Source organism: Heterocephalus glaber, unplaced genomic scaffold (genome assembly GCF_053883595.1).
Source record: "Heterocephalus glaber isolate CG9 unplaced genomic scaffold, H.glaber_assembly_v1.0 deba00001687, whole genome shotgun sequence".
Lineage (NCBI taxonomy): Eukaryota > Metazoa > Chordata > Mammalia > Rodentia > Bathyergidae > Heterocephalus > Heterocephalus glaber.
The window spans coordinates 27,361,229-27,622,458 of NW_028258412.1; the positions used below are offsets into that span (position 1 = coordinate 27,361,229).

At 57.2% G+C, this 261,230-nt stretch overlaps 7 protein-coding genes, 1 long non-coding RNA gene and 1 other non-coding gene across 42 annotated transcripts; 6 read left to right on the forward strand and 3 right to left on the reverse strand.

The window, feature by feature from the left end:
* The first annotated feature begins 3,842 nt into the window (after nucleotides 1-3,842).
* Nucleotides 3,843-16,218, forward strand: Mmp17 (matrix metallopeptidase 17). Its single transcript, XM_021257695.2, has 10 exons — nucleotides 3,843-4,056; nucleotides 8,412-8,544; nucleotides 8,660-8,789; nucleotides 8,999-9,282; nucleotides 9,883-10,059; nucleotides 10,961-11,060; nucleotides 11,418-11,500; nucleotides 11,571-11,723; nucleotides 14,596-14,853; nucleotides 15,014-16,218. The coding sequence occupies exons 1-10, from the start codon at nucleotides 3,904-3,906 to the stop codon at nucleotides 15,286-15,288; spliced, it is 1,746 nt and encodes a 581-aa protein (XP_021113354.2). The 5' UTR covers nucleotides 3,843-3,903; the 3' UTR covers nucleotides 15,289-16,218.
* Nucleotides 16,219-25,435: 9,217 nt separating this feature from the next.
* Nucleotides 25,436-42,075, forward strand: Ulk1 (unc-51 like autophagy activating kinase 1). Of its 4 annotated transcripts, none has more exons than XM_021257698.2 (28): nucleotides 25,436-25,985; nucleotides 26,083-26,256; nucleotides 26,332-26,373; nucleotides 32,090-32,122; nucleotides 32,377-32,413; nucleotides 33,165-33,338; nucleotides 33,856-33,929; nucleotides 34,074-34,175; nucleotides 34,557-34,615; nucleotides 34,700-34,782; nucleotides 34,914-34,964; nucleotides 35,300-35,394; nucleotides 35,571-35,718; nucleotides 36,166-36,226; nucleotides 36,347-36,436; nucleotides 36,661-36,786; nucleotides 36,922-37,067; nucleotides 37,149-37,235; nucleotides 37,370-37,638; nucleotides 38,065-38,231; nucleotides 38,401-38,510; nucleotides 38,591-38,734; nucleotides 39,063-39,256; nucleotides 39,335-39,507; nucleotides 39,583-39,701; nucleotides 39,904-40,061; nucleotides 40,434-40,569; nucleotides 40,644-42,075. In XM_021257698.2, exons 1-28 carry the CDS (start codon nucleotides 25,875-25,877, stop codon nucleotides 40,697-40,699), a joined length of 3,219 nt encoding a protein of 1,072 aa, XP_021113357.1. In that variant the 5' UTR covers nucleotides 25,436-25,874; the 3' UTR covers nucleotides 40,700-42,075. The 4 variants fall into 4 exon arrangements, with proteins under 4 accessions (XP_021113357.1, XP_012927320.1, XP_004844065.1 ...); XM_004844008.3 differs by having other exon boundaries at nucleotides 25,437-25,985; nucleotides 26,164-26,256; XM_013071866.3 differs by having other exon boundaries at nucleotides 26,164-26,256; nucleotides 36,922-37,235.
* A 765-nt stretch (nucleotides 42,076-42,840) lies between these two features.
* Pus1 (pseudouridine synthase 1) lies at nucleotides 42,841-52,575 on the forward strand. Of its 2 annotated transcripts, XR_015446181.1 has the most exons (8): nucleotides 42,841-44,595; nucleotides 45,115-45,736; nucleotides 45,951-46,161; nucleotides 47,771-47,908; nucleotides 49,241-49,343; nucleotides 51,057-51,745; nucleotides 51,875-51,999; nucleotides 52,122-52,575. XR_015446181.1 is itself a non-coding variant. In XM_021257701.2 (7 exons), the coding sequence occupies exons 2-7, from the start codon at nucleotides 45,657-45,659 to the stop codon at nucleotides 52,161-52,163; spliced, it is 1,263 nt and encodes a 420-aa protein (XP_021113360.2). In that variant the 5' UTR covers nucleotides 44,259-44,595; nucleotides 45,115-45,656; the 3' UTR covers nucleotides 52,164-52,575. The 2 variants fall into 2 exon arrangements, 1 of the variants encoding a protein (XP_021113360.2); XM_021257701.2 differs by lacking the exon at nucleotides 51,875-51,999 and having other exon boundaries at nucleotides 44,259-44,595.
* A 1,315-nt stretch (nucleotides 52,576-53,890) lies between these two features.
* Nucleotides 53,891-160,465, forward strand: Ep400 (E1A binding protein p400). Of its 24 annotated transcripts, XM_021257704.2 has the most exons (55): nucleotides 53,891-54,102; nucleotides 63,343-63,468; nucleotides 68,544-69,913; nucleotides 71,683-71,793; nucleotides 83,151-83,241; nucleotides 84,780-84,887; nucleotides 85,356-85,741; nucleotides 87,779-88,072; nucleotides 89,474-89,659; nucleotides 93,449-93,589; nucleotides 93,987-94,065; nucleotides 94,835-94,884; nucleotides 95,034-95,091; nucleotides 97,923-98,012; nucleotides 102,965-103,072; nucleotides 104,291-104,481; nucleotides 104,917-105,094; nucleotides 108,554-108,690; nucleotides 109,887-110,056; nucleotides 110,421-110,595; nucleotides 110,685-110,821; nucleotides 111,388-111,574; nucleotides 112,404-112,570; nucleotides 113,850-114,019; nucleotides 114,736-114,978; nucleotides 116,959-117,123; nucleotides 118,430-118,588; nucleotides 119,460-119,554; nucleotides 120,695-120,966; nucleotides 122,037-122,239; nucleotides 122,326-122,495; nucleotides 124,050-124,246; nucleotides 126,370-126,481; nucleotides 126,625-126,768; nucleotides 132,312-132,470; nucleotides 132,784-132,867; nucleotides 133,154-133,288; nucleotides 133,522-133,566; nucleotides 133,646-133,799; nucleotides 134,088-134,329; nucleotides 134,466-134,639; nucleotides 136,863-136,999; nucleotides 137,125-137,181; nucleotides 139,288-139,366; nucleotides 139,474-139,722; nucleotides 140,928-140,973; nucleotides 141,254-141,363; nucleotides 146,530-146,737; nucleotides 146,833-147,011; nucleotides 148,401-148,619; nucleotides 150,709-150,904; nucleotides 151,268-151,392; nucleotides 152,688-152,834; nucleotides 157,373-157,450; nucleotides 158,396-160,465. In XM_021257704.2, the coding sequence occupies exons 3-55, from the start codon at nucleotides 68,579-68,581 to the stop codon at nucleotides 158,666-158,668; spliced, it is 9,405 nt and encodes a 3,134-aa protein (XP_021113363.2). In that variant the 5' UTR covers nucleotides 53,891-54,102; nucleotides 63,343-63,468; nucleotides 68,544-68,578; the 3' UTR covers nucleotides 158,669-160,465. The 24 variants fall into 24 exon arrangements, 22 of the variants coding, with proteins under 22 accessions (XP_021113363.2, XP_087054170.1, XP_021113362.2 ...); XR_002394605.2 differs by lacking the exon at nucleotides 63,343-63,468 and having other exon boundaries at nucleotides 151,273-151,392; nucleotides 158,426-158,525; XR_002394604.2 differs by lacking the exon at nucleotides 63,343-63,468 and having other exon boundaries at nucleotides 151,273-151,392; nucleotides 158,396-158,504.
* On the forward strand, nucleotides 123,678-123,809 carry LOC147822046 (small nucleolar RNA SNORA49). The gene has a single exon (XR_015446344.1). It is a non-coding gene; the product is annotated as a small nucleolar RNA SNORA49 (small nucleolar RNA).
* A 3,827-nt stretch (nucleotides 160,466-164,292) lies between the features above and the next one.
* Ddx51 (DEAD-box helicase 51) lies at nucleotides 164,293-168,840 on the reverse strand. 2 transcript variants are annotated; one of them, XM_004844023.3, is made up of 15 exons: nucleotides 168,488-168,840; nucleotides 168,245-168,378; nucleotides 167,450-167,600; nucleotides 167,079-167,224; nucleotides 166,924-166,995; nucleotides 166,661-166,767; nucleotides 166,403-166,511; nucleotides 166,185-166,330; nucleotides 165,888-166,086; nucleotides 165,698-165,813; nucleotides 165,510-165,626; nucleotides 165,292-165,393; nucleotides 165,102-165,165; nucleotides 164,880-165,014; nucleotides 164,293-164,725 (listed from the first exon to the last, which is right to left on the reverse strand). In XM_004844023.3, the coding sequence occupies exons 1-15, from the start codon at nucleotides 168,795-168,797 to the stop codon at nucleotides 164,699-164,701; spliced, it is 1,935 nt and encodes a 644-aa protein (XP_004844080.2). In that variant the 5' UTR covers nucleotides 168,798-168,840; the 3' UTR covers nucleotides 164,293-164,698. The 2 variants fall into 2 exon arrangements, with proteins under 2 accessions (XP_004844080.2, XP_021113378.2); XM_021257719.2 differs by lacking the exon at nucleotides 165,510-165,626.
* A 62-nt stretch (nucleotides 168,841-168,902) lies between these two features.
* Nucleotides 168,903-173,385, forward strand: Noc4l (nucleolar complex associated 4 homolog). 4 transcript variants are annotated; one of them, XM_021257720.2, is made up of 15 exons: nucleotides 168,903-169,064; nucleotides 169,184-169,304; nucleotides 169,800-169,906; nucleotides 170,462-170,569; nucleotides 170,804-170,953; nucleotides 171,026-171,125; nucleotides 171,240-171,274; nucleotides 171,571-171,621; nucleotides 171,702-171,813; nucleotides 172,054-172,114; nucleotides 172,247-172,357; nucleotides 172,489-172,658; nucleotides 172,744-172,826; nucleotides 173,044-173,157; nucleotides 173,228-173,385. In XM_021257720.2, exons 1-15 carry the CDS (start codon nucleotides 168,948-168,950, stop codon nucleotides 173,345-173,347), a joined length of 1,560 nt encoding a protein of 519 aa, XP_021113379.1. In that variant the 5' UTR covers nucleotides 168,903-168,947; the 3' UTR covers nucleotides 173,348-173,385. The 4 variants fall into 4 exon arrangements, with proteins under 4 accessions (XP_021113379.1, XP_004844081.1, XP_087054176.1 ...); XM_004844024.2 differs by having other exon boundaries at nucleotides 172,489-172,649; XM_087198050.1 differs by lacking the exon at nucleotides 173,044-173,157.
* Nucleotides 173,386-177,149: 3,764 nt separating this feature from the next.
* Galnt9 (polypeptide N-acetylgalactosaminyltransferase 9) lies at nucleotides 177,150-224,296 on the reverse strand. 2 transcript variants are annotated; one of them, XM_087198048.1, is made up of 11 exons: nucleotides 224,035-224,296; nucleotides 201,834-202,014; nucleotides 194,687-194,853; nucleotides 193,950-194,124; nucleotides 192,008-192,205; nucleotides 188,470-188,587; nucleotides 182,049-182,234; nucleotides 180,615-180,752; nucleotides 179,332-179,427; nucleotides 178,512-178,646; nucleotides 177,150-178,001 (listed from the first exon to the last, which is right to left on the reverse strand). In XM_087198048.1, exons 1-11 carry the CDS (start codon nucleotides 224,273-224,275, stop codon nucleotides 177,855-177,857), a joined length of 1,782 nt encoding a protein of 593 aa, XP_087054174.1. In that variant the 5' UTR covers nucleotides 224,276-224,296; the 3' UTR covers nucleotides 177,150-177,854. The 2 variants fall into 2 exon arrangements, with proteins under 2 accessions (XP_087054174.1, XP_004844083.1); XM_004844026.4 differs by having other exon boundaries at nucleotides 178,512-178,679; nucleotides 224,035-224,294.
* Nucleotides 224,297-232,136: 7,840 nt separating this feature from the next.
* On the reverse strand, nucleotides 232,137-250,387 carry LOC110348945 (uncharacterized). Of its 2 annotated transcripts, none has more exons than XR_002394609.2 (2): nucleotides 241,857-250,387; nucleotides 232,137-239,562 (listed from the first exon to the last, which is right to left on the reverse strand). It is a non-coding gene; the product is annotated as an uncharacterized LOC110348945 (long non-coding RNA). The 2 variants fall into 2 exon arrangements; XR_002394608.2 differs by having other exon boundaries at nucleotides 232,137-240,846.
* Between the last annotated feature and the right edge of the window lie 10,843 nt (nucleotides 250,388-261,230).

Below are 261,230 nucleotides of genomic sequence, written 5' to 3' on the forward strand. Positions count from 1 at the left end.
GGCCGAAGGCCACCTGCATCCTGTCTCCAGCCCAGTGACAGGTCAGCCCCCCCCCCCCGCCCCCAGAACCTTGGTGCTGGGCGGTTTGCAGGTCAGGCCGGGAGACCCCAGGGCGTCCACTGAGACCTTGGTCACACGCTGAGATGCACCAGGTCCCCATGAGGACGAAGCGCTGTCCCCTGTAGGTGCCACAGAGCTCCCTCGGCAGCATGAGAAGTTGCTTTCATTACAAGCTCATTACCTATGCAGTGGGGCAGCTTGGGCAGGGGGCAGGTGACAGAGCGGAGGAGTTAGAGGCCCCCGGGAGGTTCCTTGCTGGCCAGCAGCAGCCCACGGCAGAGGCCAAGGCTGCCCTGGATGGGCATGCAGCAGGCAGGACCAGCCCAGCAGCTCAAAGGCCAGTGCGCTCAGCTTCTTCCTGCATCCCGCTCCCAGCTGAGCAAGCGAGACTGCCCAGGGGCTCTGCTGCCCGCCAGCCCTGCACCCAGCAACCTCGGGGGACTGAGAGGCATCAGTGGATGCAGCCTCAGGGCTATGTGTGCTTCAGAAGCAGAGGGCAGAGGGCTGCCCTGGGCTGGGGAGGAGACCCAAGGGGGAGTCCTGGGCCAACACAGGTGTGAGGGTGGCAGCACGTAGAGGGCAGTGCACAGGGCCAGCCACGCCCTGCAGCACACCCAGCCCGGAGTGCAGTGGGGCCAGGAGATCCAGCTGTCCCAGGTGGGCGGGACATGCACCGGTGGAGCCTGAGGCCTCCTGTTCCCGAGGGAAGACAAGGCCACATCAGAGGGCTTGGCTGCAGAAGTCAGGGCAGTGCTGGGTTTGTAGTCAGGTCAGCATCCTGGAGCCCTCGATGGTGTAAAGGCACATGGGGAGGAGAAGCCCTCGGGGATGCCCGACCGCGTGCCAGGGAGGTGGCCACATGGTGACTCCCCACCACCCACGTGGGCTTCTGCCAGGCTCCGGTGGGCACCAGCCGCGGCCCCTATGTGACAGACAGGAGCGTGGCCACCTGGGCAGACCTCCAGACAAAGCCCAGCTGTCCTCAGCACCCCAAGGTCACTGGACTGCTACCAAGGTCACTGGCACAGGAAGTCTGGGAAGCAGGAGCCGAGGGAGCTGAGGAGAGGGCAACAACAGGTGACGCCTGCTGGGGACTCAGGCCCCTGAGGTGGGGGGGGGGGGAGCCTCGGCTGCCCTGGTTCTTCCGTGTAAGCTAGAGGCTTCCTGTAAAGCAAACCCAGCCAGACGGGGCCTTTCCAGCTGCGAGGGCCTGTGCTCGGGTGGCCACCCCCTGCACACCCCCATCGGCCTGTGGGGCTCGTGGGCACTGAGGCGGCATGGTGGCCCTGCTGCCACTCGACGGGGCGGGCGCCATGATGGCACTCAGCTGATCTCCTCAATGTCATACGGGGATTGATGCTGTTATTTTATTTCCTCGGCAATGCATAGCTGAAACGGGAATTCAAAGTTTGCAAAGGTGATGCTTGTTTACTTTAATAAAATCAAGATGTTGAGATTTATCTCCTTTTCTCATTATTGTGTGCTTCTGGGGTAAGGACACCTGAAGCTGCTCTGGAAGACACCAAAGAATGCCGCCCACACCCCTGCTTGGGCTTCTAGGGTTCAGGGCTGAGTGGGGCTGAGGCCAGTGTTTGCCCCTGGGGCTTCAAGCTGCTGGAGGTAGGAGAAAAGGCCCTGAACAGCAGCGGAGTGCGGCCGGCCTGGCCGGCCTGGTGTGAAGCCGAGGAAGCCTAGGAGCCCAGGGGAGCTGCGGATCTGGTGCCAAGGCAGGGAGTGTTGGGAAAGGAAAGTCCTGACGGTGGGCCTGGCTCTCCTGGGAGGGCTGGCTGGTCACAGGGCAGTGTCTGTCCACCGGCCGAGATGCGGTTTGGGAGGATGAGTATCCTGCAGGTGGGCAGCGGTGACAGCTGCACAGAGCGTGGCTGGGACCGGGTGGCTTCGTGGTGGGGACCCACGCTGGTGTCCATGGGTTGAGGGTGTGGAAGGACGACTCGGGACACTGAGCTCGGGGCAGCGGACCAGGGCCGAGCAGCATGGGGTCTGGGGCAGGCTCCAAAGCAGGCTGCCATGGGCCGAGCCCCTGTGGCCCTCGGCCACCTGCCCTGGAGCTGTCCCCGGCAGAGCCCTCCCTGGGAGTCATCTGGCAGCGCCTCGGGACAGTTGGAGGTCCCAGCGCCCTGCAGGCCACAGCCCCACAGGCAGTGTCACAGCCACAGCCGGCCCCGAGTCTCCCCCTACAGGACATGGCTAGTGACGCAGTCCAGGCCACCCAGGCCCGGGACCACGGCCAGCCCGCCGTACGCCACACGCACGCACGCACAGCCCCAGCTCCGCTCATCCAGGCAGCTCTGGGTGGCGCCTGGGCCATTTCTGGTTTCTTCTTCTTTTTTTGTGATACTAGGATTGGGCCTTCACACTGAGCTACATCCCCCGCCCCTTTTATATTTTATTTTTTTCTTTGTTGCCTATTTTTAAATACATATTTTTATTAATGCCAATTAATTTTACAAAACACTAGGATTTTCTGGTTTTCAGATGTTTAATGTTAGTAAATGTGTGCAGTGGGTGATAATTACATTCATCATGGGGAGCCGGTACATGGACACATCACATCTTAATTTTTTATTTTGTCTAAGTCACTAAATTTCGTTTGCCTTAATTTTCGATACTCCTGCCTCAGCCTCCCAGAGTCCTGGGATTACAGGTGTGCCCCATGCCTGGTGTTACTTGCTGAATTTTAGCAGCTGCCTCCGGGCCTTTCAGGGGACCCACCGCAGGCCCTAAAGTAGGTGCCCACACCCATGCCCTCTCCGCGCGAGGCCGCATCTCCGAGTTTGCGGTCGAGGGCCCCACGTCCCCCATGCAGCCACAGTCCCCGGCGCCAGCTGAGAAGCTGGGCCCAGCCACCCCTGGACAGCGATGCTTTCCTGCGTGGCCCTTCCCCGCCAGCTGGGCCAGGCCACTGCAGGCGATGCCCTCGTCACAGCGAAGGCTCCGCAGCCCTGCGGCCCGCTCAGCTCCCAAGCCCGTCCCCCTCCCCAACCTGCTGCGCCTGCCGCTCCTGCCGCCTTGGGGCCCAGGCAGGAGGCGACTCTGCAGACCCTGAACCGCTGGACCCCGGCGGGGACCCCCCAATCTGTCCCGAGGTCACGAGGGTCTGACCCAGTCCGGGCACCTGCGGCTGTGACCGCACGGGGCGACATCGCTCTGGGCCTGTTTCTTTTTTTGCAATTGGGATTTGCGGTTTCCACGTCATGAGGCTGTGGGACAGGAAGGAAACCGTGGAAGGCGCCGAGCACGCACCAGGTACGCGCGAGCCCGCGACACGCGTGGGCTGCGCGTCCCTTTCCGGTCGCCGGGACGCACGGGGCCACGTGCTCGGCCCCTCCCACGCTCGCCCACCCCCTCCACGCGGCTCTGAACGGGACCTCGGGGGCCGGAGTGGAGTGGGGGTTCAGGGGTCCAGGGTCTGCTCCCCGAGGGCGGCCGAAGCCCCTGGGCCCCCGACCCCCGCACGTTTGCCTGGGCTCTCCGGGACCCCACGGTGCGCACCCACCTTCCGCGCCACAGACCTGGACCTGCTCGAACTGGTGGGCGGGACGCGGGCCCTTTAAGGCGCCCAGCGGACCAGCGGGTATTTTGCAAATATTAGCATGATCCCGCCCCCGGTAGGCGGGGGCCGTGCGGCAGGTCCGGCCATGCGGAGCGCCGAGAGGGAGCAGGCCGCAGGCGTGCGGGCCCTTTAAAGCGACGGGCGGGGCGGGCGGTCATTAGCATTCGTTTGCATGGCCCCGCCCCGGAGGGTGGGCGCCGCGCGGCTCAGTCGGGCGGGCGCTGCGGAGCTGGTCCTGCGGAGCTGGTCCTGCGGCCGCAGCCGGCGGGATGGTACGCGGAGCAGCTTGGGGCCCCGGCCCGCCGCCCCGCTGCCCGGCCCCGTGCCCGCCGCTGCCGCTGCTGCTGCTGCTGTTCGCGCTGCCCGCCCACGGGACCTACGCTGCGCCCGCGCCCCGCGCCGAAGAGCTCAGCTTGGGGATGGTGAGTGCGCTGGGGGAAACTGAGGCCGGGCGTCGTGGGGCCCGTGCGAGGCCGGGTGCGACTCCTAGCGCGGGCGCGCAGGCCGGGCGGACGGGCGGTGGTGGGGCGGCTCGGGGACCCGAGGGGCCCGGCGGACGCGCAGTCTCCTAGCTGGTCCGGAGGGCGCGCGGGCATCGCTCGGAGCGGAGCCCGGGCCTCCTGGCGAGCGCCCCGCGGTGTCGAGCTCGGGACGCGAGAGCCGGCGGCACCGTGGCCCCGGCTTCAGGACCGTCCCGGGTCGGAGGGCCGATCCGCCACCCGGGCCACCAGCGGAGCGCGGGCACCGTGCCGCCCAGGGCCCGCAACTGCGCCCCACCCTCGGCGTCGGGCCGCACGGGCGGAGGGCACCCCGGCTGCGGCGCGATGGGTCAGCGCCGGGGGAAGTTGCTCCCGCCGGCCGCAGCCTGGGCCAGCGCCCCTCCGCCCGGTCTGCGGCCCTGGGGGGGGGGGGCGCGGGCGAGGACCAGGATCCCGTAGCAGCCCCAGCGGGCGCACAGCCAGCCCGGGACCCCGCGCAGATCCGCCGCCTGCTGCTCCCAGCGCGGTAGGGGCGCCCTCTGGCGGCCCTCGGGGAACGAGGGGCCGGAGCGGTGGGCGGGACCTGGGGGCTCCCGGGCCTCCAGACTCCCGCGGGCCGCCGGGGCCGAGGTCTGAGCGCCGGGAAGAAAAGGGAGCCTTTGTGCCTGAGCCTCCTGGCACCCGGGAGGGGCCTCCGCCCGGGGTCCTCTCCCAACACAGAGCGGGGATTGAGGCCCGGGACACGGGGCGCACGCGCGAGCCTCCTGGTGTCCCCGCCGGAGCCCTGAGCCCGGGACAGTGTGGGGTCGGCCGGGTTCCTCGGCTCTGCCGCCCGCACCCTGCTCTTGTGAGGCGCGGTCGGCCTTGGAGCGCACCCGGCCATCTGGCCCTGCCTGCTCCAGGATGGCGCCCCCTGGGACCTGTCCCACCCTGAGGGGCTCTGCGCAGGCCGCCCCTCCGGAGTGCAGCCCCGCGTGGCCACTCGGACCCAGAGCCTGTGGTCTGCCAGCCTTCTCTTCACCGCCAGCCCAGCGGCAGCGTCCTCGGTTATCCATCCCCAAACACCCCAACCTCCGGCTCACTTAGATAGCAGACCGGAGGTCCTAGCAGGAAGGAGTTGTTCCACACAGGAATACGCTGGGAAGCGTGCAGGGCGGTGGGGAGCCTCGAGGCGACCCCAGCGACCAAGCCCGGGTCCCCACATGGCTGTCTCCACCTGGACGCCTGCGGAGCCTGCGCTGAGGCAAGGCTGGCGAGGGGAACAGACTGGGGTCGTGGGAGCTGGCGCGTCCCCTCCTGCCCCCTGCACCCCCGGCGTCTGTCCTCGACCGCCCCCCCACACACAGCCCTGCCCCGAGGACTCGGCCACACGTCCTGGGCACAACTCCTGAGAACTGGGGACAGTGGCAGGCACTGTGGGGAGGAGTGGCTCTCTGTGTCCTTGTGCCGGCCCCTGCCTGGCCACCCATGTGGCTTGCGAAGTGGACGGGCCCACAGCCCTGAGCACCACACCACCCGTGCCAGGCCCGGCCTTGGCCTCTGTGTGGTGGCCCCGGAGAACTGGCTGCCATTGTGCACTGGGTGGGCGGCCCTCACAGGGCTGGGCAGGTGCAGGCAGGTGTCCTGGGCTCCCATGGGTGCGGAGATGCTGGTGGCTCTGCTCGGTGATGCTGACGCTCGAGCCTGGCCCAGGTAGGATGGGCCAGTGCAGCAGGCAAACAGCTCACTCAGAGCCCAGTGTGTCCCTGGGTGCCCTGACTCGGACCCCCGCCCCACCTCCCCGCAGCTGCACAGTCGAGCAGAGGAGCCAGCTGTGCTCCTCACTGGCTGTGTGGCTGTACCCTGGCCTCCCTGTGCCTCGGTTTCCTCCTCTGGAGATGGGGTAGCAGCAGCACCCACAGCCCTATATGGAGCGCCTACTGTGTGCCCAGCTCAGCAGGGACCCCAGCACCCCTGTGTCCCAAGGCTGGGGCAGTGGTAGCAGATTCCAAGTGGGAAGGGCTGGGGGCTGTCGCCCCAGACAGACAGCAGGACAGGGTCGGCCTGGTGGCCCCAGCACCCTGCCTGGCGGGCACATGGGCACACAAGAACAGGCAGGGGGCACTCTGGGGATGCTGGGAAAGGAGTCACCCAACAAGGCAGAGTGGGCGCCCTCTCCCTGGGGAGTAGCTCCGTGAGCAGGGCGGTGGCGGCTGGCCATGCGTCAGGGCTGTGTAAGTGTCCGTGCCGGGTGTGGGGTGCAGGGCCACCCATCCTGGCCTGCGGTGGCCTCTGGGCTCAGTTTCCTCGTCTGCAGTGGGGGCGATCCTCCTGCCCCTCACAGCAGGGCAGGCATCAGCTCAGCGGGGCAGGGGCCGGGACCAGGAGGCCACGGGACAAGTCGGCACAGCTGCGGCTCAGGCCGCGCTCGCTGTAAATTTGCTGAAATCGCAGAAGGAGCTGAGACCGCATCTCACTGCGATAGAGCTGTGTCAGGGTGACAGACGGGCCCTTGAGCCCGGAGCCTGGGGGCTGTGGCATGAAGACATTCGCCTGTGCCAGCAAGCGGGGATCCCCTGCCTTGGGCCCGGTGACCCTGTGGCCCTGCCGTGTGGCCTGCTGCAGGCCACGGGCACGCAGGCAGCACCGCCACCGCAGGGTGGCTCCACACACTCCCGGGCTTTCTGGGAGGTTCACCTCGCACCGCGCACAGCCCGCCTCCTGCAGCCTCTGTTGCCCTGGAGACAGCGGTCTGTCTCCGTGGCGACAGCAGGGAGGACTAGCGGCCAGCGAGCGGGCGGGACAGCCTTCCTGGACTCCAGGTGCTGGGCTGGCCAGGCAGCGGGTAGCTCTCGGGGCCCTTTCGGGCTCCGTCTGGTCCCTGCCTGGCCTGTGTGGCCTGCGCTGGGGAGGGGACGGAGACGGGCCCCATCTGCGCATCCACTCACACTGGCGGCTGCCGGTGCTCCCGGCCCTGGGCTGGTCCGCAGTCAGTCCTGGAGGACAGGGCCACCCATGAGGGCGCGCTGTGGGCGCGGGACGGCCAGGCTTCAGGGCCACCACAGCTCCCAGGGTCAGGCTGAGCGGGAGCCCTTGGGCCTGACGCAGACCTGGCCCTCTGCGCCCCTCACCTGGAGTCGCGGTTCTGCTGAGGCCTGGCCTGCGGGCTGTGGAGATGAGCGTGCCTGCCACTTCATGTCTGGAAGGAAACTGCAGGCTCAGACTTTAGCACGGCGGTGACACTGTAGGAAAGTGCGCGGAGCCCCACACCCTCGTGTCACGTGGCTTCTGCCCGTGGCTGCCCCACGCCCACGCTGTGGCCCCTTGCCATCAGCCACAGTGCCGGGGGTAAGCTGGGCCACACACCAGGGTCCTGCCGGTCCAGAGGGGACGAGGGAGGGCGCTCAGCACCCCAAACCGCTGAACCCACCCACCGCTGCCTGGGGGTCCCCAGCCCCGCCAGCAAGGAGCCACAGCCTGGGATTTCACAAGGGCCTGCAGCGCCCTCTGGTGGTGCAAGGCCAACGCTGGGGCAGATGCCAACCGTCTGGCAGCTCAGGGTCTGTTCACTGAGCGTTCCAAGTTCCAAGCTCAACCTGAGCAATCAAGTGAGACCCTGTCGGTTTCAAATAAACAGTTAAAAAGGCCCAGCTGGTGTGGTGGTGCACACCTATAATCTCAGCATTCAAAAGGCTGAGGCAGGAGGATCACCATGAGTTTGAGGCCAGCCTGGGCTACACAGTGAGTTCAAGGCCAATCTGAGCTACATAGTGAGAGTCTGTCTCAAAAACACCCCCAAAATGAAAATAAAATAGGCCCTGGGTTCAGTCCCCAGTACTAAAAAAATAAAAAAAAAATTTAAAAGGTTGTTGTTTGGGCCAGGGATTTAGCTCGGTGGTTCCAGCGCCTGCTTCGAAAGCACAAGGACCTGAGTTCGATTCCCGTATAAACAAAAGGGTTTTTTTTCTTCTTTAAGATAGGGTCTCACTGACCTGCTAAATTGCCCAGGCTGGGCTTGAACTTGCAATCCTTTTGCCCCGGCCTCCCGGACTGCTGGCACTCCATGGGTGCTCCACCACATTAGGCAGATTCACTTCTTAAATGTTCCCTGGGCGGTCTACTGCCCCAGGAGGACCGAGGTGGGGCAGTGCTGCTCTGAGCAGTTGTTCAGATTGTGCACTGCACAAGCCCACCCCCGCCTGCTCGGTGCCTGGCAGATTAAAGGCCTGTGAGGGGGCTTAGGAAGGGGCCTGCTGGGGCCAGGGCAGGGTGTGGGCTCCTCCCCCAGGGGCTACACCCTGGCCCCCTCTCTGCCCCAGGAGTGGCTGAGCAGGTTCGGCTACCTGCCTGCTGCCGACCCTGCCACTGGGCAGCTGCAGACGCAGGAGGAGCTGTCCAAAGCCATCTCCGCCATGCAGCAGTTTGGTGGCCTGGAGGCCACGGGTGTCCTGGGTGAGTCACATGCCCCCACCCCAATGGCTCGGGGCCACCAGTGTGAGCCTCACCCAGCCCAGGGGGGACCAAGCTCAGGGCCGGAGCCAAGCCAGCCGCCTGCCATCCCCTGCAGACCCGGCTACCCTGGCCCTCATGCGGACGCCACGCTGCTCTCTCCCGGACCTGCCCCCCGTGGCCCGGTCACGCAGGAGGCGCCAGGCCCAGGCCCCGACCAAGTGGAGCAAGCGGAACCTGTCCTGGAGGTGGGTGAGCGGAGCTGGGTCCCTGCTCAACCCGCATTGTCCTGGGGCCTGGAGTCCAGGCCTGCGTGTGGCCAGGGCTGGTCCGGGGTCCCCACTCGCTCCCGTCCTGGCTGCAGGTGACAGGACAGGCCCCTCCTGTCCCCAGGGTGTGACCAGGCCGGGTGGCCAAGCCTGGTGCCCAGCACCCCACTGAGCCCGAACCTCCCCAGGGTGCGCACGTTCCCCCGGGACTCGCCCCTGGGCCGGGACACGGTGCGGGCGCTCATGTACTACGCGCTCAAGGTGTGGAGCGACATCGCGCCCCTCAACTTCCACGAGGTGGCGGGCAGCACGGCCGACCTCCAGATCGATTTCTCCCGGGCTGAGCACAACGACCGCTACCCCTTCGACGGCCCTGGCGGCACCGTAGCCCACGCCTTCTTCCCTGGCGACCGCCACGCCGCGGGGGATGCCCACTTTGACGATGATGAGGCCTGGACCTTCCGCTCCGCGGGTACGTGTGGGGGGCACGGAGTTGGGGGGCGCCTCGGCTGACGTCCCGCCGGGAGGCCGAGACGCAGCGGGGGCTGGGACCTGAGTCGCCTTCGCTGGGCAGGGCCCGCCGGGGTGTGCTGAGCCCCAGGGACCTGGTCCAGCTGGCCGACCTCACCCAGGCCCCCTGCGGGCCTCAACCGTTGGCGCCAGGCCGGACACCCGGAGCTTTGCATGTGGGGGATGGGGGGGGGGGCTGCAAAACTCGAAGCGCCACCTGGTGGTCTTGTGCGGAAAAGGCAGCCTGGCGTGGAGGCCAGGCTCTACATCTGATGCCAGCACTCCGGGAAACAGGCAGGAGAGTCACAAGTCTGAGCATTGCGACTTAGCAAGACTCAGTTCCAAAGGGCTAGAGATGTAGCTCAGTGCAAGGCCCCTGGCTCAGTCCCAGTACCAAAACCGCCCACAAGACCCAAGAAGGTGCCCCCACCATGCAGCTGCAGGAGCCCGTGACTCACCCTGGTGGCCCTGGGCAAGACCCAGCAGCCCACAGGGTCCTGTCAGGCCCAGCCCTGCGCTGGCAAGGGGCATGGCCCTGTGGCTCACGTGTCCCTGTCCCCAGATGCACACGGGATGGACCTGTTCGCAGTGGCCGTCCATGAGTTTGGCCACGCCATCGGGTTAGGCCACGTGGCTGCCACCGGCTCCATCATGCAGCCCTACTACCAGGGCCCCGTGGGTGACCCGCTGCGCTACGGACTCCCCTACGAGGACCGAGTGCGTGTGTGGCAGCTGTACGGTGAGTGTCCCCAGCCGACACGGCCACCAGGGGGAGCAGCAGAGCCGCCTGGGTGGGCACACAGCTCCCTGGTCCTCGGCTGGGGAAGCCCCGCGGGCCCTCATCCTCACAGGTCCTGGGAGCAGCGGCGAAGTGGCCAGGCCTGTGGGAACAAGGCTCCCCACATTCAGGGGAGGACAGAGCACCTGGAGCTTAGGAGAATACAAAGCCGTGATTCCTGCCAGCCGTGTTGGCACATACCTGTAACCCTAGCCCTCGGGAGGCTGAGGCAGGATTGCTGGGAGCCCAAGGCCAGCCTGGTCTATAGTGAGATCCTGCCTCAAAAACCGAAAAAAGCCAAGATTCCAGGACCCTCCCTGCTGGGACACCCAGGACTGAGGCCAACGGTCCCGCCTTCCCTGGCCTCAGTGTGCCAGGCTGCCCACCCCAGCCTGCCTGGGCTCCTCTGTGTCTCCCGACATCTGCTTGCTGCTTTGATGGTCAAATCTACCTCAGCACACACCGTGTCCAGGCCCTGGTGGCCAGCACGGTCACCAGCTGCACAGACAGCTCCTGTCCGGCCAGAACCTGGGTCACGGCCATCCCAGTGCCTGCTGCAGCCTGTGCAGCCCGAGCCCAGCATGGCCTGCGCGTGTTCCAGGCATACACACACACACACCATCCCCATGCCTGGGGGCTACCGACTGCCTGCTCTGCGCCTGTGCCTGGGGCGGTGAGTGTGGTGCCCATCTGCACCGCCTGCCCTTGGGCCTTGTCTGTCCAGGCCGAGCTCTTGAGTCTGGGGCCCCGCCCTGCTGTTCAGGACCCCGAGGCCCTGGCCGGCCCCAAGGTCTGGACAGACCCCCGCTGCCCACAGCCTGGATGCACAGGGCCACATCAGCGCAGCCTCCCCGTTTCCCAGGTGTGCGGGACTCCGTGTCCCCCACGGCACAGCCGGACACCCCCGAGCCCGAGGAGCCTCCCCCGCTGCCCGAGCCCCCTGACAATCGCTCCAGCACCGCGTAAGCCTTGCCCCTCGGCCCCGGCACCTCTTCCCCAGACCTGCGCCCGCGTCTGGCAGGCCATGCTGCCTCTTTAGGTCCCTGCCAGTGGGCCTTTGTTGTCATCCCAGACTTTTCTGAATTTAGGCGGGGCTGGAACCCAGGCCCCAACATGTGGGGCCGGCGCCCACCCTGGCGCTGCTCTGGCTAGCAGGTCCGGGACCAGCACTGGGTTTCCTACTTGTGCTACCAGCGGCCGGGGGCAGAGCCTGGCATAGCCAGCCGACTTCCCCCAGGGACACGGTGCTGCCGAATCCCAGGCTGGGGCCCAGCCCTGCTCCCGAGTCGGGCACCGCCGCCCTGCACTGTGTCCTGCAGGCCCCAGAGGGACGTGCCCCACAGATGCAGCGCCCACTTCGATGCGGTGGCCCAGATCCGAGGTGAAGCCTTCTTCTTCAAAGGTCAGCCGCGGGGACACGGGGGAGGGGAAGCCTGGCCGCTGGCCCGGCCGCCCAGCCCCTCTCTCCCCAGGCAGGTACTTCTGGCGGCTGACGCGGGATCGGCACCTGGTGTCACTGCAGCCGGCGCAAATGCACCGCTTCTGGCGGGGGTTGCCACGGCACCTGGACGGCGTGGACGCCGTGTACGAGCGCACCAGTGACCACAAGATCGTCTTCTTCCGAGGTGGGCGGGCGCCACGTCCCTGCTCTATGTGCCCAGGCCGAGCAGGCCACGTCCTGCCTCCTGCAGGGGCCGTCGGCATCAGGAGAGTCAGGGATGGGGAAGACACGTCCATGAGGCCCCCTATGAAGATGTGGGGCAGAGCCCAGGCCTGGGCACAGCCTGTGCCAGGACCCAGGCAGCAATGGGCAGGGCACGGCAGGGTGCAGCCTCTATCAGGCCCACTCTGTGCCCATCCCTAGGCGGGCCCCAGAGCCTGGTCCCTGGGCTTGCACCAGCTCTACCTCGGATCCAGCTCTGGGTTCAGGGTGAAGGTAGAACAGCGGCACCAGGCAGCTGGAGGAAAGCCAGGCCCTGCTCACTTCACAGCCAGGCCAGGGCCACATCAGCGCAGGCGCCCGGTGGACTCCGTGCCACCCGGGTCTCAACGTGGCCCAGGCCACCTGCTCCCCAGTGAGGAACCTGTGGTCCCATTTCCAGGGCAGCCGCCTTCCCAGGATGCCCCATCTGCGGAGGTGGGGCCGCCCCCTGTGCTCCCGCCCCCCACAGGACCCACCCACAGCACAGGCTTCGCGTCCAGCACCTGCCTGGTGACCCCTGCCGAGTGCTTTCAGTGCCGCACGGGCCTTGGGTGCCCCTGGCGAGAGCAGCCGTCACGGTTCCGACAGCTGTGCTGGAACACCGTGGGCCTGGGCTCCTGATCATGTTCTCTTCCCTGAGCACTGCTGTGCCCCCTGCCTTTCCCACCCACTGTATCTGGAGACTCTCCCATGTCCCTACACAGAACCTCTGCTGGCCATGGTGCGCACACCTGTGATCTCAGCACTCGGGAGGCTGAGGCAGGAGAATCACTGCGAGTTCAAGGCCAGCCTGAACTACACAGTGAGACCCTGTCTCCAAAAAACCAAAAAAAGAACCTCCTCATCAAAACTGTTTTGGACCCAGGGGTGGTGGAGTGTGCCTGTGACCCTAGCACTCTGGCAGACTGAGGCAGGAGGGTCACAAGTTTGAACCCAGCCTGAGCAACCTAGGGAGACCCTGTCTCAGAATAAAAATAAAGCAGGCTCCAGGAATGTATCTCAGTGCAGAGACCCTGGGTTCAGTCCCCTGCACTGCAGAACAAGCACTGCATTGGAAACAGAAAACCCGGATGTGGTGAAGAGCAGCGGGTGCCCGCGTCCCTCTCCTGGGCAGGGCAGCTGCGAAGCACCGCCCTCTGCTGTCAGACCTGGGTGCACCCTCCCGGCCACGGCACCATGCCAGCCGCCTCATCCCACAGGCTCACCCCCCACAGCCCAGCCCCGTGGGGCACAGGAGCATAACTCGCGCGTGCAGGGTGGCTGGGCCCCTCCAGGCTGCTGCTGGACAGGGCGGACAGGGACTCCTGGGTCCTCTGCAAAGCCCAGGGTGGTGCCTGGGCCTGTGGATGCTGCGTCTCACTGCAGCAGCTCCCTGGAGAGAGGCAGGCCCTGTGCGCCTCCTGGCCCCCCCCCGCACCGTGCCCGGCCCAGCTTCTGCTGGCTCGGTTTCCTTACCGTCCGAAGGGCCTTGGGCTGCCACTGCCTCCCTCGGGGACCTGGCAGCTCTGACTGCTGCATAGAGTTGTTGGCATTTTACCTTATTTTACTTTATGGTTTGCAGTTCTGGGGATCAAACCCAGGGCCATGCTGGGCAAGTGCCACCCCTGAACCTCAGCCCCTTCTGCTTCATTTTCAGTGTGTTAAAAGATAGGTAATGAATTTAACATTGTAACCTTTTCTGTTATCCTTGCTGTTTCCCAGTAGAGGTAGAACCCTGGGCCTCGCCCATGCCAGTAAACGCTCTGCCACCAGCTGCACCCAGCCTTTTTTTTTTTTTTTTGGTACGGGGGATCGAACTTAGGACCTCGCCTTTGCAAGCCAGGCACCGGAACCACTGAGCTAAATCCCCGGCCCCCACCCTTTATTTTTTTAATGTGAGATGGTCTCTTAAATTGCCCAGACCGGCTTCCAACTGGCAATCCTCCTGCCTCAGCCTCCTGAGTAACTGGGATGACAGTCCTGCGCCACTACACCTGGTCCTTTTAACCACTTAAGTGTGCAGTTCAGGACACATTCAGTGCCATGCAGCTGTCCCCGCCACCCATCCGTGGATCCTCCCTGCTGGATCCCAGCCCATGAAACCCAGGCTCCCTGGCCCCCATCCTGCTTTCTGTTGGGCGGCCTGAGGCCCTGGGCTGCCTGTGCTCTGAGCTCAGCCTTGTGTGGGGCCAGGAGTCCCCTCCCCTCCTCTACACCTGGTCTGAGCTCTGCAGACCTCAGCCCGGCAGTAGCTTCCTGTCCACAGCGCAGGCTCGCTGGCGTCCACTGTGCTTCCTGCTGACCAAGGTGTGCCGAGCCTTGTCCACCCTCTGCCGTCCAGAGGGCCTGTTGGGTTTTCAGTCTTGGTTTCATGAGGCAGGGTCCCACTGTGTAGCCCAGGCGGCCTCAAACTCCCTGCCACCCTCCTCCCTCAGCCTCTCTGGTGTGGGGTGACAGGACGTCTTCTTAGAGACACCCAAGGTTTTGTCCACAGAGGGCCTTGAAATTTTGTCCGGTGCACGTCCTGGGAGGTGTGGAGACCACGTGGGCAGCAGGGTTCAGCCCGGGAAGCTCCCAGTCCTGCGCTGTCGCCCTTCCTGGGTCCCCTTGTGCCCTAAGTGGCATCTGGAGCGGAGCTTGGGTCCGAGGCAGCCAGCCGCCCAGAGCTGTGGTGTGAGGCGCTCAGTGCACACCAGGGAGGACTCGACTGCCACGGCCACCCCTGCCCAGGACGGCGCAGGGGTGTTCAGGCCAGGGCCGAGCCTGACTGCCCTCTCTGTCTCTGTTTCTGCGCGCTTTGGTGCTCTCGCCCCCAGGAGACCGATACTGGGTGTTCAAGGACAACAACGTCGAGGAAGGGTACCCTCGGCCCATCTCCGACTTCAGCCTCCCGCCAGGCGGCGTGGACGCAGCCTTCGCCTGGGCCCACAATGACCGGACTTACTTCTTCAAGGACCAGCTGTACTGGCGCTACGACGACCACACGCGGAGCATGGACCCCGGCTACCCTGCCCAGGGCCCCCTGTGGAGGGGGGTCCCCAGCAGGCTGGACGACGCCATGCGCTGGTCCGATGGTGAGCGCGGGCTGGGGGTGCGTCCTCCGCGCCAGGCTGGGGTCCCAGTGAGCCCCGGACGCCCCCTCCGGCGTGGCCCAGGCCTGCGTCTGAGCCGTGGCCCTTGCCCCGTGCCTGTCGCCCTGGCCACCGCGCTCAGCCGCCCTCCTCCGTCCGGCAGGGGCCTCCTACTTCTTCCGCGGCCAGGAGTACTGGAAGGTGCTGGACGGCGAGCTGGAGGCGGCAGCTGGGTACCCACAGTCCACTGCGCGGGACTGGCTGGTGTGCGGGGAGCCCCGGGCCGGCGTGAGCGTGGGCGGGGCACAGGGCGGGCCCCAGGGCCGCACGCAGGACGGGCCGGCCGTGTGCTCCTGCTCGGCTGCCGCACGCACACTGCCCCTGCTCCTGCCACCCCTGCTGCCTGGCGCGCTGGGCGCTCTGGCACGGGCCCCGTGAGACCGTGTGCGGACCGCAGCCAGTGGCCACCTGCAGGATCCCCGTGCGGGTCTGTGCACCCCGCTTCCGCCTGGAGCCTCCCGGACCCCGACTCGGCCTGGCCTCCCTGTCCCTCCTGGCTCCTGGTCCTCCCGGCCAGGGTCATAGCGAGGTGCACAAGAGGAGCAGCCAGGAGCTCGGCTCCCCCACTGCACACAGAAGGCTCACACCCTGCCAGGGTGGCCACAGATCGAACTCTGCCCGGGAAACCCAGCCAGGTCCTCGCTCCGCGGTGCTGGGGCCCCTGTGAGACCCCTGCTCTCCAGGCCACCCAGGCACCTGGCGAGGACCCTCGGGCCTGGACTCATGGACAGACCCACCTGGCCGTGGAGGGGCTCCCGAGCCCTGCACCAGGAGTGGGGTTGGGGAGGAAGGAGAGGGGCTGGCAAGACAGGGTGCTGCGTCTGGGGCAGGCGGGGACACCTGGGGGTGTGGGGTGCACTCCCAGCCTCGCCTGGCCTGGGGACCAGGGGCTCAGGAACCCAGGCTGCCCCTGGTGGCAGAGAGCCAAGGAGAGAGCCACAGTGCAGTGACCTCGGGGACAGTCAGCCGGGGAGAGGCAGGACCGTGCAAAGGTCCTGTGGTGGGTGGGCTGGGCCAGGTAACACAAGGGTCTGCTCACACCTCTTCGTGGGGAGGAGGGCTCCGACACATGCCAGATCCCCACACCTCACTCACGGCGCGGGGGCTGCAGCCCCTCCTGCCCAGCGTGTCCCCATCTGTCCCCGTGGCACCACAGCAGACACCCCCTGCCCCACATCCAAGCTGCAGGACAGTTGCCCTCTGCGGGGACACAGAGCCCGCGTCCTTGATCACAGGACTAAAGTGGCTCCCTGCAGGCAGTCCACTGTGGTCCTAAAGCCCAAGCCCTAATAAAGTTTCCTACGCGCAGCGCTGGGCCCTCAGCTCATTCCTGCGGCAACCCCAGCGCGTGGGTGCAGAGGGGAGCAGCGGGCAGGCAGCACTCGAGGTCCCTGACTGCGACACCCGCAGAGCCGCGTGGGCCAGAGCCCTGCTGCAACCACCCTGGACACAGCGGTGCTGGCCTCGCCCTGCCCGGGCCGCCCCAAAGGCCACAGGAAATGTGGTGGCAGTCAGGGCCCCTCCCAGCCACGTCCTCCCGCGGCAGCCAGCCCAGGTGATGCCCAGCCTCCTGGTCTGCCCCCACGTCCCTCCCGCCCCGCCACCTTGGCGCCTGTGAAGGTCAGGCAGGTGGCCGCAGCCTCTGACCAGGGCCTGGAGCCCCTGCTCGCTCGGGCTCTGCCATGGAGGGGGACTGTCACCAGGCTTCCCCACAGGCCTGGCACTGGGTGACCCAGCCTGGGGACAAGCGTGCATCCCTTGTGTGGGGCTGGAAGCCCCAGGGGCAAGGGCTCCTCCCCAGCATGACCCCTGTGTTACAGGGGAGAACAAGGCTGCAGCACAGGGCAGATGCCCCAGGGTCGGCCCACACCAGCCAGGGCTCAGGCTCAGGAGAGGCCGCCCGCTCCTGGGCCCATAGGCCCCACTTAGGCTCTGTCCACTTTGAGGGCCCAGCCGGTGGCCTCAGGCTGCACTTGCCCGGGGCTCGGACTCAGCCCAGCCCGCACGCACAGGTCTCTCCTGGGGCTTGGCATGGCCGCAGACCACTGCAGGCCCAGGTGGCCGCTGAGGGGACCCAGGGCCTTGGTCAGGGCAGCAGAGGAGCGGGAGCTGGAACGTCCAGTGAGTGGGACACAGGCCCAGCCTGAGGCTGTGGCCCCACATCGCAGCAAGCACAGGGAGGGGACCCCAGCAGGACATGCGGGGGGCTGTCCAGTGAGGCCCAGGGGATGAGGGCCAGGGCCCGCCAGGGTCCCTTGTATGCTTAGCAACCTAGTGAGGACTTCGGTTTCCTCCGAGGGCGGAGGGCTTAGAGCAGAGAGGATCTGGGGTGTCAAGAGTGTCCACAGCCCTTGGGCCCCATGGGCAGACTCCACATGCAGAATGGGCATGGGCCACACACCTATAATACCAGCACTGGGAGGCTGAGGCAGGAGGATCACAGTGCGTTCCATGCCAGCCAGGGCTGCATAGTGAGTTCAAGTGCAGGCTAGAGTACAGGCTTGGAGTATCTGGAAAGAAACAGCTGGATCCAGCCCCTGCAGAGTCCAGGTCGAGGCAGGGTGTAGTACCTGCCTGGAGGGGGCGCTGTGGCACTGCTCGCAGCACTGCTGTCCCTGAGGACCGGCAGTGCCCTGCAGGGAGCTCGAAGCCTCCCAGGTGAGGCCCAGAGGGCACCCCAGCCGAGGCTGCCTCAGGGCAGGTTGCATCAGCCGGCAGCCCAGACCCGACACTGCCCACCCCCGCCTGGACTCTGCCCGTTGGGCTGTGGCCCTAGCCTCATGGTGGTGGCGTCAGGGACCTCAGTTCTGCCACAGCACGTGGCTGGGCACCTCCCGGAGTCTGGCTCTGCCCCTCTGAGGGCACCAGTGTCCCAAGGCTCCCCGGGGCCCCGTGGGGTGAGGCCCCTGCTGCAGACGTGCCAGGTCCTGCTGGCTCATACCTTGGCATGGTTTCTGAGAAGCCTGGTACTCTAGGAGGCTGAGGCAGGGGCATCACAAGTTTGTACCCAGCCCGGGCAACTTAGGGAGACCCTGTCTCAGAATGAAGAATTATAAAAGGCTGAGGATGAAGCTCAGTGTGCAGGCCCTGAATTCAAGTCCCAGGACCGGAAAACAGTTCTGAGGGGACAGGATGGCTGGCCCACCCTTTCGGTGCACTCGGCCTTTTCATGGCTTTTGCTGTGGAAAAGCAGGTCACGTGACTGGGGACCCGCGAGCACTGAGGCCTGTGGCTCGGCTCTGGGTCCAGGGCCAAGGCGCTCAGCACCCCAGCAGGAAGCTGCCTGCCCACGACTGCCTCTCTCCCTGTCCTGCCACACACCTGTCTGCTGTCTGCGCCACTAGTGTCAGCCCTAGTGGACAGAGCCCCTGTCCTGTACCTGCCACCCACGGTGTTCTTGGTGCCTCCAGCTGCAGCCTGGTCACTTCAGAGCTGTGTTAGGTTCCACTGGGCTGATGGCCCTCACCTGTCTGCTCTCATCTGTCTGCACTTTGGTGAACTGGGCTGGTTCCCACTTTTGACTCCTGGAACGAATCCTTTTTTTCTTTTTCTTTTTTGGTTTTTTTTTTTTTTTTTTTTTTTGAGACAGGGTCCAGTCCTGGCGCCTGGACTTGGCAGAGCCATCTGAGGCAGCACACAGGACAAGGGGCGGGGTGGGCAGGCCCCTGGTGAGGGATGTGGGTGCCAGCCAGACACAGGGCCTGGCTCCTCGGAGGCAGGGACGGAGGGCAGAGGCCTGAAGGTTTGCTCTGCCTGCTGGCGAGCAGGGGCTGGGAGTCAGCGCTTGGGAGGAAGCAGAGGCCGAGAGACACAGGCACACCTCTGGGAAGAGGAAGTGGTGAGCAAGGGAGGCAGGGCAGGCCCAGGAGGGACAGGGCAAGGGGGCCACCGATGCAGAGCGCCCAGCGGGGAGCGGCCCACAGCCAGCCGAGGGTGAGGCAGACAGTGCCCACTGAAGGGGCTGCTGCCTGTCCATGGGGGCCGTGCAGGAGGGAGTCCTGCTGGGTGCTGCCCGAGGCCTGGCTCCGCTCCCTTAGCAATTCGCCCACTCACAGGCTTTTTTTTTTTGGTACCTGGGATCAAACTCTGGTCTTTACACTTGCACAGCAGGTGGAGAAACCACTGAGCTAAATCCCCAGCCCTAACAGGCTTTTTGAGATGAGGTTCTCACTGTGTGTGTAGCCAGGCTGGCCTGGTACTTGGGGCAGTCCTCCTGCCTCAGCCTCCTGAGTGCTGGCATTACAAGTGTGTGCCACCACACCTGGTGCTTTTATTTTATTATTTTATTTGTAACATTATGAAAATCCATAATTCCCTAACCTGCTCCCAGTGTAGGTGGAGCAGGGCCTCACACCTCTGTGCCCCAGGGCAGAAACATACATGGTGTTTCTTAGCAGCCCCCTTCCCTCCTGGTGCTGGACATACCACGCATCTTCATCATGGATGAGTCACGGTCACCTGGCTGTCCCTGCTGTGTGGCGGGTGCCACACCCTCATCGGCACAGGGATTTACCTCTGTGTTGCTGCTGCTCCATGCAGGAAGCAGCTGCCTGTTCATTGTTCACAGATGTGTAATGTTCCATGGCAGAAAAGTGTTATGAGTGACTTTTTGAGGTTTTTACTTTTTTTTCAGTTTTTACTTTTTTATTTCTTGAGACTGTCTCATTATGTAGCCCCGACTAGCCTCCTGACTCAGCCTCCCAAGTACTGGGATTACAGGTGTGTGCCCCACGCCTGGCCTTATCAGAGGGCAATCAATCCTCCACCTAGAAGGGGGCCAGGGAGGGCTAAAGAAAAAAGAGACCTTCGCAGTTTCCAAGAAGTCAGTGCCTCAGAGCGGGCAAAGGCAAAGGCTCTCCGAGCTCGCCCGCCACTCTGCTGGGTGTGCACAGTAATTGGGGGTGACTTTGTGGGCGGAGGCGACCCTACAGCCCTGATCTCACGCCGATGAGTTTCTCATCTCCATGAAGGCTGTAGGGAGAGCTTTCCGGACAGGAGGTGGGAGGAGATAACGAGGAATCTGCCCTCCCCAGGTGGGACCGATCTCTTTCCTTACCACTCGGTTCCCCAAGAACCCGGAAGACTTCAGCTGAAGTAGTCTGGCCCTTGAGCCCCACAGCACCTCTGGGCCAGAGGCCTCAGCTGTGACCTGAGGCAAAATGCAGTTTCCGCCTCCCGTAGCTCAAGGGCAAGGAGGCGCTAAGCCTTAGACAGCTATAGTCAGACTTTAATTATGAAATGATTTTCCCCCAAAATTTATGTAGAATGGCTCTGGACAGGCCTATTCTCATTTTTATTTTTCACACAGGGTCTCGCTGTGTAGTTCAGGCTGGTCTCGAACTGACTATGTAGCCCAGGCTGGCCTCAAACTCCCAATTTCCTGCCTCAGCCTCCCAAGCGCTGGGATGACAGGCGTGTGCCCCCATGTCTGGCACAATTTAGTTGAAAGGTCTTTTTTTTTTTTTGATAGGCTGGCCTTGAACTTGCAATCCTCCTGCCTCACCCTCTGGAGAGGAAGGATTACAAGTGAGTGCCTCCACCCTGGCTTTTATGTCTGGCTGCAGATGCATGAGGAGAGGAGCTGGGGTGGAAGAAAGCAGAAAGGCAGGGCTGGGGTGCTGGTCAGGGGCACTGCGCCCAGCCGGGGAGGGTCCCGGCTTGGAGTCCACTCGGAGTCCAGCCCTCCGAACAGCAGAGGGGTCGCTGCGGCCTCCTCCCCGTGTAAGACAGGGCTGGGACAATGGCAGAGCATGGGGTTAAAGGACAGGAGAGGTAGACATGCCTGGGAATTCAAGGCCACCTGAACTACACAGTGAGACCCTGTCTCAGAAGAAAACGAAAGACCCAGGGCCAGGGCAGGCACTTCCTCCTCAGGGCTAGAGAAGTGGCCTTCTCTCTCAGGATCCAAGATCAAAGGGCCGGGGATTTAGCTCAGTGGTTTCTTCGCCTGCTGTGCAAGCACAAGGGCCCTTGAGTTCGATCCCCGGTACCAAAAAAAAAAAGAAAGAAAAGGATCCAAGATCGAAAACACACTTAGTTCCAGCCCAGTGACCCAGAACTGTGGCAAGAGGCTCGTCCAGAGCTGAGGCCTGGGTCTGGGCTGTCAGTGCAGGCTCCTGGGAGGTCCGGACCCACCTCACCATGGAGACCAGCTGGGCATCGGACTCCCCACGGAGACAATGCCCAGGCCCAGCGGCAGTCAGAGACTCGCTCAAAGGGTGTGGGCCTCCAGGGACAGAGCGCCTCGTGATCCCGAGCTGGGTACATTTGTGGGGCTTGGTGATGACTTCAAGGCAGCCGTGGTGGCACATGCCTGTGATCTCAGCCCTTGGGAGGCTGAGGCAGGATGATTTGCCAAGAGTTCAAACCAGGGATACATTGTGAGTTCAAACCCACCCCAAACTACACAGTGAGTGAGGCCCTATCTCAAAAAAACTTAACTAAATCAATTCTGATTTCCTTGTCTCCCTTTGACCTACTTTTTTACCCCGCTCCCTGGGTCCCACGCACCACTGCCCTATGGGAGGAGGCAGGGGTTTCCTGCCAGCCATGCAGCGCTGGGCTCTCAAAAATGGCTGAGGCCTGTGTGAGGTCTGAGCACAGAAAATGCAGCCTGTACGCACCCCAATCTTTTATTTTTTTTCAGAGCCAGGGGTTGAACCCAGGCCTTTGAACTGAGCTACATCCGCAATCCTTTTTTAAAATTCTGAAACAGTCAAGCTAACTTTCCCAGGCTGAGTTTGAGTTTATGATCCTCCTGCCTCAGCCTTCCAGAGTGCTGGGTTAATGGGTATGCACCATCATCCCTGGCCAAACTGAGATGTATTTTACTTAGTTTTATTTTGTTTTAACACCCAGCCCCAGGCTGCCCTCCCGATGTCCAGCGCCTGTCCATCCTGAAGTTCTTCTCCCGCCATTGGAAGTTAGGTTCTACCTCTCAGACCCAGCGAGGCAAAGCATGGCCAGCACGGCCCCACAACTCCTGCAGATTTCATAGAAACAGGATTGCGCGCCAGGTCCTTCTGTGTCTGGCTTCTCCTTTTTTGGAGAAAAACAGCCTTTCTTACTTTTGATTTTGAGACAGGTTCTCACTAAGTCACTAAATTACAGGAGCCTCCCAGAGCTGGGGTTGCAGGTACTGCCCACCCCCATGGCTCCTGTGGCTGTTGGGAGGGTCCCAGACCCCACAGCCCTGTGGAGGAGGGCAGGGCAGGGCAGGTGGGCAGGATGCAGGAAGGGGTGGGGCTGCTGCCCCAGCCTTGTGGCCGCTGATCTGCTGGGACTGGAGCCAGCAGGGCCCGGCTGCGTGTTGCCTGCTATCTGCGTGCAGAAGCCCTGCTGCCCCACACTGGGAAAGCACAGCCTGGAGGGAAGGGCCTGGAGCTGGACAGCACAGGTACTCCAGGGCAAGACAGGGGCATGCCCAGGGCCTGTGGGAGGAGGCCTCTGACAGGGCTAGCCACAGAGATGCAAATCCAGCCCTGAGCAATCACTTCATTCCTATGCTTGCTATTTATAAAACAAACAGGCCAGCTGGGTGTGGTGAATGCCTGGAATCCCGGCACTCCTTGGGGAGGCCGAGGCAGGAGAATCACAAGTTTCAACCTAGCCTGGGAGACTTAATGATGTAGGGAGACTTTGTCTCAAGATAAAAATAAAAGCCAGGCGTGGTGTTATAAGTCAATAATTCCAGGGCCGGGGATTTAGCTCAGTGGTTCTGGCGCCTGCCGAGAAGGCACAAGGTCCCAAGTTCCATCCCCAATACCAAGAAAATATATATATTAATTCCAATACTGGGGAAGCTGAGACAGGGGACCACTGTGAATTGGAGGGTTACGTAGTGAGACCCCGTCTGAAAATAAATAAATAAGAGTGAAACACATACTGGGGCTGGGATGCAGCTCAGGGCAAAGGTCCTGTTTTCAGTCTTCAGTCTCTACCACCAAAAGATTGGAACACTTGGAGTGGTGCTCAGTGGTAGAGCTTGCCCAGCATGCTGAGGACTGGGTTTGAGCCCTGCCACAGAAATAAATAAGAGGCTGGGATGCAGCTCAGCCGCACAGCGCCTGCCTGGCAGCACGAGGTCCAGAGTTCAATCCCTGGTACCAAAAGTAAATAAATCAACCAATCAATAAATAAAAAGAGAAAAGAAAGATCCAGGCGTGGTGGTGCAGGTCTGCAGTCTCAGTACTCAGAAGGCTGATGCAGGAGGGTCCCTGAGTTAGGCCTAGTCTGGACTACAAGTCAGACTCTGTGTTTCAAAAAAATCAAAAGAAAACAAAGCAGGGAAGGAGGGGGAGAGAGAGAGAGGCCAGACAAACACACAGCCAGTCTGCATCTGCCTCCTTGGGCCCTGGAGCAGTCAGATCCACAGGGCAGAAAGCAGACACAGGTTTTGGGGCTGGGGCCGGAGCTGCAGCTCTGGGAGGTAGCTATGTTCCGAACAGGGACGGTGGTGAGGAAATGTCGGACCTCTCTTTTTTCAGTTTGAGTCAGGGTCTCACGAAGTGGATCAGGCTGGGCTCGAATTCTGCATCCTCCTGCCTCAGCCTCCCCCAGAGGGGTGGATTACAGATGTGTGCTATCACATGTGGCTAAATTAACACCCTTTTTTTTTTTTTTACAGGATTGGTGAACCCAGGGCCTTGAGCAAATGCTGTGTCCCTGAGCTACATTCCCAGCCCTTTTAAAACATTTTTGTTTATTTTTTGTTTGTGAGAAGGTCTAGGTGTATAGTTCAGGCTGGCCTCAAACTCATTATGTAGCCCAAGCTGGCCCAGAACTCAGGGTGATCTTCCTGCCTCAGCCTCCCCAGTTCTGGGACTGCCAGCCACCCCCAGTCTACATTACCTTTCTCATCCACCTCCCACTCAGCCCTGCTTGGAAGCTCCTGAGGGAAGGGACACTCCCTTGCAGCCCCACACTGAGTTCCTGGCTCCCAGCCAGCTCAGTCTGTGCTCAGTGGCCAGTGCTGGGAATGGCGGCCCTGGTGGACCGGTGGTGCTGGATGCCTTTTCACCTGGAGAACCCAGGGCTGGGCCGGCAGCCCTCTGCCCTTCCAGCCTCTGGCCCCCATCCAGGCAGTGAGCTAGCATCCCGGGGCCTGAGATGAGGACACAGAGCAGTGCAGGGCATCTGCATGGCTGGGGCCCTTCCAGGGTGCTGGGCTTTGTGCCTGGGAACACGAAGAGCCCTTCAGGAGGGCCTGGCCCTCTGCTGGGTCGGGGAACGACTGCCCTTCTGCTGAGAGCTCCAGGCAGTGAGGATTATTTAGAATTATGCCTTTGCAAACATAGCAATAAAAGCAGTTCAAATGCAGTGGGGTGTGGTGGAGCATTCCCATATCCCACCTCTCAGGAGGCTGAGGCAGGAGGATCACCGTGAGCTCAAGTCCAGCCTGGACTTGTACTGAGAGCCTATCTCAAAACAAAACATGAAAATAGCTAAACTTACACAGGCCTGCCCAGTGGAAAGCACTGACTCTGCAGGCAGCTTCTGGTGTGAGGGTCGGCAGGCTTCTCTCACAGCTCTGGACCCTGGGCACATTCACGCCAACTTCCTCATCTGTAGGACGAGGGCAGAGTAGCAAGGCCCACGGAACCACAGGGAACACCTCGGGGCCCGGAGGGACGCGCCGCTCGGCAAGGCTGGGCTGCAGGCCCGTCGTGCCGGGCCCAGCACACAGGTGGGGCGCCTGCGCGCTCGCGGTGCAGGTGCGGAGCGAGGCTGCTGCCCCGCCCGCCAGGGCGCTGGCGGGCCGGGCTCCCTGGCCTCTCTCGGGCAGACCGATGGGCTTTCCTGTTTGGGCGCCGTTTGGGGCTCAGGGCTTGGGATTCACGGAAGGCATCTTTCCTTACATTTCTGGTTCTGGGGGTCAAACCCATGCGCCCCACTTGCTATGCACGTGCTGCCCCCTGCAGCACAGGCGCCTCATCGCCCAGGGTCAGGCCGCGGGCACTGCCATATGCAATGTTCAAGGCGTCTTCTGTGGGCTGGAGAAAGGAGGCTGGGCAGCCGTGGACGCAAGGACGAGCGGCACACGGGGAGCTGGCAGGGGAGGACCGCCGAGGTCCAGGGCGGCCCGGGTAGCCGCGCGCTTCGCAGCCACCGCCCCGCCCCACAGCCACGCCCACGGACAGAAATCCACCCAGGCCCCTCCCCGCCGTCCGCTTCACCAGTGCTAGGCCCGATTGCTCTCTAGGCCCGCCCCTTCCAGGCCTCCAGTCCCACCACTCATGTCCCCGCCCCTGAGGCCCCGCCTCGAAGTGAGCGCCACCACGGACCGGCCCCGCAGAGCCATTCTGTTTTTTGGGGGGTTTTTTGGTACCGGGGAATCGAACTTGGGACCTTGTGCTTGCGAGGCAGCTACCGGAACCACTGAGCTAAGTCCCCGGCCGCCAGCACCGCCACTCACTGGGTTCCATTCCTCGAGGTTCCGCCCCACTGCCAGACTCGCCACTCACTGGGCCTGGCCCCTCGAGGCCCCGCCCCTGCCCGACCCCGAGGCGCCTTAGTCCCCGCCCAAGGCCCCACCCCCGGGCTGTGCGGCTGCGCTGGCGTCTTAGGCTCCAAGGCCCGGCCGCCGCGGCTCTTTTGTTTCCCTGCCGGGGCTCGAGCTTCGAGTCTGGGCCGCAGTCTGGGTCGTGTCAGAGCCGGAGCTGAGTCGGAGTCGGAGTCGGGGCCGGAGCCAGAGCCGAGTCGGAACGGGAGCCGGGCGTCTCAGCCTGTCCGTCCACCAGCGCTCCTCGGATCCCGGCGAGCGCGGCGCCCGGCCCTCCCTCGGGCCCGCGGGGCTGGGACCCGGCCCAGGCCTGCCCGATGGGGCGCGCGGCCCCGGCGATGCGCCCGCGCCCGGTCCTACGAGCCCGGCCCCGCGCGCCCGGCCCACCCGCGTTCCGCGCCTCCGCCTGAGCCCCGCGCGCAGCCCGCCGCGCCCCTCCCCGCGTCCCCGGCCCGCGCGCGCCATGGAGCCCGGCCGCGGCGGCGTGGAGACCGTGGGCCGCTTCGAGTTCTCGCGCAAGGACCTGATCGGCCACGGCGCTTTCGCAGTGGTCTTCAAGGGGCGCCACCGCGAGGTGGGTGCTTGCGAGACCCCGGCGCGCGCCCCAGCCTGGGACTCTCTTCCCGGGGACCCCAGCCCCTATCTGAGAGCCCAGGCCGGGCTGCTTCCAGGACCCCCACTCGAGAACTTCACCGGAGCCAGGGGAGGGGCGTCCGTGTGTCCCCACCTTCAAGGCCACACTTGGTTTCCAGAAGCATGACCTGGAGGTCGCGGTCAAGTGCATTAGCAAGAAGAACCTGGCCAAGTCCCAGACGCTGCTGGGGAAGGAAATCAAAATTCTCAAGGTGAGCTGGTGCTCCAAGAGGGAGGGAGCGGGCCAGCCTGTGCCTGCATGTGAGAAACTTGGTTTTCCGACCTAGGAGCTGAAGCACGAGAACATCGTGGCGCTGTACGATTTCCAGGTGAGGCCTGGGGGGGGGGGGCAGTGTCACCGCCTGACCCGCCTTTCCAGATCAGTGTCCCCGGCTGTGGAGCTGGGAGCTCCTCGGGGGCCCTGGGTCTTCGGCCCAGATTTGACCTGGCTCCCCTGGGTGTTGAGCAGCCCTGGGCTTGCGAGCTGCCCGGCTGGGAGGGGAGGGGACTCGGGGTGTTGCGCTGACTGCCTGGGGGCCTCTCCGGGTCTGGACCCCCTTCGTGTGTGGCCAGTGGCCCGGTCTGAGTCTGGCGTCCCAGGCAGGCCCACCTGCCTGGCCCTCGGCTTGTTTGTTGACAGCGCTCCGGCGACCGGGCATTGGCCAGGGCCTCTCTGCGTCAGACCGGGAGGGGGAGGCGCCGGGAGACTCCGCGCTGGCAGTTGATGCTGGGCCTGCTGGACGCCGGGGCACCTCAGGCCTGGCGGCCTCCGTAGGCCAGCCGGCAGCTCAACCGCTCCCCACCTTGCCCCTCTCAGGACCCCGGGGCCAGTGAGGCAGGGCCGGGGCCCAGGTCCCCCGCTTTGGGGCCAGGAGCTGGGGACAGGTCTGCCGGCGAAGTGCTGACTAATGGTTTCGAAACCTGTTTACGGGGCGGCTCGCGGAGGAACGGCCCTGGCTGAGGGAGGTTCCCGGCAGCCTGTATCTGGGCCTCCGTCGCTGACTTTCTGCTGTGGGTGTGGGCAGGGCCAGGCCTCCTCTGACAGGGAGTGACACTGTTCCATGCCCCACCCTCCCGCTTGCCTCCTTGCTCAGCCCTGCTGCCCTGACCCGCCTCTGCTCCTCCATGCTCGCTCCATCCTTCCCCTTCCCCCGCCCTGGGTCTGAAGCCTCCAGTGTGCCCCAGGGCAGGGCAGACACCGGCTGGCTCCAGGTGGCTCCCCACAGTGCGGTCTGCTGTCCTGCTGGGGACACCTCGGACTGGGCACTGCCACTCCTCCTCCAGCGTTGGCAATGCTGTGGCTTCCTCTGCACAGAGGAAATGCTGAGAAGGCAGCCACATACCCGGGCGGGCAGCTCTCACCCTGGTGCAGGACTGCCCCGTACCTTAAGAACTTGCTTGGGACGAACACCGGGCCAGAAGAGATGATTGGATTTTATGTATTCACTTATTTGAAGCAAGGCCTTGAACTCAGGACCTTGCGCTCTCAAGGCAGGTGGGGTGCCACCGAGCTACATCCTTGGCCCAGGGTTTTGTTTTTTCTTTCTTTTTTTGTCCCAGGGATCGAACTTGGGTCCTTGCGCTTTTGAGGCAGGTGGTAGAACCACTGAGCTAAATCCCGGGCCTAGGGTTTTGGTTTTTTTTGAGACAGGGTCTCACTATATAGTGTAGGCTGTATACCCAGTCTGGCCTTGAACTAGTGGCAGTCCTCCTGCCTTTGCCTCCAGAGTGCTGGGATTACAGGCGTGGGGCACCACACCTGGCCCAATTTGTTTTTAAAAATAGGTAAACTGGGTGTGGTGACTATGCTTTTGATCCCAGCACTTGTGGAGGCTGAGGCAGGAGGATCATCTGAGTTCAAGGCCATCCTGAACTAGTAAGACCTCTCAAAAAAACAGCATAGGTGATAAATGATCGGGCAAGGGTGTCTCTGAATTAACACTTTCAGCCACCTGTTAGGCCACAAGGACCCTTCCTTGGGCCTGTCCTCTTGGCCAGCTGTGCTGAGGACTTGAGCTCCTGTGTGTTCAGGGTCAGAACTGCCTGTAAACTCAGTGACAGTGGCCTGTGAGGCTTCTTGGGCATTGAGGAAAGGAGTACCTTGTGATAGGGTGTATGTAGGTGTCCCGGGTTGCTTTCTTTTTTGTGGAGGCTTTTTGTTGTTTGTTAATTTGAGACAGAGTTCGCTGTGTAGTTCAGGCAGGCCTTGGACTCACTATGGAGTCCAGGCTGGTGTCAAACTCATGCTGATCCTCCTGCCTCAGCCTCCCAAGTACTAGGATCACAGGCATGTGCCACCACACGGGGCCTATTTTTGTTCTGGTGTTGGTTTGTCTGTCTTCTCAGTGTTGAGGATCAAACTCGGCCTTGTGCATGCCCAACTCCAGCCCTCCTGTGCTCTTCTGAGCTGCCTGGCTGTGCTCTGGGCCCGTCCTGTGGCTGCTGGGGGATTGGGATGGGGTGCTGCTTGCCACTCACTGCCCCCAGAAGAGGGTGACAGGCTGGCATGCTGCAGCCAGGTGCCGTGCTAGGGAGTGTTAACGCACCTGGGCCCTGCAGACAGCCCTGGTTCCAGCGTTGCCTGTGGCTGACCTGGACGCCTGGGCAGTGCTGCCTTCCTGGAGAGCAGGCAGGGAGTGCAGGCCCTGGAAGTAGGTGCAGGGTGAAGGCGCAGGGGCCCGCAGCCAGCGGTCTTACATCGGAGTGTGAGCACTGAGGCATGTTAGGGGCCACGAAGGGATCAGAGCTTCACGAGTCTTGAATAAAGTGACAGTGGGGAGGACAACATTCTCAGTGAGGCCCCTGGCAAAGCAGGCACCTTTGGGAGAGCACGGTGCCCCAGGAGCCACCCGGCCTCTGCCTTCCCGTCTTCCCTCTGAGCCTGGCTGTGCCAGCTGCCTTGCTGGCCTTGGTGCTCTGTAGAAGTGGGGCCGCAGCCTCGGCCGGGAGTGCTGTGTCTGGTGACAGCCGCCTTTCTGCTCCTGGCCCCGTGCTGGCCTGCTAAAGGACTGATGTCACATCTGTGCTTGGACCAGGCCCTTCAGCCAGGTGGGCATGTCTGGCCGAGGGACTTGCTGCCCTGTGCTCCTTGTGCTGCCTGTGTCCCCTGCGTGTCCTGTCGCCCTCCACCACCTTGGGTCAGCAGGGCTGGGCTTGGGACCTGAGGGGACATCCTGCCACCACTGTGCTTGGCAGGAGCCAGGTGGGCCTTCCCCCTTGGCAGGCCACCTCCCTTCCCTTCTGGGAGCACCCGGAAGAGCGGGGGATGGGGTGGCTGTGTCCCCAGCATTGCGGCTTTGCCACCCTCAGCTCTGGAGGAGTGAAGTAGGTCACACCTTCCCGCCCATCCGCCATGCCAGCCTGAATCGCCAGATGAGTGGGCCAGCGAAGGTGGGGAGCCTGGATCCTGTTAAGGATAGGGGCAGGCAGCGCCTACGTGCCCAGGTGCCCATGCCCACGTGGATGCCCTGTGCAGCTGCCCTGCCAGGAAGCTGTCCTCTGCCTGGCGTGGGTGCCAGTGGAAGTGGCAGCCCTGTCTCCGAGGTGGCACTTGTGTCGTCCCTCTTAAGGCTTTGTTTTGTCGTCATGAGCCTTGGTGTGCACTAGAGGGGTTCACCGTGGCAGCCCAGCAGGCCCGGGTCTGTGTCCCAGGCCCAGCAACCTTGCTGTCCCCTCGGGGGGCTGGGAGTGGCGCGGTGAGCCTCGTGTGTCTAGCACCACCAGCAGCCCAGGCCCATGGTCTCTAGCAAGCAGAGCCCGGGAGCTGCCACCAGTGCCTGTGTGGGCTTCAGGTGGGCTCGGGAGGCTGCTCCGGATCCATCCCCAGCTTCGGGCCCTGGAGAGCCACTTCCACAGGGAGGGTGCCCAGGTGGCCATGGGGACCCTCCTGGCTCGGGCCTGGCTCCACCTCCTGTCACCCTCCTGGGCGGCACTGTGCCTCAGACAGCCCTGTCGGCTAGGCTCTGGCCTTGAGACTAAGGAGGGTGTGAGCCTGCATGCCCAGGCTGGCCCTGCCACTTCCCAGCTGGGCGGGTCGCCTGGCTCCGTGGGGTGGGGCTGCACTCTGCTCAATTGTGCCGTGAGGCTTGCGAGAGTTGGGCTTGGGGTCCGGAGCTGGGTCTTCTGAGGCCAGGGCTCTGCAGTGTCAGAGTTGGGGGCTGTCCAGTGCCCTCTCCTGGGTTTAGGGGAATTCGAGGCTCTTTGAACTTTGCCTTTTAGGGGATGCAGAGGGCTGCCACGGAGGGGAGGAGATGGTCCCTGAAGTCTAGGCCAGCAGCTCAGGGAGGTAGCCCACCTCTGGCCATAGCTGTGTCCTCAGTCTTGCCTCTATGGCCAGAACCCAAGAGTGGCTCAAGTCCCTCCCTGTGCCCTCTGGCTGTGTCTGTCCCAGGACAAGTGGCCAGTGCTGGCAAGTCCCAGAGGTCCCATGCTGGGGTCTCCCTGAGGCTGCCCCTGAAACTGTTTTGGGTCCTATCTGTCACCTCCTGGCCCTGGGCTCTCCTGGGTCTGACTTTTTGTCTCCAGTCTCTGATCCTCTGTCAAGGTCTGTGTCCTACATCCTGGTCTCTGACCCTCAGCTCCACCCCGGGGACTCCCTAGCCAAGCCACACCTGCCGGGTGGTTATCTCTTCCCTGCAGCTGGCCTGGAAGGTCAGGTTGGGGTGGGGCTGAGGCACAAGGGAGGTCAGGCGGGGACAAATGGGGACTGGGTGGGGTGGGTCAGGGCTTCCCTCTGGGGCTGTCCCTGCCTGTAGGCTGAGATCTGCCCTGCCCTCAGCTTCCTGGGTTGGGTGCTGAGCACTGGGGGTCCTGGGGCCTGGCAAATTGGGGGCAGGGTGGCTTGCACGTGGGGCAGGCAGGTGGCAGCTGGCTGTTGGGTTGCCAGTGTGTGTGCTTGAGCTGCAGGTACCTGACCCTGCAGCCCTCTGAGACGCCCTGCACCCCTCCAGGCACCAGATCCACTGTGAGCCTGGGGCTCATGAGCTCAGCCCCTCTGGCCCCCACTTGGGGGGGGCGGACAGCAGAGTGGAGTTAGAGCAAGTAGGGCGTGGACCCCTGAGCGCCCTGCCTGGGCCCTGTAGTCACGGGGTACAGGGCTTGCTGTTGCTGGCAGAGCTGCCCCTGTGGGTGGGAAGACACCGCCTACACAGGGACTTTTGCAGGGTGGCCAGGCCCAGCCTGCCTGACTTGTCTGGCCTGGGCCTCGATGGCCTCCGTATTGTTCCAGGAGTGGGTGTTGGTGCTGTGCGCCTGCCTGAGCTCGGGGTGGTGTGGGGGGCTCAGCTCAGCCTGGTGTGTACTGCCCATGGGCGGCCAGGAGCAGAGCGAGGGTGGGTGCCTCAGGCTGGGGCCCCGGTGCTGACAGCCTGGCAGTGCCAACCCCTCAGGGCTGGGAGCACCTGAGCCTGAGGCCACACAGCCTTGCACCTCCCTGGCTGGACCTGCACACCTGCTGGTACCCTGGCTGGGAGTCACCATGCACAGGATGCAGTGCTGAGTGTGGAGACCTTGGGCTGAGGGACCCCGACTGCAGTCCCCTGCTTCCTTGCAGGCTGCGCGCACGCACAGAATTTCTTTTTCTGTTGTTCTGTGGTATGGATTGAATCCATGACCTTTTCCCTGAGCTATGTTTCCAGCCCTTCTTTTTTTTTTGGTACGGGATCGAACTCCGGTCCTTGTGCTTGCGCAGCGGGAAGCGAAACCACTGAGCTAAATCCCCGGCCCTTCCAGCCCTTTTTTATTAGCTTGCTAAGTTGCCCGTGCTGGGCTTAGATTTGAGATCTTGCCTGAATCTCCAGAGTGCTGGGATTATGAGTGTGGGGCAGCACACCCGGCCCAGGCCCACATTTCAACTGAAGTGGCCACAACTGACAGAGTCACCCGCCTCCAGAGTTGTCTTGGCTGCCAAAGTCCTGCCTCCAGTGGTGACTGGCTGAGTCCCGGGCCTGGCCATGGCTGCTGTGCCCAAGTCCCAGGAGGTGGGTGATGTGTTGAGGCACCCAAGATGACCCTTGCTGCATCCCTCATGGCCTCTCTGTCCTGTAGGAAATGGCCAATTCTGTCTACCTGGTCATGGAGGTGAGCCCTGGGTCCCTAGCAGCAGAGTCTGTGGTGCAGGGAGGGGCTTGGCGGGGCTGGGGCTGGGGCTGGGGCTGGGGCTGGGGCTGGGGCTGGGGCTGGGGCTGGGCCTGGGCCTGGGCCTGGGGCTGGGGCTGGGCCTGGGCCTGGGCCTGGGGCTGGGCCTGGGCCTGGGCCTGAGCCTGGGCCTGGGCCTGGGCCTGGGCCTGGGGCTGGCTGTGCCTGTGCCCTGACGCGCATCCTGTCTTCTTCAGTACTGCAATGGTGGTGACCTAGCTGACTACCTACACAGTGAGTGGACACCTCAGTGGGCAGCGCGCTAGCCAGGAGGGGTTGCTGAAGTGGCTCTTGCTGGCCGGGGGCATGGGGCCTGTCTCTTGGTGCCCCGAGGTAGATGGGAGGGACTCTGCCACGGTGGATGCTGCCTGCCACCTGCCCACTCCAGGACTTAGTGCAGGTCCCACGTGCTCCAGGATGGCTGTGGGCTGCGTCAGGGGTGAGGAAGCAGAGTTGTAGTGAGGGTAGGCACTTGGGTGGCTGTGTGGCGGCCGAGAGGGCACCCTGTACCTGGAAATAGGAACACGGCAAATGGGGTGGCAGGCAGTGCTGCAGGACCCGTGGGGTGTCGGGAAGTGGGGGCAGGCAGGGTTGGGGAGACTCTGGCCTGCACAGCCGAAGGCGGGTGTCACCATCTGTCCTGGTCCTCGGGCTGTGGCAGCAGAGCACCTCCGACCCGTGCTTGATGACTGGGGGCTGTGGTGGGCTTGCTGCTCCTGTGGCCTGCATTCCAGCACCCACCGCAGGGCCCCGGCCCGGTGAGCATTCCCGTACCTGACTCGGGAAGGAGCCTGGGTGGCTTTCTCTGCTCTGAGGCTGCCTCCCTCTGCTGGGGGTGCTGGGTCGTGCCCCCCTCCCCCCTTGCCACTGAACCTTCGGGGCTGCCGGAGAGGAAGCGGGTCCCCAAGAGGGCGCTGCCATCCCCCGAGCTGCCACACCACCTGTCGGGCTGTGACAGGCGCCCCTGAGCCTGCCTTTCCTGTAGCCATGCGGACCCTGAGCGAGGACACCATCAGGCTCTTCCTGCAGCAGATCGCGGGTGCTATGCGCCTGCTGCACAGCAAGGGCATCATTCACCGTGACCTGAAGCCGCAGAACATCCTGCTGTCCAACCCCGGAGGACGCCGTGCGAACCCCAACAACATCCGCGTCAAGATCGGTGAGTCCCTGGACGGTGAGCCCCTGGGCGCTGAGCCCCTGGACGGTGACCCCTGGGTGCTGAGCCCCTGGGCGCTGAGCCCCTGGACGGCGACCCCTGGACGGTGACCCCTGGACGGTGACCCCTGGGCGCTGAGCCCCTGGACGGTGACCCCTGGACGGTGAGCCCCTGGGCGGTGAGCCCCTGGGCGCTGAGCCCCTGGACGGTGACCCCTGGACGGTGAGCCCCTGGGCGCTGAGCCCCTGGACGGTGACCCCTGGACGGTGACCCCTGGATGGTGACCCCTGGGCGCTGAGCCCCTGGACGGTGACCCCTAGACGGTGACCCCTGGGCGCTGAGCCCCTGGACGGTGACCCCTGGACGGTGAGCCCTGGGCGCTGAGCCCCTGGACGGTGACCCCTGGGCGCTGAGCCCCTGGACGGGGACCCCTGGACGGGGAGCCCTGGGCGCTGAGCCCCTGCTGCAGGGACCCAGCTGTGCTGTGCTCTCCTGGCTTCTGACGCGTCTCTCTCCACAGCTGACTTCGGGTTCGCCCGCTATCTGCAGAGCAACATGATGGCGGCCACGCTGTGCGGCTCCCCCATGTACATGGTAGGTGCCTCCACGCCCTGCACGTGTGCGGCCCTGGTGCGGGCCGACCCCTTCCGAGGCCACCCCGGGTGGTGGCACCTGCTCCGGGTCGCTGTGCTCCAGGTGGCTTCTGTGCCGCGGCCCCAACCTGGCCCCGGCCCGCAGGCCCCCGAGGTGATCCTGTCCCAGCACTACGGCGCCAAGGCGGACCTGTGGAGCATCGGCACCGTCGTCTACCAGTGCCTGACCGGGAGGGCCCCCTTTCAGGTGGGCAAGGCCTGTGGCCTGCAGGGGAGCGAGGCTGCCGGGTCTCAGCATGGGTGGGAGGGGTCCGTCGGGCTGGGGGCACTGGGCTGGCTGTGAGCTGGGGCACGGGTGCCCGGAAGCCGACCTGTCCCCTGCAGGCACCGGCACAGGCACCCGGTGAGGGGCCCGCCCGGGGGCACCAAACCCTGGGGTCGCCTGCTCCCCACGAGCATTATCTTCATGGCCCCCACGCTAGGTGCCCAGGTGCCCCAGCAGCAAGGGAGGGCACAGCACGGAGTGGGCTCCTGCTGCCTGTGGCCCCAGAGCCATCAGGGCGGGCCCGGTGCCAGGCTGTGGCAGGGGCAGGGCTGCCTGGCACTGGGCTCACCGTTGTCCTCGCAGGCCAGCAGCCCTCAGGACCTGCGACTGTTCTACGAGAAGAATAAGACGCTGGTCCCTGCGTAAGCACCCCTCCCCTCGGGTGTCCCCGGCTGCCCCTGCCCCGGCTGCCCCAGCCCCGTCAGCTCATCGCTCTGCCCTCCCAGCATCCCCCGAGAGACCTCGGCGCCCCTGCGGCAGCTGCTTCTCGCGCTGCTACAGCGCAACCATAAAGACCGCATGGACTTCGGTGAGGACCTGTGGGTGGGCTGGGGGTCCGCAGCTGCGGGGCCACAGCCTGGCTCCGGTGGGTCCGGCTGGATGAGATGGGTCCCCAGGCCGGGTACAGGGTGTCCTGAGGCCTGACTCTCCCTCCCTCAGATGAGTTTTTCCACCACCCTTTCCTGGATGCCAGCGCCTCCGTCAAGAAGTGTGAGTCCTGAGGGTCAGAGGCGCTGTTGCTTGCAGTCTGTGGTCAGGTCTTGTGCTGGGTGGGGGTGGCCGCGGTACAGGGTGGAGGCTGGAGGTCCATGCAGGCTGGTGTCACCTAAGCTGGCCGCGGGCTCCTGTCCCCATGGTGTGAGGGTCAGTGCAGGCCAAGGTCGTGGCTCGGGGTGAGGTCCTTGCTGGTGCCCCTCCCGGTTGGGGCACTGTGGGGCCGCGCTCGAGTGCACCTGGCCTGGGACGGCCATCTGGAGTGGCTCCCTGCAGCGCTGCCCCCTGCGCGGGGCGGAGACGGTGCCCCCGACTGCCCTTGCCCCCCACAGCCCCGCCTGTGCCTGTGCCTGTGCCCTCCTACCCGAGCTCAGGGTCCGGCAGCAGCTCCAGCAGCAGCTCCACCTCACACCTGGCCTCCCCGCCGGTGAGTGGCCCTGAGTGGCCTGGCGTAGGCAGCCCAGCTGGGGTCCGGGCCTCCCCCAGGAGCATGTGGACTCGCTGGCCTGGGGTTGGGGGTGGTGGTCCCGTCTGTGGGGCAGGTCTGTGGAGACCCTGTGCGTCCGTCTGTCCTTGTGAGCGCTGGGCTCTGCTCTCTGTCAGTCCCTGGGGGAGATGGCGCCACTGCAGAAGACACTGACCTCCCCGGCGGATGCCGCTGGCTTCCTGCATGGCTCCCGGGACTCAGGAGGCAGCAGCAAGGACTCCTGTGACACAGACGACTTCGTCATGGTCCCTGCTCAGTTCCCAGGTCAGGGCAGTGGTGCGTGTAGTGGCCTCCGGGGGGCTTGTACTTGTGGCTGGGCACAGGCAGGCAGGGTCATCACAGGCTGCCCCACTCCGTGGCTGTGGCCTCTGCCCTACCCTGCCGTCCTCAGAGGCCTGCTCCTCCCTGCTCCAGCCTGGCCTGCAGGTCTGGCCCTGCCACAGCTCACAGTGGGTGGGAACCAGGCTTCACGGGGCCAGGCTGGCCTCCCTGCCACCCTGGAGCTGGTGAGGGGCGATGAAGGGCGGTCCAAGGGGAGAGCTGGGGCCCACGTGTGCCCACCTCTCCCTGCCTGTGCTGTGCTGCTGTGCACTGCCCCAGAGCCATTTGGGAGCCCCTCTAGGAAAAGGAAGTGGGACTCGGCTCGAGGGCTCTGTGGTGAGGTGGGCTCTGTAGGGCGGCAGACACCTGCCAGATGTTCTGTCCCTGCAGGCGACCTGGTGGCCGAGGCGGCCAGTGCCAAGCCCCCGCTGGACAGCCTGCTCTGCAGTGGGTGAGCACCCGCCCTCTTGGGAGAGAAACGGGGCTTCAGGGTTGCTGGTGCCCCCCGCCTGGGGAGGCGGCCAGGATGGGCCGGTACCGTGATGCCCCATCTGTCACCTCTGCCCTGCAGGAGCTCGCTGGTGGCCTCTGCGGGGCTGGAGAGCCATGGCCGGACCCCGTCCCCCTCCCCGTCCTGCAGTAGCTCACCCAGCCCGTCTGGGTAAGGAGGGTGGGGCCGAGTGGGTAGGCAGGTGGGCATCCTGGGGCGCGGCCACCCTGCCTAGCAGTGCTGGTCTGGCCGGAGGTGCTGTCCTCATGCAGACATGTGGGTGGCCCTGCCTGCTCCCTGGGGTGGGGAGCGGACACCGGGGCGGGTGTGCACAGAACAGGCCCTGGGTGCCTCTGGCCTCCGGCAGTCCTGTGAGCCCATGTCTTCCCCGGCAGCCGGGCTGGCACCTTCTCCAGCAGCAGGTACGGCGCCTCGGTCCCCATCCCTGTCCCCACTCAGGTGCACAACTACCAGCGCATTGAGCAGAACCTGCAGTCCCCCACCCAGCAGCACACACCCCGGTGAGTGTCCCTGGCGTGGCACGGCCAGCCCTCTCCCATGCCTGGCGCTGTGGGGAGGACCCTGAGGCACCCCGTGGCCCCCGCCGGGTGTGGCACAGGTGCTGGGGCCTCACACTGTGCTTGCCCCGTCCCCAGGTCCTCTGCCAGCCGCAGGTCGGGCGGCACCAGCCCCCTGGGCTTTGCCCGGGTGAGCCCATCCCCTCCGTCCCATGCCGATGCCGCTGTCCTGGCCAGGAAGCTGTCTCTGGGCGGAGGCCGGCCCTACACACCATCCCCACAGGGTGCGCGCAGCCTTGGGCCTGGGCTGGGTGGGCAGAGACCCCTGCATCTGCCTGCTCTAACCCTGGAACCTGCTCCCCAAGTTGGGACCATCCCCGAGAGGCCCAGCTGGAGCAGGGCACCCTCCCCGCAGGGAGCCGAGGTGCGGAGTAGCAGGTCACCACGGCCAGGTAGGTGCAGCCTGTGTCCCCTCGTTGCGGCTGGGAGGGGAAAGGGCTCCTGGAGACCCGAGACCCCTTTGCAGTGCGGTGCGGTGGCCCCGTCTCTGTGCCTAAGCCTGGGAATTAGCCTGTCCTGTTCCCAGGCTCCTCTGTGCCCGAGCACTCGGCCCGCACTCCTGGGCTGGGCTGCCGCCTGCACAGCGCCCCCAACCTGTCGGACCTGCACGTCGTCTGCCCCAAGCTGCCCAAGCCCCCCACAGACCCGCTGGGAGCCACCTTCAGCCCCCCGCAGCCCAGCCCTTCCCCACCTGGCCCCGTGCTGCAGTCCTGCCGGCCCCTACGAGGCTCACCCAAGCTTCCTGACTTCCTGCAGCGGAACCCTCTGCCCCCCATCCTGGGCTCCCCCACCAAGGTAACACTCAGCCCAGCCTCCCAGCTCCAGGGGAGGGAGACCAGACCCCTGTTTTCGGCCTCCTGCCTGGACCTCTAGGCATGGCTGTGTCCTGGGAGTCCCTGCGAGGGAGGTCTGGGACATAGGGCCCAGCTCCGTGTCGAAGGTCTCAGGATGGGACCCGTGGCTGGTCCTCTCTGTGCTGAGGCCCTCAGACCACCCGTTTTGAGGGAACCTGCACCCATGCTCAGTGGCATCCTTCCCAAGGTTGTGGACTAGGCTGGGCACAGAAGGCCACCTTGGAAGCCAGGCTGCCACCCTGGGGACAGCCCCATTTCCCATCCAGGGGCCCCCAGCCCACCCCCGGCGAGGTGGGTGAGGGCCTCAGTGTACATGGGGCCATAGCAGGCTGGGCATCACCTGCTGTCCTCCTTCAACTTCCCCAAGGTCCCCAGCTCCCAGAACCTCTTGGCTCTGCTAGCCCGGCAGGGCGTGGTGGTGACACCCCCCCGGAACCGGACGCTGCCGGACCTCTCGCAGGCAGGGCCCTTCCAGGGACAGCAGCTGGGCTCCGGCCTACGGCCGGCTGAGGATACCAAGGGCCCCTTTGGCCGGTGAGTGGGGCAGGCAGGAGGCACATGCCAGGCCTTGTTCTGCACCCTCCATGGTTCTGGGGAGTCTGGCCTGGAGCTGGCCTCGTGCCGCCGGAGATGAGCTGAGATGGGGTGTCGGGCCGTTGGGGAGCCCAGGCCCAGCATCTGAAGTGCCGCATCTCTCCCGTAGATCCTTCAGCACCAGCCGCCTCACTGACCTGCTCCTCAAGGCTGCATTTGGGACACAGGCCTCAGACTCGGGCAGCAGCGACAGCCTGCAAGAGAAGCCCATGGACATCGGTGCGCCTGGGCTGGGGCTGGCTGGAGTGGGTGTGTGGTGCGCCCTGAGGGCACCCTGACCCCTTCCCTGTGTCTCCCAGCGCCCTCTGCTGGCTTCGGAGGGAACTTGCACCCTGGAGCCCGCGCTGGGGGCGCCAGCAGCCCAGCCCCTGTGGTGTTCACCGTGGGCTCACCCCCCAGCGGGACTACGCCACCCCTGGGGCCCCGTGGCCGGATGTTCTCAGGTGAGGCGGGGCTGGGCCACGGCTGCTCCCTGGGGTCAGCAGGGGGAGCTCCCATGCAGTGCTGGTGTGGTTGGGGCGTCCCCAGGACATAGGCCCCTGTCCAGGGCACCAGCCTCTGTCCCACTGGCCTGAAAGGCAGTGCTGTGTTGGCCGGGCCCTGGTTTGAGCACATTGAGGGTGCAGAGCTGGATGGGGCCCAAGGATCCAGCCCTTCTGGCCCTGCTGGGAGGTAAACTGAGGCCCATGTGAGCCTTGGTGTGGAGTCAGATGGGCTGGGATCCAGGGGACGAGGGGCATGGGCACCATCCCTCAGCTATGCCTCCCACAGTGGGCTCCTCGGGCTCTCTGGGCTCTGCCGGCTCCTCGTCTGCCCGCCACCTGGGGCCTGGGGCCTGTGGCGAGGCGGCCCCTGAGCTCACCGCCCCGGGCCACTGCTGCAGTGCTGGAGACCCCCTGGCCGCCCACCTGGAGGGGGCTGTGACCTTTGAGGCCCCTGACCTCCCCGAGGAGACCCTCATGGAGGTGAAGCCCGCCTGGGAGGGTGGGGTGGGGCTCCCCTTGGCTGGCGGCCGCCTGCCACAACCCTGCCTCTACGCCCAGCAAGAGCACACGGAGATCCTGCACAGCCTGCGCTTCACGCTGGTGTTCGTGCAGCACGTGCTGGAGATCGCAGCGCTGAAGGGCAGCGCCGGTGAGGCGGCCGTAGGCCCCGAGTGCCCGCTGCAGGAGAGCGAGGTGGCCGACCAGATCAGCCTGCTGAGCCGCGAGTGGGGGTGCGTGTCCCTGGTGCCTTGGGGGCCGGTGGGCCAGGCGCTGCCCATCGTTCACCCTCTGCCTGCCTCCTGCAGCTTCGCAGAGCAGCTGGTGCTGTATCTGAAGGTGGCCGAGCTGCTGTCCTCGGGCCTGCACACCGCCATTGACCACATCCGGGCGGGCAAGCTGTGCCTGTCGTCCACTGTGAAGCAGGGTGAGGGTGGGCAGAGGAGCTGTGGGTCACTTGGAGGCTGCAGAGTGCTGGTGTGTGCTGAGACCTCGATCCCCCAGCCCTGTGCCCGCTGGACACAGACCTCAGTCCCCCAGCTGTGGCGCCCTGAGCCCCCACCTGCACAGCCCGCTCCCGCAGTGTCCTGGTCCCCGCCAGTTTGGGAGCTGACTGAGTCCCCCCACAGTGGTGCGCAAGCTGAACGAGCTGTACAAGGCCAGCGTGGTGTCCTGCCAGGGCCTGAGCCTGCGGCTGCAGCGCTTCTTCCTGGACAAGCAGCGGCTGCTGGACGGCATCCACGGCGTCACTGCTGAGAGGCTGATCCTCAGCCATGCTGTGCAGATGGTACGGGGCAGACTCAGTTTCCCCCACAAAAAAGAGGCCCGGCCTCCAGGCCACTTGGACCAGTCTGGCCCAGGGACGGTTCACAGGTGGCAGCAGATCACAGCGTAGATGAGGCCTGGGTGGGGGGTGCTGTGCTTCCTGCAGCTCCCATCCTGTGGCCGCCAGCGAACACCGCCCCGTCATCAGCAGTGGCACTCAGCCCTGCCTGAGTGGGGGCTCTGTGCTTCCACCCGCTGGGTCTGCTGCCTGTTCCTGGGCCAGCCTAGGCTGCGCTGGCCCCTGGCCCTCCCACCTGTGCCCCAGGTGCCGCCCAGGGCTGCCCATTGCGGCCATCAGCCCCTCGCCTGGGCCCAGCTCTGCCCTTGCCTGCAGGTGCAGTCAGCTGCCCTGGATGAGATGTTCCAGCACCACGAAGGCTGCGTGCCACGCTACCACAAGGCCCTGCTGCTGCTGGAGGGGCTGCAGCACATGCTCACGGACCAGGCTGACGTTGAGAACATCGCCAAGTGTGAGTGCGCATGTCAGGGGGTGGGGTGGGGGCGGTGGCTGGTGCCCCTCCAGCTCACACACCTGTTCCCGCAGGCAAGCTGTGCATCGAGCGGAGACTCTCGGCCCTGCTCTCCGGAGTCTGTGCCTGACCCGGTGCTGGCGGTCTCGGCGCTGACCTCTGGTGCCGAGGTGCTGCCTGGACCCTGGCAGGGACACAGCGGGTCAGTGGCCCGCGCCCACAGCAGCATGGCTCCCACATCCCAGCCCGAGGGCGTCTTCCTACCTCGGGTGCAGTGCGTCCTCACGGGCCACCTCCCACCTGCACTGGTCCTGGGAGGTGGTGGACAGGTGTGCGTGGGCGCTGCCGCCCTTGGGCCCCGGTGGGGCTGAGACAGTGTTGCTGACTCTAAGCCAAAGCGAACTCTTCCTCCCGGTCACTGGCCCATGGGACCCAAGAAAGGGCACAGCCTCTGGGCCCTTGCCCCCTGGGACCTATCCCCCAGACCCTGTCCCCCAGACCCGTCCAGCTTCGTAACCCACCAAGCACTTTATGCAGACCGACGAGAACCCTGCCTCAGTGCGTCACCGCCGGCAGCGGGGACCGTCTGCTGCTCACTTGTACATATGCACCTGTGTGTGTACTGTGTGCGTGCGCGCGCCTCGGGGCATCAGAGTGGCTCTGCCCACAGGAGCAGTGGCCTTGTATTTAATGTTTTCCTGGGACAGGAAACACCGGGCTTTCTAGACCCAGACCAGATGTAACTTTTCACACTTTACCCCTAAAATGTGTCTTATTTTTCTGCCGCTCATTTTCTCTTCTCTTTAAAACTCTTAGGTGTTTCACGTTGTTTGGGAAGCCTGGGATGGTTGGGTGGACTGGACTCTCCTGTGCGAGGTGCCAGCCTGTGGCTGCATGTGTGAGGCCTGCCGCCTGCCAGTGTGTGCATGTGTGTCCAGGTCAGGTGGCTGGCTGTCCCCATGCCCTGCAGGACGGGCAGTGCCCAGCCGCCATGCCCTGCTGGGTGCCGTGGGCAGGTCGGGGAGGGTTTTCTGTGCAGCAGGAAAAAAACCCACAGAGGCAGAATCCGTCAGTGTTCCTGTGCTCACGCCTGTGCCCAGCCTGGTGCAGCTCAGCTCAGCCCAAACGTACTTGAATGTCTCCCCGAGCAGGAGCGGGGCAGTGGGTCTGCGGCACCCACGTGAGGGTTCAGAGGTCATCTGCTACACAGGACACATGTGTTTTCCTTGCAATACTTGAAACTGCCACTGTGCTGCACGTGATGTGTTAGTATTTATTGCTTTATGGCCAGCTGGAACCCAGCCACTAGGGAGGCTTCTTGGGAGGTGCCTCTCCCATCTCTTCCCAGTGGCTTCCCCATGGCTGCCATGCGTGTGGCCAGCCGTGTATGCTGCAAGCAGCTCCTGTTGTCCCTGAGGTAGAGCTTGGCTGTGTCTGTTAAATGCGTTCTGTGTGAGTCCCCATCCTGTCACATGTAACACGTGGGAATAAACCTTTGGAATTGTTGACTGTGTCACTGCTCTTCCTGGCTGGCCTGCCCCTGACTGCGTCCTGTACGCTGGCCCCAGCACGGCGAGGAGCCCTGGGACCCCTGTGGAGACCATGCTGGCCGCCTGGCATTGGGAGCAAACCCCAGAGCGGCAGCTGCGGGGACGCAGGATTCATTCACGTGCTCTATCTAGCCCACAGAAGAGGTCCTTCCACCCTCAGGGTGACAGGCCGGAAGGGCTGTGGCAGTGCCTGAGGCCCTCGGGACACCTGGCTCCAAATTTCCCTCTGCCTGGGGACTGAGCTCAGGCCTCCCACAGCTTGAACCTGGCATCCTCCTTCCTCAGCCCTCCGGAGTGCTGGCCCCAGTGTGCTCACTTCCTTCTCTTGGCAATGCTGGGAGGGAACGTGGGCCCTGAGAACTCCATGTCCCTCACAAGGGCCCCCACTCCCACCCCTGGTCACTCGCAGGGTGCATGCTCTGTGTATTCTGGCAGCAGGAGCCTTCAGGTCCTTCGTATGTGACCTTTTTTCCTGAGGACTCCAGGTCTCCAGTCTGTGGCCTGACCTCAAATTCCCAGGCTCCCAAGGGCTCCCCCAGCTCTGCCTCAGGAGTAGCTGGGGCTTCGGCCACTGCCATAAAGCCCCCACCCCGATTTAAAACCCTCTGATTCTCAGCAACAAGCGATCTGATGGCAATTTCCTTTGCCCGTTTTTGAATTGTGTTTGCCTTTGCAGGCAGGGTGGGGGGGATGGGAACTGAACTCAGGGCCTTCCCACTGAGCTACATCCCCAGCCTTTTAAAATTTTGACATAGGGGCTTAAGTTGCCAGTTGCCCAGGCTGGGCTGGAAATTTCAATCCTCTTGACCCCAGAATGCTGAGATGACAGGCTTGTGCCACTGTGACCCAGCTGGTTTGCGTTTTTATTGTATTGGAGAGCTTGTATTTTTATCTGTTTTGTTTTTTTTGAGATGGTCTTGTGTGGTCCAGGCTTGTCTTGAACTCCTGGCAATACTCCTGCCTCAGCCTCCCAAGTATTGGGATTACAGGTGTGCACTGCCATGCCCAGCTAGGGCTGGGGTTTTTAAACTATTGTTTTTATAAGATAAAAATAACTTACTAAATTACCAGAAAGGCCAACCACAGAAACAAAAGTTCACAGAGAGGTGAGAACTTGAGTCTGCTTGGGAAGTCTGGCTCCGAACAGCCCACAGCACATGCGTGTTTCCTGGCAGCTGCCCCTCCCAGAGGCTGAGCCCCTCGTGCCTGACATTCTGGGTGCTGCCTTAGTGGACTATTTTTTTTTTTTGATACAGGGGATCGAACTCGGGACCTTGTGCTTTAAAGGCAGGTGGCGGAACCACTGAGCTAAATCCCCAGCCCCAGTGGACTATTTTTTACAGTGGTCTTTTTTTTTTTTTGGTACCGGAGATCGAACTCCGGTCCCTGCGCTTGCACAGCAGGTGGTGAAACCACTGAGCTAAATCCCTGGCCCCTTTTACAGTGGTCTTAGGTTTACAGAATTGAGGGAAGTGCAGAGAACTCGGGCCTGTCTCCCCGCTAATGTGTGTGGGTCCTGTGGCGCAACAGCCTTGCCTTGTGGTCACCAAAGCCCTGGCTGACGCCGGGGCTCCTGCTGGGGGTTGTGCAATCACTGGTTCTGATAGGTGTGTGGTGATGTGTGCGCCACCTGTTCGCTTCCTAGGCCTCCACGGTAGCCAGCTGTGGTGGCTTGCTGGTTCCAAACAACAGTCAGGACCCTCCAGTCCTTTGGGTATCCGCCCACTCCTGGGTGCCCCTGAGAGGCAGGACTCAGGCAGGTTGCTCAGCCTCCGTCCTGATCCCCACGTGCCTGTTTACTGTCATCAGACAGGGGTGAGTCGCAGTGCCCCGTGCGTGGCCTGTGGCAGCAAATGGGCAGGGTGTCTTGGTACTGTTTCATCCTGACACCTGGCCCGTGACCTGTTGGGTGCTTAGGGTTCTGATGACAAACCAGAGGGGACACAAGGCCAGGGCCTGCTGGTGATGGCTCACCTGGCGTGGAATTCTGTCCCTGCGCCCGGCACTTGCGGGCCGTATGGCTGTGCCGGGCTGGGGAAGTGCACGCACTGACTGTTCTCCTGGAGCAGCACTTTTGGCCACTGGCTAAGAGTAGCTTAGCTGCCTGGCAGTGGCCCCATCTGTGGGGAGAGGGGGGAGCTCCCCTGGGGGTCCTGTAGCACAGGTGGCGGGGTCCAGTTCTCTTCCTGCCCAGGCCACCCAAGGGCCACTGAGTGCTCCTGGACAGGGCTCAATCCATCAGGCAAGCAAGGCCACTGTGGCCCATGAGGCCCCTGGCTCCTGGCCTTGTCCCCAACACTTCTTCCATCACCAGGCATCCTTGTGGTTTCTTTATCTGCAGACTCCACTTGGATGCCCAGCCCCAAGACTCCACCCACAGGAAGGAGCCTGTATGCTCCTGCCTGAGCCTTTGCACCGCCCTGGACCCGGCCTGGAACAGGTTTCTCTCCACTGCTCACGATTCAAGACTGGTCAGGTGAGCAGAGATGAGTAGTGGTGACTGGAACCCCATGAGCCTTCATAGGGGAAAAGGAGACAGGAGGGTTGGAGGGCGATGCAAGGATGGGCATGGAGATCGGCTACTCTCTAAGTAACAGGAGTTGATGGAACGCAGGTTGAGGATGCTGTCAGACGCGGAGCAGCAGTCCGGCCCACAGCAGGCCTGTGAGGGCCTGCTTGTCCTGGAGTCAGCCGGGCTGGCGAGTGACAGCAATGCGGGGAGCTTCCCAGGGAAGCAAACCTTTCCGGTGCAGGCGATGCTGGGGACGGAAGTTATCTCGTTCTGTTTCTAGTACCATCCCTGCTGAAGCAAATAAGAAGCTGGCAGGGCGTAGTGTGTGTGGGGGTCCGGGGTGCAGCTCGGTGTTGCACGGCTCACCTGGAAGCACCAGGCCCCGGGGCACCCTCAGCACTGTCTGAATCTTGGGTGTCACCCAGGACAAGTCACCGCACCGCTCTGACTCGGCTTTTCTCCCGTCCCATGGGCCGGCCACAGGACGGCACGACGGTTCCCTGAGGGTTAAGATCGGACGTCGGGACGCCCGCGGCCCAGCAACGGGGACGAAGCGTGGAAGACCCAACGCGTGCTCGCCGCGGAGGACTGACTCACCCTGAAGCCTCGGGCGTGGTCTCGGCCTCTGCCGCACGATTTAGTCCCACCCCCGTCCACGGCTGCGCAGCTCGGGAATCCCCGCCCCTCCCCGGGACTTTTGTCTGCGCCCGGCCGCCGTCCAGGCGCGCCCACTTCCTCCCTCGCCCACGTGGTCGGCTAAGGCTGTGTCCGTGGCGCCGTGCTTGGGGCTGGCGCGACTCCCAGGCCTCACGAGCGGACCAGACCCTTGACTCGCGACCACGGCCCCCTGGGAGGGGCGGGGGAAGGAGCCGGGCAGGTCCGAGATCCACCTGGGAGTCCCGGAAGTCGGCGGGAAGTCCTGGGCCCTTGGGCGGGGTAGAGGTGCCAGGGGTCCCAAGGAGGTCGGAGGTCAGAGTTCGACAGGGGTCCGGGAGGTCAAGGCCGGCGCCCGTACCCCGCCTCGCATGGGCGTCTCCAGCCTGCGGGCTGCGCTGCTGAGAGCCTGGGAAAGGTGGACAGCGCGCCCTGGCCTGCACATCCGCTGGTAAACGCCCGCCGCCCCGCATGCTCCCAACCCAGCTACTTGGCACTGCCTACTGCGCTGGCCTTTCCAAGAGTCCAGTCCCCATGAGAGGCCGAGGTGGGGTCCCCGGGGCGAGCTTCTGGCGAGGGCTGGATTGGGCTTGAGCTGCGCACGGCCAGCCGCTCTGTGCCCCGTGGCCCGACTGGCCCCGCGCTCTCCTCTCCCGTCTTCCCAGCCCGTCCCTGATGGCCGGGAAGGAGGCTCCCCTCGCGCCGGCTGCGCACCCTCCGCACAGGAAGGCTGGTGGGAGCTGGGTCTGGGAGGAGGGGCAGAATCCCCCAAAGAGGCTCCGCAGCGGCGAGGTCGACGAGCCGCCGCGAAAACTGCCCAAGCGCAAGATCGTGCTGCTCATGGCCTACTCGGGAAAGGGCTACCACGGCATGCAGGTGAGGATCGGCATCCCACTAACTCCGCTCCACAGGGGGACCTCAGAGAAGGGGCCACCCAGCAAATGGGAGTCGGTGGCCCAGCTGCCAAGATTTAGGTTTGAGTCCAGGCCACTTTCATCAAACTCTGCTCTGTGAGAGATCATGCCAGGTGGGGGTTTGATTGGCACAGCACCCAGGCGTCTCCACAGGTGTCAGGGTTGGCTAGTGGCTGTCCTGTGTGTGACTCTGGGCCAGCAGGCAGATCTGCATGGGAATGCATGTCCCCTCTTGGACAGGCTGAGCTGGCCAGGCTTACTAGTATGAAGACTGAGCACACGCCCTCGGGGGCGGTGCTCTGCATGTGGGCAGAGCAGCAGGGAGGTGTGGGCACCCTTGATTGTGCAGCCAGCACCAAGCCGACCCTTTCCTGATTGGAGCCCACAAGAGCAGGTAGGCCTCTTTTCTTCTTGGGTCCCCCTGCAGCACTCCCTTGTTCCAGGTTCTTTTTTTGGAGGGGGCAGGGTTGAGACAGGGTCTGTGTACCCCAGGCTGGCCTTGAGCTTTCAGGGATCGTCCTGCCTCAGTTCCCAAGTTTCACGTTCTTTGAACTTCACAGGACCAAGTTCCTGGCTATAAACAGGATCCCACTGAAATAACAGTTTAGGAATGTGTAACCCAGCTAGGTGTCTGAGTAATTTTTATTTATGAATAGTATTGGTAACAGAACAGTTCATAATTATTTTACTTTTAAAAAGTAACTGTACTGGAGACTGAACCCAGGTCTTTTGCACTGAGCTACATCTGCAACCCTTTATTATTTTGTCTTGAGATAAGATCTTGCTAAATCACTAAGTTGCCCATGCTGGGATCCAAGTTGCAATTCTCCTGCGCCAGGCTCCCAGAGTGCTGGAATCACAGGGATGCACCACCACGCCTGGCCATAAAACCAATTTCCTGGCAGCCGATCGATGGTGACTATAGGTTGGAAAATGTTTTAGTCTCATTTAGCCTTAAACCTTAGGTGGGGCAGACAGATCCCCTCCACTGCTCTCTGGGTGACTTACACTTTTTGAGAGTGATTCTGAGTATGTAAGGTGTGTGCTGTAAGCACTGCCTTAAAACTCTCTCATCAGCTTCTTTGCCTCAGTTCCTTGTTAGGGAAGAGTGGGTGGTGACCGGCTCACCATGGGGGTACTATTCCTGACTCCGTTTGAAAAGTGTTCATGGTTTCACACTGAGTGAAGGGACTGGACCGCTGGAGGAGCCTGCAGCTGGACTTTGGGAAGGGTTCCCACCACTGTTGCCCCCTCAGAAGGGCAGCAGGTGTCACTGTCCCTGAGTTTCTGCTTGGCCAGGCTGAGGCGCAGGGTACTGACCTGTGGACAGAGCCTGTCCCTCCCAGGGTGTGTCCATCCCGGGAGGCTGCATTCGGGCCTGTGAGCTGAGGGTTCAGGAAAAGCCTGGACAGCAGCCCAGCCTGGTGGGCGGTTTCCCACAGGGGCACTGGCAGGGACGGTGTTTCGGGCCTGGGTGCTCCACAGACCTCGTCCTGAGCAGGGCATGCGGCCCATGTCACCTGGCCCCTGGCTGCGAGGACTTGGCAGAAACAGCCTGGTGTTTTCTCCAGAGGAATTCGGGGTCCTCGAAATTCAAGACAATCGAAGATGACTTGGTGTCTGCCCTGGTCCGGGCCGGCTGCATCCCTGAGAGTCACGGCGAGGACATGCGGAAGATGTCCTTCCAGCGCTGCGCCCGCACAGACAAGGTGGGTGGCACCTCCAGCTGAGTGTCCGTGTGTCAGCCTCCTAGGGTGCGGAGAGCAGAGGCAGGATGCAGCAGTGCCTGACTGGAATGGGGTGTCGGGTGGCCAGAGGCCCAGGGGCAGGATGAGCTCAGGCGCAGCTGGATCCGCATGGCAGGGCCGTGTCTGCCAGCGCTGGCCTTTGTTAGCCCGGCCCCTACAGGGGATCCGCCCACATCAGCCCCCAGTGCAGATGGGGTCGTGCGGCCACAAAGACGAGCCCCGATTGTGCTGGTTCATTTTCTAGCAGCCATGAAGAAAGAAGAGGTGAAATTAGTTTTCACAGTCAACTTTTTAAACCCAGTATATCCAGCGTGTACTCATTTCCACGTGCACTGAATGTGAAAATCCACAAATGGGGTGCACTTTACAGTACACGCTCCCCACTCAGCACCCCGCCACACTGGCCTACACGTCCATCGTGGACTCAGTTGCTGGCCATCTGGTGGCCCATGCTGATAGGTCTCCCACTTCACATACCTGGGCCTGGGTGTGGACCACAGGGCCTGCGTGGGCAGGTGGCCCCCTAGGGCTGCAGTTGTGTCACCTGAGGGGATGTGCGGGGCCATGGGGCACAGGGGCGTGAGCCTGCAGTTCTGCAGCACACAGGAAGCCAGGATCACAGGCGTCCACCACCACCCCTGGCCGTGATGCTGATGCCTCTGTCTCCCAGGACCCTGGCCCGGCCTGGTCCGATCAGAGGCCAGGCCAGCCTCGGAGTGGCAGTGAGGAGGCAGGCTGCGCTCCAAGCCCTCTTCCCCCAGGACAATCCCACCAGGGCCATGGCCCAGGGCAGAGACTGCTATGTGGCTCTGAACCACCTTCTACTTTTTCATTTTTCCACTGGTACCTGTTTTCAAGGCAGGGCCCTTGGCTTAAACACTTCATATTATTTCCACTGCCATTAGAGATGGCTTGGTTCTCCTATTTGCTTTCTTGCAATTAGGAAATACTCGAGGAGTAGAAGCTTCCGAGACTGATGTTGGATGGGTGCATATAGCACCGGGCTGAGAAACGAGAATGTTGTCCCGGGATCGAACCCAGGGCCTCACCACGAGCCGTGTCCCATCACCCAACCCTGGGGCCTCTCACCCTCTCGTGACACAGACGGGAGCCATCCCTTGCTGCCTCAGAGTCCTGTCTATGTGGCGCCTTTTCTTTGGAGTTGCTGGGAGTCAGGTCTCACGTGGGGCTGTTTCCATCTGGTGCCCGACCTAGGTCACCCGAGAGCTCTGCAGTGGAGCCTGTGTGAGGGCTGCCCGGGGACCCACCTCCTCCCACTCTCCTGTCTCACAGGGTGTGTCCGCAGCAGGCCAGGTCGTGTCCCTGAAAGTGTGGCTGATTGAGGACCTTTTGGACAAGATCAACAGCCACCTTCCCTCCCACATCCGGATCCTGGGTGAGCCTCGCTGAGAGCCTCAGGGAAACACGGGCCACATGTGCCCTGTTCCTGCAGGGTGTCTGGACGTGGAGGCAGAGAGGAACGTGTCTTCCCGTGTCCTCTGGGACCAGCCACGGAGCAGATGGGGACAAAAAGCCTCTCGGCCAAAGAGGCCAGTTGTAACACGGGGCTTTTTCTTTCTTTCTTTCCTCTCTCTGGTTCTTTTCTGGGATGGGCTCAAACTTGTACTCCAAACTTGCTTCAAACTCCGATCCTCTGTCTCAGCCTCTCAAGCAGCAGGGACGGTAGGTGTGCATGCCACACCTTAATGATGGTTTTCTTTGTCCCCCCATGGCCTTTGCACCCTGGGGCAGGCCTGTCCCCTCAGAGGGCTCCTGGGTGTCAGTCCTCTGGGAGCACGATCCATGTGCAGGGGCCCCAGGGCTGCCCAACAGCCAAGTCCCGCATGGCTGCTCAGTGGTTAGTGTCCTGTGGCTGGAGAGGCATCACAGGTCGTGACCTGCACTGTGGCCCACACCAGGTCGTCCGCTGGCGCTTTTCAGCCCTTCTGTAGCAGTTAGTCCAGGACCACAGAAGTCCTCCTGGGGTGTCCTTATGAGGTTTGTGATGCTGATCTTTGACACAGGATAGGACACCAAGGGTGGAGGCACCCGCACAAACAGGACAATGCACACAAAAGAACACGTGCCCGGTGGGTCTGTGCTGTGGGGCACCTGCTGCCTGTCACTCATGAGGCAGGTTGGTCCTAGGAAGCGAGAAGCTGTCATGGGGTGCAGACTCCACGCAAGGGGAGTGGGGCACAGCCTGCCTGTCTCCTGTGGGAGCTCTGTTTGTCCTGCCCTGAGCCTCGGCAGAGTCCCAAGCCCCACCAACAGTGGCATTTTTTGTGGCACAGGGGTGGGAAGCTGAGACCTTGTGCATGCCCAGCAGGGCTCCACTGAGTTGCACCCAACCTTGTAGTTCTTGCCTATTCTAGAAATCTGTGCAGACACAATAGGTGGGATCCTCTGGATACAAGTCTTCCTTCTGTCCTTTCTTTTTTTTGGTGGTTATGAGGACTGGACTCAGGGTCTTGTCTGCTAAGGAGGTACTACATCACTGAGTTACATTCCCAGCCTTTTCTTATATTTTTGAGATAGGGTCTTGCTAAATTGCCCAGGCTGGCCTCAAACATGAAGTCCTCTTGCCTCAGCCTCTGGAGTGGCTGGACCTGGAGATGTGTGCTACCAAGCCCACTCTGACTGTGCCACAGACAGCCTAGTCGGTCCCGTGCTGGGGGCGCCAGGCTCCCTTTCTGGCTGCTGTTCTGCTCCTGCTCTGTTGGGATCATCTGGCCGGCTCTGTTCAGGGCCTCTGGGGTTGTGTCCAAGTCTTGGTGCTGTGAGAAACTGTGTCGCTGTGGTTTGCAAAGCAGTGTCGGCCGGGGAGCCCTGGGTCTCGCAGTACTTCCCCAGGCTCAGGATTGTGGGCATGGTGACGGGTGTCTGGTCCACACCAGGGCTGTGGTGTGGTGTGGTGTGGTGGGTTTATTTCTGCACGCCCCCACCAACTCGGGTCATGACGGAGCCTGTGTCTGTCCAGGGTCTGGGTTTCTCTGGGGTCTGGGTTTGCACGGGCCCAGGGTTCCATGAATGTTGGTGAGTGGTGCTGCCTTCACAGTGCCCAGGATTCTGCCTCTGGTTCTGCTCACCTGCACATCTCCATCCCCAGGGCTGAGGAGGGTCACAGGCGGCTTCAACTCCAAGAACAAGTGTGATGCCAGGACCTACTTCTACATGCTGCCCACCTTCGCCTTTGCCCACAAGGACCGGGATGTGCAGGATGAGACATACCGCCTGAGTGCCGAGACGCTGCAGCAGGTCAACCGGCTGCTGGCCTGCTACAAGGGCACCCATAACTTCCACAACTTCACTTCACAGAAGGGGCCGCACGAGCCCAGCGCACGGCGCTACGTGCTGGAGATGTACTGTGAGCCACCCTTCGAGCGCGAGGGCCTGGAGTTTGCCGTGATCAAGGTGAAAGGCCAGAGCTTCATGATGCACCAGATCCGCAAGATGGTGGGGCTGGTGGTGGCCATCGTGAAGGGCTATGCCCCCGAGAGTGTGCTGGCGTGCAGCTGGGGCGAGGCAAAGGTGGATGTGCCCAAGGCACCAGGGCTCGGCCTGGTGCTGGAGCGGGTGCACTTCGAGACGTACAACCAGCGCTTCGGTGGGGACGGGCTGCACGAACCGCTGGACTGGGTGCAGGAGGAAGCCAAGGTGGTGGCCTTCAAGGAGCAGCACATCTACCCCTCCATCGTCAGCACCGAGCGGCATGAGCGCTCCATGGCCCAGTGGCTCAGCACCCTGCACATCCACAACTTCAGCACCACCTCGCTCACCACAGGCTCAGGCTCCCAGGTAGGGGTGCTGCCCCAGCAGGTGGGGTCTGCTCAGTGCAGCACAGTGCAGTGCTGGGCCTCTGGGAGGGACCTGGTGCCTGCTCCATTGCCTGACTTATTTTTTTGGTTTTTATTTTCTTGAATTGAGGCTGATCTTGAACTTGCGATGTAGCCCAGATTGACCCTGAACTCATGGTGACCCTCCTGCCTCAGCCTCCTGAGTGTTGGGACGACAGGCCTGCGCTGCCCTGCCTGGCTTGACTACCCAATATAGTATTAGAATGAGAAGGGTCAGGACTCCGGGTGGGACCTGGTGGTGGGGCGATGACTCCTGGCAGTGCCCCCAGGTGGGACAGTGCTGGCCCTACAGTTCTTCCTGTCTCCTTGTCCTGCAGGCCCCTAGCCCGGTGGATGGCAGCGACGGGGACGCAGACTGAGCCTGTGGGGATGCACATGCCTCTTGACCCTAGAGCCAAGGACTCCAGGCCTGCCCGCTGGGCTGGCTGCACAACCTCAGGACCACGCCATCACAGTACACCTTGCCTTACCGTTGGTGCATCTGTGCGTGCCCCTTGGCAGGTATGCGCTATTTTTTTAAAGAAGAGATTTTTTTTTTGGTACCGGGAATCAAACTCTGCTCCTTGCACTTGCGCAGCAGGCGACGAAACGACTGAGCTAAGTCCCTGGCCCAGAGATATTTTTTTTTGAGACAGGGTCTCACTGTTTAGCTCAGGCTGCCTTTGAACTATGTAGCCCAGGCTGGCCTTGAACTTGTGGCGATCCTCCTGCCTCAGCCTCTGGAGTGCCGAGATTTTCTTATTAAATAAATATGTTTACTTAGCAATTCCATTTCCTTTTTCTTGTGTTTCTTGTCAGGAGACTGGGACACTGCAGAGTGGGGAAGACAGGGCAGGCAGGGAGTGGGTGGGTGGGTGTGGCTGAGCAGGGCAGGCAGGGTCTTTGGGGTGCTCACCAACTCCCAGTCCCTGCCCTGACCCCATGTCCCCGCCTGCCTCTGCACCGAACAGGGGTCTGGCCCTTTCATTCTCAGTCCCTGCTCATCCTCACCACCAAGGTGCCTCCCTTGCTCTGAAGTTTACCCTGCACATGCTTTGCCCTCAGCCTACACTGCTCATTTAAACAACACCTTTTTAATTTCACTTCTTTTTCGGAGACTTGCTTTTGCTGTATTGCCCAGGATGGCCTGAGCTGTGGTGCTAAGGCGATCCTCCTGCCTCAGCCTCCTTAATGCTGGGATTACAAGCGTGTGCAACCACACTGGGCTTTAAAAGTCACTGTTTTAAAATGCAAAATTCAGTAGCTGGGCCGCCTATAATTCCAGGAGTCTGGAAGGTTGAGGCAGGGGGATCCCAAATTCCAGCCCAGCCTGGGCAACTTAGCAAGACCCTGTCTAAAAAAAAATTAACCAAGGACTGGGGATGTAGCTCTGTGCGAAGGCCCTGGGTTCAGTCCCCAGTACCGCAAGAGTGTACGATTCAGTGGCTTTTAGTAAACTCACAAAACTGCAAACATTACACCACCTTCACTGGCAAGCACCCCTAGGCCCCCAGCCTCTGTGAATCTGCCTTTGTAGCTTGTGGCCATCTGCGTGTGGCTCTTTCCTCAGAGCGACTCTCCAGGGTCATCCACATGGTGGCGCTGTCAGGACTTTGCCCCCTTTTCCTGGCTGAGTACTCCGCTGTCGGACCCGAGGCACTCGACTTTGGGCGGGTGTCTGGGCTTTGCACTTGGGCTGGGAACGCGCTGCTGAGACCTCGTGGGGACACAGGGAGCGCCCCGACTCTGGGAACTAGCCCACCTGACGTGCGGGCTGCCAACCACAGGCCTTCGCGCAGCCTCCTGAGCGGCGACCACAACCCTACACCGTACGGCCGGCGGATACGAACGTCCAGTACCATTCGAGCCGCCCGAGCCCGCCCGAGCCCGGCACGGGCTGGTCAAGCCGGGCCTCGTCGGTCGCGCCCTGGCTCTCCGAACCCGCTGAGCCTCTCCTCCGACTGCCGGCGTTGCCGAGGCCACCGCTCCACCCACAGCGACGCGGCCGCGCCCCAAGCGCCCGGAGCAGCCTCCACCGCACTGCCCCGCTCCCCGCGGCCTCTACCTCCCCGCGGCCTCTACCTCCCCGCCGCCGCCGACCCCGCCGCCGCGCTGCGGCCTCCAAAGCGTGCGCGCTGTGGCGTCTGGCGCCCTCTCGCGGAGGGAGGCCGCACCAGCCTGGGCGCCGTGCGTCCTTCCCGCTTGCCGTAGCCGCTGCGCCGCCGCTTCCTGCGCCGCGGACCCGGATGCGCCGAGCGGCTGAGGCGCGCTCGAGCCTCCCGCCGTCTCGACGCGGCAGAGCGCGGCCCTGAGGCCCCGGTGAGTGCGACGGCGGAGCGGCGGCGGAGCGGCGGGCGGGAGGCCGGGCGGCCCCGAGGCACTGTGGGCGGCCCCTCAGCCTCGCCGCCGCGTCGTGTCAGGAGCAGGCCGCGGCGGCGCTTTGTCGCGGGGCTGGGGCCCGGCCGGCCGCGCTCTCAGTGGCCGGGGCCGGGGCCGGGCAGTGGTTTGGGTTCTGCGGGACCCTCATACTGCCCGGCGCGGAGGAACGAGACGCTCGGCTGGCGACTCGCGCGCTGGCTCGGGTTCGGGTCTCGCGCCGTCGCCGTCCCGGGCTCGAGTGGTCCTTTCTCTCCGGCCTCCCGCGCCACCGCGCCCGACACAGAAGCGTCCCGGGAGCCCGGGGTCGCTGCGTCGCCGGGGCGGGCGCAGGGTCGCCACATCCTCCCAGGTGCCAGGGCGCGGCCGGCCTCGCGTGGCCGGGCCTGCTCGGTCCCGTCCTGCGCGCCGGATCCTCGGCAGCCGGGCCCGGTCTCTCCGCAGGCCCCGCGGCGCGGTTCTGTGCCCAGCCGGGCGCGGTCGCCCCGCTCGCGACTCTCAGTGGCCGGGGGTGTGGCTCCGCGATGGGGCTGCCCCGGCAAGGCCTCGGCTTCCACTAGAAACCGAACCGGACCGAAATACAGGGTCTCCGGGTGGCGCTCGGACCGTCCGCGCCTGCCACTGCGTTCTCAGACCCGCGCAGCCCCGGTGGTGCAGGCCCTCGATCTTCCTCCTAGAGCTCTCCTGTTGCCCCTGAGGTGATTTCCGAAGGGCTTCGCGCCGCCTCCACGGCCTCTTGGTTCACACTCGGCTCACTTTGCTTCTGCCCAGACCCTCACCTGGGGATCTTCTCCAGAGAGGGCCCTTCTGCCTCTGCTCAGCAGCAGCAGCAGCTCCTACCGCGTTCCTCTTGTTCTGTCGCACTTGGATTCTTCCCTCCTTGGGCTCAGGAACTGTGTTGTGTTTAGTTCAGTTAAATTCTCAGTGGGTTAGTCTCTGGTATAGTGAGTGATCAATATATATCCGTTGGAGAAGAAAATTAAAAAACGATTTCCTAAAGCAAGTGGATTTGGTAGGGATCTCAGCGTACAGATGCCGTTAGTAAAGGTGACTGTGCGGCTGTAACCCTGGTGTGCTCTCAGCTGCCTGTTAGAAGGCCAGGGCTGGGCAGCCCGAAGCGCACGTCAGAGGGGAAGAGGGGAATGTGTGGCCCAGCCGAAGGCCCAGCACTTGAGGTGTCCACGGAAGGACTTAGCTGCTGGCCCTGTGTTTCACTAGTCCTGGGATGTGGATTTGTAAGCTTGGTGTCCCCCACGGGAAGCGTGGGAGCTTCCTGGTGGACCAGCCACAGGTTTTGTCCATCGTGTCCTGTTTCTTTGTATGCAGATTTCCTGACTTCTTTCTCTGCCCCTGTCATTTTGTGTTGTTTTGCCTGGAAGAACTCTACCCGTGTCTGTCCAGCTCATTCTCCAGGGCCCACAACTAGAAATAGGCATTTCCTTCCCACTGAGCCAGTTGCTGGGTAAATCTTTGTGTCTGGTTGGGGCTTTTGGTCTCTGTCTATGGTGAAAGACCAGTGAGCCAGCTGGGCTTCCCGCCTCAGCCCTGTCCAGAGGAGCTTGCGTCCTCTTTGCCTTAGGAGTGTGATCTCTTCCTAGCACCTTCTGGATGCAGCATCCTTTGGCCGATATACACAGCCCTTGATCCCCCTGGTTTCTGCCTCATTTCCAATCTGTGGAGATTTTGTCGGGTTTTGTTGTTATATTGTAAAAACAGGGCTAGGGATTTGGCTCAGTGGTTCCGCCGCCTGCCTCGCAAGCGCAAGGTCCCGAGTTCCATTCCTGGTATGAAAAAAACCAAAATATCTGAGATAATCTATATTGTAAAAATAAATCCTAAAGTTATTTATGTTAGTGGAAGGGAAAGATTTTGCATAGCTTCACTTTGTCATCTTATTTAGATTATTAAAAAAATTATAAATATGTAATAGAATTTTTTTGGTATAGAATGAGAATTTTGACAAATGCTGTGTAATTTCACCTACATCAGGCTAAAACCAGTCCCTCATCCCCCGAATCTCCCTGTCACTCACAGTGCATTGACTGTGAGTCCCTCTAGCTCTTGACTCTTGTGGCGCCTGACTTCTTTGTCTGAGCACAGGGCGCTGCAGCATCACCTGTGCTGCTGAGTGGCAGTCGTTTGTTGCTTTTATTGTTGAGTAGTAGTCCAGGGCGAAGATGTGGCCCATCTCTGCATGCATTCACCCCACTCTGGCTCATTTCTAGATGTCTCTGTTAACGCATGGATGATCCACACTGAGAGATGTGCAAGCAGTGCAGACGTCTGCAGGGACCTTAGAGTGTCTCTGCCCGTTCTCCTTCTGTGCGACCTCCTCCCGGGGACTAAACAGGTTTTGGCAGGTTTTTCTCAGTACATCCGAACACATGTCCTGGGTAGGGTGATATCCCCTGTGGAGTGCAAACCAGTTTTTGGGGGGGCAGAAGAATCTCAAGTGGTTACTGTGGTTTGTTTCTCTGTGCTATTACACTTTCATGGGGAGAGGGATTAGAAAGACTAGAAACATCCCTGAGAGGTCACTGGGGAAGACGGGCAGAGCAGAGCCATGAGTGGTTGGAGAGCCACTGTGGTTGGTGCTGAAGCATCCTTCAGTTCTCTCACCCTTCTCCCCTGGGTGGAGGAGGAGGCCCTTCTGGTCCAGACTGGGGAGGGCCTCAGTCCCCAAGGCAAAGGGACCAAAGGCACCTTACCTTTCTGGGGGTGACAGGGACAGGCCAGGGCCTCGTGCAGGCCGGGCAAGTGCCCTACCACTGAGCTGCACCCCGCAGCCCTCCTCATGGTTCGGACTTTGGACCCATAGTCGATTTTTCCACACTACATTTTTATTAGTCCATATTGGTCATTACAAAATAATTGGTTTCATCTTGGCAGGTACATGCATATCGTACTTTGACACCCCCCCCCACTGCCTCCTTGCTACACCTGTTCTACGGTTTCACACCAGGGTGAGGGGTTTAATGTATATAATCTTTTTAATCTTTTTTTTTTTTTTCGTTTTTTGAGACAGGGTCTCACTATGTAGCTAGGTCGGCCTCAAACTCCCGGTGACCCTCCTGTTTCAGCGTCTGAGTGCTGGGATAACAGATGTGCACCACCGGCCTGTATAATATGTTTTGTTCATATTCATTCCCCTGTTGCCCACCCTTACCCCCACAGCCTGTTCCTTTTTTTTTTTTTTTTTTTTCCTGGTATCAGGGATTGAACTCAGGGCTTTGCACTTTCGAGGCAGGAGATTGAACCACTGAGCTAAATCCCCGGCCCACAGCCTGTTAATTAACTCAAAGGAAACGTTGGAGTACTTAGTCTAGCTCATTCTGTTGTCCACAATATCATCCACAAGGTCGGGGCTCTGTGATAATCAAAGGTATAACAAACCTTAGACAGTTCTGTAATTCAGTGTAATCCAGCTTTTAACATTCGGAATGTATGTATTTCAGGTACTGGTATGGAGCCTTTGTAGCCTGCCCTAGGATAGGAGAAAAATGAATGTTTTGTTAGCATGTAGGTCTTTTGTGTTGAGCTCTTAAGCTTGCTGGTACGCACCATCTGGCCTGACCATCTTATACAGAATTTTTTGTTGCGTTTTTTGTTTTTGAGTCAGGGTCTCGCTGTGTAGTCCAGACTGAACTTGAACTCACTGTGTAGCTCAGGCTGACCTCGGACTCACAGTGATCCTCTTGCCTCAGGCTCCTACCTGCTGGAATTACAGGGGTGCACCACCACCATTCCCAGCATTTCATGTCTTTTTTATTTTTGTTTTTATTTATTTATTTATTTTGGTACCGGGGATTGAACTCGGGTCCTTGGCTTGCGAGGCAGGTGGTGGAACCACTGAGCTAAATCCCTGGCCGTTCATGTCATTTTTAAATGAAAACTTTCAAAGATACACGAAGATTGATGGACTTTTACTGTGAGCACTTGTGTACCCACTGCCTACTTTGTCTAAAAAAAGTCTATAAACACTTCCCATTTCTGCTCTATCACACGTCTATCTTTTTCTTTTTCTTTTTCTTTGCAGCAGTGGGATTGAACTCAGGCCCTTCATACTGAGCTACATCACCAGCCCTTTATAATTTTTTTTATTTTTAAACAAAGCCTTGCTAAGTCACGGAGTTTTCCAGGCTGGGGTTGAACTTGCAATCCTCCTGCCTCAGCCTCTCATAATGCTGGGATTACTGATGTGCACCACCACAGTGAAACTAACTTTTGTTCTAATACAGTAGAAAGTGAAAGTGGTGTGGTTTTTTTGTTTGTTTGTTTGTTTTGGTACCGGGGATCGAACTCCGGTCCTTGCGCTTGCGAGGCAAGCAACGGAACCACTGAGCTAAATCCCCGGCCCTAAAAGTGGTGTTTTTAATGTTATAACTTGTTTGCTTTTAATTTTCTCAGGCAGAAGTGATTATTCTGTTGTTTGGTGTCAGATTGCTTTCCAGGAACTCAGAGAGGGCTTGAAAGCAGCTGAGGATGAGGCTGCTCGTGGGGCTGGGCAGCCCCGTGTGGGATGATGGAGGGTGAGCCTTGTGGTGTCGCTGTCAGTGCTGTGCTGCAGGGTTTCCATCCCCACTGTGGCCTGGCCCTCCTTGGGCTGCTTTTACATAGTGGGGATGTGGTAGCCAATCCTAGCCGGCAGCCCCAGGCCCACTGTGCACCAGTGGGGAACAGTTCTGCCTGTGAACCTCATCCCTCTTGCCTTTCACAACACAGTGAGATATGTCCAACCTAGTTAGACTGGCTGTTACCCAGAAGACAAAAATACCAGATACTGGTAAGGATGCAGAGAAGAGGAAACCCCAGTACATTGTTGGTTGGAATGTAAATTAGTATGGTCACTATGGAGAACAGTATTGGAGGTTCCTCAGAAAACTAAAAATGGAGCCAGGCTTGGTGGAGCATACCTGTAATCCCAGCATTCTGGGAAGCCAAGGCAGGAAGATTGCAAGTTTGATCCCAATCTAGCAATTTAGCAACTTAGCAAGACCCTGTCTCAAAATAAAGGAAGAGCTAGGGATGTAGCTCAGTGTGAAGGCCCTGACTTCAATCCCCATTACTGCCAAAAAACAAACCCCAAAATAACTAAGAGTGGGGATTGGGGCTGTAGCTCAGTGGTACAGTGCTTGCTTAGTATGCATGAAGCTCTAGGTTCCATCTCTAGCACTGTCAAAAGGCAACAAAAGCCAAACAAAATCTAAAAATGGAACTGCCACATGATCTAGCAGTCCCTCTCCTGAGTTATATCTAAAGGAAATGAAATCAGCATATCAAAGAGACACCTGCCCACCCATGTTTACTGTGGCAGTATTCACCATAGCTAATAACGGAATCCAGTTCAGGTGCCCATCAGTGGGTAAATGGATAAAGAAAAGGCAGGGATGTGTGAGTGTATGTGTGTATACAGTGGAGTGTTACTCAGCTGTAAAGAAGAATGAAATCCTGTCATTTGCTATACAATGGATGGAACAGTAGAGAGCAGAAATTCCCGACCCCAGGGCCCGGACTGGTATCAGTGATGGCGTGTTAGGAGCTGGGCCACATAGCAGGAGGTGAGCAACAGGCCAGCAGCGAGCTTGCATCATCTATTCTCAGCAGCTTACAGCCTGTCATCCCATTACTGCTCACAGCTCCACCTGAGCTCTACCTTCTGTCAGGTCAGGAGTGACATCAGATCAGATTCCTAGACGAGCACCGATCCTGTGACTCTTGCTGTGACCCAGGTTTCACTTCCTTGTGAGAATCTGAGGCTGAGGATCCGGAGTGGAGCTGAGGCAGTTACGCTAGTGCTGGGAGCAACAGCCGACACAGATGAGCGTGAGCACAGGGGCTCTGCTGCACAGAGACCACAATAAGTCAGTCGCATGCAGACAGCAAGTGACAGCAGAGCTGCGTCCGTGGCAGCTTTAAGTCAGGAGCCGACACTTATTTTAGTCTGTGTGTGGCCTTCCTGTGTTTCACTTAATGTTCCCACCTGTGCCTCTCCTCACACTGCATGCTTGCCTCAGTCACAGTTTTGGGAGCCCACAGCTAACCCTGGCCAAAAGGAGAAAAAAACAAACATCACCAGAGAGCTTCTCAGGAAGGGGAAGGACCCAGTGATGAGATGGCAGAAGACTCCAAGAGTGCAACGAAAAGAAGCTGCACTTAAAAGAAAATACAGTACAGCTGGGGATTCAGCTCAGTGGTTTCCCCGCTTTCCTTGAAAGCACAAGGACCAAAGTTTGATCCCTGGTACCAAAAAAAAAAAAAAATATAGTACCAAGAAGCCCACTTAAATTCTGGGTTCGGGGCCGGGGATTTAGCTCAGTGGCGCCGTGCCTCCCTTGCAAGCCCAAGGTCCTGAATTTGATCCCCGGTACCAAAAAAATTCCAGGTTCGTTGCAACAAATGATTCCCACTCTCCAAGCCTGCTTGGTGCAGCACGCAATGCTCAGACCTCCAGTGAAGCTGGGAAAGCTTCAGCACTGCTTACACAGGGAGACCAAGCACCCTGCATCAAAGCACTTGACTTTGGAGTTTTCCAGAAGAAAAACATGAACAGCAAGAACAGAGTGGCCTGAGGCCCCGCGGGCACCATCAAATGTGGCTGCCACACTGTGAAGGCCGGGAAGCCTTTGCTGTGGGCCGGCAGCTGGTCCTGCCTGCTGCCCAGGACATTTGCTGGGAACTCTGAGGAGGGGCTGCTGTTGAACGGCGACTCGCATTCCTGTCGGCAGCACCATCGCTAGATGATTGCTGCACCAGCATGGGACATCAAGACACAGGTGTTAGGGTTAGCAAGTTGCTGTGCCCCCCACCCCGGTCCAGGCTGATGCGTCTTGCATGCGGCCAACAAGGCAGCACTGCTGGTCTTGGTGCGGTAGATTGTTCAGGAGGATGTGCACGAGGTCGTGTCACGTGTGCTTCTCTTGGCAGCCGACACCACGCTGCAGAGCCATTCAAGTCTTTGAGGCCCACACGGCTGGAGAGCGGGACTGGTCTCTTGGTGAGTGGATGCCGTTCTGCTTCTGGGCCACGTCTCGGGGGTTGCTTCTGAATGTGAGTCTGCACACTGTGTATTCCGTAGAGAAATGCTGCCTTGCTGGAAAACCTCACCTGGATTGACCAATGTCTTGCAGGACATGACGGAAATGATGGACCACATTAAACTACAAGCCCTTAATTCATGTCAGTTGGCACAGCTCTGTGAGAGATGGACACAGAGCACACGCGTCTCCTCTTACATACAGAAACGGGGTTGCTTTGTCTTTCTTAGACGTGAACTCACTGTGTGGCCCAGGCTAGCCTTGAACTCCTGTAGCCTAGGCAGTCCTCCTGCCTCAGCCTCCCAACTGCTGGGATCACAGGCCTGTACCATACGCCTGGCAAGGTTCTTTCTGAAGGTGGACCACTAGCCAGAGTTCCTGAGTTCAGAGATTTGTTTTGGAAAAATGGTCACCCCGGCAGCACATTTCAGTGACGTGGAATGGTTTGCAAAACTTACTTGTGTGCCACATTCTACTTGCTCAGCGAACTCAGTCTGTCACTTCAGGGGAGAATGACAACTATGTTCAAGTTGTTAGATAAAGTGGCTGCGTTCAAAGCCAAACTGGATGATGCGGGTGATGCGTGGGCACTGGGAATGTTGGCATGTCTAAGACATGAGCCGAGATTGTGAAAGAGACTGAGTCAGGGCCTTCTTTCTCCAGCTGGTGCATGGATCATCTATCGCAGCTTTCAGAAGAGTTTGAGTGTTTTACTCCCCAGCCTCAAAAGAAAGACCCCTGAGCTAGAAAGAAATGGATCTGGGACCCACTTGTGAATGAGCCAGGTGAATGGACTTTGTTGGTGCCAGGAGAGGATCGACTGCTTGGATTGCAGATGACTGACCTTAAAAAGCGTGTTTGAAGTCAGGCATTGTGGTACATGCCTGTAATTTCAGCACTCAGGAGGCTGATGCAGGAGGATTGTTGGAGATTCAAGGCCAGCCTGGGCTACATAGTGAGACCCTGTCTGAAGATCAAAAAAAAAAAAAAAGCAACAAAAAGTATGTTTGAGGTAACTTCAAATCTCTACATGTTCTGGATTAAAGTCAAAGTGTAATACCCTAAGATTGCCACAAAAGCACTGAAAAGCCTGCTTCTGTTTTCAGCATCCTGTCTTTGTGAAGCAGAGTTTTCTGCAGTGCCAGCAACTAGAACGAGATTACAGAGTTGATTGGGTGTAACACACTTTCGTTGTCACTGTCCCCCATCACTCATCAGATGTGACCACCTAGTTTCAGGAAAACAAGCTGAGTCTCTCACTGATTCTGCATTGTGGACCCCGTTCCCCCAGTTGTCTTCCATGAAACTTTATCTTTGGTGCCAAAATGATTGGGGAGGGCTGCTACAGAGAACATAAGTGAGATGAGCCAGACACAGGCAGTTACCACATAGTTTCACTCTGCGTGAGATCCAGAAAGATGATCTCGTGGAAGTCAAGAGGAGGACCACGCTCTCCTGAGACAACGAAGCAGATGGGGGAGGGACAGGAAGACCTGGTTCTGTGTAGCTCCTCTGCAGCAGCTGAGGGGCCTTTCAGAGTAGCTGGTAGAGATGATGGATGAGGACGTACAGATCCTGACCACCTGCAGTGATGGTCACACCTGCCAGATGAGTCCGTACAGGTCCTGTGTCAGGAAAGCTGAGCTAAAGTAAGACATGTGGCCAGTTAAGACCTTGCTTAGTCATTGGTCATGTGCCGCTCCTGTTGGAGTATCTGCACCTTATTTTTTGGAAACACTTTTTCATAAAGTTTCTCTATAGTTGTGTTTATTTCTCTAACTCAATTATAAGCTCACTGAAGTCAGGAACCATTCTATTAAAGAATCAAGGTATAATTCACTAACAGTAAAAGTTGGTGGGTTTTACTCTGCAGTTCTGTGTGGTTTTGATCCTTTTTTCGTTGTTGTTTTTTTTGGTACCAGGGATCAAACTCGGGTCCTTGTGCTTGCGCAGCAGGCGGCGAAACCACTGAGCTAAATCCCTGGCCCAGTCCTTTTTTCATCTTGGTGTGATCAGGGTTGGAAGTCAGCTGTGAAAACAGCTTCCTGCCTCCCTCAGATCGGTCCTGTCCTGTCCTGTCCTGTCCTGCCCTGCCCTGCCCTGCCCTGCCCTGCCCTGATCCCTGGCCCTGTGGTTTTGCCTTTTCCAGAATGTCCTGCCAGTGCCCATGGTGTGGCCTGAGCTGGGCGGCTGGTTGTGGCCTCTGCCTGCATCCCCGGTGCTGTGGTGACAGTAGCTGGCCCCTTGTGTGAGTACTACAGTTCGTCAGGTGGAGGTCAGTATTCACATTTTGATGTGTGTTAGTGGACTTTTAAAAGTTGATAACCTTTACATAGTAGTGATAAAGCTGTACAATTAATATCCTGCTTGTGTCACTTAGTGATGTATCTGGCCACGCTGGGCACACATCTGTAATCCCAGGTCTCTGGAAGGCTGAAGGAGGAGGACTGTAAGTTGGAGACCAGTGGGGCAATTTAGTGAGACTCTGCCTCAAAAATGAAAAAAAGGCTGGAAATGTAGCTTGGTGTGAATGCCCTGGATTCAAACCTCCGTGTGGGAGTGGGGGAATCTGTTTAGGTATTGTGGTGCATGCCTCTGAACCCAGAGGCTGAGGAAGGAGGATCGTGAATTCAAGGCCAGCCTGGATGACTATACAGCAAGACTTTGTTTTGTTTTGTTTGAGACAGGGTCTTCCTGTGTAGTTCAGGCTAGCCTTGAATACACTATGTAGTACAGTCTGGCCCCAAACTTGAGAAGATCCTCCTGTCTCACCCTCCTGATTGTTGAGATTACAAGCGTGCACCACCATGCCCCGCTAAGACTGTTTTGCAAAACAAAACTAAAATAGGAACACTTTCCATATTTATTACATATTCTCCATCTAGAACTGTGGTGATGAACCTATGGCATGCGTGGTGCAGCAGGGTGTTACCATTGAAAGCTCTAAGGTTCACCATCACTGGTCTAAACTTGGATGTTAAGTATTTCTGGTTACATCTTTGACCTTTTTTTTCCCCCATCAGTACTGGGCAGTGAACCCAGGGTTTTCACACTGAGCTACATCTTCAGCCCTTTTTATTTTTATTTTTATATATTTATATTTTACAGTGTTTTTAATTGGTGGATTAGTTTACCTAGGATAGATTTTCACAAGTAGGATTACGAGGTCAGAGGTGATGGGGGTCCTCTTGGTCCCTCTCACTTCCACACTACCGTCTGCACCTCAGCTTCCAAGAGGAGCTCCTGGCTTCCCCCCTTGCCTCCCATCTGCTCCTCAGCAGTGTGAGGAGGTAGAGCACCAGCCATCTGCTCTTGTGCCTCGCTCATGGGCCTGGAGAAACACTTTAGGTTGTGTTATATTCATTAGTAGCATGTGGAAGGGATCCAAATTCTCCTCTGAACTGTTTTCTTTTTTTTTTTTTTTTGAGACAGGGTCTCCCTTTGTAGTTCAGGCTGGCCCTGAACTCGCTATGTAGCCCAGGCTGGCCTCGAACTCGCAGAGATCCTCCTACCTCAGTCTCCTGAGTGCTGGGATCACAGGCATGTGCCACCATGCCCTGTCTGTCTTGTGCTTGCTGGGATTGCACCCAGAGCCTCACATGTACTGGGCGTGTACTGCTGAGCTCTACCCTCAGCCCTTTTGAATTTTATATGTTTGAAAATTTTGTCTTCAAATCTTTCTTTTCAGATACAGCTTTATTAGTTTTAGGATTGCAACTTGAATTTCCTTTCAAGACTTAGTATTTGATTTGTAGTCTTTTTTTTAATGGATGTTGGTGAAATTTGTTTTAATTTTTTTACATTTGATATAAAAGTTTGCTTCTAAAAGTTCATTATTTATTTTGATATGTGATTTGTGCTGAGAGTTTATGTTGAATTTTCTGAATATATCAGTGTGTTACAACATTTTGTCCCCAATTCTTAATTTCCCCTGGTTTTGTGAATGGTCATGTTTGAAAGTTTTTAATTTTTTTTTTTTTTTTTTGGTACCAGGGAGCAAACTCGGGACCTTGTGCTTGCGAGGCAGGTAGCAGAACCACTGAGCTAAATCCCCAGCCTTGAATTTTTAATTATCTTTCACTAGTACACATTTGTGATACACAGTGAGTGCATTTATCGTGGACAATTGGTACGTGCACCTATTGTGTCTTAAAGAACCACCACATCTGTGAGTTGCTTTTGACACTTCCCACTGATGGCCTGCTGCTCTGGGGTCTTGTCGGTGTAACCTTGAGCACACCTGTGTGTCTGCTCTGGCTTTTCTTCCGCTCTCACCTCCCCTCGTGATATTTGCTTTAAAAAGTCAAGGAGGAAGTTTCTTTGGAAGGCAGTAAGCACCGCAAGGAGGCAGAGGTCCCTGCAGCCCAGGGCGAGTCAGGGTGCAGTACTGGGCCTGCCTGGGTGGGCAGCACAGGCTCTTCCTCTCTCTGCTCCCTTTTTCCCTTCAGTTTGCTGATCTTGCCCGTGTCTTCAGCTCCATCTTCAGGGACTAACTGTCTGGTCAAACCTTGCCTTTCTTCTGGTTTAAATTCGTACTTGTTTGTTATGTATGCTAGGAATATACTTGTGCATTTGTAAATTGTATAATTTGATTTCATGTGTGCCACAGTTCAACTTGGGATTCAGGACTGGAAGAGTGCTATAAATTTTGTAGCTCCTTCAGGTTCATGATGTCAGGGTGTCAGGAACCCCAGGAAGGTGAGGAGCTGGGTATCCCCGACATGGCTGGAACAGCCGTGTGGTAGCACCTGCTCAGCCTGGCACCCACAGTGCACAGTGCAGTCCTTCATGCTCTGCTTCTCCTTCATGCCAGGAGGCGGCTGGCTCTGATCAGCAGCTGCCCTGGCGTGGGTGTGTCCCACCTCCCCTGGGGACCTGGCTCTGAGCTGGGTGCTGGTTGCCATCTGTCACTCACTTGCACCATTGTTCCTCCCGGGGTGAAAGTGACTTCTGTGCCTATGGCCTGTACAGAGATTGCAGAGCTGCCCTAGTCTGATGCTGGGTGAATCCTGCTCCATCCTCTCCTTCTCCATTGGGCCCCTCTGCTCTCACCATTGTCTAGCGCGCTCACTCTATGCTGTTGTGGAGTTCTGAGCCTCTGAGAAACTGGTATGACCTCACGTAGAGTCTGGGCTGTGTTGCGCGCCCAGAGGACTTGCCCAACAGTTCAGGCGAGGTCCTTGCTAGTTCCCTTCTCCTTCCCTGTGAGCCTCCTTTTCTTGCTTTTCTTCTCTTGTGCTCTTGTGGAGGGTTAGGGTCTGAGGCCATGCTTGCCTTCTGTCCTAGGACTTGATTCCTTTTTATCATGGCTCCTGTACTGACTGTCACCCTCCTAGGGCAGAGTCTCTTTGTCCCCCAGTAGCATGGCCCTGAAGCACGAGTGGCTCTGGTTTGTGGACTCGGCTTACAAGGGAATGTCTGGTCCCCCAGCCTGCTAGTGCAATCAAGGGTGCCGTGTTCTGGTGAAGTGGGGCAGAGTGCCTCGGGGTGCTACCCTCCAAGGGCAGAGGTCGGCAGATTGCTGTGCTGCGCGAGGAGCTAGAGAAGGCCTTTCTGGTCGGTCCTTCCCGCTGCAGCCTCCTGGCTGCCTGGCCTCCAGCCACTCATCTCCTGTCCCTCAGATGGGGTGGCTGTGAGTGTGAGGGACCTGGCTAGGAGTGAATGATTAAAATGCAGGGCAAAGGCACACAGGCTGTGTGAGGATCAAATGGTTAAACAACACCAAAAATTTAGATTAAGTGAGGTATGTTGTGTCTTTCCTCTTTCCCCAAGAAAAACTGCCTAGCCTTGAGACAGCTCCTGGCCAAAAACTGCTTTTTTCCTGTTTTTTTATCTTATACTGATATTCTAAATAAAAGCCAGAGGCTCAAGGTCCTAAGTTCTATCCCTGGTACCGAAAAATAAATAAATATAAATAAATAAATAAATAAATAAATAAATAGCCAGAAAGTTCTTGGCTTGTTGGCCCTTCTTCTCCTAGAGTCTCCCCGATGGCTGGGCACTCTCGGTGGAGAAACAGCCCCTCTGGGCCTCTTAGTGACTGAACTGAGTCTTTTCATCCTCCACGCCTCCCGTGGTCACTCACTGCAGCATGTGAGGGCTCATGGGTTGGGTGGCCTTGCATGGCACCCACAGGGTCAGCACTGCCATCAGCAAGGTTGACTGTGTGAGCAGTAGCTGCCAGGGTCATGCACCCGCACTCCAGGCCAAGTCCCAGGCCCTGGGCACAGCAGGGACTCACAGGACACTTTTCTAGTCTATGTTGAAAGAGATGGTGTCCAGTGTTGCCTCTATCCCTCCCCTCCCCAGGTGAGTGCTCTGCCTCTGAGCTGCATCCCTAGCCTGTGTTTTTCTTTTTGAAGGGCAGTTTCTATTATTTCTCTATGCAGAATCCCAGCCTTGTACATTTAACCCAGTTTAGGGCAGGCCCTTTGGCCTTTGCTTTTCCCAGCTTGGCATTTTGAGTGAGTCTGGGCCAGGACATTGCCTTCCCAGTGGCAGTGGAGTGCATCACTGTCCTGTACGCGGTCCCAAAAGCACCTCTGCCTCTCAAGGCAACATGACTGAAGGCAAGGGTGCTGCTCGTTTGCTGGAGATAGAACATCCAGCCTGGCCTTCCCCTCGGTGGTGCAGGAGGGCCCCCCATCTTACTGCATGGGTGGCCAGGAAGGCACCCAGCTCGTTCGAATCCACATCATGTGCAGTCTTCACCACATGACAGGATTGACCTCTGCTCCAAGGACTGGCCGTGTCTTGCTGGGGCTGTCCCCTTTTCTGGCAGCTTTTTTCCCTGTCCAGGCCAGTTGTCTCCATTCCATCTCAGGTCTGTCCTCTGGAGCCCACTCAGGCAGCTGGGTGGCTCTTTGGGTATGCAAGGCTGGGGACAGTGAGTTTGCAGGAGGCACTGTCAGGTACCTTAGAGGAGAGCCCTTCCTTCCGTGCTACAGCTGGATGTAGTGGGATTGTTGGACATAGTGCGTGAAGTTCCTTTGGGGCTCAGTGTCCTGTTCACTGCTAAAATCCTTAGGCTTTTTCTCAAACAGGAAATTACAGTCTTGGTCTCGTGCTTCTTCACGACCCTGGCCTGGGGCCACCTTCTTCCCTTGACCTTTTTTTCTTTTGACATCTTGGGTGGTGAGGAAAGAGGGAAAAGCTGTCTGTGGGTAAGATGTAGTGGCCTCTTGCACTTTGTTTGGGGTGCATTAGTCAGATGCCCCCTGGTCTGAATCAGATGCCAGTGGGAACATACCTTCGGAGTAGCTTCCTTGGCTGGCAGGTGGCAATTGTACTAATGGTAATCAAGCAGTTTTATCTGCTTCCCAGTAACTTGCTTTAATTTTTATTTCCTAGGAGAATATTACGTGAAATAGTGAAGGGAGGTGATAATGCACCATGGCAGCGGTCCTCAGAATGTCCAGCACCCGCTGCAGCGGTCCAGGTCCTTTACCGGCAGTGAAGAGGAGCAGCCGGCTCAGCCAAACCTGTCCCCATCCCCCGCAGCACCCTTTGCTCCGTCTGCCAGCCCCTCCGCACCGCAGTCCCCCAGTTACCAGATACAGCAGCTGATGAGCAGAAGTCCCGTGACTGGACAGAATGTGAACATCACCCTGCAGAGCGTTGGCCCTGTCGTGGGAGGAAACCAGCAGATCACACTGGCCCCGCTGCCGCTGCCCAGCCCTACCTCACCAGGCTTCCAGTTCAGTGCGCAGCAGAGGCGCTTTGAGCATGGCTCCCCATCATACATCCAAGTTACCTCCCCGCTGTCTCAGCAGGTCCAGACGCAGAGCCCCACACAGCCCAGCCCAGGAGCGGGGCAGGCCCTGCAGAGTGTGCGTGCTGGGGCCCCGGGCCCAGGGCTGGGTATTTGCAGCAGCAGCCCCACTGGAGGCTTTGTGGATGCCAGTGTGCTTGTGAGGCAGATCAGCTTGAGTCCATCCAGCAGCGGGCACTTTGTGTTTCAGGAGGCACCAGGCCTTGCCCCGATGGCTCAGGGAGCCCAGGTTCAGCTCCAGCATGCAGGGACTCCCATTGTGGCCCGAGAACGGAGACTGTCCCAACCGCATGCGCAGTCAGGAGGCACTATTCACCATCTGGGGCCCCAGAGCCCTGTGGCTGCAGGTGGGACTGGCCTGCAGCCCCTGGCCACCCCAGGCCATATCACCACAGCAAGCCTGCCGCCCCAGATCAGCAGCATCATCCAGGGCCAGTTGATCCAGCAGCAACAGCAGGCACTGCAGGGCCAGCCACTGAGCAGACCTCTTGGATTCGAGAGGGCTCCCGGCGTGCTACTCCCTGGGGTTGGGGGACCCTCACCATTTGGGATGACATCCCCTCCACCACCCACCAGCCCGTCCAGAACTACCATGCCCCTGGGCCTTTCCAGCCTACCCCTCACGTCTGTGGGCAGCTTAGGGGTGAAGAAGGTACCCAAGAAGCTGGAGGAGATCCCCCCAGCCTCCCAGGAGATGGCGCAGATGCGGAAGCAGTGCCTGGACTACCACTACAAGGAGATGGAGGTGCTCAGGGAGGCCTTCAAGGAGTATCTTATTGAACTGTTTTTCTTGCAACATCTTCAGGGGAACATGATGGATTTCCTAGCCTTTAAGAAGAAGCATTATGCCCCGTTACAAGCGTATCTTAGGCAGAATGATTTGGACATTGAAGAGGAAGATGAAGAGGAGGAAGAAGAGGAAGAAAAATCTGAGGTTATTAATGATGAGGTAAGAAACAGCAGCTTAATAGTGTAGAGGATCTGTGTGAAGCAAATTATAGTGCACACAGCAGCGAGTGGAAAAGTAACTCTTGAGCCTGGGTATTACACAGATTGTGAGTTCATCAGGGTCTGATGGAGGCGTAAGGTTGGAGAATGCATTTCCCTTCTCTCTTTGTGGTGGGGAAGAGCTGTTCCCATACAGCTGAGTAGGGAAGGGGGTGCCCGGGCCGTGACTGGTGCCTACTCAGCACCAGGTGCCATCACTGAGAACCAGAGCCCATCTCACCCAGGCCTGGCCAGTGCAGTCCAGTGTCCCCTTCGCCTGGGCCTGTGGTCATGGCAGACACTGACTGCTGTCCCCAGCCTTTCTGGTAAGGCTTAGCACCTCTCCCCTGGTTTCCAGGTTTCACATGGTATTTATGTAGCACTGTCCGTAAACACTGCCAGCGTAGTTTTTAACAAAGAGTTTAAATCACCAGCCAAAATTACAACTCACTATTTTTATAGGAGATTCCATTTATTTATTTCATTTTGCAGTGCCAGGAATCAAACCCAGGGCTTTCACACTGAGCTGTATTCCCAGCCTTGTTAATTTTTTGAGACAAGTTCTCACTAAGTTGCTCAGGCTAGGCTTGAACTTGGAATTCTCCTGCCTCAGCCTCACAGAGTGCTGGCATTACAGGTGTCTGTCACCACAGCTGGATTTATAGGAGATCTTCATAATTAAGATAATAGTTATCGGGCCGGGGATTTAGCTCAGTGGTTCTGCCACCTGTCTCGCAAGCGGAAGGACCCAAGTTTGATCCCCGGTACCAAAAAAAAAAAATTATTATGGCAAAGAAATTAGAATTTTTTCCCATTGTTAGAAGTAGTTTTAGGTTTGAGATCACATTTTAAATCCACACTTCTGCACTTGCCTATTAAGTGATATTTAAGATAGAATCTTTTGTAGACAGTTTATGTTTTGGTGCCTAGGATAGGTGCACAATAAATCCCACACCATAGGTGTTCCCAAGGTCCTCTTATTTGTGCTTCCTAAACCAGGGTGACAGAGAATTGTACTGTAATGCACTGTATTTTGTGCCTCTGTGTTGTGTAGTGTACACTATGTTGGTGAAGCTATTTTTGTTTTATGATAGAGCTAAAACAGTTTAAATCTTTGTCAGCCCTTGTGCAAAGAAACTGGCTTTTGGTGAGCAAAAGCTTGTCTCTCTGCTGCAGTGTCCTCACTGGCATCGATGGGTGTGTCTGTGGCTTGGCCATCTGTGTCTCCTTCAGCACCCTTCCCGGGGTGGGCTGTTTTGTTTTTCAGGTCTATATGACTGTTTCAAGGACTCCCTCTATTGCCATGAAACAGTGAAATCCAGTTCTTTTTATGTTTATACCAACATTGTCTGTGAGCTCAGTCACCTTATCTGTACTTGGGAAGAAAAGTAAATCCCTGCTTACAGCTTCCTAATGCAGGTAGATAGCAGTGCTGTCTGTGGTAAAGATGGCCCAGGAAGCTGCAGGGCTTTGTTACTTGAGTCTGCCATTCCCACTTTAAGGTTTGAAGGTGCCAAACCTAGGATGTTTTCTTTGACCTAAACTGGAGTCCTAAAGATTGGCAGTTGTTATGTTACAAATTTGTCAGTTCAGTGTCCTTTTACAGGATGTGATGCAAAAACATTTCATTTTTAAACACCTGAATCAGTGAGCTGACAGCAATGAAATTCTAACACAATTTTGAGCAGTCTAAAAATTATGTTGCTTTTTTTCTCAAAATATTTCTCTCAGGTAAAGGTTGTGACAGGCAAGGATGGGCAGACTGGGACTCCTGTTGCTATAGCAACCCAGCTTCCGCCAAATGTTTCTGCTGCTTTTTCATCCCAGCAGCAACCATTTCAGGTACTTTTCGATGGTTCTAAACTTTAGTCTCATCCCAAACGTTTCCTTCATCCAGGTATTTTAAACTTCAATTTACTATTTGCTCTTTGGCATTTTTTTTCCAGAGCCCATTCCTTATTTTTTAAAAGTAAAAAAGCCTTCTTGCATATAGTTATTAAATTGCATGAATCAGTGACCACACAGAGCTTACTGCATTATTTTTTTGCATACCTGCAGTGTGGTAGTAGCTTTTAGTGTGCATGTCATCTAATCTGCAAGTCCTGTTGATTGTATGCTCAGGGTTCCTTGTGTGCTGTGTTTAAATGTTCGTTCTTTCTTGTGTCTTTTATTGTATTTTGAGAACAGTGCAAAACAGAACAAGAGCAGATTTTGGCAGATGACAATGTGGTACACTCCTTAGCTAGAGGAGATGCTGGCGTGAGACTACCCCGGGGCACGAGGGCCGGGGGCTTCCCAGGGGAGGTCAGCAGGTGCAGTCTAGTGATGCCAGGAATTTAAGACAGTGTCAGAGCCGAGCACTTTTGGAATAGATCATGCTGGGTTCTAAGAGCAGTTTCTGCTTTGGTGATATTTTTTATTTTTTGTTTTTATTTTAAATTTTGATATAATTTCAAACATATTGTACAAGTTGCAATAGGCATACAAGAAACTCCCTTGATATCTAGTCTAAATTTACCAGTTGTTGACTTTTTGCCCCATTTGCACTAGTTTCATTCTCTCATCTATACATGTGACATCACATAATGCCCCTTTATCCCTAGTTACTTCAACACCTAGTAGACAAGGGTGTTAGCTTACCTAACCCCAGTACAGTGATCCATAGTGTATTTCAGATTCCATCTGCTGTTCTGTAGCTGCACTTTCCAGCCCTCTCCCCATCCCAGGATTCCTACCAGGGTCTCACAGGGTATAGTCTTCCTGCCTCTTTGGTCTTTAATCTGGGCCACTGTCTCAGCCTTCACTGACCTCAGTGTTTCCCAGAAGTGCAGAGCAGCTGTCCTGTAGACACTGCAGCATGGGGCTGTCCGTGCTTTATCAGGACAGATTGATAGAGCCGTGTACTCCCCACTATGACAGTCAAACACAGAACAGTTCTGCCACACAGACCTGTCTGGTCTCCCCTTGGATTCATCCCTCTCACTTCATCTGTGTTCTCCAGCTCTGTGACTGCCTTCTCCAGGCTGGGGTGGAGGCTCTCGCTCCGCATAGAGCACTGGAGGGGGTGCAGTTTGTTGCATTTACCAGTAGTTTTTGTCACTGAGTAGTGCTTCATTTCCTGAATAAGTTGTGCCTTATTCATTCTTTTACCCTTTGGAAGATCTTGGGTTGTTTTCATTTAGGATTTATGAATAAAGCAACTGTAATTGCTCTCATATAGTTTTCTGAGTGAACATGGACTTTGATTTCATTTCTGTAGATACCTAGGAGTCTGATTCCTGGGTTGTGTAAATGTATGTTTGCTTTTCTAGGAAATGGCCAGCTTTTCTGCTGGTTGGCGTCCCATAGCAGTGTGGCCTGCCTCCTTGCTGCCCTCCCTGCTACCGCTTGTCATCAGGGTTCTGTTTGAGTCACCCTGATAGGTACGCACCTGTTTCAGTGTGTTGTGTCACTAAGACTAATGAGCATCTTTGCTTGCAATCTTCGGTTGTTTGTCTTTCATGAAGTATTTGTTTATGACTCACTTATTTTTTATTGAATTTTGTTTTATTGGTGCATTTGAAAGCTCCTTGCATAATATGGATATCAGGTTTTTTGTCAGACATGAGATTTGCAAGTTTTCCCCTAGTCTGTTCTTCTCTCAATACTTAGCTTTTGCAGAGGAAATGTTTTAAATTGGATGAAGTAGGGCTTACCATTTTTTAAATGGATCATGTTTCTGATATCATATCTAAGAACCCTTTGCTTCTGTGTTTTCTTTTGGAAGTTTTATAATTTTTTTGGTTTTTGGTGGTCCTGGGGATTGAGCCCAGGAAGTGTGGAATTACATCCCCAGTCCCTAGCCCTGCTTTTTTTTTTTTTTTTTTTTGAAGCTAAGGTCTCCCTGTGTAATTCAGGCTGGTCTTGAACTCACCTTATAGCCCAGACTGGCCTTGAACTCACAGTGATCCTCCTGCTTCCGCCTCCCAAATGCTAAAATTACAAGCATGAGCCATTACGCCCAGGTTTTGTTTGTTTGTTAACTTTGAGGCAGGGTCTTGCTAGGTTGCCTAGGCTGGCTTTGAATTTGTAATTTTCCTACCTCTGCCACTCAAGTACTTGGGAATAGAAGTGTGTGCCACCGTGCCTCTTTGGAAGTTTTGTAGTTTTACATTTAGACTTGTAATCCATTTTCAGTGAAGCTCTGTATAATGTGACAGATACAGGTAGCAGTTCATTTTTTACATGTGGGTGTTCAGTTGTGCCCGAGCCATGTCGTGAAGAGACTGTCCTGCTCTCTCGAGTTGACTTTGGGTCTCTGTCTAGAAGTCGGGTGGCCCCCTGGGTGTGGTGCTGTTCCTGGGCCTGGTCTTCTGCTGGTTCCAGCCAGCCTCCCACTGCCGCACCATCCTGGCTCCTGTGGCTTCGCAGTCAGCCTTGAGGCAGAGTGTGCTCTCCAGTATTCTTTCTCAGTACTGCTCTGGTCATTCAGTTCCTTTCACGTTGAGCAGCTTGGGGAAAAGTAGTGCCTTGGCAGTAGTGAGTTTGTGGCCCTTAAAGGTGGGCTGTCTTTCCATGTGTTTGTGTCTTTGATGTCTTCTATTAGCATTTTGTAATTTTCAGTGTATTAACTTGTATACATATTTTGCTAGATTTTTACCAATTTTTTGTGGTGTTGTAAATAGTACTTAAAATTAAAAAACAGTTTCCAGCTGTACACTGCAAGTGTATAGAAATACAGTGGATTACTTGAGTCTGTGTTCTGCAGCCTTGCTAAGCTCACAGGTGTTAGGAGCTGCTATTTTAGATCCCATGGGGTTTCCTGCATAGAGAATCATGTTTGCAAGGAGAGCAGGACTTGTTTTTCTCTTCCTAGCCGTATGTCTGTTCTTTCCCCTTGTTCTGTGGCCTGGCCAGGGGCTTCCAGTATGGTGCTGAAGGGCAGGGGTAAGTGCAGACACCCAGCCTTCCCATTCTCCGGGAGCACTGGTCCTTCACCAGGATGTGGGAGCTGTGCATTGGACATGTCCTTTATCATCAGTGGGTGTGGAATTTTGTTAATGCTATTTCTGTTCTGTTGATTTGATTTACGATTTTTCTTCTTTTCTTTGAGACAGGATTTTGCAGTATAGTATAGTGTAGGCTCGCGTTGAATTTGCTGTGTACCCCAGGCTGTCCTCGAACTCATGGTCCTCCTGCCTCAGCCTCCTGAGAGCTGGGATTACAGGTCTGCACCATGTCAGGCTTGTGACTTTTCTTCCTCAGTGTGTAAAAATGGAGTTACTTTAAATTGATGTATAATTTACAGATGGGATTGCATAGATCTTTGGTATTAGTTTTGCTGAGTTTTGACAAACACGTGTACCCTTGTCACCCACACGACAGTCATGGTGTCCATTTTTGCCACTCTGTAAGCTTTCCTGGTGCTTCTTGCCAGGCCTCTGCTGCCCAGTCCCTCCCTGCTGTCCTCTTGGTATTTAATCTGATGCTGGGTTGTCTGTATAGACTCATGGGAGCCCTTCACACCAGCTCCAGTGCACTTTTGAGATGTCCCTGTGACTTTACGACACAAACTACATTACAGTTCATTATGCATGTGCCTCGATGCAGCTCTGGAGTCAGACATTTCTCGAAGGGTCCTGGTTCCTTTTTGTGGGGAATGATAATTTGATTTTGCTATTTAGGTGCTTGTTGTAGTGAGTTTAAATTGAAGATTGGCAGGAAATTTATTAGTAGACCTCTTTCCTGTCACTACGTGGAGGAATGTAATATATTAGTGCATTTATAGGTCACACTGATAATATCTGCTGAAGAACAGGTCGGTGGCAGGCAAGGAGTAGTTACAGATGTATCAAAAAGATGGTCGGAGCCGGGCGTGGTAATGCATGCCTGTAATCCCAGCACTGCAGAGGCTGAGGCAGGAGGATCGCTGTGAGTTCAAGGCCAGCCTGGGCTACATAGTGAGTTCAGGGTCGGCCTGAACTACAAAGGGAGACCCTGCCTCAAAAAACAAAACAAAACAGAAAAGATTGTCAGTATTTTCACTTTAAATGAACTACTCTGATTTTCTGTTACATGGACTAGATTGCTAGAGGTTAAATTGGGAAGAATATTCCATGAGATTCTCTCTCACATTTTACATTTTTAAATTTTTTGCTGTACTGAGGATGGAACCTAGCAGTGCTCTACCACCGAGCTACACCCCCTTGCCCCTTTTTATTTTTTGAGATGAAATCTTGCTAAGTCACTAAGTTACCAGTCTGGGCTCGAACTTGCCGTCTTCCTGTTTATTTCAGGTGTGTAGAAAAGTTGAATCATAGAAATGAAAGAATGGAATGGTAGGGGAAAATAGGGACATGTTGATCAGAGTATAAAATTTGCAGTTATAAAATGAACACATTTGGGAGACCTGATGTGCATCATGGTGACTATTTGATAATGCTGTATTCATGCCTGAAATTTGCTGGGAGAGAACTTCCAGTGTTCTCACACAGAAAAAGCTAACTCTTGAGATGACAAGTTTAAAAACTGGACTATGGAACTAATTTCACTATCTATCAGATCACCTTTTACACTTTAAATACATATGGTTTTTATTTATTTATTTATTTATTTGGTACCAGGGATTGAACTCGGGCGGCGAAACCACTGAGCTAAATCCCCGGCCCTACATATGGCTTTTAGAAAGACCTTGTCTCAAAATTTAAAAAGGGGTGGAGGGTGCTAGGGATGCAGCTCAGTGTAAAGGCCCTGGGTTCAGTCCCCAGTAGCACACAGGGATGTGCACATGCACGCACACTTCAGTGTAAGTGACAAAACCCATATTTGTCTGCAGTGTCATCACCTACAGGCTTATCTCTGAGCAGCCTGGCTTGCGACTGTCTCCTGTTGTGAATGTGCTGCAGTGAACTGGAACTGCGGGTTCCTCTCCAGACTCTGATTTTCCTTCTCTCAGACATGCTTGAAGTGGGGCTGCTGGATCATATGGCAGTTCTATTACTAATTTTTTGAAGACCCTTCATATTTTTTCCATAATGGTTATGCTAATTTTCATTTCTACCAACAGTGTACAGATGCTTAACACAATTCCTGCAGTGAGGGTCTTGGTGGGAAGAGGGTGTAGGAAGTTTTAAAGACACGAATAGTTTTACTTCTTATGCCATGTGATGTGTACATGGTGATTGATTTATTATTGGCCTATTTATTTATTTATTTTTGGTACCAGGGATTGAACTCAGGACCTTGTGCTTTTGAGGCAGGTGCAGTGCCACTCAGCTAAATCCCTGCCTCCGCCCTTTTTACGTTTTAATGTAATTTTCTATTCAACAATGTATTATAAAAATTTTCAAATATACAGAAAAATTGAATGGATTGTTGAGTGAAGGATACCCCATTATTTAAATTGTAGGATTAGTTTTGCTATGCTTTTAAAGTTGCATACATGTTTTATAATTTCTTTTGTAGGTATGATATATTTCATTATAAAAATGATTTAAAAGGCCAAAGGAGGGAAACAGTAGGTCTAGATTTTGAGTTACGGATTTTTTGAGGCAAATGCTAGTGAATGTCTGAGGAAATAAAAAAGTTGAAAAGAAAAAAATCTCCTTAATAAGAACCAAAATACTCATGTAGAGGTACAAGATCCCAATGATGAATGTAACTGTATTTTATACCCAAAATGTACCAATAAACTTAATGGAAAAAATATACATTAAAAAAAAATCTTTCCTTTAGAGGGAAAAAAAATTTCAGTATGGGTTTTATTTACTGCCAGCTGTTAGAATTTTTATGTTGTGTAATTAATATAGACAAACTGTAGAAATAAATCCAGACCTGTCTGTATCATATATGTATTAATATCTAAAAGATTTCAGGTGTTATTAGTGTACAGGTGTTGTATATAAAATAATATAGAAGCACATTTATTTATAAAGACTCATCCTAAGTAGAAATCTTTCAGTCATTCTCCTGTTAGAGAACATGAACGAATATCTGTAATTTCATAATTCTGACAATGACTTTTCACGTTTTGTTGCCTGTCAGCCAGCTGACACAAATGTATTACACTTTTTCATTTCATTTTATTTCACAAGTGCTCCTTTTGTGTTTTACTCACTGTTAATAATTCTTTGGCAGCGACTCATTCTCCCTTGCTTTGAGGAACTGCAGTCCAGTTGGACGTTGTCTGATCGGTGGTTCCATCCCCTCTGTGTAGAAGTGTCCTTTGGGGTAGTATGCCTGGACCAGGAGGCCTTAGCACCTGAGGAGCTGCTGTGTGTGTAGTTGGGGTTCAGTCAGGAGCGCTAAGCCTGTTGGTGTGGCCTTGAGCCTTACTGCTGGTATGTGACAGGCTTGGCCGCCATACTGAATGTCCCTAAAAGGTTTAAACATAGCTTCAGCCGGGTGTGGTAATGCACACCGTAATCCCAGCACTCGGAGGCTGATGGCAGGCCAGTTCGAGGCCAACCCGAACTGCATCGTGAGACCCTGTCTCATAAAACAAACAACACAAAAAAACCCTGGCTTCAGTGTGAGCTTTATTTGCAGCAGTATCTGTGCTAATCAAGCTGTAGGTTTGCAGTCCCAGTGCTAGCGCGCATGTTCTTTTTGTCTGTTTCTCAAGGCTGTTGAGATGATGTCAGGAGTGTGGTTACTGCATGCAGGAGTATTACTGGTATCAGTTATTCCTGTGCTTTCCTGTGTTTACAGTGTTTCAATGATAATAACACAGCTGCTTTGTATATTATTTTATGTATAAGCACATATTTTTATGTGTATAGTAAAAGTTTATAGAAATACAGTGGTACAGTGATATCTTTTTTTTTTTTTTTTTTGGTACCGGGGATTGAACTCAGGACCTTGCGCTTGTGAGGCAGGCGGTAAAACCACTAAGCCAAATCCCCGGCCCAGTGTTATCTTGTTTTGATATGTGAGGTGTGATTGAAGAATATAGTGAATGTTTAAATTAAAATAACTTCGGCTGGAGATTTAGCTCAGTGGTTCCGGCACCTGCCTTGCAAGCACAAGGGCCGGAGTTTGATCCCCGGTACCAAAAAAAAAAAAAGAAAGAATTAAAATAGCTTATTACAGCACTTCTCAAAAAGAAAAGTAGTGAAGTGAAGGCACCACAGATGGTTTGAGCTCTCCTCAGTTAGCTGTGTGCAAGATCTAGCCTGAGGAGGCTTGGAAGCTGGGAGGAACAGAGGTGGTGGGTAGGGTACTCGGTCCCCCCACTTACACACTTAGACATGTGTCCTGAGGTGCTCAGGAGGACCTCTGTCCGCTCCTGTGGCCGGTTCTGCCTTTCAGTGACTGAGTCAGTCTTGAAAAGGGCATGGCCCTCCTAGCTTACCATTTACTTAAGTATTTGTTTATTTAAATTGGGCAGAAATTTGGTTCCCAGAAGCTGCCAGCTGTTACTGGTCTTCAGTCCACTTGTGTCGAGGTGGCTGATGTTCCAGGCTGTCTCTCCTGTGGGACGTGGGTCTCGTTTCTTCTCCTGTCAGTGGTTTCTAGGCTCTGAGTAAACTTTCTTTTGGCATTGTCTATCTTACAGAGCACCGAGAATTAAACCCCTGTAAGTATCCGTTTCCTCCATGGGGAATTATTTTTTCTTTCTAAAAGGGTTTTCTCAGCCAGGTGCAGTGGCACAGGCCTGTAATCCCAGCACTGGGAGGCTGAGGCCTGACAATCACTGGGAGTTCGAGGGCAGCCTGACTTCAAAGCGAGACCCTGTCTCAAAAAAAAAAAAAGTTTTCTCTTTTCAAGTCAAGTTTATATTTTATTTTCTTGCAAATATTTATTCTTTTTGAGACAAAGTATCACTATTGTAGTCTAGGCATGCCTTGAATTCACTCTAGTCTAGATTGGTCTCAAGTTCATACTCCTCCTGCCTCAGACTCCTGAGTACTGGGGTCACCGGTGTTTGCAACCATACCTGGCTGCTCAAGTTTGTATTTTATTTTATTTTATTTTGTTTTTTGGTACCGGGGATCAAACTTGGGTCCTTGCGCTTGCAGGGCAGGTGGCGGAACCACTGAGCTAAATCCTGGGCTCGCTATTTCCATTCTTTTCTTTTTTTAATCACTTTCCCCTTCCTTCCTTTCTTCCTCCATCTCTTTCTTGTTCCCCTTCCCACTTGTAAACTATCTCCCTACTTCCTATTATCTGTTTTATTTTGCTGTTTATATTTTGGGTTTCTTATATGAGAAAAATCAAACAGTAAACTTATGTGTCTGATTTATTTCACTTAACATTATGGTCTCAAGGTGCATTCAGGTTTGTATTTTAAAGGTATTAGTTTTTTTGCCATGCTGATGAAATACAAAACTAAACGTTCTACCAGTGAAGAATGGTTGCTGCCAGTGAGTGCCAGGGAGAGAGCATCATCCAGCAACCATGTCCCCTGTCCTGGCCAGGCTGAGTGCCAGCCGGGGCCTAGAAGCAGTGGAGGGCTTGCCCACCTGTCAGTGTCGAGGGGTGCAGACCTTTCTGACTTTAGCATGTTCACATGGCGGGGGGAATTCGTGAGGCACTGGTACATGCATGATCGGCCCATGCATGACTGTACCACTTCTCCCACTGGTGGTTCAAGCTGACAGAATGTGTTAATGAAGCCCAGTTCGTTGGTTTCTTCATGTGCATATCCATCTTCCCACACCATTCATTGAGTGGCTTTTTGTTTGCCTTCAGATTGCTCTGGCAAGTTTGAAAATCGTGTGCTTGTGTGTATTGATTGTTAGGTGGGCACTGCAGGTCCTGGTTGCTGGAGCCTTGGTGTGAGCATGGAAGTCAGGCCCTGCGTGGCTCTGCTTGTGGGAGTCCTGTCTTGTGGTCGCTGCCTCCTCTGCACTCTCAGGTCATCATTGAGCCCTTCTAGGGAATTTTTATTTCAGATGTTGTGTTTTTGAGTTCTAGAACCTTTAAGCTGCTCTCCACAGTTTGTTTTCCCGACAAAATTTTCAGCTTGTCCTTTATTACTGTGTGTTTTTCTTTACATTCTTGGGCATTCTTATCAAAAGCACTGTGAAGTCCTTGCCTTCTAATTCCAGCTGTGGGCTGCCCCGGGATTGATGTCCATTAATTATCTTTTGAGTTTGGCTCATGTTTTCTTGCTCTTTTACAAGTTTGAGCAGTTTTGTATTCAATTTTGGAAACTGGCTTCTGTTAGTCTTCTGAGGATTCTGAGAGTTTTGTGTTAATACCTAGCTCACTGTGGAACTGAAACTGTGGTCTTCTCCTAAGGCAGGTGGCCCTGACATCTGCTTCGTGTCTTGGCTTTCCTGTGCTGTTTGTGTCTGGCCGGGATCAGGGAGGTAGGCAGGCTCCTCTCTCCAGCAGGCTCCTTCATCCTGGCTTTGGGTCAGTCCTCAGGGTGTACCCTGGGCTCCGTACCACCCCATGTACCAGCTCTGGACACCTGCTGAGCCCCATTCCCTTCTCACAAGTATGATTCCCCTCATATCACTAGTGTCTTTTCATATTTTTAACAGCTTACTTAACAGTTATCTGGAATGTACCCCTTTATCATTTTCTTTTATTAAAAATAATTTGCTCTTTCATAATTAGTGCATGTTTACTATTGGGCATTTGGGAAATTTAGAAAATCCACATACAGATTAAAAGTTACCTGTAGTGACTGAGGTGGAGCTCAGTGTTAGAGCCCTTGCCTGGCATGCACAAGGCCCTGGGTTCCGTCCCCAACGCTGCTACCAAAAAACATAATGAAGGTGCCTGTGAGCCTGCCACAGAGAGGATGCTGCTAGCATCCCATCAGTCTTTCACATCACTCCTTCTTTTCTTCCTCCCCTTTGTCCACCCTCTGTCCTCTACTCTCTTCCTTCTTCCTCCCTCTTTGTTGAGTGTAGCAGAGTGCCTTCCTGGTGACTGTCCTGGGTGTCACTTGTGAACAAACACGGTGACATGGTTGGCAGTGAGTGGCTGTGCAGGGCTGCAGGGCAGTGGCTTGAAGCCATCCCCCTTGTTGAGGTGACTTTGTTTAGGTGTGCGTAGCTTCTGATTGAAACACCTGTCTGAGCAGAATAGACAGATGGAATCTTGTCCCTACCAGCGTGGCTGTAGTGGCCTTTGCTGGGGTGGCCAAGTTCTCATGCTGATTGAAAAGGGTTCATTGTGCTCACCAAGACTGAGCTAGTTGTCTTTGCAAAATAACACAGTGGCTTTTTAGGTCAACTTTTAAAAATTACTCATTTTGTTTTTTTGGTACCGGGAATTGAACCCAGGACCTTGCTCATGCTAGGCAGGAGCTCTGCCACCAAGCTGCACACCCAGCTCTTTCGATGAGTTGCCCAGGCTGGCCTTGAACTTCTGATCCTCCTGCCTCAGCCTCCTGAGTGGGCTGGGATTAGTGGCATGCACTCAACTTGGTTGAAAGATTTTATTTTTTAGAGCAGTTTTAGGTTCATAGCAGAATTGAGAGAAAGGGCTGGGGATTTAGCTCAGTGGTTCCGACGCCTGACTTGAAAGTGCAAGGACCTGAGTTCGATCTCTGGTACCAAAAAAAAAACCAAAAGAATTGAGAGAAAGGCACAGAGGACTCCCTTCCCTGCCCCATACACAGCCTTTTCCAGAATGTCTTACAGGTGCTTGGAACCAGGTAGCACAGGCCTTTGTAGATTGGTTTCTCTTGCTTTGAAATATGTAAGTAACACAGCACACACATTTCACATAACTCCTGTAGGTTGCTAACCCTAAGAAATACCACTTTGATGACCCAAGTTAGACTGTTACTTAATGGGAATTTTAGTGTCATTTTGCAGTAGAAGACAGCCTATGCTTCCTTGGACTATTGAGCCGTGTTTGGTGTGAGTCTGGGCCGTCAGTGCGCCTGGGCAGTCAGCCAAGCTGTAGTCGCAGAGCGGAAGCCAAGGTTTCACCCGAGAGGCCCCTTGGTGTCATTTACCCGATACAGAGCTAGTTAGGTGCCCAAGGACTGTAGATTTGTGCTGATTTGAAATTCTGTTTAAAACCAGAATAATGTCTTTTATAAGTCCTTTTTGTCCTGCAGAGGTAAGTTAGAACTGTGCAGTGTTTATCATGCACAAGTATACATTACCTACGTCTGTTTAAAGACACGGAGTAGATAACATTTCTCCTGTTAAAAATGAGTGGGGCTGGTGTTTGGGATCATTATGATAGTTGACATTCAGCCTTCTCACGCCCATGGATGAGGGGACTCTCACAGCTTCTCGTGTTTCTAGCAGCAGGCCCTGGTGGGGAGCCTGGTGGCGGGGCCTGGCACTGCAGCAGAGGCGGACCCCTTCCGGAGGCAACCAGCGATGCCACCTGCAGGTACGTGCCGGGCCGGGCTCTTGGGGCAGCCAGCTGGCGGGTGACCACACCCTGTCCCTTGCCTGCTGACTCTAGAGAGCTTAGCTTCTTCCTCCTTTCAAAGTTAGTTTTCTTCTGGTGATCATCAGCTGAACGAAGTATTTATGTGATGCTTATGTGTAGCAAACTTGACATTTTTCAGTGGATCAAGTGTGTTCCATTTTGGCTTTTCATCGGCACCTCTAGGCACCTTAGTCACCGTGATATGGTTAAACACAACATCACCCACTTCTTGAAGTCATTTTTTAGACTGAAGTTTTCCTTCACATTCTAAGCACAACGAAAGACTCAGGTGGTTCTGAAGGTGTCGCTTTAGGCTGCCTCTGGTTTGGTGCCTGCCTCCTCCCCAGCCACAGCAGTAACTGCTGTTCATATTTGTGGATTTGCACAGACTCGAGTATTGTTTGCATGTATGTTACTCTGAAAAAAATTAAATGTCATATACTGACTATTACGTCTTTTTAAAGATACTAACTTAATAATTAATGGCTGTCTCTAGAAGCCATGCACCAGATTCTTTTTGGAGGCTGTGTCGTATTCCCTTGTGTGGAGGACTCATACCTTACCAGCCAGCTCTTACCAGTGTTCGTTTGTTAGTGCCCCCTTTTGTCACACTCCACAGAGGATTGGGCATCTAGTCTCAAGTGTGTCTGACACATATCAGCTTATCTAAAGAAAAAGCTCCCAGAAACAAGCTGTCTGGTTAAATCTTGGTACAGTGGTGGTTTGGGGTACCAGTTAACTTACCCTCCAGAGGGGCAGGGCCAGTTCTACTGCTGTTGGCAGTGTCTGGTTCTCTCACAGTTTGGTCATCTTATTAGTTAAGTTTACATGATACAGTATTGGTCTGAACTCAGGGAACGTTCTGCTGCTGAACTACATTCTCAGTGCTTTTTATTCTTTTGACTCTAAGACAGTCTCGCTTAGTTGCCAGTTGCCCAGGTTGGCCTTGAACTCGAGACCCTCCTGCCTCAGCCTCCCCTGTAGCTGGGATTAGAGCTGTGTGCCACAGCTCCTGGCTGGCCATTTTATTTAGTATTACGTACCTTTTAATCTGATGATCTGAAGGTGAAAATTAGCTTTTGTTTGGGTGTGGGTTTCTCTGGTTTTGCGTAAGGCCACATAGTGTCTCCTCATGTTTGTTAACTGTTTGTGAGTCTGTTCTGTGCTAGCTGCTCATGTTCTCTGCCCGTGTTGCCCACCTGGTCACTGAGACTGTCCATGGGTTTGTGAACGCTCTTGGAATGTTCAAAACCAGCCCACCTGTCTCTTGTTGCCATGTCTCTCAACTGTTGCCTGTCCTTTGCCTTTTAATGATACTTTTTCTTATATTGGCAAATTTTTAATGAAAAGAAACGATATTTATCAACTTTATCTTTTATGGCATAGAAAGGCCTCTCCTGTTCAGAGATTATAAAGACACTTAACACATGTTTTTTCTACTACTTCTGTGGTTTTATTTTTACATGAAACGGCACCTTTCTTGAAAATTATTCTAGAGCAGTCTAAGCGACCTCGCCTTGAAGTGGGTCATCCAGGGGTAGTTTTCCAGCATCCAGGGGTGAACACAGGCGTCCCTCTGCAGCAGTTAATGCCGACAGTCCAAGGTAAGCCCCGGCGGAGAGCAGTGCCGTTCGCGTATAGCGAGGGCGTGCACGGAGCCCTTGACAGCCTTGAGGCTGTGCAGTCAAGGGAGTGCTAAAGTTGGGGCATTCCTCCAAGTCCCCTCAGCCCCCTGTGGAAAAGCCCCTGGAGACCATTCTGGCCACTCACATGGGACCCACACCTCCTTGTCGTTGTGCTTTCTAGCAAGTTTCACTCCTGTGTGTTTCTGAGTCGCTGCTGTTTTGGGTGCCCTGTGGTTGTTGGATGCTCGTTTTGCTTGGTGCTAACTTGCGAAAGCCAAGCGCCTTTCTTTCCTTCTCTGTGTGCTCATCCAACGTTAGACTGTAGAACACTCACTCCATTTGAGTGTGGCGGTTCTCACGTGGGCTTTGGGATGTCAGGTGTTTCCTCGTGACTTGGTGAAGCTGCCATGCTCTGAAGTCAGTGCTCTGGGCTTTCTTGTTTTGCAGGAGGGATGCCACCCACCCCCCAAGCCGCTCAGCTCTCTGGACAGAAGCAGAGCCAGCAGCAGTATGACCCCTCCACAGGACCCCCTGTGCAGAACGCTGCCAGCCTGCACACTCCACCGCCGCAGCTGCCCGCCAGGCTACCCCCAGCCAGCGTGCCCACTGTAGCCCTCCCTTCCTCGATGCAGTTCTCGCAGCAGCCTCAGGTGGGCGAGGCCCAGGCCCAGCTCCAGATCCCGGGGAAGACTCAGCAGCCACACATCCCTGTTCCTGCCGCCCCTCCCAGTCAGCTCCCCACCCCTTCTGCCCAGCCTGCACAGCCAGCCCTCCATACCCCGGTGGCCGGGAAGGCACAGCTGCAGGTCTCTCAGCTTCCGGTCCAGCCCCAGGTACTCTGCAGACATTTGTTGTTTTGTTAGTTGCAGGAAAAAAGAAAACAATTTGGGGAACTGACTTGTTGCTGGGTGTTCATTTTCTCATAGCATAGCAGTTTTGCTCGCCCTCTTAGAACATTGGGTTGATTTTGGTGGCTCCGAGATGATTTCATCTGATGCAGGAACAGTAGTCACTATTAAAATACCAGGAAACTAGGCATGATGGCTCACGCCTGTAATCACAGTACTTGGAAGGCTGAGGCAGGAGGATCTTTGGGAGTTCAAGGCCAGCCTGAACTACACAGTAAAACTCTGTTTCAAAAACAAAAACATACTAAGAAGCTATTGTTATTGTGCCTTTAGCACTGGGCCTCATGGCACCTGTTGCTGCACACTGCAGAGGGTGGTGTATCCCTTACAGCCTGAGAACTGCCTAGTCAGATGAAGCCCAGCTCTACCAGCCTCAGAGATGCTGGGCATGGCCCCTTATTAACATGGTGCCAAGCTGACAAGCCAGAGTGGGACCCTGCTCTGAGGGCAAAGGCATGCTCCTAACCACCCAATAGATCTTCTCTACATGCCTTTCTCTTATTTGATCCTATAGATTATAAATGTGTGTGAGGCATCACTGATTTGGTGTAATACACATTTTGTTTAAAATGCTCTTCTTCCCCCATCAGTCTGTTTCACCTTAGTGTGTGTTTGGAAGGTTTGTAGCAAGCTGGCTTCAGTTCCTGAAGACCAGTGAGTTTTGGGAGCTTGGGTACTGTCCTTCTGAGAGAGCGTGAAGGGGCTGGAGGGAAGGGTTCTCAGAGAATTGTCTCCACTCTCATCACTCATTTGTATCTTGAGAAAACCTTTCCTCTCACCTCCTGCTCACTTCCAAGGGAATTTCCGGGAGCTTTGAGTTGAAGTTCACTATGATTTGAAGCCAGGTCTTAGGTGTATAATAATAGCACAACAGCAGTCAGTAGCAGGCCCCACCTCCTTGTCATCTGCCAGCTGAGTGGTCAGGCACCATGAAGAGGACTTCATTGGCATCACTGTATCTTCTGTGCTCAGGGAGCCTAAGAGGCAGGCCCTCTCTGCCCGTTCACTGATGAGAAACACTTAGTCCAGAAAGACCAGCAGCTCAGCACATTGCACAGCCAGAGCCAGGGGGGGCATGCTTGGCCCCTGGGTGCTTGTGAGTGCAGTTCTTCCTCTCTTGGAGCCACGTACTGGGCTGGAGCAGCGCTGTGGTTCTTCACAGACTGGTTTATCTGCCTGTCTTGTTGGAGGGATCAGCTGTGGGGAATGATTTATAAATCAGTGGCAACCTGTTAATTGTGGCTGGGCAGGGGTTGGCATACATCTTCTTTAAAGGGCCTGTTAGGAAATTTCCTGGTTTTGCTGCTCATTGGGTCTCTGTCACTTAGCTCTACTGCCAGTGTGACAATGCAGCATGTGAGTGAGCAGATGTGGGCCATACAGCTTCGTTTCTGAAAGTGTGTGCCATGCGGCCTCTGAGTCTCCTCTGCCCTCGAGCCCTAGCCCTGTGGCCTGCGCCCCATCTGTGCCTGCCCTTCAAGGGCCCCTTGAGTGCTTAGCCGGCCTCTGTCCTGGTGCCAAAGGCCCTTAGTTTCCTAAGCTAGACCTTGGGACAACCCTGGGGCTTCTGTCTGCCTCCTGTGAGAGATGTACTTGGAATTTGTGCTTGCTCTTCAGAGAAAAGGATGCAAGATGAGCACGAGGCATTTACCAGTGAGGAAAAAGCTTGCATAATTAAAATGAAAATTTATTGTACTTAGAAAACAACAGAAAGACTGGAAAAGCAAAATAAAGAGCTTCAATGAGATCTAAAAGAAGGGGTGAAGGTGCAGGTTGTAGAGAGCTCTTACTAAGTCCTGGGCCAGAAGTGGACTGGCCTCCTGGACATTGTGCCACCTGTGGTCTCACAGTCTGGGCACGCGGTGAGCTCTGCTCACTTGCTATTGTGGGAGGAGGGGGTGGGGCTGGTCTCGTAGGTCCTAGGGCCTCGTCTTGACCCTGCTTTGTTGTCCCGCCTGTTAGACTGTGGCGTCGGCCAGGCCCCCACTGGACCCTGCCCAGCCCTGCCAGCGGCCCCTGCCCACCCCATCTTCTTCCTCGTCCCTTGCACCTGTGAGTGGTGCAGGCCCGGGACCCTTGCCTGCACGGTCCTCGCCAGTGAGCAGACCCTCCGCAAGCAGCAAGGCGTTGTCTCCTGTCACTTCCCGGTCTCCTGGGGCAGCGGTGCCGGGCCCCCCCAAACCACAGAGCCCTGCACAGAATGTTACCACATCCCAGGACACCCCTCAGGAGAAGCTGGCAGAGCAGATAGCCCTGGTAAGTGTGCTGAAGCCAGTTAGAACGTGTGTGCCAAGGAGGTGGAGGTCTTGCTATGTTGCCCAAGCTGGCCTCCCACTCTTGGGCCTGCCTCAGCCTCCAGAGTACCTGGGCCTTCAGGTATGAACTCTCATACCTGGCCTGTGTTCCTGTTTGTGGAGTGTTTATGGTTTTGATTTTGAAGGCTGTGGTAGTTTAAAGCTGAACACTTGGTGAGGACAATTCAGCATGGCTTGGGGTCATTAGAAGCCACAGTCAAAGCTTGGGTCATCCCCTCCTTGGGTGGAAGCAGGCTCTGAGCAGTCTCTTGCTTGTGATAAGACAGTGCGGGGCTGCTTTCCTAACAGCTTCAGGGGAGGCGGCACAGCCAGGTAGGCCTGGTGGTAAGTCAGGGTGGCCCTCTCCTAGCATTGCTGCCCAGCATGGAGTGCTTAGTTTTTGTTAGGTGCCTAAGCACTTCCTTTATTCAACTTCATTAGGGGAATAAAAAAGATCACAGTAGACTGGAGATTTAGCTCAGTGGTGCCACGCCTGCCTTGCAAGCACAAAGTCCTGAGTTCAATCCCCAGTACCAAAAAAAAAAAAAAGAAAAAGAAAAAGATAAAGTAGATCAAAATAGAATGTTACAAACCCACTGCTCCTCCTTATCTGACTATAACACAGTGATCAATATATGGCAGTCTCACTTCCTAGATTCCTCTCCTCCCTGATGGTTTTGAAGCAGATTCCAGCATTGTATTGTTTTCCTTATAAATACTTTGGTACAAACATTTGGGTTTTTTTGTTTTTGTTTTTTTTTGGGTACCAGGGATTAAACTCAGGACCTTGCACTTTCGAGGCAGGCATGGTGCCACTGAGCTAAATCCCCAACCCCACAAACATTGGGTTTTGCTGGGAAAGGTAGTATATGCCTAGCTACTCAGGAGGCTGAGGTAGGAAGATCCAGAGTTAGAGACTACCCTCAGCAGCTCAGGGAGACCCTACTTCAAAATAAAAAATAATAAAAAGTACTGGGGCTGAGGATGTAGCTCAGTGGTAGAATGGTTGCCTAGAATGCAGAGGCCCTGGAGTTTCTGGTGCTGGGAATGGAACCTAGGGCCTCATGCATGCAAGGCAAGTACTTTTCCACTAAGTTACCTTGGTTGGGTTTTATTCTGCTTTTAGAGGTGGGGTGGGCCTGCTGCTCTGGCCTCCTCTGAGGCATCCAGGAGAGTCACAGCTTCGCTCTGCTGACAGCCCTCAAGCCATGTGACTGGTATTCAAGGCTCGCCTCCTCGTGGTCTCTCCCCTCAGTGCCTGACTGAGCCTTTCCTATGGTGGTGTGAAGATTCTTGGGCCCAGGTTAGTGGGACACACTAATTGTGTGCTCACCACTTGTCTCCCCATACTGCACTCTTCCAGGAAAACCAGATCCACCAGCGGATAGCAGATTTGCGAAAGGAAGGCTTATGGTCTTTGAGGCGGCTGCCTAAGCTGCAGGAGGCCCCCCGCCCCAAGTCCCACTGGGACTACCTTCTGGAGGAGATGCAGTGGATGGCCACAGACTTTGCCCAGGAGCGAAGGTGGAAGTTGGCTGCTGCTAAGAAGGTAGGGTTGTAGTAGGTGGGCGCCAGCCTGCACTCTATGGGCTTCTGGGAAGTGTTGTGCATGTGGAAGGAAGGCAGCCATGGGGTTTGCAGAGCTGCAGCCCGGACTGCTGGGAGTAGGGCTGTGCCCGGCTGCAGTTCTGCTGCGGGGCTGGGTTCCTGTCTTTTCTTTTGGCACTTGGGATCAGGAGGCCTCTGGTGTCCCACACCCTGCTGGTGTCCGGGCTGATCAGGAGGCGAGGTGGACGGGGCGCAGGTGTCGGCCCATCAGCATGTCCTGGCCTTTGTGCCTGCCTGCCTGTGGTTCCTCACTGCCCTCTTCTAGCTCGCTGAGAACTGACTCTTGTCACTGTGCCCATGGCAGACAGTCCCAGGAGAGCCAGAGGCAGCTCTCAGACAGCCCCAGTTGCCCTCGTCTATGGCCCTGTCTGTCGTGGGCCACTGTGCTGCCCTCACTTTCCTGTGCTCAGGGCCCCCTGCCCTGTGCACGTCCTGCCTCTGATCCCTCACCCTTAATTTTTTTTTTTTTTTTTTTTTTTGGTGGGGTGGTTTTTGAGACAGCGTCTTGGTATGTATGTTGGAAATAAGCCCCTAGATTCAATTTGTCAGTGCAGATAATGAAGTGCTCAGACACTAAGAAATCTCAACAAAGCTGTTTACTTTTGTAAAGAGGTGCAAGCATGAGGTAGCAAGCGTGCAGGACAAGCAAGGTTGTCCCTTTTATCCCTAATGCAGGAGAAGCTGCTGACCTTTAAATTCATTGGGTGAATTCAAAGGCTTACAGTCTATCACGGTTGACTAGAGTGGGGTGGTGGTGGGGTTGGTGCATTGCTGAGTAAGTCAGAGAGGGGGTGTGGGTTTAGAAGGAAAAGTATTTTGGGGAAAAGTACATAGTAGTAACCATTTTTCGGACCTCAGGATATTAATGGGGCTGGGGGTGGGGGGTCAGTAGTGAGTAGATGGCCAGGTCATTTAAACCCAAAATGGAGTTGCTTTGGCCTTGTGCTTTGACAGAAAAGACAAAGCCTACTTCTCACAGTTTCCCTCACCTTATATCTTTGTATTCTTTTTTAAAAACTCTGTCACGTTTTTCTATCAGGAACATATTAGCCAGATAAGGTGGGGGGGGAGGCTGGTAAGGGCAGTCTCTAGGCAAGAATAAATAAGCCTTAAAGCACATGACCAAAGCATGGGCACTAGAATAGAAAAGCAGGTTGGGAAAGAAGGCATATCCAGATACTGTTTTTAAGGAATTGGAATAGCAGTTGTAACTAGTGGGCTTTTAGACCTGTATATAGGTGTTGCCAGAAACTGTGAACAGGAATCAGTGGTTGGAGCCCCTTTTTGGTGTTTTGCCTATACTTTTATTACTTTAATAATGTCTTTGGTTATACTTTTTTGCTGGGTGTCCAAGACCAAGTTAAAGTGAGACCAGTATTAATCAAAATTAACTTTTTTTCTTTTGCCAAATATCAAGGTCAGTTAAGATTTTCCAGGGGTTATTTGTGGGACCGTGTGTAGAGCCTCTCAGGTCTTGTGTCAGTGTCAGCCACCAGGATGGGTCAGGGTCTTGCTTGAGCACATAGCTTCCTGTGGAAGCATAGAAGACATCTTCTCTTTGGTGACTGTCCTTTTTTTTTTGGTACCAGGGATTGAACTCAGGTCCTTGCGCTTATGCAGCAGGTGGTGAAACCACTGAGCTAAATCCCCGGCCCTGACTCTCCTTTTTAACACATTGTACTTTGGTTGATTCTTGTTTTTTGGGGTCTAACAATTTCCTTGCTCCGCAGGTTGGATGACTCACCGAAGTTGTAGGATCTTGTAGAAAAAGTCCCCTCGTGTCCTGGGTCTTGACCTTGGAGGGCCAGTGCCAAAATGCTAGCTGTCCTTTTAGGCCAGTTACCTTTTTACCTTTGGTCTCCAAACTTCAGTTGTTCAACACCCAGGAGATCAGTTATTTTATCTAGCTATTGAGTACCTTGAAATCTCCACAAGGTTTTTCACTTTTGCAAGAGAGTGTAAGCATGAGGTAGCAGGCACTCATGACAAAGCAGGGTTGCCCTTTTATCCCTAACACAGGAGAAGCAGCTGACCTTTAAATTCATTGGCTGAATTCAAAGGCTCACATGTAGTCCAGGCTGGCCTTGAACTCATAGCAATTCTCCTGCCTCATCCCCCGAGTATTGGGATTACAGGTGTGTGGCCAGGGGCCAGGGATTTAGCTCAGTGGTTTCACCGCCTGCTGCGCAAGCGCAAGGACCCGAGTTCGATCCCCAGTACCAAAAAAACCCAACCAAACAAAAAAAGAACAGGTGTGTGCCCAGCTGATTTCTCCCCATTTCTCTCCCAATCTGGGTTCCGAGAATAAAGGGTCTAAGGTCAGATTGACAGCATTGCAGGGAAAACCCAGCTGTTCCATAAGCCCCTGCTTCCTCACAGAGGAAGATCATCCTGAGCATGTGCACACTAGGGCAGACACTTGGGCATTGGTACACACAGGGTGTGGCCTGGACACAGACACCAGGCTGGACAGGACGGTGGCTGGCAGAGGACAGGATGGACTGAATCTGCTGCTCCTGGGCTAGCCGTGTGCCCTGTCCTCCTTGCCGTCCTCCTCCCCAGGACAGGCAGGCAGAGGGCCCTGAGCACATTGTCCCCAGGGTGAGGGTAGCAATGACCTGCTGCAGTTCAGTGCTCTGGGCCCATCCTCAGGTTCACTTTTCCTCACTGCCTCCTGGATTGGATGCTGCTGGTGGGCAGGGCTCTGCGGGTAGTGCTTCCTGTGGGAGCCTTCGTCCCGAAGGCTTCAGGGTGCATGGAGTGTCAGCTTCTGGAGCGTAGATTAACAGTTTAAAGTGGGCTGGGGATTTAGCTCAGTGGTTCCACCGCCTGCCCCATAGGTGCAAGGTCCCAAGTTCGATCCCTGGTACCAAAAAATCCCAAAAAACAAAAAAAACCAAAACAGTTTGAAGTGGGGGCCTTGGGCTGGGGATTTAGCTCAGCAGCACCATGCCTGCCTCGCAAGTGCAAGGACCTGAGTTCGATCCCCAGTACCAAAAAAAAGATTACAAAGTGGAGGGCTTAAAAAGGTGAATCAGCCAGGCATGGTGTTGCATGTCTGGAATCTCAGCACCTGGGAAGGCTAAGGCAGGAGGGTGGAAAGTTCTAGGTCAGCCTGGGCAACTTAGTGAGACCCTGTCTCAAAATAAAAAATAAATAGGGCCGGGGATTTAGCTCAGTGGTGCTGCTGCCCGCCTCACAAGCATAAGGTCCTGACTTTGATCCCTGGTACCAAAAAAAAAAAAAAAAAAAAAAGAATAAATAGCTGAGAATGTAGCTCAGTGCCTGGGTTCATTCTGTAGCAATACACACGTGTGTCCATGAGTGAGCCATCCTGTTCCACAGTTCTCACATCTAAGAACTGGTAAGCTTGGTTGCATTCATGCAGTGGGAGACATCTGGCCCCGCTGATGTTGATCTCCGCTTATTGAACAGAAAAGTGTTAATCATTCATAGAAGGGAAAGATTGTAGTGCAGCGTAGTAGTCCACATTTGAGAAAGATGCGTGTATTTGGTAAAATCACACTTTCTAGAAGTGGAAATTGAAGATTGGTGGTCTACTTGTCCCAGCGCTTCGCCTAGCACACATTGAAAACAGAGGAGGCTGTATCATGACGGTGGATCACATGTTACTGTAGGCTAAGAGTTCCTAACAAATTTAGTGATCCTTTTTTTTCCAGTATGACACAGAAATAAGGTTATGAAATAACCCTAAGCTCTTATCTCCCAGCTCGTCAGAACTGTGGCACGCCAGCATGCAGAGAAGCAGCTTCGAGAGGAAAGGGGGAAGAGAGAGGAGCAGAACAGACTGCGGCGCATTGCTGCCTCCGCTGCCCGAGAGATTGAGCACTTCTGGTCAAACCTCGAGCAGGTGGGCCTTCTGCACCTGTCTGTGTTGGCCCTTGCTGGCCGGCACCCCGGTCTCCGGGTGTCTCTGCATCTGGAGACACAGGGCAGCAAGAGGAGCTCATGCCGAGGGCCTGGTGGCCAGGGGTCATGGGTGGTGCCTGCGTCCTGAAGGCCACTCACTTGCATGGGCTCTCTTCTAAAACAAGTTTTCATCTCACCACCTAATATCATTGCTGCAGGATACAGTTAGGGGCAAAACAAATGGAAAAGCACCAAACCGGATTATTTCTTTTTGAATAATGTGAAATGAGGTTGGGCAACTGTGCTTTGGTACTATATGTATAACTTCCCTTATATGCGGAACTTCTATAATTTATATCCTTAATAACTTGCTTATTTATTTGACTTTTTGTATTTAGGTTGTGGAAATAAAACTACAAGTAGAATTAGAAGAAAAAAGGAAAAAGGCCTTAAATTTACAGAAAGTTTCTAGGAGAGGTATGGTTTTTCTTTTTTTTTTTAGATGTGATTTTTTTTTTTTAAAAGCACTAGAAGGGCTGGAAGTATAGCTCAGAGGTACAGCACATGCTTAGCATGTGTGAGGTCCTAGGTTCACTCCCTGGTGCCACGAAAAGGAAGAAAAACGAGCCTGAACAGTTTTCATGGTGCCCTTTGCTCAGATTCTGCTAACCCGGCAACCTCCTGGTGCCCTGGCCCTGTGAGCCAGGGCAGGCCTGGGTCAGGGAGACCTTTTGGTACAAGTGCTGTACCTCAGCATTGCACTTTTCAGTGTGTGACGCATCCAGCTCTGGACTGCAGCTCTTGTGAGACACATGAGCGTGAACCAGTGCCTTAACATTAGTAACTTGGGGATGCTGGGCATCAGGGCTGTGGATGGCAAGGGGAATTCATTGAGGCCTGTGCCAGGCCTGGGTCCCTTGGGGCCATTACTCCTTCATGTGTGTTGGCGGCAGCTGCCTCCAGTCATTGGTTTCCTGGACCTGCTGGGACCAGTGCAGGCAGCATTCCCTGTTCTTCAGTGTCTTGGGGAGGGGGGCCGGCTCATCTTACCAATGGGGAGACTGAGCCCCACAGATGCCCACTGCTAAAGTCACAAAGCTGTGAGGGGAAAGTCACTGTCTCAGGCCCCAGAAGGAAGGAGGTGGGGCTCGCACTTCTGTCTTTCCTTGCATGGTGGCAGTGGTGGAGCAAAGAGTATCATCTTTCCGCACCTCTAGTGACAGCTAATCGTGTCTCTTGTCTTTAGGAAGAGAGTCTCGATCTAAGGGATTTGATGCACTGTCAGAACACTTCTTGGTAGGTTCACAGTGTTACTGCACTCTGAAGAATGGAAGCCATGTAGGATGGCCCTGGGATGCTCAGGGCTCCCTGTTGCCCTCAAGGGTGTGCCACATGGACACTTTTGTGACTCTCGATCTCATGTTTGTGGTTTTATTCTGTTTCAGGATTCAGGACTCTCTGGAAGAAAGAGAAAAGCTAGCACATGTCTGACGGATGATGAAGGTCTGTCCCCTTCCCTTCCCTTCCCTTCCCTTCCCTTGGTGCCAGCTGTGCCCCAGGGTCCTTGGAGTCCACGGCACTGCAGTATGGGGGCCATGGTCTTGTTATTTTGAGCCAGCTGGAAAGCGTAAGCTCTGCATTTGTACAGGCTTCGCTCCATGTGCAGGGGTGCACAGGCATCTCTTGGTGTCTCTAGAAGGCTTGAGATGTTTTCTGGAACAACACAGTGGTATTTGCCTTTGTGAGGTTTGGAGCCCGGTGTATCTGGAAAGCAGTGGACCCACATGCTCTTGACGGCACAGGGCCATGTCCATTCCTGTCCTTGATGGGTATCCCTTGTGCATGGTGGTCACCATGCCAAGTGGTAGTTGGGTGGGTTGCCTGCTGTCACTCTCATGGCGTGGTCAGCGGGCCAGAGCTCTTGAGGAACACTTTTGTGATAGTCAGATGTGGGTACCCGAGTAGGGACACAGACAGGTGTGAGTGAGCTGAGGACAGCCTGTGGCCAGCAGTGTCCAACCTGTGTGCTGTGCATGTCAGGGCTGGGGGCTGAGGGAGGGGCAGGAGTAGGGTCTGTGGAAGCCCGTCTAACAGTGAGCAATCCCAGTAGGTGCCCGGCAAGGCTTGCAGTATTAGCAGTCACATGGTTTATTGACTTGGTTGGCAAAGTATGGTAACCTTTTCCAGATTTTGGGAGTTTAGTGTTTTGGTATGTACCGTTTCTTATTTGGAAGTTGACAGGGAGCATTTGGCCTAGTAACTGTCAAGAGTTAAGTTCTGTTGCAAGTGACAGAAACAAACAACAGTGGCTTGGGTGGACTGGAGCTTGGGGAACATGGCCCAGGGCTGGCATGGTGACTTGATAGTATTTTCAGAGCCCCCCCACTTTCTCCTGTGTGCTCCCCTGTCCTGTTACCAAGTGCCCCTTCCAGCTGCTTTCTTGGGCAGGCGGCTCCTGCAGCTCAGCTGTCTGCTGCAGTTCGAGCTGCAGTTGGAAGTGAAGGAAGAGACAAATCAGGAGCACAGAGGGTGCCTTAAGCCCCTGGGATGAAGTGGGCGCCTCCCAGATCCTGGCCATGCTTCTTCCTGCACATCAGTGGCCAGCTGCTGCTGTAGGGGCTGGCCCGTGGTCGTGGTGCAGGTCTGTGGGGCTGGTGACTGCAGAGCAGGTGCTTTGGGTGGCTGGCAGTCTTGGCCACGTACAGTGATGTAGGTTGATGTCTCTGTGGGAGTCTCACTGATTGGGGGCATCTCATGGGGCAGGTTAGTTTGGGGAAATTGGAGAGCTCAGTAGAAGCCACTTTGCATGGTGGGCATGGGCTAATGTTGCCAATTTAAACTTCATTTTGAGGGAGATTTGATACCTTTCTTTCCTGACACTGATTTATTTTCCGCTTGTGTCTGAGTTTTCTGAATATCAGCACAGTTAGTAACTTTACCCCATGCAGCTGTGCAGTCATGTGCCCTTCTCCATCTGCACCTCCTGCACACCCCTATCCATCCCATGCCCTCTGCCCCTGGAGAGTAGTGGAGTTGGCCAGTGGAAGATGGGCAGTGATTTAACACATCACACCAGGCACCAAGTGTTTGGGTTGGTGCTGAAAGGAAGGTCAGAGAGACATCCGACTCACAGGTGAGTACTCCCAGTGCTCTACCTGGGGGTTGGCCTCAGACCCCACTGACATCGCCCTGTCTCCATGGGTATTGTGACTCTGTCTTCCTGGGCAGAGGTAGAAACATGGTGGGTGTGTGCATGTCTTGTCACCTGGGAAGTAATTGCGTCACTTCTTTGCAAGGGACACACTTTACTGGACTCTAATAGCCATTTCAGGGTTTGTGGAGAGTCCCTTCTCCACATTTGTTTTATTTTCTCATATTCCAAGGAGCCAGTTTAGATACTGAAGCAGACTTTTGTATATTTAACCAAATTTTCTTTAAAGAAGGATGTCTAAGTGGAACTCAGAGCAAACCAGCTTAGCTGCCTGGACTTTCCCTTTCCTTTTCCTGTGCATTCTACTCTGGCACCAGTAGTCAGAGGGGAGGACAGGCAGGATGAACTTCTGAGTGGGTACTGCCAGGGTGGCGTGTGTGTTCAGGAAGTATTGAGGTCTGGGGGCCTTGAGGTTGGCACCAGGTGCCTCTGTAGCCCTGGTGGGCGGTGGAGGTTCATAGGAAGGAGTGAGCACTTTGTGCGTGGGGAGGGGGAGCTGTTGGATTGTGTGCATATGTATTTGTTCGTGAGGGAAGAGAGGCAGAGGGGAGCATAGATGTCAGTGGGAGGAGCCCTGAAGAGGGGCCTGCTACTGAGGGAGGGCTGTGCAGCCCCCCTGGCCTGGTGAGCGGTGGAGAGCTGGTCCTCCAATGTGGGGTGCTCTGCTGTGGAGATGCTGGTGGAGCCGCTTTTTCTGCCACAGGCCCAGACCCTCATTATCAGAGAGCTACAGGGTTTTCAGGGGGTCTGGAGAGCATGGAGCAAGAGGGCTGAGGCTGAGGAAGGCACCCACTGGGAGTGGCCCTCTCTGAGGGGTCGCAGGCAGCACTGTGGAGCTTTCCTGCTATGTAGCTTGGCAGTGATGGAAGGTGGGCCACTGTGTATGGGCCCGAGGAAGGCCTGTGCTGTGTTGTTACAGCCCCCAATGGGAGGGAAGCCACGCTCCCCTGTTTCCTGCTCCAGTAAAAACCATCACATCCAGATTTAACCCGAGAAGTTAAAGAGCTCACTTCAGCTTGTTTAGTAGTTATGCAGGAGTCTCGAGCCCTGGAAGTGTGTAGTAACTTTGAGATGCTACAGTGGAGCCTCACATGTCCCTGACCTCTGATGGTGATCATTTCAGTGGAAGATGAAGAGGAGACCATTGAAGAGGAGGAGGCGCACGAAGGGATTGTAGACCACCACACAGAGCTCTCTAATCTGGCCAAAGAAGGTGGGCTGTCATGATCTTACTGAAAGGTGCACTTATTAAACATTAAATAGGCTCACAGAATAGAGCAACTTTCAGGTACAAATAACAGCACTGCATGGACTGCGGCACTGCCATGGCCAGCTGTGTCCCCCAGTTAAAGAAAGAACTCCTGGGTCCTCCCTGCCACCACCCCCACTGTCCTGGGGTCGTAGCCGCTCTGTGCTCTTTGCCAGTCTCTCCCATGGCTCTTCTTCCCCTGCCATCTCTGTGTGTCTGAGGCAGCACCCGCCACCCTGCTCCAGAGTTCATCTGGGTTGTCAGATGCTGCTGGGAACATTGATTTCCACACCCAGCATCACTCCACGCATGCTGTGCCTCCAGTCGCACTGTGCCGAGGCTGGGCCTTGGGTCCCACAGTGCTGCTGCAGTGCTCTGTGTGTGACCAGAGGGGCAGCCTGTGAAGGCAGGTGGGCAGCTTTCATGTCTGTGCCACAGTGGGACACTGCTGCCCTCACCTCGGAGGGCTCCAGGTGCACTTCCCTGCCAGTGCCAGTGTCTTCCGTGTGCCCCTGCCCACTGCTTTGCCAATTTTGGTGTTGGGCTTTCTTGTCTGTGCTTTTCATTCCTTTTGGGGTGGCTTTTGATGAAAGGTGTTCTTAACTTCAGTGTACTTGAATTTATCAATTTTCTTTTTCTTTTTCTTTTTTTTTTTTTTTTACTTTTTGGCACTCAGGATTGAACCCATGCTCTTGAGCATACTAAACACATGCTGTTCCACTGAGCTACCCCCCCAGCACTGTCAGTCTGGGGTTTGTTTTTTGGTTTTTTTGGAGACAGGGTCTTGCTGTGTAGTGTAGGCTGGCCTTGAGTTCACTGTGTAGCCCAGACTGGCCTGGAACATTCGGTGATCCTCCTGCCTCAGCCTCTTGAGTGCTGGAATTACAGGCATGTACCACCACGCCTGGCAGTCTGTGTGTGTGTGTGTGTGTGCTGGTGATTGAACCTAGGGCCTGGCACATGCTGAGCAAATGTCTTTAAAAAACAAAAAACCCTCTGCCCCTCCTCTTGGCAGGGACTGGTGTTTGGTCCCCCGATGTACTGGTGCTGGCAGCTCCTATCTGCTCTCAAGTTCCAGGAAATGGAATACAAAGCCAGCAGATTCTTTTCTATCAAGATGAGGATGTTCTCCTGTAGGGTTCTCTGAATGTTTTGTTTTTCTTCTCATATTAGTATCTTATGGCTGTATGTGAAGTAAGAGTCAGTGTTTCTCCTGAGTGTGTAGCTGATCATCGCCACACCCTTTTTTTTTTTTTGGTACCGGGGATCAAACTTGGGTCCTTGAGCTTGCACAGCAGGCGGCGAAACCACTGAGCTAAATCCCCAGCCCCAGCACCCTTTTGAAAAGCCCGTATTTCCTGCACTGAGCTTTTCTGCCAGTTCAGACGTAAATCGTTCTCTTCTTCGCTCGGCTGTCTCTGGGATCTCCATTGCTTTCTGGCTAGTGTGTGCCAGTTTCTGTAAGAGCATCCCGAGGAAAAAAAAAAAAAAAGAGCATCCCGAGATCCTGACTCCTGTAGGCCTACCTCACTCTTAGGTGTGGTGAAGTGAGTTCCTCTACCCTCTCTTCTTTAGATCTTGACTGTTCGGGGAGTGTTTCAGATACACATTGGCTCCAGAAAATCCCTTGGAAGCATTGCTTGCAGGCTGACTGCATGGGGCATCAGACGAGAACGATCAGATGTCAGTCTCTGAGACTCAAGTCTTCATCATTAGCTCCCAGTAACATTTTATGATTGCATGTCTTGGGTTGTTTAATTTCTAAGTGCTTTGTATATTTTCTTTAAGGTTGTATTAAGTGGTGTGCTTCTAGAACTGCCTGCTAATTTGTTGCTGGCCTGTAAGGGTGCAGTCTGTCTATCACCTTTGCTGGCCTCCTTGGTTCTGCGTAGTCTTCCTCTCCACGAGGGGAGGGGAGGGGTGGTGGCTGCCTGGCTCAGATTTAGGGCTTGCTGCCTCCTGACCCTGTGCTCTTGGTGACGTTCTCCTCACATACAGCAGGGGACTGTGGTTCTCCAGTCACAGCCATGTTCTGAGGAGGTAGTGAGGTCTGGCCTGCTGTGTGCCTGGTGCTCTTTGCAGCAGCTGTCGCATGAAGATGGCCCTGCGGCTTCACTGTGGGGCCTGACGTGCAGGGCTTTCAGTAGCTGCTTCCAGCAGGTTAATGGGTGCTGTCCTCCACCTGCCCCATGGTTGCTTCTGTGGGCCGTGTGTGTCTTAGCATCCTTCCCTTACTGCCTCAGCTCAGTGAGGCTCAATGACTGAGTTGGGTCTGCTGGGTGTTGTGCTGTCAGGTGCTTTTGCTGGGCTATGTGCTTGGGTTTTGTGTTTCTGTGTGCACAAGTGGGACAGGGTTTGGATCTTTCGTTGCTCATGCTGTCCTTGGAAGATTTAACCTTAAGGCTAGCCTAACCCCCGACAGTGAATTGAGGAACATGCTTTTTTTCCCCTGGGTGGGTTTTTTTGTTGTTGTTGGGTTTTTTTTGGTACCGGGGATCAAACTTGGGTCCTTGAGCTTTCAGGGGCAGGCAGTGGAACCACTGAGCTAAATCCCCAGCCCTAAGAATTTTTGTTGTTGTTGTTTTTGTTCTGGGGATTGAATTTGGGACCTTCTGCTTTCCAGCCAGGTGGTGGCACCACTGAGCTAAATCCCTGGCCCATCCTCTGGTTTTTTGAGACGGGGTCTCGCTGTGTAGTCCAGGCTGGCCTCAAACTCGTGGTGATCCTCCTGCCTCAGCCTCCCAACTGCTGGGATTACAGGCATGGGCCACCACACCTGGCTCAGAGGACCGTACTTCTAGCCACAGCCAGTCATACCTTTTTTTTTTTTTTTTTTTTGTACTGGGGATCAAACTTGGGTCCTTGCACAATCAGACAGGAGTTCAGAGCTTTTTCTTTTCTTTGTATTCAGTTTTTTTTTTGCGGAGGTGGTGGTGGTTCTGGGAAACAAACTCGGGACCTTGCACTTGTGAGGCAGGGGGCGGAACCACTGAGCTAAATCCCTGGCCCTGTATTCAGTCTTGATAATTAAGTTTTCTGAGAATTTGTTCACTTCATCTAAGTTTTCTTTTTGGAATTGAACCATTTTGTCATTGTGCATTAGTTTTGATCATGTAGTGGGTTTTGTGATGCTCCCCCTCCTGGATCCTGTTGAGGCAGCTTTTCATGGGGCCATCTGCACATGTGGTGTGTGTGCTTGCAGCAGCCCAGAGTCAGCACCTCATGGTCAGCATCCCTCACGTGTCTACCACTGGCGCCTGTTGTTGGCCAAGGTCCCTGGTTTCTCCGGCCCGCTCTGGTGTGTTGAGATTTCCCATCATGGGATTGGAAACCTGCTTCTCATGTTTCTGCCAGGCTCATTTTCTGTATTTGAGGCTGCGTTACTAGGTACACAGGTCTGCTTTCTGTTTTCTGAACTCCCAAGCTGTGCCTGGCCTGTGCATAACCTGTCCACTGAGTTGTAAATCTTGATTACCACAGCTTGTTCCCAGATGTCCTTTCTTTTTGCTGTGAGAGTGGAGCCAGGGCCTGGTGCTATGCTGAGCCGTGTCCTGGCCCACCTCTTGCTCCTCATTCATGTCTTTGTTGTCTTTTATTTCTTTGAATGCTGTTGGTGTTTTCGTCTGTGTCTAGAAACCCTCTATGTGGAGATCTGCAGACCCAATTCTGCTGTCTTAGTGAGTTGTGACTTCTGCTGATGGACGTTGTCTTCTAGTACACTTTGTGATTTTGACATTTTATCGGAACTCCTCGTGACAGGTCCTGCAGGCCTGTCAGTGAGAGAGGTTCCTCCAGAGATGGCTCATTAGTGTGTAACTTGCGCTGTTCATTTAGAGTGTGTCTCTTGTAACAGCGTGTTGTGTGCTTTTTCCTTCCTTAGTTTGCTAGCGTCTGGAGTGTTTGGTGTATTTGTATTAAATTTATGTCTGTTCTAGTTGGGCTTACATCTGTCAAAATTTTTAAATTTGTCTTCTGTTTTACCAAATCTGTTATTTATTCATCCTTTTATGCTTACTTTAAGCATTAGTTAGGTATTTTAAGTGTTATTCTCTTTTTTATTTATTTTTTGGTACCAGAGATCAAACTTGGGACTTTGCGCTTGCGAGGCAGGCGGCGGAACCATTAGCTAAATCCCTGGCCCTGGTCTTTTATTTTTTTTGAGAACAGGGTCTTACTATGTAGTTCAGGCTGGCCTTGAACTCATGATGGTCCTCTTGCCTCAGCCTCCTGAATGCTGAATGCTGAATGCTGGGATTACAAGTGTGTGTTACTATGCCAGGCATGCTTTGTGTTTTATGTATCCTAGCCAGCAGTTATTTCCCATCAGTGAATTTTTGTTGTTTTATTTTCTTGTGGTGCTAGGGACTGACTCCAGGGCCTCGTGCATCCTAGGCAGATGCTGTACATTGACCTACACCCCCAGCCTGGTATTCATTGTTTATATTTTTATTTAAAGATGTTACCATACATTTATTAGATGGTTTCAGAAATATTTTGTTCTTTTATGAGTAAAAAGTTAACTTTTCTCATTTCATTTAAGATTCTTATCTTTATAAGGAAAATATTTAGATCATTATCAGTAATGGGCAACCAGCTTAGTTTTTAAAAAAAATTAACATGATTTTAGGTATTGCAGGTTGTGCACCAAAAAAATGATGCTCAAAAAGCTTTAGATTTCAGAGCATTTTGGACTTTTAGTGACGCTCAAAGTCCAAAAACCTGGGAAATCAGAAAGACTTCCAGCCCCTGGCTCTTCCCAGGGGTGAGCAGCCTGTTTGTACCATTTCCAGTGACTGTCATGGCCCAGAATGGGAGGCCTGTGCCAGGCCCCTGCTGTCTGCCACATGTTGGTGCTTCCTCTTGCGTCGGGGCAGGGCGGTGGTGGACCAGCACTAACTGTCCTCCTGCCTCTGCAGCTGAGCTGCCCCTCATGGATCTGGTGAAGCTGTACGAAGGTGCGTTTCTGCCAGGCTTTCAGTGGACCCCACCTGAGCCTGTCAAGGACGAGTCGAGTGGAGAGGAGGGTATGTCTCTTGCGGCATAAGCCAAAATGCAAATAGTCATAGCCAGTCATAGCAGGTTCAGTTTGATGAAAGAAATAATTGGGAGTGTATTTAGTATGTAGTGTTTTTTTTTATTAAATAGATTTTAAATTCTGTGCTTTTCACTTATTGACCTAAAAAGTGCTGTTGCTGGAACATTTGATCAAGCTGTGAAGGATATGGAAATTAGTGTGCTTGTTTTTGTTACTGGGGATTGAACCAAGTGTTTGCACTGAGCTGTGCCCCTCTCCTTTTTATTTTATTCTATTGTTATTATTATTATTGATATTCTTTTTTGAGACAGAGTCTTGCTATGGCTGGCCTTGAACTTGCTATATAGGTCAGGCTGGCCTCAAACTTGTGGTGCTCTTCTTGACCCAGCCTCCTCAGAGCGCTAGGGTTACAGGTGTGTACCACCATACCTGGCTTGGAACTGTTTCTGCCTAGATTCGTGTTATCCCACTGTGCTGTGTTCCTGTGACACGTGTGTCCAGAGGAGTTTGCTTACATATTAGGCATTGCAGGTAGAGGCACAGGCTGCATAGAGCACATGCACCATCCAGTTCTGATCGTTAGACACAGGTGCATGTGAGGGGTGGGAGCGAGGCAGTGCTGGCTGGGGTCTCCCAGGAATCGGGCCCTTCAGGCTCCTGTGCTGGCAGCAGGGCATCAGGGAGGCGTGGCCCTCCTTTCCAATTTTTCCTTTCTTGGTGGTGGCAGAGGGAACATCACCTAGCCTGAGACACCTATAAACTTGTCCATGATACTGGGTCCCTTTCTTAAGTACCAGGCTATTGGCATATTGTGCTCTGAGGTCATTCTAGAATGGTCTTAACTGTGGTGTTTCACAACAGTGCTCATTTATCAAGATAGCTAAGTAAAATGGATTACAAGACTAGGGTGATCTTGTACACCTATAACTCTAGCACTCTGGGAGGCTGGGGTAGGAGAATTGCAAGTCCCAGGCCAGCCTGGGACTCTTTCTGTCTCACAGGTAAAATACAGAACAAGAGCTGAGGGTGTAGCTCAATGAGAAGGCCCTGAGCTCAATTTGCAGTACCACAAAAACCAAAACAGAATAGAAGATGATTACCTCTGTCAGGTGTTCTGTTTTACTGTTTTCCTCCTCCCCTTCTCAAGGCTTAGGCTCATGAAACTCACAGCAACCCCTTCCCCGTCCCCTTGCTGTTGCTGTTGTAGATGTGGAGGACTGCCTTGGGGACAGGGAGACCCGCAGGGACCTGGTCCTCATAGATTCGCTGTTCATCATGGACCAGTTCAAAGCTGCAGAGAGGATGAGTGTCGGCAAACCCAACACAAAGGACATCGCAGAGGTCACTGCTGTGGCCGAAGCCATCCTGCCCAAGGGCAGCTCCCGGGTCACAACCACGGTGAGGCGCTGGCCAGGCTCGGGGCAGGGTGGGATTTTGCACACAGGTTGCCAGGGAGTTCTGCATACTCCTGGAGGAGCTCAGTGTCCCAGCTACAGAAGCTGCCTGGAAAGGCAGCTCTTGCTCTTTCTTCTGTTCCTCTAAGTCATCTGCAACAATTTAACAGGCATGTCTTATGGCTTTCTATTTTAGGGGGGATTCTCTGGGGAGTGAACACAGGGTCTTTGCATTGAGCTGCATCCCCAGCCCTTTTTCATTTTGAGACACGATCTTGCTAAGTCACTAAATTTCCCAAGCTGGGCTCCGAATTGCGATCTTCCTGCCTCAGCCTCCCAAGTGCTGGGGTGGCTAGGCACCTGCTGTAGTTCCAGCCTTACAGAAAGGTTTTGTGGTTGTCTTGACAAGCAGTCATGGCCTGGATGGTCTCTTCCACAGGTGAAGTTCAGCACTCCCTCTTTGCTGTACGGCGCCCTCCGAGACTACCAGAAGATCGGCCTGGACTGGCTGGCCAAGCTCTACAGAAAGAACCTCAATGGCATCCTGGCCGACGAGGCTGGGCTTGGCAAAACTGTGCAGATCATTGCTTTCTTTGCCCACCTCGCCTGTAATGAAGGTAGGGCCCTTGGGTTTCCTGGAGGAGTGTGTTTGCTCAGATGTGGCAGTGAGGCGTGTGTCTGATTGAGGGTGAGGCCTGGCCGTTGTATCCTCTTCTTTGCTCCGGTCCGCAGTGTGGCTCAGAAGAACTTGTTCCTGCAGGTTGAGGTGGCAACACCTGTAGTCCCCACTACTCGAGAGGCTGAGCTAGGAGGATTGCTTGAGGCCAGGAGTTCAAGGGCAGCCTTGACAACATGCATACAAGACCCTGCCTCAAGGAAGAAAAACTTTAAAAGTTCATTGTTTAGACAAAATGTTCATTCACCCTTAGCATTAGGTGGGGTAATTCACTTTTACAGTGGACCTTAGAGTTACGAGTGGCCTGACATACAAACAACTTGGGTTATGACTGGAATTTTAGTTGTTCTTTTTCTTTTTTCTTTCTTTTTTTGGTACCGGGGATCAAACTCAGGACCTTGCACTTGCGAGGCAGGCACGGTGTCACTGAACTAAATCCCTAGCCTTGGAATTTTAGTTTTAACTTATGACCAAAGTCTTGAGTTACGACCCAAATGCTGGCCGCTTGTGCTTGCAGATGGTCTCAGGTACAGATTTAACCCTTACAGAGTTCTGGAAGGAGCATGACAGCATCCTTTCCTGTGTGGGGTTCACTGAGAAATCTTGGGCCAGTGTCTGTAAGGACACCGAGATCCACCTGTGTGCAGGAGAGACTGAAGGCTGTGTAGAGCCTGAGCCTCCACTGACCAATCTGCGTTACAACCAGTCCTCAGGAACAAACTGAGTTTGTAAGTCAAGGGTCCACTGTACTTAAAATCTCATGTGATACAAACACCCAGCTGCTGTGACTCAAGTGTTACCCTGCAGTGTGGGAGGAGCAGGTGGCCTGGCAGCCTGCACTGCTGCAGGTGAGCGCAAGGCGGAGCGGTGCAGGCCCCTGGCCAGCGTGGCTGTGCACTCACTCCTGCCCTGCAGCCCGGCCACTCTTCCTGTTACCTCTGCACCACCATGTCCTGTGTCAGGCCCCAAGCCCAGCACAGTGCCCTGCCTGGATGGGGGCATGTCCCATGCATGCCTGCTCCCTGGCAGGAAAGAGCGACAGGACAGGGCCTGCTGCCTTTCTGTCAGAAGTGTCCCCTGGCTGCCAGGTGCAGACTCACAGCAGGCCCTGCCATTGTGCCAGGGGAGTGGACACAGCCTGGTCCTGCTGGCATCTGAGAGCTTGGCTGGACACACTGGAGGCAGGAGGTAGCATCCGGCAGGGTGTCAGGGACACTGGGCCTGAAGGGGCTCCTGGGACAGGGAAGGTGGAGCCTGGTTTAGGAATGGCTTCTGGTGGAACGTCCCTGAACACTGTGGTCAGTCTTTAGGTACACACAGAGGGTTGAATTCAGGCTCTATGTTTTCTCCACTTGACCTCTTTCTGCTTTTTGACTCAGTATTGTAAAGCTTTTTGTTTGTTTGTTTGCTTTTGGTACCGGGGATTGAACTCGGGAGCTTGCGCTTGCATGGCAGGCACCAGAACCACTGAGCTAAATCCCAGGCCCCAAGGTATTGTAAAGTTTTAAATGTAGTACTTTAAAGTAGATGTGTTTGTGTAGTTCCTTCAGGGCAGAGAACTGCCTGGCCTCATTGTGTGTTACTGAGGTGAGGAAAACACTAATGTGTTTTCTGTATTTACAGCAGCCGTCATCCCCTTTCTCTGCAGGGTCATGATACAGTTCTGGACCCAAGTGGGTGCTGCAACCTTGGGTAGGACCAAGCTTCCTGTGTGCCATGAATGTCCACCTTTCCACTTACAGGAAGACCGTCATAGCTCCTCCCTGGTGCCTGTGTGGCTGCGCTGTGTCACCAGTCTTGTGCCCTTATGAAGTGAATATGGGTTGCATGTACACAGACAGTGTGGCACCACGACAACTGCTCTGGTGCCTGAGACATTGGCTCTGGTCTGGAGGCTCAGAGCACCGTGCAAGTTAAACTTAAGGGTTGTATGTCTCTGAAACTTCTCAGTTCATATTTTTGGACCATGTTCAGTGATGGGTAACTGAAAATTCAGGTAATAGAGCTGACTGTGGTAAAAATTGGAGGAAGTCTGTGCTTCTAAACCAGGGATTTTATTTTGTTGAATGCAGGAATGAGTGTGTGAGTCTGTTCCTCGCCCTCAGGCCTTGTCTGGTGGAACCCTCTGCCAGCCATTTCTCCTGGACCCCAGTAGCCTCAGAGGGAGCCTGGGGAAATGCTGCCCTACATTCCCAGCACGTTCTGTTATAATTTGAGACAGTGTCTCATTAAGTCAACCAGGTTGGCTTTGAACTTGCCGTCCTCCTGCCTCAGCCTCCACAGTAGCTGTTGTGTGCTGCTGTGCCTGGCTGTCTACCCCTCTGTCTGTCGTGTTTGTTTGTTTGTTTGTTTGTTTCTGATATTTTTTTTGAGATAAGGTTGCTATATTCCAGGCTGACCTTGAACTTGCTATGACGTCCAGGCTGGTCTCAGACTTTCAGTCCTCCTACCTCACCTTCCCAGGGTGCTGGAATTACAGACATGTGCCCCAATGCCTGACTCCTTTTTCACTTTTGAAGGGAAGAAAAATCTCACTCCCTCCCTGGGTGGTGACCATGGGGCATCCTGTTAGTGTCCTGCCCTGCCTCGTTCTCAGATTAACGGACATGCTCAAACCCAGGTCCCTAACTGCACTTCCTTTTCTAAGAACAGAAAGGAGACCTACTTAGGTTTTTAAACCCTGTTTCCCATGATATAGAGACCCATCTGGTTTGATGGGTGTTGTCTTAATCTTGGGGCTGTGCTTTGAAGGGTCTACTGCCTCTTGTGTTTTCTTTGTGGAGTTTCTGTTCACATCTTTGGTTCCTTCTCCAGAGTCCACGGCAGTGCTCTGTGCATGAGCAGGGATGGCTGTTGATGCACATACTGAAGATGACTTTAAAGCTTGCTGTTTCTGCCTTTCATATGATTTCAGCTTCATTTGTGGTGCAGAGGTTGAAATCTGCCGTGTCTGTTATTGTGCTGAGTCTTAGCAATCTGAGTTTTCAGAGCGTGCATTTTGGGTGCCCCCTGAGGAGCACAGTTTCAGCTGTTGCGGGATGCCTGCTCACCAAAGGACTCATGCAGGTCTGGAGGTGCTCAGCCTTGTTTCTAAGTACTCACTGTGCTGGAGATGTCCTCCCTGGGCTCATATTGGGGTCAGTATGGTCAGGGGTTTGAGTGAGTCCTAGTTCCAACAGTGCCTGCTCTTTTAGGAGTTTATAGGGACCTCCCCTGCAGCAAGACAATGGGGACCAAGTGTCTGATGCCGGGGGACTATGCCTGCTCTCCTCAGTGTCTGCCTTCCTAGTGGGCAGGCTCATCTGACACCTGCTTCTTCTCAGGCTCCGGCCCCCGTGCCAGGTGCCTGGGCTTAGCAGGTTCCTTAGTGGTGAAAAATTCTATCTTTTTTGTTTCATAGGTAATTGGGGTCCGCACCTTGTTGTCGTGAGGAGTTGTAACATACTCAAGTGGGAACTTGAGTTGAAACGGTGGTGTCCCGGGCTCAAAACCCTTGCCTATGTCGGCAGCCACAGAGAACTCAAAGCAAAGAGACAGGTATCTTTTTTTAAAAAGGCATGAAATAAACAGAAAGCTATCTTAGTATTTATAGAAGACAAATTTCGGAATGTGAAGACTTCCTCATTAATGTAACTGTACAGCTCGCTAGTCAGTGAGTCCCTGGAAATCATAGAGGACAGAGCCAGGTGCACTCTGCCTTGAATCCTGCTGCCTGTCATAGCTGTGCTGCATCCGCAGTGCTGAATTCCAGACCCACAGAATAATTTCCACGGGAGTGTTCGTCGGAATGTGACATAGCAATGAGTTTCCCTTTGTGTCCTCCAGTTTCTAGTACTAGGTCCTAAGTGGATATGTGTATTGGTCACAGTTTTTTGTTGCATGTGAGATTTTGCCTTGCCATTAGATATTATTATTTCGAGTAATATTTACTAAAAAATCAGTACCTTGAGTTCTGTCTTCACTTTTTCTCTTTATCTTGGTCTGTTGGTGCTGCTGCGGCACAGTGCCACACGGTAGGTAATTTATAAACAAGAGAAACCATCTCTCCCAGCTCTTGAGTGCTGGAAGTCCAAGGCCAGGGCCCAGGCAGGTTTGTTGGTGAGGGCCCAGTGTTGCCTCTGAGATGGCACCTTCCTGACCTGCATCCCCGTGGCCCTTTATGAGGCACTGGTGCACTCGGGAGATGGAGATAGCCCACCTCTTAGTGCACTGTGTGGATCTTTGAGGGGAAATGTTCAGCTAATAGCCCTGTCTCTAGTTACTAACTTGCTCTTAAAAAGCTTTCAGTACAGTCAGTTGCAGCATAGATAGTTGGATTTCCTACCTTCTGAATATGGTTTCTCCTGGTTCGGATTATACACTCTGCAAGCTGTCCTGCTTTGTGCCCCTCTCTGATAGTCTCTCTGGTTTCCAAATGATGTCCGCTCTTCTGTCACCTGAGCAACCGAGTCGTAACATCGCAGAAAAGCACATGTTAGAAGTTTGCCATCTTGTGGGGCTGCCTCCCTGGCTGTCAGGGCCAGTGTGGTTCACAGTCCAGATGTGCCCGCTCCAGAGGAAAAGAGAAGAGTATCAGCCCAGATATTTTCTCCGCAGTGATAGAAGTTACTCAGAATAGCGAGTTGGCCTGTGAACGCGGAGCAGCGGGGCCTCACGCTGATGCTCTGCCTTGTTGAACCAACTGGTAGCTGAGGACTGGGCCAGAGGGTGATGGGCTCCTTTCTGTGCCTCAGGACTGGACCGAGCCCAACAGCTTCCACATCTGTGTCACATCCTACAAGCACTTCTTCAGAGGCTATGCTGCCTTCTCCCGTGTGCGCTGGAGGTGCCTCATCGTCGATGAGATGCAGCGCGTGAAGGGCATGGCAGAGCGGCACTGGGAAGCAGTGTTCAGCCTGCAGAGGTCTGTCTGCCCCTTAGGGTTGTTGCTGCCACGCAGCCCAGATGGGCCTGTGGTCACTACATTCGCATTCTTTAGGAGAAATGGAGGTGGTTGCAGACACACAAAATTGCTCTTCCCCTCAGAGCCCGCAGAGCTGCGGAGACCGCAGAGCATGTGATCTGCTTATATTGGCTCCTGGAGCTGAGCTTGCCCCTTCCCAAGCCTGGCTGCAGAGCGGTGCGGCACTGCAAGTGTGTTGGGAGCCTAGCATTGCTTCCTCTTTTTTTTTTTTTTTGGTACCAGGGATCGAACTGAGGACCTTGCTCTTGCGAGGCAGGTGCGGTGCCACTGAGCTAAATCCCTGGCCTGCTTGCTCTTTTTGCAGCCAGCAGCGCCTGCTTTTGCTCGACATGCCACTGCACAACACCTTCCTGGAGCTGTGGACCATGGTGCACTTCCTCATTCCCGGCATCTCACGGCCCTACCTGAGCTTCCCACTGAAGGCGCCCAGTGACGAAAACCAGGATTACTACCACAAGGTGGTCATCAGGCTGCACAGGGTATGTCTGCTCCACACCCACAGGCTGGCCTGACTGCTAGGGTGTTGCTGCTTTGTTTTCGGGAAGAAATAGTTGTTCTTTTTCTTCAGGTGACACAGCCATTTATTCTGAGGAGGACAAAGAGAGATGTGGAGAAGCAGCTGACAAAGAAGTACGAGCATGTGTTGAAGTGCCGCCTCTCTAGCCGGCAGAAGGCCTTGTACGAGGATGTCATCCTGCAGCCTGGGTGAGTGCTGCATGCCCGCCTGCCTGGCTGTGAGGAGAACGTGCGTCCTCTGGCCTGTGTGTGAGCCCCTGGTCTCCTGGGATCCCACCTCTCAGGCTGGCAGTGGCACCCTCCACCATGGTGCTGGTCTCAGAGGTGCTGTTTCTGCACAGCTGCATGAAGCTGCATGTGTGTAGGCCCTTTTTATTTTTTGAGACGGGGAGAGGCTCACTAAGTCGCTAAATTCTCCGGGCAAGACTTGAACTTGTGATCTTTGTGCCTTGGGCTCCCAGAGTACTGGGATCATGCGCCACCATGCCTGGTCACACCTCCCACCATTCTGTGCCCTTCCTGAGTCTCTACCCAGCTGCAGGGTTGGGTACTCTCCCTCTGCCCCAGCTCTGTTCATTTCCTCACCATTCACAGCTCTCTGGGATTCCCCACACCTCCCTGTTCTTGGGGGCCCCTGGAGCATGGTAGTGTTTTATGGTCTAGGAATGCTGAGTGAATCAGTGGGTGCAGGAAGCCTTGTGTGGGCATTGGGGTTCGGCTGCTAACCCAGTTGGGGTCCCATGCTCCCTGCTCAGGACTCAGGAGGCTTTGAAGAGTGGGCACTTCATCAATGTGCTGAGCATCCTGATGAGGCTACAGCGCATCTGCAACCACCCCGGGCTCATCGAGCCACGGTGCCCTGACTCCTCCTACGTAGCAGCAGCTCTGCAGTACTGGTCAGCCTCGCTGATCCTGAAGGTGCTAGAGAGAGACCCATGGAAGGTGAGTGTGCAGAACCTAACTGCGGTTGTAGCTCTTGCCCAGGCACTTAATAGATAGAGCCCTGCATATCTCCACATCCGTGTTGTCTCTGGGTTTGCCTGTCCTGGACATTTTGTCTAGCAGGATCCCTCGGCCTTGTGTCTTGCTCCTCTCACGTAGTGCATTTTCAGTGTGCATCCTCTCTGTAGTAAGCACCAGGACTTCCTTTTGGAGACGATGCTGTCTGCTCGTGTGGTGGTCTACATTTGCTTGCCGTTCCTCAGCTCATAGGCTGCTGTGAGTGGCACTGCTGAGGGCATTCCTGCCGAGGGTGGATGCACAACAGTTCTGTCCCCTCAGGAGCACACTGGGGGTGCAGCTGTGGGTCATGCGCCACTCTGTCTGGCTCACACTGATGCTGACAGTGCCACTGTAGCCAGGCCACCTTATCTCCCTCCTGCACCCCCACCCCAGCCAGCACTCTCTTTAGATGCTTAGCCTCCTGCTGGAAGCAGATTGGTCGAGGTATCCCAGTCCTGGGAAGCAAGGTGGAGGTGCTGGGATGGTGAGGCGCTTGTTCTGGCCGAGGCAAGCCCTGCGGCTGCTGGACTGAGTGCTGTGTCCGGTTGCAATGTCCTTCCTGCCGCACAGCTCTGGAGCGCGCCTCGAGCCTCGCTGTCAGTCCCACACTGACCTCCAGAGGTGCAGCCCTGCCCTGAGGTCTCACCTGCCGTACCAGGAGAGCATGCGCTATCTGCGCTGCTTTGGAGCTGCTCAGACCAGGCCCTCCTAGTGGGTTTCCATTCCTCTGCCACTTCATGCCGTGCAGCACATATTTTTGCCCCTTTAGGAAACCGATCTTTCTATATTTGATATCATTGGATTAGAAAATAAAATCACTCGCTATGAGGCAGAACTGCTATCTAAGAAAAAGGTGACCCGGAAACTTATGGAGGAGATCTTCGCCTCACCACCTCTGGCAGCCCGGCCGGTGGCAGTGAAGCTGAAGGCCAGTAGGTAAGCGGGCACGGGTTAGAAGTGTGGTGCGCTAGTTCTGCCTGCCCTGCTCTGAGGAGCACCTGTGGGCCATGGGCTTAGGCCCCCTCCTTGACCCGGGCTACCAGTGACTTCCTTTGGTTATCAGCTTCTCCTGGAAGTTCCCAAATGTCCTGGGTGTTAGCAAGCATAGACCTCTACAGGCACCTCCTGGGCAGCACAGTGCAGCTGCTCACTGCCCTTCTTTGTTGCCTTTTGGCTGAATTCAGTCTGGTAACAGCTGTGGTGGCCTGCTGGTGAGGGCAGGTGGAGGGTCCACCCTGGGCATGGTGACATCAAACAACAGGAAATGATTTTTACAGGCCAGGAGGCTGGCAGATATGTTAGATGATGAAATTACAATATAAATGACTCAGGACAGACTAAAACTAGCAGTTAGAAATAAGCAAAATCCTGTATTTGGATGAAAAAGAAAATGTAAATAGGTATTTTTGAGACAATGGGTCAATTCCACAGGTTGATAGGCATTCCTGTTGCTACTTCTGTGGCTTCACCAGGGACGGGACGTAGGTGTCCTACCTCAGCAGCAGCAGAGTCCGCTCACCACTCCACAGGGAGCCTGCAGCCTGGGAAACACAGATTCGTCCACTTGTGCTTTCTGGCCTTTGCTAAAGGCTTTCAGTGGCTGCCTTCGCATGCAGCTTTTTTTTTTTTTTTGGTACCAGGGATCAAACTCGGGACCTTGTGCTTGCAAGACAGGCAGTGGCACCACTGAGCTAAATCCCTGGCTACATGCAGCTTTGTGCATGGGACTTGGAAACTACCGGTACTGTTTTCTGGGGAAAGAAGAGTGTGCTCTGTTAGAGGATAGCGCATGGGCCCTGCGCCTGAGCAGCGTCTTCATGGCCCCTGCTGTTTTAGGCTACACACTGAATTGCCCTGTTCTCCCACTGTCTCAGCAGGGTGACTTTGCTCCCACTTGGCTCTTCCTCTAAGCTAGAGTCGCACGGGTATTCTGTGCCTTAGGTATTTTTTCAGTTCCACATGGCTAAGTACTTAAGACTTAAGGCCGTATTTGTCCCTGTGTTACTCAGTGTTACTGTGTTACAGTGTGCCACATTTGTATGCAGTTTGTCAGTAGCTCCCAAGGGTGGTGGTACGTTCCTTGGAGCCAATGTGAGCCCCTCCAGCCCGCCCTCTGGAGCTGGGGACCCTCTGTCCTCTGGGGCGATGCTGTGGAGCTGGGCTCTGCAGCTGGGTGATGTCCTGTGTGTCTTCCTGCCTGCCCAATTGCGTGTAGGTTGTTTCAGCCTGTGCAGTATGGTCAGAAGCCTGAGGGTCGCACTGTGGCATTCCCCAGCACACATCCGCCCCGGACAGTGACTGCTAATGCATCTGCAGCTGCCCCACAAGGCCCAGTTCGAGGACGCCCACCAATTGCCACATTCTCGGCAAACCCAGACACGAAAGGTATCGTCACCTATCATCCACCTTCCATGTTGCGGGAGGCTCTGGGTTGGGTGAGGCTGCCAGGAGCAGCTCCTAAGGCTTTGTGCACCTTCTCTTCCTCGTGCTGGGTTTTTCTCTGTACAAGAAACTTCACTCCCAGTTGAGCTGAGTGTTGACCATGATGACAGCAGAGCATTTGACCTTTGTGTATTTTAAAGACATTCAGGAAACTTCTGAGAAAGTCTGTTCTTGTTACAGTTTGTGCCATCATTTCAACTTCACTGATGATTACCATTGAGAGGATAGGGTGAAATAGCAGGAAAGGTCCTAAGAGCCATTCTAGCCTCTAGCCGAAGGTCCTCGTGTCAGGTGTCCTGTGTCTTGTCCACACGAGATAAGCCAACACCCGGGACCACAACTGAAGGACTTGTCTGTAAGATAGGATGGATCGCGCCTATGCTTCTCTGTGTTTGGGAAGTCGCTTCAATGACAGTGGCTGGCTGGGCTGCTCCAGTCCTCCCTTCTCTCTGAGAAGGGCCCTGTGTGCTGCTCAGCCGTGCTGATGATGGGCTGGCTGTTTCTCATCCCAGGGACACTCCTTGGTTTTTAAGAGAGGACTTCTCATTTGAGAGCTGTATGAAGTAATGTTGATGTAATTCTTTAAAATTCGGATGTGAAGTGTTGCATTTTATGAGAACCTCTAACAGCTTTGCACAAACCAACCTTATTGATTGCAGCGGCAGCAGCCCCGTTTCAGACCTCTCAGGCTTCCACCAGTGCTCCTCGACACCAGCCCGCCTCGACCTCCAGCACAGCCACAGGCCCAGCCCACCCTGCGCGACTGAGGGCGCAGACCACTGCCCAGGCCTTGGGTGCAGGCCTGCCCCCGCCCCTGCCCCAGGCGCCCTCGCTGGCGGCTGGGCAGAGCGCGCCGCCCCAGCGGCTGGTGCTCACCTCGCAGGCCCAGGCCCGCCTGCCCAGTAAGTGGCCTCTCGTCCAGGGGCTGCCTTGTGGCCCCACGCTGTCAGGAACTCGGGATGTCTGAAGAGCCTTTGCTGTCCACTGCCTCTGTCTGTCCCTCCGCCCAGGCCTGGTGCCACCTGGAGCTTGATGCCTGCCAAGAGGCCAGTGCCGGGCCCTGCTCTTTCTGTCCTTTCTCCTCCTTGCCAGCTCTGCTCACCTCCTCTCCCTCCCCTCTCAGGGCCGTGCCCTGCTACTATGTGGAGGGTACCTCCCCTCTGCGGGCGCTGGCTGGGTCCCATCCCTTAGCCTGCAGCTCCTTAAGCAGGTGTCAGGTCGCCAGACACTATTCACACCTGTGGTGTCTCTTGTCACCAAGCTTGAACTCGGAGCAAATGCTTGCTCAGCAGAGACATTTGGAAATAACCTGGTGTCTGAAATATCAGAGTTACACCTGATTTTCGAGAGTAGAGCTTTTTACCGAGGCCAGTGCAATTAGCATGTCTTCAAGTCTTATGTGGACGCTTATTAATTCTGCTGTAGAATTTGTCCTCATGTGAAATATTGTGGGTTACAGCATTTCTTTTTTTTTTTTTTTTTTTTTTTTTTTTGCTACTGGGTATCGAACTTGGGACCTTGCGCTTGCAAGGCAGGCGCCAGAACTACTGAGCTAAGTCCCCGGCCCGAGTTACAGCATTTCTCAGATGCCACCTCACATAGCTGATTGGTTGTATAACAAAATTGTTGAGGCGTTCCTGGAGAGCTGGAAAGGGAGATGTACAGGGGAGATGCTGAGTTCTGGAAAACTCCACATTGCAAACCTCTCTGGTGTTGCCTCAAGTAAGGAGTGGCATCCTAGGCAGCCGCCTGAGGGGATGCCCTTGCATGGCACAGGCCCAAAGCGCAGTCCATTGTGTGTGGAGGGGAACGCAATGCAAGCGCTTCTCATGTCACCTGGTCTTCACATCAGGCAGAGGAGGGCTAGCGGGGGATTTATACTGTGCCAAACTCTTGTGTCTCTCATTTTCATTTTCCCTCCTTGTTCATGGCTTTTCTGTGGGTAAGACAACCTCAGATATTTTTCCAGTCTTCACTAACTGTTCTCCTCATGGTGTCACTAATAATTCTGGCATGGACTGTCTCGGGAGGAGCATTTGAACTTGCCCATTAATTGTTGGGTGAAAACCTTTCCGCTGCTGTTTAGTTATGGGGCTGTTTTGAGCTGGGTTCTTATGACACCAAGTTACATTTTAAAAAAAAGTTTAAGCAATGTTAAGTTTCACATTTTTCACAGTAAATCTTACAGGTTGAATCCTATGATCTAATTTGAATTAGTATGAAACTATGTCTTACAGTTTATTTAGGTATAACTTACTTATTTAAGAACATTCTTAGACTTTGAAGAAGTCATGGTGTAATCAAAGCTATTCATCACAAAGCTTTTGTATCTTGCCTCTGTGAGCTAAATTGGACACATGCTTTTTTAAACTTCTGAAAGTTCTCTGAAGAAGTTGGTACATTTCCAAGTTTATGACAAACAGATTTTCAGTATTTTTATTTTATTTTTTTGAGGTGGGGCCTGGCCATATAACCCAGGCTGCAGGCTGGCCTCCACCTTCCTGCCTCAGCCTTCTGCATGCTGGGATTACTAGGTGTGCATTAGCACACCCGGCAGATTTCTACTGTTTCTGATGTTTGCTGGGGTTTTTTTGGAGGGGGGAAGTACAATGTATCTTAATAGTTTGGTTAATCATATTAACATCGATATCTAAAATTCCTGCCTGTTACAACTAAGTAGGCTGTAACCATTCCAGTCTGGTTTTTAAGAGTTTCTTCTATTAAAAGTTAACTTTCCTTATGTGGTAGAAAGCAACACCTGATAAGTGTCTTTAGGTCACTCGTTTGCCCTGGACAGTCATTGTTTACCACAGTGGTTGTATAACAGTGCCCTGCTTTCTCCAAAATGGAGTCCCTTCACCTTTCCTTCTGCATTTCATCAGGTGGAGAGGTGGTGAAGATAGCACAGCTGGCATCCATTGCGGGGCCTCAGAGCCGGGTTGCTCAACCAGAGACACCTGTGACTCTCCAGTTCCAGGGGAACAAGTTCACCTTGTCACACAGCCAGCTACGGCAGCTCACAGCAGGCCAGCCCCTGCAGCTGCAAGGTAGGGACAGCAGTGACACCAGTGAGCAGAGAGGCGTGTGTGGTGGGATGATGTGGGAGAGTGCTTGGGTCTCTAAGCTCCAGGCTCTTCACTTGGGTGCAGTATTAAGATTCACCTTCTAGTGACTGTTGGGGACCAGCGAGATGATGTTCTGCCTGCTTGGTAGGCACTAATGATAGTCGTTTGTATCAGTAGTATCTGTCTTTTGAAAAGAGTTTTATATTTTGTAGCTCGGGATAGAAATATTTGCTGCTTTTTAATATTTGTCTTAGTTACTTGTCTTATTGCTGGGACAAAACACCCAACATCCACAAATTAAAGGAGGAAGGGTTTATTTTGGCTCACAGTGTGTAGAGGTTTCAGTTCATAGTTGGCCAGCTCCAAGGTAGGGCAGCCTGGCAGAGGGACTGGCAGAGGAGAAACAGTCCATGGCAGGGTAAGCAGGAGACAGCAAGCAGCAGCAGTGAGCCTGCCTTCCCTTTATCCCATCCAAGCTACAAGCCTTTTGGGTGGTTCCACTCACACCCAGGTTGGGGTTTCTGTCTTCAGTAAATCCATTCAGTCACACGTAGAACTGTGCTAATTCTGGTCTGTGGACTAATTTAGTACCACACACCCTTAATCCCAGCATCACACCCTAGATCCAGCCAGTTCTGAAAAGCCCCACCTATGAGCACATGAGGCTTTGGGGGGACATCTAGATACAAGCTGTAACAATGTTAGTGGTAGATAAAGTGTCCTAAAAGTGCCAAAGGACTACTGATTTATGTATGAGAAATTACTTTCTTTTAAACTCAGTTTCTTTTTGAGATGGGATCTGTGTTGGGCCTTGACTTTGTGGGTTCAGGTGATCCTCCTGCTTCAGCCTCCTGAGTAGCTGGGATTATCAGTGCCACCACTGTGCCTGGTTAGAGGTTTTAATTTCCAGACCAAAACTTCCCAGACCTTTGGCTGAGAGCATCTTTGTCCTGCTTTGGCCAAGGTTTTAGGTGCCCATGGGGATTTGGGATGGGCTTCCCTGTGACCCACGCAGTGCCAGGCAGCGGTGGTGGCCCTTACTCAGTGCAGTGCTGCAAGGGGTGGTAGTCTCCTGAGGTAAGTAGAGCAAGCTTCCTCAGCTGTGCCTTCCTGGGGACCAGATGTTAGCAGATTGCTTGAGTAACTGAGCTTTGCACTGATTGGTGTCAACAGGACTCAGACTCCATTTACCCGCTCGTTTGTTCCTGAGCTATTTGCAAGTGATGGTGTTGTGTGGCTGAAACACGTACGTGCCTGTGACTGGTGCCCCTGGGATGTGTGTTTGCAGGCAGTGTCCTCCAGATTGTATCTGCCCCCGGGCAGCCCTACCTGCGCGCGCCTGGCCCTGTGGTGATGCAGACCGTGTCGCAGGCGGGCGCTGTGCACGGTGCCCTGGGAAGCAAGCCCCCGGCCAGCGGCCCCACCCCTGCACCCCTGACCCCACAAGGTAGGGTGTTCTGGGGTGGGGGGCTCGGCGGGGAGCTTCTTCCTGGCTGCCTGTCCTCCGAGTGGTCGGGCACCTGTGCGTCCAACTGGAGGACCTCACTGTGACATTGTCGCTGTGTTGTAGAACCTTGCCCTGGCAGCCACAGGTGCTTGTGACGTCAGCTTGATTTGCTGTCTTTCTCTTCTGCTCTCAGAGGTGTTGCCCCAACTCATCTCAGTATTTTGTTTTGGTCTTAGTCTGTAGAGAGACTTTGGGAATGAAGCAGTGTGCTTGCTGCTGTGCCACAGACACACTGAGTGAGCAGTGAGTGTGCCTAGAGCTCCCTGGCTGGGCTGGGATGTGTATTTCCTCGTGTTCAGGGCTTGGCTGTTGGCCTCCTGGCTCCTGGTCCTGCCTGCTGCTGTCTTCTCCTCAGCGGGCCCGGCCCTGTCCAGTGTGCCCTGTCTGGGAGCAGGTGGGTGGGTTGGATGTGTGGGAGCAACAAGCATCGTCATGGCTGGTGTACCTTCCTTCCTGGCCAGAGTCCCAGGTCTACCCCCACCTTGCAGTCGTCCTCTAGGTGCTGGGCAGGGCCTCTGGAAACCACATAAAGCTCCCCAGGGTGGGTGGGCTCTGGAGGCTTGGGAGGCTCCCCAGTAGGCGAGGCATGCACTCTCCCTGCAGTGTAGCCCAGTGCAGCCCTGCACTTCTGTGGTGATGGCCCCTCTGTGCCAGATTCTTGACTCCAGAGCTGGCCCCTTGCCCTCTTGGGAACTGGGAGCCAGCTGCTGCATTCCTGCCTCAGTTGCCACTCTCTTTCCCGTGACCCTCCTCTGCACCTGGACCCTGTGCACTCTGGCTTTCCTTCCCAGCTCTGTTTTTGCATTTGTAGTTGGTGTTCCCGGGCGAGTGGCAGTTAACACCATGGCTGTCGGAGAGTCTGGACTGGCCTCCAAGCCGGCCTCTCCCGTTGGAGGGCCAACGCAGGTAAGAAACTGGCCTCGTAGTGTGTGTTTGATTGCTAGTGCGGGGCACCTAGGCAGTTGACTTCCACGAGCTACGTCGTGCATATCACACAGTCTGTTGCCTCCTGAGTCCTCATTCTGTTAACAAACCACAGAAATGCACATTCTCTTGGAAATGCAGAATCTTGATTTTTTTTTTTTTTTTGCAGTAGTGGAGATTGAGCCCAGGACCTTTATGCAGAGATACATCCCCGATTTTCTTTAAGATATTTTTATTTATTTTATTTATTTATTTATTTTTAAAAATTTATTTATTTTTTTGGTGCTGGGGATTGAACTCGGGTCCTTGCGCTTGCGCAGCAGGCAGTGAAACCACTGAGCTAAATCCCTGGCCCCAAGATATTTTTTATTTTGAGGCAGGGTCTCACAAAGTTGCCCAGGCTGGGCTGGAACTCATGATGCCCCTGCCTCAGACTCCCAGAGTGCTGAGATTACAGGTGTGTGCCTCCACACCTGCTCAGAAACTTGATTTTAAAAACATACATTTCTCTTTTTTTTTTGGTACCGGGGATTGAACTCAGGTCCTTGTGCTTGCGCAGCAGGCAGTGAAACCACTGAGCTAAATCCCTGGCCCCAAGATACTTTTTATTTTGAGGCAGGGTCTCACAAAGTTGCCTAGGCTGGGCTGGAACTCAAGATGCTCCTGCCTCAGAGTGCTGAGATTACCGGAGTGTGCTTCCACACCTGCTCAGAATCTTGATTTTAAAAACACACATTTCTCTTTTTTTTCTTGATACCGGGGATCGAACTTGGGTCCTTGCGCTTGCAAGGCAGGCAGCGGAACCACTGAGCTAAAAGACACATTTCTAATGAATAAATTAAGCTGGAGGAAAAAAAAAAACCTGAATTTTGTGATTACAAACTTTTTTCCCCCAGTAATTCTTCTACAAGGCTCTGTGGGCATCAGAAGTGCTTGCTTGTGTCTTGAAGAGGAAAGAGCAGCTGACTTTTTCTGCTTTCTTGTGGTCACTGTTCCAGTAGAACAGGAAATATGGACGTTGACGTGAACACTATACATGGGGGAATCCCAGTTTGGCAAGGAGGGAACATGCTGTGCTGCTTCTCAAGTAATCATTTCATCATTTTACTGTTTTTGGTAAAGGAGGAAAAGACCAGACTTTTGAAAGAGCGGCTGGATCAGATTCATTTTGTCAATGAGCGGCGCTGTTCCCAGGCTCCAGTGTATGGCAGAGACTTGCTGAGGATATGTTCCCTGCCTAGCAAGGGGAAGATGCCGTGGCTCCTGTCTCTCAATGGCAGCGTTGGGAAGGGTGCAGGGTCAGCAAGCTCCTGCTTGTCACCCTGGAAAAGTAAAGGGGATCTGGTTTTGACCTTGAATCAGCACCAGGAATCCCTCCAGGATGTTCTTGACAGGTAAGTTAGAATGTGTGTCGCCTGGGGCGTCTGGGTGGGCAATAACCCATCCTGTGCTGTGGACGATCTTCTCCAACCTGCCCTTGCCGAAATGTGTCAAACACATGTGGGATCATGCATTCCCAAGGTTCCCCTCAGAGCAGACTGACAATAGAGAAGAAGCCCCCATGGGCTGCAGCTCCTGTTGGGCTCGCCTGGCTTTTGTGTAGAGTGCAACCTGCATGCCATTCCTGTGTGGTTGGCCCTGATCTTTTGCTCAGTCTCAGGATAATTTCTTCCCTTCTTGGACTTCTTGGGCTCGATGCATTTCACCTTAGCTTCTTGTCCAAATGGAGGCCCTGCTGCCCTAAGCCTGTTCAGCTTTCAGAGTCTGCCTGTTCTGGACCACACAGGTCAGGACTGACTGGCTGGAGAGAGAGGAAAGGTTCTGACAGTTCCTGCCCAGGCCAAGAAGCTGCTGTGGCTTCTGGTCTGTGTGCAGTAGGTTGTCAACCTCATGCTCTCATGTGCTTCTCTCTCTCAAATGTTCCTTGTCCTTACAGAACATAGATGATTTTTTCAGTTTAAATACAGTTGGGAGCAAGTCATCAAAAACCCAGTTTCAGCTGACGTCCATAGGAAGGGCTTTTCTAGCGGGGCCCCTGTACATGTCAGGTTGGCCATGGCATCGTTATTCTGCCTGCAGGAGCCCCTCGTCCTGGGTCCTTCACTCTCAGTGGTGACTGTGGCAGTTGTAGGACTTCTTTCCGAGAGATAGCACATCCCTATCTCTCAGCATTCCTGGTGGATGTGAAATTTAGACCGAGTGGCTGTCTCTGAACCGGTCCCTCTGGTTGGGGCAATGCTCCATGCTGACCCTTCAGGCCAGAGCTCTCTGATGTGCTCCTGGGGTAGCCGTCGTTGCCCAGGACAGGTAGGGTCTGCCCAGTGCTGTAAAGGATAACACTACCCATGGGGCAACCACATAGGTGCCCTGGCTGCTTCTCTGGACACTCGTGTAGTCAGTGGTCTGCCCTCATCCTGGAGCCTCACTGCCTGCCATGTGATGATCCCTGCTTTCTGCCCCTCAGGGTGGCCTGTGTGATTCCTCCAGTGGTGGCTGCACCCCCCTCTCTGTGGGTGGCCAGGCCACCCGCCCAGTACCGCCACAGGCTGCGGGCCCTGCAACAGCGCCTACGAGAGCACACTGCTCCCTACCTGCGGCAGCTGCGGCAGCTGACCACGCTGCGCTTGCTGCAGTTCCCTGAGCTGAGGCTGGTGCAGTTCGACTCAGGTACGGCCCAGTCTGTTGGCTGCCTCCTTGGGGTTGGGCTGCACTTGCTTTGACTAAGAGGTGCTTGTGATCCTTCTGTTTCCTAGGAAAGTTAGAAGCGCTGGCTATCCTGCTTCAGAAGCTGAAGTCTGAAGGACGTCGTGTGCTGATTTTGTCCCAGATGGTGCTTATGTTAGACATTTTAGAAATGTTCTTGAATTTTCATTATCTCACCTATATAAGAATTGATGAAAACGCCAACAGCGAACAACGGCAGGTAAGTGAGAAATTACCTTGCTGTCATTTGTAATTCAGTCGAATTCACTTGAGTCACCAGATTTTACTTTTTTTTTTTTTGTACCGGGGATCAAACTCAGGACTTTGCGCTCACAAGACAGGTGGTGGAACCACTGAGCTAGATCCCCAGCCCTAAGTCACCAGATTTTAACCCAGTCTCTTTTGTTTTTGAGTACTGGGGATTGAACTCAGGTCCTTGCACTTGCCAGGCAGGCAGCGGAGCCACTGAGCTAAATCCCCAGCCCTTAACCCAGTCTCTTAAGTGTTGTGTAGACTCAGTGATACCTTGAGCCTTCCAAGGAAAAGAGCTTTCCAACCACGGGAACCGTAACAGGTCTCTCCTCCCTCAGTGTGTGTATAGGAGCTCTGTCATCAGCTAGGTGTCTGAGGACAGGTCAGGACCTGTAGTCATTAGAGGACAGGGTTGGCATAATTCGGAGAGTGACTACGAAGTAAAAATCTGAGTGTGATTCAGACTGACCTGTAACTAAAGCAATGTAAGAAAAATGATGGTAATTAAAGAAATGTAGGTTCAAATGATGTGCCTGTTTTTTGCTCATCAAATCTGCTAAGAGTATTTTATATTTTACCCTTGCCCTGGTAAGAGTGCTGGTAGAGGCGGGCATCAGCCAGGGCCTCTAGATGGCAGTGCGGCAGCGCTGGTGACTCACCTGAGAGATGGCTGGTGCTCCAGCCCAGGACTCAGTGATTTATACACATGGTGTTCACTGTAGAAATGTTCTCAATGACTTGCAGTCGGGCATAGTGAGCGTTCAGTAGGAGAATGAGTAAATGAAGAATGTCTGTCGCTATGCGGCTTGGCTGCTTCGGGACACCACAGGATTGGATTGTGAAGCCACTGTGCTTTGGGCCAAGTGCAGAGTAGGATTGGAGCAGAGCACATGTTGCCCAGTGTGTTCCATAGAAGTCACAAGGTTACACACGAAGCATGCCAGTGTATTAGTGAACCAGTTTCTCGGTAATAGTATAGCAGAGTATATTGTATGGAGAGTTTTTTGAAGAAAGAGAGTTGGTCAACTCTTAGGTTCTCTTTTGGCCTAGAAAGAAGTTACAGCAGAACAGGACCACACTGCCATTTCAGCTCTCGGTGCTAGGTGAAGCCAGGGGGCCGGGGGGCTGTTCTTCACTGTGCAATGTCCCATGTCCTCAGCCTTACTCCAGGGGCTTTTGCTTGTAAAGTGCCTTGGCATTGCCTGAGGATAGATGAGAAAGCACATCTCCCTCCCCAGCAAGACTCTGTTTTCTTGTGGGGCCTACAGACTGCGCTGACAGAAAGCGCAAGCTGCAGCAATTGCCTACCGCTGCCTGAGCAGTGCACATGGGTGTTGGAGATGCACATGTGCAGAGCCAGGAGAAGATTCTGGAGCTCTGATGTTGTGATAGCTGAGCCCCCACACTGCAGGGAACACAAACCAGATTTGTTACAGAATGACTTCTAATTGATAAACATGAGCATGCTGTGGTCACCACGTTTTCTTGAAATACTAATTTGAGCATTTGTGTTTGGTCTCAGGAGCTGATGAGGAGTTTCAACAGGGACAGGCGAATTTTCTGTGCTCTCCTCTCCACTCACAGCCGTGCCACGGGCATAAACCTGGTAGAGGCAGACACTGTGGTGTTTTATGACAATGACCTAAACCCAGTGATGGATGCTAAGGCCCAGGAATGGTGTGATCGGATCGGGAGGTGCAAGGACATCCACATATACAGGTGATGCTAGTGGGTCACACTGTTGGGAGTGTCACAGAAGGCCACACAGATGGGGATGGAAGAGTAAAGGAGTGGCAGTCTTTAATTCCAGAAGTTTCTACTCGGCTTGGATTATATTTTAATAAGAAAAATTTATATTCCTGCTGTTTTATCTGTTCTTTATAGTTAAGATTGGCTTGGAATTGTCACTTAGTTATGCTGTCTTTGTACCTAAACCTGAAAAGAATGAGTTATATGTTGGGTTGTTTTAGCTGTTATGAAATATAAATTAACTGTTGAAAGAATTTAGATCTATAGTGTTACCTTCAAGCATAAAAATTGTAACAACCAAACTAGCTAATTGGGGAAAGTAGAAGAGGGCCCGCTCTATATCTCCAGATTCCTCAAGTGTCTGTGATAATAGAGTGGTGCTTGTCTGTGTAAGAAGCCCACTTAGCTGCCGCTGGTGTGAGTGTGAACTGGGCCACTGTTGCCAGTTGAGAGTGTCTCACAGTCCAGGTGACTTGGGGCAAACCATCTCCAGGAAACAGTACCTGTGGCCTTAATCTTGAAGGACCTCTTTAACTAAACCTCTGAAGTAAAAGACATGTTTGAAGTAAAAAGTTTAGGTATTGCAAAGAGAAACTGTGAGCAAAGCAAACACATAAATAGTAGCTCAGAAAATTGTTGACAAGTCTCACAAGAAGTCAAAAGTAAAGTGTTCTGATAATTGAGAAGAAAGGTAAAAGGCACTAGTGCTGGGTGTGGCAGCGCACACCTGTGATCCCAGCACTTGGGAGGTTGGGGCAGGAGGATCACTGCAAGTTTGAGGCCAGCCTGGGTCACATAGTTCAAAACCAGCCTGAACTACTGTGAGACCCTCTCTCTCAAAAAATATATTTTTAAGAGAGGAGCTAGAGAACCCAGGTCTGTGCAGTCAGTTGCTCACTGCGGTTAGGAAGATGTGCAGGTTCAGTATATTAAGAGAAGTCTCTCTTCTGTCCACACCCAGCAGTACACGGGAAGGGAATTGAGCCTGCTGCTGAGGCCTGGGAAGAGAAGCTTCCATGTGCTTGTGGGGTAGGGATTGTCTCAGCCTTTCTGAGAGCAGTGTGACAAAGGCTTGTTGAAGTTAAAGTGATGCATCCTTTGCCACATCATAAGCATGCCGGGACATCTGTCCTGTGGTACTAGGATGTCCGCTGCAGCTCTGTCCAACACAGCACAGAGCAGGAGCCAGGCCACCTGTTGTGGATTCAGCTGTACCACCCGGTTGAGCAGCATCGGAAAGGTGAGTTCATCTGGGGCACAGTTCTCTGACATGCTGCTCGGTGTGGAAAGCAGAACGAAGATCAGCATGTAATGAGGCAGACATGGCACACTGGTAGTGTGCCTGAGGTTTCCAGCCACCCAGGTGGATGTGTGTGCAAACCAGCGGATCAAATAGGTCAGGTTTTGATGGTAATTTCACTTGATCTTAGCCAAAAGGCTGAGAAGTGATTGATGGTAATCTCAGTGATCAGAATCCAGGTGACTTTCTGCCCTCTGCTGTCTCTTTAGTTCTTCTCTATACATCAAAGTCTGATATTTTTTGCCTTATTTCTGTGTAGGTTCCTTGATTTTGGAAATTTCAGGGAAAATTTTTAGTTCTTTTCATGCTTGTGAAACTGATTAAAGTGGCTGACGTGGACCTGTAGCATTTAGCATTTCGTAAGCAGAGGAGCCTCGTAGGAAGGTCGTAGATTATGAGGTGCCCACTTGGGTCCCACTGAAGGACTCTGTCAACACCTTTGCCTGTCAGCTGGAGGAATGGCCACAGTTCTGTCTTACTTCAGCACTGACTGTGGTCTGGCAGCATGTAGGGGACCAAAAGATGACATTGTCCATGCTTAGGCGAGAACCAGATGTCACAGGCAGTGTGGACGGAAGCCATTGGCTCTGGCTTTCAGGGTTGGAGGCCTGGTGAGCCTGACAGGAGCAAGTGGACCATGTCCAGTTGAGACTGGCAGGAGGAGGCAAGGTGCTGGAGCCGAGGGGTGGGGCCGGTTGAGTGGGGCCTGGAGTATGAAGCACCGCATGTAACCTGCACTTCCAGGTGACTTGATTGTCATTGTGTGGTATGTGTGTGTGTCTGTGTTCTGTAGGCTTGTGAGTGGCAATTCTATTGAAGAGAAATTGTTGAAAAATGGAACTAAAGATTTGATCCGTGAAGTGGCTGCCCAGGGAAATGACTACTCCATGGCATTCCTCACACAGGTATTCTGCATGTGCTCGGTGCTCTGGGTGAGGAAGGCTGCATGGGGAAGCCTGTTGTCTTATGTAGTCACATACCTGATCCACCAGCTCAGGCAGGAGATCCTCTCTCTGTTCCTGGGAACAATGTACTTCCTTGTGTTCAGCGAACCATCCAGGAGCTGTTTGAGGTTTACTCACCCATGGACGATGCTGGCTTCCCAGTGAAAGCAGAGGAGTTCGTTGTGCTTTCCCAGGAGCCTTCTGTCAGTGAAACCATCGCACCCAAGATCGCGAGGCCTTTCATAGAGGTGAGGCTCAGTCATCCAGCTGGGGCCTCGCCCTGGCCTGCCCTGCGTGCTGCAGCCTAACCTGCTCTTCCCTGCCTGTGAGGCTCCCTCCTCTGCCTCTCCCTCTCCCTCCTTTCCACCTTTCCATCCTGGGGACTCACAGCTGCAGAGAGGTGCAAAGAGAAGGTGGCCTCATGTCAGGCACTGCTGTGTTCATTAGCTTCTCTGAGCCATGCTGGATCTCCTATCCCCTCTCCGACCCACAGTCTGCTGTTTTGGCTCTGACTGGAATAGCCGCTGGCCCTGCATGTCACTGAGCTCTGGCGGTGTGCTAGCTGCCTTTGAGGGGTTGTGCAAAGTACCCAGCTGAGTTTGAAGACTTTCGAAATACAGAGCATCTGTCTAAATGTTTCATGTTGGCTGAGTCTTGAAGTGGTGATGTTGTGGATCGTGGATGATACAAAGTACTTTGCAGCTGCAGAGACTGGAAGGTTCTTAGGTCGCACACATGGGTCCTGTGGTGCTCCCTGTGCCAGTGGGCTGTGTGGGCTCCTCAGGGGCCCCTTCTGCTCTTTCCCATGCAGGGTCTCCTTGGCCTCAGCCTGGGCCTCTCTTTCCTTCTTTGCTTGAGTCCTTCTTGTCTCACGCAGCCCCCTGTCAAGGGAGGGGTCTGTTTCCTTTGCAGACCCCATTCTGGCTGCCTTCTGGTGCCCTCTTTGGGAAGGGCCAGGCTTGTCACTTTCACCTGCCCTCTGGCTGCAGGCTTCTCTTGACTTCTGTGTTTGCTTTTCTCTTCTATGAAAGCTGTGGGCACACAGTGCTACCACACATATCTCCGCTTTCCTGTGAAGCCTCCTGCACAGTCTTCTCAGTATATCCTCAGTGAACGTGATGTTGATGAGCTGCTTCCATCTCTCCAAGTGAACTGTTTGGTGATTGCAAAACTCACACACGTGAGGCACCACTTTAGAGGATGGATGGTGTTTTAGTCACTTTTTCTTGTTGCTGAGACAAAATACCCAACAGCCACAAATTAAGGAAGGAAAGATTTATTTTGGCTCATAGTTCCTAGAGGTTTTAGTCCATAATCGGTTGGCTCCAGGGCAGGGTGGCATGGCAGAGGGGCACCACAGAGGAAAAACAGTTCATGGCAGGCAGAAGGCAGCAAAGTAGCAAAGAAGCAGCAGCTGGCCTGACTTCTTTCTGTCCCTTGTTATCCATCCAGGCTACCCACCCTTTGGGTGGTGCCACCCATACACAGGGTGGGTCTTCCAATTATCCACAGCCAGAACTGTGCCAAACTAATCAATGGACAAATTTAGTAATCACACACTCTTAATCCCAGCATCATACACTTAATCTCAGCATCACACACTCTAGATCAGCCACCTCTGAAAGTGTCACGTATGACCACATGAGGCTTTGAAGGGATATCCAGCTACAAACCATGACGTAGTGAAACACTAGGCTGATCCACAGCCCCTTCCCACCCAGGGCCTGCACTCTTGGTGCAGTCCTGCCATCTTTTTTAGATTCCGCACATTAGGGAGAACATGGGATATTTGTGTTTCTGAGTCTGGCTTATTTTTACTCAGCATGGTGGTCTCCAGTCCCATCTATTTTCCAGCAAGTGACAACATTTTGTTCTCTTTTATTGCTGGGCAGCTCCATGTGTGTACAGACCATGTTGTCTTCATGATTTCATCTGCTGATGAGCATCTAGGCTGGTCCCAGATCTTGGCTGTGTCAGATTGTGCTGCAGTGAATGTGGGTGTGCAGGCATCCCTATAGGGCACTGACTTTAATTCCTCCAGGTAGACACAGGGAGTAGTATGTGGTAGCTCTAAGTTTGTTTGTTTGTTTGTTTGTTTGGGTACCAGGGATTGAACTTGGGACCTTGCGTTTTTGAGGCAGGTGCCGGAACCACTGAGCTAAATCCCCAGCCCCTAAATTTTGGTTTTTTGGGAAACCTTCATATAGGTTTCCACAGGGACTATTCTAATTTCCTTACCCCTGCCCTGTAGATGGCTTCTTTTTTTTTCCTGCATCCTCCACAACATTTATGGTTTCTTTATTCTTGGTGATGGCCATTCTGACTGCAGTGAGATGGAATAGCAGAGTAGTTTTGGTTTGCATTTCCATAATGAGTAAAGATGCTGAACATTTTTTCATATACTTACTGCCCATTTTTACTTCTTTTGAGAAGTACCTGTTTAATTCATTGCCAATTTATTGATTGGGAGATTATAATTTTTTTGGTTTTTTTGAGTTCTTTATTCTAGAAATTCACCCTCTGTGGAAGAATAGCCAGCAGATTTTCTCCCATTCTGTAGGCTGTCTCTTCATTCTGTTGTTTGCCCTTGCTGTGCTGAAACTTTTTTTTTTTTTTGGTACTGGGAATCAAACTCAGGACCTTGCACTTGCAAGGCAGGCATGGTGCCATTGAGCTAAATCCCTGGCCCTGTGCTGAAAGTTTTGTTTTGTTTTGTTTTTTTGGTACCTGGGATCAAACTCAGGTCCTTACACTTGCGAGGCAGGTGGTGGAACCACTGAGCTAAATCCTCGACCCTGAAAGTTTTTAATTTGGTGATTCTTATATTATTTCCTGTGCTGTTGGAGTCCTATTCAGGAAGTCTTGCCTGTGCCTATCTTAAAGTGTTACCCTGTGTTTTCTTTCAGCAGTTTCAGTTTCTGAGCTTATGCTGAGGTATAAGCTTTGATCCATTTTTGAATTGATTTTTTTTGTAGTGTCTTGTTCAGGTTCTTTTACCTCCTTGGTTTGTTTGATCCCTAGGTAGTTCAGTTTAGTTTTTTGAAACTTGTGAGTAGAATTGTTTTCCTGATTTTTTTTTTCTCAGCTAGTTCGTTATTGGTGTGTAGAAATGTTATTGATTTCTTATTTTGAGGGGGTTTTTTGAGGCAGGGTCTCGCTTGTAGTTCAGGCTGGCCTCAAACTCACTATGTAGCCCAGGCTGGCCTCAGATTCATGACAATTCTCTTGCCTCAGCCTCCCAAGTGCTGGGATTACAGGTATGCAGTGCCATGCCTGGCTAGAAAAGTATTGATTTTTTTTTTCTAATGTTGGTCTTTATATCCTGTGCCCAGAAATATCTTATATGTTGTTCTGTATAGGCCTTCCTCTTTGTGTTTAATATGTAATATATGTGTGAGGTTTGAAAAGAAATTCACATAGCACAGGAAGATACGAGGAAGAACAGATTCTTTCCCAGAGGTGACCATGTAGTTGTCACTTGTTACACACAACCTCGGAGGAGAATGGAAGGTATTTGTGCACACAGAAGTGAGCCTATGCGCAGAGCATGCCCTGGAGAGGCCTCTGTTTCTGCCCTGTGGTTTCAGAGCAGCCTAGGATTTCCACATACAGATTCTTCCTGAAGGTGCTTGTTGACTGCCTCACTGTGAGCCTAGTGTTGTGCTAGGCTGCAGGGTGAGCACTGGAAGAAGATAGGAATCCCATCTTGCTCGAGTGAGGGAGACCAGAAGCTGAGGCGGGAGGGCTGTGGCTACACAGAAGACCCAGCGTTGGGGTGGAGCGTGTGTGGAGGCCTAGGGGAGAGTGTCTGGATCCAGGTCCAGCACAGGCCCCGTCATCAGCCAGAAGCCTGATGAGGCGGCAGAGACAGCCCTGATTGAGAAAGGGGCAGTCACAAGGCTGGAGTCAGGCTGGAGTATTGTCTGCCATTATGTGAAGCAGTCATTCTGCCTGCCATGTTGAGGCTGCATTGTCATAATGGGAATGCTGGGACCACTTGGGAGACCAGCAGCAGTGCACGGTTGGAGAGGTGTAGGGCGGCAGAGTGGGGTCAGTGCTAGAGCAGCAGCTGCTTCCTAGGTGTGGCTAGCACCCTCTGCAGCTGTGGATGTTCTTGGAGACGCACACCCCATGCCTGCCTTGCTGGCTCCTGGAAGGATTGTGCCCAAAAATGGTTTGAGAAAGGTTTTTTTGTTTTTGGTGCCAGAGTTTGAACTCAGGACCTTGTGCTTGTGAGGCAGGTGGTGGCACCACTGAGCTACACATCCCTGATCCCTGAGAAAGGTTTTGTTGATGTGTGAGAATACATGGAACAGTGTCAGCCTCACGAAGATCCACTGGACCTGTTTTCACAGGGTGAGGGCAGCCATTATGGCTCCTGGTAAAGAAGGGGTGTATCCCCAGCTCCCCAGAGGGTCCCCTGCCGCCTGTTCCCTTCCACAAGTGGCCAGTCTTGCGATGTTGAGCCACAGTCCCCCTCTTTGAACTCCATGTCAGTGGGACCCTCTTCTATGTGGCATGGTTCACTGCTGTCCCCTGCTGCAAGGCACACACTGCAGTCTAATCTGTAAGAGCTGCTGTCTGGGGTGTGTGATTTGTTTGAAGCATGTGCTGTCTGTCTTCACGTGTGTGAATATGTGCCCATGTCCCTGCCAGATAAGGGCTTGGGGATGGAGGCCTTGCCGGGCAGGTGTATGTATGACCGAGCTAAGAGGCTGTTCTTAACCCGGAGGGGCTGAGGGATGGTCTCACGTGGGGCTGTAGTTTGCATCCTGCTGTTGTGTGATGATTTTGGTCACCTCCTCACAGATCACTGGGATATCCCCCTGCCCCTCACAGTGCTGGACACAAGTGAACCCAGGGCTTAGTGTGTCTGCGGCCTGCTCTGCACTGGGCCATACTCCAGCCTCAGAGTACTTCCTAAAAAAAATGCCTGGTCAAGTCTTTTCCCTGTTTTTTGAAATTGCATTGTTCTCATTTTCTTAATGGCTGTTAGAGTTCTTTCTGTACTCTGGACTCGAGGCCTGTGCCCAGTTTGTTTATAGCATCTTTTTCCGTGGTATCTTTGGTGAGCAGAAATTCCTATTCTTACTGTCATCCAGGGTCAAAGTTTTCTGTGTTCAGGTCGCTAAGAGACTCTCTGAGGTTCCAGAGGTGCCCTGCTGGATTGTGTCTGGAAGTGATTTCTGTGTGGAATGTGAGGTTCCATCAGATTCCAGCCTTTGCAGATGTAGCAAGGCCTGTGCCATCTTTAACTTACGCCTTGTAACACGAGCTGCCCGTGTATCTCAGAGATAAGTGTCTGTCACACCTCTGGCAACTGAAGTGCCCCTGGCTGTCGAGAGAAGCAGGAACAGCTTTGCTGTGGGCATGTCTTGGACAGTTTGAAGCTTGTGGCTGTCTTACAGTTTTCAGTGAGCCTGCTTATGGCCCTATGGCACAGGGCTGTGCATCTTCTGTTCAGCCATGGACTTTGGCCTGAGTTTGTGAGGAACTGTGGCCAGTGGTATGCGTCCAGTGTGACAGGAAGCCACGCGCTTCTCTTGTTGGCGTTGGTGTGTTCCACTGGCCTCGCTACCCCTTCTGGTACATCGGGACCCTTCACGCACATCACACATGGCTCTCCCAGGGGATTTCTTGGAAGGCCCAGAAGGTCCCCTGTGCCATTTTGTGTGCCCTTGGCCTGCTTGTTGTCCCAAGTGTCCAAGCAGACCTGGGGAATCCTGGACATGTGGGTGCCGCCTCCGTGTGAAGAGTGCATCCCGCTGATCTGACTGCCACCTCTCCGCAGGCCCTCAAGAGCATTGAGTGCCTGGAGGAGGACACACAGAAGGGTACAGAGGAAGCGGTAACTGGGCCTGGCACCAGCCTGCTGTGCTCAGACTCAGAGGACTCCAGACATGAAGAGGAGCCGTCCCAGCTAGAGGAGCTGGCTGACTTCATGGAGCAGGTTTGGGTTTCTTTTTCTGTAAAGCTAAATATTTTAAGCTGGGTGAGGTGGCACACACCTGTAATCCTAGCACTCAGGAGGTTGAAGCAGGAGGATTGCCTTGAGTTCAAGACCAGCCTGGGCCACATCGAAAAACCCTATTTCAAAAAACCAAACCAAAACAAAAAAGAATGAAGGAAAACTATAAGACATTTTTTTGTTTAGTTTGACAAGGAATAGTGACTAGTTTAATTAAAATGTTGATGACTAGATTTCAAAAGGAACTTTACTAACTTGCCATTAACTTTATTCAAAAACTATGCTTTTGAAATAGCTTACTCCCATTGAGAAATATGCTTTGAATTACCTGGAATTGTTTCATACGACCATTGAGCAAGAAAAAGAGAGAAATAGTGAGGTAAGAGAGTTAATTTTTGATCATTTTAACATGTGAATAGCTTTGGGATTATTAAATTTGAAGTAAATACAACTTCATTAAATGAAATGTCAGAAACCTGCTCAGGCCTTGTGGAGCTGGTTTTTTACTTTGATGACTTTGTATTTGATTCAGCAGGCCTGGCACGGTGTAGAGGGTCGCAGGTTGGGGGCAGAGCTAGGGCAGTGGGACTGTAGAGGTGGGAACAGCAAGATGGGCGTTGCTGGTTCTGATCTGGAACATGCAATTCCTGTGGCCTTCCTGCCAGGATGCAGTGAGGGCCTCTGTGAGAGAGTGGGAGTCATGCAACGCCCAGGCCCTGCAAGAGAAGGAGGCCCAGCTGCAGCGGGAGCAGGAGGAGGCGGATCTGCTCACCTACACACGGGAGGATGCATACAACATGGTAGGCCACACTCCAGCAAACACTCATGTTTGCTCCTCACAAGGGAGCCCCGCAGCCGTGTTCTCAGGCATTGCTTCCTTTTGAACCCACACTTAAGAGATTCTTAGTCAGATGTGGGCTTTTTCCTGCATTGTATTGCCAGCTGAGAGTGAAACTCATTAAGTCATGCTGGTCAGACTTATATGGGAGACTAGCGTGAAGCAGAGATGTTGAATGGCCCGTGTTCCCTACAGGAATACATCTACGAAGACACTGATGGGCAGACGGAGGTTATGCCGGTAAGGAGCTCCTCTCCTGTGCCCGAGGGACCAGTCTTCCACAGCTCTGCCTCTCATGGGACTTGCTTTCTCTGCGCAGCTCTGGACTCCGCCTACCCCCCCCCAGGATGACAATGACATCTACATCGACTCTGTCATGTGTCTGATGTATGAGACCATGCCCATCCCAGAAGCCAAGCTGCCCCCTGTGTATGTGAGGAAGGAGCGCAAGCGTCACAAGACAGACCCTTCAGGTGTGGCGCTGGGTGTTGCCCTGCTTGGCAGAGGCTGCCGCAGTTGCTATGGTTTTGCTCCCTCTGTGGGGATGGGGTGGGGTGAGGTGACCGCAGGCCCCCTTGGTTCCCTCTCGTGGTGAGTTCCTGCACCCCCATTTCACCAGCACACAGGCCTCAACATTTGTATCTCTTGTTAGTAGTGAAAGCAAGAAAACCATGCCCTCGGGCGGGTGCTTCCCCAGCCTTCCTCCTGCCTGCTGACACAGGGGCTCTTCCTGCCCTGTCTTGCTGACGTTGCCCCTTTAGCCGCAGGCAGAAAGAAGAAGCAGCGGCATGGCGAGGCGGTCGTGCCGCCCCGGTCCCTGTTTGATCGGGCCACCCCGGGCATGCTGAAAATCCGGCGTGAGGGCAAGGAGCAGAAGAAGAACCTGCTGCTAAAGCAGCAGGCACCCTTCGCCAAGCCGCTGCCCACCTATGTCAAGTCCTCTGGGGACCCCCCGCAGGACAGCCCTGAGTGGCTTATTGGCGAGGACTGGGCCCTGCTGCAGGTGAGTGTGGTCGTGTCTGATGTAGGAATCCACACAGTGTTCACAATGGCACAGTTGCTTTCCGGGTCTTTGGTGTGAGGGAAGCCCTGTGCACTTGGAGCTTGTTGACTTCTTTTTCTGCAACACTGTCTTCCAGGCTGTGAAGCAGTTACTCGAGCTGCCCTTGAACCTCACGATAGTGTCACCTGCCCACACACCTAATTGGGATCTTGTCAGTGATGTTGTTAACTCCTGCAGTCGAATCTACCGTTCTTCCAAGCAGTGCCGGAATCGCTATGAGAACGTCATCATTCCCAGAGAGGAAGGAAAGGTGAGCCCTGCTCCTTGGTCTCCCTGAGAGGACATGGGCTCCTGGGCCCTGCTGTGTAGCACCCCAGCAGCTGGTCTGGCCCAGCTGGTCTGTATCACACCCAGCAGGTGTGGACAGTAGTGAAAGGAGTCACATGTGTTTCTTTTTTTTCAAAGAAAATTTGGAAGGTGAAGACGAGAACTTTTCTATCTTAGTTACTGGCTTACATAGCATCTGTTCCTGTTTCCTCAGGATCTCGCTGTAGAGTCAGTAGTTGGACCAGCAGCTGCTTTCGGGGCTTGCCACATGCTGCAGGTCCTTATGCATTCAGGGCACAGCGCACCACCCTGACCTGGGTGGGAAGCTGGCTTTGGTGGGCGTCCTGGCTCAGATGAGGCCACACTGCCACTCTGCTGCCCCATAGCACGGTGTCTGCAGCTCCACTGTACCATGCCACCCTGTGCCAGCTATTACAGACACCCTCTCAGGGGAGCAAGAACCACTTCTAGCAATGGATGCCATGTGGGCATGTGGGGACACTGCATCTGACTGCCTCTGGGTGTCCTGGCAGCATAGAGCTACAGTCACGCCTTCCTGCGTGTGACAGGGTAGGGCAGACATCCAGTGTAAAATTTGCATTTGTAAAATGCTCTTGTGTAAAATTTGCATTTTGGTTATAATTTGTGAAAATGATGATGTCTGCCTGCAAGCCAGAACGGTCCTCAGGATAAGGCCACCACACTTCATTTATCACTGCTGTCGATCCTTCAGTCATCTCGGTTTTCATCTTCCTACAAACACTTACTTCAGAATAAAGTGTTTGCTTCCTCATAACATCATTCTGTGGCACCTCCACCATGAGATCCTGAACTCTCAGATTAGTCTGTTAAGTTTTGGAAGCATTCATAGCAGCCATTAATATGGAAAAAATAAAGCTAGGATGTTTTCTTCTCTTATAGCTGCTTTGTGAAGCAAATCCAAAGAAGAAGGCACAAAGTGAGATGAAAAACTGAATGAGATGAAAATCTTTGTCCCCAAGCCTGGGCAGGGGAGCATAGAGAGGTGCAGGAGGGACCTGCGTTTAGTGATACAGGAACCTGAACCTTAGGGTCCTCTGGAGTGCCTTTTACCCCTGCACTGGAGGGTGTGCTTGTCTGCCTCGGGCCACTTCATGACTCACTGAGCCCCTTCAGGGACTTGGGAGCCTCCCATGCTCACACCTGTCAGGCCTGTGACGGTGGTGACTGGTATGTGTGTGGGCGGGACAATCACACGCTGCAGCGCCAAAGATCCTGCCATAGGCAGGCCCAGTAAGACTACCGCAGCGAGCAGTACTCCGTGCCCGGCCCAGTGCACCTGGCTTTCCAGTGTTGTGCATGCACGTGGTCTTGGTCTTCCCATCTGGCTACCCCTCTGCTCTATCTCCAGAGGAGGGCAGTTCCACACGTGTGAAGTGCAAGGGACAGGCCCGGGAGCCTTGCGTGTTGGCTTCTGGTTCTGACTTTCTGGACTTTGCTTCTGGGGTTCAGACACAGCTCTGGCAGCAGGCCCCACCCCCATGTGCACATCCATGTGCACGTACATGTACCTGATGGTCTGGTAACTCCTGCTCCTGGGGCTGCTTGGAGCCCTGCTGGGAAGGGGCTCCACGCTCTTGTCTTAACACTGGTCCCCTCTTGACTTCACACAGACTACATCCCCGGATGTTGTTTTTGCAGGTGAAGGGCCACTGAGATGTCTGGGGAGCAAGTAGGGGACTGTGGAGTGGCCTTCTCTTTGCTATAGGGCCTACAAAGGAGAGATTAGTAGGCACAGATAGTGCAGAGCCCCCAGAACACACTTGTAGACATCCCTGAATACTTGCCACCCTTTCTGCCCACCAGAGGAAGGAGGAGGTGACTGGGTCAATGCTGCCCCTCAGTGTCTGTGGATATTGGATGTGTCAGGCAAAGGCTAGCACCCTGCTGCTCCCTGCCACTTGCAATGTGACCCCACACACTTAGGGTAACTCTGCTTTCCTCAGCTGGGTCATAGTGGGGCTCCCTGCAGATTGGGGCCCATCGCCAGCCCCATAGCCTTGCTGTTGCTGTTAGGCCATGTTATGTGTCAGAGAGAAGAGAACGGAAAGGACATTTGGGTTCAGCTGTGTGGAGCCACAAGCCTCTGGTCCCACAGGCCCTGTTTCTAGAGCGGTCATTGCACGGGGCCAACAGCACCGTGACATGCTCTTGTCCGCTATTTCAGAGCAAGAACAACCGTCCTTTGCGCACAAGCCAGATCTACGCCCAGGATGAGAACGCCACCCACACTCAGCTGTACACAAACCACTTTGACTTGATGAAGATGACGGCCGGCAAGAGGAGCCCCCCTATCAAACCTCTGTATGTCTCAGTCCTTGCTTCACGCCATGTATGATAGGCAGACCACGAGGCTCAGGTGTTGCTATGGCCTCATGGCCCTGTCTCTCCTCTGTTCAGTAACTTCGATCTTGTTTTCTGCCCTTCAGGCTTGGCATGAATCCCTTTCAGAAGAACCCCAAGCACGCCTCTGTGTTGGCAGAAAGGTACTGGGTGTTGGGGACACACTGCTTGCTGTTTGGAGGGTTTTTGCTCAGTGTTTGCATAAACTCGGCAGCCAGGCAGATTGCAATGCAGGTGCTGAGTCCAGGCTTCCAGGAGGTGCAGCACCTGGGCCAGAGTGATGGGGACAGTCCTGCCAGGCCCGGGCATGGAGAATCATGATGTACCCCTGCTAGCGCTCTGGAGGACATGGGTCACGGTGTGATAGGGATGCTCGAGGACTGGGGCAGTGCCCACAAGAGGCTTTTTTCCTCGTGCCACCTCTCTTTGGGCACAAGTTCCATTGAAGCTTAGGAAAAAAGACGATCAGTTTTCTGAAGCAAATCACATCCTCTGGGGTCTTGTTGGTGCTTGAGATGCTTTTTTAAGTTATATGGAAAAATGTTTAAGTGCTTTTCAGTTTTGTTTTGGTTGAGTTCTACTGTATTTGAATATTGTAGTTTTTTTCCTTTGCATTGTTCTTCTTTGAATGGTTTTAATTTTTTGTACGTGCGTGTGTTTGATAATAAAGTTATTTAATTTAAAAAAAATGGATCAGTGAGCTGGGAAGGTGGGGAGGAAGAAACAGGTAAACTGAGTTGTGGAGTCAAGTGATGGGCATTTTGTAGACGGGGCTTCTTAGAGTCGTGTTGAAAGGAGATTTGTTCAGATGGAACGGTCATCTCAGGCTCAGGCACTGTCAGTGCCCTTGTGCAGGGTAGACCATTTCCTGTCTTGCCCCTGCTTCCTTCCAGGGCTCTCCAAGTCTCCTCTGCACACAGCTACAAGTCAGGGCCCTCATCAGAGGAAGTTGGCTCACAGCACATCTGCAATGGCTCCCTCTGGCCATGCCTGTGTGCCTACACCCTGGCTGTGGCCCCACAGTGCCCTGCCTGTGTAGAGGATGGCAGTCCAGCCCTGGCCTGCTCCTCTTGGTGGCACGGCTCACTCTCAGACGTGCCTTTTAAGTTCCTTGCTCAAAGTGCCTGAGCTCTGCAGCTGCAGGGATTCTGGTACCAGCAGTACAGAGTACCTGTCACTTAGGCAGGGTGCAAGTTTGCTCAGCTGGTGGCTGTTCAGAAGCTGTGGACCAGCACAGCATTTGGGGACAAACCTGGCACTGTCCTTATCCTTTTTGATCTGGCATAAGATGGGAGCAAGAGAACCTCACAGAAGTACCAGATAGATTGTCACATACTTTCATAGAAGAGGGATGATGAGCTGGGTTTTTTAGGGAAACTGAGGGCAGGAGGCTGCAGCCAGCAGATCTTCAGTGTGGGCCGGGGCAGGCCATACTACAGGGGCCGAGGGCCGTGGAGCCGCAGGAAGCAGAGCGGGGGGCCTTGAACAGCTGTGCGTAGGTATAGAAATAGTTACTCCTCCCTGCAACGCATGGAAGAGGCGTGCCCAGGAGTCTTGGGGGAACTGGGGCTCACTGGGGGCTGAGGACTGAGGGGTGAGTACAGAGCATATCTATGGAGCTCACTGGTGGGTGGGGACAGGGTTGTGTGTCCGGAGCATTTCTGCAGAGCTAGTGGCCCTTGGGTGTCTGAACTGCAGATGGTACTGAACCCTTTGCCTCCTGGAAGGGCTTCACAGCTTTTCTTTGGTTCTGTCACCAGCGATTTGAGGCAGTTGTTCAGTAAAATAAGGGTGACTTGAGCACAGTCACTGTGGTACCGTGACAGTCAACGTGGTGACCAAGAAGCTTGCCGTGTGTATGGACATGCTGGACAGAAGAGTGGGTTGTGTTCTGGCAGAAAAGAGTGGGGTGGTGCATGATTTGCTCATGCTACTCAGCAGTATGCAGTCTTTTTTGCACTTTGGTCATTATTCACTACTTCTGAAGGTTTTTGATTTTTTTCTTAGTTCACACTTGTTACACAAAAAGTGGGTTTGCTTTAGCATGTTTGTACATGTGTATAACATGCTCTGATGCTCCCCTCTTGCCTTTCCCTCCCCCTTTCCCATCGTTGTGTGGTTCAAAACTTACAAATTATCTATTTCTGGAGTTTTTCCACTTGATATTTCTGAACCTTGGTTAACAGTAGGTCACTGAAGCCAGGGGTAAGGCCATGACCGTACATCCGACTCTTGCGCTTATCTTTCAGTGGAATCAACTATGACAAACCGCTGCCTCCCATTCAGGTTGCGTCCCTCCGTGCAGAGCGAATCGCAAAAGAGAAGAAGGTGTGTTCTCCTGCGTGCTGGCCTCCGGGCTATGTGGTAGCTGGGAGGTTCTGTCGCCCAGCTGAGTCCCCTCCTCCAGCAGCTTCTCTTCTGCCCGACCCTTCTAGGCTCTGGCCGATCAGCAGAAGGCACAGCAGCCAGCCGTGGCACAGCCACCCCCCCAGCAGCAGCAGCCCCCACCGCCCTCTCAGCAGCCACCACCACCACTACCCCAGGCACAGGCTGCTGGCAGCCAGCCATCCACGGGGCAGCCCACTGCTCCACCCCAGCCACAGACTCAGGCCCAGCCGCAGCCTGTGCAGGCCCCGCCAAAAGGGCAGCCTGCGATCACGACCGTGGGCAGTGCTGCAGTGCTGGTGAGAGCCTGTGTCCCGTGGTCTGAGGGGATGGTTTGGGCGTGGGCTGGCCCCTGAGGAGCTCTGCGCTTCCCCGAGGGGTTGGCCAGTGTGGCCCAGGCATGTGACTTGGGTGGGAAGGCGAGGCTGCACTCTAGGCGGGGGGCCGTGGCACCTGTGCACATGGGCACAGACAAGCCACCTTCGCTGAGCCACGCCCCCCTGCTTGTGAGCATGCACACAGGCACCTGGCACATGCCTGTCCTTAGTGCCTGCTGTGGAAAGCCCTGCAGAGTGTGAAGAAGTGAAAGGCAGGCTGTGCCTGCAGACTGTGGTGGCTGATAGCCACGCCTCCGTGCACTGTGTGCATGTGTCACACACTGGGGTCGAGGGTGCAATCAGACTTACTGAGCATGTTTGGTGCTGCATTTAGGAAACACCTGTTTTGCCTTGTTAGCCAAGCGTGAAGATACTTACCATAGAACCATTTTTGCCATCAATTTAAGTTGCATTTGGCTGTAGTGAAGTTTTATATGCACTTGAGCATTTGTATTCATTCAGATGATACATTTATGCCAGGTGTGGTGGCACGTGCCTTTCAATCCCACCACTTGGGAAGCTGAGGCAGGAGGACTGCAAGTCCCAGTCCTACCCTGGTCATTTAGTGAGACCCTGTCTCAGAGATAAAGACTTAGAAAAAGGCAGGGGCTGGGGTGCAGCTTAGTCAGTGATAGAGTGCCCCTGAGCGTGTGTCCAGCCCCAACCATTTACCAAACTCGCCCTTGGTACAAGGGGCATCCGTGCAAAAGGTGGGCCGGGCCCGGCTGACTGGAGTCCGGGCCCAGCGGGGAGCAGGAGGCAGCAGATGGCGATCGTTTCAGTACTGGCAGGAAGGCACCAGGCAGGGCAGCGACCGTGGGCAGGGAAAGGAGCTTTTTGCAGGGGTGGCTGTGAGCTGCAGCCTAAGCAGCAGGAAGTCGGCCCTGAGGGGTCAGAGAGGACGTTGAGAGCTGAGCATGGCTGTTAGGAAGAGGGTCAGCATGCTGGGCTGGGTGACGAGAGACCACGCACATAGGGCGGGGCAAGGGCCAAGCCAGGACGGCCTGGGTGGCTGTGTGAGCATGGTTGGGGTTTGGGTCTGATTGTGGATGAAGTGGGAGCCTTTGGAGAGTTTGTGCAGGGCAGGGCCTGGCATGAAACTCAGGAGCGTTTTCCTTTTTACACAGGCAGGAACCATTAAAACCTCAGTGACTGGCACAAGTATTCCAACAGGTAAGGAGGGTCCAGAAGTGGTGGAGTAGGAGCCAGGCATGGAGGAGTACAGCTGTGATTCCAGCACTCTGGGAGGCTGAGGCAGGAGGGTCGCAAGACCAAGCCCAGCCTGAGCAACTTAGCCATTTAGTGAACCGTCTCAAAATAAAAAAAGATCTGAGGATGTAGCCCAGGACAAAGGCCATCAGTTCAATCCAGTACTGCCAGACCAAAAAATAATAAGTGAAAGATAGGAGAAAGCTTTTCTCATCCTCTTGCCCACACGCATCTTCCTCTGCAGGCACTGTGAGTGGCAACGTGATCGTGAACACCATCGCAGGCGTCCCTGCTGCCACCTTCCAGTCCATTAACAAGCGTCTCGCATCGCCAGTGGCTCCTGGAGCCTTGACTGTGAGTTATCCCTGTCCCAGGAGCTCGCCTTGGCTCTGTACTCGGGAGGTGACTCCCTCTCAGTGCTCCAGCAGTGGCTCATCAGGACAGCCATTTGCACACATTCAGTGTTGGGGGGTGGCATCCGTTCTCTACTCTGAGTGAATGAAACCATGGTGTGCGCTCGTGCATGTGCATGTGTGGATATGCACACTCCTCCCACGTGGCATTCCAGCAGGAGGGCGTGGGTCTGAGAGCATGTTGCAGTTGTGTCACTGAGTGGAGCAGAGGTACACAGGAGCCCTTGCAGGGCCCTGGGCAGGAGGAGGGGACAGGGTGCTGTGTGAGGGCAGCGCCTTGGGTTTGCACACGTTCCAGACTGTGTGTGAAGGCCAACAGGCCCAGGAGAGCGGATTAAGTGGGGGAGGTACTGAGACATCATGTGAGATACCTAGACAGCATGGTGTTGGAAAAGAATAGGCATGCAGATGAATGGAGTTGGGTAGAAAGTCCAGAAGTAGGTGCACATGCCTGTGTGGTCAGGAAGTTTCCTAAAGGGGCCCTGGAATTCAGTGGGCCATCTACATGATGCTGAGACCACTGGATTTCATGTGCAAAACAACCTTGACCTGTAAGTCACACCATGCATAAAACGTCATTCAAAATGAGTCCTAGGCCTGAATGTAAAACCAGAAACTATAGCTTTCTGTTTGGTTTTGAGGTTTTTTTGTTGTTTGTTTATTTGTTGTTTGGGTTTTTTTGGGTTTTTTGAGACAGGGTGTTGCTCTGTAGTCCAGGCTGGTCTTGAACTCTTGGTGATCCTCCTTCCTCAGGCTCCTGAGCACTGGGATTACAGGAGTGCATCACCATGCCCGGCCAGAAGCTACAGATTTTGAACCAAAACAGTAACATTTCTAAGCGAACAGCTTAACTTCCTTAGTCTACGTAAACATTTCAAGGATGCAAAAGGCTGTGAATGAAATATTAAATTAGATTATTTCATCAAATTAAAAACTGCTTCTTAAAGTAAATAAACAAAAACTGTTCCTTAAAAAATATTAAAATGGATATAAAAGCGCAGACTGGGAAAGTATGTTTGCAAAACGTGTGAGGGCAGGTATGCAGGTTGCATGAAGACCCTTGAACTCAGAAGAAAACAGATGAATTTAAAAATGGCCAAAAGGGGGCCCGGGGATTTAGCTCAGTGGTTCCGCTGCCTGTCTCACAAACACCAAGACCAGAGTTTGATCCCCGGTACCACCCCCCCAAATAAATAGATAAATAAAATTAAAATGGACACAAGATGGCGCAGTCACCAGAAAGGATACACGACTGGCAAATACATTATGGAAAGATTAGGAAAGCAAAACTGAAACGATAGTGCTGTGTGGCCAGGTACCTGTGAGAACAGCTGTGAGACCCCAGCCCTGACGCTGCAGAATCTCAGTCACCATGAACAGCAGTGGTTACTTTTATAAAATTAAACACATGCTTTGCTTATGTAGCCTAGCAACTCTACTGCTAAGTATTTCTCCAAGAGAAATGAAAATGTGTCTACACAGGGAACCCAGATGCTGTGTGTCTTGTGGCTTTGTCATTGCTAAAATTGCAGCAGCCTAGTGTCCTCTGCCCATTGAGTAGTGTCCCATTTGACCCGAGGCTGCCTGGCATGACAGGAAGCATGGTACCTGGGGTGCAGGGAACCTCAAAGGCCTGCTACTGTTGTGTGAACAGAGCTCCAAAAGGCTGTGTATTTACCTGACCATGGTGGCACACGCCTCTAATCCCAGCACTCGAGAGCTGGAGCATGAGTTTAAGGCCAGCCTGGACTACAGAGCAAGATCCTGTCATGAAAAAGAAAAAAAGAAAGGCTGTGTGTGCTGTGTATACTTAAGTGATGTGATGGAACAGTGGGACTTCGGGGGCAGAGAGCAGATGCTTGCCAGGTGCTGGAGGAGAGGGAGGGAGGGTTTGGTCACAGGGAGGCCCTGGAGCTCTTTGGCAGTGCCAGCTGTGTATGCTGTATCTACATCTGGGGCATGGTGAGTGCGGTCACCCAAAGGTCGCGGAACCGCATCCCTGGAGTTCATGAGTGTTGCTGTATGTACAGTACCCATCATTAAACTGAAAGATTAAAGTACTCTACACAACAGAATGCATTAAATAGTTTCTTCTTTGGCATGTGAGTTAAGATTATTTCATTGGTTTTTATTTCTGTTTTGCAGAAACTGCTTTAGGTGCAGAACGGAAGTTATTAGTTAGGAATATCAGGACCATTCTGAATGGCCAGTGCTATTTCTGTGGGGCGGGAAGCCAAAATCATTGCATCTAGTGTTTTTTTGTTTGTGTGTGTGTGTGTGTGTGTGTGTGTGTGTGTTGTATTTAAGGGATCTGCAGTCTGCACCCTCTGCAGGGAGACAGGGCCTGTATAGCTCTTGCCTTTGCAAGCTGGTTTCTCTGAGGGAATCAGGGCAACTTCCAGAAGGCACCGTGGCCTTCACATGGACAGGAAGTGTGTTATCCCCAAGGCCAGGTCACATGGTGTGAGCAGAGGCCAAGCAGCAGCGAGCAGCAGAGCACTCTTTGGGTGGAGGAGAGCAGTGCTGGTTCCTCAAGTTCATCAGGGGCCTGCTGTGCTGCACTGTGTTAGGGTGAGGCTGGGTGATCTGGGGTTGGAGTGGGTTTCACTCAGCAGGCAGTGGGGAGTGCGTGGAAGACCTAGAGGCAACCCCGGAGCATAATTCGATGTCCTGTGTGTGAGGTTAAGAGCACAGAAAAGGCCGGGAAGCTCTTCCAGTAGTCCAGAAGGGATTTCTGGTTTTGGTAATAAAATGAGTAAAGTATTTTTATACAGCTCTCAGTATAACCAAATTTATTGGACAAATTTTTTAAATCCTTCTAGAAGCTTAAAGAAACTAAAATCCTAGGCTATGTATGTAGCTCAGTGGCACCTCACCTGCCTGGCAAACGCAAGGTCCTGAGTTCGAGTTCCAGTACTGGGGGGGGGAGAAATGAACAAATAAATAATTCTAAGGCCAAAATGTAAGGGAAAGAAAAAAATCAGAGGGAGGAACGGGATGCCCTGAAGCTGGGTTTGCCTTGAGAGTACTTTGGGCATTGGGGACAGGGGACTCAAGGTCCACCCTCAGTGGTGCTCACCCGAGGTAGAGTCCAGGAGGGCTGTGGACACAGGCTGGCACCCCGAGGGCAGGCCTGGCCAGACATGAAGTGCACCCTGGGCTGGAAGGGAAGTTCCTGGTGTTGCAGCCATTCGGCTCCTCCACAGGTTTGTGCTCCAGGTGGTGCCGCCCACCAAGGGCCTGCAAGCCCCTTGATCAAGCACCACAGGCCCAGACTGGAGCTGTCTATGGGGGCCAGAAGCAGATAGATTCCTCTGGAGGATGGTGCTTTCGTCTCCTACTTCTTAGGACCGCCACAGTTTTCAGGCTGACAAGTAGTATGTGGTAAAAAACAGCAAAGATAAGTCATGAGAAGATAAGTCACCGTGAGGGAGACCAGAGGAACAGCAGACAGTGGCCGGGCTCCTGAGACAGGATACACGGTTGGCAGGCGTGGATTGTGCAACAGTTACACTTCATGTTTCAAAGAAACCAAAGGAAAGCGATATGTAAAAGCAGTGTAAAGGACTGTTAGAAGTGAAAAGTGGTCAGCACAGTCGGGATGAGGGAACTCTGGATGAGCTTGGATCACACTGGTGATGAGAGAATTCGTGGGCTAGATGAGGAGCAAGAAGTTACCCCAGATGCATCACGGGGAGACCAGATGGAAGACGGAGTGAGAGGACCCAGCCGAGCTCGGTAGTGTTGAACAGGGACGGTGCCTGAAGGTGGGGGAGTCGCCACATGACACTGACCCTTGCATATGAAAAGTCCGCTAATCCCAGTCAAGGAGATGAAGAGGCACCATGCTACACAGTACATGAGAGAGGAAAGAGGGCCGGGCCTCTGAGTACAGCCTGCTGCCCAGGGCCAACAAAGAAGGGACCTGGCTGCCACCCCTGGTGTTCTGAGTTCCCTGAACAAGGGCAAAATAAAGACATCTTGAGACACAGAAGAGGGGACTTAGTAGGGCTTTGTTGGAAGGTGAACCTCACGTACCAGGAAGGCACTCAGCCTGGAGGGCTGAGAAGTCACAGGAAGGCAGAGTCGGGAAGGAAGACCCCTCGGGTGCAGGAGGGCGGGGCAGGAGCGGGGACACCAAGGAGTGGAGGTGGATGAAGATTGCCCTCGCAAACAGCAGCAGTTCACTGTGGGGCTGAAAAAAGTAAAGTTCATGTACATGGTATTATCTGATTACATATGGGTAGGCTTGTTTAAAACCTATGATTTTGATAAATACTCATGATGCAGTTTTTAGATGAGCTACTAAAAGAACAGAAATTGTGTGACTCACACTGATGGGGAAAATTGGATGAGAACAGATGAAAGGTGAGAAAGCAGATACAGAGAAACACAGCTAAATAGCAAGTGAAAGTAACATGCTAGATTTAAATCCATGTATGTAAGCAATCCAGTGTAAATGGATCAACAGCAGACTTAAGTTGTCTTAAGACACCATCAGCACTTGAGCCAAGGTGACTTACAGAGAGAAATGATGCCTGGGAGGGGTGTCTCAGAGGAGACATCAGAGGGTTTATCGTGGCCTGGGGAAGGGTGGCAGCAGGATGTGACAGTGGGCTGGGGCATGGAGGACACTGACTCTTAAGCAGGAAAGAGATGGTGAAGACCGGAAGGGCTGTGGCTCTGCACAGGCTTAGCAGGGCTTGACAGTTAGCAGTGGGTTGGGTGCAGGGCGTGGGTATAAGCTTGGGGGCTGGCAGAGTAATGGAGAATCCATGTTCTGAGCAAAGCAAGAGGGACCTGTGGGTTGGAAACTGTCCTCCAAGACTGTTCCTTTTCCCCCAGTAACCTGGTTCCCTAATGAAAAAGAACACTGCTCTATGGCTCCTGCACTTGTCTGTGAGCTCATGGGGAGCTGTGTGTGTGTGTGCGTGTGCGTGTGTGTGTGTGCGCATGCACATGCACGTGCATGGAACCCTGTGTTGGAGACTAGACTCCAGGCTGTGTCCGTCCCTGGGTTCTGGACCCTGGGCCACATTGTGCTCCTTTGAGGGGAGGCCTGGAGTGTGGTGTGAAGTGTGTGATGTGCTCTCACTTGCCTTTCCAGACCTCGGGAGGCTCTGCCCCTACGCAGGTGGTCCACACCCAGCAGCGAGCAGTTGGCTCCCCAGCCACCGTGACCACTGACCTGGTGTCCATGGCAACAACTCAGGGTGTTCGAGCGGTCACTTCTGTGACAGCTTCGGCTGTGGTAACCACCAACCTAACCCCAGTGCAGACCCCAGCCCGGTCTTTGGTCACTCAGGTATCCCAAGGTAAGGGGCTTGTTGTTTCTGCATTCACACCTGCTGCTGGAGCTCAGACTGTTGCTCAAGAGTGATGATGGGGCTCATGACAGACGTTTTCCCAGCCACAGGGGTGCAGCTGCCTGGAAAAACCATCACCCCTGCGCACTTCCAGCTCCTCCGACAACAGCAGCAGCAGCAGCAGCAGCCACCACCACAGCAGCCCTCTCAGGTGCCAGTTCCACAGATCCAGGGCCAGGCTCAGTCCCCTGCCCAGATCAAGGCCGTGGGCAAGCTGCCACCGGTGAGCACTTGGGAAGGTCCCGGGTAGGCAGGACTCACAGATGCCTTGTTGCATGGTGCAGTTCAAACTGCACTTTGCAGAAATCTAGCTTTGCCTTTAGGTAGGAGGTGTTTGATACATGTGGATCACACTTCTGAGAGTGTCTCAGGGCTTGCTGCCACACTTTGGGACTGGAGCCTGTGCAAACACTTCCTCTCTCCGGCCCTCTCGCACATGGTGTATCTCAGCTCACTCGATGCTGTTCTTCACCAGAGGATGCTGAGGAGGAGGTCCCTTGGCACTTCTCGGGGCCCAGGGTGGGGCCCATCTGAGCTGGGCTGCTGATTTTTGCCAACTTGGGCACCACCTTTGCTCTCATATGCACAGAGGCATTCATTTCAGAAGGGAGCACCACATCCCTGGCACAGATGGACAGTCACGAGTAGACACCATCCAAGTAGTAGAAAAACATGGACACCAGTGAGGTGGTCCGGCCTGTTATGGGGCCTGAACTTGCAGGAGGGGCTCCTCACTGAGGCAAAGCCCTCGTCAGAGGCCAGGGACTCTGCAGAGGTGTCTGGTGCCTGTGGGTCTCATTCCCTCATGCCTCCATGTTCTGCAGCACTCAGGGTCCGTGCCCATGCCCACCCTGTTCCCTTTGAGACAGCAGTTAGACCCATGCCGCCTCAGGCAGGAACCACCTTCCTCACCCTGTCTCAGCTCCCCCTGCCTCCTCTGCCTTCACCCTACCTGTCCTGAGTCAGTGTCAGTCACTTCTGTGTCCACGTGTCTAGAGAGAGCTGACAGTCATGAACAGCTCTGTAAATTTTCTTTTTAAAAGACATTTTCTCTCTCTCTTTGGCAGTACCTACTGGGAATTGAATCTAAGGCTTTCACACCGAGCCACATCCCCAGTCTATTTTTGTTTTTTATTTTGAGACAGGGCCTTGTCAAGTCACCAAGTTGTCGAGACTGGGCTTGAACTTCCAGTCCTCCCTCAGCCTCCCAGGGTGCTGGGACTGTAGCCATGTGCTACTATGTCTGGCACCTTTCATTTCTTAAAACATTTTTGAACTAGTATCTGGATGTATTCACTTCTTTTAAAGGTACACAACTTATCACTAAATTATTATTTAACTTACTAGTAAGTTTGATGGTGCTACATATTTAAACTGTGAGATAGGAACCTAGAAATTTTATGAACCTGCTCATCTGTCAGAGTCATTATTTCCAGTTCTTGCTGAGATGCTGATGTTGAACACCTGGGTGCTTTGGCCAAATGATGTGCGTTTGGCAGATGTGTGCCTTGTTACTTGCTGGAGGTAGAGCAGTAACTACAGTCAGTGTGTTTGCTCTAAAGAGTGTAGTGTGGTTCATGTGCAAGAGAATGTTTCCTTCTCTGGGTTTCAGGAGCACATCATCAAGATGCAGAAGCAGAAAATGCAGCTGCCCCCACAGCCCCCAGCCCCGCCGGCCCAGCCAGGGCCCCCCCAGCCTCCGGCACAAGTGCAGGTGCAGCCCCCTCCGCCCCCGCAGCAGCAGAGCCCCCAGCTCACCACAGTCACCGCCCCTCGACCTGGGGCCTTGCTCACAGGCACCACTGTGGCCAACCTCCAGGTGGCGCGGCTCGTAAGTTCCAGCACGGATGTGCATTTTCTAGAACGGTCATGTCTGTCTGGGTTTGGGTTGGCCCAGGGGCCAGCTTGGTATTGTGGCCTGCTTGCAGGACACGGCAGGGCGAGCTCCTGCTGAGTGTTCCATGTCCTGGGAGAGGGTGAGGTACCTCATTAAGGCACGCTTGGTGTCACTGAGCCTCCCAGGGACCGGAGGGTTGGGACTGAGTGAAGGAGCATGCATGACATGGTGGTCCCTGCACTGTGGAGTGGAGGGACAGGGCCAGGCTTGCACAGTGGGAGGAGGTGAGCTGCCGGGCTGGGAAAGTGACTCACAGGTGACCACTGAGTAGGCAAGAGAAGCCTTTGGGATTTTGAAAGTGGAAATAACAGGACAAAAGCAGTGTCCGGGAAGAGTAGCCAGGATCAGTGTCCCGTGGGTGGCAGCATCCCAGCAGGTGATCCACGCGCTGTGCTGGCTGCCCTCGTGGAGGCTGACTGAGCAGGGCCCTGTGCTGGGCTCCTGGTGCAGTGCCCAGATGTCCCCAGGGCAGGGGGAGCTTCCTGTGCCTGCATTTTACAGAGGGAGAAACAGGTATGGAGCCTCAGCAGCTGTCTGGATCCTACAGTTAGTCAGCTATGTCGAGTGAAATGTGGGGACCAGGTGCCCAGGCCCAGCTCCGCATGCCTGACCGCTGCTGTAGGTCTCAGGGAGGGGGCTGCCCTCCACAGGGAGGGGTGTCCATGGGACGAGAAGCCACAGAAGAAGCCTGGCTTCACTAGAGCTCACAGGGATGCAGGTTGGGCGGAGGCGACTGGCAGGAGCCTAGTAATGGCCAGGGCAGGGCGTTGGGAGACAGGAGTTTGTGACCTGTTTTAGAGGGGGTGTTGGTAACAAAGCTACAAAAGTGTGTGTACTAGTTAATGAAATAAAGAAATAATATAGTTAGCTGGGTGCAATGGCACACACCTGTAGTCCCAGCACTTTGGGAGGCTCGAGCAGGAGAATCCTGAGTTCAGGTCCCACCTGGACAATTTAGCAAGATACTGTCTCAGAAAATAAAATGGACAGGGGATGTAGCCCGGTGTGAAGACCCTGGATTCAATCCCGAGTGCCACTAAGAAAAGGGAGGGAGGAGGGATGGAGCGAAGGGGCTATTACAAAATAATAAATGTACGGGGTTGTTTGAGAAAATGATGCAGGAGATTAAGTATCTCTTACTAGGATGTTCACTAAATAAACCACAGAGAGTCCAAACGATGAAATATCAAGTAGCTTTGATAAGTGATTGTTATAAGCCAGGTACAGTGGAGTATGCCTGTGTCCCAGCACTTAGGAAGTGAGGTAGGAGGATCATCATGAAGCCTGGCCGAGGCTAGATAGCAAGACCCTGTCTCAAAACATTATAAAGAGAGAACAAAAATCCAAAGAGCTATCCACTTGGGACCCCTCCTGGAAATTCAGGAGCTATTCTTCTTTCCAATAAAACTCTCCTAACCTCCCCTAAAACATCAGAAAGAAAAGTGATTGGTTTAAACAGAAGAGAACCGGATTATCCATGATCCGTCCCACCTTCACATGCTTTTACGGCAAGCTGCAGACGAGAGCAGCACCCAGAAGGCTACCAGTTTCATGTCGTTCTGGGGGTGTGGGTGACTTTTATTTATTTCTGTGTAGGTGAAACGCACCTGTCCCCACTTAGTTTAAATGTAACTGAGGGGAAGGTGCCTGGTGGTAGCATGGTAGACACATAGGGCAGGAAGCCCGGTGGGTGGACTCTCAGGCGGCTAGGGCAGTGACCATGAGTGGGAGCCAGGGTGCAGGAGCAAGCAGGGCATGCTTCAGGGAAGGGAGCCAAGCTGCACGAACTGCCTGGCCAGCATCAGTGTTCATTGTGAGGTTGTCCCAGGGTGTAGTGAGGTCAGAGGGCAGGCCTGGCCTCACGATTTCATGTTGCCTGCTACGCATAAATAATCGTGTTTTCTTTTAGCATCAGTTGTGGTAATCTTTGTAGTTCTCTCATGGCTTGACTCTTGTTGGAGAATATTGAAGGAAACATGACACCCTACCATCACTGGACTCTTCTGTTGTTTCCTCTGTTTAGACCCGAGTTCCTGCTTCTCAACTGCAGGCGCAAGGGCAGATGCAGACTCAGACACCCCAGCCAGCCCAGGTGGCCCTGGCCAAGCCTCCAGTGGTGTCTGTCCCAGCTGCCGTGGTCTCTTCACCAGGGGTCACGACCTTGCCCATGAACGTCGCAGGGATCAGCGTGGCTATCGGGCAGCCACAGAAAGCAGCAGGTGCCTCCCCCACAGCTGTCCCCTCTGCTGCCAGGCCCCATGCCAGGTGCAGTGCAGTGAGCCTTGGCCCGTCCTGTCCTTAGCTCCCAGCTCATGCCCATCATCATGTAGCTCTCTAAGTTCCTGAGAGGTCCAAGTCGAAGTCTGGCCCCAATTTAACCAGTAGCATTCTGAAGCCAGTAGCATCCCATGCCTGTTTACATGGCTTTGGTGAGCACAGCAGTGCTGTTAGTGTATTCAGGGCTGTTTTCCTCAATCCTGGCTCAGCTCAGCCCTCATCCCTGGCAGGTGACCATCTGAGAGCCCCAGGGTAGGCGGGCCTCCCCACCCGGAGTTGGCTCGTTCACGGGGTTGCTCTTGCAGGGCAGACTGTCGTGGCCCAGCCTGTGCATGTCCAGCAGCTGCTGAAGCTCAAGCAGCAGGCTGTCCAGCAGCAGAAGGCCATCCAGCCGCAGGTCACCCAGGGCCAGGCTGCCGTCCAGCAGAAGGTACTGGGACCCCTGCATGGGATCTTGGTTCAGCATGGAGTTGGGCCTCTGCAGAAGACGCAGATGTCTTTGAGGGTGGACAGACAGAGACCACAGCTCAGGGAGAGGGCCAGGATGCCTTAGATGTGGGGGTTGGAGCCAGGTGCAGGCATGGAACTGGCTGACAGGAGGGTCCAGGCAGTGCAGAGAAGTGAGGATAGCCACAGTGTATGGCCTGGGGACACTGTGCTCTCTTCCTGGCTTCTGGGGCAGATATGGAAAGGAGGGACCAGGCGTGAGGAGGGGAGGCTGCCAGTGCTGTCCACGGCAAGGGATGCCCAGCAGGCTGTCCTACCTCTGGGACCTCGTTCTTGGGTACTTGCTGCTAGCATCAGGCCTGGCCTTCCTTGTCCTGTGGGGTGCTGGCACTTCGGGTGCTGTATGTGCTGTTTTCTGGACTAAGGCTGGGACGGGTCTGACATGGAACAGGGTACTGGCCAAGAGCTGTGCAGTCCCTGGTGCTGACCTCCAAGTGCAGTGTGATTCTGAGGGAACTGGGGCAGAGCAGAGGGACTTACCAGGCACAGAGTGGGAAAAGGAGACCAGGTGCGAGTGACTGCAGCAGACCAGAGTCTCGTGCTTGCTGCAGCCAGCTACACCTTCTCTGAGTCCCATTATGTAACATCCAGGGTCTGGGTCCGAATTGTGCTGCTTCTGGTGGGCCCTGCTCTGTGGGGACAAGACCTGGAGACAGAGCTGTTCTAGGAAGAGCAGTGGACAGCCCTCTGCTAATGTAGGGTCTGCGTGACTGTGTGCACGAGCCGTGGCTTATGACACACAAACAGACCGCAGCCTCGGCATCTTGGGCATGTGGCCTTCTGCACAGTGCTCAGGTATACCTAGATGGGACTCGCTGCGCTGTGTGCTTTCTGGGAAGCTGGTCAAGTCGCTCGCACAGTGAAGCCCTCGCTAGGTGGCAGAGAGTGGCATGGCGACCCTCCCTAAATTCCTAGCCTGGCTAAGGGAGGTATAGGCGCCCTCTCCAGCCCAGAAGTGCTCCCTGTGTGGTATGGGGTGGTGGGCTGGCCAGGACTCAGGAGAAGCCTGGGTGAGCTGGGCTGCAGGCTGAGGTGTCACCGTAGGTGCACTGCAGGCACAGGGCAGAGGGCAGGACAGCACCAGGACCTTGTCTGGGAACATGTGGTGAAGTGCTAGAGCTCCACGGCCCAGGCCCCGCGGGCTCATGGTAGCCACTGCAGGGGTCCAGTGGGGCCGTGATCATTGCCCGACTGACCCTAGTCCTCACTCTTCCCCAGCTAACTGCACAGCAGATCGCTGCCCAGGGCCCACAGCAGAAGGTCACCTATGCTGCCCAGCCAGCCCTTAAAACACAGTTCCTGACCACACCCATCTCCCAGGCGCAGAAACTGGCTGGGACGCAGCAGGTACAGACACAGATCCAGGTGAGTGCAGTCTGGGCCCCCCAGTGTGGGTTGTGGCCCCACTTTGTCTTGGGGTCTCCTGAGTGCACTCCAAGGCCCACACTCCCCCTAGATACTCAGGTCCCTGGGCCTCACTGGCTGTGGGGTGCATGGGTCCATAGGAGTGGGGTTGAGGTCTGAGTGCAGGTCCCTGTCATGCTCCCCATTTGGTAGGTGGTCTCCTCCCCGAGAGATGCCTGCTGTCTTGTTCAGTTCTGGGGGCCGCAGCCCCTTCTCCCAGTTCATGGGGCTGGAATGTGCCAGTCTGTGTCCTGGCTAGAGCTGTGTTGTCTGAAGAAATCACACCCGCTGGCACTTGTCTAATTCCAGCTGCTGAGAGGTTGTGTCTTACCAAGGCAACTTAGCGGGACTCTGTCTCAAAATCAAATAGGAAGGGCTGAGGGTATAACCCTGAGGTGGAGTGCTTGCCCAGCACATTGAACCCAAGGCATTGGGTTCAGTCCCAGCACCTAAAAAGGAAAAGGAAGGAAGGAAGGAAGGAAGGAAAGAAGGAAAGAAAGAAAGAAAGAATCCCATGCCTCCATTGTCTGCCCTGCCTTGCTCGGTCAGACCCACCCTCCCGGAGTGCACTTGCACCTGTGGTGGGAAGGAAGGGGCTCGGTGTGGTTCCCCTCACTGTCCCGAGTCCCTGGCTTCCTCTCTGGGCTCCGACTCTTGTTTGTGCCTGTGTCACGCCACACCATCTCAAGGACTCTGGCTTGAGAAGGTGCCTTCTTTATCAGCAGAACTGGCTCTTTGTGGCTCTTTGCACTTGGCGTATTCAGTTATCATCAGCTTAGTGAGCTCATAACCACAGTGCAACAACTGTTGGGGTTCATTGGGATCTCACCGACTCTGTGAAGCACAGTCGACATCTTTAGTCTCACCTTCCAGTTCACCAGCGTGTACCTTTTGTTGTTCAAGTGGTTTTCTCATTTCTTAATAAAGGTGTCATAAATTGTATTAGGTTTATTCCTAACTAGTATTTTCTGAGACTTTTGTCAGTGATATGCTTTTACATTTCTATCTTCTGTCCTGGCTGCTGTACATTTTGTCTTTTGGTTTTTTAATGTGCAGGCTTGTTGGGATTTTTGTGATCCGAGTAGTTCACCTATAGGGGTTTCACTTGGCGTTGAGGCCTCCCCTCCCCAAGCTGGCTGCTGACCATGGTCCTGCCCTGCCCTGCCCCGGCCTGGCCTGGCCTAGACTGTGAAGGGAGCTGTTTCTTGGTTTAAAGTCACCTTCCATTAGATGAGGGAATGCTGTTCTAGTTTGTGGAACCTCCTGTCATGGTGTCCTCGGGCTTTGTGCACTTTGCCTCGGGGCTATAAGTGCCCCTAGGTACTATGGCACCTGTGAGGTCTGTGCTGGCTGCCCCCAGAGTGCCAGCCCCTCACACCTGCCTGCCTTGAACAGTTCCACAAGTTGCCAGCTCCTCCAGCACTGGGGCCTGCTGAGGTCCCAAGGGTCCATTCCAGATTGCAGAGTCCTCCCAGCTGCTGTACGAGCATGCCTGCTGTGTCCTCCCCCTGCTTCCGAGAGGGGTGTGACGCTGTTTCCCAGTGTGGCTCTGATAGCCTGTTCTTACATTTTTTTCCTCTTCTTCCTCCATATCTTAAGGTTTGTTAACCGCTACATATAAACTGATCTTCCATCATCTAGGAGTGGTCCTCACTGTCTTCAGTATGACTTGGAGGCCTATGTTGCTCCTGGTGTAAAGCTGCACCCTGACTTCTGTTAGGGTTTCTCTGCATCTCTGCCCTGCTTTGACGTCTGCAGTGCTGACTTCAAGTTCCAGGTGACCTTGTGTCCGCTGGGGGACACCAGGTGTCTGGGTTTTGTCCTTACAAGGTGATGGTCCACTTGGCCCATGGAAGGCTGCTGCACTGGGGTGTTGGCTTCGGTTTGGTGGGACGTGCCAAGCTTGTTCTGCTCTTTTCTTCTTGGCCTCTTTTGAGCTCTGCTCTTCTCTCTCCTTGTTACTGCGTTGTTAATCTTCTCTTGGTTTGAAGACCACAGCCTGTACTATTCTAGCGATGCCTGGTGCGGGTACCCAGCCATTTCCGCCTGTGCTTTCGCCTCACAGCTCGAGGTCACGCCTGCCATGTTCCCCCAGTGCCCTTGCTCCCTCCACACAGTGCTGCTGTCACACGCTCTCAGCTCTTCTCTTCCACTGGGGACTGCTTATGTGACGCTGCCCTTCTTCCACTTGGAGAACATCTTTGGAATTTCCATGTGTTTGAAAGTGGCTGTTTTTCATTTTTTGTCCTAAGAGGTTGTTTTGTTTCTACAGAATTCTGCGCTGATGATGTTGGTTTTCTTAGGGCGACAGCAGCACCATTGGCTGGCCTCTGCTTTGCTGTTGTGGTAGTGGTGGGGTTTTTTTTTGTTTTGTTTTTGAGACAGGCTCTTGCTGTGCAGTTGAGGCTGTCCTCAAACTCAGGTAGCCCAGGCTGTCCTTAAATTCACAGTGATCCTCCTGCCTCAGCCCCCCAAGGGCTGGGATTACAGGTGTGCAGCACCACACTTAGCACACTTGTTGATGGGAAGTAGATGTTCATCTGGTAGAAGCACTTTGATGCCGCACACATGCACATGCAGTTCCTTGGAGGCATTGCCTGTGCCTGTAGGGTCTGCGGTCTGGGTGCCCCTGGTTGGCTGGGCTACCCCGTAGCTGAGGCAGTGGTGGCTGCTGCTTCTCCAGGTGCTGCCACTGCTGAGCTGTTTGCATTTCTTCTTCATGTCGTGTGTGTCTGTGTGTGTGTGTGTCTGTGTGTGTCTGTGTGTCTGTATGTCCCGTCCTGAGTGCTGCTGCCTTCCTCTGTCTCCAGGGCATTCCTCTTCTGACTCTTCTTTCTTGGGTGGTCGGATCTGTTCCTCCAAGGCCTGTGGAGTTTGATCTGGACTGAGCTGTGTTGTGTTCAGAAGCCCCTGGTCGGCTTGGCCTCAGCTCATGGCTTCCTGTTTCCAAGCTCCATGGTGACACGACGCAGTGCATGTCTGGCCGTCCCTGCTGAGGCTGGCTGCTTCTGATCTGAGGTGTAGCCGCAGGTGCTCTTTCTGCAGCAGCCCTTCCTCTGGCACGTTGGAAGTGGGGAGCAGGCGGTCTCCTGCTCCTGAGGTGCTGTGTCTAGGTGGTGTCCCTCTCCCCGTCCCTGAGGCTGTGAGCTGGACTGTTTCCTTCCGGTCCCCTCCGGAAGGAGCTGTGCAGCCTTGGTGGCTTCGGGCTCCTGTGTGCTGCTTCCCACAGGACGGCAGCTTTGGTTGGGGTGTGGTGACTATGGGCACCACACGGGGGTGGGTCTGGGCCGCGCTGGCCAGAACCCCTTCGCTCCAGCTTGCTGGTCCTGCCTGGCCAGGTGTGGGGAGCAGTGCCTCTCTTTCTGTCAGCTGTCGGTGTGCTTATAACGCTGTCTGGGAGCCAGGCGTGGTGGTGCACACATGTAACCCCAGCACTCTGGGAGGCTGAGGCAGGAGGGTCACAAGTTCGTGCCTATCCTGGGCAACATAGACCCTGACTCAAAATAATAAGAGCTGGGGATACAGCTCAGTGTGAAGGCCCTGAGTTCAAGACCCAGTACCACAGAGCAAAGAGAGGTCTCCTCGGTATCACACTTAGGAGGCCTCCATGTTCCCGGTGGTGTGCAGGTCAGCACCCTGCCCTCTGTGGTCCTGCAGCGCCCGGGAGCCGGCCGCGCTGTGGCTTCCCATCAGCTCTGGGGCTCAGGCCGGGACCGTGGCCTGGCTCAGCACCTCTTACCTTCTGTTCATAATTTTTAAACTAGTAAATACTTTTGATTAGCTTTGATAGTGAGAACTTCCGTCGTATAATTCTACGTCTTCCTAGAGCGCTCCTGGGTGAGGCTGATTTCACCGCTGTTCTTCAGGGAGGGCATGGAATTGGGGTTGGGGCCGCAGGGCTGGCACAGAGCCTGGCTGTTCTCTGGGCAGTGTCCCAGATGCCACTGGCCAGACACAGTGCGCCAGTCCTGGAACAGGACAGCAGGACTTGGGTGTAGTGAAACGTCTGGGAAAAATGAATAGGAGGATCTCAGCCATGCTTTTGAGAACAGTCTGTAAGTACTCCTAAGGTGGTGGTGCACGGTGACCCCAGTCCTCCTGCATGTTCAGCTTGCTGTCTGACCACCTGCCTGCCCAGTGGGGACAGCCCAGGACTCAAGTGACCCGCCACATCTCTCCTCCAGTGCCTCTCATATAAACTTGGAGCAGTTTTATTAAGAGAGGAAAGTAACTGAGACAGAAGACCAGAACAAGCTGAAGTTGCACACTTTCCAGAGTAGAAAGGCAGCCACCTTTCACCTTCCTGATCCAACGAGGGCTGCGCTCTCCTCCTGCCAGGAGGGCGCTGCAGATTGGTCTTCCATGCCATTCACCCATGGGGTGTGTGTGTCTGTGTGTGTGTGTAAGAAGTGAGAAGAAAGGGGACGGAGAACGTCCCTTGTGGCACGCATTCTTTTGAATTCTGTGGCTTTATGTTTGGCTTTTTTGTTTTGTGAAAGGTTGCGAAACTCCCTCAAGTTGTCCAGCAGCAGACACCTGTGGCCAGCATCCAGCAGGTGGCTTCTGCCTCCCAACAGGTAGGACATGGTGGCCACACGGACCTTCTGGCATGCTTGATGCTTTCCATTAGAATCTGGCTTCCGTCCTGAGGAAGCCGAGTGTGAATGCTGAGAGAGCTGCTCCTGGGTTCTGGGTCGCAGCAGGAGGTGTGAGCAGGCAGCGAGCAGTGTGGCCTTGCTGCCTGCCCTAAGCTCACCCTTCAGCGGGCACCTGGGGCATGGCCCACAAGGACGGTTGTTTCTCACAGTGTCCAGGGAGTGCAGGCCTCAGGAAGGACTCTGCGCCCCACTCTGCAGGCCAGGATGGAGATAGGATGGCAGGAGCAGTGCATCCCCTTCCCGACGGAGGCCCTCAGGCCCTCCTACTATGTGTGCTTTTTAGGTTTTGGGTTTTTTTTGAGACAGGGTCTCACTATGTAGTTCAGGTTGCCCTGGAACTCACTGTGTAGCCAGGCTGGCCTCAGACTTGCAGGGACCCTCCTACCTCAGTGTGCCAAGTGCTGGGACTGCGGGTGTGCGCCGCCGCACCCAGCTGCTCTGTGTATTACTGTGCAGAGCGTGACCATACGGCGCGCTGCTTTCAGTTTTTTATTTTGTGCAAGCTACGCCGGCATAGGGTTTTAGGAAACCAAGTAGTGTTAAACCAGCCCCAACTCAGCCTTGCCTTTCCTCCTTAAAGCCAAATAAACATTATCCATGCTCTGTTTTGTTATAAAGCAGAGGCCCCAGCTGGACGTGGTGGTGTAGGTCTATGATCCCAGCACCAAGGATGGCTGAGGCAGGAGGATTCCAGTTTCCAGAGCAGCCTGGGCTACATAGGGAGAATCTTCTCTGAATAGAAAGGGCCGGGACCGTAGCTCAGTGGTGGTGCACCCCAGAGTTAGGGGGCAGAGGCCTGGGCGCCAAGGCGTCCCTGCCCTGGGCCTCGCGTCCTGGTCTTGAGTGCCCTCTGGCTCTTGTCAGGCTTCCCCGCAGACAGTGACTCTCACACAGGCCACGGCGGCCGGGCCGCAGGTGCAGATGATCCCTGCAGTGACAGCCACCACCCAGGTGGTGCAGCAGAAGCTCATACCGCAGCAGGTGGTGCCGACAGCCTCCGCCCCGCTGCAGGCCCCAGGTGGCCCAAGCCCTGCACAGGGCCCCACCAGCTCTGAAAGCCCTGGGCAGCAGCCCAAGCTGCAGATGCGGGTCCCTGCTGTGCGACTGAAGACGCCCACCAAGCCTCCATGCCAGTAGGTGGATGCCAGGAAAGGCCCGGGAAGCAGGAAGCCGTCGTACTGGACCGAGCCACGTGGTGGTTTGTGGATGTGCCCTGCACTGCAGGGGAGCACCCTTGTCTGCTGCGTGGCTGGTGCAGGAGTGCAGCGGGGCGCTTTCTCCTTTATTCACCGGTGAGTCTTCAGAACATCTGCTGCATACAGCGCTTTGCATGTCCAGGAGCCAGGGCACACACAGCTCAGGCACTGTGTGGTCCTGTCTGCCTGCGTCCTGTTCTTCACACCTGAGTGGAACACGGCCTTAGTAGATGGCCTGGGATGGGCTTTGCACTCCAAGGACCCCTCCCTTACCAAACGTATTCAGTCCCGACACCCATCTAAATGCCGTGATGTGACCGGTGCCTGACTTGTGTGTGAGGGCAGTTCACTCCTCAGCGGGCTGAGCTTCCATATGAAGTGCGCTTCAGGACGGGCCTGGGCTTGGTGTGCCGGCCTCCCAGGTGTGGCAATGTCCTGTTGGGGCTGGTATTCGAGGCCCGGAGCACACTCAGCACTGTTGGGTCACATGTGTCCTGTGGAGCGTGCGGCGGGGCGAGGTGGCCCAGTGAGAGCCAGGAGCAAGGCCACAGGTGCCCTGCCGCTGCCCGGCCCAGGTATAGTTTGGAGAACCTGCATCCACGCACCCAGGGTGAGCAGGCCAGTGCCTTCTGGTGCCACCCACCGCCACGCTCGCAGCCCTGGTACTCGGCAGGAGAGGCCCGGGAGGCAGCCTGGCCTCAGCTCCCACTTCTGCTTTCACCATGGCAACGTAGCGCACAGCATTTGCAGGCCTGTAGCTGCCAGTCCTCATGGCAGAGGTCCTGTCCAGCAGCACCTCCCTGCAGTGGCTGTGCGTGCCGAGTCAACCAGCTGGGCTCTGCCAGCTATGTCTGCTGCCAGGTGAACTGGAAGCTCCCATCTCCGACAGCTGCAGACTGTGGACAGGAGCTCACTGGGGCTCACTTCAGCTTTTGATGAGAAATTAGGAAGAAGGCAAAAATGAAGTGCTGAAAAGACACAGAAGGATCTAACGCTGGGGTTAATGAGTGCCCGCCAGGCACCGTCCTCAAGGGAGCCTGCTTTGCGTGCGTCTGACTTCCGCCCAGGAACACTTCCTGAAAGCCTTTTGGAGAGCAGGCTGGATTCTGCCCGTCTGCAGCATGGACCTCCCTGTCTCCTCACTGTGTCTCTGGTCTCCAGAGTGTGTCTTCAGCAAGTCCCCGCCGTGAACCGGGCAGAGGTGTTTCTCCTGTGTCCTTCCTCTCACCAGCCCCCGGTGTACCACCAGCCCCCGGTGTACCACCGCCCCAAGCGGGACTCTCTACCACCCGAGGCTGCTGCTTCCCATGTGTTCATGTCCTGCCTTCCCTTTCATGGGTCGGGCTGGTTATGAAGCGTACAGTGAATGCAGGAAGGTGTCTCGACCTCCTTTGTGAGTCAGGGTTTGTGCCAGTGCAGTGTCACCATTCAGAGGTTTCCAGAGCATGGGCTGTGGTAGCACCTGGATGTCACCCCTGTGGAACAGCGGCTGGTCTTGCTTCACGTGCTCTGCAGAAGGTGCGTGGACCCAGACCAGCCAGGCCAGGGGCTTTTTTGCAGTTGTTATTGTTTTTGTTCACTGTTGCAACCAGATAGCTGTTGTGTTTCAAAATGTAAGGAACAAGTCTGAATTTGTAAATATTTTGTAAACACAAGCATTTGTACTTGAAGAGTAGGATTTTAAAGGGCACTGATGTCCCACCAGACAAAAGGCATAATAAAGTGACCTTTTTATATACTTTTTTTGTCTAGCGTTTCACGGAAGACTGGTGCTTACGATGCTGGTTGTTTTTGTTTTTTTCCTTTATGTGAAGAAACAAGTCATAGTGTTGGTGCCCAAAGCTTCCTCCCCGAGCCACCTGGCCACCGACACCCCTGCCGGGCAGCTCAGAGCTGTTTCTTTTCTTTGCTATTTGTTTGTTTGTTGTTGTTGTTGTTGTTTTTGGTACCGGGGATCAAACTCGGGTCCTTGTGCTTGCACAACAGGCAGTGAAACCATTGAGCTAAATCCCCGGCTGTATGTTGTTTTTTGAGACAGGTACTCGCTGTGTAGCCCAGGCTGACCTCAGACTCACAGCAGTCCTCCTGCCTCAGCCTCCTGAGTGCTGGGATTGCCGGCAAATGCTACCATGCACGGCTCAGGACTGTTTCTTTTCTTTGCTTTTTCTTTTTCCTTTCTCTTTTATTGGTTTTGGACTTCTCTTTGATTTTTAAAAAAGTGTCAGAGGATGAAAGCTTGTGCATGCATTTCATAAAAATCACACACGTCAGTAAGGTAAAGCAGCGCTCCCAAAGTCCAGGGTTAACGGCCGCTCCTCGCAGCTCACAGCTGGGGTGCGTGGGCTCGGGCTCTGCTCCCCAGCCTCCTGGGCACCACCCCTCCCACCACACACAGGTCAGTCCCTGCTGCCCTTCACCTGCCTGGCACGGCGCTCCTGGCCTCAGCTCCGAGACAGCCTCCCTGGCCGGAGCACAGCAGACACCATGGAGTGAGCGCTCTCCTGGCTGCAGCGGGGCCCCGGCGGCCTGCCGGTTTGCAGCCCAGTGCTGGACGTGAGCACTGGCGTGGGCATGTGGGGGACGCATGGAGGTCAGGAGGTGTGGGCATCTCTGGTCAGAAACTGACAGTTGTTGCTCTGGCTGTGACACAGTTACCTGTACTGAGCCAGGCATGGTGATGCGTGCCTCATATCCCAGCCCTCTGGGAGGCTGGGGCAGGAGGATTACAAATTTGAGCCCAGCCTGAGCAATTGAGTGAGATCTGTCTCAAAATTAAAAGATCTTTGGTGGGCCGGGGATTTAGCTCAGTGGTTCCGCCACCTGCCTTGCAGGCACAAGGTCCTGAGTTTGATCCGGGTACCAAAAAAAAAAAAATTAAAAGACCTTTTAAAAGGCTGGGGATGGAGCTCGGGGTATGAAGGCATTGGGTTCAATCCTCTCCACTACCAAAAAAAGAAAGTTAACTCTTCTGAAAAGCAGGAACCATCAGAACCACACAGCCTGGGCCAGCTCCAGGCTAGAGTTCAGTGAGAGAGTGCTTCCTGCGTGTCACCCGGTTTTGGGTCCTTGCTACCACCTCTGGCCTTTGGCAGATGCTGTGCTGCACCAGGGCTGCTGGGGACAGTGGTGGCCACAACCCTGCCAGAGTCCAGCCACAGGTGTTGGCAGGATGGTCGCACGTGGGGAGTTGCACATGTGCTGGGCTCTTTCCAGACCAGACTGACCAGAGGGACTCAGAAGTAGTCACCTACACCGTCTCCTCCCGGAGGACCCTCTGGGGCAGCGCCTGCTGGTGCCGTGCTCGGCCACAGTAGCGCCACCCACCCAGGGCGCAGTACTGGCAGCCTGGCCTCTCCAGGGACCCAGACAGGGCCTTGGTGATGCAGGGTGCAGCAGGTCACATAAGTCTTGGCCTTGTGTAGTGGAGGCAGAAGCACTGAGCAAGGAGGCCGTCCCGTCCCTGCCACCCTGGCCGGAGCCCCAGGCCCCACCGCATGGCCTTCCCAGGAGAGTGCGCCTCAGCTGCTACCTGGGCCTGGGCGCTATGCTAGGACACAGGTGTGTGAGCTTGGCAGCAACACATGGCCACGCGAGCCCCCGCAGTCCCACGCAGTGGGGATCCCAGGACCTCACGCCACACTGCGTATGAGGTAGTGTGTGCAGCTCTCCTGAGACTGCGGGACTCTGCCTCTTCTGCATTGTCCACCTCCGGCCACCGGGCAGCAAGTTAGCCCCGCATGTCCAGGGCCAGCCAAGCCCAGGCTGTAGGGAAGTCACAGGTTTGGAGACAGACGGTGACGTCGGCATGGCCCCGGTGAAGCCAGTCTCGTGAGCATCTGAGCTGTGTGAGGACAGAGCCTCGCAGCGCTGTCACACGAGTGACGGAGCCTGTGGTTTCTGTCACCAGCCGTGTGCTGGAGCCAGCCACACAGGGTGGCAGGAGCTGCCGTGGCAGCCGCTGGTCATCATCTGGGGTAGCACCGTCTGCCCTGGCCAGGTGCTCCACCTGGTTGGTTGAATAGATCCCACACTGTGCTCCGCTGGCCCGAGGGCCACCCACAGCGGCTTTGTTTCCTGGATGGCACTCCGTCTAAGAGTCTGCTAGAAACAGGATACAGTGGTCTCCGTTCACACACTTGGGTCTGCCCACGATTCTGGTCACGAACTGAATCAGATTTCCCCAGGTCAGCATTGAACCTGACCATTGAAACTTGATTCCCTTCACCACCAGTTCCGCGTATGACTGGAATTGTGGGAAGAACCAAGTTCATGAACCAGAACACCACATCCCTACTTGAAATCCGTTTTCCTTTGGTTTTTGAGATGGGGCTATGTAGCCCAGGCTGGTCTCAAATTCACAGTGATCCTCCTGCTTCAGCTTCCTGAGTGCACCACCACTCCCAGCTTTAAAACTACTTCTTAAGCCCAATACAAGTGAATCAAGTATTTAATAGGGTTTTTTTTATTACAACTTGTGTGTGTGAGATAGGGTCTCACTTTGTAGTTCAGGTCTCACTTTGTACTTCTCACAAGCTGCAGGAGACTGCGATACTGATTGTGCCCAAGGCAGGCTGTGAAGAGCTAACCCAACTGGTTGTTTATAGAAGTGAGTCTGGCTGAAGCCCACGAGCCGAGGTGAGAGTAACTCGCACCCAAATTCCGTTCCCACAAAATCCTCAAACTAGGACAATGTTCCATTTACAATCATGTATTTCATCTACTCTGTTCCTAATTCAAGAATGCTTTGTCTTGTCCTTTATGAGCCGAACAAGTCCTGAGGCAATCCTCCTGCTTCAGCCTCCTGAGTGTCGGGATTATAGGTGTGCACCACCACACCCAGCAGTTACAAATTTTAGTTGCGTTCTAGTTTGTTCTTGTCGTAATTTTTGGTTTTTTGAGTAGGAAAAATTTATTTGGAGAAAGCAAGCTTCTGCCTAAGAAGGGGGACTCCTGGTTAAGTTCTGATAGTGAAAAAATGAGTCAGGTTATTTATCCATTCTCCCACTCCCACTGTCCACATGTTTTTGGTTTTTTGGGTTTTTTTTTCTTTTCTGAGATAAGGTCTTGCTTTGTGGTTCAGGCTGGCCTTGAACTTAGTGATCCTCCTGCCTCAGCCTCCTGAGTGCTGAAATTACAGCTTCGTTTTAACCACGTACTGAGGGGAGGCCAGCAAGCCCTCAGGAACTAAGTGGTCCTGGCGGTTGGTGCTGTACAGTGTGGGAAGGTGTGCCGACAGAGGAGAGCTGAGCCTGTGGAGGAGTGGCGTGAGCCCCGTCCGTCAGGGCAGCTTCCCGAATGGATGCAGGGAGGGCACACGGAGGCCACAGGCCAGCAGGGGCAGTGGGAGGTCTGGGTCCCAGAGGGCTGGGCAGAGTGGAGGGGCCTCCCCGAGGCCAGTGGAGCCACCACACACCCGGCCAGAGGACAATGCCAGGAGCCTGTGCTGTGTATGAGGCGAGGGGCTGCCGGGGTCCATGCTGGAGCCACAAGGCCGGGCTCGAGGGACTCTCAGCACAGCTCGGGGGCGCCACTGCGGGCCTCCTGTTTTCAAACAAATGCATCCAGTTCAGGCAAATTTTTAAAATTTAATGGATCACATAAACACTTCAAAACCAAGCCTTGTAGAGCCGGGGATGCAGCTCAGTGGTTCCACTGCCTGCCTCGCAAGCACAAGGTCCTGAGTTCGATTCCCAGTACCAAAACAAAACCAAGCCTTGTAAGCAGGTGAGTCTTCTCCATCTAGTCCCCCGACAGCTCACATGAGGCCTTCTTCACTCCACACAGTGAAGCAGAAAGGGAGCCTCCAGGCCACCCTCTGTCCGGTCCCTTCCCTGGAGTTGGCAGGACGCTGACCCCAGCCCTCAGGCAGGCACACGAGCGCACAGTCAGCTGTTCCCTTCCCAGAGGCCTGCTTGGCGCAGGGAGACTGCTCCCCCTGCTCACCAAGATAGCAGCGACTTCTGTCTCCTGCCTAGGCGGCCTTTTGCTTCTGCTCTTCCTGGGGGGGAGGAGGAGAGGTTTGGCACTCTGCTCCCTGCCCCGGAGCTGGAGCCAAGGAGCCGGGTGCTCAGGAAGCATCTCCCCCTGCTCGCCCTCCCCCCTCCCTTTCTCCCTGAGTTGCCCGTCTCCTGCGCCCCGGGCCGGCACCTCACCTTGACCGTCCTCTCCAGCTGTGACAAGGCTTCCTCGTACCGAGGGACCAGCGGCTGCAGGAGCTTGCTGGGGATCTCGTGCCGTGCCAGCTCAGGCGCCCCGCCTTCTGCTAGCATGCGGAGGAACGTCCTCTCCTTGAGGGAAGCGACCTCACATGTGGGAAGGGGTTCTCGTCCAGCCCTGGCACCCCCGAGCACAGGCGTCCCCGGCCAGTACCTCACCTGCACCTTCAGGAGCAGTGTGAAGGCTTGTCCTGTCTTGCCCGCGCGAGCTGTTCTCCCAACCCTGAGACCAGTGTGACCCTCACCTTGGGGATCTGAAGGAGGGTGGCCCCTCGGCCAGCCACCTCCAACAGACCCCCGCAGGAAGACCCTCCAAGCCAGGAGCTCACGGCCCACCGCCAACCCTCACCGGTGCACATAGGTCCTCAGGTACTGGGGGGCGTCATAGTTGATCACCAGCTCCACGCCCAGCACGTCGATGCCTCGGGCAGTGGCGTCTGTGCTGATGAGGCTGTGGGGACGCAAGCACCCACGTCTCCCACACGGCCCTGGCTGCACACACACACACACACACGCACACGCACACGCACACGCACATCCCCGCGTCCCCACCAGCCAAGCACTTACAGCTGGATCTTGCCCTGCTCAAACTGCTTCAAGACCTTCCTCCTGTGGCCAGGCCCGTAGCGGGAGGAGAACTCTGCCACGCTCACACCCCCAAATGCTTGCAGCAGCAGGAAGAGCCTGGGCAGAGACTGGGCTGAGGCCAGGCCCAGCTGGAGCCCCACCCATGCTGTACACCCTGCCCAGCTCACCTGTGGGAGTTCTCCCGGGAGTTGGTGAAGCAGAGGGCCCTGGAGAAGTTCTTCCCCACGACCAGGTGCATGATGGCCAGCGGCTTGGAGCTCAGGCTGCAGGGCACGTAGTGGTGCTGCAGGGGACCGCAGAGGTTGGCCGGGAGCACTAGCCCAGCAGCCACCCACCCCACACACGCCTCACACTCACAGTGAGCCCTGCAGGGAAGGTGTACTTCCCCTCTGGGTCCCTGTCCACCTCGGTGCCCTCATCTTTGGGGACCCTGTGTGCCAGCCGTGTAGAGAAGAGCCGTGGCTGGTAGAGGCCGAGCTGCTGCAGCTTCTCGGGGTTCTGGGTCAGGGTGGCCGAAAAGAGCAGCTTCTGTAGGGGCATCTGGGGACAGCAAGCACTAAAAGGGAAGTGAATGTCAGCGGGACGGGCTCCTCATACCACCCTGACTGAAGGACAGGCATGGCACAACACCAAGCGGAGAGGGGTGTGGGGTACCTGGCAGCAGTTACGGCCTGTGGCCGCCATCTCTGCAGCAGGGCACAGGGGTCTGCAGGGCCCTTGCTGGGGAGAGCGGCCGCCATCACCCGGGGCAGCCAGGACTGGTGCATGCTGTCTATCATGCGGTCGGCCTCATCCACAACCTGTGGGGCGGTACTGCATTGGCTGCTGGGGACTCCCGGCCCAGACAGCCCTCACTCAGGGCCCAGGCCTACCAAGAAGCGCAGCTGCTGCAGGCTGAACCCTGGGGTCTGGTTGATGTGGTCTACCAGGCGGCCGGGTGTGGCCACCACGATGTCAGCCAGGCAGCGGAAGCCATCTGCTCTGCAAACCAGAGGAACTCAATCACAGAACAAGGCTTCCAGGGCCTCTGGCAGCAAGGAGCTGCCCTGCTGCCACCAAAGCCATCCCAATACAGGGCCACTGGTGGGGCAGAGCAGGGCACACCCTGCCCACTGCACCACAGGACCTACGTCTTCTGGACTAGGCTCTCCTGCTCTGTGGCCAAGGGCTTCTGCCCAGTAACCAGGGCAACTCGCAGAGGCGTGGCATCCGTGTAGATGTTGAACACTTTGCTCACCTACGAGGAATGTCACTGGCCTGTGACAGGCGCCAGCCCAGTCACTAGCACATCAAGGACTCCAGGTCTCGCCTGGGTCAACCACAGGCTGGGCACCATGCCACCCACAGGGCCTCGGTGGCTGTGGTGCAAACTTCTGGGGACAGGGCATTGTACCTGCTGGGCCAGCTCCTTGGTGGGCAACATGACTAGGGCACGGACATGGCAGACCACTCGGTGCAGCAGGGCCTGCAGGGAGCAAGGCCCACTGGTGTCAACAGATCCAACTCCCACTAAGCCACGACTGGGGTGGGGGGAACCCTCAAACCCACCTGCACCACCGGTATGACGAAGGCCAGTGTCTTTCCACTGCCCGTCGGGGCAGAAACGCAGAGGTCACTAGGCTGGTAGCCACCTCTGCCCACCAAAAACCCACTGGCTGCATTCTCCAACAGGGCAGGAATCACAGCTGCCTGGACTGGATAAGGAGGAGCAAGGGGTAGGTCAAGCTCCTGCTTGGTCCAGCTGTTCCCCAAGGACTTCCTGCTCCCAGAGGGAACTGCAGCTGGCAGCGGGGTGGGGGGGCCCTGACTGCCCATCTGGAGGTCCAGGACACAGCCAAGTGTAAGGCCCTGTGCCAACAAAGCCTTGGGGAGGCTGCCCTGGGGTTGCCTTGCCCACCAGCTGCCAACGGCTAGGGCACCTGGGAAGTAGGACGAGATGCCACGTGCCCTCAGCTGCTTCTGCAGGTCAGGGTGCACCTCGGGGATGTCTTCGATTGGAACGAGGTCTTTGGTGACATTCTTCTTGACACAGCTTGGGTTGGCCAACCACATTGGCAGAAAAAGCTGGACCTACCCCAAACAGCAGGACAGAGAAACCAGGAGAGTCCTCCAGAGCCCTCCAGGGTGGGTGAGCAGAGTAAACGAGCTTCGGACTCAGGCACAAAAGAGGCTGGAGGAAGCAGGCCTTGAGAAGGTGGCTGAGCCGTCTCGCTTCTCCTCAATGCTTTACACACGAAATGGGAAACCAGCGGAGCCCTCCTCTGAGCACTCACCCACACCCCCCATCACCTCGGGGCGCGCATACTTCCTACTGTGTCCAGGGGCCCACCTACGGTGCCACACGAGGCCCTCCCAGTCTAGGCCTGCCAGTCACGTCCCTGGTCCTCCCCCACTGGCCCTACACAACCCCAATTCCAAGATCATCCAAGTGGGCCTAATGCGTTCCGCCAAACCTGCCTCAGTGGCAACAACGGGCCAAAGTCTCTCTATCTACTTTGTCAGAAACGCTTCACTGGGGGCCGGGGATTTAGCTCAGTGGTTCCGGCGCCTGCCACGCAAGCGCAAGGGCCCGAGTTCGATCCCCGGTACCAAAACAAACAAAAATACCCGCTCCAATGCTAGGACAGACGCACGGGACAAGGGGCCTGTGGACGGTTCAGCAGGCTTTGGGGGCGCCTGGCATCCCTCCGCTGCAGGCGGCCGCTCACCCTCACCTTCGCTGCCTTCCTCCTCGCAAGGCCGCCCAGCACCTGGCCAGGTCCCGGGAGCTCAGACACTGTCTCCGGGGGCCGACTGTCTGGGGCCTCGGGGCTCGCGCTGCGCTCCTTGGGCGCCTCCTCGCTGCTCCCTGCGCGGCAGATAAGCCGAGGCGGCGTCAACTTTGCCACCGGACCGGACCAGGCAGGAAGGTCACTGCTCTCCCCGTGTCCCCGTGCCCCGTACCGCGCCCGGACCACCTGCGTCTGCGTCCGCGTCCTCGCCACCTGCTCTCAGTCGCTTCGCCTGCGGCGTGTCCGGTCTTCCCGCAGCCCTGCCGCTGACCCGCGGCCTCCGCCGCGGCCGCCGCCGCCGCCTGCCCGGCACCTCAGACGTCTGCGCGGCCGCCTCAGCAGGCTCCAGCTCCCGCTGCTGCTGCCGCTCTCGGGCCTGGCTTTGCAATCTCTCGAGCAGAGCGCGAGCCCGGCTGCCAGCTCCGGCCTCGGCCTCTGCCCTTTCCGGGCCGGTCGCCTCAGGACCCTGGTACCGCGCGACGTGGAACAACGCCATGCTTTCCAGCGCCGCCGCTCCAGCTTGGCGCGCGCGGCGATGACGTATGGGAAAAGCACCCGAGCGCTCTCCGTGACGTCACGAGAGACGTCACGAGCGCGCCAGCAGCGCAGTCGCAGAAGCGGGGATCTCCGCGCGGTCGGCGGCGGCATGGAGCGGGAGCCCGGACGTGAAGGGGCGCGCAGAGCGCTGGGCCGCCTGCTGCAAGCGGTGCTGGCGAGCCGCGGCGAAGCCAATGCCGTATTCGACATCCTGGCCGTGCTGCAGGTAGGCGGGGCGCAGGTGGGGGCTGAGGCCGCCCGGGCTCCGAGACCGGGTGCAGGGTCGGGGTGGGAGGCGTGAAGTCACGCTGGGGCGAAGTCACCCGGCCCGGCCTCCCCTCGCAGTCTGAGGACCCGGAGGAGATCCAGGAAGCAATCCACACTTGCAGCCGACTTTTCGGGGCTTTGCTGGAGCGGGGAGAGCTGTTTGTGGGCCAGCTGCCCCCCGAGGATGCAGTCTTGGCAGGTGAGCGTCCTGGAAGGGCCTAAGGTACTTGCCTAAGGTCTGGAGGGAGGCCTGGTCAACATGGGGTGAGCCCCCCAAGTGCTGTCATCGTCCCAGGTCGGGGGGAGGACACCCAAGCCACGTTGGGAGGAGCTGAGGCAGTGCCTCGCTCGGCAGCCTGACCTAAAGGAAGGAGGGCAAGGGGTGGGCGTCTGTCTGGGTTCTGTCTTGCGTGTGGAGTGTGAAACTAAATGTCTCTTACAATTGCACTCCTCTGTCGCAACCCTTGGGACATTGAGATCATAGGGTTAAGTGAATGGAAGGGACCCTGCCCCTGGGCACTAGGCTGGGGCACAGATCTGCTCCCCCTCTTTGCATGGCTCTGGGCATGGCAGGTCCCAGCCTGGGTCAGGGACTGTAATGCCAGTTTCCAGCCTGTAGACAGAGGGTAATGAGGGTGGGTCTGACCAGGCTGTAACCATCGCCGTGGGATGGTCACCCTAACCTTGCCTGCAGGGTCCCACGGAGCCACCCGCAAATACAAGATCTGGATGAGACATCGCTATCACAGCTGCCGCAACTGCCTAGGTGAGCTCCTGGCCCACCCCACCTTCAGGGTCAAGGTGAGTCTCCGCGTCACTGGACTTGTCTCATCTTCGGTTATCCCCGTACGCCCACCTCAAGCTTTCCACGAAGTGAGCCCACGGCCGAGGTGCAGGGGTACTTCCTGTGCTTATTTAGGTAGGCTGTGCACTTCTACGATACAGTCCCCACCCCACCCCACGCCCACTCCTGTCTCACAAGCTGCTGTATTGCAGTTTGTAGCCCTGGTTCTAGAACTGAGCCTCGTGGTTGGTTGGGCGCCTCATTGGCCTCTCACACTTGAGTTTCTATGTGCACCCTGAGGGTTTGTGTTGATGCCAAGAGGTTTGTGGTGGCATCTCCCCAACTGGGCGATAGGGAGCAGACCTGGCCTTTGTGTGCTCCCTGGGCTGGGTCCTATTCTGAGCTCTGTGCTAGTTACTGTAATGATACCCGTCAGCATCGCCCCACCTCTGGGCGGGCTGTGGAGGCAGGCTCCCCTTTCTGTTGTCCTTTTGGTCAAGGCCTCGGCCTCACTGTGAGGGGCTCCCAGCTGCGGTGAGCTTTCTGGGTCACTCTGCCACCGCGTTTCTCAGGAGCTGGCCCTCAAGACACTCATGAAGTTTGTGCAGCTGGAAGGGGCGCATCCTCTGGAGAAGCCCAAGTGGGAAGGCCAATACCTGTTCCCCCGCACACTCTTCAGGGTGAGGACCCATTGCAGCCTGGGTGGCTTGGGACTGGGCTACCCGATACGCGAGCCAGTGATGGTGGGATGTGATGCTCCTCCGTCATCTTGCCTTGGGAGCTCTGTGAGACTCCCTGGGGACCTTCCCTTGGCTGTGGACAGGGGCCTGGGGTGCTGTGTGGCTCACAGCACCCACATGGAGCTGCTGGGCCCCACTGGAGGGAGAGGCGCTCATCCCATTTCTGCCCCCCAGGCGGTGGTGGGAGGCCTGCTCTCGCCAGAACATGACCATAGCCTGCTGCTCTCCCAGTTCCGGGAATACCTGGAGTTCGATGACATCCGCTACCACGTCATGCAGGCAGCCTCCGATGCCGTGGCCCAGGTCACCAGCCAGCATCCCGAGGTGAGGACAAGCTGATCCCAGGTGGATGGGCGGTGTGAGCCACACGAAGGTGCTTAGGCCAGGCTTCCTCAGGTGTCCCTCGCCTTCTGGAACAACGCCTTCACCCTGCTGTCTGCCGTGAGCCTGCCCCGCCAGGAGCGGGACATCTCTAGCTTCTACGTGAAGCACACAGGTGAGTGCTGGCAGGCTGAGGCGGTGCCTCATCCTGCTCCAGTGGGAGGAGCAGCAGCAGGGCCTGTGTCCCCTTGAGTGCTAGGTAACTGGCGGCTCCCCACTGTCTCCACAGAGCCATCGGACACGTGGAAGGTCGCTCATCTGAAGGTGAGATGCGTCGGGGCCTGGGCAGCCTCCCTGGGTAGGTAGAGCTTAGCCTGACACAGACCACTTCCGCATGGCACCTCCCCTCTGACTTTAGGCCAAGGGCCCCTCTGCCTTTCATCTTCGAGGGCCACATGTGTCCCTTTCTGGGCTGAGGCTCCTTCGCCAGCAGGTCTGCGATCTGTCACTTTGTGGCCTGGCCTGGGGTCCCTAAGTTCAGCGCCCAGATAGGAAGGGGCCTGGGGGTGGACAGGACTGGGGCCAGCTGGGGTGCACCAGGCAGCCTGCCCCCATTGCAGGAGCACAGGAAGACGTTCCAGATGATGTGGCTCAGCTTCCTCAAGCACAAGGTAGGGTCCTGGCAAGGGGCTGCTGGGTTTCGGGGGCTGGAGGAGGCTGGCCACACGCTGATTGCTCATGCCCACCCCAGCTCCCCCTCAGTCTCTACAAGAAGGTCCTGGTGACCATGCATGACACCATCCTACCCCACCTGGCCCAGCCCACCCTCATGATCGACTTCCTCACTGAGGCCTGTGATGTGGGTGAGTGGGTGTCCGTCCGCCGGGCTGGGGTGCGAGCACGGGTGGTGGGCGCGGGTCTGTTGGCTGGCAGAGGCTGGACCCTACCCGTGTTCTCTGGGGTACAGCTTTGTGGCCAATAGGCGGCTCCCATCACTGCCTTTCCCAGACTGGGCAGGGGGAACAGTGTGTGAGCAGCCGCCCGGGCCTTGTGCCCAGCTGGGGGTTGCTCTGGGCCTGGGATTCAGGACTGCCTGTCTGCAGGGGGCGCCATCAGCCTCTTGGCCTTGAATGGACTTTTCATCCTGATTCATACGCACAACCTGTGAGTGTGGCCCGGTGCCTGGACTTGGGGAGCCAGCCTGGGGGGAAGGGGCTGAAGCCGTGGTTCCCTGGGCCCTGGTCTGTCTGCCCACCGCTGGCTCACCTGTGTGAACCTGTGGTCCCCCTCCCTCAGGGAGTACCCTGACTTCTACCAGAAGCTCTATGGTCTCCTGGATCCCTCCATCTTCCATGTCAAGTATCGGGCCCGTTTCTTCCACCTGGCCGACGTTTTCCTTTCTTCCTCGTGAGTGTCTGAGGAAGCCCCGCCTGGCCTCTGAGCATCGAGGCCTGGGCCACCCAGAGGTGGGTGAGGGGCGCAGCCTCAGTCAGGGCAGAAAGGAGGCTGCTGGTTTCTGATGCCTCCTCCCTGCCCAGCCACCTCCCTGCCTACCTGGTGGCTGCTTTCGCCAAGCGCCTATCCCGCCTGGCACTAATGGCGCCCCCTGAGGCCCTGCTCATGGTCCTGCCCTTCATCTGCAACCTGCTGCGCAGACACCCGGCCTGCCGCGTTCTGGTGCACCGCCCGCGGGGCCCCGGTGAGTCGGGTGAGCCAGACATCTGGTGAGGGCTCTCCCTGGCCCCACCATCCCAGGGAGACTGGGTGGCAGACGGGCTGGATCTCAATCCTAGAGCTGGATGCCGACCCCTACGACCCTGAGGAGGAGGACCCCGCGAAGAGCCGGGCCCTGGAGAGCTGCCTGTGGGAGCTGCAGGTGAGGACGCCGGCCCGCTGTGGTCCCAGAGTGCTCCTCTTCCGCCAGGCCTGCCCTGTGCTCACCCTGGTTACCTGGGCCGCCATTCCTGACGCTCCACTCTGGCCCTGGTGATGCCTCGGGCCCGGGCCCTGTGGGGCTTTGCACCTAGGCTGGGCTCGGGCAGGGGGAGGGGGGGTATGGGAGGCCTGAGGCCCTGATGCACCCCACCCGGCAGACCCTCCAGCAGCATTACCACCCTGAAGTGTCTCGAGCCGCCAGCGTCATCAGCCAGGCTCTGTCGGTCCCCGAAGTCAGCATTGCGCCGCTCCTGGAGCTCACTGCCTACGAGGTGAGCACGGGGCGCCTCTGGGCAGGGGCTCCGCGTGCCAGTCTGGGCTGAGGGTCACCGTCCTCTGCAGATCTTCGAGCGGGACCTGAAGAAGAAGCCGTCCGAGTTGGTGCCGCTGGAGTTTGTCCCTGCACAGGGCCTGCTGGGCTCTCGGGAGGACGCCTGCGCCCAGTGCTTCACGCTCGGCTGACCCTGCCCCGCCCCTGAATAAATGGTTTTGTAGGCGAAGAGTCTGCACTAGGAGGGCGGGCACCGGCAGGCAGAGCCACGTGGGGGCAGGGTGCTGGCAAGCCTGGGGGTTCCTTGCTCTGGGCTTTGCCACAGGTGCACGGCCTGCAGCTGTGTCCCTGCCCTGCCTGTCCTGGGCCCCGCGTACCGGGAGAGCCGGGCTTCCTGGGTCACTTCCTCCCGGAGCTCCTGTGAGTGAGGGCAGAGGCAAGGGCTGCCCCAGCCCCCAGGCCGGGTGGCTCCTGCCATGGGGCCTTGGCACCGTGGCACCGCCCAGCCTCCCTTGAGGATCCCCCCGGGTGTCCTGCCAGCCGCTCACACTGTCCGCAGCTGAAGGGGCCTGTGCCTCAGCCCTCCATGCCCTCAGGCGGATGGCCCTGGGGCTGTGCATCCCACTCCACGGGTCCTCGGGCTCGGGCACAAGGGGCCTGCAGCCTGGCACAGAGGGGCTGGTGCCCGGCGCTCCTGCCACCACCAGAGGCAAGATAGCCTGGGCGGCCAGGGCCTCAGGCCTCCGGGGCAACTGGGAAGGGGATGGAAGTCCCAAAGCCACAGCACTGCAGACCGTTCGGGGCTGAGCATGTGGGAACTGCTCCCCCGCCTGCACCCTTCCGGAAGGCTCCTCACCACCCATGGCTCCTGCAGCTCCTGCTGGCCGGGCTTCCCTGCCCAGCCTGGAGTCGGTCCTGCACCGCTGATCCGTTCCTAGTGCCGAACCTGTCGCCTCCTGGCTTGAACCAGAGTTTTTGAAAACTGCTTTATACAGCCAGGGATTTAGCTTGGCAGTGCTGCTGCCTGCCTCCCAAGCACAAGGTCCTGAGTTGGATCTCCGGTAGCACAAAAAACCCTGCTTTATGCAAACCCAGAGTGGTGACAAAATGTGTTTAATATGAATATGCCCTGTGCAGTGCAATATTTGGGATGTTAGAAATTGAGGTTAAACACACAAAATGAACCTGGAGGGCACAGCCAGCCAGCTGTGTGGGGCTGCGGTCCCAGGTACTTGAGAGGCTGAGGTGGCGGCTGCCTGGTAGCACAGTGGTGCTCTGCCTCTCAGAGCACACATCCCGGTGTTGCCGGTGTGGCTTTCAGAGGGCTGGGACGGAGAGGCCCCTCCGTCAGTGGCAGATCGGAGCCAACCCCGCAGCGGGCAGTGCGGGCAGAGGGAGTTGCTCCTGTGCTCATCACCCACTGCAGTGGCAGAAGCAGCCAGCAACCCCTCTGCTGCGCATCTGAGGGACACATGCTCGCCAAGGCCTGGTGCCCACCTGCTAGACTCCCTGAGCAGCTGCTGGTGCGGGGTGGGCTGGGGCTCGTGACATCTCCCCAGTCTCATGCAGGCCCTGCCCTGGTGACTGCCATGGGCACTGGGTGGGTTTTAGCAGGAGCTGCAAGGAGCCCAACACCTGCAGTGCAGCAGGGGTGGGGCTGCCCCAGGACCTCATCTGCTACTCCCAGCAGCTGCAGCCTGAGGGCCACTCAGGTGCTGTGACCACAGAGCAAGTTGCCTGCGGAGCCTTGTGTGCCAACTGCTGCTCCAGGAGGCCGACCCCCCACCTCAATGTGAGGACGAGGCTTCCGGGGTGAGGGGCTGTGAACCCTGGCATCTGTGCCCAACGCAGCAGCCTCTCAAGGGGTTGTCAGGGTTACAGCCCTGTCACTGCAGCTGTTTTGAGGCCCAGCAGCACCCAGAAGGGCCCGCATGGGGGTTCACAGGCAGGGGTTGCCTGAGCTGCTTCGCAGCTCTGACCAGGCTGGGCCTTGCAGACACCCGGGAGAGGCGAGGTCCCTGCCGCAGCCGCGCAGCCCTCCCTCCCCTGCTCATCGCCCTCCTGGGCCCCTCCAGGCTGGGCCCCTGGTGGGGTGAGTGCCCGTGTCTCCCTCCAGCAGCAGGGACAGCAAGTGCGGGCGGCTCAGGGGTGCTGGCCAGCCGAGGCAGCAAGAGCAGACAATGTAGGAAGTGGTGCTCAGTGTGGTGGCTCACGCTTGTGATCCCAGGACCAAAGGGGCTGGGCAAGAGGATCACTGTGAGTTCAAGGCCAGCCTTGAATGCATCCATAGTGAGACCCTGCCTCAAAAACAACGGTGATTCTGGTTTCTCCAGCCCTCAGAAAACCCTGAGACAAGTATCCTCCCACCTCCTCCTCCTTTTCTTTTTCCCCCGTTGCTTTTGTTCTTATTTTCTGAGACAGAGCATAAGGCTAGCCTTGAACTCCCAGCAATCCTCCTGCCTCAGTCTCCCGTGCTGGAATCAGGCATACACCGTCACGCCCGGCCCTGTCCTTATGGGCAAGGAACCAGGATAGTGCCCACTCCCTGCTGCCCCCATGGCCTGCCCCCACCCTGGGGTTGTCTGCCCCTTGCCACAGGCGTAAGGACTTTGCAGGAGGCCCTTGCAGGTCAGGTCCTCCATGGCTCCACCATTGCCCAGGACCCAGCTGAAGACAGCATGGCCGTAGGTGAAGATTGATTGGCACAGCAAATGCTTTTATTGGGCAGAATTAAATCCCAATGCTCCACTGGGCGTGGAGGGAGGGAAGCCTCCGCCTCGGGCTTCATGGCTCACCCGGGCCGGCTCCAGGTGTCCCTCCCAGGCCTGGCCCTGAAGTCTGGCTACAAGTGAGCTGTTTTACACAAATGATGTGGACTTTTCTGAATTCACTGTAGAGCCAATTTATAATTGTACCAATGAAAGACACAGGCCTGCTGTTAGGTTTCATTAAATTCTTTCCTCTACCTTTGCCACATAAAACACAGCTGTGATTTCAAAGGAAAAGAAAAACCAACTAGGCAGCCGGGCAGCGAACAAGTGGGAGCCCCCGGACCCCACCCGGTGGCCCCTGTGGCATCATCGCTCCCCGGCCCTGCACCTCCCTTTGTGTGTGGGTTCAGGAGTCGCAGTGGACGGACACTTATGAGAACGGAAACTCCACGGCACAGCCATGGTGCCACCCGTCCTTATTCGCTCCTCCCTCTGTGCTCGCCTCCTTTTCTTGGATCTGTTTCTGCACAACCCACCAGGGCGACCTTGTTCTGAGCTGGGCCCGGCATGGGCTCCGGAACCCCGAGTGGCCACAGCCCAGCGAAGCCCTGGGGTGCACGACCCACGCAAGGCCCTGTGCCGATGGCTCCACAGGTTGTGGTGTCCAGGGAAACCGTGCTGCGACTCGCAGAGCTGGCCTCGGGCTCCGAATGACTTTGGGGCCGTGCCAGCCCCCTGACATTTCAGGGCAACCTGAACTGGAAGGAAGGCAGCCCTGGGCAGGGGCTGGCAGGAGCCCTGCTGAGACTGGAGAACTGGGTCCCTGACACGGAGGGGCGCTGGGGGTCCCAGGAAAGGAGAAACAGCTGTGGGGCTCCAGGCCAGGGCTGGGGAGAGGCACAGGGTTCAGGAGGGACAGTGGCATGTGACTGTCCAGGGTGTGCGGACCCGCACTGCTGTGACAGGGCGGGGTGGGCCACACGCCCCGCTCCTTTCCAGTCTCCTTGTAGTGTGGGCGGGCATACAGCCACGCTGAGGAAGCCCTCATTCCGAGCATCCTGCAGCCCCGACGCTGCATCCTTACCACAGAGAGCCAAGGCGACTGCTCCCATGGGTCCCGCCTACTGCCAGACAGGGACACAGGCAGCCGGCCCCCGAGGACACGGCATGAAGCTTTCTGAAAAGGCCAAAGAGGAGGTGTCTCTGGCTCTGGGAGCCCCACAGCAACAGCCAGCTGTGCCTGCCACCCTGAAGTAGCTACAGATGACATGTGAGCCATGGATGTGGCCATGTGCCAATAAAACTTTATTTAAAAAACAGGCAAGGGCCCGGGTGTCCTTCACTGACCCCCTGCCGCCGAGGGCAGGAGAGCAACATGAGCTGAAGCCAGGGCTGGGGGGGGCAAAGCTGGGACCCCCGGCCAGTGCCATCCCTGGACCCCGGCCAGCAGGCAACCTGGCCGGGCAGGCACATGTCCCCACGGCTTTGTGGCCATGGTCTGGTGTCACCTCCATAGCACAGCTTTGGGTTTTTAGGGCCATGAGCAGAGCTTTCTCCCCTCTCCCTGCTACCAGGCCTCCAGTGCCGCTCTGATCTCTGCCTTAGATTGGCTGAACAGAGGCGCTGGGGCACAGGTGAGGCCTGGATCTGTTCTCTCCAGGTGGGAGCACTGTGTGCGGTCTCGGGACTGTCCTCCTTGTCCTCGTCCGTCTTCAGCTGGCTGGGCACTGTCCCCGTGGGCTGTGCACAGGGCTTAGCACATGCAGGAAGGCAGGAACTCCGAGGAAAAGGCACGTGTTCGGCATTACTATCGCCGTCCCTGGAGGCCCCTGGACAACCCACCTGTCCTTGGGGTCCGCGCCCCTGACACGGTGACCGAGGCTGTGGCCTGGTGCTCCCCTCCTGCCCCGACTTGGGAGTCGGGGCCCAGCCCTGAGGGTCTGTGGGGCTCAAGAGCCGTGCCTGTGGCAAAGGTGGCAGGCGAGGGTCAGTGCCTCCCGTGCTTGACCCAGTTCCGGATGGTCCACTTCTGCCCCGAGCACCGCTGCACAACCAGCCGCAGCCCGAAGCTCACGTCTTTGGACACCTCTACCTCCAGGCAGCGGCCTGTGTCCCGGCTCACGATGGGGCCTCCCTGGGTGGGGAAACCAAGTCAGCTTTGGAGCCAAGCCCCTGAGAGGGCTGAGAGGACGGGGTGACCCCAGCCCCAGGCCGGCCAGAACGGCCCAGGACTCAGGCCCCCATCCCGTCTCTGTCCCATGTTCCCTGACAGCCACGCCCACCCTGCTGCCCGCTCTCAGGGTTGGGCAGGCACCAGGAACACATCTAGGATCCTCAGCTCCCTTGCCTCCCCCAAGACAGTGGTGGCCCTGGCCCCAGCCTGGTGACCCCAAAGCAGTCTCTGCAGGGTCCCCTGCCGGCAGGGACCTGGGGCACACACAGGGCAGGCAGGGAGGGAGGGGCGGCTTCTTTCTGGGGCTCAGGGGGGCCAACTCAGGCGCCTGTGTCTCAGGGCCGAAGTCAGTCACCTGGAATCACACCAAACGGTGCCCAAGTCCTGCTGCCCCTGCCCCAGGCCTGGGACCTGGCAGCCACCATGCACTGATCCCACCAGTTCCGCACCCGGGCCCGGGGCCCCACTGACCTGTGTAAAGTCCCAGAGCCGCTGTGTGGGACGAGCCACATCCTCACATCTCCGCAGGGCAGGTGTGCGGCCTCGACTGTCGTCCACCAGACACTTGGAGTCAGGCAGGAAGGCGGTAGAGCCCAGTGGGCCCAGCTGCAGGAGGCCGTCAGCGCTGTACCGCACAAGCTGGGGGGACAGCTGCCCTGAGCGGATGGGCCCCTGGGGCACCCCATGGACAGAGGGGACGCACTCCTGACCCCTGGGGAAAGGGGCGGTGTCACCTGGCTCTGGACAGCGAACAGGGCTGGGCAGGGCAGCGAAGCCAGGGAGCAGAGGAGTGTCCGGCCCCGCAGAGGTCCGCTCTGAGCAGTCCGGCCCCAGCCCTGTGCTCAGAAAGTCCTGGACGGGAAGGGGCCTTGCCCAGGTAGCTCCAAGGACGAAGCCCCAGATGCTAGGATTCAGTGAGAGGCCAGGTGGGGCAGGAGCCACATGAGTCCCAGGGCTCGATGGGGACCCCTGAGATCTTTCTCGGTGCTGCCCTGGCTCTGAGTCACCAAGGTCCCCGCTGCATCCACACAGCCTGGGCCGGGGCTGAGAGCTAAGGCAGGCAGAGGACGCCCAGGGGCACAAGGCACCATCCCTGTCCCAACTCTCGGGGACATTGGAGCAGGAGGGGATTTGCCAGACTTGTTTGTTTTGAGATAGGGCCTCACTAGGTAGCCCAGGCTGGCCTTCACTTGCGGCGATCCTCCTGCCTCAGCCTCCCGGCTCTCTGAGACCTGTCTGACCCAAGGCCACACTTTCCCTTCGCTGTGTCTGCTGCCTCCAGGACACCTACCTGGGAGGACATGCCGTGGCACGGGTACAGGATGGCCCGGTCATCGTCTTCCGCCCCCTGGTCCAAGCAGTAGCCGCTGGCTTTGCTGTTTCTTACCTGTGAGCAGAGATGGCAGAGCCAGGGTCACCTAGGAGGCCCCCAGACGCCAGCCCCAGGGGGACGGGTCCACCGGGACAGGAGGTGAGGCCCCGCTGTCTGTGGGGCACATGTGGAGGCCCCACTGGCCCCCAGTAGACAGCACACGTGGGATGCCCCCAGGTGACCGCAGCTCCCTGCCACAGGCTGAGGCAGCACTGCCCGCTCTGGGCTGCCCTGGGCAATGGCCGGGTGCCGGCTGCAGCCTCGGGGGCCCAGTGGCTGCACTCTGAGCACGGCCAGGCAGCAGCCCCCTGCCCCACACTCGGACCCAGCGGCCTGGAGCCCAGGCAAGGACAGCAGCCAGGTCTGCGCCACGGCCAGAGTGGGCATTGCTCCCAGGGAGAAGCTGGGCATCTGGCGCTGAGCAGGTGGCACTTGTCCCTTCCTCTGCTGCTCCCCCACCAGCACAGCTGCAGGACTGGGGCGGGGCCCAGGCCTGGCTGTAGGGTCTGAGAAGCCCTCACTGGGCACTGGCAGGGACTTGGGGGTCTCTGTTCAGCTGATTGCCTGTACGCATGTGTGCATGAGTGTGCGTACACGATCATGCCTCATGAACATGGCTGTCCGTGAGGATGCGTGCACCTGTGCATACACACACATGTTCACATGCCAGTCTGTCTGGAAGACCACTGGCTGGCTGTCTCCCTGTGCACAGGATCTGGGCAGAGGTGAAAAGGTGCATTTGTGCATGAGGAGCTGTGTGTGCACTTGTGTTTGTAGGTGTGCATCACTTCAGAGTGTTTGCACAGGGTCATGCCTGTCCACACACAGGAATATGTGCCTGCATATGTCTGCACACACGAGTGTGGGCCTGCCAGCACGCACACACAGGTCCTGAACACATGCATGTGTGGACATGAGCGCATGTGACAGTGTGTGTTTATACACATGGGTAAGCATGTGCGAGTCATGTAATGGACATGTGGATGCACATGTCATGTCCACAGAAGTATGTAAATGTTCACGTCTGCACACATATGTCCGTGTGCCTGTACATGCAGGTGCACACCTGTACGCGTCTGTGTACTTGTGCATGCTCCCGTATGCAAGTGTATGTGTGGGCTCATGGGGGGCCATGCCTGTGTCCTCTGGGCCCTGACGCCTGCGTGTGTGCTGGGCCAGGGTGCTGGCCAGGCGAGCGGTACCTCTCCGTACGTAAGGGTGTTGTTGTAGACCCTCATCTCGGGATACACGTTCTCCAGGTACCACCGGAAGCTGCGGCACTTCAGCCTCTGGCGCAGGGCCAGCCTCTCGGACACGTCCCCGAAGTCCACCCCGGGGCTCTGCAGCAGAAACAGCAGGAGGGGTGTGGGGGGGGTCACATGTCCAGACTCTGGGCGCTGAGGCCTTGCATTGGCCTGGCCCTGCCCACTGTGGGGACCTGGAGCCTGGCCCTGCCCAGTCCCTGCTGTCCCCTTTGCTCCAGACAGTGACCCTGCTGGTGAGCCAGGGGCCTGGGCTGGCAGGGCTTGGACCTGTCAGGGGTGCATAGCCTGCCACGCCTCAGTTTCCTCACTTAGAGGGTGAGGCTGCTCACACTGGTGCCCTCTAGAGGGAGTCGAGGCGCCCACGGGCCCTTGGATCACAGGGTGAGGGTGCAGATGCCGCCTCCCTCTGGCTTGATGGGGTGGCCGGGTGGAGGGCTGCACCCCGCACCCCCACTCAGCTGGGTCCTCTGCCCCCGCCTGCAAGGGACACCGCTGCAGACACTCCCTTCGGGCTCTTGTCTGGCGCTGTCCTGACGGCTTCCTGACCGGAGGTTGGAGACTGCCCTGGCTTAGGGGGACCCCGGCCAGGCGGCAGGCGGAGACTGGCCTCGCCTGCGGCAGCGGGGTCTTAAGGGTGGACGGTGCAGCCCGGGCCGCCCCGGGTGGTGTTACCCAGACCCTGGGCAGCTCCCTTGGTGGGGGCACGAGATGTGGTTCTGACGGTGGGCTGATGGAAGAGGGGGTGCTGTGGGGCCCGGGCTGGGGGACACAGATGCCTCCTGGGGACAGGTCCTCAGCACACGGGAGCAGGGGGGCCTGAGGCCTCTGCCACAGCCGTGGCCACCGGGGTGCCAGACCTGTGTCTCCAAGGGCTCAAAAGTGGCTGCTGAGTGCCCACGGGTATCCGCTGGCTGTTTCCACACGGGGTCAACTGGCAACGGCGAGGGTGGGATGTGCTGCATTCCCAGTGTCTCCCTCCTCCCCTTCCTCTTCCCCTTCTTCTCCTTTTTCACTACTACTGTAGGGACTGAACCGAGGCCTTTACACCAAGCAGCTACATTTCCAGCCCCTTCAAAATTTTGAGACAGGGTTTCACTGAGTCGCTAAATTGCCCAGCCTGGGCTCCACCTTGCAACCCTCCTGCCTCAGCCTCCCGGAGTGCTGGGATTACAGGTGTGTGCCACCACACCCAGCTTGACTCCCTCACGTCCACCTGTGGACCAGGAAAGTGACCCTCCGAGGAGGCTGGGCGCGACACCCCAGCTGGCCCGAACGGAAGCCCCTTCCTTCCCGACGCCCCTCCCTGGCTGCTGGGCCGGGATCCCTGGGGCTCTGCTTCCGCCCCCACCCTGTCCGCCTTCGGGCGCTTACGGTCATGGGGATGTTCCAGGCCATGTACACGTGCGACTTGAACTCGTCCATCCACACCTCGGCGGCCCGCAGCGCATTGCGCTTGGCGTAGTAGTCGATGTCGTTGTTGTAGGGCTTCCTGGTGCGCTCGATGTGGGCCACGCGGGAGCAGGGCAGCACCTCCATGCTGCCGCCGCACTGCCACACCTGCGGGCGGGCGGGCACGAGGAGAGCGGGCGGGCTGTGGGCGCCTCCCCAAAACCCACTCCCTCAGGGACTCGCCGGTCACCGCGGCACTCTGCAGGGGCCCCAGGCCAGCGCCCAGCACCCGGGGAGACTCAGCACAGGCCCAGGTCCCACAGCTCGCACCCATGGGAGCCCAAGCCCTCCGGGCCGGCATGCGGCTCCCTGCGGCCCTGTCCTTTCCACGCCCCTCTGCATCCTGCTCGGCCCGGCCACACTGTCTCCCGAAGCTGAGTCGGGCGCCGGTGGGCCCGGGGCACTGGCCGTGCGGAGTGAGCAGTGTTTGGGCCGCTGGCGAGGTGAGGATTTAGCTGCAGGCCGGGCCTGCCTGGCCCCGAGCGCCCTCTTCTGCACTGGGGCAGTGGCCTGAGCCCCTGCTGCCCCCGCCCGACCTGCAGAGGCCCGTCCCACGCCCCTCCCCGGAGGCGGACGCTGCTCAGCGCAGAGCGGAGGACACAGCGGCTCCGCAGCCCTAAGGAGCCAGGCACACGGAGCATCCTCAGGGGGGGCTCGGGCTGCGGGGCGCGAGGCCCCAGGACAGGAAGGACCCCGGGGCCCGGTGAGGGCTGCTATGGAGCTGGCGTCTCCCCTGCGCCTCTTCCCTGTCGGAGGGGACACGCGGGACCAGGCCCCGGGGACTCAGGTCCCTCCGGCTTCCACTCTGTGGAGAACGGCCAAGGCCCTGGGGACAGCTGAGCCTCAGCAGGGCGGAGGCTGCCAGCGCCCTTCCCGCTGTGCCCTTGCTGACTGTGCGGGTGTCCAACACAGCCGCTGCCCTAGGTGGAGACCCAGCCCGGGGCTCCTGGCTGCAGCCCCACGCAGCACCAGGATGCAGACGCCCCCGGGGCAGAGGAGAAATGGACAAATCACCCCGGAGTCTAATGAGGCCCGAGGCAGGACGGGCGGGCCCTGCGTAGGGCAGCTGGCCGGGAGGAGCAGGCAGGGGTTGGTCCCGGGGACAGCAGAGAGCTCGGCAGGCCCTGTGGGCCGCGGGGCCGTGTGCTGGGGCCGCAGCGCCCCTAGGAGATTGCCACACGGGCTGGGCAGGGCAGGGCAGGGCCGGGCAACAGCGTCTGACACTTCCTCCTGGGAAGGGGGGGTGGAGACGCAGCTCCGGGAGGGGAGCTCTGGGAACAGGGCAGCCCCGTGAGTGAGAAGCAGGCGGCGCAGCCCGGAAGGACCCGGAAGTTGGAGAGGCGGGGCGGGGGAAGCCCCTCGTCCACAGGCAGGCGGGACACTGCGCCAGAGGCCGACCTGCTGCGGAGCGGCCCTCAGACTCAGCCAGAGCCCCGGCCGCCGCTGGTGGCCACCACGTCACGCGTGGCTGCAGAGAACTGGCCACCGGAGGGGACCTGGAGTCACTCGGGACCCTCGGGCGGCACAGGGGTGGGGAGAGGGCGGGGCGCGGGGCGCTGGAGTCGCAGCACCAGAGAGGCGGGGCCACAGCGGTCAGGGCCGTCGCGCTGCCCCGCCCACCTGAATCTGCGGTGCTGCGAAGGGTTTGGGTGACGTTTCCAAGGCTCCAAGGAGCCGGGCAGGAGAGGAGCCGAGCGGACCCCAGGCTGCGGATGGGCGCGCACTCATCCTCGACAGCAGCGCGCTTTAGGAAGGGCTGGGGCTAAAGCGAGGTAGACTCAGGGCCACCCTGGAGGAGGAGGAGGAGGCCTCCTGGGCACAGCATGGAGCCCCGGGCCGGTGCAAGGCCGACCGCGATCCGGCGCAGGCTTGCGAGGACGCCCAGGCCTGCACTCCGCAGAGACACAAGCTGCAGACAGATCCAGCGTCAGCGTGACGGGAGTGAGACTTGAGACGGCAGGGAGCGGCGTGCGAGGGCTGGCACTCCACGTCCTGGGGTGCAGCGAGCCGCAGGCCACTGAGTCCGGTCAGTCCCTGCCCGCGGACCCAGCACCCAGCACAGGGGCTGGCCACACAGCCGAGAGCTCCTACCGCAGGCCCCCTAAACCAACCAGGCGCACGCCTGTCTTCCCTGCCTCTGGAAGGCTGAGGCAGGGAGGTCTCAAGTTCAAGCCTGGGCAACTTAGCAAGATCTTGTCTCAAAAGAAAGGCTGAGATGTAGCTCAGGGCAAAGGCCTTGGGTTTGATCCCCAGCACCATGAAGAGAGAGAAAAAAAAACAAACACAAAACGAGGGCACAGTGGAGAAACCAGCAAAGGAAGACGGCATGCATGTGAGCAGCCGGGATGCAGTCGGGGCCGAGACCCTTCCTGTGCCCCTCACCCTGCAGCGATGACTGCCATCGAGCAGAGCGGCCCAGCAACACCTCTTTGCACACGCGGAGGAGAAAAGCACCACACACACGCACACTCGAATACCCAGGGGCACACACAGCAATCACACACATGCCCGCATGGACATACACACAGACACACGCTTACTACCAGCCACACAGGCACGCATGCACGCACACACACGCACATGTACAAAACAGCCGTGGGGGGAGGCCAGGGAGAGGGCGCGGCTGTGACCCCAACATGGGAACACGTCAGAGCGTTTCTGCTGCCCGGGCCGTTGCAGCCCGGTGCTGGCAGGGGAGGGAGAGGTTCAGAGCCACTAAGGGCGGTGTGTGGGTGCCCTCGTCACGTGGCCGGGCACGACTGCACCCTGCTCCCTCGCAGAGCCCCACTGGAAGGCATCACTCGCAGTCTGCGTGCTGCCCTGGTGTCCTTCCCTGCAGCACCTCCCAGCCCACTGTTTACCCAGGAAAGGAGGTGGCACCCGGGACAGTCAGCCTCGGCTACAGCATCCGCTGCTGCTCTGCTGTGCTGCTCCTCAGGGACAGTGGGGAAATCAAGGCCTGGCCTGTGCTGGCCAGGTAGGCAGAGGCGGGCAGCAGGCGGGAGGTGTCCCCGGCCCCAGACTGGGTGGACTCTTCCTTCGAGCAGGTCCGTCCCCAGGGAGGCTGGCGTGGCCTTTCCTTCCTTCTGCCCTGTGCCACGGACCCCAGCTGGTACGGCCAGAATGCCTCAGGCACAGCCACGTCCCGGGGTCACCTTGCCCTGGGCTGGCAGGCAGCACTTTACAGACCCCGATCCACTCAGAGCTGTCCCATCACTGGCCACGTGGTTACAGCCCCAAGGACACGAGGGAGCTGGCAGACAGCAAAATCAGCACAGTAACAAGGGTGGAGGCCTGCACTGCGGAAGACACCATGGGCCCTGGTGGCTGCGCGGCGCAGGGCTGAGCTCTGGGGCCAGTGTTCAGGGAGGCCCAGGAGGGGCCAGGCGAGGCCGGGGACAGCACCCGACCCCAGCTACGCACGCTGTTCCAATCATTTGTCACCTCTCTGCCGCTGTGGCTCTGAGTGGCTCCAACTCCTGCTCGGCTATAGGCTTGTGGCCAAGAGCGGCCGAGGCAGCAGCTGCCTCACTGCCATCTGACCTGGCCATCATCTGCAGCTACTGCCACTGGGCCTCCGTCCCGATGTCCCACGGCCAGGGACACCAGTCGGCCTTAGGGCAAGGCTGCGCAGGCGCCCGCAGGGAAACCAGGCTGTGACCCGACAGAAGCGTGGTCAGCAAACCTGACTCAGCCAGGGCCAGTGGCCATGTCAGCTGGAGCCACGGGTGCCCAGGGGCGATGTCAGAAGGGACCCACAGCCCACCTTGGTCACGCCCGCCACCAGAAGAGCTGACACACTCAGCCCCGTGGCACCCGCAGACTCTGCCGCTGCCCCGGGTCCCAGCCAGCCCTCCCACCCCTGGTGCCAGCTGGGTCAGGCCAAAGGAGCAGGCCTGCCCAGAGGGACGTCGGGCATGGCGCCAGCCCAGCCCAGGCCGCTCAGCCTTGCCTGACCCTGGTACCCTCCCAGAGCTCTGGTCTGCTGAGCCCTCAAGACTGCTTTGTCCTCCCCTCTGTCCCTCTGTGGCTAGTCCCGGGCTGCCCTGCCGCGGCTCCTGCCCCTGTCCCCGCACAGCCCAGCTGCCTTGGGACCCCACAGCGTCGGCCCACAGCAGAGGCCTCACTCTGCATTAGCCCAGGAGAGGGTGCGGGCCGGGTCCCACAGAGCCACTGCCGGAAGTCAATGTTTTAAAGGATCTGCAGGTTAACCTTGATTCTGCCTTCAAAACTCATAACTGAGGGCTGGGGATTTAGCTCAGTGGCACCACGTCTGCCTCACAAGCACAAGGACCGGAGTTCCATCCCTGGTACCAAAAAAACCCCCAAAAAACAAAACTTGTAATTGAGGGTGATTATAAATTTGTGATATGAAACTGGACAGTGCAAGAGGATCTAACAGCTCTGCAGACGGTCCTGAGACACCTGGGGACATGAGATTTGGGTGAAGTTCCATTCATCAGACATCGAGGGCTCTTCAGACACTGGGGGTCTGAGGGTGTAGCACTAGGCTTCGAAGTGCTTACAGAGAAATAAAATAAGTCACACGAGTGTCACTCCAGAACAGTCCAAAGGGATTTGATTAACTACAGGAGCAAATGGGTTTAGTAGCATTTCATCTGCTCCCCTGAGTTAATCAGAGATGGAGGGGGTGACCGTTCTTGTTTTATTGGATTTGTAGCCATAATTACATGATCTTTGCATTCAACTTAAAGCCTTAAAGTAAATAGGTTTGGAAAGTTGTAACTTTAATAAACTGCATAAAATTTTATAAACCTCACCTTAAACAAACTCTGGGTCGAAGCTCCACAGGCAAAACCAAAAGAAAGCCATCAAGCCCCTTCCAAGCCCTGAAGAACGAAAGCAACGTGCACGGAGCCCGGGGACACGCGGCCCTCGGGCAGTGTGGCAACGGGTGCCAGGCCCTCCCCCTGCACACCACCGGGCAGAGGGGGCATGGGCTGTCGGCCAGTGCCCCAAGGGGAACGACACACTGCTGTCCCCCACACCAGGGACGCTGTGGTGACCATGGCAATGTCCGGGGGGTGACCCTGGGGACCAGGGTATGGGCTCCACAAATCACCCCAGGACGGCTCTGCAGGCATGTGGACACACTTGGATGCACACGTGAACACGCACAGACACGTGCACGGTGTACACGCAGACACATGTACAGACTTCACTCATAGCTGCACACAAAGGCGCGGAGACGGGTCTGTTCACGTCTCCCACCCTCAGCGTCTTCTCAGGGCCCCTTGGTTCTCTGCAGGGCCAGGACAGCTCCGTCCTCTGTCCCTGCCACCCCATGTCCCCAGCCAGGCCCTCTCAGGCCCTCAGGCTCGGCCGCCACCTCCGCTGGTCACTGACGCTGGGCGGCAGGCAGGGGGCGAGCACGCAACACGCCAGGCGCACGCCCGCTGGTAGGCAGGGCGGCCGGGAGTCAGGTTGGAGGGGTTGCCTGTGTACCAGGGAGACGCAGGGAGGCACCGAGGGACAGAGGAGGAGGAGAGTCCCCGCTCGACCCTGGCCACACAGCCTGGCCTCCCGGTTGGAGCCAGGGCCGCCTTGTGGGGACCTGCACCAGGCTGGGTGCAGGGTGGGGCTCACGCTGCTCTGTGCCTCTGTCACAGCATTTGTGCCCCAGCCAGACCCCACCCGGCACGGCCCCGGGCCACCTGCCTGGCCCCCAACCTTCCTGTTGGTGCCGGTGCTGGCAGCCTGTGTCCCCAGCTGCACGCCGGGTGATGCCAGGTCAGCGCCCCTGAGCCCCTCGCCCCGCCCCACTCCAGCCCCCAGCTGCTCAGGCCCCAGGACGAGCCTGGCCTCCCACCAGCAGCCTCCACGCCCACCGTCCGCTCTGCCCATCCCGTCTGGTGTCGCCCTGGAGCCCAGGCACAGAGGGGGCCCGGCAGGAGGTTGGGGAGTCCCCGGGCCCCAGGTGGAGCAGAGCTCAGACCCCTCGGCCACCCCTGCCTGCCCCGTGCTCTGCCTCACTGGAGCACCTTCCGGGCCACAGGGCCTGCAGCCCCTTCCTGGGTGCCCCCTTCTGGCCGCCTCCCCAGGTCTGGGCGGGACACGGGGAGCCGGCTCCATTCCCTCGCGGCCCAGGGCCTGGCCCCAGTGCTCAGCGCTCACGGGTGCAGGCCTGGTGAAGGCACCGCGGCCCCCGACGCTCACGCTCTGCCCGAGGCCCCACGTCGCCGGCGCCCCCAGAGCAGGCTGAGCTGCCGCCTCCCCCAGCGCCAGGACCAGCTCCGGGGCCCCGCCCGCCCCCCAGTGCCGCCATGCCCGGCCGCTGCAGGGTCCCCAGCCGCTGTCCCGGCCCGGATCCCCCTGCACTCACCCGCATGCCCAGCTCGATGTTCTCGGCCCCATACACCTCCATGCCGGGGTCCAGCAGGCCGATGTCCCCGAAGTATTCGCGGTCCACCACAAACGAGCAGCCGATCATGGCGGGCGTCCTGGGGCGGAGACCGGCGTCAACACTGCCGCCTGGCCCGAGCCCCGCCCGGGCACCACCACAGGCCAGGCTGCCCTGTGCCCTCCCCCCAGCCACGGCGCCCTGCACCTGGCAGCTGTTTCTCCAGCCACCACGATGGGGCTTCTACCCCTCCGAGCCTGGCAAGTCCCTGGCACAAAACAGGTCCAAACCCTCCCTTTGTAACAAAGCAGCTGACAAAGACGGGGGTAGGAAATTGAGGACAGTGTGGGTTCATCCAGTGAGCTGTGTGGACCTCGAACACCATTTCCATGCGTGAGTCTCCTGACGACCCCCTGCAGTATCCTTTCCTGCTGTGCACCACTGTCCAGGCTGCAGTGTACAGTGGTGTAGGTTGTGCACTGCTCAACTCCTGGAACCTGCCTGATATCGGACTTTGGAATTGCAGACTGGACCACTATTTCTGCGGTAACTGCATTTACATCACACATTTAGCCTGTGCCACGCCAGTGGAAGCATGAGAGGATGGCTGGGTATTGTTTGTGCTGTGCGCTACGGGCAGTCATGGTACAGGGCAGCACACTCGGGAGTATTGTGAGCGAGAGTGACAGACACGTGTCCAGGGGCCCAAAGCGTCTCCAGCTGGACACTGGCCGGGCCCATGCACCGGCACACAAGGCCTCAGACTCTGCCTCTGTCTTCTGCGTCTCTGAGGGAACAGCAGGGCCTTCATGCTGCCCCAAACCCGGACCCCAGCAGAGCCTGCAGTACTGGGGCTGCCCGCCTCCGCCCAGCCAGCCGGCGTTACATCTTCAGGGAAGGAAACAGTGAGAGGCCCTTGGTACCCGGGGTGCCCCGCCCTGAGACTGCACGGGCAGAACCGCAGGCCCCCTTTGTGTGCGTGCAGATGTCGTCACAGGAAGCCTAGGTTGAGGGTTAGGGCCCCTGCCTGCCCTGGCTCGGCTTATGTCCTCGGCCCTGGCTCAGCTCAGGTCCAGCGTGACCTCTGGCCGCGTCTCACACCTCCAGGCTGCTCTGTGGTTTTCGGGGAGACTGCAGGACCCGGCAGGCCCCCAGGGTCCTAGCTGCTGGGGATGCTCAGCCCCACGCCCCACCTCCTGTCTTGGCTCTGAGCTGGGTCCCTGTTGGTGCCGTGGTATTAAGAGAAGAACCAACCCAGTAGACAGGTGGATACACGGAGAGCCACGGTCTGTACAGTGAAGTTCACTCAGCCAGAGAGAGAGCCCTGGCCATCAGGAGCCAGGCAAAGCCAAGAATGGCTGGGAGGAGCTGGTCGTGGTGGCACACGCCTGTGATCCCAGCACTCGGGAGGCTGAGGCAGGAGGATCACTGTGAGTTTGAGGCCTGAGCTACACACTGAGTTCAAAACCAGCCTGAACTACATAGTGAGACCCTGACTGAAAACAAACAAACAAACAAACAACTCCCTTCACACACACACACACACACACACACACACGCACACACACACACACACAAAGAATAGCTGGGAGGATACAGCCTAGTGGCCATGATGGGACCCTGGACCAAATATGCCTGATGCCACACGATGAAACATTGTTTGGAGCTGTCCAGTTTGAATCGAGTTTCAGGCTGTCATGTTGTAAGCACCGAATGACACAGACCCCAAGAGTGAACCCCAGCCTTCTGTACACACTGTGGAGGCACTGGGAGCCCAGCAGTGGGTATCGGGCTGGCTTCTCTGCTCTGCTCTCCTGCAGACCTAGTGTGTGCATGTGTGGACATCCATGTACACATGCATGAGAGAGGAGATATAATCAAGATTCTGCCCTGTTAGTTACTCCTGCTCCTTGGTGTGAGGAGGAGATGTCTGACAGGATTGTTCCCCGTCATTGTCAGTGAGGAAATGGAGCGATCCACCTACCTGGATGCACAGGTACCAAGCCATATTCCCTGGTGATGTCTGATAGGCCTATTATTTTCATGGTCATTTAGTCTCATCCTTTGGGCCTCTCTTGAACAATATGCCCAGGAACCTGGTGTTGACGCCTCCATTTGCTCATATATGTTCACTTTTGCTCTGTAGATTCCCAGCCCTGGCCTGGCTGGTCATTCAGGAATATTTTCTAACTCTCCGGGAGAGTCCTGGGCTCCAACATGGTTGTCCCTTTCATTCAGCACACCAACCCCGTGTGCAGCTCTTTGCTCCATACCTCGTGCACCCTGGTATTGTCCATGCCTCATTTCCCTCCTTGTGCTGGGTGTGCACTCATTTCTCATGGAGGCCGCAGTGCACATCCTGGTCACCATGCTGCCTCCTCTCCTGAGCAGCTTGGCCCTGTGCCCTGTTTTCTGTGCAGCATCTGCCTGGTCTTCCTGTGATCTTGGTGGGCTCCTGGCATGGAGTTTTCGTGGCTCTCCAGCAATGCTAATGAGGCTGTTTGGCAACGCTGTGCACAGGACTCCATGTGGGAAATGCTGACTTGGGTCCTGACTCTCACACACAAGGTGGGAGCTTCACGTGCCACTGACTGGGACTGTCAAGTGCATCAAAGGAGGAAAATAACCCAAAGCATTGCTCTTGGCCAGGGCCAGAGGAGCCCTGAGCAGTTCCTACCTGAGGTGGCCACACCTGCTCCTCGGCCCATGCAGCAGGCACCCAGCTCCGGGCTCGGGGGCTCCGAGGACCCAACTCTGTGGACAGTGGTATGGGGCTCCCCACCCTGGGACCTCCTCAGCTCTCCCACTGTCACAGCAATGTCCTCTGTGGGACGAACATTCCTCTTCCCTGGAGCCCACGCAGGGCTGGCCAGGGCTGGGTAGCTTCACCCACCGTGCCTGACTCACAGTGAGCGGCCCGCTCTGCCTGCAGACACGAATGCTCCCGGCCCTAAGGCAGGCGCTGGCCCAGGTGCCGCTTGAGGGCTCCTTGGGGAGAGAATGTCGCGCTGCTGGGGACGGCCCCGTGGCCTGTGGCCTGCAGTGGCCGTACACTCCTAGACAGGATGGGGCCGGCTGAGGCAGCCTCCGAAGACCTGGCCAGGGGTGTGGGTGTCAGGGCAGCCTGACTGGGGGACCCACGTGCTGCAGGAAAAGCGCCGGCCCCTGTGGGGTCGCCGAGAAAGCAGGGTTTGCCCCCGACTCTGAGGTAAGGTTCCAGAGCCCCTGGAAAGGAGACGCTGCATTCGGTGAGACGCCGGGAGAGCTCCCAGCTGGGGCAGCCCCACTGCCCTGGGTGAACGGGGCGCCACCCAGCGGCCCAAGAGGCTCCGCAACGTGCGTTCAGAAAGAGCTAGAATCTCCTTTTGGGTCTAGGAAATGGTTGAAAATAAAGAAAATCACTCAGCTCAAACACCCAGGAGCCCGCGCCCTCCTGGCTGTGCCCACGGTTGCCTCGGGGCCTCCCGGCCTGGTCCGCACCTCGCGCGCCAGCGCCCCCTCCTGGCGGGACCCGCCTCACCTGATGGGCGCGGCCTCGTCACCGCGGTCCAGCCAGTCCTGCGGGGGGACGATGTACATGCACCACAGGCCCCAGTTGTAGCCGTGGGCGGCGTTGGCGTACTGCTGCACCTCGAACGTGCTGTACTTGATGTTGTCGATGGCCGGCAGGACCACGCGCCGCCGGTCCTCGCGGATCCGCGCCAGGGCGGGCTCGGCCCTGAGGGATCGGGGCATGAGCAGGACACGGGGTCGGATCCCCACCGCAGCCTCGGACGCCCTGAGTACCGGCAGTGGCACAGTGGTACCGCCAGCCCGCCTGGCCGGCAACAGCTCTGCATGGCTGCCGGGCTCCAAGTCCCTGGTGGGGTCAGCGCGGCCCCTCAGCCCAATCCCGCCCTCTGCCCTTCCTGACCTCCGGGAGCTTCACCCTTTGCTAGCACTGACTGAAGACCTGTATGTGCCACGCTCTGCCCTCGCACGTGGGAATACAGCTGTGAACCGAACAGAAAACACTCCACGCCTCAGGGAGCTGCTGTGTGCTGGAGGGAGGGGCGGCGGGCCCTGTGTGCAGGGCGCAACCTGCGCAGCAGGCCCTGGCAGAGCAGGAGTGAGCATGGAGTGCGAGTGCTTTGGGGAACAGAGGGTAGTGTAGGACTCCTGGAGACACAGTTGGGCACAGGGCATCCAGGGCGGCTGTGCTGGCCTAGGATGAGGAGTGGGAGACCTGGGCGTGTGGTGGGGCCAGTGTGCTGAGCGCCTGGGAGCAGCGGGCAGAGGAGACCACTCCTCAGGACCCTGCTAGGCTGCAAGGCCCCCAGCTGCTGAGGGGGTGGGGCCGGGCCAGGGGGCCAAGTGGCAAGGGCAGGTCTCTGTGCACCCAAGAGCTAGGCCAGGAGGCTCAGCTGCCTGCCCACGGGGAGTGAGGGGCCTGCAAACGCCGGACTGCTGGCTGGGTTTGCAGTCCTGAGGGTTAAAGTGACGCTGGCTCAAAATCACGCTTTGTGGGGACAGACGCAGCTCAGGAGCATGCGCCAGCTCCCACAAACTGATGACACATTTGAGGGGCAGAAAGCCTATCGGGTCCTGTTGTGCAGTGCGCAACCCAGACAGCAGTATGGATGAGCCTGAAGGGGCAGACAGTGACGCATAGCTGTCCATGCAGTGTTAGAGGAGGTGTCAGTCACAGAAAAGCAGAGTCCCCTCACAGAGTGCTGAAGGAGGGAGAAATGGAGGTGGTACGGGAGCTCAGAGCAGAGGGAAACTGAGTCTCTGCCAGAAACCTGCCAGGCAGACCCAACCCTCAGAACAGAGTGCGGCTGTGGTGGCAGAGAACCCAGGACTGTGGGAGGCGTGTGGTGGATGGGTCGAGGATGCCAAGCCAGGGCCAACCAGAGGACATGGCTCCCAAAGCAGCACCCCAGGCCCCTGGGACACGGAGGGTGGTCCCCAGTCCTCGACAGGGATAATGGCCAGCGCCGGTTCTGGGGACAGCACCACAGGGAGTTCCTCGGCTTGCGAACCCCATGTTGGGTGTGGACACAGGACCTGGTGTTGGTTTCTCTGAGGGGCCACTGGTGTAAGCTGGGGCTCTGCCAACAGGGGGGGCCGGCTGGGGTGGCCTCTGTGACCCTGGCCCATCCTGGGGCAGCCATGGATCTCATGCCCACCGTGCCCACTGCAGGCAGACAGGAGGAGGACATGGGATGTTCCCGTTGCCTCCCGTCCTGGTCCCCCTGCTGAGTGACCTGGGTGCCCCTGGACCTGCCCGGTTTCTCCAGTGTGGGAAGAGGCATGGGCTCCGGACTGAGTTTCCCACCGGGGAGTAGGTGTATCCCTGTCCCTGTCCCTGGGCCCCTCCTGCCAGCCAGGCCCACCCTGGGAGCCGTCTGGTCCAGCAGCCTGCCCAGCCTTTGCCCCCCAGCCCGGTGCCTGCAGGGCCCTCAGCCATCAGGTTCCCTCACCAGCCAGTGTTGAACTCCACGTGGGCGTCAAAGAAGCCGACGACAGGTGCAGTGGCTGCCTTCCAGCCCTGCAGCCGTGCGCGGATCAGGCCTTCCCGCCGGCTGTTGCGCACGACCTTGACCAGCCCCGGGTACCGCCTGTGCACATACTGGTCCAGGCTGAACTTGAGGTCCGCTGCGGGGACACGAGCACCAGGTCAGTGCGTCAGGCACGTTCTCCGGGGACGCAATTCCTGTCCTGGGGGTCAGGAGCCTGGCCCCTGGAGCCACCGTTCCAGAGGGAGAGGGACAGAGTGAGAAAACAGCTGCACAGATGGAGCCAAGGAAGGACTTGGGGCCTGGACAGGATGCATCTTGCAGAGGAGATGCGAGCAGGAGGGAGGTGTTGGACATCGCCTCCCGGCGGTGCCCACATCACTCTGGGCGGTCAGAGGTCACTGCAGGACCAGCGGGGCCTGCGTGTACCCCAGGGCCCGAGAGCCCCACAGGCAGAAGTGGGGTCGCATGGGCAGGGGCTGGGTTGGGGTTAGTGGGGACAGAGTCCCAGTTTGGACGCTCGTGAGATCTGGCGGTTACAGATACGCATCAGTGCTGGGAAGTGCACAACGTGGTCAGTGTGGCTGTGTGTGCTTGAGGAGAACAAAGCAGCAACGTGTGCTGTAGTGCGGGTGGGGGGCAGTGGCCGTCGCTCTTAGGGCGTGTGCAGGGCCCACCCACGTCCTTGGCATGCCCCTTACCGTTGTCGCTGTTGTCGTCCACCAGGATGACCTCCTTGAGCAGCCGCGAGGGCGTGTGGTTGACCACGCTGTGCACGGAGCGCAGGATGACCGACAGGGCCTCGTTGACAAAGATGAAGACTACGGAGACCTGCGGCAAGTCCTCGGCGTACGTCATCTGTCGGCACCTACAGGGGCAAGGCGGTCAGCGAGGTCCCGGGAGGCCACCAGGAGGCTCTAGTCCCAAGCAAATGCAAGCTGAGTGACCACAGCCTCCGGAAGCCCCTGTCCATGCTGTGACCTTGAGGCTGCAGGAAGCTGGAGCAACGTGTGGCCGCGTCTCCTGGACTGTGCCCCAGTCCAGGTGGGCGGGGACAGAGGCCCCAGGGGATGCCAAGGTGCAGGTGGGAAAAGCAGCAAGGCTTCGGGCCAAGCCGAGAACCAGATGGGTGGGAAGAGGGACGCCGGACAGCAAGGGCCCCATGCTGGGGTGGGAGGGGCCCGGGGCCTTGGAGGTCCCCTGCTGAAATGGGAGCTCCCTAGAAATGGCGAAGCCATTCAGCCATGTCAGACACACGTGCAGCTGCATTCCTGTCACAACAGGCACAGCAGAGTGTGCACGGAGAGGCTGGAATCGCTCTGAAATGGACATGGACGGCAGTGAAGCCCTGGCTCCGACGTGAAGGCAGGCATGGGCATCGCCCGGGCAGATGCAGGACGGCTGGTTCCGAGGGAGGTAAAGTGGCTCCAAGTCTGGCACACACAGAAGTCCTGGAAGGAACTAAGCCAGGTGACAGGGCGACAGCTGAGGGAGGAGAAGGCCAGCCACCGGTGTAGTGCGTCCGCCCGCGGGTCGCCCCCAGAAAGCTATCACGAGTGTGCAACTCGGACAGGGACACCCCTTATCCTAACTGGTCACATCCCAGCAGCCCCACTTCCAAGGGCACATCCCAAGGTCCTGGGGCTCTGAGACAAGCCAGGGAAGCTCATGCCCACTCAGGACGAGGCGGAGTCCAAGGTCACACACTCAGCACACACTCCACAGGCACCAGCCACCCAAGAGGCACCAAACACCCTGCTGTGAAGGACCCTCCCACGGAGCTGCCAGGATGGTGCAGGATTGAACCCCAGCTCAGCACCCGGGAGGCATCTGGAGGCCGCCTGGCTCGATCAGCAAGAGCCAACGCCTGCTCAGGGCCTGGCTGCAGTGGAGCTGCCTGTGTGGCTGTCAAAGGGAAAGCTGCCATCGTGGCCTTCACACTGATATGCGAGGGAGATTTCACCCCTCAGAAAAGTGCTTCCTGACAAGGGGCTCTGCTCCCCACTGTGGAGGAGAAAGTCGGGATGCACGATTTTCATGAAGGTGCAATGCACACAGAGCAGAGAGAAGCCAAGGCAGGAAGTGCATCCTCAGAGGACAGCAGGGGCTCCGTGTCATTGTCATCTGACCATCTGTGCTGTCTGCTGTGGCCTACTGTCCTGGTGCGGTGTCTTTCACCTGTGCCTGAGGGGTCTCCTCCGCCCAGCCATGTGCGTGTGGATGCCAGATGAGGGAAGGTGCCAGCCCCCGCCCCAAGGCTGTGAGAAGAGCAGAGCTCCATCCCCCCAAGCATTCCCCCAGTTGCCGACAGCAGCCCATGTCTTGGCCGGCAGTGGACACAGCCAGTTGTCTGGGGGCAGGATGGACGCTAGCCCTTTCTCCCTTTTTTTTTCTGGTACCAGGGATCAAACTCAGGACCTTGTGCTTGCGAGGCAGGCGCAGTGCCACTGAGCTAAATCCCCGGCCCTTTTCCCGGGCCTGGCCGCTGGACACAAGGCTAGTTCTGAAGAGCTCCGCCCCAGGAAGGACACGTTTTTACAAAAAGCACTTGGGGGGCAGCTGCTGAAATGGGGCTTCCTCTCTCCTTGGGGCCTCAGGTTCAGCCCAGCGGCAAGTGACAGGGAACCCCACTTCCTGCCCACGGGGCTCCCCTTCACCACCTGGGAAACCTCTCCTCAGGCTGCCAGCCGCGGTGTGTTTATTTGCTGATCCTAGCAGTGCCCTGCAAGCTCATTGCCCGCTGGGCTGAGAAGTGGACCCAGGACACTGTGCTCCTGGCTCCTGGCTCCTGGGAAAGGAAGGAGGAGCCCAGGAAGCAGCAGGGAGGAAGGACCTTCAAGGACACTGTCTGTTGTCCACGCAGCGGGAGCACAGGGTGGAGGGTGGGTGATGGCAAAGCTAGCCTTGACCGGTGAGACCAGAGGTTTAGCAGCCCAACCCTAGGACCCCAGTAGGGCTGGTTCAGGCCCAGCATGGCCAGGGGCCCAAACGGTGTCACAGGACTGGCCTCTTTCTGCCACTCGCAGCTCCATCTCTGGCTCGGTGTGACCACAGATGAGCCTGTGCTGGAAGGTGGCTTCCCGCAGGCCTCGACCTGGGGTTCCAGCCCAGTGAGGAAAGACACCTGCTTCCGCAGGACCAGCATCCCTGTATCTCTGGGCTCTGATTGGATAAAGGCACCGGTCCCTGAGCCAGTCACCACAGTTGGAGGAAACACGGTGCTCCAATTGGCTTACGGTTGCACTGTGCTCCCCTCAAATCCTGGAGTTGGCTGAGGATGGGGAGGGTTGGTCCCCAAGTGGCCACCCAAGAAGGTGAGTGGATGTCAGTGGCCAGGAGACAGCAGATGCCCACTGGAACAGGCCGAGCATGGGATGCTGTGCTGAGCCTCTGTCTGCTGCACGGAGGGGCCTGGGTTTCCCGCTGGGTGCACCAGGGCCCCGGAGGCTGTGGGCCACTGTGACATAGCTCTGCCACCACATGCGATCACTCAGCAAATGCCAGAGGAGCAACGCTGCCCGGAGCTCCCTTCTCTACCAGGCTGAACCCAGAGCATGAGAAAGAGGAAGGAACCCAAGACACCAGTTCCCTAACATGTCCTCAACCCTCAGTGACGAAATGAAGAGCCAACAAGTGCCTAAGAGAGGCTGGACACCCCCAGCCACCGGGACTGGAGCGGCTCTCCTGTGGGGATCCGGACTTGCTGGGACAGGGAGGATGTGGGTGCCCACGCGCTTCAGGCGGGGATGACAGCGGTGCAGGCTTTGGAAACTGTGCGGTAGACAGCCCGCTGCTGAGGGGCTTAAGTGGCTCCAGCCAGGGAGTGGGAGCCAGCACCAGAGTTTCCCTCACTTGAGATCCATCTTTCCTTTGAGGTCCCTGGCCTAACCAACGACCCGCATACCTCTGACCTCGACAGGACACACGTAACCCCGGGCTTGGCAGGCTGAGGCCAGGCCCATAACACACACAAGAAGCCTGGCATGGAAAACAATTGGGATGAGCTGTGTGTGTGCCTGGTGCCTGGTGCCTGCACGTGGACTCCAGCACTCTGGACGACAGACACACGAGTAAGAGTGCAACACAACAAAACTGCACAGCCGAGGCATCTGCAGGCCAGGCTGCCATGGGCCCCTGCAGCAATCGATGGCCTGGCTGCTCCTGCAAGGCTCTGCATCCTGCAGCAACCAGGAGCTGGAGCCTGGGGTGTTTCTGGCAGGGACAAGGTGACCAAGTGAGGAAAACGTTCTGGGCATCCAATGGTTAAAAGGGAAAAAGGAGCATCTTCTGCGGAAGTGGGCTCCTCTCAAAGCCCACAGCGGATTCTCTTCAGCCAAGCACCCTGGAAAGTCTCAAAATTCTCTGAAGAGCGAACTCTTTTGAGAAACATTTCCTATGATTTCTTAAGAACTATTTCTTTAAACAAAGCTGTAGTGAGAGGTTTCCAGAGCCCTGAGAAATTCCAGCTCCGAGACTGCTCTCATCTGTTCACGCTGATGGTAATGGTCTGGGTTAAAGTGCGCTTGGTCACACGGAATCGCTGCTGCGGAGCCATGACAATGATCTGCACGTGTGGCAGAAGGTGAGCGGCTCCCAGGGGCTGCTCCTGGTGGCTCAGGACGCCCCACACCCCGGCAGCGCGGCCAGTGCCGCTGGTGCTCACAGACACCTGCAGCAGGGGTGGGGACACTGGAGAGGGGTCCCGGGGGCTGCGGTGGGGCTGAGGCCCAGGGCCCCGAGCACACTGCACAGCAGCTCCGGCCCAGCCAGTGGGAAACAGCCACATCCCCAGGTCATCCCACGAGGGACCGCGGGGAACGTCTCTATGCTGGCTCGGGCCACCTGAGCTCCAGGTCCCACTGGGGAGGAGGAGGGGCGAAGGCAGCCAGTCCTTGGGATTCACAGGCAGGACAGTGACAGTTGGAAGGGCCATGCGGGGCGGGCGCGTGCAGATGGACGGTGGTCTGACACTGCGGCCACCTGCTCTGCAGGGTGAGACGTCGCTCTAGCAGTCCCCAGCCAGCCTCCCAGCCTGGTGAGCCCACACCCCTCCCTTCCGACTCCCCTCTCGGCTCTGTCCAACCGTGCCGTTTAGGGTCCCTTAACAAAGTGCACTCATTATGAACACCTGTAGCTCACGAGTTGCTGTTTAAATCAGAAATAGTGCAGTGCACGTTGCTCATTTTTTGCCCTGAATACTCTGCATTAAAAGGAACCTCTCTTATTAATAATGCAAGGCCCCTCTGGGTTTAAAAAACTGTTTAGCACTGAGGAAACAGAAAAGCACATCTATCAAACACACGTCAAGTGTGACAGTTAGTGACACAGCAGGGGCCTGTGCCTAACAGCGCTTGGAAAGAAGCGAAGCCGCCAGGTGTCCCAGCGTCCCTCCCTCTGCGGCTCCCTCCGTGTGTCTGTCCGTCTGCCGCCCGCCCGGACAGAGGCCTCCTCCCATGCAGTCCTGCCCCGGCTCCTCCCAGCCGCATGTCCCGAGGGCCCTGCACTTGGCTGCTGGCTGAGCTTGTGCAGTGCCTTACCGTGCGCGTCACGTGACCACAGCACACAGCACACACGGGGCACTGAGGCCAGAACCACTCAGGGTGAGGGAACCCAGTGCTCTCTTCCAGACCTAAACAGCACCATTTCTGTTGGGCAGAAAAACTGAGTTTGTGGTGTTTGGAAGGAATCAGCTCAGCAAGCTCTGGGCCGAGAGCCACAGACACCGCGAGGGTCCGGCTCGGGCAAGCAGCTGTGCTTGGGTGTGAGGACCTAGCTGGGAGCCCTTAATACCGGGGAGGCTGGAGGAGCCAGCAGCGTGACACTGAGCTCAGCCACGGGTGCTGCGACCTTCCGAGATGCAGTGAGGCTGTTTATGCTCAAGAGACAGCTGCAGGGCCGCCCGCTGCCACCGCCTGGGACCCTAGGGCTCCAGAGCCCTGCGACTGGGGTTCCTTGGGCGTCTGCTCCTGGACAGGCCACCCCAGGTGGGACCTCAGTGCCCAGGCGGGGCAAGGCCACTGTGAAACCAGCTCTGCAGCTGGGATCCATGCAGCCCCTGGGTGCCACAGGCTGCTGGGGATCTGCCGTGCAGGGTCACAGTGGAGGTGCAGACCGCACCAGCGAGGGGCAGCCCTCGTGCTCCTCGTGGACGCCCAGCGCCCCAGCACCTCCGCTCAGGCCCCACCACCTTCCCACATCCCTGTGTGAAGCGGAGCCCATTCCCCCAGGCCCCGAGGGTGCTTCGGGACTTGTTTCCTTGTGCGTCTGAAGCCTGTCCAGAGACCACAGCGCCCTCCTGTTTCTTAAGGAAATTCCACTTTAGAAGAGCTTCAGAACTGCAGAGAAGTCGCAGGGCAACTCCACGTGCAGCGCAGCCAGCACCTGGTCTCCCGTAGCGAGTTATGCTCGCGGGGTGTGGGCACCACTGCCATCAAGCCTGCGGTGACACTGGGTAATTGATGCAGGGCTGTCCTTGCTCACCTCCCAAGCCCCCACTCTATCCCAGGGCCCACTCAGGACCTAGGTTACTAAGCCACACACCTGAGAGCCAGGGTGCACGGGGCAAGGCTGTGAGCAAGCCCACTGTCCCTGAGGCCGGAAGTAGGCGACCGACAGACTGGCGGTAGAAAGAGCTGGAGCCCTGGTGCCCTGCAGTCTGAGCCAGTCTTCAGGTTTGGCTGAGGCCCACCCAATGTCCCCTCACTCCAGCGCACCCCTGGCTGCTGTCCCCAGGGCCTCAGCAGGGCAGGGAGACATGGCCGCCGCCTTCCCTTCCCCAGGCAGACCCTGACCCACCAGGCACTAGGGTGGCGCTGGGACCCCAGCCTGGCCTGTGCTCAGTGAGGAGCTGCCCAAGCAGAGAGCACGGTGGTTGTGGTCAGGGTCAGCTGGGTCACACGGACTGGGCTTCAGGCAGCAGCTGAATTCAGAGCTAAGAGATCCCGAGGGCCCAGCGGCCCCACTCGGCTGCATCCTCAGACACACGAGACCGGATGCGGGCTGCCGAGCCCCTCCGCGCGCTGGTGCCCTCCCGTGCGGCAGTCTTGGGCACTCAGCCCACTGCGGGGGTAACACATCACTGCCCACCTGGCTGTCTCCTGCAGGACCCAGACCGCCAAGGCCCGGGCTCCAGGCTGCTGTCCACCTCCCCAGTGGAGTCCCTGGGAGTGAGTCTGGGAGGAGGCTGCTGGGCGGCAGCCGCTTGCTGCCCAAGCATAGGGCCCAGCACGGCCCAGCTGCCCCCGGTAGGTGCCGGTTCCATCCCAGTCAGGTGCCCCTCGAGCTTCTGAGCGGATGTGTGACCAGAGTCTGGACTCCAGCCCCAGCCACGTGGGCCCAGCTGGGGCTGCCAGGGACAGGGCTGCTCTGATCCTCTGCCACCAGGGCTTTGGGGTGGTGAAGTAAGAGGACCACAGCCTGACGGGACGCAGAGCCTTTCAGAGGCGGCACAGCTGCCATTAAACAAAGTCCAGGAGCCGACATTCTGGGCAGGGCCAGGGCCAGCGCCTGGGCAGAAGGGAAGTGGGGTCGGCCCTGTGGCTGGGTGCCAAAGTGGACAGTCATGCCCAGGAGCAGAGACTTGAGCCAGAGAGAGGGAGAGAGAGAGAGGCAGAGAGAGAGAGGCAGACAGAGACAGAGAGAGACAGAGAGGGGCAGAGAGAGAGGGGCAGAGAGAGAGGCAGGGAGAGAGAGGCAGGGAGAGAGAGGCAGGGAGAGGCAGGGAAAACAGACACACACTCAGGTCGAGAGACGCTTGGCCAGAGCCAGGCGGCTCCATGGTGGAGCCCCGCGTGCCCCACACTCCCAGGGCCCCCCACAGAGCGGTTGGCAGGGCCCTCCTGAACTCACCTCTGGGGCCGGTAGTCGGGGATGGTCCTGTCCAGCGAGATGCGGTCACTGAGCTGGGCATTGTACCCGTACTCCTCGTAGCGGCCCTCAACCTCTTGGCTGTCTTCGCGCAGGGCAGCCGCCATGCCCCCCTGGCCCAGGCCACCTGGCCCCTCCACCAGGCCGATGGGCTTGGCCAGGCCTGCAGGGACAGAGAGGGTGGTCGGTGGGGCCGCCTCTGGAGAGGGCAAAGGTTGCTGGGAACAGGCTGGCGGGGGGCCGGGCAGGGTTAGGGTCAGGCACTGCTCCTTGTGACGCCGTGGGCAGGTGGGGCCTCCCAGACACGGGCTGGACTCGCAGCACCGAGGAGCCTGGAGGCCCCGGCTCCACGAGGAGCAGAGTCAGTGTTTCCTGCCCAGAGCTGATCACACAGGCAGCGTGGGAGGTCAGCGCCGAGGCAGGTGGGTGGGGCTTCTCAAGGCTCTAAACTTGCTTCCCATACTCCTGAAACTTACTGAAAAGTGAAACAAAACAGCCTGGCCTGGTGGTGCACGCCAGTAATCCCAGCACTCAGAAGGCTGAGGCAGGAGGATTGCCGAGTTTGAGGCCAGCCTGGGCTACAAAGTGAGACTCTGTCTCAAAAAACAAAACAAGGACAGGGGATTTAGCTCAGTGGTTCCACTGCCTGCTTCATAAGCACAAGGTCCCGAGTTTGATCCCTGGTACCCCCCCCCCTCAAAAATTAAAAAACTCCAAAGAAGCGGGCTTGGTGGCGCATACCTGTCATGCAGCACTCTGGGAAGCTGAAGCAGGAGGATCATACATTCAAGCCCAGCCCACCCTAGTGCGCCCAGCTATATAAAAAAATATTAATGGACATGAAAAGTCATATATGCACAAATACAATTGTAGTAGGGGACCTCAATAGCCCACTGTCACAAATAGATAGACCAATTAGACAAAAACTAAGTAATGAAATACTAGAACTCAATCGAACTCTTGAACAAATGAATTTAACAGATGATTACAGAGTGTTCCACCCCACAAAATCAGAATACACATTCTTTTCAGCTGCACACAGGTCATTCTCCAAAAGAGACCACATATTCGCTCATAGAACATGTTTCAGTAAGTGCAAAGGAATTGAAGTTATCCCCTGTATATTATCAGACCATAGTGCGATGAAATTGGAGATCCATAGCAAAAGAAACTGCAAAAATTTCATAAACACATGGAAACTGAACAACACACTTCTGAATAACCAATGGGTCACAGAGGAAATTAAAGAAGAAATCAGACAGTTCCTTCAACTAAATGACAATGACAATACAACATATCGGAATCTATGGGACACAATGAAAGCAGTCTTACGAGGGAAATTCATAGCAGTGAATGCACATATTAGGAAAACAGAACGAGCTCAATTAAACAACCTGATGCTGAACCTCAAGCTTCTAGAAAAAGAAGAGCAGGAAAACCCCAGAGCTCATACAAGGGAGGAAATTATAAAGATCACATTCAAGCCCAGCCCAGAAACTTATCAATTTAGCAAGACCTTGTTCCAAAAGATAAAAGGGCTGGGATGTAGCTCAATGCAAAGGCCCTGGGTTCAATACCCAGTACAAAAAATACCCCAAAACAAACAAAAACCCACAAGTCAAAACAAAAGGCAAAGAATTAGAGAAATTACTTTTCAAATGTTAAGTGGTTGATCCAGCTTCCCCGATCCTAGATATTGGCAGTCTGTAACCTTCAAGCTGATTGCAGACCCATGCTGTGGAGGCTACACGCTAGACACACAACGAACATGCTAGACACACAGCAAACATGCTAGACACACAGCAAACACACTAGACATTGCAGAGGACTGTAATGTTGATTATTCCACAGCTGTGTAGAGCTAACCCCACAGTTGGCTTGTTTATAGAAGTGAGTCTGGCCGAAGCCCATGTGCCGAGGTCAGAGTAACTCGCACCCAAATTCCATTCCCACAACTAAACCTTCAGACTAGAAGGACAATGTTCCAATTACAATCATACATTTCATCTACTCTGTTCCTAATTCGAGAATGCTTTGTCTTGTCCTTTATGAGCCTTGTTTACATTCATTTCCATAGAAACCACCCGGCCCCTTTAACCCAATGGATTGCCAGTGAAAGTCAGTGTCTGGGACCGGCCAGGGCTTTGTGGGTTGCACTGGCACTGGTCGTCCCGGCCCCGCTCTCTCTCTCCTAGTTCTGTCTCCAAGTGTAGTCTTTTTCTCAGGCCTGCGTCACACTGGGCAGGTGGGGACTGGAACCTGACCGCAGGGGCCTCTGGCAGGACACACGCAGCAAACGCACAACACACACCAGACAGCAGGTTACACAAGGTGATGCCTGCCGTGGCAGAGGCCCCTGTGGAGGACACCCCTGAACAACTGTCCCTCTGGGCTGACTGCAAAGGAGCAAGGCCTCCCAGGGTGACCTAGGCTGGATATTCGGGGCTCCAGGAGTGGGCAGTGTCCCTGAGAGGACCCCCACACCGTGAGGCGGAGACACGGCACCCCACCCTGTCACCTCCTTCATCCTCACTTGGCCAAGGACACAGGCTCGGGCTTAACCCAGCACCCACGTCTGCGGCCACCCAGCCTTGCCCTGGCAAGGGAGGGCGCCTCGGGGACCCGGGGCAGCTGCAGCTGCTCTGCGGAGGAGCTTGGTGGCCCCAGGCTCCTGGGCCCTGCGTGTTCAGAATGTTCTGCTTTAGGCCCCAACACAGTGTCGATGTTCATGGAGGAATGAACGATCCATGTTGGGCATAAAATTTTAAAATTATATGACACAAATCATTTCCACCTCTTATTTTATTTTAATGCTGCAGCACACAGAACAATGCTATTTTTAGACGTCTGCATCACACTTGATTTTTTACTGTGAAAAGTCTGAGAATCACCATCTCCGAGGCGAAGGCAGCAGCTTCCGAGCTGGAAGAGGGGAGCAGCCTCGACCTCGGGGGGCTGACAGGGGTGGGGTGCTGGGACCCCAGGCTTCACCTGCTCCTGTGTGAACGTGGGATGTGCAGCGCGAAGGCCCGGAGGCCCGGGAAGCTCACTCTCCGCACAGCCCTGCCAGCCTGGGCTGCTTCCTCCTTTCCCTCTGCCCACGCCTCCCACTCTGCCTCCCACTCTGCCTCCCCTGCTCCTCAGCAGTGGAGTCTTCTGGCACCGAGGGGCAGCCTGTGGGCTCAGCGGGGACAGGGCACCTGCCGCCAGGCCACAGCTCACGCCTCAACCACAGCTGATGTCCCCAGCAGCCGCAGGCCAGCTCTGGGATTTGCCACTCGTGGCTGAGCAGTCGCATCTGCCTGGCACTGCTCAGAGGACAGAGTACCAGCGCGACTCCAGCCCTAACCGAGCCCGATGCCCGGGCAACGCCAGCACTGTTCTGCTCCCCAGCAATTCCTGGAGTCCCATGGCTCGTGGTGTTGGGTGGGACCCGACTGCCATCGCGCTCCCAAGTGCGACGACCACTCATGATGCACACCCTCTGGACACAGCCGCTGCACCTGGCACACAACATGCTCCGGAGGCAGGTGCTGGAGGCTCCTCCAGTTTGCAAAAGAGCAAACTAAGGCACAGAGCGGTCAAGCCACAAGCTCAAGCACTGGATTGGGTCTTCTAGGCAGTGTGGCCAGATGTGGGTGCTCTCAGGGCCACATGTGGCTGCCACCTTGTGCCTGTGACCCTGGGAGACATGGCCCAGCACCCAGTCTCACTCACTCCTTGGTGCCAGCCACCCACTGCCTTCCCCGGGTCCCCTGTCTGGCTCAGCCTGGGACCCAGTGCTCTGTGAATCCTCCTCTTAGATCTAGGATCCCCTCTCCTTTTCTTTTGAGACAGGGTCTCACTACGCAGTTCAGACTGGCCTCGAACTCACTGTGTTGCCCAGGCTGGCTTCAAACTCACAGTGATCCTCCTGCTTCAGCCTCCCCAAGTGCTGGGACTACAGGCATGGGCCACCACACCCAGTTTTTTGGGGACCCCTTTTTATTGACTGGAGGATTCTCAATCTCTCAGAAGGTCGTGTGGAAAGTGAGCTTTCTGAGCTGAAACACCCACAGCGCTCAGTTCTCTCCTAGCGGCAGCTTTGCTGGGCACAAAATTCCAGAGCCTGCCTTCCTCCCTAGGCCAGCCAAGGGACGTGGGACAGTCCTGTCCTCTCCGGAATCTTTAGGGTTCTCCTTGGGTGTCTCAAAGCCGCTCGGGTCCTCTGTAGGGAGGCGTCGGTCACACGCTGCCTTCAGGAGCCCTTCCTCCGCCTCCGCCGCCTTCCCGATGTCTCCTTCTGCAGCTTCTGTTGTGTGACGGTTTCTCCTGCTCATTGTCCTTTGCTGCTGGCTCTCCACCCTCCCCTCCGTCCTCTGAGACCTTGGGGCTCGGCTGGGGAGGGGTCCAGGCAGGCTGCACTCGACCGACCCCATGGTGATGCACAGAACAGTTCGAGAGGTGGGATCAAGACACATGGTGATGTTATACCGAAAGCTGTGTCACAGGGAAAGACACTGCCACCAACCCCTGAAATGCCTCCCCTGGCTTTGGACACACTTGTGGGCCATGGCGAGGCTGCAGGAAGGACGGCCTGGGCTGGGGCTGAAGGCTGGAGCGGCCCAACTGTGCAGACCTGGCATGCTCGGCGGGTGCAGAGCCCAGATCTGGAGCTGTGGGCTCTGAGGACAGCTCTCAGGGCCTCTCTGCCCCACTGCCACTCCTGCCCTCAGATTCTCCGGCACATGCAGTTTCTGTGACCCGCTAGGAGTGGGATGAGCAGAGAGATGCTCAGGCAGCAGCCTGCTCCTGTGGGGTCTGGAGGCACCTGCCACCCACCTGTCACCTGCTGAGCCCCCTCCAGGGCAGAGCCAGGAGCAGCCTGAGCCGGTGGGGACTCCACATGGACACCTGCGGCGTCTTCTCGCCCCTCACCCGAGCCTGGTGCACGGTATGCCCAGTGCTGAACCCTGCGCCAGGGAGAGCGAACTCGCCTCACCCTGTCCTGCTCTCAGGATGCACAGGCTCCAGGAAGAGCGACGGACAGACAGACAGGCCAATGCAGGTGCGCTGCTGTGTCCCCATGGACACTGCTGTCCTCACTCTGGGACTGCATGACCCGGCTAGAAACGGGGTGTGCAGATGCCATCGAAGTCAGATCCCGTCACCCCAGTGGGGCAGGTCACCCATATGGCTGTGTCCCCATAGAAAGAGGCACCCTGTACACGGGCAGGAACGTGGCAGTGCAGTCACAGCACCAAGGAGCCAGTCCTGCAGACACCTGGCTCAGTCCCCTGGCATTTTCCCACTGCCCTCAGCACACCACTCCTTGGCCCTGACCTGGCTCTGCTGGGATCTGGGGGCAGGAGCTACCCACATGCCCCATCCCTCTGCTAGTGGCCTGGCGAGGGTGTCTCCAGGGCTCAGCCAGCTCCAAGGTCTTCCTGGGGCTGCAGGAGACACGAGTCCCAAGGCACCAGGCCCTGGGGGACTGGGCTCCTTTCTGTTCCCACCCAGCTCCTCACCAGCAGCTGCGCGTATTGTCCTGCCTCAGAAGCGCTGTGCCCAGGGGACAGGGACAGGTGGCTGCTGGCTCCAGTGTGGATGTGGGGTGCCCTTTTCCCCCAGGGACACGGCGGGAACTGTGGAGAGGAGGGGCCTCCAGAGCCAGCTTTCCAGCCTGGTGACCTGGATGGTGGTGCCAGCCTCAGAGACAGAGCCCGCAATGCAGAAAGCCAGGGAGTCCGCTCAGGCTGGTTCTGGGCCATGGATGGGGGACCTGTGAGGGTTTTGCTCCATGAGCTGAGAGTTTGGCGGAAAGTTAAGGAGACCCCAGGTACAGGGGCAGCTCTATCTCAGGAGTGACGGGGACGTCGGGTGCAGGGCACAGGAGTGACCCACAGTGAGGGTGACAGAGGGCCACGTGGGCGGGCTGGTGCATGGGTGAGGAAGCGCCCGCCAGGGAAGCATCTCAGGGCTCCGAGGCACGAGACATCCACTCAGCTCCATCCTGTTTCTGTGTTAGTTCCCATTTCATTAATTTCCACTTTATTGTCTTCTTCCTTCTACTTTATTTAGATGACTCTGTGTGCTTTCCCTAAAATCCTGGGGTAGAAGCTCAGATAATTCACTTTGATTTTAGTTCTTTCCCAGGATATCAATTTAAATAATAAAGTTCCCTCTAAACACAGATCCAGCTGAATCTGGCAGTTTTTATAAGCAGTGTTTTGTTGCCACTTGGTTCTACATGTTTTCCAACATTTGCAATCCTATCTTTTCCAGCCTCTGGAGATGCAGAGTTCTGGTTTTATTTGCGAATCCTTCAGACACCTGTGCTTCTTCCTGTGGTGACTCCAGCAGCTCTCGCCCGATGCCTCACTGCCAGGGCTGGGCAGCGCTCATGACCAGAAGACAGGAGTCGGGGCCAGCAGCTCAAGACACTAGTCCGTGAGGTGGGGACCCCAACTGGAGCCCCCAGATCTGGCAAGTGTCAGGACCAAGAATCAGTGCCCGGGGGTTGACGAGGCCTCACTGATGCCCACACGGGAGGGAGCTGGAAACGGCCGCCCCAGCCTGCGGTCCTGTGCCACCGCCAGGGAGCTGGACCCAGCTGCAGCCTTTCTCTTTGTGCAGTGGGGCTGGGTGCAAGTGATCCTGTGTGCGCACAGTGGGCTGTGTCCTCCATGGTCACAGTCAGCCCAGCAGGGACACGACAGCACCCACGTGGAGTGAGGCCACAGCAGCCTGGTCAGTGCAAACTGGCCCGATGGAGGCGTGGACACCCGGGGTGTGGACCTTGGGGCCCGGACACAAGCAGAGACCCTGGCCAGGAGTCAAGAGAAGCCAGTCCAGGCTGTGCCCCCTGGCAAGCCATGGGCCCTGCTCGAGGAGGACCGGGGCTCTGTCACATCTCACCAGGGCCGGCGGACTCAGGCCACTGCCTGATTACGTCCCTTCCCGTGACCTGAGGCATGTGCTTTCCTAATGTCCGGAGTCCAGCATGGGACAAGGCACTGAGGGCACAGAGCCGACTCTGACGAAAGCTCGGATCCCCTTCCCACCACTTCTTTCAAAGGTGCGGGGGCTGGAGCTGACTGTCCCTCGCTGCTGTGTCAGGGCGGGGCGGGCAACTGGGCCCAACGGGCACTGGGGCTGTTCCATCTCGCTATTGGCTCCAGGGAGTTGGGGCCACAGGTGCCAGAGCTTGTGATGTCCAGAGTAGGCAGAAACATAGATTTCCACCTCTAAACATCAGCCATTTGTCCACGTTCGGAAGCAATGGTGGGAAGTGAGCAAATGCGTGCAAGGTTGATACATAGGTCAGGTGCGGAAGGGTGAATAAGGGACCCCAAAGACACTAGGTCCCAGTCCCTGGTCCGAGGTCACAGGGACTTGCAGGGTGACGAAGTGAAGGCTCGGGAGATGGGGCGCTCAGGAGCTGCCTGGCGGACCCCAGATGTGGCCCCAGGGGTGTGTGGGAGACAGAACTGGAGCAAGGCCAGACACAGACAGGAGAGGAGCTGGGCAAGGACAGCGGGACTGGAGCAGCACAGCAGCTGCCAGCAGGGACACCTGAAGCCTGGGACGAGCTGAGGTCCTTGGAGCCTCCAAGAAACCCAGGTCAGGCTCCTGGACTCTAGACTGCAAGAGACACTGGCATCCTGACCCACCGCTCTGGTATTGTGTCTTGGCAGCCCGGGAGCCAGCAGGCCAAGCTGCTGTGACGAGTGGGCCCCGCGTGCACACCTGCCCAATGCACGGTGCCAATGTCCCTGGCAGCCCACAGGGTCCTGAAGACCATGGTCAGCTCCGCAGCCCAGCCAAGGACTGAACCAGAAAGGGAGACTCCTAGTGGCCCGGTTTACAGGACGATCTGGACTCCGCAGAGAAGCAGGCAAGGCCAGGTTTCAGGGTATCTCCTTGTCCCCGGTGCTGCAAGCCCCATAGGGTTCACGTACAAATGTGGTTTCCAGCGATCCCGGCTCTCGGACCCGCTGCACTGCAGGGCAGGGAGGGCTGGACAGCATCTGGAGAACACAGGGCTCCCAGTCTGTCTGCGGCCACCAGAGGCCGGGGTGGGGCCTTGAGCAGCTGGATAGAGGTGTGTGTAGGGCGTGGTCCCCAAAGACTCATCCATCCTGCACCTGTGAATGTGGCTTTGTTGGGAAAGGGTCTTTGAAGATGTGAGTCTGTGGAAGCACTATAGATGACGTCATCCTGGGCTGGGGGGACCCTAAATCCAACAAGTGTCCCTGCAGGAGGAAGAGAGGGCCCCGGGTCACATGCAGAGAAGGCCACGTGGGTACAGCACAAGCTGAGGGTCCCAGGGACCACTGGGCCCCGGGAGCTGAGGCTGGAGGGGCCGTCCCGAGGTCCCCAAGGAGCAGGCTGCCCAGCCCCAACCTGGGACTCACTGTCTGTAGCCTGAGCGGGTATGGACTTCTGTTCTCCAAGGCCTCCTTTGTCCTCTGTCACAGTAGCCCAGGGACTATGACCAGAGGGAGGGGAGCTCCAAGAGGGGCAGGTCACAGGGAGGGACAGTGGTGAATCTGTTGTCCCATTAAAAAAAAAATCAGCAGAGCAATTTGCTGTAGGCTGGAACATTCGCCCCCTGGCCAGCCCTGCAGCTGGGAGTGCACCTGACCCAGGTCTGTCACTGGGATCTAAGTGTCACTCACTTCTAAGCAGTGTGTCTAGGAAGCACAGGCCCCACTGGAATATGGGAGTTTTCATATTCTTCCTCAGTCCTTTATCCCTTTTCCTGTGTGGAATGAGAACTCAATGCCTGGGGCTGGAGCAGCCATCATGTGATGTGGGGTAGGATGCCACACACAGAAGAGCAGAGGCTCAGTGGAACTGGCCTCTGAGAATGTCTTCCAGCCTCTGGATCCCACATTCCACAGGAAGACAAACTACGATTCAGGGAGGTGCTTGGGTTGGTGTTTTGTAGCATGCAGAAATAAAGGACCCAGGTCACACACAGTCCCTGATAGTTACAAGCTCTCGCACCCAGAGAGGCAGGGGAGAGAGCAGAAGAAAGGAGGTGCCCTGGATAGGAAAGGCCAGCTGCCCTCCCCAACAGGAATCCCCCCAGGCAGGACCAGCTGCCAGCTCTGACTCCTTCACTTCACACTGCTGGCCCACCTCTTCCGCACACATACCTGGGCTCTGTGGGTGGCTGTGAGCTCTCAACTTGGGAGGAAGCATGGCTTTCAAGCTCCCAGTTTCTCTTTGAGTCACTGATCTCCATCTGTCTCAGCAACCCAGGCCAACTTTGCGGTAGAGGAAGCAGCCCAGATGGAGACGGGTTGGTCACAAGATGCTCTGAGAGAACGGAGGAAGAGAGCCGCTGCTGGGAAGGAGGGGACCATGGTCATCCTCACAAACAAAGGCGGCAGACACGGCTGCCCTCCAGCCTTCGGGGGTGGTTCTCCCCTCTCTGGAGCCTCAGCCTGGCCATACTTGTACCTCTCGGAGGCACCTGTCCTGGGGAACCACAGTCTCTGAGAACCCAGGAAGGAGATTCAGCATCAGCTGGGGACCCTCACAGCAGCCCAGGTCAGATCACACGCACCCACCAAAAACACTAAGCACAGTGGAGTCACGCAACAGCATCAGTTTCCAAGGAGCAGTAGATATCTGACAAGGGGTAAGAACGGACAAGACCAAAAGCAAGGGGAAAGTGAGAATCTGGAGAGATGAGAACTCATCATTTGTTTTCTTCCCTGAGAAAATGTTCTGAATACTACAAACTTGACATTTCAATGAAGGAGAAAAGGGCAAGAAGTCAGGGGACTCCAGTGGAAAAGCATTCCCCCAAAAACAGGGAAGAGAGAAGCTGCAGGACCCACCCCTGTGTGGACGAAGCCTTGGCCCAACTGACCTCAAGCCTTGAACTTGGGTTAAGATAGGCTGTGTGGACCAGTGCCTGGGAACCAGGAGAAGCAAACACGATCCTCTCCAGAGGGCAGTAGCTCCATTTGGGGCCCTGAGATATACTGCATGTCAGTGTTCTATGACAGTGACTAGCACACAGTCAAGCACAACAAGGCAGACAAGCAGACAGGACCCCATGAGCGAGAGCAAAGAGAAGCACAGAGACTGACTTCAAACCAGGGAGTCACACTGGACAACAGGTCCTCATTACACTCTCAGATTCCAAAGATACCAGCAGCCTCATCCCTAACCTTTGTCCAGACAGGGATCCACTGTTTGCAGTGGAGAAATCGCCACTGTTGCCACATAGGATTCCACGCAGCGTCCTTGTGACCTTGGCTACCTACTTCAGGGGCTGTGTGGGGAGGAGGGAGGATGAGGACAAGCAGGACTCTCACTAGCCTGCTCCCTCCTTTCTCACTGCCCTCATGAAAATGCAGACCGGTTTAATGTGCTGGCTATTAATATGATGATTGCAAAGCGGAGATAATAATGAGAGACCCTGGTTTGCTTCTGTAGGTAATGTCTCTCTCTCCAGCTTCAATTTTGTCCACTCTCTCCAAATACAACAGCTAATTTCATTACAGACAGCTCTTTTAAGATTCCCCGGGGGCCCAAAGTCCTAACATATTGTTAACAGTGAGAAGACTGACTGTCCTTCTGGATCCAGAAAGTCAGGGATACTTTGCAGGACACAGTGCTCCCATAAAACATGTCCTCATGGAGAATAACCCCGTGTTGATAAATCTTGACGCATAACACTTGTGTTCCATGAACATGGACATTTTTGGAGCTGGAGTCAGCGGGTAAGTGGTGACAGGGATGATGCGGTACCAGCTCTAGCTCCTTCCTGTCCAAAGTGCACAAGCGTCCCCTGGGGCAGCTCCTCACAGCACACATGCCAGGCTGCCTCAGACTGGAGCTGTCAACATGAGGGCTGCCTGGGTTTCCTGTCACCTCAGTGGTGGCCCCTGACTGAGATCCTGAGAGGACCAGAGTGGCAGGCCGCTGTCCTGTCCTCTGATGGTGACAGTCTAGCACCACAGGATCAGCTCTGCTGGAATCCTGTCCTGGGTTCTCCTGGGAAATGTCTGTCCCATGGGCCACCAGCCATGGAGATCACCACAGGGGGAGAACTCATCAACCCACACCCCAGGACAGGAGGAGACTCTGGTCCTACTGGCAGGTACAGAGGGCCCCTCAGCCTCCTGTTGGCCTCTGGTGACAAGGACAGCTGTCTTGCTCGCAGCAAAGCCCAGGACAGCGTTGACACAGGTGCTCATAAGATGCTCAACGAATGACGCGATGGGGACTCCCAGCGGGAGGAACAGCACCAGAGCGGGCACTGTCTCCAGGGCCCTGTCCCATACAGTGCCTCACGTGTGGACCCCAGGAACATCCCCTCCCCACAGCAACTGCTGTGCCAGGAGAACCGAGCAGAGAGCGGAGGTCCCAGGTCAAAGGCCAGCCAGAGGCCGGAGTTGAGCCCCTGTCCTCCCAGCCCACTGCCCACTTGGAATAAAACTGGAAAGTAGCTAGGTATGGTGGTGCATGGCTGTAATCCAAGCACTCTGGGAGGCTGAGGCAGAAGGACTGCAAGTTTGAGCTCAGACTGGGCAACTTAGTGACATAGTGAGGTCCTGTCTCAAAATAAAAATTAAAAAGGGCTGGAGATGTAGCTCAGTGTGAAGGCTTTGCTTCAGTCCCCAGGACCACACACACACACATTTTTTTTTTTTAAACTAGAAAGCCAGTCAAATCTGCCAAACCACACTTGAGTGCTTGGACACAGACCAAGCCACCGTATTCAAACCCACCTTCACCCAGCACTCACCTCAGGCTCAGTTCCCTGACTTGTCAGTGATAACTTTTGTGTGTGTGTGGGGGGGTAATGGACCAGGGCTCTCATTAGTCTCTGTCCTCTTGCCCAGCAAGTGCTTCCCCACCGAGCTGTCCACATCTGCTGTTTGGCCTGTCCATGCCCCACCCAGCATGGGTACCTGTTTCTCCCACAAAATATGCCGGCCACTGTGGCCACATCAGACACCTCCACAAGGGCAGAAGTCAGAGCACAGCAGAGTGGGCAGGCAGGAGGCCAGGACACGGGACAGGCAGCCGGGGTGCTAAGCAGTCTGGGCAGGACAGGGGGCAGCTGGAAACCACCGCCCCAATCCAATACAGCACCAGGCTGAGCTGGCCACGTGGGGTCAGTCAGTTGGGACCAGACCCACAGAACCATCAGGGGGAGGGAAGGGGACGGTGCCCCATGCCCTGTACCATTGGCCTGGGCAGGTGGAACAGTGCCTCCTCTGCCTCCGCTGCATGCTGGTGTGGGGCTGCTCAGCTCCACACGGGGCACTGGGAGCTGACCAGCCTCTCCTGTCACTCCAGATACTGCCTGCTCTTGAATGGAGTCTGTCTCACTCTGCAGTGTCTTCTCAGTTATTTATCCATCCATCCATCCATCCACTCACCCACCCATCTACCCATCCACTCATCCATCCACCCATTAATCCCATCAATCTATCCACTCATCCCATCCATCTATCCATCCATCCATGTATCCATCCATCCATCCGTTTGTTCATCTGCCCATCTATCCATTCACCCATCCATCCATTTGTCATCTACCCATCCATCCATCTATCCATCCATTCATCCATCCATCCATTAATCTCATCCATGTATCCATCCATCCTTCTGTTTGTTCATCTGTCCATCTGCCCATCCACCCATCCATCCATTTGTCATCTGCCCATCCATCCATCCATCCATCCATTAATCCCATCCATGTATCCATCCATCCACCTGTTCGTTCATCTGTCCATCTATCCATCCACCCACCCATCCATTTGCTCATCCACCCATCCATTCATCCACCCATCTATCCATTCATCCATCCATCCATCCATCCACCCTTCCACCCATCCACCTGTCCACCCAGCCATCCATCTATGCATCCATGCTCCTGGTCAAAAAGCATTTACCAAGCACCATTTACCAAGATGCTCAGCCTTCATGCCATCCATCTATCCAAATCCTGCCTTTTTTCAACTCCTTTCTCCATTTTGCCAGCCTCATGCAGGACACTTTGCATGCATCTTGCTTACTGTCCTACTGCCACCAGGGAGGAACAGGAGCCTTTAACATTTCACATATGAGGAGACCAAGGCTCACGAGAGGTAGTGGCCTTCTGAAGGTCACTTGTTTGGGATTTGGGCACAGACCCCTCCAACACCAAATGCACCACTCATACGGCCCCTTCCTCAAAGCCCTCCTGACTCACCGACACCAGCCACCTAGCACACTCCTGTGAGTCCCCACATGGCTGGCAGCTTGCTGCCAGTGCCTCCCTCCTCCCTGCCCAGACCCCGAGGAGGACACCATGCTCGCGGGGGGCACAACCTGCACACCCCAGAGCCTGCCCATGAGCGGTGATGGCATCACCCCTCTCCTCAGCTCCCAGGGAAGACTGGACTCTGTGCACCTTCAGCAGAGGCACCCTAGAAACACACCAGGGTTAGTCCTTCGGAGCTGGGAGGCACAGTCCATTCAGTGGACAGCAAAAATGAGGATGTTATTCAGGAACTAACTGCCAATGCCATCAGGGCCCACGGGTGCTGTCCTGTTTCCCCAGAGACAAGCACGTTATTGTCCTATTTTACAGCCAAAGACATCAAGGAGAAGGACTGGAGCCCTTGGCCATGGATCCCCAGGCACAGGCAATGGTGGGGTCCTGACAGGAGGTCCGGCCCCTGGCCTATTAGGGCCGCAACACCTATGACCAGTGAAGAGGGCACTGCTGTGTCAGACCACTGCTAAGTGCTCAAGTGCTCAGAATAGTAAGGAACAGGCGTTTTCCACACTTTTCTCAAAATAGTGTGGAAATTGCCCCTGGCATCTCCCAGCCACTGACTATATTCTTACTCAAAATCAGGTCTTGCTGGGTTTCAGATTGAGCTGTACACAGAGCTGGTCTGAATGAACTATTCTGTTAAATATAAAAATAGCCCCTTCTTGCTGTGACAGGTGGAGACACGAGGCTTGACATAAATCAACTGGGTCACGTCTTTCTGGCCAGCATCCCACGAAGGTACCAGCCCTGTGCCCGGGCCCAAGTCCCACCTCTGCCACCACCTGCTTCCGGCCCTGGTCTTCCCACAGCAGATGGGACAAGGAGAAGTAGCCTTCACAGGTGTGTGTCCACGGGGACCAAGTGTCCCCGGAGCACTGTACTCAACGCCCACCGGTGACATCGGGATGTGACATCAGGAGACACCCCTGCAGACCCCACCAACCTGCCCAGAGCCTCATGTCAGCAGGTGGGGGACTAGGAGCTGGGCGGAGGGAGTCTGTCCCCCGGGGCTGCTCCCTGGCCAAGCCCCAGGCAGAGGCCAACCCTGGGCAGGGATGTGGTGAGCACACAGCTGCCGCTGCCGGGATCCGCTCCACTGAGGGGCCACACCCCTAAGCCTGAACCTCTGTCCTCTGCTCACATGCGGGGTCCCTACCAGACTTGCCCCCCGGCATATGCAAGTTGCACTTTCTGAAACACAGATGTCGTGTAACCAAACATACTTCAAAAAGAGCCTTGTGCCACTGCTGTCCTCAAAAAAGAAAAAGAAAGAAAAGGAAGGCGATTTGCAATCAGCAGCCTGGCCCGCCCCGTTGACCTTGTTTCTGGCCCCAGGGAAAATGGAAAATCCTAGGAGAGGGGAGGGAACTGTCGGGTGCTGGCTGGGCCTCCCTCCTGCTGCCCCGGGAGATGAAGGAGGTCTGGGACCCCTCCTGGCCTCATCAGATCCCCATCGCTCAGGCTGCCCCAGCAGTGCCTGCTCAAGCCCACCTCTCTGCACACACAGAACCACACCGTCCGGACTGCACCCCTTCTCAAGGGGTCTGTCCAGGGGCAAATGGGGCAGGACAGGCAGAGTCTGGGTTGTCACACAGGACGAGATGGGGGTGTGACTGCTGTCTGGTGGGGCCCAGGGGTGCCACTCCCGACAGCTCACACCCACACCAGACCCTCTGCCCCACCCTCTTCCTTGGTCTTCAGGCTCCTGGACTCTCGGAAGCAGCTGGTGGTGCAGGAGGCTTTTGGAGTTTGGGTTTTCTGATTAGGATGCCTAACCTGTAATTTCACTTTCCAGGGTTTCATGGAAGTAAATTCATTTTTCAACTGCACTAGTGTTCTGGAAGGAAAAGTAGTTATTAAAAATGCACAGAGAGGCTGGGGGTTTAGCTCAGTGGTTCCACCGCCTGCCTTGCAAATGAGATCCAGAGTTTGATCCCCGGTACCAAAAAAACAAACAAACAAAAAAAAACGCACAGAGGGATGCGGAGGACACGCTCCTCTTCCTTGGACCACTCTGTGCTGGGAGTGCTGCCGCCTGCCTGGCCCTCATTCTGTGCCTGCAGGAGCCCAGCTCAGATCTGGTCCCTAAGTCTGCACGGGTGCACACTGCCCTTGGGGGGGATGGAGTTGCAGAGGCTGTGGTCTCCATGACCTGGGTCCCGGTGCATGACCTCCTGGGGCCAGCCACTCCTGGAGAACCTGTGCACTGGCTGGGCCTGAGCTCTCTGCACCAGATGGTGCTTGTCACCCTGTCCCTACCCAGGCCTCTGCTGGGTCACTCCTTGGTGAAGGAACCCTGGGTGCCACTGAGAACCCCAAGGCCTCCCACCCACTCCCCCCTTCTCCTGCAGCACTGTTCAAAAGCGTGTGTTTTGCTATCTGTAGTCAAGGGCCCTGCCCAGAGCCCAGGCATGGTGCGGGGCACATGCAGAGTGAGGGAGGCGGGTGCCGGTTGGCTGCTCTGGTCCAGCCTCGTGGTCCCTGTGAAATCTCAGGGCCCTCGAAGGTGACGGGTGTGATAGGGTGCTGGCCTGGAGGACCGCACTGGAGTGGGAAGGACCCGGACCTGGCCCAGGGGTACCAGCCTGATCCCACCTGGACGGCGGCAAGAGGTGCGGGTCAGTGCAGGGCATGTGTGCTGCCCCAGTTCACCAAGTTTCGGGTAATTTCTCAGAGCCACCACAGGAGATGACTGAACTCTCGATCTACAGAACTACAGATCTGTGTTTCCATCCTAACCCTAACCATCTGACACTAAGCCTAACCCTAACCCGCCCTAACTTTAACCCTAACCCCCAAGCCTAACCCTAGCTCCCGACCCGAACTCTGATGCTGAACCCTGACCCTGGACCCAGACCTGGGTCCTAACCCTGGCTGTGACTCCGCCCCTGTCCTGGCCCTAGCCCTGAGCCAACACAGGAAGTTCAGTCAGGAGGGGCTGCCCCAGGGACCCTGCACGGCTAACAAGGTCACAGTGCAAGTGCTGGTGACATGCTGTGTCCTGACACAGCGACTGGCTTTTTGGTGTATTTTGAACAAAACGCCTTATGGTTTCCCAGGATTTACTCTGCATGTGTAGAAATTTGAGTTTAACATTGTGAAAAACAGCTGTGTTTCTATGAAGAACAGAGCTGGGTTTGGGCTCAGCTGGTCACAGACCTGCAGCCAGGATGCCCCTGCCGCCCAGTGCTGGCCAGACATCACCCACCCCCGAGGCTGCTCGGGGACCACCAGTGTGCACTGAGCCCCAGAATCAGCCTGGGCCCTCCCTGAGTTGCTCCCCCAAGGGGCAGCGGGTCTCCAGGCCTCTTTCCCAAACCTGGGTCCAGGGGAGGCTGACGGTGGGCAGGCATCCACCACAGTCCTGGGGCGCCATCCAGGATGAGGCCAGCTCTCTAGAACTCTGTGCTGGGCGCTCCACAGGGTCTGCTAAGGGATTTGTTTGGGACACACAAACCCCCAGTGGGCCATGTGGGGGATGTGTGCCAAGTGTGCTCCCCTTTACCCCCTGGAAGCCGGGCAGTGGCCTGAGGCCTGGCCCTGAGAGCCCCAGGCAATGGTGGCATGGGCAGAGCCTCCACCTGCCCTCACCCTGTCCGAGGCCAGCATGGCACTGTCACCTCCTGGGCCTCCTCCTGAGCAGGGCAAGGGAAACAGAGCAGGGAGGTGCTGGCCTCAGCCCAGGGGCTGCGGGGAGTGGAGGGAGGGGACTTGTGGCCGGCCCCGTACATGGCCGGGGCCTCAAACCGAATTGTGAAGGACAATCCTGTTTGGCTCATTTCCTTAAAAACAAGCAGCCACTGACTGGGGGCCCTGGGCCGGGACTGGAAGGCAGAACCACAGCCCCTCAGGTGCGAGTCGCAGGAGTGGGCCTGACCCAGAAAGGGGGAGCCTAGGGGCAGGGGCGGCCTGGGTGCTGCTGTCTCCTCAGGTCCAGGAGCCCCCACACTGGAGCCCAGACAGCCAGGTGTGCAGGACGGCCACACACATCTGTGGAGAGGGACACTCGCTTGGGGCCCCGCAACCGCAGACACACCCACTCCGTGCCACCCCCAGAAGAGCAGGGCCTGCCGAGCCAGCCCCCGCTCCCCCGAGAGCTGCTGCCCCGAGCCCCAGGACTGTGCAGAGCCGCCTGTCTGACATCTCTTCTCTTCAGACGTCCTCTACGCCCTGCCTGTGCCAGCCGAGTGAGGGCTGTATCCAGCCACCAGCAGGAAGGACGGTCCCATCGCAGTCCCTTGCCAGGGCTGGTCAGGCCTAAGAGGGTGACACAATGAAACCGAGCAGGCAGGGGACCCACTATCTACACTGGCACATCCACACACAGCCTGTCTGGCCTTTGCTTTTTCAAGACAGGGTCTCACTACGTAGCTCAAGCTGGCCTTGAACTTGTGGTGCTCCTCCTGCCGCAGCCTCCTCGGTGCCGGGATTGCAGGCTGAGAGCCAGAGAGCCCTGGGCAGAGCTTGGGGCCAGAGCTGGGGTCTAACTGGCAGCTCTGCTTCCCACGTCCCACGAGGCCAGGTCTGTCCCCTCCTCCCTGGGACCCTGTCCTCTTGAGCCGCCTGGGTCTGTATTGCCTGCAGTCTCCCTGTGAATTAAATAAACTTGTTTCTTCAGTAAGTGACAGATCACTGCCCACGACAGGAAAACCACGTCATCTGTCCACAGAATTAGTAGAATATAAGGACAAAGCAGAGCCATTAGTCTCACAGACATCTCGGCAGAGACTGGAGCCTGGGAGGGGCCTGAGGGAGCCGGTGCACCCGGAAACCGCCATTGCTGCCACCGTCCTGCTGTGGTCAGGAGGCCAGCGGGGGTCAGGGAGACGGCCTGGGGCTAAGACCCGGTTCCCCTCAGGCCACTCGGGGCACCCCCGCCGCGCACAGTACATCCCTTCCTCAGCCCCAGACCCCCTCCCAGCTCCACAGGCAAAGAAACTGAGGCACAGGGCGGCACTGACACCCTAGCGAAGAGGGAGCCGGCTGGAACCTGGGAGACAGCAGCCACACTCCAGGACGGCAGGGTTCTGGCAGGGCAGGGACACGGCAGAGAGAAGGCGCCGTGGCCCCTGGCAGGCGGAGGGGGCTGGAAGCCGCTCTGCACCCTAGAGTGACAGACGTCCACAGAAAAGGGCCACCCAGCAATGCCCAGGGGCAAGGCCTGACCTGCGTCCCACTGGCACTGACGGCAGGGACCGCCTGGCACCGATGGGCGCCACCCAGCTCCGGGGGCCCAGCACATCGGGAGACTCTCGGGCTCCACACCAAGGACACGAGGACACACTCAGACAGACACAGACAGCCGGGGACCCCAGCGCTCCCGGGACGCACAGCACCCTCCCGATCACGCTCCCTCCCTGCTCTTCCCAGGGCTCCAGGGACACAGCCGTGGAGAGCAGAGTGGTCCTCACCCTCCTCTTCCTCGTGGCCACCATGAGGCCTCTGCACCCAGGCCCTCTGTGCCCCCACTTCCCCTCAGCTCATGTGCAGCTCCCAGCGCGCCAGGACAGCCCCGCCTCCTCCATGGGCAGCCCTGGCTCAGGTTTGAAGGTCTGCGTTGCTGTGGTGTGACAGCCACCCGCGGGCAGGCCTGGGCGGCTTCCTGGGGGAGGTGGCGGAGAGCGGCTGGGCTGGGGGAGGGGGTGGCCCTGCCACATTTCCAGCCAGGGGCATGAACCGTGCTCCAGAACACAGCACAGAGACTCGCGGGCGGCAGAACTGCAGCACCAGTGTGGCCCCAGCCCTCGCCCTCCTGCGTCCTCTCGAGCTGCATGGACGCGGGGGCCCCCGGAACACGGCGTGGGAGCAGGCACCAGCTGTGTGTCCCCAGGCTCCGGGGTGTGGAGGAGCCAGAGGAGGAACCGGGCTAACCCAAAATGCCATCTCCTCCACGCAAGAAGGAACGAGGCACAGCGGAGGACAGGCAGGAATCAGCACTCTCCACTTCCCGGGGCCACGTGACCTCGAGGGGGCCGGGAAACAGCCCTCCACTGTGATGGGATGGGAGCCCGGGGCAAGCTGCACTCAGCTCCCCATGCGCCTCTGTGCTCAGGCGGCTGTGGGGCCCTGCAGACGGTGGAGATGGGCTGGGCTGGAGGGGCTGTGGGGAGCAGCAGTCGGCGCTGCTCCTGGAGTCCAAGCTCGCAGCCACCGCGGGGCTGGGGCCCGGGCCGGACGTGCAGGGAGAAACCAGAGACCCTTCAAGGAAGGCGCACCCACACTCCCGAGGTCCAGAGGTCGCGGGCAAGGGACTGGCCCGACCAAGGGTGACCTGGGACACCCTCCTCTGCTGCGCCCCTGGGACCCCCTCTGCCCGTCAGCATGGACAGTGCCCACTGTTCTTGCAGTGTCCAGGCCGTGAGGACAGGAGCAGCCCACCGTCCTGGCTGGCCATGCGTCCCAGAGAGACAGCCATGCCCCATGGAGACTGGCGACGCTCAGACCAGTGCTGTGTCCACCCCGCCCTCACCTCCTGGCCTCTAGGCAAGGTCTTCACTGTGGTCACGCACGCTGCTCCAGAGGGAGGGATTGGCGTCTGGCCTGTGTCCCTCGGCACCGCGTCTCCTCACCACCTGTCCTGCCGCCCGCCAGCCCCAGTGCTTGTTCCGAGAATGTCTGCTGCCTGGACGGACACCCGTGAATGCCAGGTGTCCATCTGTCAGGTCCCGGGTGCGGAGGGCACAGCAGGGTTGAGGGGCCGAGAGCCGGGCCGCGGCATCTGCGCGTGGACAGAGGCTGCCACCCCGGGACCTCTGCCCCACTCCTGGTGGTCCTCAGTGGGATCGCTGCTTCTTTAAAATTTGTCACTGCGGAAAGCTCCTCTGAGCAGGTGCCCCCTCCAGCCCCACCAGGCAGGAGCCCCGCCACCCTGCCCAGTTCCAGCCGGGTGCAGGGAGCTGGGTGGAGCAGGGTCACCATGCTGCTCTGGAGCCCACTCAGCTCCCTGTGGGTCTCCCTCTCAGGTGGCTGGGCATCAGGGGACGCGAGGTATCCTGGATGTGTAGTGCGATTCCCTCCACCCGCCTGGCACCGCCAGGCTCTGTGGGGTGGGGTTGGGGCGGGGGCACCGGAGGCGAACCATGACCTCACCCCTCCCGCAGAGCCACTTTGGGCTCCGGACACTGCTGTCCTTGCCATGAGCACTGCATCAGGAGCAAGCCCTGGCGCACATGGACAGGGTGTGCTGCTGGGTCCTCACAGGGCGCCACCTCCCGGTCCGGGGCTCCCAGCTGCGCCCTCCACACTCACCTTTTGCCAAGGCTGGAGAGACTCTGGGTGCAGGCTGTGGGGACAGTGACCCGCCCACACCAAAGCCCCTCAAAGGCCACCCCGGCCCAGGGGCAGTCAGGGCAGGGAAGACATAAGTGATCAATCAGTTCGCCTTAGATCTCTCTCCTGTCTACACTCAGCTGATTAGATAAAACTCCTAGGAATCAATCTCGCCTTTCTGGGACCTAAAATAGACCAGGCTGGGATGAAGGCAGCAGTCTGCCTCCTCCGGGAAGCCCTCGGGCTTTCCCCTGCCCTCCTCACAGACAGCTCAGGCCAGAGCGAGAGGCTTCAGTCTGCACTCCCGCCTTGCTGAGCGCTCCTCGAGGACCCGCCCGGGGTCCGGGCTAGGTTGTGGTGTCCCTGGTCATTTCCTGGAAGGAACATCAAACGGCCACGTAGGTCCCAGCCAGGGCTGCCATGGAGCCTCAGCACAGCTCGAGGAGAAAGAGGACAGAAAGGGAGGGGCAGGAGGGAGCGGGGGCGGGGGGCTTGGGGGGCGAAGGAGGAAATGTTCGGAACCAGGAGAGGAAGGGGAGGCACAGGCTGGAGGAGCAGGGCTCGGACACCCCAAGGCCCTCAGGGTCCCGCTGCTCTCCCGGACAGTGCGGTGAGGGAACCTGCCACACGGTCACACAGGCCCGCCTGCTGCCCATGTTTTTATATAACCGTCGGCCCCCACAGGATAGGCGATCGGCTGCACCCACGGCCGCGTGCTCCTGGGGCACCCTGCCCTCCAGGCGGTATCGGCCTCAGAACCACATGCGTGGCTCCCGCTAAACTTTTCCTCTCCGTTCGTGTCCCAGAGCCCGCGGGCGCCACGGAGCCTCAGGAGGAGCCAGGATGCTGGGACCTCTGGAGCTGGGGTGCTATGCTCTCCCGGGTGAGCTGCAGAGCGGGTTCCCTGCACCGGGCGGGTGCCAGTGTCCTCAGGCCACTCAAGGCTCGTCTGCTCCCCACGCCACAGGACAGGGTCCTCTGACAGTCCTCGAGGGCTCACCCCGCCCCCACCCATGCCTGTGCTTCCTGGGGCCGCGCAGGCGCAGGGGGCGCTGGGTGGGGCACACTCACCAACCCCCAACCCACCCCACACTCCCGGGGAAGCAGAGACCCCCAGGAGCCCACACCTGGAAGGCTGCAAGGCCCCACCAGGACCTGGGTCGGCGTGGACGGTTAGCCCCTGCCCCGGCGGGGAGACGCCTCAGGCTTCTCCCACGGCAAAACTTCCGGCCTGGGGCTCTGGATGTCCCTGGATACGCCACGTGCCCGGGACACTGGCAGCTGCCCTCACCCTCAGGGAAGGCCAGCGAGTCCCCCCAAGCTCTGCTGCCCACCGCACTGGCTCGCCCCTCGCTCTTGGATGTGGGTGCCGCCTCCCCTCCGCTGGCCCCGGCTGCGCAGAAGCCCCCTGAGTCCTGGGGGGCGGGGGGGGGGAGTTTAGGGCCCTCGAGGACGGCCGGGCAGCGGCCAAGTGTCCCCAGGAGCGGATGAAGGAGCCGTCCTCAGGCAGTGGCCTCTGCGAGGAGGCAGGAGGAGGCCGCCCCTCTGCCTGCCCCCCCCCGCCCGTCCCCTCCCAAGGACGCAGGGGGCTTCCTCCCGGCGGGCCGCGGTGGCCACACGGCCCGGCCCCGGCCCACTCACCGTTAAGCTGGTTGTAGACCACCTCCTCCAGATGGTCCAGGCGCTGCAGGATGGCCTCGCGGTCGGCCAGTGCGCCCGCCTTGGCGAGCCGGCTGCGCACCCGGCGGTCGGCGGCGCGCACGACCTGCACCAGCGCCTCGGAGCGGGCCTGCAGGCGGCAGTACACAGAGAACAGCACGATGCCCACGAACACTAGGATGTTGACCGTCAGCAAAGTTTTGATCCTCCTGGCCACCGCCATGGGCGCGGCGCGGCCGGGGCCGCCTCCCCGCGGGGCCTCGAGGGGCCCGGGGCGCGGGAGCCTGGGCGCGGCCGGCCGGGGACATGGGGGGGCGCGGGCGCTGTCCCTCAGCACCGCGGCGCCTGCTCCGGGGAGCGGGGGGCGCGGGGGGCAGTGCGCATGGTGGAGCTGGGTGCGGTGGGCGCCGGCCGCTCCGCTGCGCCGCGGCCTCGGTCTTGGTTGATCCTTCGCGCTCCGCCCGCACCGGTGCGCAGTGACGCCGCCTCCTCCGCAGGCTCCGCGCCGCCTCCCCGCGTCGGTGCGGTGCGTCCCGGCCGCCGCGGCCCAGGCCCAGGAGGGGCGGGAGGAGCTGGAGACTCGGGGAGGAGCCTGGGGTCTCTGCGCCCGCGCACCGGCAGGTGGGGGCTTGTGCACGCGCGGAGCGACCCGCTCGCCCCCTGCCCCGCCCAGGGCCCAGAAAAGATGGGAAGGACGGCGCCTACTGTGCCACCAGACTCACCGCAGCCCACCGTGGGGGGTGCCGCTTGCGGGTCCCAGGTCCTGCGCCCGGAGGCCAGATCCGAGCTGCCCTCCTCTCTGGTCTGGCCCCACGCTGGCGTTTTATACCCGGACCGCTGGAGTCCAGAGGGGGCAGATGGAGGCCCAGAGAAACACAGAAGTCGGTGAACTTGGGCATAGCACGGGGTTTCTGTCTGCCTGGCTCACCGCTCCATCCTCAAGGCCTGCGAGGATTTCCAACACGTAGTTGGTGCTCAGTAAATATTGGGAGAGTGAATCAATGATGGCATGTGTTAGGAGGTCACTTTGTGCTGAGTCCTTGGTGTACAGAAATGAGCATGACATACCTCTGGGCCCCACAGCTCTTGGCTGTGTGTGCAGTTCTATGTGTATGCATGAGTGCAGGTGCATGTATGTGATGCGTGCACACATGTCTGTGTGTGTGTGTGTAAGGTATCTCTGCGTGAGTCTGTGTCCATTGTGCATGTGTCTGTGCACGTGTGTATACATGCATCTGAGTGTGTGCATGCATCTCTGCATGTGCATGTCTCTGTGTGTGCACGGATCTCTGAACACGCATGCATATCTCTCTCTCTGTGCATGTGCCTGTTCTTTCCACGTGTGCAGGTGTCCCTTCTTGTACATATATGTACACGGGTCTTCCATGTGTGCGTGAGTGTGCACATGTGCAGTACATATGATGTGTCTCTGAGTGCACTGTGTGCCTGCCTGTGTGTGTGTCAGGTCCATCTGTGTCGCGTGCATGTCTCATTATGCATGTGTGTGTTGGGGGGGTGTGTTCTCCATGTGTACTGCCACCTGTTCTCTGTGTATGCACGTTGTCGGTGTGCACAGGTGTGTGTGTACATCTGTGCGTGTGTGACTGTGTGGGACTTCGAAGCTTCTGGCTCCAGGGCCAGCGCGCTCTTCTCCAGCATATGCTTCCAGCCCTCCCTCCTCAGAGAGCTGCCTCTCCGCAGACGCTGGAAGGGCTGAGAGCCCGGCCTCCCCTCTCCAGGCTGGGTAAACGCTACCAGGAAGGACTCGCTGTTGGGCTGAGGCCAGCACTGGAGTCGCTGTTCTGGATGGAGCTGGGAGAGTTTCACTGTCACCCCAGGAGACTCTTGCCATTCACCCAGCAGGGGTCCCAGTTCGATTTTGATAAACACCCATTCTGTCCCCTTCAGAAAGACTGTGGCTTCTGCTCACAAAACACCAGCACTGCACTGCTCGCCGGCCCTGGAATCACAGCATAGAGGCCAACCGTGCAGTGCTGGGCTTGATTCTAACAGCGTCCAGGTGGAAACACAGACAGCACTGCCTGACTCCCCACCAAGAGAAACTGAGGCAGCGAGGAGAACAAGTCCCAGCTCAAGGTCACACTAACGGCAAAGCCTGGGTCTGGGATTTAAGCCCAGACAATTTGGCTCTGGAATCAAATTTATCAGCCACTTGAGAAAAAACCCAAGTGCTTTTCATTATATGTTTATTGGAATTGATGCTAACGTGTTGCTGCAGGAGAAAGCATATTTTGTCCACGAAAACACACTGTGCTATGCTCACAGTCAGCAGGGAGTCGTTGCCACCCAGACAATCGTTGGCATCCCAAACACAGCACCTGGGCAGGGGACAGCCGGGTCTGCCAGGTGGAGCAAGCCATCCCCAGGGGCTCCCCTCGTGCTGGACAATGAGGCCTCTTACCCGGCCTTGGGGCAGCAGCCCAGTCCACCGTGGGGAGCCCCAGCTGTCCAGAGACTGCAGGGTGGCCCGACCGAGAAGGCAGCCCAGGAAACAGGCAGCAGGGCTTAAACCGCGCCAGGGAGGGAGACGCTGGGTTCTCTCCTACCAGGGAGGCCTCGCTCTGACATCACACAGATTGGCGCGGGAGCCACTCTGAGCTGGGCCTGGCTCTTCCCGTGGGCCTCCGAGGGAACTGGGAACTCGAGTCTTGAGTGGCTCTCATCTCTGTCATGGAGAGAGCGATGCCCAGGCTCAAGGCGTCAGGTGTGACACCAGAGAGGTGGCCCTGCCGTGGTGAAAGTGGGCTCCTGGGTCCCAGCCGCTCCTCTTCTGTGCTCCACATCCCTGGGCCCCAGAAACTCCACCACCAAAGTCCTCAGAGAGCTGCTGAGGGCCATGCCCTGGCAGACCAGACAGGAGAGCCACGAAGTGGCCATTGTCACAGCCTTGGGTGAGGCTCACTAGTCCCCCTAAAGACGTGCTGGGCAGGACACACCGTGCGGACCACCTGCGCCACCTGGGGAGCACTGGATTCTTCCCGGAGCTGGGAACAGGGACCTGCCTGTTGGTGACCCATGCACTTTAGCACTGCAGCCGCTGAGCAGATAGGAATTAGTAGTTGATCCCTAAATGCCAGCTCTTACTGGGACTGGGACTGGTGTGGAGTTGGGACCAGCACAGCCATGTCACAGCAGAGAAACTGAGGCAGAGTGGCCAGGGTGGAGTCGGGTCTGGGCCACATGCAGAGAAGGGGGAGCCCTAGGGTTAGGGTTCACAGCGGCACCGGCTTCTGGGGACAGTCCTGGGGACCCTCCTCCTCCCAAGCTCGGCCAGGGAGAGGCTGTGCAGGCCGAGTAGCTGAGCTGCAGGAAGCCAGTGGCTGCCCCAGGACGTGCCCGGAGATGGGGCCAACACCCTGCACTCCGCTCCGACCCTCGGCCTGACTTCCCTACAGCCGGACTGACCGTGGACTGAGGAGGCAGCAGCGGTCCCCCCTTGTTTGCTGCTGGGCCTGTGGTTGGGTGCAAGGGCAGCTGCTGGCCCCACAGCCCATTAGCCCTGCAGATGGGCACTCAGCCCCCAGGCAGGTGACACTGGCTCAAGGTATGCTAGGACCTGGGAGGTGCACAGTCACAAGCCAAGCCAGCCTGCCTCCTCCAGGAGGAGACAGAGACAAGGGGCCTGAAGGTGCAGCTGGAAGAGAGGGAGTGGGAGAGACAGAGACACGGGGAGGCAGAGACATGGAGAGACATGGGGAGAGACAGAGGCAGAGACACAGGGAGACAGAGACACAGAGATAGAAACACAGGGAGAAATAGAGACAGAGACAGAGACAGATGGAGACAGAGAGGCAGAGACACGGGTCTCCGCTGCCCTTCCTGGCCTGTAAGTGACTCCGGCCCCTCCTGCTGTCTGTCACCGAGGGAGGCCTGGGAGCCCCCCTGAGACACCTCTCTCTCACGAGGTGCTGCCTTCCCATGCACCTCCTATGGCTCCCTACTCCCCAGGGCCTTGGTGGTATTGAAGGTGGGGATGAGGGGCACAGGCTCAGCCCACCTTGTGTCAACTGGGGCCTGGACCTGACCAAAGAGGGCTGGTCTTTGAAGGAGCAGCCTCTTGGGGTCAGGAGAGGACCGACACAGAGAGAGTGCTTTAATTCTCCTCTGCCGCAGGAGTCGCTCAGAATGCAGAGCGTCTTTTCTGTGGGGAGAAAATGGTTGCAAAGCATTTCTCATTTCCACCAATGCAGGCCCAGCGTCAGTGACCGGCCTGCCTGGGTCCTGGGAAGCTGGCACAAGGGCACGTCCCCTGCGGTTTTGGGGACCATTGCTTCTTGGGGCTCCCTGGCAGGAAGGAGCCTGTGGTCCAGGCCCACAGCAACACTTCCCCGACACCACGGAGCAGCGCGGGGCAGCTGTGGTGGTGACACCGCCCTCAAGGGCCCTTGAGGTCCTGGTCCTGCCCTTCCCAAGTGATGCCCGGAGCCCTGGACCACTGCCACCCAGGCCAGGGAATTAGGGCAAAGGCTGACGAAGCTGGTGAGCAGCTGTGGTGGCCTAGGGTTGTGGGGCTCACCTGGGGCCTGAGGAACACTGTGAGCTTAGGGTGAGGCCGCTCCTGCCAAGGCAGCTCAGGATAGCGCAACGCCACCCCTCTGGGAGACAGGGCAAACCCGGGACCCAGGCGTCCTTCAACCTAGCCTCAGAGCGTGGCTCGTGACCCAGGGTGGGCACTGTGGGGTCTGCCCCACTCCCCTGGAAATGCCTGTCTGGCTTGGGGTTCCTGATCACCCCTCACTTAGCCTGTCCCTCCCTGGGGATGGCTCCGCCTCCAAGCTCAGAGCCAATCAAGGTGCTCCATTTCCCTGGCCATGGTGATTGGCTCACAGATGGACACCTGACCAGACCAGCCAATGGGATCGGGTCTCAGAGTGGGGGGGCGATGCCCACCCCTTCTCTTACTGTCCTTGGTGCTGACCCTTCCAAGGCCCTTGCCAGGCTGAGTCAGAGCTGTCGCTGCATGGGATGCTTGTCACGGCCTACGCAGCAGTGCAGTCTGTGTGCAGCATGTCCCTCTCCTGGCTGGCACAGAGAGGGCTTCACAGGTGCGTGCAGAGCGGAGCTGGAGACACAAGAAGCTCCACAGAGAGCCGGCAGTGTGGACAGCAGGGGGAGCGGTGTCCGCACAGCCAGATCCAGCTATGAGGCTGTGGGTCCTCCGCCTCAGAGGCTTCCTGCACCTTGCAGGCGTGATGGTGTCTGTAGAACCCTGCTAGAGTGTGGGTGCGCTTGAGGACCCGGGCAGTCGAGGAGCCGCCCTGGCAGCCCAGGGAGGGAGCTTCAGCCTCCTGAGCGGGGAGAGCAGAGCCCGAGGGCTGACTCAGCGATGGGTTAATACATCCGCGGTTCATCCCAGGGGGATCACATACACGGTGAATGTTTAGAAACGTTTAGAAATTGTTGCAGTCACAGATACATTGCCACGAATGCCCCTGGAAACACTCCCCTGGCTGTGAACACGCAGTCCCCTAGTTCTTGCCACTTTCTGAAGCAGCTCTGAAGCCCTCTTTCATGAGTGTCTATGAGGAGTGATCAAAAATACGGTGACAGCTGGGGTGGCTGTCACCACAGAGGAGGAGGCTCAGACCCCAACGATGCTCCAGGCGGAAGCGAGAGCAGTGAGGTCCTGCGGGGACCTTCGGCGGTCGTGGCAGCATGGCTCTCACTGCGATGTGCTAGATGTGCATGTGCTTCCGACCGGGCCTCGCGCTTTGCTGGTCTGCTGCAGGTCACAGAACCAGGAGGCACCTGGAAGGGCGGGGTCACAGGGCGTGACCTTTGGGACTCAGTCTCCCAGTCCTGGCTGTCATAAGGGTTGCCCTGTCCCACCCCAAGGCCTCAGCATGATGCTGGCCCCGCCCACCCCGGGCCCAGAAGCGAGCTGGACAGGAGCAAAACCCGCCCTTCCCTGGCCGACCTCTCAGCATCCAGTGACGCTGTGGGAAGCTGACCCGAACATGTAGACAGCTCTGGATTAAAGGTGACGCCGCCAGACACCTGTGCGGGCCACACCCAGGCCCTGTGCTTCCTGCTGCTTGGCTACCCCATGAGTGGACGTGACAGTCCCAGCGCTGTCCCCCCACGCCAGCGACCACAGCAGGAAGGGGGCAGAGACCTTGGTGGGCCACGCAGGACACGTGGTGGAGCTGGGACATGCACACCAGGCCCCCAGTGAGCTGAGGAAACCCACGCCCACCCCGGGCGCCCCTTCCTGCCACCGGTGGGGGCGGCACCGCTCAGGGACGCACTCAGAGCCCGCACTGCGAGCTGGATGTCACCGAATACCCAGAGGTGAAGTCAGGCATCGTCGTGGACCAAGGGGACTGTGTCCTGGTCGGTTGATGAAATGCTGTGACCGAGTCTTGGAGGAGCCTGACTAACCCTAACCATTCCTCAGCAGCAACAGCTCTGTGTCCTCTAAAGCTGTGCTCACAGGGACTGCAGAGTGCAACTGCTGAGGATAATGTGCACACTCACACACACTCAGTGCCCGAGGACTGTGTCACAGCCCTAAGCTCCTGGGTCCAGCTATACCTGAAACCGCATCCATTACACGACTCCTGGCTATAGAAATCAATATAGCTCCTTCTTTGGGTAAGCTGGCTTGGGCTGAGGCTCTGCTGTTTGTTTGAAAAGCCTGCCTGCCTAGCATGAAAGCGGTTCCGTTCCAAGAAGGGCTCTTCCCAGGAATCAAGGGTCACCCTCCCTGGACTTCCCAAGCCTACCTCCCCGGACAGGCACCCAGGCTCAGCACCGCCTGGGTGGCGTCAGGGATGGGAGCAGCAAGAGGACACAGGACCCCAGCCCCTCCAGCCCCCGAGGTGCACAGAGACGTCTCCGCCTCTGTCTCCCTCCCAGAAGAAGTCCAAACCCGAGTTCCCACTGAACTCGCTCACGACAAGCCCCAGGCAGGGCCATCTGCAGAGATGTGTGCTGGTCACCCACATGCAGGGAGTGCGCTCCCCCAGGGCGGCGTGTGCTGCTCCTGCACGGTGCCCCGTCCTGGCCATCAGGCGCTGCGAGCATCCCGACTGCTGGCCCAGCCAGCGCCCAGCCTGCACTTCGGTGGCCACAGCCCCCAACACAGACTGGAAGGACCTGCCTCCTGCTTCCGGCCGCCCCTCTCCCAGAGGCCTAGAGCTCCAGCTGAGCATGGCAGGAGCTGCCTTTCCGACGGGAGCTGATTGGTGCTCTCTCTCCAGTGTCTGATGGCACCGCAGGGGCCCTGCATGCTCTGCCCTGGCCAGGAAGCTGGTCCTGGGATCTCAGCACAGCGCATCCAGATCCTATTTCCAGGCCCACTGTGGAGTGACTACAGCTGTCCACGTCTCTTCTTTGTGGCTGCGGAACACAGCTGGGGCTTCGTGTTTCGGGCACAGGGACCAGGCCCCCAGGCCTGAGGGTCAGGTGGGGGTCAGGGACAAGTGACCTGTGGGTGGCCACCTTCCTGGTACCTTCCAGGGCCCTTCCCAGGCCTGAGACCAAGTTCGGGACACTGGGCCTGGCTTCAATCCTGGCTCCTGCTGTGGGCCACGCGAATAGCCCAGGAGGGCCAGGGAGCGGCGGGAGGCTCATTTCAAGGCCACCACCTAGGCTCCTGTCCTGGGCGCCTCAGACAGAGCCACCCCTCTGGGCCATCAAAGGCGAAGTTCCAGGCTGCCAACACAAACACGGCAGGCTGACGTCTGGGTGGGCCCAGGGCCCCTCCCTGAGGCCTCCAGAGTCGCTCGGCTGTGAGGCTACTGGGACCCCGGAGGAGAGGACAGAAACCCTCTGCCACCGCCTTGTGGAGCTGACCTCTTTGGTGCAGACCCTGATGGACACAGCCAGGCATATCCCCTCTGGGCCCTCGAGGCCACCAGTCCGGGACGTCACCTGGCTGGCGGGCTGCACGAGCCCAGGGCATCACCCGCACCAGAGTCACCTCCAGGCCACACAGCTCCAGGCTGGGACCATGGCTTTCAAATCCCGCAGCTCAGGCCTGGGACTTTGCCAACTCTCACTACTATGTAATTTCATCTAATTGATCAATTAAATCCAAATAATTCTTAAACCAGCCGCAATAGCAGTTATCTAATTTCAATACGACATACAATTTTTTAAACAACTTTATCACAGGAAATTGCTCCCAGAATGTGCCGTCTGCCTCTGAGGCGCCATGGGCTCTGAGTCCTCAGGTATGGGGACCAGAGAGCTGGGGACACCACAGGAAGAGGCAGCTGGACGGGGACTGGGTCGCATTGCCCTCCTGTTGCCCTCCAGGCTGCAGCATAGAGGGACCATTGGCAGATGTGGCACCTCCCACCTCAGCTGCTACAAACATGAAATCACAGCTTCACTGTTGAGTCTTTGGGCTGTCACCTAGAGAAGCAGCCCCACACAGACACCGAGGCAGGCGGTAGATGTTTAGCTTTGCTCAGACGGTCCCCATGGGTCCCGGACTGGGTTCAGCCGAGCCTGTTGTCCCTATGACCAGAGGGTGGCCGTGCTGCGCCTCTGTACTGTGCCTGGCTTGGGCTCCACTGCCCACTCCCCACCCTGGCTGGACTCTGGTGTGGTGACCGTTGTGACCGAGGCTGTGCGTGTGATCTCTGTGTCCCCATAACCACATACCTGTGATGACAACCTAAGGGCAGGGCTCCCAGTGGCGCTCTGCTTCAGGCTGGGCAGAGTCCCTCACAGGGCCGTGGATGACAGGGATGTCCCCGTGGGACCAGTGGCCAAGGTCCAGTGTCCCTGTCATTCACCTTCTTCCTCCCACCAGACTCCAGCTCCTGAGGGTCCCAACCTCCCTGTCGTGCCATAGTCTGGGGGGCTCGTCATCAGCCCTAGCCTGTGGGACGCCAGAGAGCAGGCTCACAAGGCGAAGTGCTGTTTCAGACACGTTTGCCCCTGGACCCCACTGTTCCCGGAGGACAGGTCCTCGGCATGTGAGTGTCCGGAGTCCAGAGAGTCTCGGAGAGGTCAGCAGGGCAGGCACTGTCCCCGGAGGAGGCACCACCAGCCTGAAGGTCGAGGTTGCAGATGCCAGACCTGGGAGCAATACGGGCATGAGCTGGGCTCTCAGGAGGATGAGGAGCAATGCAGAAAGGTAAGACAAGTGGGGAGACAGTCCCGGGGGCGGCCATCGGGGGCGGCTCAAAATGTCACCCTCCATGCTGGGCCATCAGCTCCTCCGGCTCAGCTCGGCAGAGGCCAGCTGGGTGGGATGTTATGTCTGAGGCTCCTGAGAGCAGGACCGTGCAGAGGGAGGGTCAGCTCCTGACAGTGCCATCGCCTGAGCCCTGAGTCTCCACCACACTTTCCCCATGCTGACGTCCCAGGACGGCAGCAGAACCCGAGAGCCCCATGGGGAAAGGCAGCTGGGGCTCAGGGCTCTCGGGGGCACTGGCTTGAGGGTCTCGCTGGCTTTCCAGGCATTTTCATGTCTTCGTCCTTGCAGAGCACTGCGGGTGGCTGCTTCCAGCAGGTCTCGTCCTCACAGGCACAATGCTCTGCTGCCATTTTACAGACGACGGGTTGGAGGGGAACCAAGCTCATTGCTGGAGTCCTGCTTCACAGCACCTCAGATGGGCCTTGGGAACGGGCTCCCTAGAGCAGCCCCCTGTAGGGTGAGGGCTTGCTGGAGTAGATGGCTGTGAAGAAGAGGGAAATCCACAGACACGCGCAGCGGGAACGACTCTAGGACACAGGGCTGTGCTGCGGCCCCTGGGGGACGTGAGCAGCGGCACAGACACAGGGGCAGCTTGGAGGCAGGTTGTGCACAGCCAGGAAGCTGGGCCACAGAGCGGCCCAGTCTCCGCCTGTCCTGTCCCACTGCAGCCCTGTCCCTGCCAGAGCGCTCGTGGTCAGTGGGAAATGGAGGAACTGCCAAGGGGGCCCACAGGATGAAGCAGCCTAAGTGTCACCAAACAGCAGCCCTGCCAGGGAGGGTGAGGCTGGTGTCCAGCAAAAGGCACCAGGGTGAGCCCAGAGACCCAGGGGGTCATGTGACTCAGGACACAGATGGGTCCGGGCAGGTCGTTGCTTCTGGCTATGTGTGCGTTTGTGTTTGTGTGCCTGCACATGTGGACATAGCATTCTGTGTGTGCATGTATAGGTAGCACTGTGCGTGCATGTATGTGAATGTATGTCTGTGTGTATGTGTATACACGCAGCACTGTGAGTGCATGAGTCTGTGCATGTGTACATGTGTGCGTTTAGCACTGTAATGAGTATGAGTACACACATGTGTGTGGTGTGTACACGCCTGTACATGTGCATGTTTCATCATGTGATGAACACAGATGTTCCAGTCAGTGATGGGCCACACACGACAGAGGGCCCACATGGTCGCCTCACCTTATGACCTCCAGCTGCCTGCGTCTGTGCACGCGTGCTCTGGGATGTTCACACTGTGACTAAGTTGTCCAATGGTGCCTTCCCCAGACATGTGCTGCCGGGAAGGGATGCACAGCTTATTACAAGTGTGCACATGTGTGTGCCTGTGTCTATCTGCATGTGTGATGTGTGTGTGTGCACATGCATGCATGTGCAAGCAGACACACAGCAATGTGAACGTGTGACACGTATGGTGCATCTCATGTGGTAGGTACATGCATGTGTGTATGTGGGTGCATGTACTATGCACATGTGTGTGGTGTGCATGGTTATGAGGTGGGTAAATATGTGTGTCTGTATGTGCTGTGTACATGTGTGTGGTTTTCATGTTTGTGTGGGGCAAGGCTGCTGGCCCCTTGCCTTCCTTTCCATCCTGGGGGTTCAGCAGGGTCCTGGGGGACCTGCTGTTATTGGAGTGGCCTCTGGTGAGTCCTTCCAAGTGGGGACGGAGGGGTGCAGGACAGCCTCTGGCCTGAGACTCACGAGTCTCCTCTGAGCTTCTTGCCCAGGTCTCCCCACTCCGTTCTCACAGCGGCACGTCATGGCACGGCCACCCGGGGACGCGAGCCAGTGTAAACTCCTGCCAGCTGCGGCGGGCCAGGTGGCTTTGCGTTAGCGCACAGCTGTGGGGAGGGTCGTCACTCCCCATCCCTTGAGGAGGTCACTGGGCTGGAGAAGGGTGGTGGAGACCCACATCCACTGCTGGGCCTGCGCACAGCTGCCCAGTGCAGTCCCGAGCCCGCCGATCGAGGCTCCTGCAGGAGGCTGGCGCTGTCTCGTGGTCGGGAGCCAGGAGCCTCACCACGGTGTCTCCGGTCCCTTCTGCAGCTGTGAGGAGACGCCACTGCCCCCGCCTCTCCCAGCGCTGGTCCCTGGGGCACACACTGGCCCATCTCTGCCCTGGCTGCATGGGGCCATCTTCTCCCTGGGTGCACGGCTGTGCCAGATGCCCCTTCCTGTAAGGCTGGGCCACGGCCTTCACCAGTGCAACCTCATTGTACAACTGCATCTGCAGTGACCCTGTGTCGGCCTCGCTGGGCTCAGGACTTCGCCCAGAATTCCGGAGCTCACAGCAGGAGCCACCGCAGCCTGGGTGGGCCTGTTACCCCCGCTGCGGGTGTGTGAGGCTGAAAACCAGCAGGGGAGGACCCGGGCCACGTATGGCTCCACCCCACCTCCCACCGACCTCCCTGACCCCCTCACCCGGGTCCACCCAGAGTCCCCCAGCCAGGCTGGCAAGGACCTGACCACCAGGCCAGCCAGGCCAGGGCTTCCTCTCCGTCCCCTCTGAGCCTGAAGGCTGGGAGGGGCTCCCAGGCCACATGCTGGGTGAAATTCCCAAGATTTCTCCCGGAAGAGCAGCAACAAAGCCTTCATTAATTCTCCATCAGTGTAAATGTTCCCACAGGCTCCAATTACAGGCTTCTGTGGGACAAGTCTCCCAAATGGCTCTGCTTTAATTTGAATATCAAACACCCCGCTGGCTGCTGCTGGGGGATCGGAGTCAGAAAGGCGCAGGCTGAGCTGGTCTGCTGCCCCAGGGTCCTGCCTCGTGGGCCCTCCCATGATCCCCCAGGTCCTCCGGGCCTGGCCTGTCCCGGCCCTCACCCTGGGCTGACAGTTGGGTGATCCCAGCCTCCTGGTGCTTCCTCCCAGGACCCGCCCATCTGTTGGGATGTGAGAAGCTCTGAAATCATCTCAGCCCTGGGCACCAGACTGAGGGAAGAGCAGAGCAGAGCCAGAGGCAGAGCCAGATCCTTGGGTGCCATCAAACCCGCACCCAACTGTGCCCAAACCCAGCTGCAGCACTGATAACCTCTCTCCCTTGCTCTGCTGCTCTGGGCTAGGCTGTCACCCCACCAGGCCTCAGTGCAGCCGTCCTTCCTGCAGGACTTTCCCTCAGCCCCTGCCCTCCTGGCTCCACAGGGCTAAGATTCCTTTGGCCCCTCAGCTTCCACTTCCTTCCCAGGACATGGGGTTGCCATCCCCACCTGGCGAGTTCCAGTCCAGGCCTCTGCCAGCCAAATGCGCCTGTGGACTCAGCACATCCCTGCCACCCACCCACTCTGCTGGTCCCTCCTGGGGACCTACGTCCCCCTGTGTGGCGCCTGCCCCACCTGGGGGTCACCATGAGACCCAGAGCCTAGCAGGACATGTCCCCTGGGGATGCAGCAGTGGCCTGGTTCCTGGACAGATGAGGCTGGTGCTTGGCGGCCTCTGAGCCTGGCATAGCCCTCGTTGAGAGAGCAAGGGTCGCAGCGTGCAGGTTCCAGCCCTGCCCCGCCTCCCTGTGCCCGTAGGCCTGGCGCTGTGCTGCGTGTGGAGTGACTGTGTCCCCAGAGCCCTGCTCCCGGGTGTGGGTGGTTGGGCCTGGAGCAGGGGCCCAGGTTAGGGCTTGCAGGCTGCTGGGAAGGGCCACGTGCTGCTCCCAGGAGGTCTGCTCCCCGAGCAGGTGGCCGTGAAGCGTGACGCGACCCCGCTGGACCCCGTGGCCGCCACATCTGGGCCTCCCCTTCCCGCACCTTGAGGCCTCAGCAGAGCCGTGAGCCCTGCGTGGCGCTGCACCAGTCTCCTTCCTGCATTAAGCGCCAGCAGAGTGTTCTGTCGCCACCCCAGGAACCACGGGGACTCCAAGGCATCGGCTCAAGGCGACCTTGCTCTTTCTGCGTGGCATCTCTCAAGTCGAAGCCTGGTGCCCCACCTGCCCTCGCCTGCTGGTGGCCTGGCTGAGTGCTGCTGCCACCCTAGCTGTGCTCGCAGGAACAGGGGCCGAGGCCACACCGAAGCTGAGAGGGAGTCAGAGCCTCCGGGCCTGGTCCCCGGGCTCCAGGTGCCACCACGCATCCCCGAGCCCTGCCAGGCCCTGCACAGCACCCCCACCTCCCTCCTCCAACACTGGCATGGAAGAGCCAGGACCAACACTCCTTCCCGAGAAGCCGCCTCAAACTCGTGAGGATGGCTCCAGTCCCCTGTCCTCCTGCCAGGGCTCCACGCCAAGCCTTCCCAGCGAGGTCCAAGTGCGTTCTCGCCTGCTTCACTGTCTCAGGAAGGAGGAGGGAGAGGGCAGAAATGGAAGGAGGAATAGATGCTGCTCCAGGCAGCTCTCCTGGATCCCTGTCCACCTCCTCGATTCCAGCCTGGAGCTCCTGGGTGGAGACCGGGTGTGGCCTGCATCCCCAAGGGGCACGGCCGCACTCGGGGGGCAGTGAGTTGCATGGTCAGCAGTGATGCTGCGGGGGAGGGGACTCAGGGCAGAGACCTGCCTGGCCCCTCACTGGCTCCCCAGAGGCCTGAGGACAAGCGGGTTCATCCACCAGAGCCAGAGCCTGCATCCTGCTGTCCCAGGTCCTCGGGAGGGGCTCCAGCTCTGAGAGGCTCAGGGGCATGGGTCTGGGGGCAGGAGCTGTGTCCAGGACAAGGCAGGCTGAGCCCCCGGCTCTGAGCAGGCAGTGGGGAGAGGTGGCATGGGCCACTGGGGACCCAGTGCCGGGGCACCAGGGGTGGGGAGGACAGGTTTCCATACACCTGGGAGGCGGCCAGGCCCTCACACCCTGGCCCCGGCCAGCATCCAGCCAGAGCCCTGCCCGGGGCCTCAGCTGAGGGTGGCTCTTGTTAGGAAAAGAAGCCGGGGTACGAGCTCGACAGGGCAAACCCGAGAGGGCCGCTCCGGCACTAGGCACTGGGCCAGCAGCTCCCACACAGGCTGCAGGGTCTTTAGGGTCGTGAGGTAGTGAGAGGCCGTGGAAGGGAAAAGGCACAGTGGGGCTTTCTCCAGGAGAGTCCAGTACAGGGAGACCACACCCAAAACACACAAGGGGCGGCTGCCGTTTGTCAAGAGCAGGGCTGCACACTGACTGGGAATCGGGGTGAACTGTGCTGCCGGGCCTGGCTGCCCCATGGCAATGCGTCTGCATCAGGTCAGAGCGTAGCGGGAGGGATGTGAAGCTCCCTGCTCAGACCGGGATGGCACGGTCGGATTCCCGGAGACAGCCAGAGCAGCAGCCCTGGAGCCTGGCCGTGGCGACGGTGGGCAGAGCCGCAGCCGCGTGCGGCCGGCACCCGGTGTCCCCAGTGCCTTGTCCGGGCCCAGGGGCCCTCTCTGCAGCCGGTCCTTGGATCCCATCACTCACAGCTGCAGCGACCAGACCAGCACTGGGCTGCTCTGCAGACTCTGACCTGCCAGACTCTGTCCGATGTTGCCCAGCGCATGGCCTTCAACGGGTGCCCAGGAACAGGCTGACCCTGCCACCCACACCCGCCAGCGGCCCTGCTGGCCTGGGCCACTGCCCGGTGGAAGCAGCAGTGATGCTATCTCTGCACAGTGTTTTGTCTGTTCTCACAGATGCCTCAGTCTTACACCGGTGCGGACAGAAAGCTAGGCCCGTGGTCTCCGCTACAGCTTGGACGTGGCTCTCATGTGACCAGCGGTCCGGGCGCTGGATGCTTGGTCCTGGGTGGTGTGTGGGGTGGAAGAGCCTTAGCAGGTCCCCTCGAGGGACTGGCCAGGCACCTGCGCCCCCCGAGGGAGGGCCTGATGCTGTTCCTGGGCACCTGGTCAGCCACGGGACTGTTGCGTCCAGCCCGGGCCCAGGGTCCGGCTCCTTCTGGACACAGCGCCCCTTTGCCTGCTCTGCAGGGCAGGACCGGACATTCAGCCCCAGAACTGTGAGCCGAAGTCCCTGCCTCAGGAAGCAGCCACAGGGAACGGCCAGGATGCCTTGAATACACGGCTGAAGTTAACATGTTCTGCCGTGGAAGACAGAGTCACACTTCCTCTCGTGTCCCCGCATGTGTAAGGATGGACAAGCCCCAGGCTCTGCTCCCTGGGGCCACTCACTCAGGGACCCTGAGGCCCCACCCAGAGCCCAAGTTCTCAGGACAGAGCGCAGCAGATGGGGACTCGGGCCTCAGAGTGGCCGTCCTTGCTGGGGGGCACTCCAGCCTCCCAGGGGCCGGATGTGTAGCTCAGCCCCGCCATCTGGATGGAGTCGGATCCTCCTCGGCGTTTACTCTAAAACTTTGTGACCACAGGGTGGAGCCTGGGAGTCGCCGTGGAAAATGCACTCCCTCTCGTATGTTCCCACTGCAAGGAAGAGCTAGCTTTGGTCCCTGGAAACAAATGGGAAAAGGAGAAGGAGAGACACTGCCAAGCCCCCTCCCCAGAGGCAGCAAGCCTTTCTCTGGAAGGTGGGCCACGGGGCTGGGCGAGGGAGGCAGGTGCTGGGTGTGGGGCCCCGCAGCCCCTTCCGACGCCCTGTGACCCCTGGGGCAGGGACCTGAGAACAGTGCTGCCACCCCAGGCAGAGCCCCACAGGCTGGAGCGGCTGGGCGCGTCCGGAGGTGGAGGCCCGAGAGGACCTGGCCTGACCCTCCAGCCGAGGCGCGTGGGGCCCCCGTGCAGGCACCTGGTGTTTGGGTGCCTGCGTCACAGTTCCTCCCCTCTCTGGTCCCAAGGTCCAGCCCCTCCTCCGGGCCACCCTCGGGTCACCTGATGGTCAGCAGCAGGAGCAGGGCGAAGGGCTACACCACCAAGGACGCCAAGGACCTAGTGAGGGCGCGTGGGCCAGGGCCGGCCGGGCGGGTCAAGCAGGGAGAAGCTGGCTCAGCCTCTCCACAGTCGGTCCAGGCTCCCTCAGTGAGCGCGTCTCCCCCTGGGCACAGAGGGACGGCCCCTGGCCTGCCCGCTCTGTCCAGGACACCCACCGGCCCTCAGGCGGCTTCCCCTGGTGCTCAGGGCCCGAGGTGCTGGTGACAGAGGCTGGGCACGGCTTCCCTGCCCTGAGTATCCCTCTGGCTCCCCGGGCACAGGATCCCGGCTGCGGCTCCTCCCTGGGCCCAGCGCTGCCCAGTGATCCCCCCGCGGCCATGCACAAGTGCAGTCTTGCCGTCTCCCTGCCCTGAGCAGCCCCACTGTGTGCCCAAACATCCTTGCCCATGGCAATAGGCCTGCTCCACCAGGTGCCACTGGCTTGGCCCTGCCCTCTTCCACCCAGCCCTCGCATCTCTCCCCCTTCCACTCTGCATATGACCACCCCATCCCTGGGCTCCTCTTTGAGCTGGATCTGCCAGATCTTCCTACCCCAGGACCTTTGCACCTACCGTCCCCACCTGGTACACTGACTCCTCTCCTGTTCCCACCTTTCGAGTTGTGGTTCATCCTTCCTATCTCAGCCTCCCTCACTCTCAGAATGCACCAAGGTCCTTGTCTGTCCCCTGCATGGCACGTACCAAAGTTTATCACCTGGTGAGTGTGATTATTTGATTCACACCTTCTTTCCTGAGGACCCAGGGCTGCTTCTCCAGAATACGGGTATGGGATGCTGAAGTGGTGACAGCCCCACAGTGCCCTCTGGGGAGCCGGTCCCACACGAGGCACTGGCACTGAGTCAGGCCCTGTGCCAGGAGAGATGTCCATCCTGAGGCCCTGCCCACCAGCTCTGCTCTGCACTGGACACCCGTGCCAGGTCACAGGAGCAGGAGGCCGAGGCAGGGGAGGTGCCACCACCTAAGCAGACAGGACTTCCCTGACACAGTGGCTTAACTCTTGCCGTTATCTGGTGGAGACACCTCTGCCTGTGGTGGCCCGAGGGATGCAGGCAGGAGGGGCCCAGGGAGTCCCTGGCCTGGGTGTGGGGCATGGTCCTGGGCCGGCAGACCTGCTCAGGGTCCTCCAGGAAGTCCGAGGAAGCAGCCAGCAGCAGCGGGTGGTGTCCGCTCTGCAGGGCTACCACTCCCCATGGGTCCAGCTAGGGTGACCTCGGTGCCCACCTCCCAGTGGGCCTGGGTCCTTGTCCCGAACCAGCTCCTTCCTGCCTGACCCCAGCTGGGCTAAGGAGGGGGGCACAGCCCCCTGACAGGCAAGGGTGGGCCCTGAGCAGAGCAAGGGCACCCCTGAGAGCAGCAGAGGGCAGGCGAAGCCAGCAGCGTGGCTGCAGCCTGAGTGAAGCTGGGCTGAAGCCATCTGTCCCAGATCCTCAGTCGCGGGAGCCCCTGTAGCCCGGCCCTGGTGGAACACAGGCTTGGGGGGCCACTGCTAGACCCTCCTGGCCCTGGGGTTCTCCACTGCTAAGACCCTGGCGGGGGTGCAGGGGACAGAAGGTAGGGCCCTGTCTCTGCCGGTGCTGGTGGACTCGGCCGCACAGCCCAGGACTCGAGTCAGAGTCTCCCAGAGAGGAGACCGAGGCTCTACCTGGCCCTTTCCCTCTCTTGCTCCCTGGATCGGAAGGACCGGAAGGAGACGCTGCCACTCCCCGCCATGCCGGCCAAGCCCTGTCCCTGCCACCAAAGCCGGGCCACCCCAGGCCTCTGGGGGTTGGGAAGCTCCGCAGGGTCAAACCTGGGATGGCTCAGAGTGGGACCATCGATTCTGCTCAGTGCACACTGGGGCCTCTGCTCCGGCTTACCTGCATTAGGGTTGGGGCTGCACTGCCAGGACAACGCCTGCAGGCTCAGCACCAAAGGAGGCTGAGGCAGGAGGATCCCCAAGTCTAGCCCAGTCTAGGCAGCTCAGTGACTTCTTAAGACCCTGTCTGCCGCAGACCAGCTGCAGTGGATGCAGGATAGGAAGGGGAGAGGTCTTGGGCCGGCGAGTGAGAAAAGAACCTTTGCAAGCAATGTGCAGGTTCCCTCTGAGAAGTCTCAGGGTCTGATTTATTTTTACATCTTTAAGCAATAGCTGGGAGGCATTGGGCGGAACGTGTTTACATTTTAGGTTGCCTTAGCAATTTCTATTGAAGTAAAGGTTATTTTTTGCTAAACAGAGTATATTTTTCCTAAGCTGATTCATTTCATTGAACATCATGAATACACATTCAAAAATTACAATTGTCCCCTTATTTACCCACACCTAAGCAGAACAGAAGGTAACTTAATCAAAATCCCTATAGCAGCGGGGGTACAAGCAAGATTTAATTAATTAAATGTCAAACTTGTGGTCGTCAGCTGGCCCTTGAGAAACTGCACAATGGTTAATATAGTTTGCTATTAGCTCTCTATTTTTCTATACCTCTATTCATCTTAAGTGTTATTCGGGTTCATGGTCCATGAGCAGGAGATGTTTACAGCACTTTGAGAAAAACTGAGTAACTTGCCTCCTTAGTGTATTTATCTGTCTTAACTTTCTTTCTATTTCCTATTTCCCCCTGTTTCTTACATCTAAAATCTGTCCTTTCAATCTCTTTACAAGACCCCTTTAGTAAAAAGAAAGTCATCCATAGAAGAAAGGAGTTACAATAGCAGGAAAACAGAGGGGGTTTTAGGAGAGGTTTCTTTAGGAGTGGGTGTGGCAATAGAACTGAGAGAAACAGGAATTTGGGACTTGTGAGCCAGATCAGATTTCAATACAACATTGCCAATTTGCCTCATGGAGAGTTTGTTGTTAGTCACAAACACAATGATTCCTGTGACCAGAGTAACAATTGTAAACATTATGGCAAGAAAAAATAAAACATGAGGGTACGATGTGTTCCACCCTCCTTTTCCCCCGGCTGGAACTTTGTCAAGCAGCCTTGGAGGTCGGTCCGGCTTCGCCACCTGTCTTAAAATAAATGTAAAAAAGAAGAGGGCAGGTGCGAGGTGTGTGGCTCAGTGAGAAGCCCTGGGCTCAATTCCCAGCACCACAAAAAATGCAAAGAAAAAGACCCAGAGTGGGAGGGGCTGCTGACCACCTCGCGCCTTGGCTCTCGCTCAGGCCGCCTCCCCACGCAGCAGCGCTGGCATGTTGCTCTGGGGCCTGAGCATCACCTGGGAGGGGCTGTTCCTGGGGACAGAGAGAGGTGAAGATGGCTGCAGCGCATGCCATTGGCAGTGTCACCTCTGTGCTGCCCGGGACAGGTCACAGCAGTGTGTTGGATGATAAGACTCAGGGCCGAGTGGGGGTCACCATGGAGTACCCCGTCCTAGGGCTTCACAGCCCCACAGCCCTCTCTTCTGTCCCCATCCAAAACCCCCTTGTGCCTTCCTCAGGGTGAGGACAGAGTCCCTGCTGCTGCCTCCTGCCTGCCCTACCATGGACTGTTTCTCCTCTGCCAGGCTGTCCTGCCTTGGAACCAGCTGACTGGACTGAAACTCTACACACTGAGAGCCAAAATAAACCTTCCTCTTGTACCTTGCTATTGTGCCCCTCATCACCCGCATGGCAGGTTGATCCCAGGGTTAGCTCTGTCTGGGAGAATCATGGGGGCCACCTGTCCCTGAGCTACTGCCAGAGCCTGAACAAAGCTAGGGTCAGGTTGCCTAGGCAACGGCCCACATTGGTCCCTTCTGCACCAACCATGGATCCCTGGGCTTGACACAGCCTCAAAGGTTGAGGGCAGGAGGGGCTGCCCCATGGGGGTGGGAGCAGGAGGCATGGTGGACACGTGACCCAGGGTCCTGAGGGACCTTCCTGCCCTCCACATCCAGGCTGAGCCACACAGCTGGGCTCCTACTGGCCACTGTCCCTGTCCCTAATGGCTGGACTGCACAGGCTGGAGGAGAGGGCTTTTCTGACACCCAGCTCACCCAGCTCACCCAGCTCACCGTCTGCAGCCAGCAGGAACGAGGTGAGGCCGAGGGCGCCTCGTGGCTGGGGGTCAGTGCCGGGTTTTACAGTGACCTGTCCAGGCAAGGCCACGAAAATGCCAATCACTGGGTGTGCACATGCAAACACATGCGTGCACATAAGCACACACAAATGCACATTGTATGTCACACATGCACAAGTGCACACACCTACACTCAGGCTGGTGGATACACATCCCTTGCACACACACATGCAGTCTTGTGGATACACACAGCACACACATGTGCACACCCATCCACACAGAAGCTCATAGACACACACACATGTGCAGCACATACCCATGCACATGCAGGCTCATGGACACACACTTGTGTGACACACACATGTGCACACAGGTTCGTGGGTACACATGTGCAGTATACACACTCATGAACACACAGGCTTGTGAACACACACCTGTGCAGCACACATGCACATCCATGCACAGGCACCCACTGTCTGTGCAGCATCCACATTCAGGGGGAGCACACAGAAGCCACGGCTGATCTGCACATCGAGCTGTGAATGTAATTACATTTCTGGACATGTCTGTGACCGCTCTGTGAACACGTGCCTCGCTATGTGGTGAACAGGGACCAGATTCATGGTTGCAGAGGAATCAGCGCTGGGAATTCTAATTCTTATTTTACTTGAAATTCAACACCAAATAATAATAGCGCTGCTTGGGCAGAACACCTTTCCACCTTCCCTCAAAGCAGGAGCCATCATTCTGGCGGCCATCCCTGAACCTGCATGGGAGGAGGCCTGGGAGACCCAGGGAGGGGGGCCAGCAAACGCAGCCACAGCTGGGGGCCCCAGCAGCTGTGCCGGTGCCGGTGCCGGGCTCAGCGCATCCCTGCAGCCAGGGAGGGTGTCAGAGGCCCTGGGCTTCTCAGAGGCGCCCTGCTCACCTAGGAGAAGAGCTGGCTTGGGAGACCCTGGTGCTCACCTGCCCACAGGAACAGGGTCTGCCCTGTGTCACTGCAGGACCCAGCCACTGGGGAGCCCTGAGAGCAGCCTAGGTGGAGCTGGACTGGAGGAGGGTGGGGTTCACCCCAAGACCACCGCAGGAGCCCGGGTCGTGCTCTGATGGCCCCTCTGCGGCAGGACACTGAGCCCCTGCATGAGAGCCCCAGCCCTCGGTGCCCTGGAGGAGCAAAGTGCCTGTCCCTGTGCAGCTGCACCGGGACTCAAGACTCCCCCGAGACCCCAGCCAGGCTCGAGCCTCACCTGCGGAGGCGCCCACACGCTAGGAGGGCAGCCCCAGCCCCAACCTTGGGCACCAGCATGCAGCACTGGCTGGGGTCAGGCTGCCCCCAGCCCCGACCCAGCGTCACGGGAGAGGGGACCGGCCACATCGCCTGGGGCTGCTCGCTTGGGGTAATTTGTCACGTGCAGTTGTGATATCCCCTGAGCATTCACGGTTCCGGGACGAAATGCTCTCTTAAGGTGTTTCTGAGCTCTCTGGCCAGTCACCCTCGGCAGGAGGCGTGTGCCCAGCATCCTCGGTGCAGTGAGGACCAGGAACCCTTCCTCAGCTCCGGTCTGTCTCCGCCTGACTGCGGCCTGGGCCCAGCCCCACCCCAGCATGTGTCTCACGGGGACCAGGTTCACTGTGGACCAGAAGTGTTCAAACGAGATCCTACTGGGTCAATGGGGCCCTGGAGCCATAGGGCCAAGTCTGTCAAGGGGGACACAGAGAGAGAGGAGGCAGAGGGATTAATGAGCTGCAGGTGCTCTGCACTGCTGCCTGGACGGATGGACCAGTGGAGGGACGCCCTGCCACCCACGCCGTGCAGCATTTGCTATCTGGGCACAGGCGCCACCATCCCTCCCTGTCTACCCACCCAACCCTCTCCGAAGGGCTCCCCAAGGCCTCGGCTGCCCCCGGATGTGCTGTGGCATCCCGGGAGAGGTGGCTTGGTGTCAGATGCCGGGAGAGGGAGTGGCAGGGAGTCTCATGCCCAAGGAGACAATGGTGGTAACCGTGGAAAGGCCCTTCTAGGGCACAGTCCTCGGCTGGCGCGGGTGGGTTAGGGGAGTCGGAGCATTCACATTAGCGCCTCAGATTCTCCAGGGCAAAGGCTGGGTCTTCCCATGTCCTCCTCTTCTGGCCAAGGCTGAGGAGACACTGGTGGGACTCAGGAGCAGAGAGCCTGTGTCCCGGGAGAGCGAAGACCCTGACTCCATTCGATGATCACTGACTTGAGACCCCAGGGAATTCATACTTGCTGGAGACGCAGAGCCACGTACAGGGATGGCGTCCTGCTGAGAACCTGATCCTTCCCTGACCGCAGCACCCCAGACCTGATGGACAGCTCTGCCCTCGACATTGTCCTCAGGGCGAGAAGCCAGAGGGAGCTGCCTGGCCTGGCTTGGGGGCTGGAGGATGTGAGAACTGAGACCTCGGCCCCTGAACGTCTCTGGTCTCCTCATGGTGACAAGGTGGAGGCTGCTGCCCCTGCTGTCACTCTATACACTTGGAAGATGGCAGAAATGGCAGGGAAGGGACAGAACACATCCTAGAAAGGAACTTCCCTGTATCCCACGAAGCAGAACCAGCCACACGGCCACACCTACCTGTAGGGAAAGTAGGAAGAACAGATTTTATAGGGAAGTAGTGCTCACGTGGGCCTCTGCTCTGAGCAGTTCTGGCGCTGCGTCCGCCCAACGCCAAGCCGCCCGGGCAGAGGCAGCCAGCTCAGTTGTCTCCTGCTGCACTGCACCCCGAGGTGCGGAGCAGTCGGCCGCTGGGCAACTGCTCTCCGGCCACAGGCTGAGATTTGATGACTTTTTATCACAGAATTAAATCCCTTCCCCTGCTTGTCTTGTTAGATTAAATCTCTTTAAATCTTAATAGACTGCAGCCTTTCTCAGAGCAGCTGCGGCTGCTGATAACCACGGCTGGGCCTCTCGGGAAATAGGGCCCAGAGTGCACCAGGGAGACAGGTGGTGCTCCGGGCGGAGCCTAGGTCCAGTTGCTGATGGGGACCAGAGGGCTGGTGCTGCCACTGGCCTGGACCTCAGGGGAACAGGGTGCCCTGGGCCCTGCAGGAAGGGCCTGGGGGCTCTACCCCCCTCCGACCCAACCCCAGTCTTGCTGCCGCCCTGACATCTGCCCAGCCCAGCAGATGCCTCCCTGTCCCTGAGGCCAGGGCACAGTTCTGCAGGCGCCTCCCTGTGCAACAAGGGCCTGTGGGTGCCGGTTCCTGTGCTCCCTGCAGTAGGGAGGGCCTAGCATCGCCTCCACACAGGGACAGCGAGCAGGGCTGGCTCTGATGGCCACCGAGGAAGAAAGGCCATGCTGGGTCCGGGCGAGTCCTCACCCTGTCCTCTCCGTTCTGCTCGCTGAGGCTCCCACCATGTAGCCTGGACTGACTGCCAGCGGCCAATGAAATCCCCCCTCCGTCCTCTGGGCTCAGGATGGTCGGCCTCTCCGGAGCCAGGGTGCAGGCTGCAAGGCGGAGCTGGTCCCAGAGCAGAGCCGGAGCCCTGGCTCAGACGCCGCAGGCTGGTCCCCTGCACCTCACTCGGGGACCCAGCGGCAACAGCGTCACCACCACAGGCAACCAGGAGCCCAGCCCGAGGTGACACAGCCTCATCACTCAGCCCCCAGAACTGGCCACCGCCCCTGCCCGGCCACAGGGCCCCGGAGGTGTCTGGGGCACAGAGCCAGGGCCGCAGTGAAGATGGGGGCCTGAGCCTGCCCCAGGTGACCAGGGAGGACAGGAGGCCCGAAGGTGAAGGAGCCAGGGGGAGAGGAGCAAGTCCAGCGCTGACCCACAGGGCAGGGAGAATCAGCGTGTCCACGCACCTGGGGACACGAGGCCTCAGGCCTCGAGATCCGGGACCCTGGGTGAACCTCGGGCAGACAGTGGGGTGCCGTCAGTGGACACCAGGGGCGGTGCCTGCCTGTGGCCTCGGGTCAGGGCCACGCCCTCTGCGGGAACTACCTGGCCTCACTGGGGCCAGACAGTGATCAAATAAAAGAAAAGCTGAATAAACACTTCATTAGCACCTTAGGACCTGCCGAGCCCATGGCAGGGCAAGGAGGGACAGACCGGGCCTCCCCGTGGACCCCGTCCCTCTCTGGGGCCTCTCATGGTATAGCATGAGGCCAGCGGCAAGGCCTCTGGGGGGCTGGGGCGTTTCCTGCTGCAGTGGTTATGATGAGCATGTCTCCCTCTCATGTATTTTTTGGGACTTGGACCAAAGAATTTGGGATTTTCTAATATTGGTTAAATTCTCTCATTTTCTGGGCTCTTGGGCCCCTCCTAGTCAGCACAAGCCGAATTTGATTTGCAAACACCGAGGTGGTGCCCAGCCACCATGGACCCCTCCTGTCCTCCCGGGACACAGGGGCTGCGAGCACCAGGCCTGCCAACTCCCCCCAGGGAAGTGGGTGAGCCAGGGTGCTGAGGAGTGGCCACCCCAAGAGCATTGGCAGCTCCTTGGACCTTGGGCCGTTCCAGGCCAGGGCCGGCTGTTAATGCCATGCGGGCTCTGCCAGGGTCCCATCCATGGCCCCAGTGTCAGTGGGTGGGGCGCCCATCCCAGCCCTTCCCGTCAACACAGGCGGCCGGTATCCCTGTGCCAACCTCTTCGGCAGCGCCCTGCCTGGGTGGGGCAGGGTCCTGCCCACCAGGAGGACCCCAGGGCTCGCTAAGCTCGGCTCACTGTGTCCCAGGGCAGCAAACCCTTCGCCCGTGTGGCTCCAACGCTGTGCACCCCACAGCAGCTCCGCCTCCTCCCCGTGCCGCCAGCGGAGCGCACAATTCTGCAGCTTTTGGTGCCCTCTCGCTTGGGTGTGCAACTGCCTCTGGCCCACCTGAGAAGACACGGCAGCCCTAGAAGCAGCAGCGAGCTTGTCACTAGTCTGGCCCCACGCCCGTGCGTCCAGCCCTGGGGACCCCTCCCCCACTCCCGTCTGTGCTTTGGCCTGGTCAGGAATTTTCGCATCAATGGAATCACGTGTGGCGCGGCCTTTTGCACCAGGCACCGTGTTTTCCAGGCTCATGCACGTTGGATGCCCGTCAGAACGTTGTTTCTTTTTATGGGTGAGTAACGCTCCACCTTGCGGACAGACCACACCCTGCTGGGCTGTCCACTGGAGCTGCGAACAGCCGTGCTGCTGGGGACCCTGCATGAAGTACCCACGTGGCTGTCAGTTTTCATTTCCCTTGGGTCCACACCTACGCCAGACGGTGACCCCAGGCTGCCACACCCCGGGAACCACCTGTCTGTCCCAGAACGCAGGTGCCAGCCGAGGCCCTGCGGTGCAGCAGGATGGCCAGCCCATAGCTCCCGGGGGCCTGGTTTGAGAGAAGCCGCCTCGGCCTCCACCAGATGGACCGAGTGGGCTGTGCCTCTGAGCCGGGGACCGAGTTCAGGGCCTGGGTCCTGGTCGGCGGCCCTGCTGGCCACTGTGCGGATGGAAGCTGCTGCCTCCCTCTGACCTTAGCGCTGACACCGGGAAAGCCAGATCCGGCCACCATGAGGGCGTCCTGCTGTCCCTCAGGTCTCTGTCGCCTGCAGGAAAACCTGCAGCCAACAGGAAAACACCAGCCCTGCACCAGCGACAGAAGCCAGCGCAGCACCTGAGGGCCGTGCCAGCTGGGGCTTGGCTGCGACCCTCTCGAGGACAGTGTCCCTGCAGGCCACAGCGGCCCGAAGCCCCGGGGTGCCGTCATCCCCAGCACCTGGCATGTTTTCCACCTGAATTTCGTCCTGGGGGCTGCAGCAAGTTCCTCTCCTTCCTACGTTGAAGAGAGCAAAGTACCCCAAAGTACCAAAAGGCAAAAGTCAGCCAACAAACAGTGATGTTAGGAGAATTTCTCAGAGGCAAGACAGAGATTCCGCCGAGTCTGTGCGCGTCCTTTGTGCACTCCCTCATCCCAGGCTCACGCTTTGGGGGCATCGGCCTGCACCTGCCCTGCGCCTGGCCTCTTCTGCTTTGTTCTCAAGGGTGCCAGTGTGCAGCGCCTGTAGAAGTTGGGAGCCACACTGTCCTGGGCTCGTGTGGCCACGTCAGGATCTGGATGGGGCCCCGAGGGGCAGGGCTGGCCGAGGCCGGGGCCCCTGCACCACCCCAGCTCTTCCGTGTTTGGAGTCCAGTCTCATCCCACTGTCCCTACCTTGGGCCCTCAGCAGGACTGGACCTGAGAGGCGAGGGCAGGTGCTCTGGCCATGTCTGCTCCTGGGCTGGGGGCCGGGCCCTGGCCTCCCCTCTCCCTGCACCTCCTCGGACACTGCTCCTGCTTCGGCCTCCGTGGATGCTCAGCCTGGAGAGGTCGGGCCTGCGGGGACCAGCGTGGTGAACTTGAGACTGAGTGGGAGATAAGGGAAAGACACAGACGCAGAAAGAGAAAGCAAGCCGGGGCCAGGGGGAACACGGCTCTGCGCTGGAGAAACTGGGACCAGTGCCCGGTCAGCATGTTTATTTCACACAGCTTCGGGGCGGTTTCAGGAAGAGCACGCGCTTTGTGTGATGTTGAGAACGTGGAAAGTAGGACGTTCTCAAGGCCAGCCAGCTGTGCTGCAGTCAGTTTTCCGGAGCATTGCATGCTCCGTGCTGCTCCCTTATCGCCTGAGTTGCTAGCGGTCAGGAGCTGAATACAAGAGCTCTCTGAGGACCCTCGGCTCCCAACACGGGCCTGGGAAGAGCAGCTGCGGCCTGTGTCAACCCTCCCGCTTGTCCTTTCCTCCTTGTGCAGCTCCCTGGCTGAGGTCATGATTGTGTGTCTGGCTCCTGCTGTCTGCTCCTTGGGGGCAGTGACATGGTTGCTCTGGGACAAGGGCACCATTTGGAAACACTTCCGACACTCGGGGATTCAGAATACTCGCTCTCCACTCCCCAGGAGACCAAGTGCATCCCAAATTCATTCATGCGAACAAACGGGCGACAGGCACTGCCCACTCCTCTGCCCTGTCCCACAGCCACCCAGGGCCACAGTGTCTCCAAGGAGCACCGACTCTCAGGCTCTCGGGCCAGGCTTCTGCCTCCCGCGGTTCCCTGGGGCCTTGGGGATCTGGGGCAGTGCCTGGGGTTGTCACACCTGGAGCTACTCATAGCACCAAATGCCAAACACTAGCAGCTGCGAGCTTCGGCACAGGCAGCATCACACACACCAAAGGCCTCACCCGCGTGCACACCTGGCTGGCTCTGAGACTGCGGACAGCCATCGTGCCCCTGGGTGTCCATGGCCAGCCTCGGTCCAGCAAGGACCAGGAGAAGGTGGCGAGTTCCAGCATACACCTTGGAGCTCTGTTTGTGGAGTCTCAGAGTCAGGGCCCAGGTTCACACCCGACAGCACCTCTGACCATCAGTCCATCCCTCTGTGGGCCACACACACCACGGGCATCTCTGGCTGCTGCATTTGGGAAGCCAACTTGGGGTGGCCACAGGCAGTGCTGGGCACAGGGCATCACTGTGCCTCTCCCCTGACCATTGGGCACCATCATAAAACCCCTGGGGACAGGAAGGCACAGTAGCCCTGCCAACTGCCCTCCAGGTCACCACAGCCTGCCCTGTGTGGCTCCGATGGCCCCGCTGCTGTCCCTATCCATCACTGAGTCCAGGATGACAGGTGTATGCACTGGCTCAGGACGCTGAGTGTGACCCAAGGAGAGCCACCCACACACAGGCTGGGAGCAGGAGGGGTGACACAGTGACAGGGATGCTGCCCCGCAGAGGGGAAGGGGCTGTGCCCCCAGGGAGCAGGCCGGGCAGTGGCCAGCCCTCCTGCCACCCTAACCTAAACCCTAACCAATCTACACGACCCTGACAACTCAAATCTCACTGGCCTGACACCAAAGTGTGGGGGTCTTGTGTCCTCAGGAATCAGTACCTTCCTGTCTCCAGCCCTGACTGGTCCCAGCCGGATGAGCAGGGCAGCCCTCAAGTGGAGGTTCAGTCTGGTCACCTCTGAAGAGCCCCTTTGTCCACTGAAGGCACATGTGGGTTTGAGGCTGGACCTGGCCACACCTGGAGGCCAGCATCCGCCTCCCCAGGGACCACCATGGAGGAGCCCAGGCTGTGCTGTGAGCTGCCAGCAGCCTCCCTCACCACCTGCCCGCCTCATCCAGCCTCTGTACCCACAATGGCAGCCACGCCACCCATGCCCACACCAGGGTCACTCCTTGTGAGTTGGCCAGGTGACAGCAGGGGATGCGTCCAGCTGCTGAACACTGCTCTGTCCATCCGGCCCTCTTGGTTGTGCAGAATCCTCTGTATTGGTTTGAGATGCACAGGTACAGCCCTGGTCCCTCCACACTGGCCTGGTCTCCCAGGAGGATGGACACGCCCACAGCAGGGACAGGCAAGAAGTGTCCCCACCACAGCTCTCTCTGTGGCCAATGAGACCACAGGCCAGTGCTGGTGTGAACCGTGGCCACTGGCCAAGAATGTGCTACTGTGCTTTGGGACCTTTCTCCCTGAGCTGGCCTTGCTGCTGAGCTTCCAGGCCCTCTGTGTGGTCTGAAAGTTTGGTCTGAAAGCCATAAGTTCATTACTTCAACACCAAAAAATAATAATAACTGTTTCTGAGTGACATATAAGTTCATGCAGTATTGCCTCAGAACAAGGGCAGGTCCATGGGCAGTCCACCATCCATCTACCATTAATTTAACATCCACTTTTCACCCATCTATCCATCCGTACATCTATCCATCTATCCATCCACCTACCTGTCCATCCATCCATCCACTCACTGATCCATTCATCCATCTACCATCCATCCATTCGCCTATCCATCTACCCATCCATCCACTCATCCATCCACCCATTCACCTATCCATCCACTCATCCATCCATCTACTCACTGATCCATCCACCCATCCACCATCCATCCATTCACCTATCCATCCATCCACCCACCCCCCCACCCACCCACCCACCCATCCACCCATCCATCCATCCATCCATCCATCCACTCACTGATCCATCCATCCACCACCCATCCATTCATCCATCCAGTAACACTATCCTCTAACCTAAGGCCCCAAGCAGGAAAAACTTTGTCCATGTGGAATTTACATTTGGGTAGGAGTGGTAGGGGAGATGGGAAATAATGCATGAGAAATCTGCCCAGCGAGGGAGGACATGGACTACTGAGTGAACTGATGTGTGTGTTTGTGTGGCAGGGGAGTCCTTCAGGCCAGCATCACAGGGAGATTTTCTTGCCTGGCCAGCAGAGCCTCGGGGACCCAGGAAAGGCCCCATGCACCCTCTTGTGGTCCGCAATGCTGCCTGAGCCTTCTATGTTCGTCCAAGTTCCCCACAGCCACGCCGCCCTGCAGGGAGGAAGGATGGAGACCTACCGTGGGTGTTGAGCACGCGTGGGCTGCTCTACCTCTGAGGGAGATTACAGGAGATTTCCGTCTGTGTTTTATCTCTTACCCAGCAGTCAACAAATAATTAAGTTTAGAAGAAAGTCTGCTGCCCTCACCTGCATACTGGGATGTGCTTAGCGAATGCACAGGGTGTTGGCACCATCACCTCCATGGAAAGCAAGCGGGTTCTCCCAGAAGCTGGAGGCCAGGGTGCCCAACGTCTCAAGTCCAGGAACAGTGAGTACAGGGCACGGGGCCTTGACTGACGTGGCCAGTCCTAAAGCCTGAGCCAGGCAGGATCTGACCTTCTGGAAGGTGAAGCTGGAAGGCTTGCTGGTGGATTCCGCGGGGCCAAGTGGGAAAGCTGGGAAGCTGCTGGGGAGTGGGTGTTGGCCGACTCAGGGACACCAGGCAGCTGTGTCAAGAGGATCAAGGCTAGGGTTTCTGGGGACCCTCAGGTCTGAGAGCCGGTGCCCAGGGCCCTGGTGCAAAGCCAGTGAGTTCCTGGTTCAGAAGATCCAGCTGTTTGAGGGCCTTGAAAATAGTGTTGACAGAAACACAAAGCTTCTTGGCCCCTAGACCCACAGAAAAGCTACAATTTAGAAATTAATTCCTGTTGATGACATTTAAATCCCCCAACTCTGTATTAGGGGCACGGAAGGGGGGCTGCGAATGATATCCCACAGGGCCAGGCTGGTGACCCAGGCTGCATCTCTGTGACACTGACCAAGATGTGCATCACCCACCGCCTGGGCACCCACAGATGCCCACTGGGCCTGGGGCCTGAAGTCAGGGACAGCGCCGGGCAGCAGTGACCAGGACATCATGGTCCCAGCAGGGTGACCCCAGGCCGGGAAACTGTGGCTCAGCTCCTGGGAAATGGATGCTGTCACCTGCCTCCAGGGTGACCGCAAGGTCACAGGGAGAGGCAGGGTCAGCAGGAGGGATGGCCCTGGATCTCAGTCACCCTGAAACGAGTCGGGGTGCTGACGGACGGAGCCCGCAGTGGGGGAGGAAGCTGGCAGCGGCTGCGCTCCTCTGCCCAGTGTGGTATCCATGGGCAGCAGGCTGGGCGCTGGCTCGGGGTTCTTCCTGCACCTACCAAGGGCTGCACAGAAGCACACGGGGCTCCCCAGGCTGCAGAAAACGGCACATGCTCCAATCTGGAGCCTTCCTAGGCCTGAGTGTAAAATCTGCATGCCACTCCCCATCCTGTCCCCCGGGGAGGACACCAGCTGACCTGCCTGAGCCCCAATCCTAAAGAAGAGTGAGGCCAGGAGCTCCCAAAGCCATCCTAGGGACACACGGCAGGAGGGTCTCGCCTGGAGGCCCTAGCCCCGGGGAAAGAGACTGCAGCCCTCCTCCCACCAGAGTGGTCTTCGTAAGGCACATTCGTACATGACAAGCACGATGGGATGTCACTCTGGCAATCACATTCCGTGGGACTCCACAGAGCCCTGCCAGCCTCATGGAGGAGCCCCATGTTGGGAGGGGCCCAAGCAGTCGATGACGGAGAGCTTGGTGCTGCCGCTTCGGGGCCTGAGCCGTGCCCACCACGTGCCCCGCTGACACCTCACTCCAGCCTGGCTGTTCCCGGCCGAGGACCCAGCTGTGCCCGGCGCCCTGGCCCACAGAGGACACGAGGCTCTAGTGTGTGGGTCTGTCCCCACCTCTACACATCCCCGGCCCAAGGGAAGGTTGCTCTGTTTGGTGTCAGCCAGAGACAGCCAGAGTCACCCTGGGGAGGCACAGTGGTGAAAGGCAGCTGGTGCCCTCCCTTGGTCTTCCCTCTGGAGAGGGGTGGGCAGTGCCCAGGTCCTCTGATGGGAGCAGATGTGCGTCCACCGCTGCGATCCAAGGCACAAGCCCAGGGAGGTGCAGCTGCCTGTCTACAGGCGAGGGCAGCAGGGATGCACAGCTGCGAGATGGAACGGTGTGTGATCAAGGGAAAGTTACAGAGCTGACAGTTACCTCCGGGTAACTCAGGGTCTACAGGGCAGTTGAGGGCTGTACTTGTATTTGTCAATATTTGCAGAAGGGAGCCCTGGACACTCAGACAAGTTGCTCTAGTGGCTCCTGTTGACAAGGAGGTAGGGGACGGAAGGTGATGAGATTCGCCCAGCTCGGTCCCCTCAGGTCTGTGTCAGGGCTGGGCCTGTGGATGTGCGAGATGGCTGGTCTCCAGAACGCCCTGGTCCCTCACCCTGAGGAGTCAGCCTCAGACTCCTCTTGGGCCAAGTGGGGCCAACCAAGAACCCTGGAGGGGCTGCAGTGTCAGGTTCACTCCAGGGCAGCTCACAGAACACTGGGTGGCCTCTGTCTCGGAGCATTCGTTCTGGGTGAGGTGGGAGGCCATGTCCTAGGACTCTGAGCAGGGTCAAGCCTCCCAGCCTGCTGGGCCTTCTGATGGTGCCGCCTGGGGAGACCTGGCAGAACCACCCTAAGCAGCCCCTGCACCCAGCCCCAGGACGTAGAAGGTATAGGTGCAGGGTGCTTGGCTTTGTAGCAATAGGTAACCTACAAGTGTCTCTTCAAAAACAGATTCTGGTGGTGCACACCTGTAATCCCAGCTCCTCGGGAAGCTGAGGCAGGAGGATTGAGTTGAGGCCAGCCTAGGCAACTTATTGAGACCCTGTCTCAAAATAAAATAACAAGGGGCTGGTGTCTTTGGTGGTAGAGTATTTGCCTAACATGCGCAAGGCCCTGGGTTCAAGTCCAGTACTGCAAAAAATTAAAAAGATGATGAGCGCTTTCAAGTCTCCATCTATCTCCAAAAAGAGAGTGGCAGGATGGTCATCCATGTGCCCAGGGCTAGGAACCCACGCACACACAAGAGCACCCATGGGTGTGCACACTCTGGTGCACATACATGCATGAGCATGGCGAATCTACTGACAACCAGAGAAATTCTATGTCAAGATCATCTGCCTCACCTGGGGATCACCAGTGACCTCCATGCAGCAGCTCCTTTAGTTACAAACAAAATTAAGCCACTGCCCCAAGGCCCCTGCCACCTGAGGAGCAGGGCCACGCGCCGGCTCTGTCCCCAGCCTGGCATCTGTCCAAGGGAGGAGCACAGCTGGTGTGGATGGTACTCCAGGACCTGGGTCTGAGCATCAGGGCGCAGTCTTTGGCATCATCCTGGGTCTGGGGTGCTGGCCCGGAAGGAGGGCAGCCTCCTCCTTCCCCTCCCAACCTCCTGGGCCTCCCAGACACGGGCCTGCTTCCTGCCTGGGGGCACACTGCCATCTAGTGGGCGTGTGGGGTCCTGGAGGCCTGAGGTCCACGGCACCCACTGTCCACCAGATTGCTAGGTGCCCTGTGTTCAGGTTGCCCCCAAGGAGATGGCAGCCCAACCCCACCATCCACAGCCCGCAGGCGTTGCTGGGTGTCAGGCCTTCCACCAGCTGCACCCATCTGTCCAGAGCCTGACCAGTGTTCCCACCCCACCCAGTTCCGCGGGAGCACAGCCAGATGTATTCCTGACGTCCCTCAATTTGGGTGGCTGCAGGTTTCCAGGGATGATGCAGGGTTACAGGCTTGGGGTGGAGGCACAGGGTGACCCTGATTCCTCAGGAACTGCTGGGCTGGGCCGGGCCCCCACCCTCTGGAAAGCCACCCCCCCCATCTCCATGTGTCCTCCATCTGTGCCCAGTGACAGCCAGGCCTGGGAAGGGATCCTGTTCCTCAGCCTGCTGCTGGTCACCAGCAGGGGGCAGCTGAGGATAGGACCCGTGCTGCCCAGGTTCTGAGCTGAATGCTGGGGTCTGGGTTGCATCTTTCATTCAGTGACGGCACCCCCAACCTGGGAAACCGAGGTCTGGGACAGGCAGAGCGGTCCACAGACTGCCGGAGACCCAGAGGGCTGTCCTTTGCCGCTAGGTGTCAGTCTTGCCATGCTTTGGGCCCAGCATCCAGCCCAGAGCCTGGCAACCTGCCCCAGCCTGGGCGAAAGTCCACACAGGGCACTGGTGACAGGGATGCCAGCTGAGAACCAGCTGGGGAATGGCCCGTGTCCAGCAGGTGGAGGACAGTGGCTCTCTGTGCCTGGGAACCGGCCTCAGGTCCCCAGCCCCAGCTCTGCCTCTGCAGGCCTGGGCCCAGGGAGGCTCACATGGCGTCTAGGGGTCTGGCAGGCAGTGGGTGCCATAGACCTCAGTCACCCTCCACCTGCTGAGGGCCCCAGGAGGGTCCCACTGAGCAGCACAGCCATCCTGTCCACGGCCCCTGGTCCTTGAGGTTCTAGGGGACACTCAGTCCCCGCATCCCAGGCTCAGAGCACGATGACAGGATGTGGCCTGGCCCGGCTTCCCACGAGGCAGCTGCAGGCAGCACCAGGGTAACTGTGCCCCCAGCCCTCCCCAGCCAGCTCCATCTGGGGACGAGGGCTGCAGGACCTGCTCTGTGGACTGCGGCTCCAGGGCCCCTGTCCTCCTGGGGATTGGATACTCTTCCTCCAGCCAGCAGAGAGCCACAGGCCAGATAGGCAGCGGGAGCCCAGGATTCAGAGGCAAGAGGGGTGCGCAGCGGACCTGCAGGCCTGCAGCGGGGACGGGACGGTGAGGCCTCAGGGGGCAGGGTGGGTGGAGTTAGGGTGCGGAATGCTCTTTCCTCTCCCTCCCCTTTGCCATGGGAGGGAGAAGTCAGAGGAAGCATCTCGGTGCTGCCGGTGTGGAGCAGGGGCTGTGTTTGGGGGATTTCCTCAGTTTCCCCAGGAGCTACACGAGGGTCCAGGCCCCCTTCCTGCCTCCACCTGTGTCCCTGCTCGGAGCCCTCAGTCCTGCCTGCTGATACTGAGTCCTCCCTGTCCTTGCTGCTGTGCTGTTCCTTGTCCATCCTTCTTCCCTTGGGGCCCAGGGACCCTGACTTCCAGTTTGCACCCCCTCCCTCTCACTAGCAGCTGCCTAATAAACCCCGCGGCCTGACTGAGGGCAGCAAAGCGCAGCCGTGGGCACCCTCAGCCCCATCCTCCTCCCAGGCCCAGCGGCCCCTGCCGGAAGGCCAGTGGGGTTCAGGGATGGGAGGTGGGTGCGAGGGCGGGACTCAAGAGGAGTGGCAGCCGCGGTGGGCCCTGAGACCCCACCCCTGCTCCCAAGTTCTGCAGCCGGGTGCCGGTCTACCAGTCCGCTGACATCACCGTGAGTTACTCACTCAACAAAGTGCACTCCAGAGGGCAGAGGGAGCAGGGGCTGCCCAGCTGTCGGGGACAGCACTTCCTCCAGCTGCCCGGGCTGGGGTCTGTGTCCCACCAGCTCTGAGCACCTCCAGGCCCAGCTGTGGTCACACAGCTGCACCCCGCAAGTGCTCGGGATGGGGAAGGGTCCTGGGGCAGGCAGAGAGTATCACCCTCCCCATCTGCAGAGCAGCCACAGGGTTGGACACCCAACATGTCTTGAAAATTTTCTTTTCCAGCACCGGGGCTGCAACTCAGGACCTTGTGCTTGCCAGGCGGGCACGGCGCCACTGAGCTACATCCCTGGTCCCCGATGCCTTGAAAATAGACCCGGCAGGATTTGCTGACACCCTGAACACAGGAAATGAAGAGAGGAGTCGGGAGGACCCTGGCCCGTTTCCCAGGCTGGAGAGACAGATGACAGGTCCTGAGGGTGCTCGGGGTGCGGTCACGGGCGTGCATGGGAGAGAGCTCTGAGCCTGGGTTTTCCAGACCAGCGAAGGAGTGGTGCTGCAGGCCCTGCCTCTGCCCCACAGCAATGGGATGGGGTGGGGAACACAGACAGAGACAGGACTATGAAGAGAGAGACAGAGATGGAGACACACAGACACAGAGAGATAGAGACAGAGAGAGAAAGGCACAGGCATGGAAAGAGCCATAGAAGAGAGAGCAACAGAGAGGAGAGACAGACAGAACGAGGCAGAGACAGAGACGGGGAGATCGAGTGGAGAGACAGAGAGAGGCAGACCCTGGGAGGTGTCAGAGTGCATCCTCCTCCCAGCTGCTCTCAGGCTGTGAGTCTCTCGCAGCACAGCCAGAGCCGGAGGCCCCCGTTTGGAGGCTGCAGTGGAGGCACGGTGGCTTCTGCAGGGCAGGCAGAGCTGTGCAGCCGGAAAGGAGCAACAAGGGCCAGTCCAGAGGGGCGGTGGCTCTCAGAAACGCTCTGGTTGCAGGAGCTCCCTGCTCGTCTGTGGGCAGGCATTGGGGGCTCAGCATCTCCTCAGCCCAGCATCTCAAATGCTGCTGCCAAACTGCCCGGAAGCCGTGGGGTGCTGGTCCGTGTCATGGAAAGTGCTGTCTCCCCCACGACAGGTCGTGACCCCTTCCTGTCCCCCGTCTGTGCTGGTCAGTCCAGCCTCAGAGCAGAGACGCACACCTCAGCCCCGGGACCTTAGGGTTTCGAGGCCAGTGTCAGCGTTTGCTTTTGTGATGACTCTGAGGAGAGACCTTGGGTTAAAGGAGAGGACGTCCATGTTGCTCCTGCAGCCTGTTGGGTGCAGCGGGAGGTCGCTGCCTGGAACACACTCGCTGATGCTGAGCTAGGCCGGCAGACGCTCTGACCATGCAGGGCGCTTGGGTGCCAGGCTGAGGAACATGCAGAGGTGTCCCAAACTGACCCACAGGTCTGCAGCTGGGGGACCCCATCCAGCTGAGACATCTAGACACCAGGGGAGGGGCATCCGCAGGTGGACTCTCAGGTCTGGAGTCCAGAAGGGGTCCAGGCTGGCAACAAGAATGTGACACTTGGAACCATGAAATGGGATGAGATGCTGCGAAACTAATGCCCTTGGCCACATAGCCCACAAATTGGCACAAAAACCCACAGCCCTGGCAGCGTGGCTGAGGGCCCTGGGGGTCTCATCTACAGCTTCTCCCTGCCGGTCCCACAGCAAGGACGGTGCACAGGTCTTTGAGGCACAGGCCTGCCTGTTTCTGGGGAGTAGCTCGGAGCCTCCTGGGGAACATAGCCCCCTGGGGCTGGGTCCTCACAGCTGGGCAGGGACAGAGTCTGTGACCTTCACTAGGTGTGCACACAGGAAATGGCGCACCAGGCTCAGCCTGAAGACCAGTCTGAGGGGCCAGGAGGGGCCAGAGTAACATGTCAGGGCACAGCCTCTCCGGGTGCCATGTCTGTCCCCGTGTCTTCTGTTTCTCTCCCCTGTCTCCCTCTCTGCCTCTCACCTGCGGGGCTCAGGGCTGGCCGAATTCTCAGCTGAGGTCTCCCCGGTGACATCTCAAGTAACATAATGAACACAAGCAGTTGCAGACTCACATTCCCCTACACAGGCCTAGGGCAGGCAGCATGCGCCTCTTTCCAGTGAGCCCCACCAAAATCCCAGCCCTCATTTTCATTGGTCCAGCTTGGACCACGTGCCCATCCATAAGCCAATCACAATGTCCAGAAAGATGAGCGCAGACAGAAGCCAATCATCAGAGCTATGCTGAAGGCGTGTCTCCACCCCAGGAACAACAGGAAGTGTTGGGTCAAGGAGGTGGGGCTGCCCACAAAAAGCAGCTGATGCAGCCAGGTACACAAAGTGGCTGTCCACAGTGGAGCCCGACGGATGGCAGGGTGTCCCCAGAATGGGATGATGGCTTCAGCAGAGCCCAAATTGCCTCTGGTTGCCACAGGCCTGCTCTGCCTCACTGCAGCACGAAAGCTCTCCAGCCCTGCTTCCCCATCTATAGATGTATACAAGGGGCCAACAGCAGCACCTGACTCACTGAGACGCCTGAGGACCTGCTGATAGACGTGTGCAAGATGCTCTTGGCGTGGCTGTGTGCCTCTAACCCCTGCTCCCAGGCGGACACTTCCCCCAAACAGTGGCAAATCATGTGGAAACAAGCAGGGCCACCCCAAGAAAGCTCCCCAGGGGTGCAGGGAGGAGGGGCAGACTTGATGGCCGTGAAGACAATCAAAACCCCTTACGTGCAGGTGGAGGAGCCGGGACC

Coding starts and splice junctions, on each gene's coding strand:
- Mmp17 (XM_021257695.2), top strand. CDS start 3,904: ATGGTACGCGGAGCAGCTTGGGGCCCCGGCCCGCCGCCCCGCTGCCCG. Junction 8,790..8,998: donor AAGCGGAACCTGTCCTGGAG/GTGGGTGAGCGG, acceptor GAACCTCCCCAG/GGTGCGCACGTTCCCCCGGG. Junction 14,854..15,013: donor CGCCATGCGCTGGTCCGATG/GTGAGCGCGGGC, acceptor TCCGTCCGGCAG/GGGCCTCCTACTTCTTCCGC.
- Ulk1 (XM_021257698.2), top strand. CDS start 25,875: ATGGAGCCCGGCCGCGGCGGCGTGGAGACCGTGGGCCGCTTCGAGTTC. Junction 36,227..36,346: donor GACAGCCTGCTCTGCAGTGG/GTGAGCACCCGC, acceptor TCTGCCCTGCAG/GAGCTCGCTGGTGGCCTCTG. Junction 37,639..38,064: donor TCCTGGGCTCCCCCACCAAG/GTAACACTCAGC, acceptor AACTTCCCCAAG/GTCCCCAGCTCCCAGAACCT.
- Pus1 (XM_021257701.2), top strand. CDS start 45,657: ATGGGCGTCTCCAGCCTGCGGGCTGCGCTGCTGAGAGCCTGGGAAAGG. Junction 47,909..49,240: donor GCTGCGCCCGCACAGACAAG/GTGGGTGGCACC, acceptor CCTGTCTCACAG/GGTGTGTCCGCAGCAGGCCA. Junction 51,746..52,121: donor CCACAGGCTCAGGCTCCCAG/GTAGGGGTGCTG, acceptor CTTGTCCTGCAG/GCCCCTAGCCCGGTGGATGG.
- Ep400 (XM_021257704.2), top strand. CDS start 68,579: ATGCACCATGGCAGCGGTCCTCAGAATGTCCAGCACCCGCTGCAGCGG. Junction 133,289..133,521: donor GGGAGGATGCATACAACATG/GTAGGCCACACT, acceptor TGTTCCCTACAG/GAATACATCTACGAAGACAC. Junction 133,800..134,087: donor TCACAAGACAGACCCTTCAG/GTGTGGCGCTGG, acceptor TTGCCCCTTTAG/CCGCAGGCAGAAAGAAGAAG.
- Ddx51 (XM_004844023.3), bottom strand. CDS start 168,797: ATGGCGTTGTTCCACGTCGCGCGGTACCAGGGTCCTGAGGCGACCGGC. Junction 167,225..167,449: donor CATCTCGTCCTACTTCCCAG/GTGCCCTAGCCG, acceptor CTCCTTATCCAG/TCCAGGCAGCTGTGATTCCT. Junction 165,015..165,101: donor CACTGCTCCTGAAGGTGCAG/GTGAGGTACTGG, acceptor GCTTCCCTCAAG/GAGAGGACGTTCCTCCGCAT.
- Noc4l (XM_021257720.2), top strand. CDS start 168,948: ATGGAGCGGGAGCCCGGACGTGAAGGGGCGCGCAGAGCGCTGGGCCGC. Junction 169,305..169,799: donor CGAGGATGCAGTCTTGGCAG/GTGAGCGTCCTG, acceptor CCTTGCCTGCAG/GGTCCCACGGAGCCACCCGC. Junction 170,570..170,803: donor TCCCCCGCACACTCTTCAGG/GTGAGGACCCAT, acceptor TCTGCCCCCCAG/GCGGTGGTGGGAGGCCTGCT.
- Galnt9 (XM_004844026.4), bottom strand. CDS start 224,275: ATGGCGGTGGCCAGGAGGATCAAAACTTTGCTGACGGTCAACATCCTA. Junction 182,235..188,469: donor ACATCGAGCTGGGCATGCGG/GTGAGTGCAGGG, acceptor GCCCGCCCGCAG/GTGTGGCAGTGCGGCGGCAG. Junction 179,428..180,614: donor ACACCCTTACGTACGGAGAG/GTACCGCTCGCC, acceptor CTCTGCTCACAG/GTAAGAAACAGCAAAGCCAG.